The 244,050-nt window shown below is 32.2% G+C and overlaps 1 protein-coding gene across 2 annotated transcripts; it reads left to right on the top strand.

Annotated features, from left to right (window-relative positions):
- Positions 1 to 2,069: 2,069 nt before the first annotated feature.
- SEMA3D (semaphorin 3D) lies at positions 2,070 to 229,180 on the top strand. Of its 2 annotated transcripts, XM_052000438.1 has the most exons (20): positions 2,071 to 2,547; positions 5,783 to 5,816; positions 85,043 to 85,150; positions 87,673 to 87,863; positions 107,851 to 108,011; positions 127,541 to 127,603; positions 133,252 to 133,371; positions 141,642 to 141,735; positions 145,107 to 145,235; positions 154,519 to 154,661; positions 174,215 to 174,329; positions 175,842 to 175,911; positions 182,805 to 182,949; positions 200,471 to 200,693; positions 202,543 to 202,631; positions 204,325 to 204,366; positions 205,765 to 205,922; positions 208,668 to 208,732; positions 212,415 to 212,554; positions 227,285 to 229,180. In XM_052000438.1, the coding sequence occupies exons 4-20, from the start codon at positions 87,713 to 87,715 to the stop codon at positions 227,708 to 227,710; spliced, it is 2,334 nt and encodes a 777-aa protein (XP_051856398.1). In that variant the 5' UTR covers positions 2,071 to 2,547; positions 5,783 to 5,816; positions 85,043 to 85,150; positions 87,673 to 87,712; the 3' UTR covers positions 227,711 to 229,180. The 2 variants fall into 2 exon arrangements, with proteins under 2 accessions (XP_051856399.1, XP_051856398.1); XM_052000439.1 differs by lacking the exon at positions 5,783 to 5,816 and having other exon boundaries at positions 2,070 to 2,547.
- Positions 229,181 to 244,050: the final 14,870 nt, after the last annotated feature.

Below are 244,050 nucleotides of genomic sequence, written 5' to 3'. Positions count from 1 at the left end.
CTCATTTTCATTCATCTAATCTATAAAATAAGGAGTGTACTACAAATGATCTCCATGGTCTTTTTTGGGTCTAAAAATGTAGGATGGTTTTAAGAATTTGAAAGTTCAAAGAAAGCAAAGATAGATCTGTGATCCATTCTTGTTTACTAGCCACAAACCATTTTCTGTCTGATGATGAGAAACAGAGATGCTTCTTTCTTTTATAAGATCTATGCATGAAAAATCTCTTAAGGGAAGAAAAAGAATAATGCTTAGGCTGTAGTTTATTTTATTTTATTTTATTTTTGCTTTTTAATTTTAAATTGTTGTAGCAATATGCTAAACAAAATTCTGCCAAAGGAAAGAAAAAACTGAAGTCTGTCAAGGCAAATACATAAAAGATTAAGAGGGAGGTTTTAAGTCTTGCCATTACTTAGTGTCAATTTAAGCAATGTTTTAACAGCCACATGCAACAGTTTTGCCTTCTGGGATTATTATTTATGTTCTATTTTGTAGCTATTTAATTGTACAAAACTGTTAAAAAGTATGTGAGAATAAGTGAAACTTTAGTCACTTCAAGACAGAAAAGTACCAGGTAAGTCTAGGTATAGCTTTTATATGAGCAAAGAGTAAAAGTTTGTATCTTCCTGCTTCATTGGTCTCATTTTGTGAATCACAATTATTTAAACTTCCCAAACTCTTCTTCCATTTTCCCTTCTTATTCTCTTAAAAACATTTTTTTTTTGCTTTCCCCATTTCTTTTGGGGGGAGGAAGGGGGAACAGAGCATTAGAAATATCCAATCAGACCTTCTGTGTTTGTTTTAAAAGTACTCTCTTTTACTCCCCTCTAAGAAATGACATTCAATAGTATGTGAAATTGAGAAATTTAAATTCATCTTTTTCTTAAGGTTTTCTAGATAAATCGTGGTATAGGTAAGATATGTAGTGGTGCAATTTGAAGGGTGCTGTTTTTCTTAGGACTCTTGACTCTCTAAACTTTTATCTTTCTAGTTTCTACAGTGAATGGGGGGGGAGCGGTATTGATTGGTGTCATTTGTAGATTTTTGAGGTAGAAGAGAGAAGAATGGTGGAGATATCCCTGGATTCCACATTCTGTATAAGATTTTTACCCTAATTTGTGGTCTGCGTGTGGAGAAAATTCTGAACATCACCTTATGTGTGGGGTGATAATTAGGGAGCAGAAAATCCCACCTGTTATCTCTGTAACCCTTTCAGTCTCTTCCCATGACACAGGATTCTTTATTCACATGCTGGCAGATTGTTCCATCTATTTTTTTTTTCCTACCACCCCAATCCTAATATCTCCAGCTAAGTAGAGGAGCCAGTTACACCTGTCCCCAGGTCAGGTTCTATTTTTGAAAAGATAAGGCTAAAGTTTACAGGAACAGAAGTTTTGTCCCCATTTATTTGCCTGTTGCTATTGTGTACCCAGGGTGTGTACGATTCTTCAATAGAAACCTGTTAATTTGCTCATTTGAGGGTACAGGTAAAAGCCAGACTAATGGGGAGGGGAGTGGGTAGGTGTAATCTTTCCTCAAACGCTTTACCAACTTCCTCTTTCCATCTTTCACCCTTTAGCGTTTATTCCTAAATCTGATTGTTTCCTATTACTCCATCTAGTCTTTTCCAGTCTTTTAAAAGTCTAGAAGGAAGCAGAGCTCATCTTGGTGCTTTCAACACGGAACGTGGGTTTGGCTCGTCCAAGAAGAGCAGGTTTGGGTTGCAAGCTTGAAATTTGAGATAGTATAGATTATTAACCACTCTCCTCCCGGCTCACCGCCCTTCCCCTCCCCCCACATATAAACATTGCAGTCTTAATGCTAATGTTCAAAAGAGAATTAACATATGCTCCCTAAATCCCTAAAGGTTAGAGGGGTTCTTGCGGTCCCAGAGCAGGTTTGGGAGCTAGTGTGCATGGAACAAATGCCCCAATCCTTGATACTGACAGTTTACGCAAAGGCAGGTCTTGACCTCTGGGAGAGAACTAGTGCATGAGTGTTCAAATATGTGTGTGTAGGATTTGGGGGAGGAGATAAGGAGGAGAGAAAGGTAATCCCCAGCGGTTTAATTCCACCCCCCACACCCCCTCTCCACTCCCCGCCTTCATCTAAAAGAATGAATCTCTCCCGGGGCAGCTGCTGCGGCCACACCACAAACTTAAAAGCTTCCCTCTAGTACAGAGCGTGCCTCTCTTCACCACCAGCCCCTAGCAAAATCTCCAGCTGTAGCTACGCTCGGGGCTAGTCCCCGTACCGCGTTAGAGGGAGCATCAGCGCCCTCTGCTTTCCGATTCCGCCTTTGCAGCAGCTGCCACAGCCGCCTTCCGCAGCAGCCAGGGCCGCTGCTTTAGCAGCCGCGGCTCAGCCCGAGCTTCTCACTCCGAGGTGGATCGAGGCCATCCCACGGGTTTGCAACTTCAGCCTCATAGCTGAAGACGCAAGTTTATTCTCCCTCGCTCTTGGAAAATACAGCAAGAAAAGAAATTTAAAAAATAATAATAATAACTTAAAAAGAAGAAGAAGAAGAGAGAGGAAGATCTAAGCCAGGTAAAGAAAGCGCATCTCGGGTCACCTGCAGGTGGGCTGGCGCACTCTTCTTAGTAACTTAAGACTTGTTAAGCCGGAGGGCAGGGCAAGGCCAAGAGATTCAGCGAGGTGCCAAACTGGGGCGCGGAGCCGGAACCCGCACAGCCTTGAGCGTGGCGGAGATAAGGGTGCGGATTGCAATAGGAATTGGCAAAAGCGCCCGAGATCTTTGGGTGAGGGACTTTTGTCCGGAGGGAGCAAGCGGGTGTCCGAGGGTGGGGAGTAGAGGGACTGGGGAAGTCTTCTGTGTTGGAGCTCATCTATCATTCAAAGTGCTCGTTAAGAAAAGTTAACAGTCACGGAGAATGCTATACATAGTTTTCGTCTGGAAAAAAAAAAAAAAAAAAAGAGTACACTTAACTGCTCTCAATGCCAAGTCACCGTAAACCTGTTCTCTGATTAATATAAACGCTGTAGATTTCAAGACCAATAATGCATGAAGTAGATGAAGGACAGGGAAAAGAGTAGATTTCGTACCCTTCTTTTACACTCTGCTAGCCCAGAGGTTGTGTATGTTTGTTAAGGTGATTGGTCATTGTGTGTTTGTGGGGAGAGTAGGGTGAAAGAGTATTCGTAAAGTCTATATCTTTAAGGTTAATTGTGACAGTCATATTGTTGGATGTCTCCTAGTCTTAGACTGACAGTAGAAATGGAGTTAAACATCTGCCACATGCCTGCTGCCAGAGAAATGGAAATAATGGCGAAACTCCCTGGAGATAGGGAGAATCTTTATGTGTGTGTGTGTGTGTGTGTGTGTGTGTGTATCTCTGTCTGGCTCTGTCTCTGTCTTCTGTGTATATGTGTCTCTCTGTCTCTATCTTATATCTGTGTGTCTTTCTGTCTCAGTCACTCTGGCTCTGCCTTCTCTCTATGTCTCTTTGTATCTTTCTCTCTCTCTCTCTCTCAGCACTCTCTAGGATGAGTTGTTTGTGGCAGGAACACAGATGAGTTTCATGCTGGGCTGAACCATAAATTTAGTCCCCCGGCAGTCAGTGAGCCGCTTCCTCCCTGTACTCCACAAGTTGACACATAAATTCACTCATTTGGTCTGGGCTCATGCAGTTCATCTGCCCTGGATGACTTTTTCTTTCCTAATGAGTTGGATTGTCCTGTGTTTTTTTTTTTTTTCCCGAAGTTATTTTTTCCCTGTCACTAGCCAACGTGTTTCCCCAGAAATGGACTTGGAGAAAAAAGGAGAAGAGAAGGTGTCTGAAGCCAGAGACCTTTTCTCCTCTATTGCCAGCTAAGTTGGAGTTTTCGCCAATGGGGTAGGTGTTAGACATTCCAGGACTGTGACCCAACGCGAGGATGTTTCTTGGAGCTCCCCAGCTTTAGTAGATCATTAAGCCCGACTGGAAAGAAATTTTAAAATTGATATTTGTCTACTAAGTCATTTCTCAGCCCCCCCCCCAAAAAAAAAAAAAAAAGAAAAGAAAAGAAAAGAAAAGAAAAAAAGAAAGAAAGAAGCAAGCAGGCTTCTTTTAAAGTTTCCAACCAAGAAAGCAATGAATTTCCAAATTCCAAAGCTAGGACTCCTGAATCCTCTCTCCCCTTTCCCATTTCCACAAGTTTGAAAAAGTTGTCTGTGTCGGAGCGTGTGTGTGTGTGTGTGTGTGTGTGTGTGTGTGTGTGTGTGTGCGTGCGTGCTTGAGCGCCTACTTGCGCGCGCGCACTGCGTTCTTTGCTTGGTGGGGGGAAAAACTTTCGTATTCCTAGAAAATATCCTTACCCATTGGGAAGAATTAAGGAGTCATTTCTTCTTTGGACAGAGTCCTGCTTGTTGATATGTACCCATAGCAACTGAAAAGGTTATGACTGCAAAGCTCCATTCCCTCCAAAACAAGTACAAGGCTTCATTCAAAGTATAGGAATCTACCTTTTTCCCATTTCGTAGGAGTTCACTTCAAGGAACTAGATCTGTTGGAGGGATCAGAGTTGGAAATGAATGAAGAGAATCAGAGAAAGCCTAATGTAGATTTGTGGAGCCTGGAGTCAAGAAACTCTGAATTAGAATTCTGAAGATCTATAATCTTTCTCAAGTTTCTTACACTGGCTCAATTAGAGGCAGCCAGGTGATGCAGAGGATAAAACACTGGCCTTGGAGTTAGGAGGACCTAAGTTCAAATTTAGCCTCAAACACTAGTAGCTGTTTGACCTGGGTAAATCACTTAAGCCTGATTGCCTCCTCCCAAAGAAACATCTCTCTGAAACTTTGTTTCATCAGTCTATAAAATAGGAATAATAATAGCTAGCATGTGACTAGCATTTATATAGCTCTTTTGGTACCTTGGGGCAGAGGATTATTATTATCCTCATTTTATAGTTGAGAAAACTGAGCCTAAGAGATATTAATTTAATTCCTTACTAAGAGAACTAATAAGTTTCTGAAGCAGATCTTGCACTCGGGTCTTATTGATTCCAAGAAAATATTAACCAGGACACCAGCTAGCTGCAGCTATTAATTGTCTCTGAGAGTTATGATTCTCAAATGAAATGATGTGTGTAATGCATTTGCAAATCTTAAAGTACTATTTGTCAGTTTTTAGTATTTACCTCTTCTATTTTGGAACTGAACCACAGCTAACTGATATTAGAACAAATGCATTTAATAATAGGCTTTATAAATATCTACTAGGGTAAAAATGATGGGAAGATGGAGCAAAAATAACATTTCCACAGTTAAAATTTCAATAGGAATTTATTGATGTATGAATTGGAAATTTGGTAATCAGTCCTACTGTAGTCTTACTAGATAATCTGCAACCCAAGACAATTACTAAAATTCACCTTTTGCTTTTGGGGATTGTGACTTCATTTATACTTAGTAGGTATATTTCAGTTGGGCACTTTGGGAGGATTCAGTTTATGACCTGTGTTCTATATGCTAGAGCCCAAAGAATACTCCTTTGGGAAGATAATTTGAGACTGTAACTCTTGAAACCCTCTTGTTCTATCCATTTGGGGAATTGATCATTCTTTGGGAGTCAGGGAGAAATATAGTCAGATGAAGATCATAAACACATTTGGGTAAGGTAGATGATCCTATTAATGCCTTGTACTCATAATCTACACATTTATTGGATTTTAAATAACTAATATTTACTGAAAGAGAATAAGAATAAAATTGGAGGTCAGCAGATGTGTATTCTCTACAATCTACTATATTATCAAATCACTTCATATCTCTTGTTTTCAGTATTTCCATCTGTCCCAGGAAGTGGTGGAATTAGGTAAGTATTATGGCTTTTTCCAAGGTCTTAGTAAATTTGGAAGAAGGTAATGAAAAACATATATATTTAACTGGTAATATAACAAGTCAATAGCTACAATTATTTTGAAGGGGGAAAAAAAAAAACAATGGAATTAATAGAGCTCTTATCCAATTAATGCCTTTTTGACCTCAATACCCACAGTATTGACACTTTGAATCAACTGTATTAATGCTCTGTAGTAAATAACCACTTGTCCCAAGAATAATGTGATTTATGATTACAGAAAAAAAAGAAAAAAAAAGGATGTGATCCTCTTTGTTTTCCTGTCTGTGACTGTCTAGAAGAAAGGCTTGTTTTTAAAAAATGCCTTAAAGCATCTTTATTTTTATTATGAACAATCTACATTGATACCTAAGAAAATCTACATGAATAGTATGCTCAGATTATTTTTCTATATTTAACCAACTTGTTTTTAATGTAAATCAATTGACATCTTAATTCGTTTCCCTATGAATTCTAGTCTATTAGGTTTCTCTCATAACTGCTGCAACTAGGGTATTTACTTTTATGGTCATTATGTTTTGTATGATGATTACTAATTTTATCTTTGTTCAAAGGGATATGTGGTTTGATTTGCTGCTAAGCTAAGGGGTGAACAAATCAGCTCTTTATTTAACACAGTCACCAAAGCTGTGAGTTTGACCTTATAATACCTCATATAGATGATTTAATATTACAGAATTAGTTTGTTTGTTTTTTTGTTTGTTTGTTTTTTAATGAGGAGAAATGTTGTCTGAGGCTGGAGCTAAATGAGGAACAATGAAGTACCATAGTGTTTGGTTATATATGCTAAATGTGTATACACTAATTAAACAGGAATAGAAACTTTTAAAAGTTGTATCTTATTTAGTAGAAGATTATAAATACCTTTTTTTTAATGGTCATTAATGAGTTGTGTACTGCTTGATTACTTTTAATATTGTCACTAAATAGTTAGACATTTTTCTTATAGATTTTGAATATAAACTAAAGAGTTTCAAGGTGAGAGAAAGTTCTTCATTCTCCAGAGGGGTGACAGTTCCCTAGCACAAAATTTGATTTAATGTTTTGTCAGTATATCCAATTTTTTTATAATAGCTTTGTTAGCTAAAGGGGTAAAACAGTGAGAAAATATCAGTGTGTTGTCTTTGTGTTATCTAGTTTGCATAATATATTGCTTAATAAGCATTTAAATATATATGTTCATTTGTGATTTATGTATAGAACAACAGCAGCAATAACTGTCATTCTTCCCCTAAATATTCTACCTAGAGTCAGGAAAACTCATCTTTTTGAGTTCAAATCTGGCCTCAGTAACTAGCTATGTGATCTTAGGCAAGTCATTTAACCCTGTTTGCCTCAAATTCCTTGTCTGTTCTTATGAGCTGGAGAAAGAAATGGCAAACTACTCCACTATCTTTGCCAAGAAAACCTAAATGGAGTCACAAAGAGTTGGACATGACTAAAAAAGAATTTAGATCATTCTTTTTTATGGAGTTTTTTGGGGTACAGATTCTTGACTTTTCTGTATCCTTTGGACCCATTCTGTGTAAGGAATTTTATTTTGTAGCCCCACAAATATTGTTTATGATTCCCTACAATTACAAAATATAAAAGTCAGCTTTGCTGATAGGATTTTCCTGACAATCATCTTTTCATGGGTAAAATTCAAATTACAATAATACATTTTACCAAAAAAAAAAAAAGAATAGAAAGTAAAAAAAAAGCTGAATTTAATTGTCTCTTGATCTACAAGCTACAATGATGTCAGAAAGAGTATTTTTTTTCCCTTAGTGTAATATCTAAGGCAAGCGACCAAGAGATCTTTGATTTTGAGACTTAGTTTTAATAGGCAACACAACAGAGGCAGTCAACAATTTTAAAAGCAATAAACATTCAGCTCTGACTAGGCAAAACATATATGGTATTACAATATATTGAGATCTTGAGGGAGGAAAGGGGAATGCGATGTGAAAAAATAACTGTTATTAATTAATTAATAGTCTCTTCAATTAAGAAATGAAAGGGTCAGAGCTTTTCTAAAGTCCTTCAAGCTTTGAATCTATGATTTTATAATCCTATGACTACACACACCCAAATTAAAACACACTGTTTGAACTTGAAGAGTGGAATTCTAATTCTGAAGGGTCTTGTGAGGATTCCATTTAACATACATTCAGACATTAAAGACCTACTATGTGCAATGAAAATCACTACACTTGTGTCAGATTTTTGTATCAAGATTCTGAATCCAGAAAAGGATAGATTTGCAGGCATTTCCATCATGCCTTTTTTTTTTTACATCAAGGCAGAGCAAAATCTCGTAATATTTACTGATTTTCTCCTTTTTGTTCAGGAAAATAGTATCTGAACATTTTATTTTTCTAGCTTCTACTAATGTTTACTATTTCTCATTATGATGTTGCAGCTAGTCAGATATGTACTAAGTCTAAGAAATAGTGCTTTTCTTCTCTTAGCAGGAGACTTGGCCTCTTTGATAGTTTTTTGTTTTATTTTATTTTGTTTTGCTTTGCTTTTAATTCTTACCAACTTGTGAGTACAAATCTTTAAAGCTAGAAAATTAAATCACCTATATAAAATTACCTATTTCACTAGTATGTCTTAATTATTCCTTTTTAAAGTTTTATTGATGTTTTATTTTTATATCACAAATATTTACACATTACTCCCACTTCATGAGAAGTTTCCTGTAATAAGGTAAAATAATTCATAAAACTAATAATAGTGATCTCATCTGAAAGTGCCTGCAACATTTCACATCAGTAGTAAACCTCCCAACTACCAAATTCTGTATTTGTTTTAAATTAACAGAAAAATACTTTCTCTTCCTCCCACTCCAACTCACACTTCATTGAGAAGAAAAGAAAGAAAAACAAGTTTCATTTAACAAATATCTGTAGTTAAGGAAAACACTTTACTTCAGTATCCTTATACAAATACACACACACATACACACATACATATATGTTTGTATCTCATTACTTAATTATTACAGAACTGTTGCAGAGGTGATGAACCTGCTCTTTCCTTTTCTAATTCCTTTGTTTTTATTTTTCCGCCTTGTAAGGATTTTAAATATTTTATTGATTTAGTCATTGATCATGTTGTAATCCTTAATGGATTTTATTTGGATGATCTGTCTAGCTTCCAGTGTTTTGATGTTGTTCATACATTTCAGTTCTATCTCTTTCTTTGTGACCCTGTTTGATGTTTTCCTGGCAAGCTATAGGAGTAGTTTGCCATTTCCTTTTCTAACTCATTTTACAGATGAGGAAACTGAGTCAAACAGGGTTAAATGATTTGTCCAAGGTCACCCAGTTATAAAATATCTGACACTAGATTTGAAATCAAGATATCTTCCTGACTCCAATCCTAGTACTTCATCCATTGCTCCCAAAATAATGATCATTGGTTTCTAAATACAGTACCTTTGGATCTATACTAGTGTGATGATAATAACATGCTATTTGATTGCCTTTAGCATTAAGTAAATATAGATAAAAAATATGTTTTACAACCTTTAGAAATTTATAATTTAAAAAATCTTTTTATTTTAACAAAATGCTAAATATTTTCCAATTACTTGTAAAAAAAAACTTTTTTTTAATTTTTAAGTTTTAAATTTCTCCCTTACTCCTGTTCCTACCCCCATCTTTGAGAAAGCAAGAAATTTGATAGCTATTAATTATTTTGGGGAATATTTTAAGATTGGTATGGGATCATAGAATTTTAAATGGGAAGAGAATATAAAAATGATTGCATGAAATCTTATTATTTTTCTTAAGAGGAAACTAAGGCTTCCAAAGGTTAAATGATGAATGACTTGCAGCTAGTAAGTGAAATAATTGGGATTTGAACCAAGATCTGCAGCTTTCAAATACATTGCTTTTTTTTCTCCTATCTTATATAATTAAATTACATATTTAGCTATTTTGTCTCCATGTTAATAAAATCCAACACTTGTAGAGCAGCAGTCTAGTTTTTAACCACTAATCTTTCTCTAAAAAACCTTAGATTGAGCAATTAATCCTTAGCAATCCTTGGTGAGCTAGCTGACATGTAACATCATCCATGTGTATAAACCCGTAAAGTGGGGAACAGAGAATTAAGTGAACTAAGGTCAGTAGACTTTAGTGTGAAAGTGGGCTCAAGGGAAGGTAGTGAAAATTACATTGGGAAATATGGTCTGGTAATAAGAAATGAAATGAAAGAGGCCAATTGATAGCTTTTAGGCTGCTCAGAAGTGTGAAGATTATGCCCCATGAATGTTTTGGTCAAGAAAGTCTAAACAAATTGAATTGTTGAATAACAAGCAACATTTAAAAGTGTAAGGAAAAGACTGACTATAGACATTTTTTTTTTAGAATTAGCTCCCTATGTACAGTCAGCTTATCCTTTACTTAGAGAAGTTAGAAGAAAGACTAAAGATGAAAAGATACTACATAGAATCACAGTAGCTTTCACTGGAACCAATTAAACTAAGAAAAATTGAAAATGTACAGACTATTTCTTTGTGAACTTTACAATTACTGTTGTAGGAGTGATATCCTGTCCCTTGCTTCCATGCAACTTTGGCTAGTTTTTCCTTAAAACATATGGCGATCACCTTCAAGATTTGATTTATTCAAGACACTAAATGCTCAGGCTGTTGACATCAACTTCCTTGAGTATAAAAGTGACAAAGAATATCTGAAACTCTCTGCTACAATAATGGGCAAAATGATGGACACCTTAGGCAAGGAAATTTTACTTAGTTTTCAGATATCTTCCATGTTGGTCCCTGATGACTATCTTCTTGCCTATAGATAACTTGTTGTTGTTGTTGTTAACTGGTGAATTATTTAAAGTTGCCTATTTTTTTTCTCCTAATAACACATCTAATCTAGGAAGGGATTGGCCTCAGTTAGGCCTACCAAGTCCAAATGCAAAGTCGTTAACAGAAAAAGGAGACCAAGAAAATAAATATCTTTCACTGGGAAAATTGACTTAACATTCTGATCAAGAATAATGATATGGAATCTTAAAACAAATTAATTTACAAATTATTGGAGGGAAGATGACAGAAGACTGGTATAGGTACTATTTTATAAAAAAAAACAGTTGAGGAAGAAATGAAATTGCAGAAAATTTATGCATGAAATCAGAAAACAGACAACAAAGAAAGACTCTAAATGGAATCATTGTACTGCTCTTTGTATATGTGTCTTAGTTTTCTCATCTGCAAAATTTAGAGGGTAGGCTATATGATTCCTGAAATCCTTTCTATATCCAACTCTGTGATTCTATCAGCTTCTGATCTAATTTTAAAGTCAACAGTAGTGAAGCCTTCATGTTTGAATTCAACTACTTTAGCACAAAGCTAGTATGTGAAAAATTGATTCTTAGGAAAATGAAATAGGTAGGGGTGACTAGATACATATTAGAAATAATAGAATATTGATAGTATAAATAGGGAAAATTTTCCCCAAATTAATATGATCATAATTGAAATACTTTGGGAGGTTGGGGAAATGACGATTGAGAAGACATCAGTTATCAAGCTATAAGGCCTCATTTCTAATGTCTCTCTATTTTTGTGAGAATTGCCTATTTATTCATTGAGAACATTTTTGATTTAAAAGAAAACAGCAATAATAACACATTTCTTTTCAGACACTCTTTTCCATCAGAATACAGTATCAGTATGATCATGCAGCAGATTGATAGGTAAAGAGAATACACTTCACTGTATTAATTTATTGATTTTTCAGAAGCATGATACTTATTAGAACAAGATATAGTCTTGAAGATTCTGCTTACATGAGATGCCTGTCATGCTTCAATTAAAATTACATGGAAATCTGTGACATGTCATTTAGTCAATCAATGAGAAGGTACCAAGCACATACTTTATATCACACAATGTAGTAAATGCTAAGGATATAAAGAAAGGGAAAAGGCAGATATGACTACAGAAGTAACTTTTTAAAAGATGTGCATACCAATATCTTCAGATATACAATTTGAATTGTTTTGAATTTTTCTTATACATCCTTGATTATAACCTCATTATTCCAGAATTCAGTAAAATTTATTAGAAAAAAGAAAAAGAAGTGCTTACATTATCCTTCTTCATATTCCTTTACTCAAGAAATGAGATCTGATTTTTTAAAATCTCTTGGGGTCTTCTGGACATATTAAAGTCTGTAGTATTGCTAAGTCTATGTTACATATTAATCACTTCTCGAGTTATAAAACTGGTGCCAGTCTTCATTGATGTACAAAATTGTTCAGTGGGAGTTCCCTATCTTTACTAATGAAATCATATATTCAGGTTAGTATGGAAACATAATTAAGCAGTTTTGAATAATCAAGTTGTTTCTTAAATAGTCCAACATTGATTTACATTTGCCATTTTCAATATTTTCTTAGTGTTCTTTATAAGATCGTAGGATTATAAACAACTTGAGCCCAATCTTCCATTTCTTCAAATGAGAAAATTGAGGCCTGATGTAGTTGTTTCATAATATGCCTATGGTCATGCAAGTAGTAAATAGTTGAGTGGGGATTTGAAATTATTGAAAAAAGTTGAGTATTTAAGGTCATATTCATCTGCTTCTTTTTTTTTAATTGTCAGTAACTTAAAATTTCTATTAAATTGCTCTTAGGAAGACAAAAGCAAAAGAAATGACTATTTATGGAAAGCACTTATGGATCAGTTTTGTCTAGCATTTTGATTTGCTAATCTGTCAAACTTCATTTTAAACATAGAGAACTCCCATTTGTTATTTTATATAAGAAATCAGTACAACATAGCATATAGGTTTCCTAGGATTGAAGATTTATTTTTAACTAAATCATTTAATTGCTGAGTTCTTTAAATGAATAATATCAAATTCAAATAGAAACAGTCATTAAACCATATGTAAAGATTTTTGCAGGCTTCATGTTAACTTAGAAAACCACATGATAACATTATATTTTACTGTATTTTTATTTGTTAAATATTTCCCAATTACATTATCATCTGGTTTAGCCTTCACTTGGGAGTTGTGGGGTGTGTATATATCACCTCTGCTTTCATAAACCACATATGGTTGGAATAGCTGCTTTGGGAGATAATGTAAGTATAGGTTAGTTTTGGCACTAAAATACCTTTTCAAAGTGAAAATCACATCAGGAAATTGAATATAACAAACAAGGAAAAAAATGTAAAAAGTGAAACCTAGCTCATCTGATCTCAAAGCACTTTGTATCCTTTCATGGATTTGTATTTTAATTTGTAAAATCTTTGTCTCTAAACATATGCCAATATCCCTAATATAGTCAGAGTTCCATAAGAGGCCCTATTATTTATCTTTATGCCTCTCTTAGCAAGGCATTTAAGCCTAGTGCAGATAGTAAGCACTTAGCTTAAGTGTGATAAATGAATCATCTGGGATAATGCTTTCCAAATAAAAGCATTTTTCATTCATCTTTGTTCCTATTTCTCTTGAAGCTTAATATAATATATACAATTATAATCAATATTTCACTAAATCTATGACAGCAACTTCCAATGGTAAATATGCCAGTCCATCTATGTTTACTTGGCCTGTACAATTTTTGTCCATATATTAAGAGAAAATTTCTCTGCAGAGTACTGAATTAATAGAAATCGTCCTCAGGGATCTTTTAATTAATGCTTATCATTGAATCTTTTACCCATGCTAAATGACTGTCCATCTTCTTTGGTAATCATTCATATCTTTGACGATATTTTTATATTGCTTATTTTATGTGTCATTAGTGGTTATATATTTTGGCTTTCTTATATTATCCATGCTTCTGTCCTTTTTTGGGAGGTGTAGGAGCAGCACTGCAGATCATCTGCAGTTCAGATTCTTCAGATATGGTGATGTGGAATTGAAATTATCTGCTAATTTGTAAACTATGTTTCTTATATAAAATATAGTCAGTAAAAGCATCCTATAATATTTTACTTACAGTGAATTTAGCATCTCTTTGCCCAAATTACAATATTCTTTAAAATATTATATGCATGATAAAGAGAAGCAAATTTATATAGGAGATAGAAAGATGAACCTCAGAGTATTGAAGACCTGGTTTAATATGAACTTCCTCTGTCACGTATTATCTGTTTAGTTCAGGCTAAATCATTTAATTTCTCGGTAATCCAGGCAAATCTATATTACTATGTATTGCAGAGTATGTTGCAATCTACACAGGTAGAGATATCTTCCTTACTAGGAATTCTCAATAGCAATTAAATCTGATGTTCTGTCTCTAAAATCCAAATCACCAAATGTATGTTTATATCCTTTACTGTTCACTTGTAGTAGATCCATAGAATGAAAATGCAATTCAAAAAACCAGTCTTGTCCTTTACAACATCTCTTACTTTTTGGTAGAAAAATTCAGCCTTTTTTCCCCAGGATTCTCTTTTATGTTATCAATTACTGGAAAATGGCAAAAGCTATGATGCCAGATGCTGTCAATCTTAAATAGTGATTCTGCTTCCTGTAATCTTGCCAAAATATCAAAATGACAGTTGGTTTGTGTGTGTGTGTGTGTTTGTTTGTTTTTTGTTTATTTGTTTGTTTGTTTTTCCCACTACAAAGTTAATGATCCTATCTCTGATTTTTCTATTAGAAAAAGAGATGTTTTCTCTTTCCTTTTCACATGCATAATATCCAACTATTTGAAAAAAAAATCTAATTCTCTGTGTGTGTTTAGAAGATGTGGAGCTTAAACTAGCTATAATTTTAAGCTAACAGTAATTTGAGGAGGCAGTGAGATGTAGTGGAAAAAGCCCTGGCTCTTTCAGAATAAAAAGAATTAGGTTTGATTCCCAGCTCTGCTACTTGGGAAAGTGACTTCACCTTTTGAATCCCTCTTTTCTTTATCCATAAAACAAGAATGCTGGACTAAACGGGTTCTGAGGCCCATATATATAGCTATACAAGGCCCATAAACCGCTATTTTGCTACACATAACAATATAAACTTAGTATGTATAAAATTAGTCAAATAGTATAGCATCTGATATAAAGGCTAGTTATACATTATTTCCCTTTTTTTCTTCTTCTAAGAGTGTATTTCATAAAAACAAAATATATTTCAAGGACTTATTTGGGAAGAGCTATGCAATCCAATTCCAGAATATAAGATGAAAGGCCTTTTGTGGGGAAAGAATGGGATCCCATTAAATCTCTTGAAATATTTTTTAATTATGAAAAATGCTAATCATTATTAGGATGACTAATGTGTTCTGTGTAGTGTTTTAGATGTAGGTTTTCTTTTAGATTCTAAGAAAAAAATGGAATCTTAGAAAAATAAAATTGAAAGTTATCTGTCTTTGGTAATTTAGGTCAGCCACAAAAAGATATAGAACATATAGGGATTTGAGATATCGCTGTTAATCTTGGCTATGTTCCTTGATCAACTCAAGAGATATATTGTGGCCCTCTCTCCTCATCACCCATGTAAAGACCAGTTCAAGAATAAAGGAAACAACCGTTATTAAGTGCCTATTTGGTCGTAGGCACTGGTTTACAAATATCATCACATTTGATCCTCATAACAATCCTGGGAGGTAGGTGCTGTTGTAATCTTCATTTTACAGTTGAGGAAATTGAAGCAGACATTTATTGAGTAACTTGACCAAGGTTAGACAGCAAGTACAATGTGTTTTGTCATATTGAAATTCAGATCTTCCTGACTATCGGCACAGCTCTCTATTGATTCCAATTCTAATTTTGCCTCTTCCATGAAGATTTCTCTAATTTCATCAATTAAGAAAGACATTGAGGGCAAGTACTGTTCCATTTTTATCTTGGCATCCTCACTTTAGTGTCTAGCACATAGTATGCAATTAGGTAATGCCTATTGCTTGCTTGAAAGCCATTTCCTCTTAGACTTCACAGAGTATTTTGCTTATCTTTCTCTTTTTGTACTTTTAGTATGGGTTTGTACTACATTGTTCCTATGCATTAGATTGATTTTTTTTTTAGATAATTATTTAAACTTTCAATCCCCTTGAGTCTTAGCACATTAGTTAAGTGCTTAAGAAATTTTTATTGAATTAAGCTCCTGTAAAGTGCAAATAGGAATTTTGTGTAACATTTACACTGTTAAAATACATTATATTCATTTATGATAGATCTTGGAAGGTAACTTAACATTGGAATTTTTAGTTTACATTTTCACTTCCTCTACCCTTGTCAATTAGTAGATATGCTATGATATCTTATTTACATGTACTTTGATAACTGTTTAATAAGAATAATAATTCCTAATTTTAATCACTCCTGAAAAATGTATTTTCATATGTAAAATTAAGACAAAGCAATATAGTGATATTTATTCCCTTGACATCCCTTATAAACATATAATTCTACTATGTTAACACATTGGACTTCAAGGCTTAAATCTACAGAATAGTGAAACTATTGTAGTTAGGTTTCTTTGCTTACCATTTTTAGTTTTTGCTCCTCCCTGATCCATCACTAGAAGCTCTAATCTTATTGCCTGCCATAACATAATCAGCTTCTTTTAAAATTATCATTCAGTCTGTTTCCTTAAGGACATTTTCTTGGTTTGGATAAGAGTAGTTTGATCATATTACATGAATTATCAATTAAGTGAAGTTCCTATCACAGTTCTTAGCATGGTGTTTGGCACACAGTAAGCAACAGTATTGGGAATTAGTTGGCACTTTAATGTTTGTAAAGCACTTTACCAATATTATCTCATTTGATCTTCATAACAACTCTGGAAGGTAGATATGGTTATATCCCCATTTTACAGATGAATAAACTGGGGCAGACAAAGTAACTTGACTGTGATCACACAGCTAGTAATTTTCTAAGGCTGCATTTGAGCCAACCTTTCTAGCTTCAAGTCCAGTATTCTATCCACTCCACTTCCTTAAGCTGCTTATTTATTGACTAATTAGTTATGATCTCATGAAAAGAGATAATTTTTTCTCTATATATCAGAATGTTTGTGTGCGTGTGTGCGCGCGCGCCTTTATATTTAAACATATATTGCCTAATGTGTGTATCTAATGGTAGCCATCTCTAGGATGGGGAGGAAGAGGGAAGGAAAAAAGAGGAAAAAAGAAAGTTATAAGATAATTTTGTTATATATTTAAAAGGAACAATAGGCTTTCTAGCTATGTGACCCTGAGCAAGTCACTTAACCCCAATTACATCAGGGGAAAAAATAAACAATAAATTTTATATAATAGAACTTGAGTTTCCTGTACAATCATCTACCCCTATCTTCCTGCCCCCCCCATTTTACTATGTAATAGAAATGCTTGTTTTATTTCTTAAGTTCAGAATAAAATAAAAATTTTAAAATAAATGCATAAAATAAAATACTTAAGATTAAAAAGGAAACTAATTAGATTGAAATTTTAAAAAGATTGAAATGGGGTTAAGAAGGCTTCACAGTACCAGGATTACATCTAAAAGAATGATATGCTCCCATTAAATGAACCCAAGGCTTCTTGGAGTGCTGGTAGAAGCCTTAAGCATAGCTTCCCCACAGAGAGACAAGTTCACCTCATTTTCTCCCTCTCCTACTATCAAAGTGAGAGTTGTCAGGAATGCTCAAGTTCACAGAGGTAATTTCCCACTGAACTGCAAGAGAACTAATGCATTACTGCCAGAGCTTTTGTTCTTTGCACCAGATTCTACTTGCAGATTTTTGGCATGTGAGTTTGCATAGAAACAATCAGAGCATTGGCTTATTTTTTTTTTTCCCAGAAACTGCACTTTAAAGGTCAACTTAGCTTCTGAGTAAGTAGAAGGGGGAAAATGAATCTTTTTTTTTTTCTTATGGGAAGATTCTTTTATTGTGGTTTTGAATTTTTCTTCAGATAATCTAACATTGTATTTGTATATTTAATCATCATATTCTATATTAATCACAAATTAGTAAAATTACTTCTGTGGACCATTTAGCATGCTAAGAAAAATCCAATTTATTTTGAATGGTTCCTGAGTAAGTTATTTAAACTCTCAGTGTTCTAGGCAACTCTCCAAGACTCTTATGTTTCAGAGAAACTAGTGGTCTACATTAGTAAAGTGAGTTCTTTATCTAGGAATTCCTTATACAATTAAAATTGAATGTAGAATTCTATCTCTATCTATTAAAATGTCTATTAGTTATTGATAACTTTTTTGTGAAAAGAATATCAACTCTTTATATAATTGGAAATTGAAAATAGAGTAAGATATATTCTATTCAGAGTCTATTCTGAATTCTATTCAGGGAAAAGAGATTCTTCTCCCCCCTTTTTCCCCTCCCCCCACCATTCCCCTCCAACTCCCCCCCCCTTAAATTATGTACTCAGTGTCTGGTATTTTGACTTTCTTACCACATATTGATAATTTTGTGTCTAACAAATCATGAAAACAAAAACATTTTAAACACTAAGTCTGAAAGACCTTCTTGAGTTAAGCATCTTATAAATTGATTCCCCTGACTTTTAGTATGTGCATTAGCATTTCTTTAAGGATTAATTATTTATAAGGTAAGTTGGCTTTCCTGTTAATGAAACTGTAAGAGGATTGAACAATGTTGCTGGATGCAAGAAAATGTCATTTCTGTCGATGAATGTGTGTCAGTCTGTTTTGTGATTCTTATTTCTGTTTTTGCTTTTGGTTCTATTATTCCTAAGACTGGAATGATACTGCATTCCAAGTAGAGTCCACAATCACCTAAGGGTTGTTAGATTAGATTGGAATGTGTCTTTCTGCTCTGACACATTGATTTAATGTAAGGGAGTAGGAGGTGTATGGCTGAGGTTAGAAAAATCCTGTCTTCTACTTGTAGGTTCTTTGAGAATATGTTAGGGAAGATTTGTTGATATATTAGTTATCTAGTATCTATTATGATAGTATCACAATTGTTCTCCCTGCCTCCAAACTCTTTTCACTGCTATGAGATGGACATCATGCACAACTGTGCTAGATTAATCCTTCTTAATGTTTTGATTATATCTGTCTTCCATTTGTAAACCTTTACTAATCCCTCACTTTCTATCAAGAAACATACAAATACTTTATTGTGACATCTCATAGATAATAATTGTATCTTATCTCACCAAATACATAGCTAGCTCCTAAAGAGTAAGAATCATGGCTTATATATCTGCATAACTTTCCTTGACACATTTTGGGATATCTTGAATTTCAAGCAAAGGAAAAAGTTTGTACACACAAATTTGAATTATGACATAATGAACACAGGGAGTGTGTCACTAGGGCACAATGTTGTATGCAAGAAGTGACATATTTAGGAAATGTATAATGGGAAAAGGAAGTGAACCAATAATGTAGCAAGTGTGAAGGATAAGAGATGGATAGATTACAGACTACATTGGCACCAAAGAACTATTCAAAGAACTAAAGGAAGGCTTCAAATATACCATATAGACATTCTTTGGAATATTCCGCGGGAAATGTAGTCAACAATCATACAAGTTTAAGAAGATGTGGACATAGTTTGGAGAATATAAATTGGACAGCAATAAAAATGCTTAACTGGAAGTGGGGAGATACTGGAAAATAGGGACTAATTAAATAGTAGACTGTTAGAATAGGCATGAAATGACAAAGGCATGAGTTAGGGGAATTATAGTGCGAATATAAGGAGGGGAGAGGTGTAAGAAATATGATATACCATGGCATGATGTGATTGTTATTTTTGGTAAGTATACCCTACTATATTACATTTACAATGATATGCTATTATGGAGCCTTTTATCTATCATGATAGAATAGACTAACATCCTTTTCAGAAATGAGAGGTCTTGACCTTTATACTTCCTTTTGGATGTTATGCATAAGATAAATGCATAGTCAGGATCTTTGAAATGAGGGCATACCATATCCAAATTTCACCACAGAGTAAATTACATCTTCTGGTGTATTCTGAGGTCAGATTTGGTTTCCCCCGGATATATAATACCTCATGAAATTTCTTCCCCTAAAGGAAATTGAGTTCAAAGGAATACTAAAACATATCTACACACAAAAGATAGTGAAATTCACACAGACAATACCTTGTAAGCAAACTTTTTGATATCATCTAAAAGAAATGAGGCTCATAACTTGAAGATAATATATTAAGTACTCAGTGAAAGTCTTCTATCATTGCAAATATTTTTTTTTTATTTTTATTGTTCGTAAGGTTCCACCTGAATGGAATTTCCTCTCCTAGGCTCTCTGCCCTTTTGTATCCTGTGTATTCTTCAAAGCTCAGTTTGTAAATGACTTTATCCACAAAGTATTTCCTGAGAATTCTAGATTTCAAATCTCTCTAAATTTTGACTGAACTTATTATCTATTACTTTTTAACTTCTATAACTAATTCATAGAACCATAGATTTAAATTTGGAAGGAGCCTGAGATCATTTGCTCCACTCATTTTACTGATGAAGCAACTCAGGTATAGTGATGTGCTCAGGGTCACATGGGTTAGATCAAGTCAACCATTGTTTCTTAAATATTTAATTAAATTTTATTTAAAATTTAATTAAATAAAATGTTTCTTAAATTGTTTCTGTGTGCTAGACATTGTGCTAAATTCTGCAGGTAGAAATAAAGGTAGAAAGAACCCCTGCATATAAGGAGGTTTTATTATTCCAAATTTTATGTTTTTCTTAATATACTACAGCTGTCTCCCATTTGCATCTTATTTCTATGATTGTATTTTTCTTTATCTCTCCTGGCCTGTAATAGATTAGGTAAGTAATTAATGAAATACTTTTTGATCTATTACTAATAAAAAGATATAGGTTCTAGTAAAGTAGAATATTAGATAGTATGCTAACCTAATAAAAATATTAACAAAATACATTGCATATATGATCAAGAATAAAATTAAACCGACCTACTTTGTGTGTATCTGTATGTGCATGTGTATTCAGAAAGATCTAAGAAGTTTTAGACTGAATGTCATTGTCTTATATCTCAGCTTCTGTTTCTATCATTTAGTTTTCATTGGTCATCAAAGAAGAGCTTTTTCTTTAATCCTTTAGTGAATCTGTGATATTGTCATAGCTGGTTATTCCTACATCCATATTCCCATATCCACATATTCTCATTACAACCATATCCTATCCATGCCTTCTTATACTGTATGATTTTTGACTATGTTCTTCTATGAATACTCCATAGAATCTCTGCCTGATATATTTGAGGCCTTCCTCAAATTGTTTTAATATTTCTTTGTTGGCAGTATAATTTGTGGACTGTCTATCTGTTATTCTTTCCTTCTACATTACTGGTTCAATTCCTTTTCCCCTTATTTATTTCCTAAATAAGTTACTTCTTGATTACAACACTAACTCATAATTATATGCTCCATGAGCATCTTCATTCTATTTAGAGTCAACTTCAATTCTCATTCTTCAGATATTCTGGTGTTCTTAGATTTAGAGTCTTAGATCATTCCTGTGAGAATATCCTGTGAGAAAAAAGTGTTTGTTTCCCTTTAGAATATCTTATTTAAAATCTAACATGGAATGTACATACAAACTTGCTTAAGTATTTACATTTAAATTAATCACACCACAAATGGCATAACAGAATCAATTCCATAAACCCCCCTTTAGGAATGTTTTGGTCCCATTCTTTACTCTTTATTTTTAATAATTTTGTTGATGTATCCTATCTTTATGCCACCTAAATTTCATAATCTTTCCCTCTACTATAGCCCCTCCACCAAAGAATTATCCTATATGTTTTAAATGAACTAAAATGAAAGAAAATAGTATAGCCAAAGTAACAAACACATCAAAAAACAAACAACAACAACAACAACAAAAAAAAAAAAAACCCAGACAAACAAATCCTGACATTTGTAGTTTTCTATATTCATAATTCTCACTTTTCCAAAGACAGGTAAGAAGTGCTTTTTTGTATCTCTTTGGGCTAAGGTTGGCATTATTACTATGCAGCATTCCGTTTCAACGTTTTGTTTTATTTTTTTCCATTTATTTTGGTATAGTGACTGTACTCATTGTTTTATTTTTTTTTTGTCCTGCTTACTTCATTTTTCATGCTTTAATGTCTTATATTATCTCTATATTAATATATTTAATGTTTTCTATATTGAAGTAATGTTCTATTCCATTATTATTATTCCAGTTCTCTGCTTCTACAAAAATTGCTGCTATAAATGTTGTTGTATAAATGGCAATTTCCTTCCTATCACTGATCAGCTTGGGATGTGTATCTAGTAGAAGGATTTCTAGATCAAAGGATATGGGCTTTTAGAAACTTTTTCAACATAATTCCAAGAGTTTTCCAAAATGGACAGCTCTTCACAGCAATCATAAACCTATATTTCCGTGATAGCTCCAAAATCTAAGCTCTTATTGTTCATTTTCTTTTCCATTGTGCCAAGTTAAATATTAGTATTTAAAAGATAATTTTTTTATGACCAAAAACAATTTATTTGTTTGTTTGTTTGTTTTTGAGAACACTCCACAATTCCTAAGGAGCATTTTATCCTGATTATTACCCTATTCATAGTGCCAAATAACATATTTATTCAATTCAATGCAAGGAGCAGTAGATAGAGCCCTGGACCTGAAGACAGGAAGACCTGAGTTCAAATCCAACCTCAGACATTTACTAACTGTGATCCTGGGCAAGTCAGATAATCCTGTTTGCCTCAATTCTTCATCTGTAAAATGAGCTGAGAAAGGAATGGCAAACCACCTCAGAACCTTTGTCAAGGAAAGCACGGATTGTATCACAAAGAATTGAACATGACTGAAATAACTGAACAACTCCAACAATTAAATATACTGATCTTCCAACTATATCTCTTAATCTGGCCAGCTTGTGTTCTCCATTTTCAAAATTTTTCTTTGTGAATTCTTAGATTGAGATCTTTTGAGTTGCTTTGTATTGCAAAGAATTCTATAGTATGCTGGGGTTTATTGCAGTCCTACATACCCCCCCCACATATATACATACATACATGTGTGCATGTATCTATGTGTATTTTTTTCTTTTTTCTTTGTATTTGTAGAAGACATTTAAGAAGATAGTAATTATTATTGGAAGATATACAGCTTTATTTTAAGCCTTATTTATTGTTGATTACCAAAGGATAATTGAAACAAGGTTTCTCTGGTTGCATCTATCAAGAAATTTTATATAATCTTAATATTTACAGGAAACAATTTTACTCTAGCTAGTTCACAGTGTAACTATCCAAAGACAACTTTTTTGGAAATAGCCTCCATACTGGTAACTAGCTGTTTCTTGTCTATTAAGATAGTGAGATTATTTTTTAACACCATTCTTCTGTGTTTGACATTTCTAATTCCTTCTGAGTTACTTCTAGAAGAAAGGTATAAAAACTCCAAATCATCTTTGCAAAACTTTTGCTATTTTTTTGTTGGTTTTGAACAATATTTCCCACTGTATGTGTCACTGTTGCTGTGGTTTGAAGGAACTTATTAGTTTTTCATCTCACTATTTCTTCATAACTTGTGTGAAATTGGAATACAAGTGTCATTCATATTAGTTGTATTCTTTTTACCTACAGTCATTATACATACACACACACACACACACACACACATATACATATACATATACATATATATAAAGTGAAATGACCATATGTGCTATGGATTATGAGACTTTTTGTTGTTGTTGATAGTGTTGAGGGTACACAATGTAGCCAACTCTAATAATTCCTTCATTCACCTCTTTAACCTATAGTAGATCTTTCATTTTGTTCTGGCTTATTTATCTTTTCTTCTTTGACTTATAATAAGTATATTGTTGTTTCTGTGATTTAATTCTTCCAGTAGCACATTACTATAGTCATCAGACAAGGATCTCCCTTTTAGAGTACCTATAGATAAATTACTTTTTTATTGACAATCAAAAAAAAATTCTTATTCTTAACTCTGCCTTGCTTTTCTTTCTTTCTGCTATCTCTATGGAAAATATATTCAAGATAAATGGGGCTGAGAATAATTTAAAAATTTTATTTGTTTCATGAGTTAATATAGTCAATCTAATAGTTTTTTTTTTCATTCTTAGTCTAGCTACATATCAGTACACACATTGTCACTATGGATGAGCATGAATATTTCTTAACTTAGTAGAATCTGGCAGAGTTCATGTTCTGTTGGCATAACTTTTAAAAACTTGGGCTTGGATTCCTACCATGATGAAACATTGGTGTAAATCGTTGCTGGAGGCTTAGATCTTATGAAAATGTCAATTTGTTCACCATCTTAAGCCCTCATTTTTACTCAGCTCATGTCAGCATGCTTATGACTGTTCAGAAGAAAATTCCTACTGTGCCCAAGTAGCAAATAACCTATTAATCTTCAAAAAAAAAATGCTTTCTTCAGAGTAAATTTTAGAGCACATGATAGAGACAATTTGGTATGCATCCAGTAGTGTTTTGGAGTGTTTCCAACCAGGTGTCTCATTTTAATACTTGGTATTCAGAACTAATATCTAGGTATTTGTGCTAAATTCCTGTCTTGCATTTAAATGAGAGCCAGTCTAATAAGCCACTTGTTTCACAGGGTAGATTAGAACACTCACTTAATGAAGAACCATACTGTTTTCTTTTAAGGTTGTTTTAGAGATTCATAGAACTTTATAACTGGAAAATTCTGAGAGGGATTAAGTTATATGTTGATAGAGGCAGGAATAGAGACCGGACCTGAGATTGATTGGTATAGAGAGATGACTCTGAGTTTTTGAGAGCTATGATAGGAAAGAAAAAAGTCCTCAGAAGCTGGAAGGGCTTTGAGAATGGGCCTGATAATAAATGGGATGGCTATTGTCCAAACTAAGTAGAAGCTCATCACTAGGTTTCCCACAAGATACTGTTTGGGGCATAGACATTATAAGATACCACCTACTAAGTCACTGAAGAGTTCTGATCAGAATCAGTAGAGGACTTTTCAGATAAGACAAAATCACAGATCCTCAAATATTGATGTAAGGGATTTAGGATTATATATTCAAGTTACTTGGCAACACACTTATCAGTCTTAGCTGGATGGATAGGGAGGAGAATCTATAGCTTTTCCTACATCTTGCCACAACAATTTCTGCTATTTATTGGTTTTATACAGCCTTCCAAATTAAAAGCATTCTTATACAACCCTTTGTCTTTTTATTTTTGTCAGGTTTTTTGTGTATAGTTGGTAATGATTTTCAAGATCAAAACTAAAAAAAAAAATGGAATATGTTTACATAGATGTAGATATTTACATAACTTTTGTGAAATTAGAGCATAAAAGTGTCATCCATATTTGTTATATTCTTTTTACCTACAGTCATTATGTATATTACAAGGTGAAATGACCATATGTGCTTTAGATTATGGGGCTTGTTGTTGTTTTTAGTTTTGAGTACACAGTGAAGCCAACTCCAATAATTCCTTTACTCTTCTCTTTAACCTGTAATATATTCTTTCATTTTGTGGTGACTTATTGATATTTTGTTTACATTTATATCATATTCACATATTTACTGGAATGATTATAGTCACTTTTATTATATTTAGGCTATATTTAGATGATCATAGTTCTTAGGTAATAAGTAACTTCTATGTAAGTGTTCCCTAGACTTTTTTAAAAGAGGACAGTTATAGAGCCTACATATCATTCCTGTGACTAAGATATCAATGAAGACTAAGATTTTTAAAAGGAATTCTTTTATTGTTGTTGAATGTAAATAATGAAGAAATAGAGGAAATTATCAAATTATTGTAGAAAAATTAAGATATTATCTTATGAAAATCAGTTATACATATGATATAAGCTGAAATGATTATAAGCAGAGAGGAAGAATGGGGTTTAAGTCAACATCATGTAATAGAAGGAATGTTACTTTTATGTTTAGGAAACCTCACTTTACTTCTTGATGTTGAGATTTGTTACCTATGTTGTCACTGACAAATCTTTTTAACCTCGTTGATCCTCAGTTTAAATTCATCTATAAACTGTGAGCAATTTTTGTATCACCTATATCATGGATTTTCTGTAAGAAAAATGTCTGTTCTTAAAATGTCCTTAAATTTTTACTTAAGAGTTGCATTTACTAAATAGTTACATTCTATTTTTTTCTTTCTTCTTAGCCTAGGTTGGAAAAGCTGTTTTTTTTCTAATATATTTTGATTACTATATTTCAAAATAAACAGCTTCCTTTATAATCCTGTGTGTTTTATTTGATGGATTTAAAATACTTTTCTGAGAAAGGTTCTGTAGTCTTTTATCAGTCTGCCAAAAGGGTCTATGACTCAGAAAAGATTAAGAAACCCTGGTTGGGTAGTCTTTCTGGAAGATAAAAGGAAATATTTTTGTATTCATTGGGGAGACATTCTTGTATAAAGAAAGAATCCCTTAACTACCTGTGTCATCCTTAGTTATTTAATCTCTAAGGTCTCAATTTCTTCAATTATAAAATAAAGGGATTGGATTAGATACCTGTAAACATTTCTTGCAGTTCTAAATCTGTGATTTGATTACTTCATCTAAGAATTTCCTGAGAACTAATTGTTTATTAACCATCAATTTCATCATTATTAAGAAACCTAACAAAGTTAACATAATATATACATGTATATTATATACATTTGGCACAAGATAAGTTATGAGTAGGAATTCTTAGATTAATTATATTTCTATCTCCAGTACCTCACATATAATAAACCCTTAATAAACATTTGATGTGTATATATGCGTGTGTGTGTTTGTGCATATACATGCATACATGTGGATATGCATGGGATATTTATATATGAACACATTACTAAAATGTTCCCATGTCCACTGTTTTTCCTCTCACTTTCTGCTTCTAAAAGAATAATTTTTATTTATTTATTTATTTTAGAGTATTATATCATTGTTAAGGGTCAATTATTAGTAGTATTTGAGCTAAATTAACCATTGGAAAACTTGTTCTAAACAAGATGTGTGAATTATAGAACTCTTTAGAGTGTTGTTTATGATTAATATTTAGTTCTGATATTGTCCTAGGAAACAAAACTCAGGGATTCCCATAAAAAATGCTCTAGAGTTTTAAGAGAGGCCAACTGATAAAATTTGGACTTTTTCCCCTCCTCCAACAGAGCTGTCTTCAATAAAAATGTTCACTCTGATATGATGTATGTACTGCCATTGGTGTTATATTTGTTACTGAGCATGTAAATAAGATCTCAAAAAAAGGGAAAAGGAAATTATATGTTGCATAACATTTTCTGTCACTGTGGTAACTTTTCTAAGAGTTGAAACTAAAAGAAACTTCCCCCACATCTTATTTGTCAGCAAATAAGTATTAGGAAACAGATGTGTAGCTTTTCAATTTAAAAAAAAGAAACACAACTCACATATTTGTTTATTACATCACATCTCTTGACTCTGTGTGTGTGTGTGTGTGTGTGTGTGTGTGTGTGTGTGTGTGTGTTTGCTTTCCTATTCGAGGGAAATTCCATCCTTCCTGGAATAATAAATTCCCCAAACAATGTGAATTAGTGATGAATTGATAATGACAATACACCCACATTTTGAATTGGAAATTTGTTTTGAAATCATGATTAAAATCTTGTGTTATTCACTATGTATGCTTGTGATCAGACATCCAAGGTATGTTTTTTCCAATATTCTGAAAATAAGTCCAAGGAATTTTAAGAAATATGATATATTTCTCCAAAAATGGTTTTCCATTGATTAGACCAGTCAAAAATATAGAATTGTAATATTCCCAATGTAGTCTTTTTGTTTTGAGTCATTTGATTTTTTCAGTCATTATTTTATGATTGATATGTTATCTCTGTTTTGTGTTTTGTTCTTTAATGATCAAAGTAGTCACAAATAAACATTAAAAGTAATAAAACACAACAACTTATCAGAAAATAGTGTTGTTCTGTTCTAGTTGTGCCATTATCTTTATTCTGATCCTTACAGAATCTATGTAACTGGAAGTAGCCGCCCAGTAACCCAATGTAGATGCTTTATCTACTGACTATAGTTTTTTTTTTTTCCCTAATATGGTTACATGAAATAAATAATTTGCTTCCATTGAGATGGGAAACAATCGCCATATAAATATTTTTCAATGACCACAAAGCATTCAGTTGCTGTTTGTAAAGATATATAAAAAATACTCAACTGATCCAAAATTTTGTTCAATTCAATAACTACTTATTGACCACCTCTTAGTATGAAAAATTTTGCTAGGTTCTGAGGGGAATTAAAAAATTAATGACCTGATTACTCCTCTCAAGAAGTTTATTCTATAGTGGGGTAAATGAAGGGAAAAGGGGGAGAACACCTCTATCTTTTTTGCTGGCCATGACTATTAGTTGCCCTGAGGACACAAGAGTACAAGTAAATGGAGTCAGTCCTAGGCAATGTGGCACAGTAGAGAGATCAGTGTCTGTAGCTTAAACAAACAAACAAATGAAAGGATGGATGGATGGATGGATGGATGGATGGATGAATATCTTGGCTCCATTTTGTCTCTGACACAACTTTGGTGATGTACAAAACATCTTTCATTAAACTCAGTTTTCTAATTTGCAAAATGAGAGACTAAATCTGAAGTTCCTTCTACCTCCTAAATTTCCATAAATAGCCCTAGGTATATTACTCTTTATAGTCCATGTATCTGCCTTTGTTAACTCATAAAGACTTCACTGCAAAGCAATGGTTGTCTTTGCAAAAAAAAAAAAAAAAAATACCAGAAACTTGTAAAGTAAACATATGCGTGGGACCCTAGGTCGAGGGTCTGTGACTTTTCCATGAATGAAATGGACTTTTCCTTTAATTTCCCCCCCCCTTTTAAACAAATTTTAAAAGCCCCTTCAAATGGGCATTTAGATATTATATGCTTTGGCTTTTTATTTTAATTAGGATTAAAACATCTGGTTCCTCAGCAGGAAATTCTGGGAATGAGAGGAAGGCATCAATCTCTGAATGACTGAATAAATTAGTCTTTATTCATTTTTTTATAATAAAGAACTGCTTTGCCTAATTTAAATAACTTTGCTTTTGTACTTAAACAATGTTTCAGGAATAAATAAGAAATAAAGTTCACAATCTCCTCTTCATTAAAACTGTTTTAACCTATCTTTCTTAAGTCTCCAATATTAAATATCTCAGCATTTGATATGCTTTTTTGTTGTTGTTGAATTTCAACTTTACTTAGCCTTTCTCTCAGTGTTTCTTTGGGCTTTTGTACTTCTTCACCTTTTCCTTTTGAATATATATATGTATGTATGTATCTTGTTCCTCAGACCTATGTTTCACAATACATGCCTTCATATTCTCCTCTCTTATAATTGAAGCCAAGTTAATCCTACCCTTCTTCTGTGAATATTTGTTTCTGACTGAGCCTCCTACTATTCTTGCCTTTTATGGAAGAAGTTGTATTTTGAATAAGCTAGGTGGCTTAGTAGATACAATACTGGCAATGGAGTCAGAAGGATCTGAGTTTAAATCCTGATACAGTTAAAAGCACAGACAATTACTAGTTGTATGACCCTGAGGAAGTCACTAAATCCTGTTTACCTCTGTGCCTCATCTATAAAGAGAGCTGGAAAATGGAATGAGACATCACTCTAGTATCTTTGCCAAGAAAATACCAGATGGGTTTGTGAGGAGTTAGATACAACTAATCAACTAAATAACAGCACCTATTTCATATCATTAAAAAAAAAATCACCTGATATTTATATATGTTAGAGTAGATCTATGTTCAAATTGTTCTTCTGATTCCTTTATGTCTATGTTACTATGCATCAGTCATTTAATCCCTATCAGTCTGAGTATCTTAATCTGTAAGAGAAAATAATACTTATATGGTTGTTGTGGAGGCAAAATAAAATAATTTAAGTAAAATATTTTATAAGCTTTAAAACTTGTATAAATTCTAGCTATTATTATTATGCTTGTGAAATATATATATATATATATATATATATATATATATATATATATATATATCTTTAGGTATCTTGATATCAGGATCAAAGCTTGAGTGTTCCATGAGTCGTGTAGTATCATGAATAATAATATTCAACAATAGGATCATAGAATTTCAGAACTGGAAGAAACTCAGAGATCATCCATTCTGACATGTATTCAAAAATAAATCCTAACATCACATGAAAAATTCTCATTCAGGACTGTTTAATATATTCTAATGATGAATAGGGACAGTGAGGTGGCACAGTAGATAGAGTGCTGAACCTGAAGTCAGAAAGACCCATTTTCTTGAGCTCAAATCTGACTTCAAGTATTAATTAGTTGTGTGATCCTGGGCAAATCATTTAATCTTACTCTTTGCCTCATTTATAAAATGAGCTGGAGAAGGAAAAAATAAAGCACTCCATTATCTTTGCCCAGAATATCTTAAACGGGGTCACAAAGAGTTGGAAACAACTAAAAGATGACTAAACAACAATAAACAGCAATATCTCTAATCAACCATTTCACTTTTTAATACTACTAATCACTTGGAAGTTTTTGTCTGTGTGTGAAATAAAAGTCAAATTTGCCTCTTCACAGCTTCCATCCATTGCTTGTAATTCTGCCTTCTGGGGCTAAACAAAACAAATTTATTCTCTTTCAGATGACAGCCTTCAGAAAATACCTACAATGTTCTTTTCCATACCTTGCCTCTCTCCACCCACCCCCCATTACTTTCTTCTACAATTTAACTATCTGGAATTCATTAAGCTGATCTTCATGTGCCATAGTCTCTATACTGGGTATTCTCTTCTATTATGTTCTCTAAGTTCACCAATATCTTTAATAAATCATGACACCTAAGATTGTTATGTGATCTGACTAGGATCAGTCATGTGACTGCTACCATGACCTCCTTATTGTTAAAAACTATAACTGTCTAAATGTACCTCAGGTTTATGTAATCATTTTTTGGTTGTTACACTGTTATATCACATTGTTGATTGATCTTAAGCATGTTTCACATGCTTATCTAACCATTTCTTCTCATTTTTTTAAAGTAAATATCATCTTAGATTCAGTCCAGTGTACTAAGTTGTCACAATCTTTTTGAATTTTACTTTGTTATCTAGCACATTAATGATCCCCTCCCAACTCTGGGCTATGTTTAAATTTAATAAGCATACTATCTATATCTTTATCCCATTCATTGATAAAAATATTAAATAGAGCAATACTATTGATATTAAAAGGGTGGGATTTTTTTTAATGCAGTAATGTTGGAAAAACATATTGATGAGGTAAGATTTATGTCACAAAAGAAGAGAAATTCAGAGTTTTCCTTTCTCTAGAAACATCAGAAATCTATGCCACAGTACCATCCAAATGAAAGACATGTTTTATGTAACCCTGTTAATTGAGGAGTTCCTACATTGGTTTTACGCACCTAAGACATTTCCTAATCCCCAAATAACACATAAATAGGTGGTTGCCTCCTATGATGATATAGGTACTAGGGGTGTGATTCATAGAGAATATACAAGACATTTAACATGGGCATGCCCTAGCATGTGGCCAGAAATAAGCAAGATTGTTATTAAGAATGGGGATATAGTAGGGGAATCATTTTGTTTCTTTTTCCATAGAATCACTATATACCCACAATTCTTGGAAATCCAAGGATTCTTACAGATCGTTGTCTAATCTATTTGTTATTTAGTCATTTCAGTCATATCTGACTCTTAGTAACTCCATTTGAAGTTTTCTTGGCAAAGATACTGGAGTGGTTTGTCATTTCCTTCTCTAGCTCATTTTATAAATGAGGAAACTGATGCAAACAGGATTAAGTGACTTGCCCAGGTCTATAAACTAATAAAATCTGAGATTGGATTTTGGCATTCTATTCATTGCACCACCTATAGAAATATAGTTTTGTGAACTATAGAAATAGTTTTATGAATTTCAATGATTTTATAATTGACATTCATTTCAGGCTAATTCACATATCACTAAAGAATTTGATTCACTTCTGAAGTACTCTTTAGCAATCATTCGCTTTTTAAATTTAGTCCATTTCTGTCTAAATGAATTAAATAGACCTCAAAAAAAAGTATTTTATTTCAGTCATAAAACCGATGTAAATTGTAACATGGTTGAGTCATTGTTCATCTGTTTGGGTAGGTTTTGGAGACTTCTGACTCATCTGCTGTAATTAGCTCAGTTTTATCATATGGTTACATATAGACAAAGCAGATTGCCCTCATTTTTAATGTATTCCTTACTTCTCTTTGGAATCTGGACTAAAAGAAAATCTAGTTCATCTGTCTTTTCTCCTCTCTCTTTTTTAATCTTAAGATGGTTTTCCCTTCCCTTTCATTATAATTGTTTCTCTTAAGTCACCTTTCCTTGATAGCAGGCCAAATATGTTATCCTAAAGTGTTTATGCCTTTTTACATATGTGGGGATTGATATGCTACCTACCAACTTGTTCCCTCCCCAAACTATTCTTATTTAGCTCTTTCATCTTTCATAATAAATCATTCTCCCCAGAATCTTAATCATTTTCCTTCCATTTCTCTGAACTCCCTCCAGTTTGTCTACACCTTGTGGATAATGAGGTGCCCAGATCTGAACACCAGGTGCAGTCTCCCCATTACTGTTCTAAGAGGGTGCTATTACCACTCTTCTCTCTCTTTTACTATGATGCCTTTGCATTCCCTAAGGTGTTCATTACAGTGATACTTCTTGTCTTCACATGCACAAAATAAAGCTTGAGCAAATCAACCCCATCCTCTGTCAACTCTCCTGGCTCATCCTTCATATCCATGGGAGGAGTTGTTTTAGATTCATTCTCTCTCTCTTTGTCTTTCTCTCTCTCTCTCTCTCTCTCTCTCTCTCTCTCTCTCTCTCTCTCTCTCTCTCTCTCTCTCTCTCTCTCTCTCTTTGTCTTTCTGTCTCTTTCTCTCTCTCTCTCTCTCTCACACACACACACACACACACACACACACACACACACACACATTTTGATTTACTCATCTTAACTCATGGACTTATTATTCTATTTATTTCCTACTACTCTCTCACTTTATCTTGATTTGAACCAATATTTAGCCCTTCCCACAAATTTGCTCCTGGTGCCAGCAGCTACCTCTGCAATCCTCCCTGTGAATTCTGGCATCTCTCAAATTTATCAGCTGCATATTTCGAATCAACATGAAAAAAGTACTTTTACTTATGTTTCTCTTTGGTATGTTTTAAAAGTTATGTTAAAGTTAACTGTTTGGCCTCATGTTTAAGTTTGGAACTCAAGTTGTATTGAAATTGCTTAAGGAGAGAAACTATAATTGAAGTACAATAAATATTTAATATTTTTTATATACATACCATGAGTGAAATTAAGATTAGGACAGTTTTAAAGTCCAGATGAGGAAAAGTATTGCTCCAAGTTAGTCATGAATACAATCATGGAGATATGGCATGATAGAAAGTATGTATTGCAGTAGTTTCCTTTCTCAGGGGCATGAGTGAATATAAAGAAGGAATGGAATCTAAGACCATAACATTCTAATAGAACAAGTTTAAAGAGGGCCTTAAATATCTACCAAAGGGAAACCATTGTAGATTTTTAAGTTGGTAGTTAGGGGGGACATAAAGCAGACATTTAGAATGAATTCCATGCCAATTTACAAAGTTGAATAAAGTAATGGAATAATACAGTATAAAATATACTGAGTAAAATAAAATCATAAGACCTGACTGGTACAAGTTACCTAAAAAAGACTGAACTAGAGGGGCAGTGATGGGAATGGAAAGGAAGGCTGTATTATAAAGATATTGTGAAAGAAAAATCAAAATGCTTTGGGGACCACATGAGGAGGGGATTAGAGATTGCCAAATTTTCCATCCTTTTTGAATGGAATAATAATGGAAACTAAATTTTAGTCTGTAAACAGAATTGAAATGTTATTTATTTCACAAAACATGACAATTTTGTGCACAGAGACTTACTGTATTTCTGTAAATGAAAACATAAAATGCAGTACTGTGTAAATTAGTTTCTATTCTAATATTACTAACCACCACCAATTATTCTGAAATAAATATGTTTCAGACTGTGACTCTGTTACATCTGTTCTGTGGGCATTTCCACAAAATCTGTATGTATTATCACTCTTGTTATCTATTATATTAATTATTTTCTTGATAGGCCAGTCTTGTATGGAAAAGATGAATCTCTTTTAGGCTCATAATATCATTCTTTGTGGGTATATCCTACATGTTTCTAGAGATATTTGTGATTCTCAGGGAGATGGCTACTTGTAGAACAAGTAATAGTGTATGGACAAAATGAACTTAGAGCACATTCTTGTATATGAAGAAGATATTTATCATTATTTGAGGTAGATATTTATATGGCTTATATAAAGAATATTTACAATTATACCTAAATCTTAATATATTGGGTTTGAATCATTCATATATTTGCTTAAAAAATACGAACATTTCAGAATTAAATCCTGCTTTTAAAAGTCTAATATAAAATACACATAATTCATCTTATCAAACTTATCACCTATTTTATTTATGGCATTGCTAGCATAGTTTTTCTTTGAAAATGCATTTTTGGCAAACATTACTAGATTTTATTTTTTAGATTTATTTTAAAAAATCATTATTTAAGAAAAAATTGAAAATGTGAAGTTTTCCTAAGAAAAATCAGAAGAATATTTTTAGAGATTTGAGCAGAAATTATAAGTTAAGAAAGGATGAGCTATTTACATGTAATACAGGATTTATATTTATTCATATTCCAAAAAAGGAGAGAATTTGATAGAATAGCCTTTTCTGATTAAATCATTTTTAGTAGATAAATCACTCATATTTTTGTTGTTATAAAATCTGTCACTATTATGCCAAATTGGTTTGAAGAGTTTTTATGACTTGTGTCCTCCTCACAAAAGCCTGTTTTTGCATTCATCTTACACAGCTGTGAAGTGAATAGGCTGGAAAAGGGTTTTGAAAGAGAAAAAAATATTTAAAGTCTTAAATTTATAGGTGAACCAGTATGTTGTACTATATTCAAGAAGGTTCTACTACTAATGCTATTTATAATGCTTGTTACTTTCCAGTATCTATCATGACTTTGTATTTTCTAGTTAGGACCTCCTTTGAGAAATAGTATTGATTTTCATTCAAGATGTTCAGTTGAGGATAAATAATTGCAGCCTACATGATTTATTTAATTCATGTAGGTAACTGGTTAATAATATGTTGGAACTTTGTATGTTAATTGGCTATAGAGAGTAAATTCATAACCAAAATGAAAAAAGTAATAATTTTTTAAATCATAAAACATTGAAAGAGAAATAGGATGTACCACAGGTCATTTTTAAAGTATGTTGACATTCTAGATAAGCTATACTTAATCTGAATTAGAACATTTTTGGAAGATTAAGAAATCTAAACAATCTAATAGCAGCATGACAAAAGATTTCATCAATCATCTTATAATAACAGAATCTCAGTATTGGAAAGGACTTCAACCTATTCCATTGGCTATGATAGCTCTAGTTTTAGAGGGAAAGGTTGTTTTTGTTATGTTTATTGTTGTATTTGGCAGACATTTCACACTATTGATTAATAGTGAACCTTTAATTACATAAACTCTCAGATCTGTTTCATGTGAATTGTCTTGCCATTCTTCTTTTGTGAAAAAAAGATTTTTGGAACCTACATGTAGGTTTTTAAATTTTATATTTCCCTGTACTTTCCCTAGTGGTTAGACTTTGTGCATATGTGTCTCTCCTCTCCCACCCACTGACACCCACTCTTCACCCCCAAAGCCCTGGGTACTAGGGTTTAATTAATTTAGCACACAAACATAAATAAAATCCTAAATGAAAGAAAATTACTTGATATGGTTTCTCCATATCAGTGTAATTTTTTTTTTTATCTACAAGTATCTCAGGAAGTTTTCCAGATGACTAACCTATCTGAAATACAGGGACATTTAACATATGCTAATATGTTATATATTTATGGTATGACATATTATACATTAATTTTAATTTCATGAGGGGTATTTTTTATGTTGCCACATAGTGTTTTGTTATATATTATACATGATTTCTATGCAATATATATTTTAGTTCAAAAATCATAAGGCACTAAAAACTTAATTACCTTACTTGGGCTTTCAGTATTTATGAACACCCTCAAGTCATCATTTTATCAAACAAGCTTAACCAGTTGTGGATATATTTATTAAGTACAGTAAATATTTACTTAACTACATATTCTAACTACATAACTACACATTCACTATAAAGTATAAATTTACTTTATATAATACTTTGTCTCTCAAAAATGGATACATTTTAATTAATATAATCAAAATTGTAACTGTCCTCAAAGCACTATCATACCTGAAAGATTTCCCCTCATTTCTAGCTGCTGCTGCCTTTCCTGACTTCCTCTAAGTTCCAATCCAAATCAGCATATTCTACATCAACCCCTTTTTCAACTCCTCTTAATTCTAGTGCTTTCTCTCTGTTTTCTATTTCTTTTTTGTCCATTTATCTTCCCCAATTTTAAATTCTTTATTGACAATGACTTGCTTCTTACTTTTTTTTGGGGGGGGGGGGTATCTTAGCCCTTAGCACAGACTTGGTATTTCGTAGATACTTAATAAATGTTTACTGCCTGCCTGCCTGATTACTTTTGGAGTGAAAATTATAAATCATATTTAATTTAGCAAGATTATTAATATTTTGTACATTTTAAAGTGAGGACTCATCCTATATAGGACTTTAACTGGAGGAGCAGGCTAAAATTGTTATCTGAGTATAGGGTATAGGGACACTAAACAGCTCAACTACTTAGTTCAATCATTTTGCCTAAAATTTACACTTTCCTCCTGCCTTTGGTAATAGCATACTTTATCTTGTAGAATTATAAAGTTTACTGAAAGCTTTATTCACAGGATTTTTTTAAAGAAAGGTAATAGAAGAATTACTGTCCTTTTTTACAAATAGTTTAAATTACACAGTTGAGATCAGCCCAAGACCTCGAATCTAGGATGGGGATTCGAAGGCCTTTCTCTCTTTTGTATGTATGGCAACTTGCAACTTTGGGCTGGTATTAAAATGTAAATGTTAATACATTTTCATTTGTTAATACTATGGCTCTATTCAGCAGTTGAGTGATGGTCAAAACAAATTATGGCTTATTAATATAATGGAATTTAATTGTACCATAAGCAATAAGGAAAGGGAATGTTTCAGAAAAATCTGGGAAAACTTGTATAAAGATATGGAAGGGTAAAAACCATTTATACAGTAAAACTTGTAAATAAAAACTGTGAAAGATCTAAAACAAAATAAAACAAACAAACAAAAAAAAACCTCTTATCTTTGTAATAACTGCCTATAACTTCTGGCCAATGATAAATTATTCCATGTGTCTTTTGAAAGCAGGAATTGCATCAAGGTACCAAAAATGATATTTATTTTGGAAAATAAATACATTTATTTAGCTTGACTAACTCATTGATGTTAAATAAAAACTGGGCCATTTATACATAAATCTATACATAATCCATTTTGGCTGTACTTTAATTTAGTGTAAAATGCATTGTTATCCATGTTTTACTTTATTTTTATTTATTTAGTAAATATTTCCTAATTATATTTTAATCTTATTGGCTGCTCTACTGCATACATTTTTGTGTTTGATAACTCTGGTGGAAGCTTTTATATTGACTTTTTTTTAAGATGGGCAAAACAAGTACTTATGTAGAATGAAAAAGTAATTAAAATAAGTGATATAGAGTATAAGGTATTGCTTCTTTCACAAGTGAACAGTTTGATTTCTGGAAAGAGTAGGAAGGTAATTTTGGCAGAATAAAAATTGATAAGATATGTGTTTAAAGAAACAAAGTTTTTAGATAGGCTATAAACAGTTTGAATGCAGAAGTGACAGATAATGAACTGAGACATAAATATAAAGCTTCTAAACATTTTATGAAGAGTAGTATTTCTTTTGTACATGATGATTTAATGGGAGCAGAAAAAGAACCTTTCTTTTAAAAAAAATGATAAACTTCCAGTATAAAAATTGTCAGACCAACAGATTTTTAGAATTAGACTGTTTGAAGAACGTGGAAGGATGGATTATAGGGAATACAAGACATTTGTGTTTCTTTACCTCATTTGCATGTAACTGTTTTAAGGCTTAAAATAAGGATAACAATTTTAAAAATAGAGAAAAAAAACTAGAAACTATGGAATGAATAAGTAGAGATTTTTTTGATTTTTAAGACATAATTTGGTGAGTTTTGACCTCATAAATGAAAGATGAATCCCTGAGTCCAGAAGGCTTTTATTTAAGCTATTGAAAGCAATAGTTCAAGAATCTGCAGAGTGATGTTTGAAGTTTGAAAAGCAAGGATAACTGTTAGATCTGCATGAAGGGTTGACAGTTAAAATAATTTACTGAGAGATGGCTTCAGCTAAGAGATTCTTGATTGATGAAATAAAGGTTGGAGCTCAATTAATGAGAATTTCAATAACTGTTTATTATGTGTTATTAACTTTAGCACAACCTAGAGTATGAGAGAGGAACAGCCTTTCAGAAGCCCATTGTTGTTCTCCCCTGCCACCTCCGGTTTTAAAGATTTTTTTTTTTCTTTCTTCTTGAAGAGAACCATGATATTGGGAGGGTAATTTCATAACTTGCAAATGAATTTGATTTAATTGAAGGTAAGCTTTGCAGGTTATTAGCCTCACTCTCCCAAATGGCAAGATATAGATCAGTATGACTAGAGATGGTCTCAGAAGTGGGAGACCTTGAGCATTTTCTGTTTGGAAAGTAAACTCAGAGGGAACAGATAAGCTTTGCAGTTGCTTTACTGAAAGTTCAGTTTACTATAAGATGATTGGTCAATTCTGCAATCTGATCATTAAAGATCTGGCTGAGCTAGATCTTAGCCCAGAGAAGCCTGGCTAATGAGCTTAATAGTTCTCTGACTTAAAGGGAATTACTAACCAATTCATCTTTTTAAAATCTGATAGAAATTTGAGCTTGTTATTGTTTTGTCACTTTCAGACTAGAAGAGAAGAAGGCTTGCCAGCTAAAGGGTAGTGAGGATTAAAGGGGAAATTGCTAGCCCAGAAACTGCTTATTGTGTGGCAATTTTTTTTTAATGGACCATGACATCAAAACTTCTAGTGGAGAATTGTGAGTTACTCCTAACACACCAGTTTCCCTAATAACACTTAATTTCCCTGGTACATTTCTGTGAGTGGATGCACATACTCACTCTTATTCCCTGATATTCTCATTTTTGAAAGAGTATTACTTAGATTTATGTAAACATTGTGATATATTTCATCTTTTTGTATTTGCTTTAATTTATGACTTTAGAAGTGCAGAAAGGAAAAGAAGAAAGTTTGAGAGGAAAAATAACATATAGAAATAATTTATTATCCATTTGTAAATTTAAAGCAGGACAGCTAGGTAGTACAGTGGATAGAGCACCGGGCTTAGAACCAGGAAGACTCATTTTTTGTCAGTTCAAATCTGGCCTTAGATTCTTATTAACTATATGACTCTGTGCAAATTATAATAGCAATTCATAGTTTCATAAAATCTCTTTCTGTTCCACTTTGTATATGGATTTGTGTGTGTATGCATGTGTTTATGTCTGTGTATATTTGCGAAGTTCAGAATGAAAAATAGATTATTTTAAAGTATCTAAATTTTAATGAATTTAACAGATTAATTCTTGAGAATTGGGACTAGTAAATTTTGATTAGGGTTTTGGAAAGGTTAGTTAGTTCTAATATACGGTCTTTGGGGCTGAGAGTAGGTTCTGGTAGGATGATAGAAAGAATCTGAAAACAGCATAGAAACTTTAAATGCCTGGATGGAAGGGAGCACACTGAAAAGGAAGAGGAGTTGGTGAATGCTTTTCCTCTTTAGTAGTCTTGCCTCTCTGTGGAGATGTTTTCTTTTTTTTTTTTTTTAATAATTTTTTATTGATAGAACACATGCCAGGGTAATTTTTTACAGCATTATCCCTTGCATTCATTTCTGTTCCGATTTTTCCCCTCCCTCCCTCCACCTCTTTCCCCAGATGGCAAGAGTCCTTTACATGTTGAATGGGTTGCAGTATATCCTAGATACAATATATGTGTGCAGAACTGAACAGTTTTCTTGTTGCACAGAGAGAATTGAATTCAGAAGGTATAAATAACCCGGGAGGAAAAACATAAATGCAAGCAGTTTATATTCATTTCCAGTGTTCTTTCTCTGGGTGTAGCTGCTTCTGTCCATCTTTGATCAATTAAGGCTCTCTTTATCAAAGAGGTCCACTTCCATCAGAATACATCCTCAAACAGTATCATTGTTGAGGTATATAATGATCTCCTGGTTCTGCTCATTTCACTCAGCATCAGTTCATGTAAGTCTCACCAGTCCTCTCTGTATTCATCCTGCTGGTCGTTCCTTACAGAACAATAATATTCCATAACGTTCATATACCACAATTTACTCAACCATTCTCCAATTGATGGACATCCTTTCATTTTCCAGCTTCTAGCCACTACAAACAGGGCTGCCACAAACATTTTGCCACATACAGGTCCCTTTCCTTTCTTTAGTATCTCTTTGGGGTATAAGCCCAGTAGAAACACTGCTGGATCAAAGGGTATGCACAGCTTGATAACTTTTTGAGCATAGTTCCAAATTGCTCTCCAGAATGGCTGGATGTGTTCACAGTTCCACCAACAATGTATCAGTGTCCCTGTTTTCCCACATCCCCTCCAACATTCCACATTATCTTTCCCTGTCATTCTAGCCAATCTGACAGGTGTGTAGTGGTAGCTCAGAGTTGTCTTAATTTGCATTTCTCTGATTAATAATGATTTGGAGCATATTTTCATATGTCTATAAATAGTTTCAATTTCTTCGTCTGAGAATTGTCTGTTCATATCCTTTGACCATTTATCAATTGGAGAATGGTTTTATTTCTTATAGATTAGGGTCAGTTCTCTATATATTTTGGAAATGAGGCCTTTATCAGAACCTTTGATTGTAAAAATGTTTTCCCAGTTTATTGTTTCCCTTCTAATTTTGTTTGCATTTGTTTTGTTTGTACAAAAACTTTTCAGTTTGATATAATCAAAATTTTCTATGTTGTGGTCAATAGTGATCTCTAGTTCTTCTTTGGTCATAAATTCCTCCCTCTTCCACAGGTCTGACAGGTAAACTATCCTATGCTCTTCTAATTTATTTATCATCTCATTCTTTATGCCTAGATCATGAACCCATTTTCACCTTATCTTGGTGTACGGTGTTAAGTGTGGGTCAATGCCTAGTTTCTGCCATACTGATTTCCAATTTTCCCAGCAATTTTTGTCAAATAATGCATTCTTATCCCAGAAACTGGTGTCTTTGGGTTTGTCAAACACTATATTATTAAAGTTATTGGCTGTTTTGTCCTTTGAACCTAACTTATTCCATTGATCAACTAGTCTATTTCTTAGCCAATACCAGATGGTTTTAAGTAGGAGATGTTTTCTTAAATGTCACACAAACATTTTGGCCCTTCTTTTCTTCAACTGCAAAATGAGATGGTTGGAAAAGATGGTCTCTTTGGTCCCTCAAAGATCTCAATTGAAGGTCTTGGTATTTTTGTGCCATTTAAAACTTCTAATGATTTCAAGAAAGACTTGGCACTAAAAAGGATATTTGGCTCTAGCATATGCTGTCAACAAATTCAACTATGCTATTTAGGAGATGACAAATGAACACTATTTTTACTTAGTGAAAAGAATAAATACTATATACCCCTAAGCATTGCACAGAATCAGAGAAACCAAAGCAGAAGACACTAATGAAAATACTTTAATGTGCTTTGAGATTAATTTAGTAGGTGATTCTTTAAATCATAATCTGAGAAAAACATTTGATAAAGCATAATCCATTGAGAGATATTTTTATTATTCTATATTTTTGTAATTTAGATGATGTCATATGTTTGTTAGTTGTCTGACACAAAATATACTTCAGTCACATATCATCTATTGTGTGTGTGTGTGTGTATATATGTGTATATATGTATATATATATATATATACTTTACATATACATGTATACTCAAATGAGACAGATCAATCAAACATTCATTAAATGCTTGGTATGTGCTAAGAACTGTGTGCTAAGCATTGAGGATAGAACTGTACTAAGTACTTAGCATTGATGAAGCAAGAAACCTGTTCTCCAGGAGCTTACAGTTTTGCAGGAGAGAAAACATGCAAAAAAAATACAGTTTATCTTCAACATTTGCAAATTTAAGTTTCACAAAATTTTATTAGCATGATTTTCCCTCTCACTTTGGTAACAACATACATTCATGGCTACATTCAATAGAGAGGGGGAAAAGAGAGAAACAATGCATACAGGTTTGTGGAGTTGTGAAGTTCTGACACCCTTAAGGATCTCAAATGGAGCATAGAACAGACTCATTGATAAATTATTTCAAAGCTGGTTCATCCTTTATGATTTTCACCATTACATAGAGAGAGTGAAATGTATTTCATGCATATATGTATACACAGACATGCCAGATTTTTAATGGAAATGAAAGCATCCTGAAACACTTAAGCAATTCTTACCTCTTTGGAGAGTTTCCAGATATTCTTTTTCCTCTTCAATCTGAATGGCTTCTTTTTACTGTATCAATAGATTTCATTTTTAAAGCACCATTAATTATTGTTCATTACCATCCAATATGATAGATTGAGCCTTTTGGTTACCTCTCTAGTAACTGTTCCAGATTAATTGCTAGCCAATTCTTTCCATTTTGAGTCAATGCATCCTATGATGGATCTCACATTACTCTGGAGAAGCACAATAGGTATCTACAAATTTGTTTAAGCTTATAATAAAGAAAAAAAATTGATATGAAAGAAGTAATTGAAGAGGAATGAGTTCACTGCAATCTAAAAGGTACTGGTCCTAGAAGACATGAGTTTAATCCAGGATTATATGTTTACTCTGTATGATCATGGGCTTAATATCACTGAGTCTTGAGTTATTTTCTGAAAAATGAAAAGAATAATATTTGTATTACTTAGGTCACACAGCTGTTATGGGCAACTCTAAAGACAGAGATATATATTCCCTACTAGACTAGTTCTGTGAGGAGAGGGATACTTACCTTTTCTAAAATTTATCTCCCCTTTACATTGTCCTGCCTAGAATAGTGGCTTACTAAATTATTATTGAATTATTAAAGCAGTAAAAAAGATGAAAAGGAAAATTCCTCCAAGATAGTGTTTGTTTTCTTTAGTGTCTGAGTCTGAGTATTAAGAAAACTGCACAAAATTGATATATTCTTGTAATGGTCTGGTTAGCTTTCTGAAGCTCTTAGGACCAGCTTTTGTTTCATCAGAGTAATCACTACAACAATAGTCAGAAATAAAGTCCAAAATCTTTATTACCTCCTTTACAATCTGTCTCCTTTGCCTACGGGCTGGCTGGCTTTCTGGAGGCCTTCAGATGGGCCTTGGTCTCAGTGGAGAAATGGAGGACAGGCCAGCCAAGAAGGTGGTGGGGGATGAAATGTCTCTCCCAGACCTTGTTGGCTGTTATATCCTCTATTATAAGTACATCATCAAAGATGTCAGTATTGTAGAACTATATTAAGAACTAAGTAATGTAAACTAAAGAATCATTATCTTAATTCCATGAGTTAACACCTTGTTGTAAGATTAAATCAATCATACTGAATTAGAGAACTTAATCACCATGCTAAACTAGATAACTATTGTTTTATCAATTCCATTGAGTTAACACCTTCTTTCAAGTATACTTCTCCAGAGTTCTGCCCTTTACATATTCTTATATTTGTAAAGCAATGAAAATATTTTAGATAAAATGAAGTGAAAAGATAAAATAAAATAAAATAGAGTATTTTGGGAGGAACATTTTATACTTCATACTATTTTAAAATGAAGCCATTTAAAATGGTTAGAATTATTTTTCTCAGATAATGTAATTGTCTTCTCACCCCTAGAATGATGTAACTTTGCTGCTTCCTCCATGGGCATAAAGTTCCTTATTATGTTATTGATTCAGAACACTGCAATAAATGGTGATACAGATAAGATATTTTTAGCTTTGACTGTTCAGGAAGACTTCATCAAATAAATTATTTTATTCAAATAAATGACCAAGGTTAAAATAGCACTATGGCAAGATAGAGACTGAGCTTGGAGTGAAGGAGAACTAGGTTTAAATCCCGTCCCTCTCCTTTCATCCTGAGGAAGCCATTTAACAACTCCTTAGGACACAAGTGGCATAGTGAATAGTGTCAGGTGTAGAATCAAGAAGACTCATCTTGTGAGTACAAATATGACTTCAGATACTACTAGTTAGGTGACCCCGGGCAAGTCATTTAACCCTATTTGTCTCAGTCCTTTATCTGTAAAAAATAAACTGCAGAAGGAAATGGGAAACTATTTTAGTATTTTTACCAAGAAAACACCAAATGGAATCATAAAAAGTAGGACACAGCTAGAAATTATTAAACTGAAGGATATATCTAAATTTCATTTGATGGAGATAGCTTACCACAGTTTGAGTTCCCTATGCAGAACTATAGCTCTTTTCAGTATTGGCGGTTTAGATAATAACAGTAAACTAATCATATGACATCCCAAGAAACAATAGCAATTTAGGTAAAGCTGGATTTCCTTGTTGTTCTTCCATTCTAGAAGAAGACCAAGGACTTGGGAGGTGGAAGCTTAACTCACAAATAAGGTGGATTTAAGTGAGGCAGAGCAGTTTAGAGCTGTCATTAATAGGCAATTGGCAATATGATTATATTACTTTTTTGAAGATAGAATATGAGACCCAGTGGTCAGTTGTGCTTGGGATATGCATGGCAAACTTTTTTTTTAAAACTAAATTTGGAAAGGATTGCAGAATTGATTTACGCATATTTAAACAATATACCTTTGTGATTGTGGAGACCTTTATCAAGTTTACTTTGGAAGTTTTCCAATTTTTTTCTTCTATTAAGGAAGAAAGACAACTTCCTGAACAGCAAAGTGTTTTTCATGTCATACAATTATTACAGGGGTTCCTGGTGCAATTTCCTTTCCTTTTTTTTTTTTTTTTTTTTTTAACACAACAGTAATTGTCCTTGAAATTTCAGCAATATCAGATAACTATAACTATTTCTTACATAGAACTTTATAATGAACTGCATAAAACCAATATTTTCCTAAAAAATACATTCCTTTAAGAGAAAAAAGTTCAAGGTCAAATTAACCTTTTAATACATTTTAAGTTACAATTCTGCATTTCATTATTTTGGAAACAATGTTTTCAAATTGCCTCTACTTTTATCATTGTTGCCCTGCATTAGCATGATTCCCCACAGGGAAAATTCATGTAAGTAGGGTCTGTTTTAGGCTCTCTTTAAGAAGTATTAATTACCCAAGTATAACAAAATTCTTTGCTGTATATTGTAGGGGCTTTTTACCAGCTAGATGATTTCTTAGCATGTATCCCAGAAATAGCATGAAGGAAAAGCTTCATGCTAAGTAAACTTATGTCTGTGAATGTGGTAAAAGAAAGTTAAAATAGCAACATTATTGAATAGTAATGAGGAAATGGAAAGGAATGTCTGAATTCAAATTTTACCTTTATATTTAGATATAAAGCTACATAAATGATCAGAATTGTTCATTCTTCTTTCATCCTTTATGCCTTTGCCAATATTAAATTGTGTTGACCATTCATTCATGTTAAAATAATGATCTTTTTTTTCAAAAAAAGGTAACAAAATCTTTAAATATTAAATGTGAATTAGAAGCAAAATTTGTTTCATTTGAAAGCACTAAAGGACTGTGCCAATAACAATAATAATAATAATAATAATAATAATAACAATGATATAAAAAACACCTGGACTCTAAAAGATGCAAATTCAAATTTTGAAACAATGTTTTCAATTTTGTTACCTATAGTTAGATGAAGGATTTCCATTCTCATTAAGGTCAACTTTTTTTTTTAATAACTTTTTATTGACAGAACCCATGCCACGGTAATTTTTTACAACATTATCCCTTGAACTCATTTCTGTTCCGATTTTTCCCCTCCCTCCCTCTACCCTCTCTCCCAGATGGCAAACAGTCCTATATATGTTAAATATGTCGCAGTATATCCTAGATACAATATATGTGTGCAGATCCAAACAGTTCTTGTGTTGCACAAGGAGAAGTGGATTCGGAAGGTATAAATAACCTGGGAAAAAGAACAAAAATGCAAACAGTTTACATCCATTTCCCAGTGTTCTTTCTTTGAGTGTAGCTGCTTCTGTCCATCATTGATCAGTTGGAACTGAGTTAGATCTCTTTGTCAAAGAAATCCTCATACAGAATACATCCTCATGCAGTATCGTTGTTGAAGTATAGAATGATCTCCTGTTTCTGCTCATTTCACTTAGCATCAGTTCATGTAAGTCTATCCAAGCCTCTCTGTATTCATCCTACTGGTCATTTCTTACAGAACAATAATATTCCATAACATTCATATACCACAGTTTACCCAGCCATTCTCCAATTGATGGGCATCCATTGATTTTCCAGTTTCTAGCTACTACAAAGGGGACTGCCACAAACATTTTGGCACATACAGGTCCCTTTCCCTTCTTTAGTGTCTCTTTGGGGTATAAGCCCATCGTAGCACTGCAGGATCAAAGGATATGCACAGTTTGATAACTTTTTGGCATAATTCCAGATCGCTCTCCGGAATGGTTGGATTCGTTCATAGCTCCACCAACAATGCATCAGTGTCCCAGTTTTCCTGCATCCCCTCCAACATTCATCATTATTTGTTCCTATCATCTTAGCCAATCTGACAGGTGTGTAGGGGTATCTCAGAGTTGTCTTAATTTGCATTTCTCTGATCAATAGTGATTTGGAACACTCTTTCATATGAGTGAAAATAGTTTCAATTTCATCATCTGAAAATTGTCTATTCATATCCTTTGAGTATCAATTGGAGAATGGTTTGATTTTTTATAAATTAGAGTCAGTTCTCTATATTTTGGAAATGAGGCCTTTATCAGAACCTTTAACTGTGAAGATATTTTCCCAGTTTGTTGCTTCCCGTCTAATCTTGTTTGCATTAGTTTTGTTTGTACAAAGGCTTTTTAATTTGATGTAATCAAAATTTTCTATTTTGTGATCAGTAATGGTCTCTAGTTCATCTTTGGTCACAAATTTCTTTCTCCTCCACAAGTCTGAGAGATAAAATCTCCTATGTTCCTCTAATTTATTTATAATCTCATTCTTTATGCCTAAATCATGGACCCATTTTGATCTTATCTTGGTATATGGTGTTAAGTGTGGGTCCATGCCTAATTTCTGCCATCAAGGTCAACTTTTTAAATAGTTTTGAATGAGTTTGGTACCACAATTAATATTTGGTGTCAATGTTAGTTTATTATTTTAGCTGTCTAGCTAAATAAAGCATTTAAATGCTTACTATAAGCCAAGCACTGTACAAAAGACTAGGTTTATACAAGCAAGTAAAATAGTCTCTACTTGTAAGTGATGTGAGTGATGCAGACACCAGATGAGAATAGGTATTGAAAGTTTTGGTACAGTCATGAAGAATTCACAAGGTGCATTCTCTTTGGCAAAAAGTATATTTATTTAGAGGAAAAGGTTACAGACAAAATGAAGGGATATAATAGATACCAAGAGTGATAAATATGAAATAGAATGAGAGAACATGTAAAAGACAAGTTCCTAGGTGGAACTCAACAATTACCCAGGAAAAAGGGAGCATTCCATGAAAGCATGCCTTAGCTGCCAGGCTAAATCCTTAAAGGGACTTAGTACCTTAAAATTGTTAGTTATTTAAAAAGAAGAAGTAGGGTTGGGAAGCATAGTAGAGTTAGGAGATATACCCAGATGGTATGGGGGAAAGAGAAGGGAAAAGATACCTCGAGGCAGAGTGCCCTGGGGGAAGATCCAAAGAATGGCAGCTATTATGGGATGACTCATAAGTAGATTTTAAAGGGCATATTTAACCTCAGGAACATGACTGGGATTTCTGACACAGTATGGCAAAGTGAAATTGCTCTAGACTTCTACAGAGGGTGAGATTCAGGGGTTTGACATAACTTGGATATCAGACTGATTGACCTCTCTAGAGAGTGGGATCCTGGAGTTAAATTGATTTCACCAGGGATTAATTTTTATCAGTTCCTCAGCTAACTATATCTAATATTGAAAACCTCATCATAAGGAGGTTCATTTTAATAGGGAAAAGTCATACATAAAAGGGAAAGGGCTTTAAGTTTGGAGAAGTATAGGACAATGGTGTGGGCAAGAAGTGATCTGAGGCTATTGTGTATTGAAGCATGGTTGGTATAGTCACCAATGAGGAGAGATGGAATGTGGAAAAGGGAAAAAACAAAGTTTCTCAGAATGATAGTGCATTTTACTGTATGGGGAAAAAAAGCATTTACTCTTACCATTCTCTTCTTCAGTATTTCATTTGGTCATCTTTCACCAAAAATAAATGTCAATTTTAAGACAATTATTTTAAGAGTTTTTGGTTGTAGAGCCTACAAAATTCAGGAATTTTAAATAATATAATATAAATATTTATAATATTTTTATTTATAATTTTTATATTTTATATGTTTGTATACATAAATATGTTATATATTATAATAATATAACAATAAAGTATATAATATATATATTTATAATATAATATAAAATATTTTTTCTTTAATTTGTTAAAATCTCACTTAGTCTTTTTTTTTCTTATTCCAGAAGAATATTAGAATCCACTCTAGGAGTTAGAAACATGGATTGTAGTCCCAGCTTTCCTTTTATAGAGCTCTGTGACTTTGTACAAGTATTTAGGCCTTAGTTATCTAATCTGTAAAATTAAAAAGGTGGCCAAGATCCTTTTTTTCCTCCTGACCTTTTGAAGCATTTTTTTTCTAATTTAAAAGTTAGTATTTTTAATAAACATTTATTTTCATTCCCTTTCACTACCCCTAACTCAACAAAAAAAGAAAGGGGGGGGGAGAGAAAACTCATAATAGATATGCATAGATTAAAACAAATAGCCACATTGCCTATTTAAATTCATCACTTCTCTAGTGGCAGATGGACAGATTTAATCTCTTGTCCTCAGAAATCATTGTTTATCATTACATTGGTCAGAGTTCTAAGCTGAAAGTGATTTTCTTTATAATATTATCATAGTATATATTGTTCTCATAGTTATGATCACTCCACTCTGAATAGCAGTCCTCTAAATGTCCTTTCAAACTGTCTATTCTACTACACTCATGTGCTGAATTTTTAAAATGCTTTCCCAAATGGTGGGCACCCCCTTAGTTACTATGTTGGGTTTTTTGGGGGGGTTGGCAGCTATGAAAAGAACTTTACAAATATTATTTTTTTATATTTATAAGTTCTCTTCCTCTTTGATCTCTTTAGACTATATGATTATTCATGGTATTTATGGATCAAAGATTATACACAGTTTAGTGACATTTTGTGCATAATTCCAAATTGCTTTCAAGAATTTCAGCCTAGGCAAAGACTCTTTAATGCCTTCTTCATCTCTGACATTCGAATATTTTATATATAAAAAGAAAATTTAAAAAAATACTAGTTTAGCTAATGAAACTTCCTCTACCAGTCATAGTTGGCAGGCACTTTCACTACATTCTACTGTCTTAAACAAATAATAAATATAATATTGTCCTAAATTTACATCCTGCCTCAAATTTATTATCTGGACAAATCATTTAAACTCGTAGGAGCCTTAGTCTTCTCATCTGGAAAATGAGGTCATTGAACTTGAAGACTTCTTTGATCCTTTTCAGTACTAAATCTAGGGTGCATGCTCCTATCTTTTGTGAGATGCCTGAAGCATTGAAAGATTAAATAACCTGCCGGGTATCTTCTTGGCTCTGAGACCAGCTTTCTATTCACCATACCAGGCTTCTTCTCTATTGTTCTGAGAGGAGGAATTTAATATCTTTCCATAGTTAGATCTTAATTATATGCACCTGGGATGCTTCAGGACAGGGGATTTGACTTTATTTTCCATTCAACTTCATTTTTCATTTCAGCACACCACCAAACTCATTCATCCAATATGTCTCTGCATATTTCTCCTTTTGATTCTTCTGACAGTGAAGTTCTTAGAGAAATGTGTGAGTACCGCCAATAAAGGACCTTGTTCCTGTACTGTGTCTGGCTTAAAATAAGAAAGCTCCATGAGGGAATGATCTAAGAATTTTCTTTTGTATTTGCAGGATCTTTAAACACTTTTCAGAGAATGTTCTTTGATTCATATGCAATAAATGTCAAACTGTCAGGGCCTGGTTTAAGATTCTGAGCAGATCATTCCAACAAGGTGCATTAAGATTAATAAAATGGACAACAAATTATTTATAAAAATTAAAAAAAAACTTACAATAACTGCTCCCACATGTTTTTGTCAGCATGAGAAACACATGCCTTAATTTAATTAAACAACTAATATTTATGTGTCACTTTAAAATGTTCAGGTGATTTTACTTATTTTATTTAATTTGATTACTAAAGCTAATAATTATTTCTGTATCTGTGATAATTATTAATTAGATTTTTTTTGCTTGTTACTTTTTAGCCCTCCCCTCTTTCTTCGAATTCCTTGTCTTACCCAGTTTCATGGGTAAAGAAAAGGTACTATTTTAAGAATGGTTTTATTCATAGCATTTGTGTCAAGGCTTTTCCTTGACAAGAATTTGTTTTATTTGTCTGATTGGATCACTCTACCCCGGTAGAGAAAAACTGAGAACAGTGACATATGACTCTCCCACTACAATAGCACTGGCTTACCTTACTTGACTAATAAGCTGTAAAATATAGAATGAATATTTTTATATGTGATGTAGGAACGCTTATAAAGCAATGTTTATTCAAAAGATCAAATTTGTCACCAATATCTGAGCTTGAACTCCTAATGTATAAGCTATATAATCATAATTTCCCTCCCATCATGGACCATTTCAGGATTAGGTTCATAGTTAAACTTGGTTCCCACAGAGCATAGTCCTACTCCCAAATCCAAAATACAACCCTAGTGGCCAATCCCGAGCACTTTGGCTTCTTCATGCTGGTCTGACTTGATACATGACTTTGCCTAAAGTCCTTACTCTGAGGTCATTTTGGTTCAAACTCCTGGGTCTGTGAGGATCACCTTTAGAACCTGAAAGTGAGGACAAAGAGCACAAAAAAAAAAAAAAAAAAAAAAAAAAAAGAACATCTCCAACCCCATTTTGCAGAGTCTGAGTGACAGTTGAAACAGATTATATTCATCACCTGTTTCATTTCTCTATCCATATATAGATTACTTCAATAAATTGGTTATTTTTCTCCTCTAGAAAAAATATAGTAAAGCTTCTGGATGTAAAAATGTAATTCAGTGGTCCTATTTATTATCAAAGACTATATATGCCAGTTGTAACCTTGCTTGATATAAAAGTGAAAGTCAATTAATTTCACATTCCTGAATAGTTTATCTTTCATATAGGAGTTACATTTTATCTCTATTCTACCAGTATAGTGTCTATTTGTAATGATAGGTTATATATTGATCAGAAGATCTGTTTCTATCAGTTCCTTCAAAATAGGTGTACATTTATATTTTTATTTTAACTTTAGAAATCAGAATTTAGATTCTAGAAACATAGAAGTATAGACATTTAGTTAACACAGAAATGCACTTATATGTTCTGTATAATGGCTTTTTGGAATAGCCAGAATTTGACCGAACAAATCCCAAATGAATAACTACAATATTTGAAAGTAGTTTAGTGTTATAGACAAGTCAGTCAGTTTTCTAATTCTAATTTAATGGATTGGGAAGTAACTACATGATAGACTTGATTATAGCATGAAGTGAGGTTTATTGCAGTAATACAAAGGAACAGTTTCTGCAGCCTGTCTCTAAAAATTGCAATTTCCCATATACAAGTCATATGTTGCTCTGTGCCTCAAATTCCTTCTGTGAGTAACTTAAATGTCCCTCCTTAGGAGAAAGATTTTCATGTCTTTAGAAACTATTTGGTAAAATATTGACATAGGTAGTTGTTCCTCCCTCAAAGAAAGCTCGGTTCCCATGAGTTGGAGGAGTACAGTCAAGTATTAGTACTGACTGTGGCTTTCCCCACTACCTCAAAGTAACAAACCCTGGTTATCCTTGCATACAAATTCAATTAAGAAGAAGCTAGGAAACAAACAATGCATGATCCTTTCCTTATCTCTGGTATGAAGGCTAGGAACTGAGAAGAACTAACTTTTGGGAAATAGAAACATTAATAGAAAAGTAAAAATCAGATATGAATCCATGATTATCATACAGACATTGAATAGGATTTGGGCCTTTGAAACTAATTTTTTAGGTCACTAATACAATAACTATCCATCTCCATAGAAAAAATTTTATGATTTAATACTATTAGCCATATTTAACTGGTGTTCTGAGTCCTCAAATTTGTCCCAATCTTTTTACATTCTTTTTGCCTCAAAATAGTAACCTCCTTCTTGGCCACAATACATAACTTCATTTCCCTGATAAATGTAACTAGGCTTTCAAATATTACAGATAATTTCTTTCCCTACCTTTTTTGTTCTTAATTTAGTAGATTGTGTGTTTCAGCTTGTTTGTGTCCTTATATCATTTTCTCACACACACATGCTCATACACACACACACATACACACTCACACTTCTTAAAAATCATGCATTGATTTGTTTTAAAGCAATGCAAATACAAATCATTGTCTTTAAAAGGTTAATTTCCCCTCATACCCTGCCCCCTTTCCTGGATGTTTCTTTAAAAAGGAAATTAAGTCTATATGGGAAATTTTGTATTGCATAATCCAATGAGCATTTTTTGGGCATCTGAAGATATAGAGTAAAATTATGGCTCTGATGCTTATTTAGCTTATGTGACTTTGAGCAAATTATATATATTATCTGAGCCATAGTTTCTTCAGCTGCAAAAGAGAAATAATAAAGACTATGAGGAAAGTTGGTGACTTTGCCCAGCCCTTCCTCCCTTAAATACAGTACACATGCAAGTCATGGAATCACTTTCCTAATGTCATGATCCTCTTCAAGAAGGAAGGACAAAACAAAACAAACAAACAAGCTTTTGCAAAAGGCCTTGATAAATGTAATGACAATCCTGATTTTGCCCAGAAACTTTCTAATTGACCTTATGAGGTAAGAAATAACTCTGTCTGAATTTTTGACTAGAGCTTTTGCAAGAGAATCTCTATTGCTTCTCATTTATTTTGTTGTTAACTGTATTTCTGTTACTTCCTGTCTCCCTCTCATACTATGTAAGCTCTATGGGGGCAGAGTTATGTCCTTGTTCTCTTCCTTTTCCTCCTCCTCTTCTTCTTGTAAAATTGGATAATAGATATTTAAAAGGAATAACTTTGCAGATCAAGGTTTTAGGGACGGTGGGTACAAAAGAACAGGATCCATGTTATAGGTAGAGGGAGTGAATTTTATTGAGAAGAAAGAGTTTTGAATGACTGCAAGAGAAAGATAAGGATTTCAAATTATAGTTAGATTGTAATTTTAGATTTGGGATTCCTATATCAATAGCCCATTCTGGGCTGGAGAATGGGCATTCTCTCCCATAAGAGAGAAACTTTCCATTTCTCAAGGGGAAAATGTAAAATATCAAGTATTTATATTTTCTGTAAATTTGTTAAAATAAAAATCTTGCAGACCAGAAGCAAAAGTGATATAACCCTCAAGGTCTTTGTCCTTATTTGGAAAATTCCTTGTCTGGGAACTGTTTTGAGTGAGAGAAAAAGAAGAAACATAAAATTATAAAGTTAGAGGAAACATCTGAAGGGTTTGTCAAAAGTGGGAGAAAAATAGAGTTCCCATCTCTTTCTATTATGGATCTCCTTTCACAAGGTTCTTTGAAAACAAAAATTAAAAGGCCAAAAATACCAATTATTTTTCTATGTACTCCCTTCTCTTTTGCTTTGAAGCCCAGGACCAATGAGTAGAGAGGGGTAAATACAGAATTCCTTAGACTAGGAAATTATAACTGTCTTTTTTTAAATAGGGTCACTAGATATATTTGGTACATTTATATCCCATCTGTACATTTGTAAGTTTCAGAGTAGAGTAAATATTGCTTTTTAGAAAATTATTTATCAGACATCCATAAATGCAAATTATAATAATGTCATATTTTAGAAAATAACCTTCATCTCAAAATTTAGTAAAAATAATTCTGTAATCTATTTAAGAAGAGACTAAAATTTAGAGAGAAATTAAGTACCTCATATATTGAGTTCACTCGATTATATTTGCCATGACTTTCCCACAGTAAAACCGATCATATTTTCTGTGTAGTACATCTCTCCATATATAAGACAATTTTATCATTTAACATTTTATTAGAAATACTTAGGAAAAAAAACAAAAAAAAATGACTTTTAACATTCCAGAGCAAATTATGTCAGTTTCTTTTTTTCTCTCATTCCTTATCATTTCCCTCTCCCTCCCTCTCTCTCTTACCTCCTCTCCTCATTCTTTTTCTGTCTCTCCTACCTCTTTCTCCCCACCTTTCTTCTCATATTTATCAATTACATGTATGTATGTGTGGTTATATAATCATAAAAATTGTGTGGTTACATATGGCTAAATATTATATTAGTATATTAATTAGCATCAGAACACTTTTTTTTCTCTTCTATTTTCTTTCCTTTAAGTGCAAAACATACTACATATATCACAAATTATCACTGAAAGAAGTCCAAGTTTTCCCCATTAGGATCTCCCATCGATGCCTTTATAAACTAGGTCCTTGTTCATTCTGTGGGTGGCCACTTTTGATATTAGTGAGGGTAACTCTGACTGCCTTCTTTCAGATTTATGAGACTTGGCAGAAACCTTGAGAAAACAGATCCCTGCGCCCTCTCAATAGGAAACATTATAAGATGTTAAGTAAACATTACATTTGAGTAAACGGGCACTAACTTTCTAATAGGAATATACACTCTTGCTTAAGTTATACTTTGAGATGGAGAAAACACAAAATAGTTTTACAAAGACTCCAAAGAAGTTAAGTGGTAAGTGTTAGCAATAACTACAATTTTGCCCTTACAAACACACCCTTGTTTTTACATACTGGATTATAGTCTTCTACTTGTGGGGATTTGCAGCACCCAGGCACAGTCCCATTAACTGAGGACCATATGTGATTTTTTTTTTAACAGAACAACACTATAAGCCACTCATTAGTTTTAAGTGAATTTTCCTTCTAGGATCTTTCAGTTATTTCAGGAAATACTTATATCATTCAATGTAAAAGAATATGGTTTCCAAAGTATTTACTTCCTAATTCCTTTTAAAAAACAGGGAGCACTTTACCATGAAAGTTATATTTGGGGATTTCATAAAAAGAATTAACAATAATTCTATTCTTTTAATTAATGCAGTTGTTAAGACTTTATTTTGTGAATTCAATAAACAATATCATTCATTGGAAATGTGTTTAATACTTAAATGAGTTGATTAGTTTAAAAATTCCTCCAAATATGCTAATATAATATAATAGTCAATGGGCAGGGCTTTCCTTTCATTAGGAATAACTGTGCATGCTAAGTCAAACTCCATTTTCATAGTTATAGTAGCTTTTAAAAAATGATATCTTTTGGGAACCTACACTACTTTTAACTCATAAGCCAGGGAAACAAATATTTATGAAGTGCTTACTATTTGCTGGATATAGTGTTAAACACTCAGTATACAAAGGAGGGAAAGGGTCCCTGATCTTAATGGACTGTCTGTTGAAAAAAAATTTCATTCATTTTCATTGTACCAAATTCCTTATGACTACATTTGGACTTTTTTTTTTTTGGCAACAATAGTGGAATGGTTGAACATTTCTTTCTCCAGCTAATTTTACAGATGAGAAAACCAAACCAAACAGGGTTAAGTGACTTGTCCAGGGTGACACAGATGAGAAGTGTTTGAGGCCAGATTTGAACCCATGAAGATGTTTTCATGACTCTGATCTAGGACTTTATCCATTTTGATAATTAACTGTCCCTAATGAAAGAGAAAACATGCATACAAGATATATGGAAACAAGGATGAACTGGAGGTAATCTCAGAGAGGAGGTACTAGCATTAAAGGGAATCTGAAAAGACTTCTTTAGAAAGGTGAGATTTTAGCTGGGACTGGAAAGAAGCCAAGAGGTGGAAGTGAGTAGGAAGAGAGTGACAGGCATATGGGGTACAGCCAATGAAAATACATGATATTGGGAGATGGAGTGTCTTTTATAAGAAACAGCAAGAGGGCCAGAATCATTGTATAGCAGATGCTATAATTTAGAGCGGGGCTTCTTAAACTTTTTCCATTCACAACCCCTTTTTGCCTGAGAAATTTTTACAATATATGTTAGTTATACAAATCAGACATTACTGATAATTAATCATAATTTCACAATCCTCACATTCAGTTAGGAGACCCTATATAGGGTCATGGATCTCAGGTTAAGAAGCTGGGCTTTAGAGCATGGTGTAATATTATTGGAAAGATAGGAATTGCCCAGGTAAAGAAAGGCTTTAAAAGCTAGGCAGGGGGTACAACAACAGCAACTTTCTCAAAAAACAAGGATTTTAGGCTATGTACTTTTACTCACCTGCACATGCATGTCACCTTTCAGGAGAGCTTGAACAAATTAGAAGCAATCTATTTTGGTTGTTAGAAGAATAGGTAAAGAAAAGCAGTGAATAACTTCTCAGTATCTTATAGGTTATAGACTTAACTTTGTAGAAGAGAAATGACTTAACAGGGTTAGGATTAGACAGAGTGTATATTAGAAATGGGAACTCTGTCTTGGAAGAATGTTGCTGACACATGCTGTTGACAGACGTGTGCTGATGTTTGAAGGGCTCATGGCAGAGGTATGCCTCCATTCTTTTGCCTCCTGCAAGCCATCAAGTGATTCTGCCTATTCGAAGACAAGGCTCAACTTCAGGGAAGTTTTTCTGAATAATTGCACCAGCCGGTTTTTATGCAATGGCAATTTTGAGTCTGGAGACAAAAGCTAAGAGTTAAAAGGGTTTCTATTAAGTGATCAAATGTTTTTCTTTCCTTCCAAATTCATATAGCATTTTTTAAAAGTTAGGATTATAGGTTTACTTTAACAGTTTTTATAATGTCTTTCAGTTCAGATCAAGTATATTTATCTCATGTTTAAAGAATTCTTTGTGGATCATTGCAGCATGACACTCTGACATGTTAGCAATAAACAACCCTGACTGAGGGAAAAGTTTACTTCCCTTATTCATTAACATGTCAGAATCTGTAGTAAAAATAACTTACATTTAAATAGGTAGCATTGGTGTAATGGATAGAGACTTGGGCAGCCTCAGAAGCAGGATTTCAAAATCTACCTCTGACTCATTCATAGGTTATGAGACTGGACCAGTCTTGTAATCTCTCAGTGCTCTAGGGCAATTCTCTGAGACTACAAATGGAGAGAAGGTGCTTTCCTGGTACCCTAGTGGAGAGATTTTCCCTATCTGGGAATTCCCTGTTGTAATGAAGAAAATGATCAACTCATTATCTCCTTTCTCTATTTAAATTTCACTTTGCAAGTTATAGGGCACTTTATCTCACAAAGATTCTGGTATTTGTTAAATCTTAAATATGATCCAGGAACTGTGTTGAATTCTGAGAGGTAGGTGGTATCAGATATTCTTATCCCAGTGCTAAACATGAAGAAGTTGGTTCTCAGGGATGAGAGGTGATATTACCAAGATCATATAATCAGTTATATTCTGAGTAGGCTTTACACTAACAATATCTGTTTCTCTTGATATCTGATTTCAGTATTATTCCAATTGTCTTTTTACATAATTATAACTTTAGATTGTACCAATAATTTCCCTATTTTGAAGATTCTCTTTACTCATGAAGCTGGGTATTTACTCTGCAATTTAAAGACCTAGAAAATTGCCTGATCAAAAACCCATATATTTGATATAGAACTTGGAGTCATGTTTTCCTCTCTTAGAGACTAGGATCTTTGGTAACAAAAGGCTATTTTTTACTCGTTTTATGGATCAACTTTCTAATTTACCTTTTATTTACTGGAACTTGTTTTTAAACAGTTTAAAACTGTTTTTAGTTTTAAAAATTCCATCTATGAATTCATATCCATGCCATGTTCCCCCTCCTCCACCATACTCACCTTAAGGCAAATAACATTTTTATTGGCAACTGAATTTTTAAGTGGCTCTTTCTACATTAAAGGCTTTAACCACAGAGATCCATGTCTTCACTTTAATTTGATGTCTCACAATAGTCTCTATGTAAGTAGGATAAGGTTATGCTTTACTACAAGTTGCTCTTTGGAACATTTTTTCCACTCACTGAAAATAACTTTTTTCGTGGCATTTTTCATATTTTAACCAGGTGCAGATGCCATGGTTTGGGGATATTTCACTGAAATATATTTGGTCACTTTTAAGTTCCAACTGAGTATATCTAGAAAGGGGTTATATTGTGTAGAGAGTAATATAGAGAATCTCTATGCAAGTGTATACACGAGTATGTGTGTACATATATATAAACATACATGCATGTATGTATGAAAAGTTCATGATATCAAAGACTTCACAATGACAGCAGATTTTGTCAGAGTTAAGATGAGCCTGGAACTTCAGGACACAAAGGCTGGCATTTTATCCATGACCTGTTCTGCCTAATAACTTTCTGTGGATTGCCTCCTGGAATGTATATAACATAATAATATTTAATTTGCTCTTTTTGATAGGATTTCTATTGGTCCCATTAATGAGTATAACGTACTCATTAATAGAATGAACAGTGAGGACATAGTCTTCTAATTTAATTTTTACTCTCCCAATATTTACTCACAGAATGAGAGAATATTTTCTACTTAAAATGTATTTAGCTATCAGCTATATTAATCTCTATTTCTAACATCTGTCAAATGATTTGCAAAAATTTTCTTGTTCGGTACAAAGTTCATATTAGTAATTAAATGATTTCACAGAGCCTTTTAAATGGTTATGTTTATGAACATAATATCCATACATATTGTACACGTACATATACAAATTCATGTATTTATAGTCTAGAGAATCCTCATAGTTTGAATCATTTGACAATATTCCAATTAAATATTTTTTGCTATTTCTCTATAGGCTGGGAAATTGGAAAAGGGATAAGAATGTCTCTCTCTCTCCTTATCTCTCTCTATATATATCTTTCTGGGTGTGTTTGTCTTTTTGTCTCTATCTCTCTTATGAAGACCCATACATGAATGATGTATTGTATGCAAATTTTTCTTGCTTTATGTTGGAAAATAACTCCTAAGATACTCCTTCCCTCCCTATTTTATGATTTTTTTCTTACAATATATAATTTCTGGAACATAACTCATTAACTTATTCTTATTTTAGATTTTTTTGTTTATCCTATTGTATTTTTTTTTTTTTGCTATTTCTTCAAATCCATAAATTATATCTTAACACCTCTAATTAGTTTCTTCATTTTTACTGAAAACCTACTTGGGATAAACTCTTTTCATTTGCACCTCTCAAGTATTTTAAGCTTTATAAATTAGTATAACAAACTAAGGAGGCTTATATTTATAAGGATTATTATAGAGTTCTAGTTGTAGAATCACATAATTGAGCATTTTTCTATCTAAAAAAGTCTTTTATTCCTAAAACTTCAAACCTTTTTGGATATTTTCTTAAAAGAAATTGAAAAAAAGTTATTTCTAGGGCCTATTTTGGTCTAATGTCTAATAAATGATTATTCACCACAGGAAATCTACCAGTTAATTCATTAATAACCACCTTTTTACACATGAAGAAATCAAAGCACAGATGACTTACTTGATATGCTTGGATTGACTTGAGAAACTGAAGGCAGCACTCAGACTCAAATTGAAGTCCTATGATCCCTTTCTTTTATTAACCTATTTGATCTTGATAAATCTTGACACAACTATACAGTTTGTAGCCTTCTAGTTACATGTACATAAAGTTTCTGAAACCTTCTTCTCATGGTATGAATGTTAAAATTAAACTGGGCAGTGATTAACTTTAGTGCAACCTGATGCTAGTGAATTAACATGAGCTCAAACTCTCTGTTAGTAGAATGCATTTACAGACAGTTACATATTAAGTCTTACATCACTGAATTAAAACAAAATTTTGAATTAATATGGAAAATTTATCATGAGATTAGTCAAATAAGTAAAGGTTTCTCCTAAATGAAGACTACTAGAATTCTGTTTACTGAACAGAACCTGATTCATTCTAACTCCTGAGCGTTTGAATCTTCCTGTCTCTATAGTGCTATATTGATGCCTTCCTCCCACCTCCCTTAGCTCAGGAAAAAAAAAATTCCTCCTATTAGAAAAAAATAATTAATATTTGTTATAGCATGTTCAGTACTGATATTATAAGGGTGAGGAGTTTATTCTCCTACTGCATGTTTGTCTATCTTGGGCATAAAAATGGGATTCAAAATTTGTTCCAACTACCCAAAGGAGGACAAAAAGCTTTTATTAGTGTGCATTGTCTTTATCCATCATTAAATTACATTTGAAATATTTTGAGCCACAAAAATTTTATTACCTTTACATTTATCAATAATACTGTAAGTCAAGTTCCAGTTTAGTAGAGTAGTCATTGATGAGTTATAGTTTAGTATGGTTTTGAAGGTATCCTGAAGTGGAATGTGGGGAAATTAAATATTTCTCTAATGTGCAAACATATTGAATCGTTTTTAATAAATATTTGAGGAAAATTGTACCTACAAATAAATAGGAGCCTGTGTCCATACCTATAACATTATTTTTATTCCCATAAGAAATATTTGCAGTATATTTTGTAGTAAAAGATGTTTACACGATGCCATTTTATTTCTGAGTAGCAGTAACGATGTGAGTTTTAACCCAGCAAATAACATTTGATTTGGGATGCAATTACTTTGGAGAGCTCATTGCTCTATTGTATTTAACATGTTTAAGATTATGGTCCATGAACTTGAAACCTGAATAGAGTATTTTTTTTCCTACATTATAGTCATCACTTCTTCCTCCACCCTGATAAAAAGCATAGTTTGTTAACCTTCATCATCTTGCAAAAACAGATTTGAATTAATAATATAGTTTAAGAGTGTTCTTTGGTTTCTTTCATTAATTTTTGTGAGCTGGGCAAATGTACTTGTTTTTTAATTGTTTTAAATGTACCTAGATTTAATAATAGTTTACTGATCAAATAATGACATAACATTTTTCATACAGTTCTTTTTATATTCCTTATTGTATTCTTATCATTAACATCCATTTCCCTTCCATTTTATTCTTTCTTTTGTCAATTAAATTGCTTCTTACTTTTTTCTCCCTAAGTCCCTCAGTTTTCTCTCTTTACCAATCACCAGCTAACTTTGATGATCTAGGGTCTTACTGTGTTTTCCCCCCAAAAAATCCTTGTCCTCTTCTAATTTTTATCCAAGAAACATAAAAATTATTTAATTTTCTATGAAATATATTGTATAAATTGTGAATTGATATTTCAAATATACTGTTTAAGAAATGACAATCTCTCTGACTTTTTATCCTTTATTTTTAAAAAAATTCCTCAATTTACCCTTTTTTAAAACATGACATTATTTCTGTTCATATTCTGCAGTTCAAAATATAACTTGGGATTGATGAAACAGAGGCAGTAATTGATGTTACGCTTATAGGAAAAATAACTTTAGAACTTTGTGATACTGACCATCAAATATTTCCATTTCCACAGTTGACCTTACAGGATATTTTAATTTGAATTCCAGAAGTTCCCTTTAATTTGTTGAAAGAACAAGCAGTAAATGAGGATGCCAGCCTAATTATACAAGGCTAATAAAATCATCTGACTTGTATTTCTGGTTGAGAATGAGCAGATAATTATTACCAGACCAGAAGCTGCATCTGCTTTCTGATCCTATTCACATGGTTTATGTCAGATGCTTAAACTTGAACTTTTTTTTTGCACCTGTGAAATCTTCAGTAAAATGAGCCAAGGTCTATAAAATTGAGGTAAGAATAACTTTGAAGACAGGAGTTTTTAATAGGCAAGTCACCAACACCAGATACTTCAACAAAGAAAGCCAATGACCAGACCTCTGACCTTCAATGCAAGAAACTTGGGATGGTTTCCTCCCTAAGCTCCAGGAGAAGAGATAAACATTTTTAAAATTGAGCAAATTTTTAAAATGAGCAAAAAAAAGAGCCTTAGGCATAGAAAACTATTATGGTCATTTCCAAACACAAATTCAAAACAGGACTCAGAGGAATATATACATTTATAATTTGCTTTTTAATTTACAAAATAATTCTTTTGCAATTATCCTATAAAGCAAGTAATAAGTATATTTTCATCAAAAGTGAGTCTCAAAAAGATTAGGGTCACCTAGCTGGTAAAATGGTAGAATTGGAGCTTGTACCATGTCTTTTGACTTTCAAATTCATAGCTGTTTACCACACATTTTGCTACCTCCCCTGCTACAATAGAAGCAGGAATTGAATTTTTAAAAATATCAAGATTAATTAAACCAGAAAGTTGATATAGTTTCTATGGCTGGTTTATAGTTTTTGGTTTTTATTTTTGAAGCAGGGCTTTCTGTAAGTATTAATACATTATTCATTTTAAAAGTATTAAAATTTTAGCTCATTCTTTTAAGGATCTAAATATCATAAATTATAAAACTAAGAAAAAAGATGAGAATTTTATGCTTTAGAACTCTAAATAAAAATGTATTTCCTTAAAACTGGAATTATTTCTCTAATATTTAAAATCCTAAAGAAACTCACTTATTTGCAAAATATTGACATTTAATGAATGATGGGCAATAAAGTACTACGAAAATCTACTTTAATCATTAGTTAATGTTGATCAATTTTCAATCATTTTTCAAGTCAGAGTTTAATTTAATCTTTTGAATTTTATATATACTTCAACATTAGATTGGTCACTTTATTTAATCAATCATCAGTACTGGGCATTTAATTGTAAATAAAATTTAGCTGGAAAAGTATGCTGACAGGACTATAGTATTAGTTCCAAATATTAAAATGAAACTACTTAATCTAATTTATGGATTATTATATTTTCAATAAATATGATATAAGGTAATGAGTTCCTTCAAAAGATTTGAAGCCTACCATATGGGAATAGACTAGATCTAGACCTCAAATTGGCAAGTGCTAAATGCTTTGGAAGATAACGTACAATTGTTAAATACTCAACATTAGATGCTATAATTTAAAGTGATATTTTAAATTAATGTCATTCATGCATAATAACTATGTGAAAGAAAATGGAGATTGTTGTAAAAATTAGGGTTCAGCAGGTGCTTGGCTGGAGACAAATCATATATTTTGTGAGGACAGATATGCTTGGAACAAGCCAACATACAGAATAGCTCTAGTCCTGTTCCTCTTTCATTTTAACTGAGTTATCATGCCTCAATTAGCATCCTTGGCTCCAACAGATGCTTCTTATATAAGATTTAAGTCCATATTATGTCTCATCTACCCTTCTTGCTTCTTTTCATTACCCTTCTATTATTATCTGATCCAAGTTGACAGCTGCCATCAGTGCTTGGATCTTTCTCCATTGACAGCTCATTAACCAATACATCAGCACTATGGTTTCTTTGCAGTTTTCTGGCAAAGCAGAAGTCCAGTAAGGGATCTTTTGGCAAAAAGTTGCCCTAGAAAGGTGTCTCCTGCCAGAAGGAAGCCTATTACAATGCTTACTATTAATATGGTTGGCCAAAAGATCTGAAATTTTAGATGGCTTAAAGGACTTTAATCCATGGAATCAATTTATGATCATTTCAAATAAAGGGGGAGGGAGCCTTGCATTTTTCCACTCCCAAACTTGTTTTTTTTTTTTTAATGCCTAGTTTATTTACAAAGAGATGTGTTTTTGTCAGACTATTGAATTTTATAAGTTCTTTCCCTTATGAAAACAACAGACAGCCATCATTTTCAACTTGAACTTTAAGTGAAATAGTTCAAAACATTAATTTAAAAATAAATACTATGATTTTTATATAGTTTTTTTTTCTTTTCTGAATCACTGTAGTTCTGGAAAATCATGTCTAATAATGGGAACTTGAAGTTAGTCCAGAAAAATCTTTAAGTCCTATCTATGGAGGGTATCAATTTTGCAATTTCATCTTTTACAATTTTAGGAAAGATTCTGAAGTAATCTTGATAAATATTTAAGTTGCATTACAGTGGAGCTGGCACAGACATAGCTAATGTCCACAAATGTTTTCATAGATAAAATAAGTATACTTTAGGGAAAAGAAGAATATTACTTTGAAAAGAAAATGAAATTATTTCCTCCCCATAAATCTTCTGTTTCCTCTAACTTGTACTGAAAAGATTTCTGGGTTGTACTGATTTGAACTTAAAGTTCATGGTTTATGGTAAAACACACATACCTTTTCCATGCCCTTTTAGGGAAGCTTTAAATAAAAACAACTTTGGACCAAACTATTTAATTTTTATCCTGGGGACAAAGAAAATGCTGTGGTATATAGCCACATTGTAGATTTTGCTTGAAGTGGTATTATGTGGTCTGTATAGTGGTTAAATATATACTTTATTATTTCCTTTGAAATACCATTTTCTCTTTTCCCCTTCTTTCCTCTATTTTGGTTCTAACTATTTTTGCTCATTTTTTAAAACACTGGTTGTATGTTCAAGTAGATAAAATGTAAGCAAATGTAATTGAATTTAGGAAACTAAATTAGTTAATGCTTGGTTATCTCTTGAATAAAGCTAGGAACAAAGAATACAGAAATTTTAAACTGTTGTGTACTCTACTTAAAGTAGATAGCAATAATTCAATTCATACTGTCTATACATAATATGTTCTATTTCAATTTTACATAGTATTTTTCTAAAAGTGATAAAAATGAATGAGATTGCTTTGTACATTTGTTTGCAAATTCTGACTATGACTTTTATTTAACATTTTATAGATCCATTTTAAATTACAGTATTTGTATTGATAGAATTCCTAAGTGAATATATTACTATGTTGATAATTCCCCAAAAAAGAGCCCTATTTTGTTTGTAGACTATGTTGCTGGCCATGAAAGTATATGACAAATTTAGAAGGAGAAAGAATTGGGCCAGTGGCATAGTGAGGTCATTTTAAAAATGACTTTCAACTTACTAATGGATGTGGTAACAAATTTAGTTGGGTTTCATTTATTTCTAAATCCCAGACCAGAATATCTTTTTTCTCTTTATTTAGCATTTCAGATTTGAAAAGCCACACTGAACCCATGCAGAACATAATCCTCCAGAGCCTCTGTCATTATTGAAATAAGAGAAGGGACTGGTAACATAGACCATGTGTAAAAAATTTTTGGATCTCAAATTATCCATTGCCAATTACTCAGTACAGCATAGGGTTATGGCATGTCACTGATATCAATATATATCACAAAGAAAAACCAATGTACCACTTTCTTGTGGTTGTAAGCAATGAGGACTTGAATATTATTTTAATGCATCTATTTAATGCAACATAGAAGCAAAGTCAAAACTGCATATCATATAATCACCAGGCAAAAATATAAAAGATATTGAAATCCTTGGGAAAAATGAAAATGCAGAAACAGATCAAGTATTTCATCTCTGACATTCTGGATCTATTATAAAGTTGGTGATTACTTTAAACAAGTGGAAATATCTAGAACACTATTGATCTTGAAATCTAATCAGATACTGTATCAGCTCCAGAGGACATGGACTCTCTTTCACAAGGAGGACTCTAAATATGTACACACACACAAACACACACATATATACACACGTGTGTATATATGTGTATTCATGTATATATGTATGTGTGTGTTTGTGTGTATATGTGCAGAGAGAGATAGAAAGAAAAAGTATATATTGACTATATATGTATGTGTGTATATATATATATATGTGTGTGTGTGTGTGTGTGTGTGTGTAATACACACACACACACACACACACACACATACACACATGTATATGTTCAAATGAAAAGAGCAATTTTTAAGCATCAAGGGTTCCCAAAGCATAGAGAAGCCAATAAACTTGCAAGGATTGATATTTTAGAAATAGTAAATCATGTTTTTTGACACAACACTTTCTAGAAACGGATGGCTAATACATTCTGAGTAGTATAATGTTTAACTATATCCATCATTTGAAAGATAGTGCCTCTTTTATTCATGACCATCTGAAAATGTAATTTATTTGTAAAATGTAACCTTTAAAAGAATTCCATAATATTTGTTGCTTAAAGAATTCTAAATTCTAGTATTTTTTTTTGAAAATTGAGATTTATAGACAAGTGTTAAAGAATATGTTTAATCTTGCAAGAAAGTTATAGAATCTCAAATCTCTAAACTTTTAGTGACATCTACATGAGAAAGTCATAAAAAAAATTAACACACACTCTTCTTTTATATTTTTATAGACCACTTAAAAGAATCCTATCAGTTACCACACTGTACCTGTGAAAGATAGTTTTCCTTCCTTCTTCCTTCCCTCCTTTTCTTCCTCCTTCCCTCCCTTCCTTCCTCTTTCTTTTTCTCCTTTACTTCCTCTTATCTCCTTCCCTCCCTCCCTCCCTTCCTTCCTTCCTTCCTTCCTTCCTTCCTTCCTTCCTTCCTTCCTTCCTTCCTTCCTTCCTTCCTTCCTTCCTTCCTTCCTTCCTTCCCTTTCTTCCTTTTTTTTGTTTGTCTTTCTCTTCCTTCTTTACCCAAAGCTATAATATCTCTCTCGGTCTGTGTACTCAAATATTTGAAATACAGTTGGTGTCACATTTGCAGATCGATTTAACTGAATTCATTAAACATCACGTTCCTATTTTAGTTAGAGCTCTGTGCTAGTTTCTAGGAAAAATATAGTTTCAGTAAGATGTAATAGCTGTTGCCATTTGTCTAATAATATAGGCAACAGTTTTTCTTGATATATATATAGTAGGTGGGTGAAAAATCAAGCAATCTCAAGGATCCCTTGTGAGAGGTGACATTAATGATCAAATGGTTAGGGAAGATTTTTCATGTACCTGAAATTTGATTGAATTCAAAATGCATTCAAAATTCTAAATGCATTCAAAGAGAAAGGGCACTTCAGACTTAAGATAAGCCACCTTAACAGCCACAAAAGTTTGAACATAGAGAGTACATATAGAGTGCAGGTAGTTAGCCATTTTAGCTGGAAAGTTAGAATGTGCATGATTGTCAATTATATTCTGCAATATAATTATAACTGTGTCTAGTTAGGATTAATATAGAGGGTAGATTAAGAGAAAGAGCAAATGGAAACAAGAAAAGTCCATTGTATCATGGTAATACTGAAAAGTAATGCTGAGAACTTCTACTAAAGAGATGTTCATGAAAGTAGAGAAGAGAGAACAAAAAGGGAACATGATAGGAAAATAGGTAGCACCAATTGACTAATTTTTTAGCTACCATTCAACTTGTGAAATGATTAAATACAGAAGCAAACACTATAGTGTGCTTCCCTTTAAAGTGGAAGTTCTAATTTTATTGTAATCATGCAAATAGGGGGAAATATTTTTCATAACCAAGGACTAACCATTCAGCTTTTATGGCCTATAGAACTTAATTATGAAGATTAGTGACTGTTTTGATGAAAGAGATGTTTAAAATGTGGATTTTTAAAACTTCTCTATTCTTGTTTATCAGGACAAAGGCTACGTCTTGATCCATTTTTCTCCTGATTTATTTAATACGTAGAATACTCTGTGCTAACCCTTGGATATAGAATATACTTTTTTCTGTCAGAATTGTACTAGACATTCCTTCTTGCCCAAGACAGCAATAATCTTTATATTTTATTTTTCTCCCAAAGCAGCATGCATATTTGACCACTTAGACACTGAATTACGTTCTCTCTTTTATTTTTTTTAATATGACAGTATATTTATTTAGAGTAAGGTCTGTAATGTGAACTCACTTGGAATGTGGGAAGTGCAAAGACAGGATGAATGCTTAATGGATTGATTCTTTGCCATATGGTTAAATTCAGCTGCTAATGCTCACCATTATTTCTAGCATTCTGATTTAAACAGTATAGTGAGAGAAGGAAGGAAAAAGTATGATATGAGAAAAAAGTCAAGTAAATTTGTTGACAAAGTTTCATTAAAATGATACAAGAAAGTGAAAAGTTTAAAAATCAAATGAAAAAAAATGCTCAGGCATTTAATCAGCTTTGATTCACGTTAATATTTTATGATGAGTACAAAGCTATTATAATATAAGTAATGTCTGGGCTTTTTTTACTCAAATTCTTCTTTAGAGAAGTTTAAGTTAGGTATAAAAAGTAAGTTCCTGATTATAGAAGTTATTTTCACTGCAGTAGATTGTTAACTTCCTGTAGAAAGTTTTTTTTTTTCTTTTTGTATTCTTAGTGTCCAGCATAGAACTTTACCTGTAGAGCATCTTTGATAAATGTTGATTAATTTGAAATAAAATAAAGGCATTTAATTTTCTGAAAGCCTTTTCTAAGAATACTTTCTTTCCACAAAGTCAGGAATTTTATGAATCCAGAAGAATAGTGACTTATGGTATAGTAGAACAAAAATTTAATGAATTCAATGCTAGAAGAGATTCAACACCATCACAGGGGAGTAGATCAGATGATTCCCTTGGTTATCCTTAAACCTTGAAAAAATTAAAGTTAGGCCATTTCTTCCATCTGCATCCTTTGACCTTCTTATTAAGAAGAAAAGGGAGGAGAGAAGAATCAATCAACTAACATTTGTTAGAGCTGAGATAGACCTTAGATTTTATCAAGTTCAGCCCTCTCATTTTCCAGATGTGGAAATTGTGACACAGAGAGATTAAGTGATTTGGCTAAGATCACACAATTAGGAAGTTTCTGAGTAGAATTTGAATTGACTCTTAGTTCACTCTGCTTTTAAGTATATAATATTTGTCAAGCATTGTGTTAGGTCCTGGGGATTTAAAGACTGCTTCCTTAAAAGAGTTTCTGTTCAATCAAAAAATCCTGGCATATTTTATTGGAACTATCCCTCCCAGAGTGAGCCAGTACTGATCAGGGCAGAATAGTGAGAAGAATTCTAAATGAGTCTTTTGTAAGCTTTTAAAGCATCATATACATGTTAGTAATTATTATTACCTTCCCCTTCTGTTTCTTTGGTCAGGGGGTACTAAATAAAAGGTCATATAAAATACTTTGACTCCTAAAACAAATCATGATCCTTATGTCTGATCATTATTTGGTAACTTCCTAGACCCATCTTTATTTGGGGTTCTAAGTTCGGCAATTATAATAGCAGCATACCAAGACATGACTTATCTTTTTGATGTTGCTACTCTGTCCTACCATAGTTTTTGGGGAGATGTTATATGACCAGTTGTCTTCTTATTTATTTATTTGTTTGTTTAAAATACACACTGCTTTATGAATCATGTTGAGAGAAAAAAATTAGAACAAAAGGGAAAAACAATAGGAGAGAAAAAAAAGAAAAAAGAAACGAACATATCATGTCTTGATTTATATTCAATCTCCATAATTCTTTTTCTGAATACAGATGGCATTTTCTTTCCACAGTCTATTGAGATTGCTTTAGATTACTGAACCACTGAGAAAAAACAAGTCTTTCATAGTTGATCATTGCACATTCTCGCTATTAACATGTACAATATATTCCTGATTCTGCTTGTTTGGTTCAACATCAGTTCATGTAAATCTTTCCAGGACTTTCTAAAATCAACTTGTTCATTATTTTTTATAGAAGAATAATATTATATTACCTTCATATACCACAACTTGTTCAGCCATTCCCTAATTGCCCTTCTTTATGATTTCCTTTGGCCTAGTATGTGGCCCAGTAGTGGTGCTGCTATGTCAAAGGGCATGCATAGTTTTATAGCCCTTTGGGCATAGTTCCAGAGTGTTCTCCAGAATGGTTGAGTCATTTCACAGTTCCATTTATAATGCATGAATATCCTAGTCTTCCCACGTCCCTTCCAACAGTTATCTTTTCCTATCATTTTAGCCAATCAGAGTTGTAAGGTAATACCTCAGAGTTGCTTTAATTTGCATTTCTCTAATCAATAGTAATTTAGAGCAGTTTTTTTCACAGGATTATAAATGGCTTCAATTTTGTTGTCTGAAATTGGGGAATGATTCATATTTTTATAAATTTGACACAGTTCTTTATATATTTTAGAAATGAAACCCTTATCAGAAACACTGACTGTATAATTTTTATCCTAGCTTTGTACTTCCCATTTAATGTTATTTATGTCCGTTTTGTTTGTGCAAAACCTTTTTAATTTAATGTTGTCAAGGTTGTCCATTATGCTTTCATAGTTTCCTCTAGTTCTTCTTTGGTCATAAATTCCTCCCTTTTCCAAAGATCTGATAGGTAAATTATCCCTTGCTTTCCTAATTTGTGTATGGTATTACCCTCTATACCTAAATCATGTACTCATTTTGATCTTATTTTGTTATGGGGTGTGAGATGTATATCTATGTCGAGTTTCTAACATTATTTTCCAGTTTTCCCAACAATTTTTGTCAAATAGGGATAGTTGTCTCCTTGACAACTTCATGATTGTCTTCATGATTGGAAAACTAAAGATAATTTCTATCAAATATAAATGAAATTCTTTGCAGAGTCAGAGGTGATAGGCTTTGAAAATTTATAAGTCTCAAGGATTATACTGACTCAAACTTCCATAGGTGAGAATAACAGACGTCCTTGTAAGTGTTGGAAACTGATGAAACCAAAGTTAAGACAGTATGAGACATGTTGAGGCAATTTTGTGAGAATTTTCACCCACATGGAAGGGGACATATGAAGTAAATCTGAAATGATGATTGATGCCAGATTGTGCAAAGCCTTGAATGAAATGCTAAGGAGTTTATACTTAATTTTAAATATTGTTAGAATATTTTGCAGCAAAATGACATGTTCAGATCTGTGTATAATATGGCACTTTATTGGAGGGCAAAAAGTAGAAGCATGAAGACTATTGTAATAATTCAAGTGAATGTTCCTGAAGGTTCAAACTAAAGAATAAAAGTGGTGTCAAAGAAATATTTTTTGTAGAACACCTGATTGAATCTGGTAGCAAAGTCAAAAATCAAAGAGGAAATTTAGCTCAAAAGGTCTATTACAGAATAAATGGTGGTAGCAAGAAAAGAAATTAAACAAATATATGAGCTAATATCAATATGTGACCATGGGGAAGATGTGAATCCATATATTCCTGTATCCAATATCTGTAGTCTCTAACCCCCAGTAATATTAGAGGTAATAAAATCAGATATTTTGCTCTAAAAGTCCATAGCTTTATGCTAAAATAACTTTTGTCCAGTTATTAAATGAAGAAGAAATATGTGGCATAGTAATTATATTGGGGGCTCTAATGCTATACGTATAAACAACATTGCATACCAGGCTGTGTAAGCTTCCATTGTTTCCTTTTAGCTTATCTAATTCCTTTAATTTCTACAGAAATTAAATTAGGGAATATTAAATTTAGGGAATGTTATTAGCACAGACTGAGCCAAAATTAAAAAAATAAAAACAACAATAACAACTTTCCTACTAAAAGCATGTTAGTATGTATTGTTTTTCCTGTTATTTGAAGATGCTAAAGGAGTTTTCAATGTTTTTTTAATTTAATTCTGAATATTCTATCTTTAATATTCTATCAGGAGATTAGCAGTTCTGTTTGTGTGATAATGTTTGATAATTAGCTTTTGGCAAGGAAGGTGTGGACAGATTTGTCATTCCACTATTTGAGATGAAATCCACTTCTTTACTGTATGATTTTAAAAGTACTTGATAAGTCATCTGTCATATTGGCTAGAATGACAGGGAAAGATAATGCAGAATGCTGGAGGGGATGTGGGAAAACTGGGACACTGATACATTGTTGGTGGAATTGTGAATATATCCAGCCATTCTGGAGAGCAATTTGGAACTATGCTCAAAAAGCTATCAAACTGTGCATACCCTTTGACCCAGCAGTGTTACTAATGGGCTTATATCCCAAAGAGATTTTAAAGAAGGGAAAGGGACCCACATATACAAGAATGTTTGTGGCAGCCCTCTTTGTAGTGACCAGAAGCTGGAAACTGAGTGGATACCCATCAATTGGAGAATGGCTGAAGAAATTGTGGTATATGAATATTATGGAATATTATTGCTCGGTAAGAAATGACCAACAGGATGATTTCAGAAAGGACTGGAGAGACTTACATGAACTGATGCTGAGTGAAATGAGCAGGACCAGGAGATCATTATATATTTCAACAACAATACTATATGATGATTAATTCTGATGGACGTGGCCATCTCCAGCAATGAGATGAACCAAATCAGTTACAATAGAGCAGTAATGAATTGAATGAGCTACACCCAGGGAAAGAACTCTGGGAGATGACTATGAACCATTACATAGAATTCCCAATCCCTCTATTTTTGTCCGCCTGCATTTTTGATTTCCTTTACAGGCTAATTGTACACTATTTCAAAGTCCGACTCTTTTTATACAGCAAAATAACTGTTTGCACATGTATACATGTATTGTATTTAACTTACAATATATGTATACATGTCCAAACAGTGTTTTATCTTTACTTTAACATATTTAACATGTATTGATCAACCTGCCATCGGGGGGAAGGGGTGAGGGGGAAGAAGGGGGAAAGTTGGAACAAAAAGTTTTGCAATTGTCAATGCTGAAAAATTACCTATGCCTATATCTTGTAAATAAAAAGCTATAATAATAAAAAAATAAAAGTACTTGATAATTTCATAATGACTCATAATGATGGAAAATATAGCATGTAACAGGAAAACAAAAATATCTTATTGAAGAAATAGATTGCATATTCTATACTAGAAAATTAGACTCCTTTTTGAATCAGTTTCATATGAATCAGCCTTATGGTAGAGATGGTTCCTGTATAATAGTTTTTATAATTGGGCAGGAGACATAAATTGAGATAGGGCAAGGGAGGAAAGTAAAGAAACTATCCAGCTGTTAATGTTAACACCAAACACAAATCCATCCCATATTTTACAGTCTGTTGACTTTATGACTCTTCTGACCATCTTTAGGTCTTCATATTTCTTGAGTAACTATAAAATCAACTTAGATAAATTCTCTGGGTTTATGACTTTTTTCTTCATTAAGAAAGTTAAGAATCAAATGCATTGGCAAGAGTTGTTCAAGATATAGTTGAGGTTATTAGTCTAAAAACTAAGAGAAAAAATTACTAGAGTGCTGAACTTGAAGTCAGGATTTGAATTCAAATGTGTCTTCAGGTACTAGCCATGTGATTAAGCAAGTCATTTAACCCCTATTTCCTGTAATCTACTAGAAAAGGAAATCCCATGTACAATACATGATCCATAAGGTCATAAAAAGTCAGATGTGACTAAAAAGCAGCAATAAGAACAGCACTAGCAAATATTTCAAAAAAGAAATCAGATAAGCCAAATAAGGGCATTATTTGAAAAGATGCAATCATATAAGTAATAGGTAAAATATATTGTAGTGAAGGAGATGGGAAGGCTTTTTAAGAAATATGGAATTGTTTGATAGAATATTGTCCCTTTAACTGTCCAATTATCATTAATCAGCACACCACTTCATCTGTATAAACTTATAGTCCTCAAATATTAATTAGATCTAAGGCCTTATTGAAAAACTTAAAATGTGTTACATAATTCTGGGAATTTATTCAACTGTTAAAAGGATCAAATTCTTTTTAGTCTGTAAAGTCTTATATTTACTTATAGCACCTTTATAGTGTTGCACATTGAGATTTAGCATTGTTATGTATTCATATATTACTCTGCTGTTCACTGCCTATATAATATTGGGAAAGTCACTTAACCATGTTGGACCTCAGTTTCCTCATCTATAAAATGAGGAATCTGGAGTAGACTACCTCTAGTTGGGGTATCTTCCAGCTAAATCTTAAGATCCTGGAGTTTTTGGTTAATAAGAAAGGATATTTGGAAATATGGTTTCATACTTCATGCTACTTAATACACAAGTGCTTCACAAATACCTCTGCAGACATTCTTACAGTTTCTAAGGATATTAAGATTTATTTTAAATATGCCTGACAATTTCTTAAATAAAAATAGATCTAATAAATTATGTGTAGTTCCTGAATTCTTTTCACATTAATATATTTTAAAGTTGCATTTTAAGAATAAATGAAATGTCCATTATAATATTTTACTAATAGATATTTATGTAAAATATTCACATGCATTTCAGTGTGCATATATATATATGTATATGAATACATATAATGAAGGTAGTAGATTTTTGAGGAAATGCAATATCTGTGAATTTGTGGGAGCAGCAACCTAAAACCTTTGGTATGCCATAAATAAAACCAATTTTGAAAACTATTATAAATAATACTTGGCATGTTTACAGGTTCTGGAATAGTTGAAAGTGTGATTTAAAGTAGAGAAAAAATGCACTTCTTTTTCCCTCCATAAACTAAATTACATCTCTATCTAATCTCACTGGACTGTTTATTTAGTAGGTGTATAGATATTGCTTCACTTTTCAAATCCACATATTACATCAGTTGTCAAATATCTAATGAGCTCATACAATATATACATCACATTGAGTAATTGGTTTGCTTTGTTATTCAAGAATTGGGTGTTAATACAGTTATGTCTTATGTATGTTACTTGATGACAATCCAATTCTCAAATTGATTTGCAGCTTCTTCATTAATGAAAGATGATTCTCTGAAGTGTGCAGAAATCACTTTTCAAAAGTTTTGCTAGTATAAAATATCTATTCATGAAAACATTATTTTTCTTTTTCATCTTAAAGCATATTCATTAATTGGGTGTGTGAACAGCATGTAGTAAATATGTCAAAGTAGGAATAAGTACTTAGAAATATAGAAGGCTTTTAGTTCATAATTAGGGCTTGAGAGATCTCATTTTTTTCTAAATCCTGAAAACAAAGTACATGTTGTATATGAGAGACTGCGCCCCAAGTGTTGTGAAAAAAGGGGAAAACCAGCTTAAAATGAAAGAGGCAACCAAGAGTAATGTGAATTATTTAAAGCTTCTGAAGGAAAAAATGAGACCATATACAATAACAACAATATTATTCTACTGAAACACTGGAAAGTTTCAATATGTTTTTAACCCAAAATAAATTATTATAAGTATATAAATTTAAAGTACACTAATTCTGTTCGTACACATAAAGATACATAGACAATAATACAGACTCAAATTTGAACATAACCACATATTCATATTGTAATATGGTTCTTTGTTTTAAAATCACCAGTCTGTAGACTTTCCATAAAATTTTTATTATAAATATGTTAACTAATCTTAATCCAGAAATTATATAGGAGTTCAAGTAATCAGAATGTATTGTATTCCTTATTTTGTATTGTATGTATTTTAAATACCAATAAAATCTTATCTGTCTTTTTAAAATGACAATTTTGTCATAATACCAGTCAGTGGTGAAGATCCAATATTTGAGACATCTGTTTCCAAACCTTTCTTTACTCATTACGTGTCCTAATTTTGTTAGATTTATAGTTGTTCATTCCCAAATGTGTTAATATGGTGTGATATAATTTCAGAGTTTTTGTTTTTGTTTTCTTTTTCACCAAACCTGTGGTTTAATTTATATAAGGAGTTCTCCATGACAAACTTCCTCTACCAAAACAGATGTGCACCTTCACTGCAATTAGGAGTTGACTGAGACATTAAGTGTGACTAGCCTAGAGTCTGTAGTGTATCTTGTCATCCTAATGCTGGGACTGACTCTGTATAATATGTCATACTTCCTCTTTCTTAATTTTAGTTTTTAGAAATATTTTGGTTGTCTTTCTTTATATTGCTCCTAAAAACTATATGTCTTTATTTTGGTCATTTTCTTCTAGTCTGTACAATTCATTTTGGAGAGAATTTTCAGTCATTTTCCCCCCTTAAGATGTTTTCACATTCTTAAATATTTTATAGTTCTGCCAACCCTTCCTCAGGACTTTTTTATTTAAAGGATAATCATTTCACCATATGGATTTATACTTGGGAATTATACATATATGTGTATAATATGTGTATAATAATGCATCTCATTTAAGACTCTCTAGTCGCAGATAAAGTATCTTGTTCAAGGTCAAATGGTATCAATAGCAGCATCAGGATCAGAACCCAGAACTACTGACTCCCTAATAAATGCTTTTGCAAATTCATCATGCTAATTTCCACTGATGCTTTAAACAAAGCCTAAATTTAATGATGGTAATAAGCCACCTAAGACATTCCTGTGAAGAAGGAAAGGTGAAAATTTAAGACAAATATAACTACATACATTTAATAATATTATTTATTAATTTTTCATGCCAGGTTTGATACCAGTGAGTTTTGAGCCAAGGCCAAGGGCACATGTCAGAGACAAGGCTTAATGTCTTTATTGGATAGTAACACACAGGAGGTGCAGTGTACAAATGTGTGATTTTCAAACTTGCCAAATGACCTAACTGTTTTATTGAAGCTACTTTTGGGGGGTAGTAGGAGAAGAATCCAATAATGTTACATTTGCCTTTTATATGGAGGAAAAGACACCATTGTTGATCTTCTTTTTTTTTTTTTTTTTTTTTTTCTAATAGTGGATTTCACCACAGAGAACTTTATTTAGAGAAAACTTTTTTTCTTTTAGTACAGATATCTCTAATGTGCTTTTCCCCCCTGAGGCAAAGTTAGGTGACTTGCCCAGAAGTGTTAAGTGTCTGAGATAAGATTTGAACTCAGGTCCTTCTGACTTCAGGACTGGTGTCTACCCACTGCACCACCTAGCTACTCCTCTAATGAACTTTTGAAAAGTATACTTGAGATATGATTAATTGTGCAGGTTTCGTCTGCCATGACCTTTTAATGAGTAAGATTTTTTTTTTTTTTTACTGTACCTGAAATTTAATGAGTTGAGAATATCTTGTGATGAAACTTCCTTGAACAAAAACATGGGTTTTTCTGCATTTGATTTAGTTTTAGAAAATTACCTGAGGCACTGAAAAATTAAAACACTTGTCCAAAGTCACAAAGATTCAGAGAAAAGTCTTGGATCCAGATCTTTCTGATTCCTTCAGCTCTCTACTTTGTCTTTAAAGTGGTCTTAATGGTCTAAAATGGTCTAAAAATAATATAGTTCACACTTTAAGGAGTGATCCCAGATGAAGTTTTGTTCAAAAATAATTGTTTTTTTTTAATAAGCTTTTTTACATTGTATAAATATTGGACCAAAAGGTGGATTGTCCATGTTGTAGAATATTTAGCAAAATACCAGTACTCAGATAAGTTTCTTCTGCTTACCCTACTAATAGATATGTGCTTAATGAGGAGATAACTTTTAAAAATGTTAGCCCACACAAATCCTACAAAGCTCAGTGGAATTCTATCAACCTAGAGAATAGTTGCTGGATTGACAAAAAAATGCATAGCAGCCTCTCTGACATTTGGAAAGAGTAATCACTATTTGAGTTCATGGACTTGTTTATTTTTAGGTACTTATTGCAAATAAATAATCCTGCAGGTTGGGTATTTGTCTACTGTATGGGTATTGGTTGCCAAGTTCAACCAAATATGATAAAGAAGGAATTCATATAATAATTAGGTTTCTATAGAATTTCAAACTTTATTATTTTCATGTTTTGATTAATTTGTTCCCAATTAACTCTTTGAGGTGAAAGCAGAGATTTTTAAAACTATAACCACACATACTTTTACTTAAGTTTCTCTGAAATAAAGCAAATTTAGAATCCCTTTAGGTGTTTCATAAGATATTTTAAAAAGGAGCCCAATAACATTAAATTATTTAACATCTTTTCTATTTTTCAAAGAATTTCAAGGTCACATTGGGGTTCGTTCAACATTATATATTTTGTCATTTGAAAATTATCTGCAACCCTGGAAAATTTAATTGACTATAAAGTTGAAGGCCATATGCTTTTCTACTTCATGTTTTGTCTCGGATTAAGAAGTTCATTGGGAAATACAGGTGAAAGTAAATTTGCTGAGATTTTATTATTATTGTTTATTTACAATTGTGTGGATATAGCTTTGCATGTGGTGACTTTATAGCATATGCCAGTAAAACTAGCATTTTAGCTAGTTTTTGTATGTACTATAATATAATCATTTAAAGCTTTAGTTTACCTGTTAAATCCAAACATGCAGATGATTTTGTTGGTGTCATTTGTATTCAGTGAATAAATTCATTTAACTGTGAGTTTCCTGAGATAAGAAAAATGTCCCTATCATTTTATTCTAAGTCAAGCCATATTGACTGTGTCTTTCTTTCATGAATATTTCTTGTTAATTATTTCATTCTTGCAATTTTTTAAACTTTATATTATAAATAAAATATATTTTTTAAATTTCTAAAAACATGGGCATCATTTTAGGACTGCTAATAGATACTGATTTTCAAATTATGTCTGAGCATATTAATATGAGAACCAATGACTCCACTGCACAAATATTCGATTAACAACTTTAAGTAAGAATGTAATATCCAAAAATGCCTATTTGGCCAAATATAAATTAATTTCCTGTCCTTATGACTTTTTTTTAAAGTTACAGAGGCTTAACTGATGTGTGCATCGTTACTCTTATTAATTTCTTTAATGCTATCCATGAAAAAAATAAAATATATATATATTCAAATACTTATTTTAGATATTTGACAAGGTTAATTTTGCTAAAGCATAATTTAAAAATGAAAACGTGTAGCCAAAATTTGTACTTTAAATGATCTTGTTAGAAATAGACAAAGACATTATTTTATTAATCACTTCTCTTTTATCCAAAGATAACTTATCTATCTGCAAATCCTGCCTTCTCAATGTCTTTATTACCTCTTAAACTAATTACCAAATATTTATTATTTATTAACTATAAAGCATGATTCCAGGCACTGGAAATCAAATCCTTTTCAATTCTAAATTTTTGATCCTAAAATGGTAGGATATATAAAGCATTTTGCAGATTTTGAAGTGCTATATAACTAGCAGCTATTATTATTATTACAAAATAAACAGACCTTACTCTGAAGAAGCTAACATTCTAACATAACCAAATGTTGGTTTATTCTAAGTGGTTATTAACCATCAACTGGGACCTAAAAGAAAATGATTTTTAAAGGAAAACTCTTACCTTCCTAAAAATGCTTTAAGTGGTACATTCCATATTTCTGAAAATTCTGGTCCTTTTAGTTTTGTTTATTTTAATTCTTGTATGGTGTGGGAAATAAAGGAGCAGTAATCAGAAGATCATCTATTGATGATTTATGGAAGGGCATGGATGGGATAGATATAAAATGAATGAATTACCAGACAAAACAGTGGAGGGCTTGCCACATTCATGAGGGAAAAATTATCAAAGTAATTATCGCCAAAGGATTTGGTTCTATTCCCTTGATCAACATAGTGGAAATTATTTCCTCTTTTTCATAATAGCCTTTTATATGTTCCAAGACCTCTATCATGTCTATTTTTAGATTACTATTTTCTTATGTGGACCTATATATTCATAGTATCTCTGACAATTTTTTTTTTGTATAAGATGGTTTTCAGACCACTCAAAATATATACATATTTTTTGTTGCCAACCTCTGGATTTTAGTTGTGCAGCACCAAAAACTGATAGCCATAACGTTCCAGATTTGTCCTGACCAAAACAAAGTGCAGTGAAATGACTACTTTCCAGATTTGAATGGCTAAAACTAAGCCTGTTACTAGATAGAAATGATTAATATCATAATGCTCATTTTATCTTAGGGCACCTAAGTGAAATAGTGGATAGAGGACTAGTCTGGAGTCAAACCAGAATTGAAATTTGGTTTCAGACATTTAATAGTTGGGCAAGTCACTTAATCCTATTTGTTTCACTTTCCTCATCTGTAAAATGAGCTGGAGAAGAAAATGGCAAACCTCTCCAGTATCTTTGTCAAAGTGGGTCATAAAGAGTTAGATGTGACTAAGTGACTGAATGACAAAAAATTGTATCTTCACGAGGAAATATAACAATGATAATAATGACTGGTTATAAATATCTTTTCAAAAATTTCCTTTATCCACAAAATACAAAAATGTTTGTAGTAGATCTTTCTGTGATTGCAAGGGATTGAAAATTGAGTGGATTCCTAGCAATTGGAGAAGGGCTGAATAAGTTGTGATATATAAATGTAATGACATACTATTGTTCTATAAGAATATAATGAGCAGATTGATTTTAGAAAAGCCTGGAAATATATAAATATGAATTGGTGCTGAGTGAAATGAGCAGAACCAGAAGAACATTATATATAGTAACAGTAAGATTGTGTGATGATCAACTATGATAGACTTAGCTCTTCTTAGCAATACAGTGATCCAAAGCAGTTCCAATAGACTTGAGATGGAAAATGCCATCCAAATCCAGACAAAGAACTATGGAGATTGAAAACATATTCACTTTTTGGATTATTTTTAGTTATTTTTGTTCTCATAGTTTCCCCCTTCTGTTCTGATTTTTCTTTCACAACATAATATGGAAATATATTTAAAATAATCATACATGTATAATCTATATCAGTTTGCTTCCTCTCTTGGGGGGGAAGTTAAAAGAGGGAGGAAAATTAGAACTCAAAAATCTTACAAAATGAATATTGAAAATTATCTTTACATGTAACGGAAAAATTAAATACTGTTAAGGGAAAAAAATAAAAGTTTTCCCCTACATGCATTATGTCAGTTTGAAAGGCTTAGGTACTTGTTCGCTACATTCATCCTTACTTTAGAAAATTTGGATTTGGAAAAATCTAGTGTCCCACATCATGCAAGTGTCTGAGATGCTATTCTAGTTTACACTTTCCAGGTGATAGTTTTGGGATTATGTCAACACATAACCTCTTGATTCAGGTAGCATTAGTGATCATTTAATCCCCAAGATCCCTCACTGATCTGAATTTGAATGAATGAGTGAAAAAAAGCATTTCCTTATAATATGTTAGTAATTGCTTAAATTCTGGGGCTACAATTATAGAAATGAAACAACCCTGCCTTCAAGTTGTTTGCATTCCAATAAGGAAAGCAATGCCCATTGAGAAAAGATAACCACAAAAAATGAGTTTTGTTCTATGGTGAATAGATCTCTTTTCAGAAACATTGTTAGAGTTGATTTGATGACTATTCTAGGATCTTTGGAGGAGGCCTCATGGCTGGTGGTTTTGACAGGACAGATGACAAGACACTTGGAATAGATGTCTGGCTAGTTGGGATGAGAAGCATAGGGTGGAGTGAACTAAATAAAGTGGGTCAGGTTAATTTACATTCACTTGTTCTTTATTCAGGACCATTTAGCCTATGGGCAGGAGTCCCAAAATTGATTGGATCAATTCCCCAGGGAGGGAAGGAGAGGCTTGGTATCCAGAGGTCCTTTCTAGTATATTTTATTCTGGAGTGGGAGGGATGGGATGCTTGTGAGGCTAGATGATCTATGCGAATCAGTGATACAGAGAAAATAATTTTCAAAGGGGGCAAGTCGGCAAACTAGGGAGAAATAATATCATGGTGGAGTTCTGGGAATTGGGTAACCTTGCTTTCTAGAACTGTCTCTGCCACTAATTTTTGAGAGTGCATGTTCTTCCTCAAAAGGAGGCTAGATTTTCTATAGCTGCTTCCAGCTCTATAAAATTCTAAGATAGGTCTATAACAGGACAAAAAGATCTAGTTTTTTTGTTTGCCTGACTCACTATATTTGTAACTCTTACTATGGACTGTTAAATTCTTATTTTTTAAATCATATGAAATATATACTACAATCTCAAATGTCAAGTGTTCTGTTTTTGTCTTTGCCTTGCCCTATGTCAGCTGAATGACGATATTTGATGGTGATATGTGTTGTTCTCCAATTTTCTGAAAAGATGAAACCACTTTATTTTTCTTTTCTTTTTCCATTTGTTTGCCAATCATTATTTTTATGGCCTTTTTGGCATTAGTGTTTCTCATATTACTGCTGCATGATCATTACTTGGCTGTAGTTCTATTACTTGTGTACTTACAGTACAAAGTAATACAGGTTTATTTAAAATAGATGCTTAATCACCCCATCCTCTAGACCAGAATTTTTCTTTTCTTGTTTGGCCTTCCAGAGAGGTTGGAAAGTCTCAATCCGCCTTGATTAGAATGAAGAAATTCATTAACCATAGATATATTTTTTCACAAATAAGGTTTTTCAACCTAATTAAACATATCAATGCAGCTTATTAATAGTATTTTGTACCCCTTATAGCTGAAAATATAATATTAGCAAATAAATTACCATTTATTCCATATTTTCTGAATTTATTTTCCATGGGGAAAAGACACATGGTCTCTTTGAGTGTTAGATTATGCATTTAGATCTCTGATTTAGTGGAACAGTGTGTAAAAGCCTCTCATAATCAGAAAATTCCCCATTGGCTCTACATCTGAAGATCCCCTAGAGTGCTGTTTGTTCCAGTGAGCATCTGGAATGGATTACATTTAGTTAATTGGCTCCAGGTCTTACTTGTTACAGACAGTAGCATGCAGTATAACCTATGCAATTCACTAAATCCACCCACTTTTAGTTAAATCACACCTACTTTCCTGTATAATTCCTCCCAGATGCCAGAGGCACACACCCAAATACTGTAAGATGGCAACATAGCAATAGATTAATGGAGAAGTTCCTGGCTAGCCATCTCATACATAAATTATCTCAAATTAAAAGATCCACAACTGGACTTCAAGGATTGAATTAATCCCTTGGAGGGAGAATGGGGGAAGGGAAGGATTCTGAGCAAAAGTGTCAAACGAATGTTTTATGAAACAACATAGATTTAAGGAAAAAAAAAAAAAAAAGTTTCCAGCTAGTTTTGAGCATGTTTCGGCACGTGTGGGCACTTATCAGACTTGTCATCCTGGTAAAGTAAGCAATTCTTTCATTTTAACATATTTAACACTATTAATGATCTGGGTTACACTAAACAGTATGACTACTGTTCATTGAGTACTAAGACATCAATCTCCCTAACTTACGATGATGGAGGCACAGGGCATGTCTTAGGAATTAATGACCAGCTAGGAGGAGTAGATAGCCCAATGCACAGCCAAGGGCCATTAACCTCAGTTGGCTATTAATTACCAGGAAATGTCCAGCACTAGTGTCTTTTTGCTAATAAAATGAACACACGGAGTTCTTTTCTTTTTCTTTTGTGTGTGTGAGCACACATGAATGCTGTATACCACGAAATGAACAGCATGAGAATTATAACCTGTTACCACCATTTTTTAGAAATTTTAGGGATATAGAAAACAGTGGAAGGAAATGAGATGGATTTCCATGCAGTAATGAATATGGGCAGGACCAATTGAAAAAGAATTTTTTTTTTTGGATGACAGCATAAACTTAATAAAATTATTTTGTATTGACGGTTACAGACAACCCTAGGCAAAATTGTGAGACAGGCTCCCGTGTGCTCATATTGCCTCTCTCCTACCACATATAGTCAAGGTCATGACCTTTTATGTCCCTCTATGGAGGCTAATTCCTGTGTTCTGGATTTCTTTCTCTTTTCTCTTATCATCCTTACCATGCTCCCTATCTAAACCTTTATCTTGCTTCTGATTAACTATCACTTGGAAATGGTCTTGTAAAGCTAATTTTTTACCAAGGTGTTGATAGTAGACAATAACTTAATGTTAACTTTCCCAAGCTTGTTTACATTTTTGCCAGAACTTTCTAGAAACAGAAAACCCAAATGATTGGATTTCTTATGACAGAAATTTTAGATTCTGTAGGAGAGTGATGAGGAAGGATTTGGGGGCATGGGAAGACAGTAAATTTTTACAAACTTTCAAATCATACCACTTAAGCAGTTGTTTATTCTGATGAGGGAGACAAGTCCTGATTATCATAACTAGCTGAGTGAATGTCAAATATATATTATGGTGCTTGAATTTATGTTGTATGATAGCTATTATAAGTAAACTGACACTGTTCTATCAGATAAATATCTATTAGAATATCTTATCATTTAATAACTAGGATTAATTAATTGATCAGTCAATAATTGCTACTTGTCCATTTGTCCTTGAAGAAGCATTAACACTTTATTAAGTGAAAATAAGATAAGTTGATCTGATATGGGCTCCTTGGGCTCTGGAGTTCTACACAGGCTTCAAAGAATTGACAAAAGAAGCCTACTGGAATTTCCATTAAAATGACTTTGAAGCAAATTAGATGTAAGTTTCTTGGTTTTTTTTCCTATGCCTTTTAAATTTAATTCTCAAAGCCTAACACTTAAAATTTTTGCTGGATCGAGTTGAAGTGAATTGGATTTTTTTTGTTTGTCTGTTTGTTTTTTGCATTAGCATATAGATTTAGGTCAACTGAATCACCATTTGATTAAGTTTCCAGCAGGATAATGGCTGAGAACTAAACAGACACAGACTACTATAGTAAAGTCATGAATCTTATTTGAAGGAAATACTGAATTTCTTAAGTGTGAGATTTTAAAAATAGTACTAGTGTTCCCAATTTTTTTTACCTGTGAAAAAAATCAAGTCTTTGACATTAAAAAAATGGTCATAGGAAAATGATTGTGTGTATAGATGTATGCATATGTGTGTGTGTGTATATATAGACATAGATACATATATATAGATATGAAACTATATAATTTGCACATTGATCAAATATCCATTACATTGATGTAAGCTCTCTATTACAATATGAGTCCCTTGAGGACAGGAACTATTTTGCTTTTCTCTTTGTATCCCTAGATAACTAATAAATATTAATTAATTGATTAAGTAAATTTGACCTAATAATTGAAATAGACAACAAAGATTGAAAGGATTATAAATGTAATATTATCCTGACTTTCTTTAAATTGATCTCTAAGTAAAGAAATATAATACAAGTAAGATGTTTTATGTGTTTAATTGACAGATACATTCCCTTTAAGAACTTATTCAGCACCACCTCTGAAGTCAGGAGGACCTGAGTTCAAATCTGGCCTCAGACACTTATTTAAAAGTCCTACCTGTGTAACCCTGGGTAAGTCACTTAACCCCAATTGTCTCAGCAAAAAGAAAAAAAAAAAAAAAGAACTTATTCAAGCTTGCTTGATTTATATTTGCATGTTTATATTCATTCACACATACTATAAGGCTCAGTTATTGTTATTGTTTTGGGGTGGAGGGACTTTGTTCTTCAAAAGGCTCAATTATAAATATAATAATAAAGAGCTGGGAAAATCTGGGTTCAAGTCCTAAGTCTGATATATATTATATGGTTGAGATCCTAGGCAAAACACTTAACCTCTTACTGTTCTGGAAGACCTGAATTAATGGTAACAAATGGGCATATAGCCATGGTCAAATCACATAATTTCTCTAAGACTGTAAATTTCAGAACAAGTGCTGATCTGCCTTAGTACAGAGTTTTCTCATTGCTATGCGGTGCACTGGATAGAGTGCCCAGCCTGGAGTCAAAAAGAGCTGAATTCAAGGGTTCTCTGTACTAGCTGTGAGACATTAGGTAAATTACTTAATCTCTTTTTATCTCAGTTTCCTTATATAAAGAGGATATAATAATACCTACTTCCCAAGACCATAATGATCAAATGAGATAATAATTGTAAAGTACTTAATACTGTACTTTTCATACAGTAAATATATAAATGTTAGCAGTTATTATTGGTAGCTCCTTAAACTAGTGAAATCATGGGTCTAGTCCTCATTATTCTTTCCTTAGAAATAAGATAGAATAGAGAGATCATTCTATGTAGGATCCTCTCAACTCAATGCTGTGCATAACTTTTTTTATTTGTTTCTTAAATATCATATGTTGGTTCATGAACAGACTTACTGTTTTTTAATGCAGTTCTACTGCTACCAGTCTTGTCTGCTAACAACATCTGTGTGTACACCAATAATCTCTTGGCTGTGTTATAATTTGCCACACTCTGAGACAACATCAGGGATTTAGAATACTTCACTGTATTTGAGATTGAGTTTTGCACAAGGCTTCCTTTCTTCTGTGAGGCCACATATTGGTAAATCTTGGCCTTCTAAGGTCTGCTTAGTTCTGCTTCACCTCCTCAACACTTCCTCACCCTACCCTATGGAGATTTTGAGAGGAGGGTTATAAGAAAGGGAGAGAATTGAACAAACTTGGACATTCAGAGGGAATATTAGGACCAACTTACCTTCTGATAAATTTTCTGGCCTGGGATCTAAGACTAAGAAAATACTCCAGAAAAATTTTACCTTTCTCAAGAGTATTAAATTCTCAGAGTATTAAATTCAGGGTCTTTATGGCCATTATCCCTGAAACATTTTGTCAACCCATGTATTTACTTCCCTTGAGCATTCATTCTTGCTGGACCTTTAAACATTAATCCAGATGCTACACATTTTCATTTTTGTTTCATAAGTCATCTAAGAATTATTGTTAGAATATATTTCTGATTAATGTTGAACAAAAGTGCTCAAAGTAGGTGCTAAATGTATTTGTACAAGATTTACAGATAAGTACTAGAATCATTTTCAGACTATACTAAGCTGTAACTATTACTCTCTTCCCAGAATTTTATTGGATACTTTAAGTACCAAGTGGCTGCAGCTTTTAAAAATGTGCTACTTGGAACTGAAAAGATGATTGTTGTTTAAAAAAACAAAATAAAACAAAGCAAATAAGCTGTGACATAATTAGTATGTGAAGCTATTTCCCCTCTCTTACCACCATGTCCACAAGTTCAAGTGGACCTTTCAGTAGTATCCTTTTCCTTCCATTCCCATCCTCACCTATCCCTTAAGCTTTTACTTTTCCCATTCAAATCTTTCCATTATATTCATTTAAAATTAATATTACCTGTATAAAAATTAACTACGCTGTGTGATTTACCTAGTCCTTCCCTCTTGTACCTCTCCCATCCAGGAGTCTCATAGCCAATAAATGTCTGAAACTGGATTTGAGTCAGGGCTGACTTCCTGACTCCAGACCCAGTTCTTGCCCCTTGTGCCAACTAACTATGTCTTGTATTTATTTTATTTTATTAAAAAAAAATTGCAAGGCATTGAGGTTAAATGACTTACCCAGGGTCACACAGCTAGTAAGTGTTAAGTGTCTGAAAGAGAACTTGAACTCAAATCCTCCTGACTCCAGGGTCCAGTGCTCTCTCTATTGTGCCATCTAGCTGCTCCATATGCATTTTAGAAAAGTACAAATCGAGCACAAATCAACCCAAAGAAATCAATCTCAAATGCAGTCACCTATTTTATCCATGTGTAAAGTCAACTCTTAGTGTCATAATGAGTGCTTTGCTTTATTTTGTCTTTCAAAGATCTTATACAGATGAAATAAAGCAATATATAAGCAAACAACTTGAAGTAAAATACTGATATAAATAAGGTATTTTAATTACTTATTTATATCTGGAAAAAAATCATATAATTTTATCTTGGTACCAAGTATAATAGCTTTATCTTATTTTCTTTGAAAATAATTACATTAGATTATTGTTGTGCTTAGATCAAATAGAAAAAAAAAAACATTCTATTTTTTTTTCTTTTCAGATTAAATTAGCATTGTCCAAAAGGAGGGCCTTTTTTAGCCATGAATGCCAAAAAGGATCAAAGAGAAAAGTGTAGAAGCCAAGATTTACACCCCCTGCATTCCTTTGTCATACTAAGTGTGATTGTGGTGTTGCTTCCAGTCATTGGAACATCTAAACAAAATATTCCAAGACTCAAACTCTCATACAAAGGTAAATTTCTAAATGTGTTTTCCCAGTATGTTTTTGTATTATGATTTCAGAAGTGAATTTTTTGATACTGCTGAATGTTTCCTTATAGTTTTAAAACTATATGGAAGAGATATACAGATATTGTTGTGTTTTTAATTGGGAGAAGGAAATAATGTTTTGTATGTGATTTATGGTCCTTTATATGTACTGAACATACAGATTAACTTAAGAAGTTTCATATTCGAAAGAGTTATATATACTTTTAAAATTCTAGAAATTAGAGGATTATAGGTTCAGACCTGGAAGATTCTTAATAAGTCATTTAGTAAAATCCCTTCATTTTAAAGATGAGGAATTTGGGCCTAAAAGGCTAAGTAAAAATTTCACTTAGTAAAAAATATAGCAAGTCTCAGAGTTAGGATTTGAAATCAAGACCTTTGACACCTCTGATTGCAAAATCAGCATTCATTTCACTCTAGCTTATGGCTACTTAAGTACTAACAATTAACTTATACCTAGTCATAAATATTAAATTATTTTCCATCTTAAAAGAATAGCAAACATAAAAGTATCACTTTTTAAAACTAAGCTGGAAACTCTGAAAAATAAACAAATTTATTTATTTTTAATATTTGAGCAATACAATTGGTTAAATATATTTAGATATTTCAAATACAAGTCAGTAGTTGGAATTAATTTGCTAATAGTACTTTACCTCTCTACAATTAGCAGCTTTGTACTCTCCTGCCCCTAGATTACCAATTACCATTATATATATATATATATGTTATATATATTTTGAGAATGCATACACACAGACACACACACTTATTATAATCCAGAAATACACACAAATGTGAATCCAAGAACTATAGTTCTGAGTATGAGTTTGTCAGGTAATATGTGTACTGATAATTTTCATATACTCAGGTACTTTCAAAAACATTTTGTTTCCAACTATACCAATCTACAATCATTCCATAGTCATTAAGTATCTTTGATGTCCCAGGTACTGTCCTGAATGCTAAAAATGCAAGGAAAAAAAGGAAATAATAGTGCCTGACCTCAAGTAGCTTGATATTTAGCAGGAAGATGACACATGCATATATAATTATATACAAATTGAATAGAAGTAATTTTTGGAGAAAGAGTAGTAGTAACTTGAGGCTGGGAGTATCAAGAAAAACTTCATATAGACTAAAGCATTAAAGCTGAGTTTTGGAGGAAAACAGGGATTCTAAGAGGCAGAGGATGAGGAGAGAGCATTCCAGGCATGAGATGCAACTATTTCAAAGACCAGGAGACAGGAGATGGAATGTGTTTGTGTCAGGAACAACAAGCAAGCTAATATGGTTGGGCTTTGAAGTTTGGGGAGAAAAGTAGTGTGGAAGAAAGGTAAAAGAGACAAGATTGGAGAGTGCCAAATGCTAGATAGAGAAATTTGAATGTTATTTCACATAAAGAGGAACTGAATTAAGGGACAAAGTAAATTTAGTTGTCAGTGAACTACCAGAAATTCATTTATTTTTTAATTTCAATTACTACCAGAAATTTACAATTATTTAGGGAGATATTTAGGTATCTGCATGGGATGTGGAGATGTTTCCATGTCAATGAATTATAAGAATATAAATTGAAAATGGGATGGAACTTTTGAGATCTTCTAGTCCAACTCTAGTCCTTTTATAAATGAGGGGACTGAGTCCTACAGAGATTAAGTGGCTTGCCTCAAAATCAGACAAGTAATAAACTAGAAGTCTAGAATTTGCACCCAGGTCTCCTACTGCAGCAATCTTTCCCCTGTGTTGTAATGCCGTCTAGTGGGGGCCCCTAATTTAGGTAACATATTTGAGATCTATTTTAGGTACAAAAAAGACCTTTTGATTGTAAAAGTTAGTGATGTTAGTGGATTACTGATGAATTGCAAAACTGCTAAAAGGTGCTTAAATCTCTGGCAATTTACCTGCTTGATGGTTAAGTAATTCAGGGTAAATGTTATGGAATATTAAAATGATGTAAAGAGTAAAAAAAAAAAATGATGTAAAGAAACAGTGAAAATGATGAAGACCAGAAAGCATAGAAGGATTTATATTAACTACTCTAAAGTAAACAGTGCTAGGAAAACTGATTAGCTATTAATAATATACACAATAACTGTAGTAAGGATAATGAGAAGAGCAACAACAATAAACAATGGGATTTTAATGTTGCAAAAAGTATATAGAGTAAACTTGGTCTTAAAGAAGAGATGTAAGAAGACATCTACTCCCATTCTTTTACAGAAATGAGGGATTTTAGACATGGAACATTTCATATAATAGGTTTTTTCAATATATTGGTTGTTTTTGCTGATATTTTTTCTCTTCCTCTTAAAAATGATTCTTTGTTATAATGGATGCCTCTGGCAGAGAAGAGGGGCATAGATATTATAGGGGAGATAATTGATGATTTTAAAAACAAAATAGATCAATATATTATTAAAATATACATTGGGCTAAAGGTAGTGAGGAGTAGAGGCTCTGAGATACTCCCTAGCCTTTATTTGTAACAATGATAGCCCAATACAAGGCCATTAGAGGGGAGGGGCTGTTAATGCTCAAATGAGATACAGGGAAAAGAAAAAAACAGTGAAGTATCATGATGGTTCCAATTTGGAAGAGGGAATTGGTTCAAGGTGGTTGTATCATTGAATGCCAGGTGACTCTTAAAAACCTGGGCAGAGAAAATAGGTGAAGTTTCCTTCTTTAAAAAAAAAAAAAAAACCTTAAAAAGATTTTCTGGCAATTACATAGCAACATTTTATGTAAACAATTTTCAAAATATAAACAATAAGATGACATATTATGACGGTAAATGTCAGATAACATATTAGGGAATATCTATTGAGAAGCAAGATTTTGATCTGGAAAAGAAGAGTAGGAACTAATTCAGACTAAAAAAAAAAAACTAGATACAGAAAATATTTGATTCTGAAGAAAGACATAGTTTCTGATTGAACAGGAGGTGAACAGCAGGGAAGAGAGAGAAAAAAGAGATAGCTTAGAACTTGCAAGATGTGAGGTTCAGATGAGAAAAAAAATGAGATTTGAGAAAATAAGTTTATAGGACCATATTATTGCTTATGAAAGTAATGGGAATTTAATTCCCCAAAAGTCACAAGATGCTATGATAATCCAGAAAGAATACTAAGATTTTTCCTGAAGCTTGTGATTTTTTGTGGGGGGAGGAGGAGTCATGATATTATAATATCTTATTCATGAATGTTTGTTGCAAAAGGCAAAAAATATACAGTGAGATGATCATGGCAATGGACCCAGATTCAGGAATAGTTGGGATCACATCTTTTCCTTAGATACTTATGAGTTGAGTGACCCTGGCAACTCTCTTAATTTTTTTTTCTGTTTCCTCATCTGTAAAATGAGGTGGCATAAGACTTAATAAAAACTAAGGTTCTTTTTTGCTCTAAATCTATGACTCAAAGATCTTGACAGAAAATGGATTATTAATAGGGAATAAAAATTGTGGTCACATGGGACTGAGTTGATGGATAGTGTTGATGTTATCCAGAGAGCCAGAGTAAAGATAGCAAAATTGAGTCCCTATGAGAATTTGTGGCTGTTTCTGCATGTGTCCTGGAGAGTTGGGTTTGTCTCTAGAGTGAAGTGTGTGACGTGTGAGATCAGAGAGAGAATGAAGACTGGAGGAAAGATGAGAATAGCAAACTCTGCTGATACTTTAAGTCTCTGGCTTTTGGTATGCTCCGAAGACTCAGTGTTCTCTCATCATAAAGACTTAGGAAAGCATGCATTGAGAGTGCCAAAAAGATACAAGTGAGGGGACAAGCAGACCCAGAGTTTGAAATGGCTGAGAGTAGTGAGCGTGTGTGAACAGGTCTCTAATGGGGTAAAGGAGGAGAAAAGATTGGATTGCAAATCAGGTTAGTTGAGTTCTAATTCCAGCTCTCTCTTTGTAGTAATATGATGGTATGATGGAGGGTGAGTCACTTAAGTCACTTAGTCCTTCCAACCATCAAATCAAGAGGCAATATGGAATGGTAGATTGAGCACTGGTTAAGTTTGGAATCATCTTGTCATCTGGCATATGAGAAATAAAGGCATCAGAATCCTGGCACAAAACATTTTCGAGGCTCTTTATTTCTTAATTAGATTATTTTGATAAATCAATCCCCTAGCTGATATTAGGCACCTAAAATATGCCAACTGCTATGCTAAGCATTAAAGGAGGAATTAACCTAAAGGTGGGGTGGTAAAATGGTAGATGGTTACATGTGCCACTTGTATAGGTAAGCAAAGAACTGTCATAATTCTGACCTAGATTTTCTTCTTTTTCACGTGATGGTTCTGACTAATGAGTTATAATCATTTGATTTATGTTTAGATACAAACCTAATATTTGGAAGGGTAAGATATTATTTTGACAGCATCTTAATTTTGGTAGAAAGCCAATGAGCATTTTCTACCCAAAAGAAGAATTAATATTGTTTTGTTTTCTTCAGCATTTAGTGTTGTATGGGCATAAGCTCAATTTCCTTTTCCTAAATCCTATGTATGATTCATTCATTCTTTGGCACTGATGAAACTTAGCAATATGCAGAGGCAATAGCTGCCTTGATATGGAAAGTGTCAGTAGAGAGAACAACATCCAACAGCTGCAAGAACATTTTGAGGTGTTTTCTTAGACACTCAGCAAAAGTTCAATAGTTGTTATAGCTTAAGAATGCTCTCTGAGAATAACAGCTTTGAAGCTCAGAGTACACATGAATTTAGTTAGTGACATTGTCATATGAAGAGATTTCCTTTCTGTTGCCTGGTTGGGGCTCTCATACTTATGTATGTTAAATCTGTTACTTATTAGAAAAAAATTAGACATGTACAAGGTCAAATCTTACTATGTGCTGTATTTTGTATAATATATTTATCAAATAGATTGTATCCTAGAGGGTAGGCTTCCCGTAATGACATCAATGGTTTATACAGAAGTTGAACTAAGAATAACCTTAGACAGTTGACCTCCATCTACTTCTAACTGCATAAACATCTTATATCTCACAATAGCTTTCCTTTAAAAAAAAAGTCACAAAAGGGCCTTATTTGGTTGAGGGAATTTTGGACATAGGGCATGTTGATGCCTAGAATGTTATTTGAGTAAATCCCTGAAGACAAGAAGAAACAGAAAAGGAAAATTTGGGGACAAATTTGATATAAGAAAGGAAAGTGATGTGTAGGGGATCTTCTCTCCTGATTTTCTTCCTCTTCCCTTCCTAACTATCTCTCCTTAATTATTTCCCTTTTTTGCATTTAAAAAATTCTTTTCTTTTTTAAATCAACTTAATATATAGTTGGGAAGGCAGATGGCACATTGGATAGGAAATTAGGAAGCTTTCTTTTTTGATTTATATCTAGCACTAGATACCTGTTCACTCTGTAATCCTCTGTAAGTTGCTTAATGCTATTTGCCTTAGTTTCCTCATCTGTAAAAATGACCTGGAGAAGTACATGTTAAACCTCCCCAATAACTTTGTCAAGAAAATCCCAAATGGAGTCACAAAGAGTAGGACATAACTGAAAAACAACTGAATAACAAGGATACCTACTTAGGAAAAACTTTATTTAAATCTGAAATGTAGTACCTTTCAGAATGAAAATTAATCAGTACAAGTTGGGGCATGAAATAAAAATCTCAGATTATCTGATAATAGTCTTGAGAAATAATGTGCTGCTGAATAATTATGCCAAGATAATGTGAATAAATTTCATGCTTTTGCTTTTATATTCAATTGAAAACTGTAACTTCCTCTGAAGAACTCAAGATGAATTTTACCCAGAAGGCAATGGTGAGATGTATAATGGGTGTGAGTAAGCTGAAATATATACATTTGAAGAATAGTACAAAAAGACATGGTCAAGAAATTGTATGATAGGAAAAGAAAATGGTCTGGTCATATGGTAAGAATGAGATGAAAAGTAGAAGGCCAGTATGTCCATTAGTATTGTTGCAATGCCAGGATAAAGTAAAAAAGGCCCCTAGTGTATTGGATGGATTTCTTATGGCCAACTTTTGGGAATAATAGTTATATAGGAGAGGCAGACATGGATGGTTTACAGTCTTCATTATTGGAGAGAACTTCCAAATCAGTGAGATCACAGCTTTGTTTAAGGATAACCTTGCAATTTGGCAAGATGGTTATATGTGCCATTATGCTCATGAATCATCAGATCACATATGAATGTTAAAACCCAATTGTTCCAAGTAGTCCATGGAATGATTTAAGTAGACATGAGTGCTGTATGATTCCAAGAGAGAAGTAATAGTCAGGCTATTGGGAAAGAAAAGGTCCTAAAACTCCCAGTGTATTGTAGGTCCTGTAACAAGATTGCAAATTAAATGAATAAATGAACGAACAAATAAATATGTCATTATGGTATGTGGGTCACATACTTTTAAAAGACAAAAAGCTATTTGTCTTTTGTTTAAATTAAGCAATTTCAAATTGGTGTAAAGAAGTTTTAGATTAGAGAATAGCAAGTGTAAACAAGTTAGAAGTTTGGGTTTTTATTGTGTAACATTTTTATAGAAATATTTTTCTTCATTCTTCTTATTGAAAAATACAGTAAAATTATAACTCTGCATTCTTCTTCTTCTCCTTCCTCCTTCTCATTCTTTCTTTTTTTCCTCTTTTCTTTCTTCTTTCTTTATCTTTTTTCTTTCTCCTTTCTTTTTCTTCTCAGTAAGATGATGATGATGATGAACTTCCATAAAACTGGATAAGAACCATGCTCATTATTTTGTTGTTTTAGGGAACATATTGGTGAAGAAACTCTGGTAAATATTTTCTTTGGTACTTATGAAACTATATTTCATTGCCACAGTTGACTGTTGCACTAAGTGGTTAAGTGACTTGTCCAAGATCACATAGCTAGTATATGTTAGAAAAAGAATTCGAATACAGGTCTTCCTAACTCTAAGGCTCCCTCTTTATAAATACTATATCCACCAAATTGACTCCTCTAATACTTATAATAAAGTATTGTGATCATTGATAACAGTAGCCCTTTGTGCTCTGATAAGGCTGATAGGTAATATTCAAAGAAATGTAACTCTGTCAAAAGGATTGTATAAAAAGGGACTTGCACAGATTGCTCATACATTAAATGTATTCAATCAAACATTAAATAGCACAAGGAAACCTATGGAACAGTAAATTGCAGGTGGGTGATAATTGTCTCTCCCATTAAATTCTAAGTTCATTGAGGGAAGGGAATACATGTGTATGTGTGTGTGTGTATTTGTGTACTCCTAGGGCTTAGCAATGTGCTTGGCACTTTGTATTCATTTAATAAATGTTTAATGATTGGTTGATTAAATATAGGAATTCAAGAGAAGGATAACCACTGAGTCTTCTTTGCTGAATCTACATCGGTGTCACTCCTGCTAATGGGGATAGAAGAGGTTCCCCAGAGCTTGATCTGGGGCCCTTTTTTCTTCTGCTTTAATTTTATTTTTCATTTGGTAATTTCATCAGCTACCATAGTTTCATTTATCATCACTATGATCTGTTTCTCAAATCTATCTGTTGAACTCTACCCTCTTTGCATCTAAAGCTTTCTTTTTAGACATCTAAAACTGGAAGTCCCATAGATATTATTAAGTTTAGCATTTTTAAAACTATGATAGTTGAGCACAGAATTGTTAAGCAGAATGGAACTATTAGCCACAAATACACAGATTCATAAACAAAAGAAATGTGTAGAAAGAACACTAAGAAGCCAGTGAGGAGGCTGTGTGAATCAAGATCAGCTATATATCTCTTTTTTTATATCTTTAATAGGTCAATGAGCTGGATGCAGAAATGAACAGGAGAATGGAATCACATAGAAATCTGGGAAATATTAAAGTGTCATCTATAATACTAAGTCATTCTTTGACTTTATAAATTTCATTTAAAAACAAAAGAAAATACCAATGTACTGGCGAATATAACTAAGAACACCAAATCATGGGTCACAATTGGAAATGGTCTAAAGAACAATGGAAAGATGTAAATAGAGTCTAATGTAATACCAACTGTAAATTGTTCACAAGAGCAAATAATAACCCAAGAGTAATATGGTTCAATAGCTAATAGAGAGTTGGGCCTAGAGTCAAGAAAACTCCTCTCTCTGAATTCAAATGTGTCCTCTGACATTTACTAGCTTTATCATCCATGGCAAGTTACTTAACCCTGTCTGCCTCAGTTTCCTCATTTGTAAAACAAACTAGAGAAAGAAATATCAAACTCCTCTAGGATCTTTGCCAAGCAAACAGCAAATGGGGTCATGAAGAGTCAGAGATGACTTAAAGAGAAAACAGCAACAAATACATATTTGAAAAAGGAAGTGGACCTTTTACATATTCAGAATAAGGAGCAATGGATTTGATCTTTTGCACTGGTCTCCATAAAGTGTTAAAACATGTAAAGGAAAATACCCCCAAAATAGATAGTTTCTCTTTGGAGGATATATTTTAGTATATTAACAACAGAACAAGAAAATGTGGATGAGTTAGGAATCTGATCCCAGAGAAAGAGCACTCAAATGATGGACTTCATCCAAATATCCACTATTATTATGATTTATTTCTAAATAACCCACATTTAGAAATAGTAATGGATTATCTCCTTTTGCTGCAAACATATTCCTTAAATCTATTAATTTTAAAGAATGTATGAATGGAGACAAAAATATTTTTATTAAAAAAACTAGATTCAAAAATTTTATTTGACTATACTTTGTAAGGTATATATAATCTGAACAAATGAGCTAAAAGTTTCAATAATACTAATAGAAAATGTGAGAGAGAAAACAGAGATGTAATTGCTGAAGTGTATTTCTACCTTTAAGATAACATTGATTCTTAATAATAATCTAAAAATATAGTTTAAAAATTAATTATCTAGACAGCTAAGAGGTATAATGGGTAGAGCACTGGACCTATAGTCATGAAGTCACAAGTTCAAATATGACCTCAGGCACTTACTATCTGTGCAGTCCTGGCTGAATCACTTAATATCTCGATCTTAATTTCTTCATCTGAAAAATGGGAATAACAATTGTATCTACCTCCTAGAGTTTTTAAGGATTAAATGATATCATTGTAAAGCACCTAGTCTAGTGCTTTGGAACATATTATCTACTGTGATGGTTCTCAAACTTTTGTTTTCAGTAGTTTTATCCTATTAAAAATTATTGAGGATCTCTCCAAAGCATTTTGTTTATCTGGGTTATATTTATAGACATTTACCATATTGGAAATAAAAACTATTTTTGAATTTGTAGACCCTCTAAAAGGGTTTCAGAGATCTCCAGGATTCTCTAGACCATACTTTGAGAACCACTGATCTACGGCATTGTGATTATCAATTAGCTAGTCCAATTTTGAATGAGAAAGTGCAAAAGGAGTTTATAAACAATTTACTTATTTGACTTAATGTTATACATGCTGATTCTGAGACCCATAAGGCTGAAATAACTTTCCTAAGGTCATCAATCAAATTAATGAAAGAGCTGGAATTAGAGTTCAGGTCTATACTCATAAGGAGCTAATAGGGAAGAAAAACCCAATTTTAAAAATTAATTTCAACAATAATATTTAGTGAAACTATACATACACATCTGTTGAATGTATATTGACTTAGCTTTACAAAATATTATCCTATGGGAGAAAGGAAGAAAGGAGTCAGGATACCTGAGGATCTTTCTTGGTTCCCCCCACTTTTGCTCTTGAGCAAATATAGGTTTCTTCATCTTTGAGATTAGAGTATATATGGAGATGATTTCTATGTGATGCCAATTTTTATTTGTTTTATTTTGTCTGATAGTTTGTTTTCATAATCAATTAAAACTCATTTCTAGACTTCTTGGTAGATATTGTTGTGTTCAGACATAATAAATGATTGAATTAATTTAATTAAAGGCTGATATAAAATGTAAGCCACCATGATAGTTGCACCACAGTGTTTTGGAAACTTAATTCAGAATTCCTCTGCCATAAATGACAGAGCATACATTTGGAATGCAAGATTGAAACAAAGCTTCTCTTTGTGAACTTGTTCATTATTGACTTAGTTAATGAATTTTTGAATCCATGAACCTTCAGTTCTAGGTGTGGGAAAGCTTAGAGATCAGGAATCATTAAATTGGACTAACTAGATAGATCATTCCCCTCAATGGTTCAGGAATAAGCTGAGAAAAATGGCAATTTTTCAATTAATTCTGGGCATACAAATGATTATCTTAAGGGAAGATAATAAAACTATTCCCTTGCAAGAGAAATTCCTATAATATTGGTAAGAGGTTGGGATTGTAGCCAGAACATGAAATTCATGCTAGGCATTTTTCACTCATAATTTTAACTTATTCTAATGTAAATAACTGAAAACAATAGGCATACTGAGGTATTTTAAACATATTTCTTTACCAAAATATTAGTTTCAATGTCAAAGTACAGGGAACTTTGCCCATCTTGGAAAATAAATTATACTTCTTAAATTGCTGATTTCAATGTCATTCACTGACCATGTCACCATAATATAATAGTATTAAATATATTAAAACTAGATCTGGGTCCTAGGTCTGGCATAGTCACAAACTGGAATCATGACAAGTTTTTTTTTTTTTTTTTCCCCCCCTCTATTCTGAGTCTTTGTTTCCTCACATATATAATTATAAGGTTGTGCTGGGTGATTTTAAGATCTCTTCCAACTCTAAGAATCTAAAGTACCTCTGGATAAATGATATTTCTTTCAGCTTTAATATTCAGTTATCCTTTTACTTTAATGTTTAAAACAAGAATGATTTACTTGATAACTCATTAATACTTATATGCCTAGACACAATTACTATAGCATACCTTCTCATCTATCAACCCATCCATTATTCCAGTCATTATTCTAAGCCCTGTGGATACAAAGACCAAAAAAAGAAACACTCCTTGCTCTCCCCAAAACGTATTGTTCCATATATGTGTGTGTGTGTATGTATATATATATGTGTGTGTGTGTGTATATATGTGTGTGTGTATGTGTGTATATATGTGTGTGTGTATGTAGTATATATGTATATATATTACATATATATGTAAAATGTATGTGTGTATTGCATGAGTCTATATATATCCACATATATATGGAATAATATCTATATAAAAATACATATGAAACATAAAGTAGATAAAAAGTATCAGATTGGCTACTATGACAAAAAAGAAAAATGACAAATATTGGAAACAATGTGTGAAAATTGGAACACTGATGAATTGCTGGAGTTGTAAACATGTGAAAATTGTCTCAACATGGAATTGGGAAAAAATAAAATATTATTATTTTTAAAAGTGACTCTGAAAAAAAAAATAAAAAATAAAAGTGACTCTGAAGTTGGAAACTTGGATGACTAGAAGATTAGTACTACTTCCTACAGAAACAAAAACTTTAGGGAAAATGTTTAAGAGGAAAAATAATGAATTTTTGTTTTTAGACATATTGAGTTTCAGATACTTTTGGATATACTTTGGAAATGTCCATTAGACAATCTGGGATGCAGTAATAGAATTCAGGTGAAAGATTAGGGTTAGATAATTAGATTTTGAATTTCTGTATAGATATGACAACTAAACAGATGGATACTAATGATATTAAAAAGAACACACAGAAAGAAGAGAGGACCCAAAATAGAAGACTACAGTAAATGCACACAGAAAATTTGGAATATAGGTGATATTCCCATAAAGAAGACTAAAGAGGACCAGGAAAGATAGCAAGAGAGCCAGAAGCAGTGCTTTTCATAAATGAATAAAAAAGCCTTTTAAATCATTTATTTTATGGTGAGCACAGGGGTATACAAACTGAAGAAGCAAAATAGTCCTTGCTTTTAAGTTCACATTCTAATTGGAGAAGAAAGTATAAAAATAAACTTTGAAAAGAGTTAATAAAACACTTGTCAAATCAGTATTAACATTCTTTTGCTTTATTAACACATATGCTTTATAGAAACTTTATTCCACCATGATATTATTATGGTCTTACTCTGGCCTTTATTAAAGCCTTTGAGACTATAACAATGGAAGAAGTCTTGTAACATTTAATCATGAGTGTTACTTATTCTTTGTTATATAAAATTTCTCCCATTGAAACTTTGCCAGTAGAAACATCTATCATTTAAAATCATGGGTGTGGACTGGAATGTCAGCTGTGAATGTCAAAATGTGAAACTGCTATGATCCCATTTAGCATTTTGCACTGGCAAGAGGGCAAATTTTATAATACAGCTTCTTAAAATATATTCCTATGTCATATCTAGTGCTTTATTATTGTTATGGATAATATTCTGTCTTGTATCTAATTAACCAAACGATCAGCAAGCAAACTACAGAAAACTGAAAAAGAGAAGCAAGAGAAAATATAATTTTTCTGATCTGGAAATATAGCTATAAGAATATTGAGCAAAAAAAAAAATCTACTTTTAGCCCTGAAAAATGACTTTGGTTGTTTAAATTTTACATTATTATGAGATGAAAAATGATTAATTATAAAATTGTTCATACATAAAACAGGATTTAGCTGGGGGCTTAGGAAAAGATTAGGATAACTCTGCAGAATCAAATCTCCAGTCAGATAGGCTGTGCTCAGGTGAGGGTAAAACAAAAGATAGCTTTCTCAGTGTGAGAACCTATTACTCATAAACATGTCCAAATATTCCCTGAGCATATCTTCTGGAAGGTTTGGATTTGGGGCCAGGCCCATTCAGTGATCTCATTATAATTTAAACAATAGGAAAACAAAGGGAGTGAAAGGGAGAAAAGGAAAGGAAAGAGCACCTAAGCCTGGGAAGGGTTGTTAGTTATTCATATGCCAGTACTTAGCATAGTCCCTTGCATATAGATAATCTTAACCTGCACTAGTCTAATAATGTAGCTTTTTCTCTGAACTCCTACCCAAGATTAGATATTTTTGACAGGAGAGTTTCAGATGGTGAAGTTGCGAAATGCACTATAGTAGGGGTTTCTCAGGAATTATTAGTCATGTGGAACAAGGAAGAAGATGTTCTTAGAGATGAAAGGTGGACATAGAGAAGGATGTAGGCTTCAAAAACACAGTTGATTTACTTTTTAATTTTAACGAGGATCATTCATGCTACTGTTTCACCTGAGAGATTAGATAGTAGAACAGATCATCTAGACAATCTCATGAGGAGAGAGATGGAGAGACAGTGAAAAAAAGAATGAGGGAGAGACAGATAGACAGATGGATAGGTGGAGACACAGACAGAGAATAGGGAGAGAGAAAAGACAAACAGTGGAGAGACAGACAGAAAGAGACAGAGAAAAAATAAAGAGGGAGGGGGGAAGACAGATGGATAGACAGCCAGAGACACAGAGAAAGGAAGGAGGGAGAGAGAAAGACAGGCAGACAGACAGACAGACAGATGACTAGACAGAAACACACAGAGAGAGGCAAAGAGAGAAGAACTATAAAGAACAGGAGGAGAATTTTGTTGGTGGTGATAGTTGTGACAATGATGATGATGTCTCTTCTGTGAGTTTTTGAACTTAACATTAAGGGTCTTGCAATACTGGGCCAGGATTCTGAGTTTCACATTGAACCTTCTAAACTTAGGTAGAACATAACTTATTGGTGGATCAAAGAATTTAGCTTCCTAGGATCAGGTTCCAGATCTTCTTTCCGAGTCCATTTGAGAAGTTCTCCCTTCCATGATACAGTGAACTGAAGTCATAGTGAAGGGGTTGGGAATCTGAGAAAAGTTTTGAAAGGATGAACCCTGAAGGCTATGCATGGCAAAGTAAGGCTTTTCATGGAGGCATTCAAATAGATTTTTTAAATCATTTCTCTGAGTTTTAAGTCTATTTGAGTTGCTATTTGAGATTGCTTTTCTCAATTGGACATAGAATTAGAAGACAGAGTTAAATCTCAATTCTGCTAGTTGAGCATATAAATTGTTATAAATCTAAGTTCTGCCAGTTACTAGATATATGAATTGGGCATCCCACCATGCAGAAACTCTAAAACTCCTTGAAGGAGAAAATCTTCAACTCTGTCTCAGTGAGGGACCCTAAACAGTTTCATTCTGTTATCTAGCAAAAGAATTCCAACTCTATTCAAGAAACTCATTCTATTCAAATTCCAGCTCAAGCTAAAACCCAGCTAGTAGATGAGCCAATTTGGGACTCCACCCACTAACCCCCTTCAGTTTGTACCCAAACTCCTATTATAAAAGAGCCAATCTAAAATGCTCCCTTTGCAGAGATTCTAAACATGCCATGCTATGCCATGCCAGGCTATGCTATGCTATGCCAAAGAAACCTCTGTCTGCTGGAATAATATTCTCTTCCAGTGTTACCCTCTCTTTACCCTCACCTATTTCTCTAATGAGACCTTCTGCCTCTCTGTCAAGATTTCTAACCTTACTTCCCAATCCCTATAACAAACCTTTTATCAATCTAGGTTTTTGGGTTTGTAAATTCCTTTACAGAGAATCTCTGTGCCACTAGAAGTGAGTTCCCCAAAATTCCCTATCCTTGCGCTGAATCCCAAGAGGGTGTAGGGGAGCCAAACCTCTCCATTTGGTTTCCTGAACCCAAACCTGCCACTAGACCTTATCATTTAACTCCTTGATCACCAGAAACCCTAATCTCATTTTGGTTTCCTAAATCTAGACCTCATCATTTGGTTCCCTACTAAAGGGAACCCCAAACATCTCAACCTCATTAATGGGAAGGACTTTATTCATCAAAGACATTGAGAAATTTCTCTTGAAGGAATATATATGGCTGGTGTCTCCATTTTCTGGGTTTTCTGTTACTATTCACTCCTTTCCTGTGAGAAAGGAAGTGACTAGATCATCAGCGAGAATTGTTCTCTAAAAAAAATTGCCATTAGGTGATAGTTCACTAGGCAGTAAATGGGATTTGGTCCAGAGAACATTTTTTTAAATGGAAATCAAAATAAAAAGTGATAATAAAATATAGGAAACTTATATCTATGGAAATTTTTTAATAGCTTTTGTTTTGATTTTGTCTTAGCCCCTTTTAGTATGCTGAAATGCAAAAAGCATCTAAATATTAGAGAAGTAGATTTTTTTAAGGTGGTTCAACTTTTTTTTTTTTTTTTGACAAAATTAACTCCCATTCTACAACATACAAAGTTTTTCCTCATAATAATCTTTATGGAGTTAAATCATATTAGTATTACTATCCCCATTTACCAGATTGAGAAAATTGAGACTCAAAGAAGTCACATGACCTCCATATTGGTCACACAGATGCATTTAAACCTTAGTCTCAACTCCAAATCCATTGTATTCTCAGCTGCAACATGCTATCTCTTCATCTGAAATCTATATGTAAAAGATATGAGGAAAGTCCAAATGTGTATAGGTCATATGGACATTTTGCAATTATGTAAATGAGCTAAGCATGTTAATATAATAATTAGGGCCAGCCATTTATATAATAGTAGTGGTGGCTAGGTAGTTACACCTAAAAGTTTTTGCTAAATATCTCTGATAAATTATATATGGTCATTGTGATATATTTTGGATATTTAGAATTCCAATTAGATGCTCATGGGAAAGTCATTTCACTTAATTAAGCCTTGGTTTCCTTCTCTGTAAAATGAGACATTAGATAAGGTGTCCTGCTTTTTTGTGTTTTAAAATTTGCATTTAGATGTAAAAGGGAGTATGTTGTAGAAAAAAGAATCTTGGACTTGAGAGTCAGATCTAGGTTAATATCTTAGTTTTATCCATGTGACTTTGGGCAAATCACTTAAATTCTCTCAATTTGACTAGATGAGGTGAAAGGGCTTTGCTAGTTCTAAATTTATTATCTTTTTTCCCCCTTTTTATATTTTTATACATTTATCACATATACCTTTATATATTGATGCTATTTTTTAAAAGAAGGGGTTATTTGCCTTTATAAATACACTGAATATTGTGATTAAGAGTGGTGATTCCATTGACATTCTAGTTGGAAAAAATCATTCTGAATTCTTGATTTTAGGCCAGATCTCCAAAGTCTATTAAAAAAATAAAGAAGTAACTGATTGTGTGACTTGGGGAAAATCTCCTCATTTCTGGGTACCTTAGTTTTCTCATTTATAACATTATAGGCTTGGATTAAATGATCTCTTCTACAGAAAAAAATTATTTGGCCTAGAGATTTTCAGTACTATTTGGGTTCATCCTTGAGTATCATTTCTTCCGCCCTTCAACTCCTCACATAATGCTTGGCTTTACAACAAAATCTTTCTTTCTAAAATTTCTATTTATTAAATTAGGAGTTCTATGTTATTATCCACTTCAGATATACTCAAGTTTTGACCTCAATTATAGTCTAATTCTAGAAATATTCTGTTCAGATTTCAATTTGACATAATAGAGAGAGTGTTAGAGTTAGAGTCAAGAAGATTTAGGATTAAATTTTCCCTCTAACACTTGCTGTGTCACTCTGGACAAACCACTTAACTACTCTTAAATTGTTTCTTCAAAATGAAGAGATTAGATTAAATATATTGAGGTGTCTTCCATCTCTAAATCTTTAAATATATATTGAGATTTGTTGTTTTTGTTAAGTTGTTTTCAATTATGTCCAATTCTTTGTGATCCCATTCGGGATTTTCTCTGCAAAGGTACCGAATTGGTTTTCCACTTCCTTTTCCAAGGGAATTTTTTTTTTTTTTTTTTTTTTTACCTTCATTATAGAGGCAATAGAAGGACACCTGGCCTAGGAACCAGGGAAACTAAAATTAAAAGTCCCACCTCAGACACAGTTATTTAGTCATTTCAGACATGTCTGACACTTTATGACCTCATTTCAGGTTTTCTTGGCAAAGATACTGGAATAATTTGCCATTTCCTTGAGGTAAACAGGGTTAAATAATTTGCCTAGGGTGACCCAGCTAGTCAGTGTGTGAAGCCAGATTAGAACTCAGGAAGATTATTCTTCCAGACTCCAGGCCTGGGGTTCCATCCGCTATTCCCTCTAGCTATTCATCTTAGACATATTGGTTCTGTGATCCAAACTATCTGTGATCTTGAAAATATATAAATTCTGAAATAGGTAGTGATCTAGTAGGGACTTTCCCATACAAGTGGAATCACTAGTCTGGTCTAAACAGTTCATCTAAGAAAAATGGCAGAACTGATAAAAAATGAGACAGGTGTTGAGGTCATAACAGATTTTCCAGGCAAAAAAAAATAATTGGCAGAGAATAGGTTGTTAAAGAAAAGAGCAAGTACTAGGTGATGATGGGGAATGAGGTCAAAGCAATAGACTGTACTTAAGATAAAGAGGGAATGTTTAAAGTATCTTGGGAAGGACCTTGTACTATTGAACTTCAGCCCTCTCTTGAGTTCATTTCTCCCAGTGAACTACTCTCATGGGAAGCTCTTTTGTCTTCCACCTAAATCACACATCCTTTTCCCCCTTGTGAAAACACACTTTTTGCCCAAAAGGTTGACAAGGTATGGCTCAGTGCCAGAGTAGATCTGGGAGGAGAAACTACTCTTTAAGGAGCTTGCTAGTTAAGTTGGCAGTTGTTAACTTTTCATTTGTATGGGTTACCCAGTTTTATTTGTGGCTCTAGTTTACTTTGGTAGAGTAATCTTTGGTGCTAAAATGTTTCTTTAATAACAACAAATTTCTATTGCCCTTTAATAGAAGATATGCTGGTAAAAAGAGATTACTTTGCTTTGCTTGGCAAAATTTCAAGAAAGATAACCTATTTAGGAATGAGGGAACCTGTTCAAATCTCTCCCAAAGCTGTCTTCAAAATATCCATACTTCAGACTAAGAAATTTCCATATGTACTATCCAAGACTCATTATTTAGCTTGGCTAATGACTTGATGAAGCATACCTTTTTATTTTTTTAAACTAGTGACATTAAGTTACAAGGCATCATTTAATCATTCTTGAATAACAGTACATCAGGTTAGCTGTCAGTTTTGTAATTGATTTTCCCTAGCCCAAATTTGTTTGGAAACTAAGAACAACAATGCAGCGTGAGCAAATATTAAAGCAGGTGTTAAAGTCCCCTTTTTTGGCAAATATTATATTTTTCTCCTTTCCTGGTCCTTCCTACCATTTTAGTAAAGAGAAAAAAAATGAATTATTGTATTAGGAAATACAGAGGTGAAAATAAATCTCCACATTTATGGTATAACATCAAAAATTGTTATTTCCTTTACACAGTTTTTCTTTACCTCTAATTTAGTATGTATTTTTTTTTTAATTCACATTTCATTTTAAAGGCCATGCATTGACATTTGAAACAAAACTTGGCTCATAGCATAGTCTTCTCTAGTTAGATTGCAAGACCCTCTATGGAATTATTTCATATACTTCCAGTTTTCCTGTTTCTTACTTATTGGTTGGATAATTATCAAGAAATCCCAGGCTGCAAGATTGCCTGGCTGAAGAAGGCGCAATGTGAAAAGAACATTCTTTGATTACTGATCCAGATTTTGTTCTTCTCATCCATCCTCTTTCTTCCATTCTTCTCTATTTGCCTCCACGTTTGGGCCATTATGGGAAATTAGTTGGATGTTTGCCCATGTAAAGACAAGTTCTCAACTTTTGTAACTTCTGGGAAATATAACACCAGTAGTGCTATGGGCTGACAAGCTATTACAACGTTGTATTTAGTTTCATAGAAAAATAATTAGCGCAGAGCATATATTATGCAAACTTCTATCCAATGCACATAAAATGTGTTCCATAAATCTCAGTCAGGCCTCTGAGGTTTGTGACATCACAACCACTAGAGGCTTCAGATAGTATCATATCTTCATCAAGATATGTGCTCTCATAGTTTGTCCAAACTATGAACTAATCCTTTTCATTCCATAAAAGCCAGACATTCCAGTATAAATACAGATCCTTCCACACACATTTAGAAATCTATTTCAATTACTAAACTTGATATTTAAAGAAAATAACATTTTAATCTTTATAAAATAATGAAAATGAAAATGAGTACTCAGAAATGTTAACAATAATCCACATTGATATAGATTTTAAGTTTAGCAGAGTACTTCTTCTTTAGCTTATGAATAGTCTAGTAAAATATGTTACAGGTGTTACAGATTAGGAAACTGAGAATCAAAGAGGTAATGACTTGTCCACAGCTAGAAGAGTACTAAAGACCAGAGCGTGGGTTGGAATCTTGGCCCTAAATGCAATGTTGTGATCAATAACTATATATGCATGTGTATATTGCATTGAATTAAGCTACAAAAATATGGTTGACAATCATAATTTTTTCTTGAAAATAGATATTGCAGATAATGCAAAGTTTGGGGAAAGCAATTTGGGGCCGATGTTTTTAAACACTTTCTTTTTCTTGAACTGGCCCTAAAATTAGGAGTGATGTCTGTTTCACAGAGGAAATCAATAGAAGACTAGTATGGACATCAGAGCAGTGATGTCATCAGGACACCTAAGTTTTCATCTAAGCTTTGTCAATAATTATTTAGGTCTAGGACTTTATGGAGTTGTCCATATCTTGGACTTCTGCTTCATATATCCAATATTTGTTCCATTATACAATGTTTTCTCCTTTACCAATGCTTTCTTTTAATATACTGAAGACTTTGCTCATAGTCAAATGTTTTATAAGGGATTTAAAAAAAAATATTCAGGGTAGTTCATAATAGGCAATTATTTAGGGCTTATTATAATCTTCTTTCCCCTACTTAATCAATAGGATTCCTCTATTTTTTTATGAAATGCAGACATGGAAATGCTATTAATCTAAGTTTGGTTCAGATTAATTGCACTAATAATATACATAAACAAAAAACAACAAATTGTAAATTGCAGCTATCTAAGCTGAAACTTTCCTGCTGTGTGCATATATTTACAAAGTATATAGTGAGTCTTAAATCAACATTTTGACTTGAAAATAATTTTTCTGGTCTTTCATTTTCCTACAGACTTGCTGCTTTCAAACAGCTGCATTCCCTTCTTGGGTTCATCAGAAGGACTGGATTTCCAAACCCTGCTGTTAGATGAGGAGAGGGGCAGGCTGCTGCTTGGAGCAAAGGATCACATCTTCTTACTCAACTTGGTTGACTTAAACAAAAATTTTAAGAAGGTCAGTTTATTTAAATATAGTTCACTGGGGAAAAAAAAAAAAAAGGTTTATTTTCAACTACTTTCTTCCTCCAGTTTCTCAGTAACTAAGTGTGCTCAATGTCAAATGCAATAGATCCTTTGTTTTAAAGGGACTTAATAATATTACCTCTCACTGTTATAGTGTTTAGATTTTATAAGTTGAAGCCTACATGTTTGACCTTCTATTAGCATGGAAGAAACCTAAGTCAAATTATTTTTCTGGATGTATTTATGCTTTAAACAATTTGTGCAATATATTAAAGGCTATATAATAGAATCCCAGTTTTTGGTTTTAATGAATGATAGAATTTGCATGATTACATTGAAATTATCTTTCCTCTTTAGAATTGATTTTCATTATAATTTCAATTCTCAATTCAGCTATATGAACTTTAGTCTTTTGGATCTTCAGTATTAAAACTTTGATATGAGGATAACTTTTTGGTTAATTTTATCCAGGTTACTTAGCAATCATTTTTCTCACTATTATCATCTGATGTATGCTTAGGCATAAAAATAAATTTCAATGGAAACTTAGAAAAAAAGATAATTGATAAGTAGTTCTTCTGGTGAAAACAAATCTAAAATTCATTTTAAATCCTTCTGTTTAATACAATAAGATGCCTGCCAAATATTGTTAGTGCAGTTAATTGGGTTAGCAAGCGTTTGTTAAGCATAATACACTTTTCCAAAAAGTTTTAGTATATTTATTTATCAAAAAGCATTTAAATACTATTATGTAGTAAGCCCTACAAATACAAAAAAAAAGTAAAAACACCATTACTTTCCTCAAAGAATTCACATTTTAACAAACAACCATTTATAACCACATTTCACCTATGAATTAGTTAATATTTAAAATTAAAGATGCTTCAATGTTATTATTTGACAAAAATTTCTGTTAAATCAATAGTTTATTTGCAGTTGATTTTTATAAAAATTCATCCAAACCATGGGCTCTTAACAAATCTCTTTGGCATTCTGATGAAGCTCTACTCAGAATAATGGTTTTAGGTGCATAAAACAAAATACATAGGATTACAACTGAAACTAATTAAATGGAAAAAGCATTTTTCAAAATATTTCAAAATATTCAAAATATTGCCAAAATGCATTCAAAATATGATTTTCGAAATTAGATATCAAAAAATCAAAATATGCCAAGGGATCTGTGGACGAAGATTAAAAACTGCTCTTCTAAATGGAGGTTGTGGATAGGGTAGCCATAAAATTGAACATTTATTAAATAGTAAAATTCACTCTATCCATGGCAAGTTCCATTGTATTGAATTGTCTTGATTTGTTTGTCTCTACTAAGATATAATCTAATGTCTCACCTTGGAGTAAAGCTTTTTTGAAATGTCACGGTAGTTCTTATCAGTCTGAAGAAGCTTCAAGTTTATTGATGGGTTGACCGTGATCTAAAGATTTTTTTCCAGATAAATTAATTTTATGGAAATTCACCTAAATTTTAGGTAATCTTGGAGAAGAAAAATAAGAGTCTGCTTTTTTGAAAATGCTTTGGCTAATTCACTACAAAACAGATATAAGCCACTTCTCCCTATCTGCTCAATTTTGAAGTACCATTATTGTCATAAAACCATGGATAGTGGACCTAGATTAAAGGTTATATAGTTATGTTACAACACATTTATTCTTCCTAGTCTGAGAGATTTGCTGGAACACTGTGTGGATAAGTGATTTGTCCAGTTACTGATCAGTCAGTATCTGTCAGAAGATGGATTTGAATCGAGTCTTTAAATCCCAAGACTGGTTCTCTGTTCACTCTGCTATACCACCTTCTGTGCATCTCTCTCTGGGTTTAAATTTAGAGTTTTCATGGAAATTAGTTTTCTTTCTTTTATGTTTCCTATGTTTGGAACTCTTTCTCCCCTCAAAAAAAATCCTAGAATTGGAGATGAGTAAAGACAATCCAAAGAAAATTTGATGATTATTATTCATTCCACAGTAATTGTTAATATGGGAATCTCTAAAGTTCCTATCTGATCAGTCCCTATTCTATATGAATTTGTTTTGGGGATATTGAAAAAAAAAATAAAAGATCTGATGAGTCCATAAATGTGGACCAAAATATTGTCAATAATTGCTTTAGAAATTCCCTTGGAGACAATATAGGGCTATTTCAATAGCCAAAATAAGATGTGATAACGCTTGAGCTAGGCTGAATGAATAGAGAGAAACATATGAGAGATGTTTTGAATATAAAAGTGACAAAATTTTGTGATTATATGAGAAATTGAAGAGACAAAATAACAATGAGGTTGTGAACCTAGGAGACTAGAAAAATGTTAGAACCCTCGAGATTAGTAGGAAGTTTGGAAAAGGGTGAGTTTGTAGAGTAAGATAATATGAGGGGATTAGCTGTGCATGTCAGAACCCAACTAGCAATTGCCTTACTCTATCAAAATGAGTATAAAAGTGTGGGGGCAAGGCTTAGTAACTGGTCATTGAATTAGATTATCAAACATACCTTTTAAGAGATCCCTACCTTAGCCGTTAAAGGGCATGTGGCAGATTAGGAAGTGGCTATGTTAAGGGCATGGAGGAGGATTTCCCCAATCAACTGTTTTTGTATGAGAGGTATTGCTTAGATTTTAGTTTTCCTAAGTACCTGTGCCTAGATTAGACAGAAAGCTATTGGAAGTTTACCATAAGAGTACTTCCTAGCAGTACTTGTGAGAGTGGGATTTGATCCATCTTCCCAAATTCAGTTTCTTGATCAAACAGATCTTAGGAGTCACAGCTCACCTTACTCCAGAGGACATTATTTCTATTTTGAGAGCATCTGAACATGAAATGTCTTTAATAGTGGTTTTTTTTTTTAATTCCCAATTAACATGATTTTTTTTTTCTTACCCATAACTACTTCTATTCCTCAATTTGAGAAGACAAAAAGTCTTCTAAAAGCATTTGTGAAGCGAAATAAGTTCCTGGTTTAGCTGTGTCTAAAAATATGTCTTTATCTCTCCTTTGAATCTGTTATCTCTTTCTGAGATGAGAGGTGTATGTTTTATCTTGAGTCCTCTGAAATCAAAGATAGTCATTGCATTGATCTGAGTTCTTAAATCTCTTAAAGTTGTTTGCCTAACAATGTTATTCTATGTTTTGTTTGTTTTTTTGGTTCCATTCACTTTACTCAGTTCATCTAAATCTTTCCAGGTTTCTCTGAAATATTTTTTCCATCATTTCTTATGGCAAAGTAATATTCTATTACATTAACCTAGCATTGAGTTGTTGATTTCTCAAATATTGAATACTCCTTAGTTTTGAATTCTTTGCTCTTGCTCCCCCAAACAACAACAACAACAACAACAACAACAACAATAAAACCAACAGAAAAACTTGCCATAAATATTTTTGTAAATATTGATTTTTTTTTAACTTTCTTTGAGCTCTTTTTTAAGCTTTAGCCTTCACAGTGTTACTATGTGATCAAAAGAAATACAGTTCACTAATTTGGGGGATAGAGCTGATTTCTAAAAATGAGTATAACCAATTTGCAGCATAGTAAAGATAGTTACTATCCCTGTTTTCTAAAAGTCTTTCCAATATTTATTATTTTTCTTCTTGTCCGATTTACCCATCTGATGGATGTGAGGTAGAACCACGGAGTTCTTTCTAATTTACATTTTTCTAATTATTTTTGATTTGGAGAATTTTTTTTCATATAACAATTGATAGCTTACATTTATTTGCTAATTTCTTTCTCCATTTATCAATTGAGTAATATATCCTGAGTGTTGAAAAATCAAGTGATACTCAGATAACACCTTAATTTGCCATTAATACAACAGCAGGCATGAGCTGAAAATCAAAAATAGATGATAGCACAGTAGTCAAATAGCAGAAAATAGAGACAATTGAAAAAGTGGAGTCCCCAAAGGGATAAAGAGCAACAGCTAATAGTTTTCCTTAGGTTAGTATTACTTTCAGAGTTTTTATTTTATTCAAATAAGCAAAGTTCTATTTAGCACATACTATATATACTGAATACAAAAATAAAAAGTATTGCTGTCCCTATTTTGAAGGACCTTATAATTGTTTTAGGGTATACACATAGACATGGTGTATATACATATATTTACATATGTGTATATGTATATATGCAAAAATATACATACACAGAGAAATGACTATTATACAAATTTTACTATGATAATTGTATGGAACATTTCAAGCAGTGATAATGAATTCAAGGCAAGAGGATATGAGGGAAGTATTATTTCTAGAAAACAGGATCATGGAAGGTTCTTATTGTATCTAAACTGGAACTTGAAGGAAAAATTCAAAAATCATAATCAACATTTATTAGGTAAAATACTTTATGTGTTAAAAGCTACTTTTCTAATATTATTCTGTGAGGTTCTATAGATAGTATATATCGGGGCTTCTTAAATTTTTCCCACTCAAAACACCTTTTCACTTGAGAAATGTTTACATGACTTCCATCTCAAATCTTAGTTGAGAGGTTTTTTTGTGAAAGTTCATGCATGCAATAGTGGAAAGCATGTATGTTGTGTGTTCAGAATCAAGGCTTCAGTGAAATCACACTATATAACATGGGCAATCACTGCCAGAAACTTCTCAGATTCATTATGCATTTGTTTTTAAATTAATTTTTGGTAATTGAGTTCAGAAATATTTTACTATTGTGAATTTTTTTGTGACACCCACATTCACTGGTTGCAACCCACAATTTAAGAAGCTTTGTATATATAATCTTATCTCTGTCTAACAAATGAGGAAATTGAAGCACAGCATTGTTAAGTGATTTGTAAGATGTGTTAGACAGGGAGAGAAGAGCCCCAGATAAGACTGTGGAGTGATTAGCAGTGTAGTACATGATGAAAAATAATGTGGAAAAATTGGAAAAGTAAATTGGGACCAAAATATAGGACTTTGAATATTAAGCTGAGGACTTCATATTTTGCTCTATGGGCAATGAGAAAATACCAAAAGGTTTTTGAGTGGGAAAGTGATGCGATCACTTAAACAATTATTGATTAACTAAAGGATTCTTGGTGTAAAGGATAAATTGGCAAAAGTTCGATTAGACAGTGTCAGTATTATAACAGTCCTTATATCCCTAGTGTTGAGAATCAAGTCATCTATAATCAGTCAGCACATCATTAAGTGCCTCCTATGTGCCAGGTACCATGCTTTGTACCAGAGAGACAACAATTAAAAATGATACAGTCCCTGTTTTAGAACCCAGCAGGCAGCTGATTTTAATTGAGCTGAACTGGAAAGTGAAAGACTGTTTAAAAGACTGAACACTACAGATGGCAGATGAAAGCTTCAAATAAATTGGTGACAGTGAGAGTGGAAAAGAGAGGAGATGGTATTTATCAGTGTCAATGAATTGACAGGAACTGGCAACTGTTTAGAGGTAGAATGTCAGAAAAAATAAAGGGTCAAAGTTGATAGGTCTTGACTTGGAAATACTGGGAGAATGGTGTTGGCATTAAATGGAAATTAGGAGGAAGGATAGTTGTATCGGAAACATAAAAAGTTTAGTTTAGACCATTCTGAGTTTTAGATGCTAATGATGTTTTATTTGGGTAATTGTATAATTGTTTTCTAGAGTATATCTTAACCTGAATATAATTATATTTCTCTGTACTATTTCAGGCCTTAAAAAACATTATTTTTGATTTGTGCTATGCTTTCAAGAAATGTAAGAGAAAGTTCATTTTGTCTGTGTTTATGATGAGATCATTGTTTAAAATAAATTCCAATCCAATAGCTTCATAGTTTGAATACTTTAGAAATATCTCATACTCTTCTGTGAGTCTTCCAGTGCTAATATTGGATTCTACAGATGTTAGAAATTATGTATCTGTATATGTGTGTATACACAGTAGAATAATCTAATAGACCAAATCTATTATATCTAGAATAAAAATCATTATTGAAGATTTCTGAAATATTTCAATATGTAATTCAGGATTCATAGAAAGTCTATGTATACAAATTAGATAACTTAATGATTTCTTTCTAAATCAGAGAAAGTGTGACTTCATGTATTGATGTAGATATATGTCTTTTGGAATTATGCAACTAATCTAGTGCTAAAAGTATTCTTCAGTAGAAAGTGCCAAGATATAGTGTTTGTACACTGTTTGGACCCAGAGTGGTTTGCTTTGGCTCAGTACTTTTCCAGTAGAGTTCCAGACTTTCTCTGTGTGAGGAAACCACATGTTAAAAGTACTCGCATCTGAAGTGTGACCTTTATTCTCTTTGGACTGAAGTGTCATTAAAATAATCTGATTCTGGCTAATTCTTATTACCTTTCCCACCTTCCACTTCTCACTCCCAGAAATTCTGTTTTTTTTGTTATTGTTGTTGAGGTTTTTTATTTGTTTGCTTGTTTTCTTTTGTTTTTTTTTTTTTTGCTAATGATTTGCTTTTTGACTAATCAATCTAGGAAAAGGTCAATAATCAAAATGAAGATCAATGTCTCATATTTGTTGAATCAGTATATATTTGTCAGGATGGCATCAATTATTCTGATCATCATCAAAGTCATTAGTCTTTGAAGAACAAAGATTGAAAGAAGATGGTAAATGGTTTAGTCCCCTCAGATTGAGGATTTTTTGTTGACCAGAGACATTCAGTGGTCAAAGTCACATGAGTATTAAAAGTAGTGCTAGAATATGATCTCCAACAGTTGCGATCAAATCCATTGCTTCAATAAATAATAACAAAAATTAAAAAAAGAACTAAAATATTTTAAAATGTACTTTACTAAGCATTTCTTTATATTTATATGGAAGTTAAAAATTCTAAATAACAATTATCCTACGGTATTTTTGTTATCTTTTTGTATTAAAGTTAAAATAAATAAAAAATTATTTACATTTTGAGGAATAAATACAGAATTCTGATTAAATTAGTCAGATTTACAATCAACAATAATTTATTAAGCACCTATTATACACTAAATTTTAGGGATAAAAATACCTGCCCTTAAAAAGCTTCCATTCTACAAAAGGAAGAGATCTCTTTATCAAAGAACAAAAGTGATTTTCAGTTAGTTTTAAAGTATATTTTACTTGATTTATGTAATTAGCATTTTCTATATAATGTATATATCAATCTACATTTCTGTAAAATGAATTATACTTTGAACTTATTCACAGTGCTAAATATTACAAAACTCTTATATGGTATATTCTTCTGTTAAATAAACATTTACTGCACAATTAATTTTATATTGAAATATGAATTTTAAATTTGTCCAAAGTCAGGCATACTGGTAGCAGGTATGGCCATCCATGTATTTATTTTCATCTACATATCCACTAACTTATTTTACTTTATGTTACCTGTGTTGGTATTTTAACTCCTTGTCTAGTTGTGAATTATAAATGTTCTAGTGCCGCCTACTGGGTGAGAGAAATATCAGAGGAAGTATAAATTGCCTTCATAAGGGCTTCAAATTCCTTATTCTGCCATTTCTTAGATGTGTGTTCTAAATCACTTAATCACTTAAATTTTTCTGGACTTCAGTTTTCTCACTAGTAAAATAAATGAGTTAGGCCAGGCAATATCTGAAAGCACTATTGATTGCAATAGTAAAACAACAAAGTTGTAAAAAACAAAACAAAAACAAAAGAAAACAAAAGAAAAGAAAACAAAAAACCTGATACAGCCAACTTTCTCTGTTGGAGATCAAATTCTGATACTGTTTTTAATACTCATGGAGACTAGGCCATTTGCCATCCTCCTGATGTTTGCTCCTCAAAAATTAATGACTTTTCTTTTTCTTAATGAAATGATGATTAAAATGGTCATGTAAATTGATTTCAAGATAAGAATCACAAACTAACAGAAAGTCAAAGTTCAAAGGAAACTTAACATTTACATAATTAAATTCTTAAAAATTAAAAAAAATCTTATATGTTAAAAGTTTTGGTTATGCACAAAAATAAAAATGACACAAAATCAAGGAACTTAATAATTCATTTGTTTAAGAAGTTTTGTTTTTCCTCATTCTTTGATTTCTTTTTCTTGTCTGAATTCTCTGGTAGATATAATCATGAATTCCTGTTTCATGCTGAACTACATATTTCAACAAGGTTTTCTAAAACTTAGAAAACTTTAAAAAATTATCAAATATGCTAGAAAGTTATTTCAGTTTTGAAATGACTCAGTAGATTAAATCAGTACATTAAAGTATTTATTTCTGATTAGTTTTTATCCATCATTAAAAAAATAACAAATGGTAAAAGCAGATTGTCAGATTGAGGGGATGTAGTTTATTTTTTCATTTTGTTTTTTTCTTTTTAGGGAAGAGTTATCCTTTTATTATCCTGGAAAAAAAGTCAATTCAAGTAGTTGACTTAACCATTTAAATGATAGTATTTTCTTGTTCTTTACAGAGTACACTTGAAAATACAGCCATTTTTAATAGTTTTGTCATTTTAAACAAGTCACTTGATCCTTTTCCCAAATGCTTGAATATTTTAATAACAAAACAGTTTCAGTTTGTTCTGGAATATATGGGATTTTCTTAACCCTTACTCTATTATTTTAATGTCTCAGTTCTGATTGATAAACATACCTGAAAAGAACATTTGATGAGTCAAAGCAATTCTTGATGAGTACTTTGCTGTACTCAAAGTTTACTAAGCCCATCATTAAAATATCAAAAGAAATCTCTTCTAAATTTATTCTTTCTGAAATATTTGTGTTTTAAAGGATATTTTTAAAGCCTTAGCCTTTTAAAAGCCATTTTATTAATTATTAAGAATTTACATTTGTTATGAAAATATTTTGTTTTAGTGTATCACAGATTTGGCTTGGGATATGCTCAGGTAAGGCCTTTAAATTGCCTTGGACTTATGTTTTTTATATTTTTTCAAAATCTTATAAAATAATCTTTTTAAGACAGATAAATAAAATGTGCTGAACTATGAAAATAAAGTTAATTTGCCATTTTTTCTCACATATTATCTTAACTTTTTTTTTCAAGAGGTGGGGAACATGGGAAAAAAAAGATTTATAATTTCACTTGAATGAGAAATTCTCTGTAAGAGAAACTCACTCTAACCAGGCAGATTGATACCTAGTCTATATAGAGTCTTAGATAAGTTGGTGGGGGGTTACTTGTTATGTGACTTATCTAGAATTATATAAAATCAAAAGTTCTAATCTTGGAATCAATAATACCTGGATTCAAATCCTGGGTCTGACACTTCACCTTCCTCTTAAGTGCTCCAATTAACTCTCTAAAACCAGATTATAGAGCAGTCTTTCACTGGAAATTCTCACACTGCAAGTTCATACCATTAAAGCTTTAAGAATGAAACAGAGTACAGAATGGGAGTGATGTAAACTCAAAAAATCACATATTCAGTTCCCTTTTCAGGAAATGCTAAAAGGAGCCCACCCTGCTTTTATCAGCCATCATTAGTACACAAAAAATTCAGCTTTCCTAGACTGTCTTATTACTGTAGTAAAGATAGTCATTGTGCAAACTATCAACCATAATTGCAATCAAAAAGGAGGTTTCTAGATTCTCTAGCATATTTAGGATGATCTTGATGAGAACTCAGACTGTATCCTTAGTTTAAAGATACTAGCATCTCACAATCCATATAATCATTGAATAGATGCTGCCCTTTTTCCCCCTCCTCCCTCTGACTTTCTATTAAAGATCCATCCCCTCCAAAACATGTCACAAAATCAATCAGAACTTTTCTTGTGATAAAAGTCCCTTTTAGCAAAGAGAATGCTATTGTGATTTCCTCATATGTGCCTTGAACTTTATGAACCAGGAATTGCTCTTTCAATCCATATCAACTGCTGCTCCTCATCAAGAAAAGGAAGTTTTCCATTGTCTGATAGGATATTGTTGTTTGTTCTTCTTGAAGAGGGCCATGACATCAGTGATATATTGCTCATGACATGCAAGTGAATTGGATTTAAGTGAGGAAAGTCTGTACAAAGTCACCTGCCTCACTTTCCTCTCCAGAGCCATCTGGATCCAGTGGCCACATACAGATCAAGACAACTGAAGATGGGCCTGAATGAAATGGAAAACATTGGCTTTTTTAAGCTAAGGTCTTCAACAGGTCTCTGACTGAGGCTGCATCCATTCAAAGATTAAGGATAGGTAACAACTGAAGCAAGGAATCTCCTCTTTCACTTGGTTCAAAAATAAACAAACAAATAAATATATAATTTTGGGAGGAAAAGACCCTCTCCGGTCAAGTGAGAAATAAAGAAATGATTGCTATGTACAGTTAATCAGGACCCAAATGATATCCAAATGGAACTTGTCCTGGGACCCATAGATGCCCAATCAATGAGAATCAGAGTTATTTTGGTTTAAGACATCGTGCTTAAGAAATAAATCTATCCACTGAATCCCAAGATATCTTATGAGGATTCAGAGATCCAAAAGGAAAAAAAAAAAAAAAAAAAGAAGAAGAAGCTTTTAAGAATGTCTAGCTAAGAGTACAATATGCTATGTGGGCAGAGGGAAGGGAGGGAAGGAAAGAGGGAAGGTAGAAAAGGAAAAAAGAAAGGAAGTAAAGGAAGGGGAGAAAAAAGGAGAGAGGTGGGAAAAAGGGAGAGAAAGAGAAAGGGAAAGAAGATAGGGAGGAGGGAGGAAGCTTGTTTTCCAACTGACCAGTTCCAATTTGTAGGCCAGCTCTATTCAATTTGTGATACCATGACATGCGATATGATATTTCACCAAGAGAACTATGTTGTCCATTAAAATATAGATATATCATGATACAGGAGAAAGAGGGCTGATTTTGTTCCTAGAATATTTGGATTTAATTCCCAGATCTGTGACTGGTTATCTATTAGTAGTGGCAAAGTAGTAAAGTCTCCTAGTCTCTTTGGGGTCTCAGTTTCCTCATTTGTAAAGTGAAAGAGAAGAATAAAAAATTCTAAGGTCCTTTCTCATTCCATGATCTATGATAAATACTGTGGTTCATTAGTTATTTAAAAAGGCGTCTAGATTGCTTAGTTGGAAAAATAATTAAGCAATGATATTTTGTTTCAACCTGGCTATTTTTTTGGATGCAGTACTCTTTTACAGAATGATCCGGTGAAAAAAATTATTTTATTGAAAGTCTTTGAAAGAATGCATTTTTTTCCTAAACCAACTGCTAAAAATGATCGGTCTTCTATTATCCCTAAACACTTCTTCAATTTAATCAAACAGAGGCTCCAATTTAGAAAAAATGATTTGAAAATAACTTTACATTATTTTATTAACCACTTTTCCTATGATGCAATTCAGTATTGACAAATGATTCAGATCTGTGGTGCTGAAGATATGAGATAAATTTTTAATGACACAGTATGGATTAATGTAGCAAGATAGATGTTAAAGGTCATAGTACAGCCAGAGCTGTAACTACAGAGTAATGGAATCAAAATTTAACAGGCATAATAATTTAAATTAATTCTTTTAAAGATCATCAGTTTTCTTTTTTTTATGCTTATATTTTGAAAGCTCTTGTACTACTTGAGTAATGTAAAGTGATTTTTGATGAAATCAAATAAAAAAAATATAACTTCCCACATTCACACTAGCTAGTAGTGTCAAATAGTAGATTAAGCATGCAATAATTTCAAGACTAGAATTCTCCCTATATCTGAAACCTATTATGTATCTCTAAACATAACATTAATTTCAACCAAGATATTTTTTATTACATATGCTACTTTATGGTATTTTTTTAGCTTCTTAAAAATGTCCTTTTATGTAGAAAATGTATCATATTCCATTGTAGAAATGTAATTTCCTTTCAGAGAAGTGACAAATTAAATTTGCTGTAGGAGAGAACCCTTTTGTGAGCAATATCCATAGTATTTTGTCTTAATGTGAAATCAAATACTTCAAATTTATATTCTAAGATAAGTTCTTTATTTTTATGAATTACCCTCAAATCAACGTACATATCACCTTACTAAAACAAAATATTTGGTTTCTCATTTATTAAAGAAATACTTTTTAAATTCTATTTAGCTAAAAACAGTTCAAAATCATTTTAAAATTTTATATTAATCCTTATAGATATAATGTAAAAATAAGATCCTTGAAACCATAAAGATAATGTATTTGAATTTTGCCAAAGGTAATTGGTATTCAGATAAATAAATAGATATATGCAGATGAGTAATTACTAAGGTCCCAAATCATTTACTATGCAGTCCAAAATATTGGCAGAATTTTCTGATAGTCTTCAATTTATGAAAGTACTTATTATTTAAATAATCAACCTAAAATCAAGATACTTATTGATAGAAAAAAAGAACGATGTTAAAAGTCTCTTCAAGTCCCTGAGATAATTTTTAAGAGAACTTTTTGTTGTTATTATTGCTGTTTTTCTTTGACTCCCAGCTCATTATAAAAAGGTCTTTTTATTTTTCCTATCCAAAAAACATTCTGAAACATAAGATGGCCTTTGATTTTGTTGTTTAGCTCCATGGATACTCTGTAATTGAACTTTGCATGTGGATTATAAGCAAAAATTCATTTATAATTAGTGACTTTCTGACTTCCTTTGCTTGCAATATGAAGCACAGATTTATTTCTAATTATTTAACCTTTCAATTTCTCCTTTTCTGGGAATACAACATGAGAAATGACTAAATTCTGCACAGTATGTATAAAGCCATTATGAAATGATAATAGCCATTCTTTTAATTCCCAGTTGCTTGAAATTAAGAAAACTGAAACCATTTGGACATCATTATAAATTAACTTTCAAGCTGCAGCTTACTGCTTTGTTTCAGAGTGATTAATTTGTTCACATAAATGCCAAACACATGCTTTCCAATAGTCACAGAGGTAAAGCAATGGGATCCTTAAATGTGACTGATTCACAGTTAAAGTGGTGATGTGAGTCCCATCTGCTCATTGTAATTAAAATACTTCTTAGAACCCTGACATTACTTATAGCTATCTATTCTTTTTCTTATTTTAAGATGAAAAAGAATTTCCATTAGTACCTTCCAATTACTATTTATTTGAGCGCTTCCATGTAATGGATTACAAGAATTATATATTATTATTATTATTATTACCAATGTTATATTATATCAAATGGAGACATAGTCTTTTCCTTCAAAGATCTTATAGTTTGAGATTATGGCACATCATTAAAAGATAATTAACAAAACAAGAATCAAAAAATAATGCAGAGCTCAGAAGAGGCTAACTAGGTGGCAAAATGAATGGAGAATCAGCCTTAGAGTGAGGAAGACCTGAGTTCAGATTTGATGGCAGACACTGTGTGACCCTGGGCAAGTCACTTAACACTTTTTGCCTCAGCTTCTTCGTCTGTAAAATGAGCTAGCGAAGAGAATTGCAAATCACTTTAGTCTCTTTGCCAAGAAAACTCCAAATGGGGTAATAGAGAGTCAGTCATAACTAAAATAACTGAACAATATTTTTCCAGGAAATTGAAAGAAGTGAGAATTGTGTTAGTTTTTCTAGAATGGGTAAAAATTATGTAGATTGGAAGAAAATGGGAAAATAATAACTTGAGGTTTGAAAGTGGACATTCCTCTAGTAGGTTCAATATTCAGTAAATAGACCAATTTGTCTAGAGTAAGAGTTCCTTTCAATTCATCATGTTTCTAAAAAGCCTGTTATTTGCAAAGCATTGTGCTAGGCACTGGGGAAGAGTAAAATAAAACTTGCAGCCTGCTCTTGTGAATTGTACAGTTTATTAAGGAAAAATTCACAAGCCCCTGAGGGCTTCCTTTAATATTCTAAAATCCTTAAAGGTCTTTCTGATATTCTTATCCTGTCAGTTGGAGCAGTTTCTGTTTATTGCTCTATGGGTTCTACTTAAATTGAAATTAAAGAATATTCCATCAAGGCTAACTGTAAGAAAAATTATGTATTGTGTCTGTTTTATCCTTTAGTGAATTTCATGCATTTCCATGTTGCTTTCTTGCCACATTCAGGTCTCCTTCTTTTCCCTCTTCTAAAATCTGGGATAATTCTCTGCTCAGAGAACTTCTAATTTGCTCATTTCCAGATCCTTAACTAAGCTTAGCCATAACCTCAACTTTTTTCATTTTCCTTGAACCTTCAAAATACTGAACTCCAAGGGATTTTTTTTTTTAATAATCATGCCATTTCCAGTCATCCTGATCTGTATCTGGTTATTCATTGCACCAGATGGTTCTGAAAGGGAAAGGGAGGCAGATGACCTTGCACAGCACTCCCTCATTTAAATCCAGTTCACGAGTTTGTAATGGCATCAGCTCCCTGATGTTATGGTTTATTCAAGAATGAAGAACAAACAACAATAAAAAAAAAATCAAACCCAGCAATAATTGTGTGTATAATTCAAGATGAATTTCTTTCGTTTTCCTGAATAGTTTGTAATTCTTTACATTATTTAAAAACAAAAACAACAATCACATAACACAACACAAAAATCAAGAGTTGGTATCTCCAAATTCCAGAGGAAATTCTATTGACCTCACACTTGTTAAGTGGGTTCGATTAGATTACTTTTTCAGGAATGAAACAAATTGTACATATAATTAGAGTTTCTTTGGCTTGATTTTTATGGTCTTATCTTTATTTGAAAGTTTCCCTAAATAGAATAACTTTAAATAATTAAATTTGGGAAAATTGTTTTCTTTACTAAATGATAACTACTATAGAAGTTATGTGGTATTATAAATTAAACTAATAACTTCTTGAAAAATCATTAATATTTTTCCTTTGATATCTGCTTTCTTCATTTAAAATGCAATGGGACAGTCAAATTAACATGGAGCATAGACATGGAAATACAAAATAAACATAACTATCACAACATAAGCTTACTTATGAAGTTACAGTTTCTAAGAAATTGATATGGAATATTTGGATGAAAGTAATTATTTTTATTTTGCTATTTTGTATAAGAAGTCATGATATATACTCAAAAGAAAAAAAATACTATTTTATGTTTTATTATTTTTAAAAAATGGGATTGACTTCTTTAAACAGATAGCTTTTACAGTTTTCTAATTTTTTTAAAGTCAACATTTTTCAATGTAAAACTGATCATCAGAACATTAAGTAATTTTTAAAAATGATAATGTCAACATACTATTCATAGTGTCATAAAGGAAGATCTAGAAGTGTCCTCAGTATTCACTTAATCTGACTCTTATTTTGAAGATGAGGCAATTGTGATTTAGATTAAATAATTTGTCCATGTTTATATAGATAATAAACTTCAGAGGTAGAATTGAACTAAAGTCCTCTGACTGAAGAATCAGAGCTCTTTCTCCTTATGTCATGCAACTATGATGTCATGACCACTAAATACATAGGATAAGGCAATTTGTCCTTTTCCAATTGGTGAAGTTTTAGATTCATGTTCTTTCTTTCTCTGTCTCTGTTCTCTCTCTTCTCTCTCTCTCTCTCTCTCTCTCTCTCTCTCTCTCTCTCTCTCTCTCTCTCTCTCTCTCTCACACACACACACACACACACACACACACACACACACACAAATACACACAGTGCATTTCTTATGGAAAAGGAAAATCATTATGAAAGTGTAGACATAGTTTGTTTTCTTCTCTAAGCTGACCTAGGTGGATTCTATTTCCTTCACTGCTTTGCTTATCACAGAGGGATAGAAAAAAAACAGGAATCACATGCTAACAATTGAGTGACAGATAGCCACATATCATTGTATCAATAATGTCTTTCTTTTCATTTTTGGCCCTACTACAATTATTTTCCCCCCTTCCTCCACAAAATCCTACCCTGATGTTCCATTATGGTGTGGAAATCATTCTAGGGTGTTAGAGGCAGTGCCAACAGAACAAAAGCCTACAGGATTCCATTAAGCTAGCCAGAAAAGAACCTAAGCCAGCTCTGAGGACTAGCCTGGCTTATTACTGAAAGGACTGAGGGTCAATATATGCTAGTCACTTGGTAATAAATACCTTACCCATGACAACTCATAAAACAAAGTAAATATTTTCAGCCTAAAAAGATAATTATCTTCTACGATGTGAGTTTTAAGTCAGTTTTTATATTAAAATACTTGTTAATATTGTCAAGGAAAGTCACTTATGTAAGGTTAGCGAATCCTTATCTTAAATGTCCAAGTCATTTTTGCTTCATTTAAAATAAACAAACAGAAATAGTGATGATTTATATAAGTAATATTGGTTCCCAGAATGAAAAGTTAGGAAAACTTTTCTGACAAAATATTTAATTTTTATTGATAACTTAGGTTTCCATAAGTATTTGCTATGTGTCTATATAAAGAAAACTATGCTAGGCATTTGAGGGGATACAAGGATTAAATAAAACACACCCCTAATTCCATGAAATTTAGAGGAAAGGGGGAAAAAGGTCTTTCATTCCAAGCATGTAGTTTCCTAAGTCTTGACAATATGGAACCTAAAATTAAATTGACTGAATCTGGCCAAAGATGGAACATTCTGAAAAATAGGGTAAATGGTATGTAGTAAGAGGAGAAAAGGTGTTTAATGGTTCTGCAATTAGCTGTTTGGTTATTTTAAGCATTCAATCTCTTAATTTATTGCATTAATCCCTTCATCACTATTTTATTTTGACCACCTGATAGTTTCTTTTTAAAAAAGTTTTGGAATTTCATAAGTGTTTTGTTTGTTTGCTTATTTATTTAGTGAGGCTATTTATTTATTTTAACACACATTGCTTTATGAATCAGAGCAAAAGGGAAAAATAATGGGAGAGATAAAAAAAAAAAAAAGAAGTGAACAAAGCATGTGTTGGTTTACATTCAGTCTCTTTAGTTCTTTTTTTCTGAATGCAGATGGCATTTTCTGTCCAAAGTCTATTAGATTGCTTTGGATCACTGAACCACACATTCTTTCTGTTGCTATATACGATATATTCCTGATTCTGCTTGTTTCTCTGAGCATATCAGTTTGGACAAATCTTTTCATTCTAAAATTAGCTTGTTCATCATTTTTATAGGCCAATAATATTCCATTAATTTCATATACCACAACTTCTCCAGCCATTCCCCAATTAATGAGCATCTACTTTATGAATATTTTTAAATGGTTAGGAATAGGGGAAGCTTCTGCCACCACTACAAGTCAGTGATTTGTCACAGGACTTTAAAACAAAAATTCACAAAACTCACTTTTAAACCAATTATTAAATATTTGTATATTTTTGTGTGAATCCTCATTTTTTTTTTGTTTTTGGGAAATTCCCCAGCAGGGAAAAATTAGAGGTAAGTTGTAGACTACATTAATTACTAATGTGATGACTAATGAGGGAAGAAACTAATGTAGGCCCTGATTTTGTTATTACACAACTTCCTGGGGAATTCTTTGTATAAATTTAGGATCATGGGATTATAGATTTAAAACTAAAAGGGACCTAAGATTATCTAGCCACTTTTGTGCTAGACTTGAAATTTTGATATTAGACTTAGAAACTATTTTAAGAAGCTTATTTTTGTGGGTGTTTTAGCTTTTTCTTAATTAAAAAAAATTGTTCCTCATAGAAAGATTACTTTTACTATCATTGTTGTCTCCTCTGGGGAGACATTTTCTAGAGTACTGTTATACCTAACACTTGCCAGTTATCCAAGACATTAAGATCAGTTTTCATTTAATCTTTAACTTTAACTGCTGGTGTAAGCTATCTTCATTTTAGATATTGCCTATTCCCACCCCATCCTTAACATGGACATTTCTTGTACTATTAATAGAAACAAGAAATTCATCACAGAAAATCAAAATAAAGATTCCTTTAGCAAACTGACCCTGTTTCTGAAATGTGATTGCTTTCTCTGTTTTAGATTAGGACTAAACCCAGAACCTAAAATGTTGAACATAGTCAAATTAATTGGATAGTCTTATAAGTAAAATCAGTGAAAAGTTTATGTATTTAGTTTCAATTATTTTTCAGTCTATCTAGTGGAATTAATACTTGCCTTTAGTAAATAGATTGGAATGAAAAAGATATATGAAATGATTTTATTTCCTGGGTGAAAGATAGATAATATTAAAAGGGATTAAAAAAAAAAAAAAACCTGTCCAGTGAATATACCAACCAAAAACAGCAAGAAAAACTGGGGAAAGTGTGTAGAGATAAAGTGGAAGGAGGTCATTTTTCTGGAATATTGTCATCTTAATACTGCCAAATGCAATGATTAGGCAAGATCTGGATTAACATGATAATTTTTGAGTATTTATACATACTCTTTTCGAGATTAGCTCATCTCTTGAGCTTGTTGCTGATTCAACCACAATGACTATGATTGTAACCTAGTGGGTTGCAAAAATGTGGTATAAATTAGTGCCTTAAATTCAACTAATATTTTCTCTGGAAAATGATTCCATACCATTTATTTGATATAGGGAATAACCTTGAATCCTATAGAACTATTCTTAATTGTTTTTGATTGTGAAACTTTAAAAAGCTAAAATCCCACTACAGGGATAATGACATAAACTAAGAAGAGGCTTAAATCATTTTTAGCTTCAGGCTTTTGAATTTTCCTTTAGGATATTTCCTCTGGACATTATTTCTTTTTTCTCATAGAATTATTTGCTGTAAACCCTACTGAGAGATATAAATCAAAAATAAGTTGGAAACTAAGATAAAAGACAGACATATAACCTAAAGTTTTCTTTTTCTGGTTTCTTCTTGCTTATATGCCAATGATGATTATTCATTTGAAAACTAATGAAGTAATTTGATTGTCTGAGATATATTTGTTGCTAATCCTGCAGGTAGATTTAAATAAAAACTAAATCCAAAATTCACATATAATGTATAAACATATAACTATACCCCAAATTTTCTTTTTCTAGTTTCTTTTTGCTTATATCCCAACAGTGATCACTGTTTTAAACCTAATGAAGTATTTTGATTGAGAAAATCTCATTTTTTTAAAGCTGCTGAACACTAACAAAATGAAAAACTTTTGGATAACTCAAGACTTTGAAACCTAAGTAAAAACAGGCTATGAACTCATTAAAAACTTAGAATCTTTGCTTGTAATATTTTCTAAATATCTGTGTACTAGTTTATTGACTTAAGCAATTGTTTTCCTTTGCATGTGAACTTTTTTTCCCTTTTTAGTATTCTTTTTGCATTTGTTTATATATCTGTGAGAGTTGTGATTGTGTATATTGCTAACTCATATGTTCTCCTTCTGTGTAAACTTTGAAAAAAAAACTGATGAAGGATTCTCTTTCCCCTTCTGCACCAGTTATATACCAAACTATAAGACATTCTTCTTATCCTAATGTAATATACAACATTCTAAATATTTGCTAATCATTAAATATTATTAGAGGAATTTAAAGAGTGAATAAATAGACAAGGCAGAACTAGGTTGCTTCTAGAAACAATACTAAGTATGATGGTAAAATTAAAACCCAGTTCAATATAATGTTAGCATTCAGTTGTATAGTCACACAAAGCAAATTGATTAGTATTTCAGAATTTCTGCTTTTAACATATCTTTAAATATTTTACAGATTTACTGGCCTGCAGCAAAGGAAAGGGTGGAATTATGTAAATTAGCTGGAAAAGATCCTTATGTGAGTATGATTTCTTTTTTCTTTATCAAGTGGGCATTGATGAGAAATTAGTCAGCCTCTAAAAAGTTGTTTATAAGTTACTTCTACCTTGTCAAAAAATCTAAATAAAATATTATTCTAAAATAATTCCTGGAAATTATAACAATAGTATTTATAAATAACACAAAAGAGGTTCCCTGAAATTGTTTGTTGTTCTTATTGTAGGATCATAACTCATAGGATCTTAGATTTAAATTTGAAGGAACTGAAAGGTCATTAATCCAACTTTCTTATTTTATAGAGAATGGAACTGAGATGAAATGATTTGCCCTTGATTACATAGATAGGAGATGTCTGATGCAAGATTAACTCCATATCCATGTACTAGCCACCTTGATCTAAATTAGTTAATTTTATCACTAAAAATTAGTATTTTATGAATGTCTGTCCTAGGTTGAAATTTAATGAAATAATAAATAACAACATGATATGTAGCAAATTCCTAAGTATTAAAATAAGAAAATTATGGTTCTTCCATTTAGAAGACCTTAACCTAAAGGAGATTATCTGGTCCAATGGCCAGTTGGCCTTTAAATAGATAAAGTATTATTATTGTCATTTTCTAGATAATAATAACAGCCAACATTTATGTATCTCTGGAAGATTTACAAAGTGCTTTACATTTATTATATCATTTGATCTTCACAGCAATGCTCTGAAGTTGTATCTATTATTATCTTAATGATTATGAGTCTTCTTGGAGAAGATACTGAGATGATTTGCTATTTCCTTCTTTAGCTTATTTTTACAAATGAGAAACTAAGACCAAATGGGATTTGAAGCCAGTTAATGAAATATAATGTCCTTCTGTTCATATGAGGCTAGCAAAATTTGGAAAAGCTTTTTATCAGAAGACTATGCAAAAAGTGATGAATTGTTTTCATCAAAGCAATTTGTGAAACTTTAGATACTAAGCTATGGAAAGATAGCAAAAACCTGTATTAATAAAATAATGGATCTTTTGAATTTGTAAATTTGGAAGGACCTCCAACTGAAACATTTTGTTTGGGCCATTCATTCATACAATTATAGAACTACAATCTCAATCTTATCTTTGACTAACTCACATTCATTAACATGTCTGATCTATTACCACTGAGTCTTATCTTTTCTACTTTTACAACATCTTATACATGGTCCTTTTCTACTGCCATCACTTTGGTGTTGGCCCTAATCACCTCACAGATCTGAATTATTGCCAGAGCCTGTTAGTTGGTCTTCCTTCCTCAAGTTTTTCCCTACAACAATCTGTTTTCACTCAGTTGTCAGTGATTTTCCTACAGCACAGTTCTAAACATGCCATCTCCTCTCTTCATCATTCCTCATCCCCACATAGTCATTAAAATGTAGTGGCTCCCTTTTATTGTCAAACCTGTGTTTAATCAAAAAGGAAATCTATTTTGGTTTAAAAGTTCTTCACAATCTCGAATTTTCCCATTTTTCCACATTCCTTATACTTTGTTTTCTTTTACGTACATTTTGAACCAAAGATTTTAGTCTTCTTGCATCAAATAGAACATTTCATCTCTCAAATTTATGTCTTTTTTTCTGGCTTACCCTAATTTCTAGAACCCTTTCCCTCATCATCTTCATCTTTTGGCTTCCCTGGCTTCTATAAAGACTAAACCTCAAATTCCATTTTCTTTAGGGAGTCTTTCTCATCCTCACCCCTAGTGTAGCCCCACTGAAATTAACTTCCATTTACACTGTATGTATATATCTTTTATGTGCAAACTTTTGTGTGTTTTCTCAGTCTTTAGAAAATAAGCACCTTGAGGGCAAGGGCCATGTTTTGTCTTTCTGTGACTAATTGATAGCATCTCTTTGTCAGGTCATGAGTGCTCATCTGTATTCACATTCAGAAATTTAGGTGCTAATCTGCATTTACAATGAGAAATTTCCTTTGTTGTTCAGTCATTTCCAACTCTATATGACCCTCTCTATCTTTTTCTTTTCATTGTTAAAACTTTCCTGTCTCCCAGTCTTCTGAACTCTAAGTATGCTAGTCACATCTCCTGTGTGGACTCCATATCTTCATTTTAAAAATGAAATTTTTTGACTACATGATCTCTAAAGTCTCAGTCCTAAATTTAGGATCCAATAAAAATATCACTATCAATTTCTTGATCAATACAACTTATTTCTCCCCAAATTGCATTTCTCTCTCTTATTTTAGCTATAATTATTCCCTAATTATTGAATCCATTTGATAAAATTCAGACTCAAAAAACATTGAAATCAGCTGCCATTGATTAATTTATATCTAAGTGATTGAATAATGTTATATTCATACAGAAGCAAGTGTTTGAATATTAGTGGATTTTTTAATCAATATTTTATCTTTACTCTTGTCTATAAATCTCATTGTTTAGCATCTTCAAAACCTTCATGATAGTTAGTAAGGGAAAATAGTGAAAGATAAAAATCAAGGACTAAACCAGAGAAGGAGTTAAATAAGTTAAAACATAAAGCCTAGAAGTTGCAAATGGGTCACAAACAAGGTTAGGATCAAGATGGACTTCAAAAGAGTTATTCATTTAGAGGCAATAGTGTCTTTAAGAAATTACAGACAGAAAGGGCACTGAGAAACTTTGTACTTTATACAAGGGACCAGTCACTTGTGGTCATTCTTTTTGGAAAGCAAGAGACCCAGCAGACCCCAAAGTCCTGGAGGGCAAGCTATTGCTTTTAACAAATAAACAGAAAGGAATATGATTCACAAAAGGATATTCTGAAGGGCAAAGATGTATCAATTCTTAGGAATAGGAAAATTAGAAAAGGATGAATTGTTAAGATAATGACTATGTAAAGAAGCATATATGGATATAATAGGATAGAAACAATACAGACTAAACAACAACCTTCAACAATTTAATTAGATTTTCCAGATGTCTAAGAAATTTGGAAACTTGGTTTAAGACAAGAAATTGTCAAATCTTATAATTAATTCCTTCGTTCAGCCAACAAATATCTATTACCAATGATAATATGATGTAAAGCACTATTGGGAATACAAAGAAGGGTAAACTGTAAAAAATTTTATGGTCTAGTTTGGGAAAAAATACACATGAAAAAGATTAAATGATAAATTTCTAAAGGTTGTGATCTAGCCTAAATCCTTAGGGTCAAACTTTCTAACTGGATGTTAGAGACCATCTAATCCAATTAGCTCTTTTTAGAGATGAGGAAACTGAGATCTAGGGAGGCTAACTTGTACAAAGTCACACAGGTAGTAAACAGCAAGCTTTTCCCACTGATCAATGCTGTCTCTCCCAATAGTTGTTGTGAAGTTGTTTTCCAGTCACGCCTGACTCTCCTGTAACCCCTTATGGGGTTTTCTTGGCAGAGATACTGGGGTAGTTGCCATTTCCTTCTCCATCTCATTTTACAAATGAGGAAACTGAGGCATATGGTATTAAATGATATGCCTAGGCACACACAGCTAGTAAGCATCTGAGGTCATAGATGAACTCAGATTTTCCTGACTCCAACTAACCCTTTCACTTTATGCACCTAGCTGTCCTCTTTCTATATGTCTCTTTCTAAAACCATAGGCTAATGTGGAGAAAATACTCTGTGGAGAAACAAAGACTACACTGAGAGATAAGCAACTTGGTTCTAATCTCAGTTTGGGCAGAAATTAACATACATTTTAAAAACTTTTACAAATACTTTCTTCATAACATCCTCATATTATTTCTGTGGCCATTTAACAGATGAGAAAATTGAAACAAACAAAAAACAAAGACTTAACACACAACTAATTAATAGTCTATAATAGTAGATGATATTTATATAGGTTATCCCAAAGAATTAAGGCTAAGGGATTTAGGATTATAAATATTATCTCACTTTGTTCTTACAACAATCTTCTGAAGTAGGTTCTCAATTAACCCAGTTTTACATATGAGGAAACCGTCTGAGAGAAGATAAATAACTTACACAGTACCACAAAGCTGCTAAGAATCTGAAATGAGATTTAACAAGGAATATTCTCCAATATGGGAATCAAACTTAAGTCTTTTGATTTTAAGATCAAGTTTCCCCCCCCCCACAATGTTGTTTTCATTGCCTTCTATATGTGTGACTTGCCTAAAATCTCCGTAAGTAAAATATGGAAGTTAATTTCAATAAACTTGGAGTCTCTTCTGCCTTTCAAGAGCCTCTGTAATATTTAAATACATGAATAACAGAGTCAGTAAATCTTATAAAAGGGAGAAAGTGAAGCCAGTTAGTGGTCAGGAAGGATTTCAGAAGAGTTGGGATTCAAAGTGGGGGTCTCAGGAGACAAGTAATGTGTTAAAGAGAAGGGAAGAGCAAGATATTTTTCAAAGTACAGCAACATGAGCAAAGGGGCAAAGGCAAGAGGTACTGATTTTTTTTTTTTTTTTAGCACAACAGTTCTCAAACTTTTTGGTCTCAGGACCCCTTTTATATACTTAAAAATTAATGAGGAGCCCTATCTTTCACCAAGATTTTGTTTTTTGGGGTTAATGCAGTACCAGTATGTACTATATTAGAAATGAAAATGCCACAGTGTTATTATGAAAATAGTTTTGACCTTGCAAAGTTGTATTGTAAGAGTGCCAAGGATTTCTGGACCACCCAAAGGACCACTAGACAGTCAGTTTTCTAGACTGGATGAAGAGGACGTTTTATGTTATGAAATGGTGGGAGAAAATGTTGGAAGCAAAGGCTGAATCCAGCTCTGGGTTGTCTTCCTCTTCACGGATTTCTTAAATCAATCAACAACATTTATTAAGACAGGTATTGTGAAAGGTAGAACTAAACCTACTTTCTTGAAAGCAAATATAGGTAACTGTACTTAACTAAACATTAGAATTCTATGATATAAAATTCAAACATTTGCATAAAATCAGAAAGTTCTGAAGTCAGAACCCCACTGTATAATTTCCTTAAAGTTCAAAATTAATTTTGTTTCATCTTTGGCCTGGATTATAAAATTAAAAATATGTCGCCATGGGAGGAAAAACTTCACTAAGATAATTAACAAAAGCAGCATTGTATGTTGCTTAGAAGCATAGCTTTAAAGGTAGGAAGTCTTGGGTTTTAGTTGCATCTCTGACCCAGACCTGCCTTCTCATTCTGAACTCTGATGCTTTCTACCTCCCAAAGACTGTCTGTTCACTTAGCTGTTCAAAATTACCTATTTTTTTCTTTGTTTTACTTTTGGCCATTTATACTGGCAATGTATCTTCATGTTATTTGAAAAAAGCTATTTTGTTATCATGGTAGGATTCTAAAGGCCTCACTTAAGTGGGATTTTATAGTGAACAGTTTTTTTTTTTTTTTTTTGTTAATCTATCAATTTCTTTTTTTTTTTTAATCTATTACATGCCTTCAATTACATAAACAATTGTTTACATACTTGTTTCCTATGTTAACACTCAATAGTTTATGTCTTTTGTGAATTTTGATATAATATAATGATTGCAAATACTGGAAACATAGATATTTCTTATTGTTTCACAGCATTTATTAGATTACAAATACATTTATTTTTAGAAGTATCTTCGGAACAGTTGATGAGAAGGACATTTCTCATTATATGTTTTTGTGTTAATTCTTTTCTTTTTTATGCCCAATAGACAGAATGTGCAAATTTCATCCGAGTGCTTCAATCTTACAACCGAACTCATGTTTATGTATGTGGGACTGGAGCCTTTCACCCAATATGTGGATACATTGATCTTGGAACTCACAAAGAGGTATGTGATTGAACTCAATAAAGTACGTAATTTTGTTATTTAAAAAAATCCCTAAGCTTTTCTGGGTGGAATAAGCAGAACTCTATATCAAGGAATAGCTATATACTGTATAAAATATATAATAATATGTATTCTCTTCTTTTATATGTGCTTGTAACTTGATGAGAGTTTCTATTTTTGAATTTTTGCTATATTCTATTTTTCTATATTCTATATTATATTTTATGAGACTCACAAAATTAATAATACATGGTTTTCTGTCATCTATCTTTTCTTTCTGCCCCCTTCATGACTCTAACATCATCTTTTAAATAGATCTTATAATGAATTACTTCTGTTTTGGCCTTTGATTAACATCTCATACCATATGAAATGCAATGTTCTTAGATATTCTTTTTTTGTTATTGTTGATTCATATCTGATTCTCACTTTATTTGGGGATTTTTAAAGAAGAGATTCTAAAATGGTTTGCTATTTCCTTCTTCATCTCATTTTACAGCTGTGGAAACTGAGGAAAACAGGTTTAAATGATTTGTACAGGGTCACATAGTCAATAAATATGGAAAGCCAGATTTGAAGTCAGAAAGATGAGTCTTTTTGATTCCAGTTCCAATTCTATCTAGCAGCACACTTAGTTATTAAACATCTATATTTATGAAGACATATGTGCATATAGCAAAGAGTAATGTAGTATTGATTCAGTACTTAACAACGTGGTGCTTCCATTAACTTGCTCTTGCCATCTTGGTCATGTGACACAACCTTCTCTGGACTTCAATTTAAATAATAATTCAAATTAAATAAATGGACAAAATTATCTCAAAGTTCTCTCTCATTTTGGAAGTTATATGATTCTGGTACCTTGAGTTGTTTTTTAGTAATGATGATGATAATCCTTTACAATTGATCCATTATTTTTTTCACCTGGCTCTTATGAACTAGAGTGATATTAGTAAGAACACAGAATCATGAAATATGATTTATTTCATCAATGATTTATAAATAATACCATTTTAGAATTTTAGACTTAGGAATCATCCACCTTAGAAGTTATCAAGTTCAGCCCCTTCATATTATAGAGAAGACAAAGGGACACAGTTTTTTTGTTTTTTGTTTTTTAGTGGTGTAAAGTTACTAGAACCCACATAATCACTTAGTCCAATATGTTTTATAATTATTAGTGGAGGTGTTTTTTGCACGTGAAAAAGTAACTGACTCATAAAGAGACTCAATCTATTGTCTTTATTCCCATAATACCATGCCCAAATCAATAGACGTAAGTAGCCCAAACTCAAGTGTCTGAAGAAAACCAACATGGATAATTGACTCCATTAAACCCTAAAAGAAAACTGGTGGGAAAAGGAGCCATTGAATCCATCTTTCTGTGCTGCTGGCATTAAGTTCTCTTGGCTCTCTTTGATGAAGTGTAATACCTAAGCAGTAATTCATAGCAGAATGTGTAATTATATTGCATAGCTCCACAGGTTAGGTGTGTTTTGAGGCTGGAGGCCAAAGGCCAAATGCTAACAATCTGCTGAGAAAGGCAAATATTCTTCTGCAGCTCCTAAAATCAGAGCTGCTGAAAGGAAATTTAGGTGGAGCTAATTACTTAAGTTTAGGACTGTCAAAAAACCCTAAGGCAGTCAAAACTACAAGTTTTCTGAATAAGAGAATTATGAGTGAACAAGTAATAATGAGTCCTTGGAGTATTGAGCTGCTCAGAGGACTTTGGTACTCTTTTGACAGTTTTGGTAGAAGACTCAAACACTTTTATGAGAAATTATCCCTAGAACTTTGGATAAGATACATATATTGTATCTGATCAATATTCATGAATTCCTAAAATAAAGTATTAAATTATACTAATGTAACTTTTTTTTTTAACTTTTAGCTAAATATTTTAAACACAGGTATGAGAATAATCTTCCTCAAAGGGAATATAAGTACAACTAAAATTTTAGTATAACAAAGTTATACTAAATCATCTTAATAATAATAATAATATCTAGCAGTTACATAAATCTTTAAGTTTTTCAAAGTGCTTTACATGTATCTCTTTTGATCCCCACAACTCTATAAGATAGGAGTTGTTATTATTCCCATTTGCTAAGTGTCTTGCCCAGTGTTGCGCAACTAAATGTCTGAAACAGTATTTGAACTCAGGTATTCCTGATTTCAAGTCCATAATTATACCTATTATGCTACCTAGATGACTTTTTAAAATTAAAAATGTTTTTTCTTTTTATCCAAAATTAGAAACATTTTCCTATGGAAGGGGAAAAGAATGCCTCATAATTAACCAATTGGCTACTGTTGTTAGTGTATTAGAAATACCATCTCTACATGTTCCTCAGGGCTGCAGGAAAGTAGCACTTCTGTTGGAATATTAGGTAATACAGTCTTAGCTCTGGTACTTCTCCTTTCTCCAGGTATTTTATACCTGGCTGTTCTCCAGAATGCAGGAGTTTCTCCCATTTTCTCCTTTGCTACCAATATGAAAAGGGCTCTCTTATAAAATGTTGTGCTCCCAGCCTGTGTCCTAACCTTTCCCCTAATTTTCTTTTGCTAGTCTTGCTGCTTCTATCTACCTTTTTTTTTTAAATTTAAATTCATCAATAGATCTGTGATATTCTTGATATGGGAATACTTTTTATTTCTATAAATAACAACTCATCTCCAGATCCTCCCATTTCTTGTTCAGTTATTCAGTTGTGTCCAGATCTCTATAAGTTTCCTTTATTGGTAAAGATACTAAAGCAGTTTGTCATTTCCTTCTCCAACGTGTCCCCATTTTACAGATAAGGAACTGAGGAAGATCACGATTAAGTGACTTGCCTAGGATCATACAGCTAGGGAGGTAAAATTTAGCTCAGATCTTTCTTCTTCCAGTCCCAATGCTCTATCCATTGTATCACCTCATTTCTCCTCATCCTCCCAAAGAATATTTCATTATGTTTGCTAGGTGAAATAAAGATATTGAGTTTGTAGTAGGTTCAGTGACTTGTCCAAATTGACATTGATAATCATTATCAGAGGAAATGTAATACAGATTTTAGGCCTAAAGCACTGATGCTGGCATGTAGAAGCCTTTAAGATATGGGTTGACAAAAAATGGAAGTACAAATCTGGGGAAAAAAAATTTACAACCAGTTTTTCTGAAAAAGGTCTCATTTCTAAAATCTATAAAGAACTGTATCTAATTTATAAGAATACAAATCATGCCCTAATTGATAAATGATCAAAGGATATGAACAATTTTAGATGATGAAATTAAAGCCATCTATAGTCATATAAAAAATGCTCTAAATTACTATTGATTAGATAAATGCAAATTAAAACAATTTGAGGTACCACATCACATCTCTTAGATTGGCTAAGATCACAGGAAAAGATAATGATAAACATTTGAGGGAATCTGGGAAAACTGGGACACTAATGCATTGTTGGTGGAGTTGTGAAATGATCCAACCATTGTGGAGAGCATTTTGGAACTATGCCCAAAGTGCTATAAAATTGTGCATACCTTTTGAGCCCACAGTGCCACTACTTAGTTTATATCCCAAGGAAATCATAGAGGAGGGGAAAAAATCCACATGTGCAAAGATGTTTGTAGCAACTCTTTGAGTGGTAGCAAAGAATTGGAAAATGAGGAGGTGCCCATAAATTGGGGAATGGCTAAATAAGTTGTGGTATATGAAGATAATGCAATGTTATTGTTATATTAAAAATGAGGAACAATCTGGTTTTAGAAAGTCCTGGAAAGATTTACATGAACTGATACTGAGTGAAACAAGCAGAACCAGGAATATGTTGTACACAATAACAAGAAGATTGTGCAATGATCAACTATAAAAGACTTAGTTCTTCTCAGTGGTTTAGTGATCCAAAGCAATCTTTGCTTTGGATAGAGTTTGGATAGAAAATATCATCTGTATCCAGAAAAAGAACTATGGAGATTGAATGTAAATCAATACATGCTGTGTTCACTTCTTTTTTCTGTTTTTTTTCCTCTCCCATGATTTTTCCCTTTTGTTCTGATTTTTCTCACCCAACATGATTCATAAAGCAATGTAGGTTAAAATAAATAAACTTTAATAAGGAAAAAAAGATTTGGGTTTTATTTGGTAGAGAGATAGATTGGGGCAACTGAAAAAGGCCTAGCTTTCAGATCAGAAATTTCTAATCAGACCTAATTTTTAAACCTGGTTCTGTGTTTTCTTACACATATAATTTTGGAAGCATCACTTTACTTCTCTGGGGATCAATTCCTTTAACCATGACATGGAAGGACATTTGTTGGAATGTATAAAATATTGGACTTGGAATCAGCAAAACCTAAGTTCAAATCTCACTTTAGACCCTTTATGACCATGGAATTTCACTAAACCTATCTCTACCACAGTTAAATCATCTGTTAAATTAAGGGGTTTAATCTAATAGTCCCTAGGGCCTATTTAAGATCCAGATCTATGATTCCTGTGATTCCAAGGCCTATATTTTTTTGTAAATCCTACCATCCACCCAGCATACCAAAGGCTTCAGTCATTTTGTTTCGTGTGTGTAATAATTTTCATTCTGTTTATAGTTTTAAATTGCCTTTTGAAAGATAAGCCATTTTTCTCTTTATGTAGGTTTCATAATCATATCTTTTTCACTATTGTCCTTTTGTAATACCTAATAATATATGTGAAACTGACATTTCTACATTTTAACATTTCTAAAAAAATTAATTCTCTCAATTCTGTAAATATAAAATTATTTTTCTTAAAAGAGGAATAACTATATCAAGATAGTAATCTTTGCAAAGTCATGTTAATGAACATCAATGAAATGAAAGTGTTAATTAATAATAACCCATCAAAAAGAATTTTTAAATTCCTTTTTAGGGATTATTTATCCTGACTCATGCAAGTTTTTCACATCATTCCCTGCCTTGCTAAAGTATAGACACTAAATGCAGTTATTTTCCATTATTTCCTAATCCAGGACCAATCTAGTACCCTACATATAGTTGGTACCTAATAAATGTATTACTAAGTTATCAAACTTATTCATAGATCTTATGACATGTTTGTAGATGTTCCATGAAGAACATCTGTCTGGACAGATAGTATTTATTCCTTTCCACATATTGTGTGTCCCACTTCTTTCTGGTTAGCTCATGCTGTCTTTGTTATGAAACTGCTTCAAGATCATGGGGCTGTGCTGATTTTGCTTTCTTATTTTTCTTGGAAAGTGGAATTTAAGACGATGCTTCTTCCCAAGCATTCAAAAGCTGCCAATGTTGTGTTATCTGAGGCCACTGTTGTAAAAATAGACGTTTGAGCCAAAACAACTGACTTTAAAGCGCATACTGTTTTTATAATAGTGAAAATACTCCAACAGGACATTTTTGCCTCATGCATCTCCAACACCATGAAGAAGCTGCTTGCCTTGGATTTGTTCACTACAGTGTCAGGGATGACATGAAACTTTCAAAAAGGATTGTTTACACAACTTGGATGGATTAGATACCTAGAAGAAAATAACATCACAACCAAGAATGCTTGTAATAATTGCGAAAAACATTTTCTTTATGAAAACAAAGAAGTACTCTGTGTGATAGACACTTACTAAATGTTGGATGATATTCCCACTATTATATTCCCTACTTTTTGGGGAACATTGTAGCTCTGAAAAGAAGCATGATCTAAAGAGCTTTCTTTCCCAGTCCTCCTAGCTCCTAGTACCACTCATTTTCAGACTATTTTCCATCTACTTTGTGTATATATGTGTGTGTGTGTGTGTGTGTGTGTATCTATATATGTATTCACACACACACACACACACACACACACACACACACACACACACACACATATATATATATATATGTCATATTCCTAGTTATTAGTTTGGAATCTCTTCCATTGAATGTTATCTTCCTTAAGGGCAGATACTATTTTTGCCTTTCCTCCCATTCTCATTTTTAAGCATAGAGTCTGACATATTGCATGCTGACTAATCACTGCCTGACTGATTGAATTCGGAGTATCCTTAGACAACTCTCCAAGATTAAACATTACAGAAGAGTTGCTGATCTCTATCCAAGAAGGATATTTCCACATTGGAAATTTCTTATATCAATGAATTCAGGAATTGGATCTTTTTTCAAAATTACTAATGATCTTTTAATTGCCAAATAATTTAATGTCCTTTTCTCAATATTCACTTTTACTGACTTTTCTGCAACCTTTGACACTGCCAGTTATTCTCTTCTTGAAGAAATTCTTCCCCAAATTCTTGTGATAGTGTTCTCTTCTCCTTCTCTTTCTATCCTTCTAAATCTCTTTTACTGGCTCTTCATCTGGGTATTTTATGCTAATTATGGTTATCCCCCAAGGTTCTATTTTGGACTTTTTTCTACTTTTTAAAGTTCTTTTACTGGGTGATTTCATCAGCTCCCAGAGATTCACTTATCATCTTTATGCAGATGATTCTCATTTCTATTTATCAAGTCCTGACCTCTCTACACACATCTATTCTTCCATCAACAAGTGCCTATTGAATGTCTTAATAGTTTCTCCAGAAACATCTTAAATTCAACAAGTCCAAAGCTGAACTCATTATCTATTTTCCAAAACCCATCACTTTTCTTGACTTTCTTACTATCATTGAAAACCTATCATCTTCCTAGTCATGTATGTTTTCAGCCTAGGTATTATCCCCAATTTCTCATTCTGTTGCCCACCATTCATCCTCATCCAATCAGTTGTCAAGTCATGTTGCTTCAATTCTACCTTTCAAACATCTCTAGCACATGATCCTTTTTCTCCTCTGACACTGCTTTCACTCTTATACCAGCTTTTATCACCTGATGCCTAGATTATTGCAATAGTCTGCTGGTTGTTCTCCCTGACTCCAGTCTCTCCTCACTCCAGACTATCCTTCACTTAGCTATGAAATATGTTTTATTTTTCCTCGCCTCCTATTTAATAAACTCCAGCTGCTCCTTATTGCTTTCTAGATCAAATATAAAATCTTCCATTTCCTATCCTCCTTCAATTCTTATTTAAAGTCCTATCTTCTAAAAGATCCTTATCTTAAGTCCTTTAATACTAGATAGCATTTCTGTGAAATCACCTCCAATTTATTCTGTAATATCTTGCTTGTACAAATTGTTTGCACGTTAGTTCCTTGAGGGCAGGGAATATTTTTGCTTTGTCTTCCTAGCATTTAGCACAAAATTTGGCACATAGAAATGACTTAATTAATGCTTGCTGACTGACTGACTTATCCTTTGCCCTTACAAAACGATAATATTTCTACTTATAATTAGAAAATACATTTGCTATCCTTTTGACATTTCAAATGCAGGTGAACCATGGTACTTACAATCAGTAAACCTTCTAGCAGCTAAGTTTTGAAGGAACATAGAGATTCAGAAATGAGAAAAGAGTATGTCCTGGACACAGAAGACAGGCCATATAAAGTGGAGTACAGGGAACTCCAAATAGACTAATTGGGTTGGAATATAGCTATATGGAGATTAATGTGAAATAAATCTGCTAAAAAAAAATCTAGATTCAGAGGTTTTAAAAGCTAAGGCAAGATATCTGTTTATCACATAATAGGAATTTAAATCATTTTTTGAGTGAATGGGTCCAGAAGATCTCCAAGCTTGCTGTTGATTCTGGCATTCCATACGGCACATAGATTTAAAGATAAATTCAGTGTGGAATGAAGTGGAACTTACTTTATTTTAATCTTACTGACCTAGTTGGTGGGAAAATCCAGTGGCAAGAAAACTTCTCATAACTTAGAATACCTCCCCCTTAGATGTAATGGACTTAACAACTCTTGTTCCTTCTGGTGAGATGGAGAACCACCAGGCCTTTTCACTTTCTCTGACCCAATGCCCTGCACATCTTAGTCAATATCATTTGATCATTTTAGAATACCTGAGGACCTCTGAGTCTTAACTTTTAGCATGTAGCTATACCCATAGTACTTTTGAGCCTTTCTATTTGCCTTATCCCTGGCTAAACTGTTTAAAAAAATATATTATTTCCCCTAAAATGTGAACTCCTTGTTTATATTTTTATCTGTTTTCTTGCTTTTTCAGTTTGTATACCTAGAATTTAGTACAGACTTGGTAAACAATAGACACTTAATAAATGCTTTTTTCATTCATTTATTCAGTCTTGAGCCAGAGTTAGAATGTCGTTCTTATTTCCTAGAATCTTGTTTAGTTTTGACATCATCTTTATATTAACATGTCTTATATACAGGAAATCATGTTTAAACTGGATACACATAATTTGGAATCTGGCCGACTGAAATGTCCTTTTGATCCTCAGCAGCCTTTTGCTTCAGTAATGACAGGTAAGGTCAAGTATAGGTCTATCTCCTTGTGGACCATTTATGATTCCTGAAGATAAATAAATATATATGTAGACACATACATATATATTTACAAGAGAAATCATATTCTACTATTGATTTACATGTATATATCTCAGAAGTACTTTATATTAATTTTCATTAGAATTTCTAGTACTACTCTTAAAATCTCTAGTTGTAACTTTTGTGTAATAGAAAATCATTTAGAGAAGATTTTTTTTAGCGTTTTTAATTGAAATGTGCTTCATTAGCATAAGAAGGTCTTTGTAAAGAATTTGATCTACCAAGGAAGATCACCATCCTACTTTTAATTTGTCATCTTTAGAGAGTTTCTAGGGGGTGCTGAGAGATTAATCAACTTATCCAGGCTTTCAAAGCTGACATTTAGTCAGAGTTATAACCTAGGTCTTCCTAACTTCCAGTCCAGCTCTCTATCTACTCTGCCATACACTTTTATTTAGAGAAATTTTTAAAAAGACTAAAAATATTGACTTGCTTCAGTGAGGATCAAGTTGAGATTAGACAACACAAAAATTGGTAGTAGGTCTAGTCAAAATAGGTGCTTAGCTTCTAGCTAAACTAACCTGAACATAGTTCAGCTTCTAGCATCCTTCAATAGGAAGCATGGAGAGAATAGGTAGTGGAAAGTAGTATGAGATTTGCATTCAACAAGACATGATTCTTGGTTTAGAGGACAATGTACACTTGGACTGTTGTCTATACCTTCAACAAAGGTAATAAAAAGTTGGAATGATTTTTTTGGGAGAACAGTAAAGGTTGGTAGGCCTGGATATTATAGTCAAAATGAGGAATAGGAAGAGATCAATAGAAAGGTAGGAAGTTCTGGTGAGATAGAAGAATTTCAGAGATCTTTATCATTGAGTGATACTTATAAATGATAGAAAAAAATATATATATAAACATTTCTTTTCTTTTAATCAAAGGGTTACACATTTAATCATGAAATATAAAAGCTGCATACATTTCTTACATTTTCATAACATTGTGGAGCTAAAGGAAAATTTAATGGCCATCCCATCCAAGAAATGAGAAAACTGAGGCTTTGAAATGTTAAATTGACTAGCCAATAAGCAACAAGCATCAGAATCAGAATTTAAATCCTGGTTTTTCTTGACCCTAAGTCTAGATCTTTAGCTTCCATGTTAAAACATTCATGACTTTCTCTCTCTCTCTCTCTCTCTCTCTTTCTTCCCTTTTCTTCCCTCCCCTCTCTTTTCTTTCTGTCTCTCTCCTTTTCCTTCTCCATCTCCTTCCCTCTGTCCCTGTTCCTCTTTCCCTCCTTCTTTCCCTTCCTCTACCCCTCTCTCATATACAATCACACATATTATGTAATATTTGAAACCATAAATAATTAAAGCCAAATAAGTAAATTTTAAAACACAGTAAGATTAGTATTTAGATTTCTATTTGAAATTCTATTTGAAATACCATAAAGATTTTCATCTTTAATATCTAAGACATCTACTCTAATCTAGTTTCTTAATATTTTGTCATACCCTTCTATGAAACTAATAATTTCTGGTGTTTTAGATAGTCCATCCTTCAAAATGTAATAATAGCAAGAGCTATATGTGGTCTAATACCTGGAGCTAAAAAATGCTAATGTCATTCCTGGATTTTAGAAGCTATAAGAGTCTCCTTGCAATATTTTAATTTTTAACTTTAGGTACTGTTCATTTAACTTGTTGATCATGTGTATACATGAACATAAGATAATAGTGAAACAATCTGGCATTTTCATATTCAGTAAAGCGGCAGGAAAGTGAAACTTTGAAATGTTAGTGCATATGTATGTGTGTGTGAGTTATAAAAAATATGACTCATATTTACTCATTCTATTAAAAAAATAAATGATAAAATACATAAGATTAATCATTTATGATTCTCAGACAGATGGGCTAGTAAAACATTATATTAAGGGTTGTGGTGATTTTCTCTCCTCTGGTTAGTTATTATAAGCCATTTTAATGAATAGAAAGATTATTTTTAAGAGAGGTTTGATTGGGATTTTATCTCTTCCTAATTATAACTTCCTTTTATTGTAAAGAATATAACACTTTACAATTTACAAAGTATTTTCACACAGGATTTCTTTGGGAGGATTTAAGTTGCATTAACCATGTTATTTAGTTTGATTCTTTTCAACAAATATTTATTAAAAGTCTAGTATGTGAAAGGATCCCTGTAAAATTATTTCATTTAATTTAGTACATTCCTAACAAAAATATATAGTTGTATGTTTGCACTGAAATATACCTAAATTGGCTTCACTTATAAAATGTTTCTGTAGTTGTTTAGAACCTAATTCATGTTCTTCTAGATATATTTAGCAACAATATTTAGGCCATTGCCCTGTAGGTCATATGATTTTAAAGTTTATTTTGATGAGGATTAATTGAATGAAAGCTAAGAATGTCTGCTGCATTTTTTGTGCAGTGATAAAGCCAGTGCTGTTGTTTTAATCTGAAGGATTAAGGATTATAGTTTAGTAATAATACGAAACTTTTTAAGGCTGCTGTCAAATATAAGTCCATATATTTTATGTTATTTGTTCTTCATTCTTTCCCATTCAACAGTGAACATTCTGGGCTTACTGAATTCAACATCAAGAATGAATTTTCTCTTTACAAATTTATTCTTAAAATTAAGAGAGAGATGTGTATATTTTTGAGTCTTGGTTTGTTGATGCCTTTGGAAACTTTATCATCTTGTAAAAGAAATTTCCTCAAAGCAGTATTTCTGTGTAACAATACCCATGGAAAATCTTTGCATTGTTCTGTCAGTTTTCTACTTTACAAGATGAAGTTTGGAATGTAGTAATGGCACCATCCTTGTCCTTTTTCAAAATTCTTGTACATCAAAGCTGTTAGAGAAATAATTGAGCGCAAGGAATGTGGCATGTTTATAATTATGAAAGAATGACGATAGTGCTGAAAGATTCCTTTCAACAGAGGTTAGGTAAAGATGGGCTGTGGTCATTGATATTCTATCAGTTAAAAAATTGTTAATTATACAATCCATTTCTCCTTAAGGCATAACTTTTCAAAATGTTCCATTGTTGCCATGGAGAGGAGACATAATGTCTGAGACATAAATTTTGGCAATTAAGAATTTAGAGTTATTAATTCAGAAGCACTTGGATTTTTTCTTTCATATTAGATAGCCTACAGAATTTGTTACTTTTTCTGAATTATTCAGCATTAGAACCTAAGATTTATTAAGGTTCATATTATAATATTATATAACCTAAATCTTTGAAACTATGAAACTGATTTAATTTAAAATCTTTGACATTTTTTCTAATGATCTCACTAATTTTTTCTCCCTCCTAGATGAATACTTATATGCTGGAACAGCTTCAGACTTCCTTGGCAAAGACACAGCATTTACACGTTCACTTGGCCCTACTCATGATCATCATTACATCAGAACTGACATTTCAGAGCACTACTGGCTCCATGGTTAGTACTTTCCTTAAATGTGAATATTTTGCCTTTGTTTTTAAAAACATAAGAAACTTGACTCATGTGTGTTGAGAAAATCCATTTGGAGAGGAAATAATAAATATTAGGTGATTCAAAACTGAACTTGATGAAATATTAGACATTTTTCTGTTGTGAATAATATGGTTTTGACATAGACAAAAATAGATATCAGAAATACTATACTTAGCTTATGATGACCTACCATACTATTTAAGATTTTCTGGATTCCGGTCTTGTTTATATGTAATACTTTTCCTATCATTTGTGTCTCTGTGTGATAATAAGAACCTCCATTTTAAGTCTATATTTATTTTATTATCAATTTGTTATATTACTTATTTGTTTAGACTTAGCCATACTACTTAGACATTTCAATGTGAGAAACCATCTTTAGCCAGTACAAGAAATGTTTAAAGATGAGGAAATTGTTTTAACATAACCCCAAATAAACTGAATCTTATAATAGTTTTCCAAATATCTGTTGAAGTAATTAAAAGACAGATTTATTTCCCTGTATAACAAGCTACATTGCTGGGCAAAAATCATTGAAGTATTTGAAAAATATATCTGGTGCATATGTATAGGAACTCTCAGATAGTTAAGTTTTGTCCACTTGCAGAAAAGAAAAAAAAAAGGTTCCAAAGAAAGCTAATTTTCATAAAATTGATCAATTCTGTGGGTCTTCTTAAGAGGATAAAAGGAGGGGACTTAAATCTATCTTTTTTTTTTCATTAAACTGTCTCAAAATTTGAATCTATTTTCTTGTAGCTTTTCAATTAAAGCCACCTCTTAAAAATCAGTCTCAGACTCTAAAACTTAGTTGTTTATCTAAAACTAGAACTACTATTTGAATTGAGGGTAGTCCATATCTACAAGTTAAATTTTGTGTACCACACATTAAAAGGAATATTTTTAATTGAGTGGCAAGGTTGGTAGTGGATTTATAAATCATTTCATGTGAGGAATGGCTGAATTTGTATTTATATAGCATTTTATAGCTTATCAAAAAGTTTACTTACAATAATCCATTGATTTATTTTGCATGTATGAATATTTGACACATAAGGAAAAATATAAATAAAGTAACTTTCACAGGTTTCCACAAATAATAGTATCCACTATTATCAGAAAACAGTCATCTTTAAGTTTTCCAATTTATCACCAAGTTTTGCCAGTACTTACTTCAAAATATCCCTTAAATTCTTTCTTTTCTCTTACTGATGCTTTTATCACTAAGTTCTCATCATCTCATTCTGTACTCCTGTTTTATTCTTCTAACTGCTAGTCCTTTCTCTCTTCAATTTACAATATATCCATTCACTAGATTCATCTTCCTAAAACATTATTTCCATCATGTCATTCCATTGCTCAGTAACCATAATAAAATATTAATAAATTATCTTACATTTCTGTAAAATTTTACAATACTTTATATTTCCTATAAGATCTTAGGTATACTGTTAAAAACCAATAAAGATCATAGAAAAGATGAGGAAAGGAATCTTGGATGATGGGAAAAACTGTTCAACTCTTTGTTTCCAATTTTTCTTTGAATGGGAAAATTTCTGAACAATAAGCTTTATAGAGAATTCAAAGCCTATTAAATAGGGAGACAGTTGGAGAGAATCTAGAAACTTTAGGTTACCAAAGCCAGATATGTCACATGCCATACTCCTGAAAAATTTGGCTAAAACAACAATGGTATGTGATTGTACCATTACTCTGCATTGATATTTTGAAACTCATGGAAGTGTTAAAGAACTAGTGAAAGTCAAACATTCTCTCCACCCATCTAAGAAATGAAAAGAACAGAGTCTGAAAAATAGAGACCAGGTAGATTTCAATCGTGTTAAAACTTCACATCTAGATAAGGAAGAATCAGTATGACTGCAAGGTTTAGGTTATATGAAATTAACTTCATTTATTTATTATTATTTATTTTTATTTAGTGTTATTGGAGTGGTAAATTGGAGGTTATTTAAAATATAGTTTACCTAGATGTTAACAGAGTATTTTTTGTGATCATACAGTAGAGATATGGCTATGTAATGATTCAGTTATATAACTTTGTAAGTGGTTGAAACATTGGGCCCCAAGAAGAAAGATGTTAGCTCTCATTCTGAGAAGAGGTTATCAGTGGAATATGTCATAGGATTTTGGTTGGATCTGTGCTATTTTTTCAGTGATTTGCATAAAATTGCATAAAGTAGTATGAATAATGTACTTGCATAATTTGTAGATGACAAAAAGCTAGAGGCTAGAAATTTTGACTGAATCTAATAAGCTAAATTTTAATAAGGATAATGTCTTACAGGAGGGTTCAGAAATGAAAGACATAGATATAGGGTTGAGGGACCATAGCTAGATAAGTTTATATGGCAAAAAATTTAGATATTTTGATTGATAAGTTTAATATTATTAAATTTGGCACCAAAAAAACTAATCTGATCTCATTATGCCCCTTTTTTTGAAGCATACTATATGGAACCAAAAAAGTATTAGTCATTCTATACGATGCCTTGGTCTGACTACATGTAGAATATGTATATTTGGAGTGCTAGATTTTAGGAAATATATTAATAAAACTTGCTGCTCATGCCAGATGAAGAATGGCTAAAAAAAATAGAAATGTTTAGCGTAAATGAAAAAAGATTTATATGGGAGACATAATTTCCTTCAAGTATTAGAAAAACCATTTTATTGAAAAAAGATTTTACATCCCATTTGACCTTAGAGGGTAAAATAGAAGCAATGTGTATAAAATGTAGTGAATCCTATTTGGACTTGATAAAAAGGGGGAGAGGGATTCCTAATAATTACAGATACAATTATGTAATATATTGTAAAGGAAACTGGAAGTCATCAAGCAAAGTTTGATTTGATCACATGTTGGGTATACTTTTATGGGAATTCAAACGAGCATTAATTTTAAGTTGGAAAATATCTTATAGCTCATCTAGACCAACATTCTTCACTTTACAGATGAAAAAACTGAGGCTTAGAGAAATGTCTCCCCTTGTGGAGACTGTATGGTCACACAGGTAGTAACTAGTGTAGCTGGAATTAGAACTTTTGATTCTTTATCCAATATATGATACTATAATGTATTGTCTTTTTAAAATATCTTTGATATTATGATTTGATATTATGATATTATGATCTCTTGGAGGAGATTACTTTTACTTTATAAATAGTCCTTGAATATTTTTATAAAAGTACTTTTGTGACAAGAACTTTCTTTTCTGAGTCTTTAGTATCTATGGGTATAGTACCTATGAGAAAAGATGCCAGGTTACCTATTTACATCTGGTGCTTACATAATTATTGGAAACATTGTTATTCCCATGGCTCTCGGACTTTGAGGAGAGATGATGGTCCAATTGGTTGTGGTGGTGGATTGGCCTGCCTGGCATATGCTGTCTCCTGTCCCTTGTTCAGGGTGCTTTGCTTCAATTATGTTGGCATATTTGCCCTGTATGTGGCACTTAGTAGTTGGTGGGAATGGCTGATTCCTTCTAGATAGGAAATCCTTCCCAAGATGACTGTTAAGAGGACTATGCTGGAATCAAGAATGTGTGGTCTAGCCTGGTGGGTTTCCATGCCTTCTATACTTATATGTATGTTGGAGACATTTAATCAGCACTTGATGGTACTGATGAGAAATTTGGGTCTTCTCTGCACAACGATTCTCCTCTGAATAGTGGCACTAGGAGCTTGTCTGAAGGCAGGTTTGTTGGTTTCTGCTTAACTCAGAATTATTTTCTTGATTTGCATAATGAACTTTCTAGCAAATTAGAGTTTAAATAAACATTTACTTGATTTTTCTGTAAAGAAAACCATTAGTCACAAAGAATTTTGAGATCTTTATATTTTTCTGGTGTCACATAATAAAATAACTATTTGATTAGTTATGAATATTATGAGAATTACCAAAATTCATATTTGTGGATTGAGTAGTTATATTTTCTCATAATTTAACAATAAACATATGAGCAATTTTCCAACTTTTTATCCATATGGTAAGATATTCCTCTAAGAACTCATATTTTTTTATTTATCTGAAGAGTATCTTTATTGACTCTTTTGACAAGTTTAATTATAATCCATAGTGTATAGTTGACAATATAATATTACAATTATACACAATTTAATTATATATGATTTTATAATTAGAAATTAAACTTTGACTTGATCATATTAATAAATTGCTAAGAGAAATTTTAAATTTAGAAAAGTTTTTAATATTCTTTGCAAAATGAGGGAGGAACGATAACTTGGAAATTTCACAATTTGTTATTTCAATTATTCATTATTGCAATGGTTCACATCTTTTATTAGAATATCACTACTATTAAATTCTTTAGACCCAAGCATTATGAGCTGAACAAATGCATATAAAGAAGAATCGAAAATGAACACTGTGATGATGAGTTATCCAACTGAACAAGTTGTTTATCAGTATATAATGATGATTTTTTTTCCCACAAATAAAACACTATCAATAGCATAAATAAGAAAAAAAATTGTTTGCTGTTGGGAATATATTTTACAGCAGCTATATTTTTCAACATCTTCATGTAAAAACGCACTCTGATTAAGACTTTTAATTTTTAATTTTGCTTTCTATGCCAATGTTTAAAAATATTTGTACATTTTTAAAAAATTTGCAGCTGACACTTCTAATGAATTTTTATTTATATGGATGGTATTTGAAGAGTTATTTTGTGTACTGACAATAAAATATGCAATGTAATTAAAATTATAAATGAACTTGTAAATTCCTAAATGCAGATTTCAAAATATCAGTATATTTTAAAATTGATTTTTGAATAATATTAATAACTTTCTTTACTCTTAAGGTTACACATGTCTTAACTATTTTGTCTTTTGGGATTTATAAATGTAATATGTTGTGAATAAGAAATGCCTTTTCTATTAACATCTACATATAGCAAGTTGCAGAAGCTAAAGTTTCAATCAATAAATTCACAGTTGCAATTAGAATAATTACTTAAAAGAAATCCTTTAAAACTATTGCTAATCCATTTTCAAGAAATGTGAATTCTATTATCTTTGGTGAAACTAATCTACCCTTTTAAATATCTCACCAGGAGATATTTTCCTTTTAGATGGTCTAAATTTAATATGTTCTGTTTAATACTATTTATCATGGTCATGACCTCAGTGTCCATGGTAATCTTAAATAGCTTTTATTCTTTTCATGATTAGAATAGGAGGAGGGGATAACTAATCAACAGTCAGTTCAAATACTCTCTTAATCAATGCTTGTTCAATTGAATTCACCCACTTGTTTTCTAATTCTTTTTTTCTTAATTTCTATGACTTTATTAAGAGATCTTTCATGTCATAGGGGAAAATGGTGGACAATGAAATTTTCCATTCAAAAAAGTGAAAAGAATTTAGAAATATACTGTCCATTTGACTATTATAATAATTACTATTATATATTGGAAGGAGTCATTGTTTATCTTTATGAAAGAATGACAAAATTAACTAAGATGACAAAAGTTTCCAAAGACATCAACAGACCAAGACTCAAAAATATACATATTTCTCTCAATGTTAAGAGTGAACCTCTAAAGAAAAAAATATCATTCATTCAGCAATTTGTTATGCTTCAACTATATGAAAAGACCAGTTGGCAGGTATTGTGAGGTTACAAAGATATTTAGTATCCATTTGGCTTTTCTAGTAATGGCAGGCACATTTCTATAAAAGGTAGTGTTACTGGTTTTTAGGTCTTTTTCTAAACTTAAATCATGGTAAACTCTCCAAGAATATTGTTTCATCCTTGTCATCATAGAAATTGTAAAATATTTTAAATACGGTGTCATAAATTACAAAATAAGCTAAAAATTTGATGTGATAGGTTTTTACCTAACAAGAACATTTGGGGAAAAAATGAAGCCTATAAATGTATAAAGATTTCTCACTGAGTTTTGAACATAAGGAGATATCTATTTTTCTTTCTTTCTGGTGATAACTTTTAACTCTTCATTTTCAGCATTTGGAAATAGTTTTATTTTGGGTTTTTCTACAGAGGGCTGGATGTGATTTTTTTGTTGTTGTTATTTACAAATTTCTTCTCCAGTAGAAAGAATACAATAGAATATCTGATGAAATTCTCACTGGAGGAACCTAAAAGTAGTCATTTGCCTGACAATTGCATGTAAAAGCATTCATTAAAAATGATTAGATGATAAAAGATTCCATTATTTTTTAAATTCAAAGTAAATTCTAGATTTAGGGGGTATTAAAAAAAAGTAAACAGTTTTAATTCCTATCCCTGAGAATCAAATCAAAAAAATTGAGGGCAGGAATGGATAAGTTCTGATGTAAGGGAGTTTGTTTTACATAGGTACAAATGAAAAATTTAAAATACTTGATATATCAGTGGCTGTGTAATATATGTGATATTCATGATGTGCTATTTGACTTTTTGATTATTTAGATAAAAGCATAGATGACAAGTTTATATATAAAGATGACACAAATCTGAAAGGGATATCTAACACACTGAATAATGACATGTGGACAAATCTTGATGTGTTAGAACACTGAACTGAATCACCTGAGATCAAATTTAATAGAAGAAGAGAAGGGAATAAATATTTAGCACTTAGCATATGCCTTGCAGTATAGTAACTACTTTTTACAAATATTATCTCAATTTCTTCTTATATTAAGCTGGGACCTATCTATTATTTTCATTCACATTTCATGATTGAGGAAACCATGGGAAACATAAGTTAAATATTTTGTCCAAGTTTACATTTGAACTCAGGTCTTCCTGATGCCAGGCTTAGCGTCTATTCATTGCATGAATAGCTTGGTGCTTGGAAGCCAAATGGAAAAGTCTTATAATTTTTATCAGATTATAAAGCCTTTTCTTTAATCTCTTTCCATTGGTAAAATCTTATTAGCTTCTGATGTTGAACCATTATCAGTATCAAGGATTTTTGTGGCATGGACTTTTTTTTTCCTAGTTCATCAGCAGCTATGGTTACAAGCAAAATCTACACATGGTGGTCTGACTTGTGTAGCAAATACTGCCTTTTATCTCTTACTCATAGTGTCTTGTAAATTTAGCTAAACTATCTTGCCTGTCCGATGGGTGACACTTAGTTGGCAATTGTTAGAGATAGCTGGCTCCTTCTCAGAAAGAGTTTCTTATCAGATGATGATCATGAGTGCTAAGCTGGAATCAGAAATGGTTGTCAGTAGTGGAGGGATGCTGCCATGCATCTCCCATACCTATCTTTGTTGGAGACAACTGGTCAGCAGTTTTTGCTAGTGGTGATAAAGAAGCTGGACTTCCATTTGGATTTTGGATTTCTCCTCCAAATGATAGTAATGGGACCTGTTTTTGAAACAGTCCTGAGGAGATAGGGGACACTGCTATTCCCAAGACTTTGGGTTCAAGGTTCTGGACTACTCCCATCATGAGCTGAGAGGAGATGGTGGCTAAGATAGTAGTGGTGATTCACTTACTGGCCTTATGCTTCCTTCTGTCTCTCCAGAGTACCTTGTCTAGGAAGATGAAAACTAAGAAAAGACTCTTGTATCTGACAATCAAGAAATTTTTGCTGATCTTTGAAAAATCAGTTTAAGTCGAGTATTATAAAACTTAAATTGCACAGGAACAAATAGAGGCAGCTAAATGGCATAGTAGATAAAGTACCAGCCCTGAAGTCAGGAGGACCTGGATTCAAACCCAGCATCAAACACTTAACATTTACTAGTTGTATGATCATGGGCAAGTAACAACTCTAGGAGCCTCATTAAAAAAAAAAAAAAAGGAATAGGTAGCAAAGAAATGGAACCTCCTCCTACCACTTCTAGCAATGTTTCATTTCTTGAACTGATTTGCTTTGCTATTTACTATCAGTAATACCTTATTTATGGAAATATATCATACCAACATTAAATGACTTTTAAAATAATAATTTAATATTAATAGAATATTTTAATAATTTTAACATTATTAGAATAAAATTATAATTTTTAATTCCAAAGAGGACAACTTGAGTCAAGACTAAAATTCATGGAATTGAAAATGCCTCAATTTTATAATATGTATTTTTTCAGGAGGCAGAATGCAGTAAATCATTAAGGATACTTAGCTCAAATGTTGTAGAAAGCCCACAGCTAATATGATATCCAGTGATGCTAGGAAAATCATTTCCTGATAATACTACTGTAAATTCTACAGTGAGGATATTTTTGTAATATGATGAAATGATGTAGTAACCTATGTGTGTTAGGATATTATTTCTATCATCACCATGGTAATGTTTTATAACTACCTTGAAAGTTAACTTTTGCATATAGCAAGATATGCTTAACAAGAAGAGCAAATACTTATTTTATAGTTTAGAAAACCTTCCCAGTTCTCCTACAGAAGAATCTTGTTCACAGAGTTCATGGATAAAAACAATAAAGGAGTCAACATAAGAAAGGTAATAAATTAAAAATCATTTTTAATAAGCACAAGAAAGGCTATGTAAGTAATCTAATCATAAAAGAAGTAGATGATATCATGTAGAGAGAAATTTAATAGACCTTGAAGTAACTGTGTCACTCCTGGAATTTATCCCAATGTTTTATTATTCCTTAAGACCTTTGCACATTTCAACATCTGGCTGCATTACTCACTATATGTGATCTCATAATGTTTTGTGATTTGTATAGTACTATAAGTAACCTTGTATACTACCTCCAGTAGAGAGTGTATAGGACGTTCAGGAGTACTAACACTTCTGGTGAGAGGGCTTGCTGAGCCTTGTTCTGAGATGCTTATCTATCTTCTGGTGTTCACCTGGTACTGAACTCTCTACCTGTGGTTTTAAGAAGCAATATAATTCACAGCAGCCTCACTTCTTTTTGATGTTTTTCTTATAAACTTCCTCCTTGAAGACTCAAGGAACTTATACTTATCTGCCCATGATCCTTTGGTTGGCAATATTTTGAATTCTGAGGAATCTATTTTTGTCATGGACCCTTTTGTCATTCTGGTGGAATGTTTTTAAGATCATGATCAGGTCATGCAAACCTCCAATAATACGTTGATTAGAATTTTTTTCAAAAGATATTTTCCATGTTGAAATATTTCCATATTTAAATATGTTATAGTGTGTTATTCTCAAATGAGGTATTTATAATGCATTTAATAATGTACTTGACACATAATAGGTATTTAGCAAATGCTTGTTCTAGTCCCTTTTCATTCTCTTTACAGGGGCAAAATTTATTGGAACTTTTCCCATACCCGACACATACAATCAAGATGATGATAAAATATATTTCTTCTTTCGTGAATCATCACAAGAAGGCAGTACCTCTGATAAGACTATATTATCTCGAGTTGGAAGAGTTTGTAAGGTAAGATATAATAAATTTGTTTACTTGGAACAATTTATAAGTAACATTTCATTTTCTTCATGCATTGAAAGAAAAAAAGGGCTTTGATTTTTGAGCTTTCTAAGGCTAGTATTCTACACAAATCTCACAAGCAGAAATTATTAACCCAACAGAAAAAAAAAACTTAAATTTTGGAATTCATTCACTGAATTCTAGAAGTCGTCACTTTATCAATTAATCTTTGTTGTATCAGCCTAATACACTTATTAGTCCTCTAGATGTCTATAAGAATCAATGTCATTTCTAAAGAGTACCTAACAGTTGAGTCTGAGGCATATCAATTTTAGATTTGATCAAAATCTTGCCTATAAACATGTATCTTTTCTTTAGAATGCAAGCTTTTGAGGAAAGGGATCATTTTTTACTTTTTCTTTGTTTCCCCTCTATTTTTTTTAACTTGGTACCTGGCTCATAGTAAAGGTTTAAGGAATGTTTGTTGATTGATTGACTAATTAATACAGTGAAAAAGAAAAAAATAGATAGATAGATAGATAGATAGATAGATATATGTATCAAATTAAAATGTCAAAATAAGGTTTTCTGGGTTTTTTATGTAAAACCAAATTTTGAGAATAATGTGACAGAAGAAAGAATTTCTTTTAATCTCTGGTAAAATTAATTATTTTTAAGTTTATGAATTAGATGAATGTCATAAGAAATTTAGAACACTGTAAAATGCCTCCGCCTCCTTTTAAATAACTTTATGGAAAGAATAAATCTTCCATGGACATATATTTGTCTTCAGCAGTTCAAACTTTTTTTAAAGCATATCTTACTGTCATTATCTTGGGTAAAACACAGATCCCTAGCATAAACTAAGTTGTTAATAAGTGATGCTTTCAAGTTAATAAACCCTGTAGAGGAGAGCTTACTTTCGTCTTATACAAACTTCGTTTTCTTTTCCTAGAGCCTATGTGTTCTTTGTCTCAAATCTGTGCCCTGAGGCTTCTGGACATTTAAGAATAGGAATATTTAGCAGCATTGAACTGAAAGCTCTAATGAAAACTGTCTTTGGTTGAAGTCAACTAGTCAGCACAGCTCATTCTTTACCTAGTACACATTGGCCACTGTTGCTCCTATCTCCCTTAGGGGACAGAATCTCATCAAAGAATCCTGACTCAGAACCTAGGAAATCATGGTTTACTTAATTGAAGCTGATTTCCCAGAGACAAGCAGCAGTTGGCTTAGAGATATTAGAAGGCTGATTCTTTACTAAAGTATGCTTAAATATCTCTTAAATTAGTACTTTAGGTTGACATTTATTTACATAGATCAGGAGGCAGCTTTATGTAGTGGAGAGGGCACTGGATTTAGATCCTAAATACCTGAATTCTATTGTTGGCTCTGTAATTAACTAGGTGGCTATGTAACTAGTGACCTTAGGATAGATTCTTTAATCATTTCCTCATCTGTCAAATAAGGAAGAGGGGGTGTTTAAGTAGATAATCTCTATTAAATCTTTCAATGTTAAAATATACATCTTGTCTTAAAAGTTTGTATGTATGCATAATTTGCAACCATTAGGAAGAACTTTGAATAGTCTAGTAACTTTCAGCTACTAAATTCAAGATTTACCAGACAACCAGACAACAATTTATAGAAATTCAGGTTTTCAATTCTTAGCTCTTGATTTGATAAATAAATTTTTAAAAAAGGAAGAAGTCATTTTAAATTAATAAGAATTATTTATGGAATAACACAAAGACTGGTATCCCCCAAAGTCAGGAGCACCAGAGTTTAAATCTTGCTTTTGATATATATGAATTTTGATACATAGTGACTTGGGATAAATCATTTAAGCTCCCTTTACTTTAGATAACTTTCTAAGATCATTGGAAGTGCCAATCTGCATTGGTAGTTGGAGCTTTTTCATTAGAGAATTATTTATGCTAATAAAATTACAGGTCCAGGATCTCAAAAAACTTAGCACAGTTCCTGGCACATAGTAGGCATTTAAAATGTTTATTGATTAATTGATTATTTTTATTTTAATAAATAACATTTTCTTCACTGGCTCAGATGCTATAAATTAAATTCAGGGGTAGAATCTTTTCAAAATGTTGATTTTTTTTTAAAAAAACTTTTACATAAGAGAAACTATCAGATGTTAATTTCATTCTTATATGGAACTTTCAGATGAAGTTACTCCCACCAATGCAAAAGAGCCACATTTTCTACAATTTACTTAGAGTGTTACCTTGCCACAGTGGTGTTAAACTAAAATAGAGATGGGAATCCTGCATCTGTGCATAAAGATCTCTCTGTCTTGCTTTTGGGGTTAGTTTTAAAATGCAATTAAAATTTGTTATATTTTTATTTATGCTGCTAAATATTTTCAAATTGTATTTTAATCTGGAAGAGGCTGTACTCATGTGTGTTGTGAGCTGCAAAAATTGTGGCCTGTGAGTTTTATAGGGCTGGCCTAAAGAACTGAGATATTAATCTTTTTTTTTTATATTGTTGCCTAATCAGATAACAGAAAGAGAACTTGAATGCAAGTCTTATCTTAGAGACCTTGCAGAATCATATGAAACTATCTTATCACATTTTTTTTAATTTTTGGATTAAAAATGCAATTGGTTTGTTAAAATATGAATTAATAAATATAGAAATATTTTAGAAGAATTGCATATTTTTAACCTTTATTGGATTGCTTATCTTCTTGGGGAGGGGAAGACAGAGAAAGAAGGGAGAAAAATTTGGAACACAAGGTTTTGCAAAGGAGAAAGATGAAAACTATCTTTGCATGTATTTGAAAAAATAAAATACTATAGACCTTGGAGAAAAAAAGTATATCCTAAATCTTTCATGTCTCCAATGTCAGTTTATTCAAAGTAAAATAAAAAAAGTAATGTGTGTCTCAATGAACAACAACTTTTCTTTGTTACTAAGAAAAGAGACCACACAGTTAGATTTTGACTTGCACTTGTCTGAGCAACAAAAGCTACTGAATAGCAAGATCAAATAAGATTTGATGGGTGAATTTACTTTTCTTAAAATAACATACAGACCCACACACAGCACACCTAATTGGAATTGTTTATACTGCTTTGTTTTGGAGACACTAAGTATATATATCTCTTCTCAACTCACTTCAAGAAACTCCTCTGAAGAATACAGGAATTTCTCATAAATTACATTCATAGTTCAACTGAATACTAAATGTAGGTTATATGTGTTGTCTTTACATTCCTTTAATTTCAATGCACTTTAGCTGTCTTTTAAACTTTAATGATTTAGTGATAAATTGTGGCAGGTGTGAGCTATGTTTGCTTAGAACTGGAGGTTTTTTTTTGTTCAAACAGAAAACTTTTAAAGCTATTTGAGTTTGTCTACAAAGTTCTCTTGTCTCAATTGATGGAGACACTGAAGATACCACATGCTTTATTCAGTTACTAATGAAACTATTCTCAGTTCAAAAAAAGTAGCATTACTATATGTAACTATGTTTAGTGCAAATTTAGTTACCCTAACAATTTTTAAAAATCTAATTAAATGAAAAATTATAATTATAATACATAAGCTGAATCACAGAATATCAGTGGCAGAAAAGATATCATTAAGTATCTAGTCCAATCTCATTTTTTTTGTTTTGTTTTGTTTTATATATTACTTGTGATATTCTTGGAGTAAGTAAGGAGCTCCCAGAAAGGAAAACTCTTCCACTAACTCTTTATACCAATGCAGTTATAAACTATTTTGCAATCTAGGATCTTAGAGAGTTATCTGGGTCTCTAAGATATTGACTTGGTCCAATTGACAGCCTTGTTGATTGTCACAAAAGCAGTATATGTTAGTGTTTAGACTTCAAGTCTTTCTGACTTCAAGTAGTGTATTTCTTGCCTAATGCTGCCTCTATAGACTACAGTATACTGAAAAAAGAATCTGTTATATTAGTCTAAAAATAGACCATTCAGCCAATTGATTATAACAATTATATAAATTTGAAAAGTAATTGTCTCATTGTCAGAATAAAAAATATATTTATTGACTCGTAAATAGAATTAATATATTAATTATAGGTAGACACTTAAAAGTTTTGATAGTGTACAATTTAGAATCACAAAATACTATTGATATTTTTCATTTTTAGTATATTTGAATAATCAAAAATATTACACTATTTCATATATAATTTTATTTAATGTATGGCCCCTCAATTTCATAATTAATTAGTATTATGCTTTCCACTGCCCATTAGTAAAGCAATATACTCAAGTTAATTTTGTCCAATATTATATGGTATCCTTACTCAGGTTTTCTTATTCTTTCATATTGTTGTATTTTTATGTCACTAAAAGAGATAAATATTTTTATTACTACTCAAAAAGATGCTTGTCAATATTAAAAATGTAAAAATGTTGTCTATTTTTTTTCCTTATTGTTTTCTCTAGAATAAATTTAAAATTCAAAAAACTCTGGATAAATATTTTTAAATGTTTTAAAAGGCTTTCTTTTTTTTTAATTAAAGCTTTTTATTTTCAAAATATATGCATGGACAATTTTTCAACATTAACCCTTGCAAAACCTTGTGGTCCAATTTCCTCCCTTTTCTCTATTCCATCCTCTAGATGACAAGTAATCCAAAAATGTTAAACATAATAGAAATATATGTTAAATTCAATATATGCATACTTATTTATAGTTATCTTGCTGCACAAGAAAAATCAAATCAAACAGAAAAAATGAGAAAAAAAATGCAAATGAACAACAACATAAAGAGTGAAAATGCTATGTTATGAACCACACTCAGTTCCCCCAGTCCTCTCTTTGGGTATAGATGGCTTTCTTCAGCATAAAATCAATGGAACTGGTCTGAATCCTCTCACTGTTGAAAAGAGCCACATCTATCAGAATTAATCATTGTATAATCTTGTTGCCATATATAATGATCTCCTGGTTCTGCTCATTTCACTCAGCATCAGTTCATGCAAGTCTCTCCAGACCTCTCTGAAATCATCCTGCTGATCATCTCTTAAAAAACAATAATATTCCATAACATTAATATACCATAATTTATTCAGCTTTTCTCCAACTGGTGGGCATTCACTTAGTTTGCAGTTTCTTACCACTACAAAAAGGGCTGCCATAAACATTTTTGTACATGTGGGTCCCTTTCTTTTCTTTAGTATCTCTTTGGAATATAAGCCCAATAGAAACAGTGCTGGCTCAAAGGGTATGCACAGTTTGATAACTCTGGGAGTAATTACAAATTGCTCTCCAGAATGGTTGGATCTGTTCACAACTCACCCACAATGTATCAGTGTCCCTTTTTTCCCACATCCTCTCCAATGTTAATCATTATCTTTTCCTGCCATTTTACCAATCTAAGAGGTGTATAGTGGTATCTCAAGAGTTGTCTTAATTTGCATTTCTCTGATTAATAGTGATTTGGAGCACCTTTCCAAATGACTAGAAATAGTTTCAATTTCTTCATCTGAAAATTGTAAGCTCATATCCCTTGACCATTTATCAATTGGAAAATGGCTTGAATTTTTATAAATTTGAGTCAGTTCTCTATATATTTTCAAAATGAGGCCTTTATCAGAATCCTTGAATGTAAAAATGTTTTTCCAGTTTATTGCTTCTCCTCTAATCTTGTCTATATTGATTTTGTTTATATAAAACCTTTTTGACTTAATGTAATCAAAATTATCTATTTTGTGATCCATAACGATCTCCAGTTCTTCTTTGGTCACAAATTCCTTTCTACTCCACAGATCTGAGAGGTAAACTATTCTGTGTTCTTCTAATTTGTTTATAATATCACTCTTTATGTCTAGATCATGAACCCATTTTGATCTTATATCGGTATGCATTGTTAGGTGTCAGTCAATGCCTAGTTTCTGCCATATTGGTTTCCAATTTTTTCCAGCAGTTTTTGTTAAATAGCAAGTTCTTATTCCCAAAACTGGGGTCTAAAAGACTTATTTTAACTTTTAAATCTATGTGTTTTGAATTAAAGTGTGATGTAAATACACTTCTATTAATAAATACTAACATACTTTAATGCACGTGTGAGTATTTCCTCTTGAAGTTTAATTGCAATCCATCCATCCTTTCTCATCTGGTGCAATCTAGTCTATTTCCACCTATTTATCCTTTACATATTATGTACTCTTACTTTAGGGGAGGCATTTCTTTCAAAATTACCTGAGCACTACAAGAATTTATGAGCTGTGGATCTTTGCTTTTGCCACATAACAGGTCCAATTTATATTTCTGCTATGCTTCTCTTTAGATGATACTTTTGGTATTACTGTTATTCCATGCTACTTTGGTAATAATGGGGAAATAGTTTTATGCCACTATGCATTTTCCATTGCCTTTTGGCAGTGGAAATTCTATAACAACTGTATTGTTTTATATTCTTTATGTATTAAACATTAGAAGAATATTTGTACTGAAACAATCAGACTTTTTATGGAGAAATTTAGGTTTATTAGAAGTATTACTCAGTTTCCCAAATGCAGTCTAGCTTCACTTTCTCCTACTCAGTTTTGGGTCCAGCTTACTGGACATCAGCAGTTACTATCCAGAATGTTTCTACTGAGAAATCACTTCTGTGGATTGTCAAACTAATTGAATATTGCAGCCTGGACAATAGTTTTTTGTTTTGTTTGTTTGTTTGTTTGTTTGTTTTTTTAATTCACTTAGGTTTTTAGGTTCTTGTTTTGTTTTGTTTTGTTTTCTGATAGGACAAACTCTTTGGACTAACTACAGATTAAATTTAGAAATTCTGGAAGTGTACAACAGTTTAATACTATCAATACAATGTTACCTGCAAAGATGAGTATCTTTAAATAGCTCAGAATCTAAAAAAAAAAAAATTGACTATAAACTATTTTAAGATAACTGTCTTTAAATTATGTCAAACATCTTCCATGACAGTGGGAAACACAAGAAGTATATTTTACCACTTTATGCTTTACTTGATAAACATATTCAGAGAAATGACAAATACAATTAATTTTGTGGTTGTGTTTTCTTTTTCTTTTTTTTTTTAATTTTTTAAAATTTATTTTTTAATGACTTTTTATTGACTGAACCCATGTCAGGGTAATTTTTTACAACATAATCCCTTGCACTCACTTCCGTTCCAATTTTTTCCCCTTCCTCCCTCCACCCCCTCGCCCCGATGGCAAGCAGTCCTATACATGTTAAATAGGTTACAGTATATCCTAGATACAATATATGCGTGCAGAACCAAACAGTTCTCTTGTTGCACAGGGAGAATTGGATTCAGAAGGTATAAATAACCTAGGAAGAAAAACAAAAATGCAAGCAGTTTATATTCATTTCCCAGTGTTCTTTCTTTGGGTGTAACTGCTTCTGTCCATCCTTGATCAATTGAACCTGAATTAGCTCTCTTTTTTGAAGAGATCCACTTCCATCAGAATATATCCTCAAACAGTATTGTTGTTGAGGTATATAACAATCTCCTGGTTCTGCTCATTTCACTTAGCATCAGTTCATGTAAGTCTCGCAAGTCCTCTCTGTATTTATCCTGCTAGTTATTTCTTACAGAATAATAATATTCCATAACATTCATATACCACAATTTATTCAACCATTCTCCAATTGATGGGCATCCATTCACTTTCCAGCTTCTAGCCACTACAAACAGGGCTGCCACAAACGTTTTGGCACATACAGGTCCCTTTCCCTTCTTTAGTATCTCTTTGGGGTATAAGCCCAGTAGAAACACTGCTGGATCAAAGGGTATGCACAGTTTGATAACTTTTTGAGCATAGTTCCAAATTGCTCTCCAGAATGGCTGGATGTTGTGGTTGTGTTTTCAAAGACTCTTCTCTGGTTTTGATATATGAATAAAACCAAATTATCAGACGGGAGACTTTAAGGTATCATTTTGTATTAATGGATTTTTTAAATAATCAACAAACAATAAAAATTGTGAAAATGTATATAAATGTGATAAAGACCTCACTTCCAAAATATATAGAGAATTAACTCAAATTTATAAGAAACCAGGCCATTCTCTAATTGATAAGTAATCAAAGGATATGAATAGACAATTTTCAGAAGAAGAAATTGAAACACTTTGTAGTCATATGAAAGGGTGTTCCAAATCACTATTGATCAGAAAAAGGCAAATTAAGACAACTCTGAGATACTACTACACACCTCTCAGATTGGCTAAGATGACAGGAAAAGATAATGATGAATGTTGGAGGGGATGTGGGAAAACTGGGACATTGATACATTGTTGGTGGAATTGTGAACAAATCCAATCATTCTGGAGAGCAATTTGGAACTATGCTCAAAAAGTTATCAAACTGTGCATGCCCTTTGATCCAGCAGTTTTATTACTGGGCTCACATCCTAAAGAGATCTTAAAGAAGGGAAAGGGACTCACATGTTCAAAAATGTTGCTCTTTTTGTAGTGGCTAGAAACTGGAAACTGAATGGATGCCCATCAATTGAAGAATAGCTGAATAAATTGCGGTATATGAATGTTATGGAATATTATTATTCAGTAAGAAATGACCAACAGGATGATTTCAAAGATTCCTGGAGAGACATATGTGAATTGATGATACATGAAATAAGCAGAACCAGGAGATCACTAAACACGACAACAACAAGGCTATATGAAGATCAATTCTAATAGATGGGGCTCTTTTCAACAATGAGATGATTTAGATAGTTCCAATTGTTCAGTAATGAAGAGAATCAGCTACATCCAGAGAGAGAACTATGGGAAATGAGTGTGGACCACAACAGAGAATTTTCATTCTTTCTGTTATTGTTTGCTTGCATTTTTGTTTTCCTTCTCAGGTTTTTTTTTCTTTCTTTCTAGATTCAATTTTTCTTGTGCAGCAAGGTAATTATATAAATATGTATATATATATATATATATATATATATTGGATTTAATATATACTTTAACCTATTTAACATGTATTGGACTACCTGCCATCTAGGGGAGAGGATGGGGAAAAGGAGAGGAAAATTTGGAACAGAAGATTTTGTAAGGGTCAATATTGAAAAATTACCCATGCATATGTTTTGTAAATAAAAAGCTATAATCATCATAATAAAAAAATTAAAAAAGAAAATGTGTATTCTCTGTATCATTCAGTAATTATACTTCTATTCAGGAACTGGATTGCTTTGGAACATCATTTTTAAAAACATATTCCTTACTTATACTTTCAACAAGGTTGTCTCCAATACAAATTTAGATAATTTCCATACATACTTGTAGATATGAAAAAAAATGATATAAAGGTTATAAGCTAGTGATATTTTCTCCATTTTTCTCCTGCAGGTATAGCACATGGATTTTTTCTTCCTCAAATATTTATTTCAGTTGTCTTCAGAATTAATCTCTCAAGAATTTCAAATCTGTCACTTCTAGTTCCAAAAGATCTCCTTTTGTGTATTCAGCTTAGGCCACCTGTTTTTCCCCTTTGTCTTCTTAAGTGACATTTCTTTTTTTTTCCCTCTCACTAGTCTTTTATTTGTCCAATTATGTGTAAACTGCTATTCAACATTCATTTTTATAAGATTTTGAATTTCAAATTTTCCATTTCCCTTTTACTTTTTCCTTCCTCAAGACAAATAGAAAACTCATATATATATATATATATATATATATATATATATATATATATATATATATATATATATATATATATGTATATATATATAATACATGTATAATCATGTATTGTACTAATATTTCCATATTTGTCATGGTGGTTAAGAAAAATTGGAACAAAAGGGGGAAACCATGAGAAAGAAAAATCAGACAATCAAAAAAGCTGAAAATAATATGGTTTGATCCACATTCAGTTTCCAAAGATCTCTTTCTGGATGTGGATGGCATTTTCCATCCCAAGCCTGTTGGAATTGTGTTAGATTACTGTGTTGTTGAGAAGAGCTAACTCTATCATAGTTGATCATCACAGAGACTCTGCTCACTTCATTCAGCATCAGTTCATTCATGTAAGTCTTAGGTAGCATGTCTACATTTGATTTATTTAAAAGTTTGATATTAGTGTCCAAACAGGTTGATTCCAATATTACTGATGTTGAAAATAGTTTTGTAATAGAAATTCTGAAACATTTTTTTCCTCTTCTTTTACTTTTTCCATAGTGATTTTTACATGATTTTGGGGCAATGTGCTTTAATAGGTTCTGCCAGCTAACTTTCTATCCATATGTTTTTCCCCTGCCACTGCTTTATAAGACTTTTTGTTAGTTTAGTATACTTGGTAATACTGCTTGCAATCTATATTCTTCTATTGTAAGATTAAAAAAAATTATATTTTCAACTGATCTTACCTTTACTTGCTGTATGTTCAATTAGCAAATATATATATATATATATGTGTGTGTGTGTGTGTGTGTGTGTGTGTGTGTGTGTGTATTTAATATTTCAGGATTTTTTTTCATCTCCTTAACTGTAATGATATTTATATTAATTAGATTCCCCTTAGAAATAATAATTATAGCAATGCTTTTTGTCATTTTTATTATTAACAGATTCAGATAAAGTTGAGACTCCTTTAATTGTATTTCCTATCTTCTCATTTTTAATTTTTGTTGTCAGTTATTTTCAGTATTCTCTCTCTCTCTCTCTCTCTCTCTCTCTCTCTCTCTCTCTCTCTCTCTTCTCTCTCTCTCTCTCTCTCTCTCTCTCCCCCACCCCTCCCTCTCCCCATAACCTCATTCGGTGTTTTCTTGACATATATTAGGGCCATTTCCTTCTCTAACTCATTTTATAGATAAGGAAGCTGATAGAAATAAAGTGACCTACCCAGAGTCATATAGATAATAAGTGTCTCAAATTAGATCTGAATTCAGGAAGATAAGTCTTCCTGACTCTTGGCACTCTTTCCATTGTGACTAAAGTGACTCAGTATTTTAAATCTAGCTTGGTATTAATTTTGAGCTTTGTTCTAAGATGTTGGTGATTTGATTATATGCAGAAAGCATATCTAGAAATTGAGGCCCTCAATCAGTAAGCATTTATTAAATAGTAAATGCCAAGCATTTAGTGAGATACTAGGAATTAAAAACAAAACCAGGATAGTTCTTCTCCTGAAGAAGCTATTCTGATGGGGAAAACAACATGCACACACATAAGCACATACAAAAGAAATGCAAAAGAAATCAGCAGGGATGTGAGGTTTTACTACAACATGGGGGAGGGGATAAGTAAAGGCCTTGTGTAGGATATAACCTTGAATGATCTGAGTTTTAAAAGGAGCAGAAGAATCTAAGTGGAAGGCAGGAGGAAGGATATACAAGGCACAGAAGATAGCTTGTTAAAAGACAGAAAGAATAGGAGAAAAGGCAAAGTAGCTGAGTCTTCCTGGAACACAAAGTGCATAAAGATAAGGAATGTTATTCAGGATTACATGTAGCTCAAGCCTATGTGCAATTCAGGTTTGGAATCTGAATTTAATGAGACATTCATGAACCATAAAATCTAATAAAAAACAATTTTACTTAAGATAATAGTTTAAAAAGATTCAATTCAAATAAAACATCATTCCCTGTGACTTCTGCATTCTCCATAGCAATAGCCATCCTTGGTGAGAAATACAGCTTCACAGTGCAGGAGGAATAACCCTAAACTTCTGACACCAACTCCCCTTAAACTAAATCTTTTGTGTTCCAAGCAACAAACATGCCAAATCAATGATAAGTTAAAGAATGAATTCCCTATGCCCTTAAAGAGAAATCAGTCTAGTCTAAATAAAACAGGCACCATTCCTACCACAAATATGTAATATGCTAGAAAAGTAAGGAGTAGCCAGTTTATGAAAAAATGAAATTCCATACTTAGGATTTGTACTTTCACTAGAATTATCATAAAGATGCTAGCGTTTTTTTGAAAAGTGAGGTGATTTGGTCAGACCTATGCTTGAAGGCTATCCAGTTGACAGCTTTGTTGACAAGAGAGTCTTTTAAGTCGGAGAAACCAAGGAACAGGATCTTTCAGTAATAATACAGATGAGATTTAATGAGGGCCTAAATTGGGGAGTTAAATATAAGGAGAGAAAAGGGATGGGCATGAGATAAAGTACAGAAGTACTATGAACAAGTTGCTAGCTATTTAAATTTGAGGGTAAAGAAGAATTAGGGCTGACTGATATTGTGAATCAAGATTATTAAAAAGTGTTCCTAAAAGAAAAAGAGAGGTTAGAAAAAGGAATGAATTTGGGGGGAAGTATGAGTTTTATTTGGGAAATATTGAGTTTGAGATACATAAGTGATTCATTTGGAAATGTTCATTTAGCTAGATGGTGATGCTCATGAGAGAGACCAGGGCTTGATACATAGATCTGGGAGTCATTTCCAAACAGAAAATAATGAAATCCATGGGAGCTTATGAGATCAGTAAAAAAATCACTCCCACATTGGTTACCAATTATTTCCCACCCCTTAGATATAGTCATTTCATTTTAAACTATGTACGTGGTATTTGCCACTCCTCACCTACTGAGAACACATTCATGATATATAAACTTGAGACTTCCTTGTAGTCTATAAATGCCTTTAATTCTTTCATTTTGGAATCTTAAGCCATTTTTTTTCCATCTTTTTTTCACTGTTCTTCCTTATGCCTCCTTTCACAATGAAGTTACTAAGAATCAAAGCATGTGCTTATGCAATTTAGAGAATTATATTGTGTCCTTTGTGTTATTTCTCTCCTTCCTTATCTTAATGCAACCGATTTAGGAGTATGTACTGCTGTAATCTTCTTGGTGGAAAATTCTTATGAGAACTGAAAGACAAGTTTATATAGAGTCCCATGAAATTATCTTTCTTGTCTCTGAATACATGATAAAACCAATGTCAACAACATTTTTTGTTTTCTTCTCCAAGGAGAAGATTAGTTGCAACTTCCTTTTATCTTTTAGTTTCATTTATAAGAAGAATATTATTATTGATATTTAATTCCTCCCTTTGTATATCAACTCATTGGTCATTTGACAAGGATTTTTAATTGAGTATTCCAAAAGTTAAGTCACTCAACCTTAAATACCTCTGGCTTTTCACTGACTCCTTTTCCTAAACCCTCTTTATTCCCCTTTTCCACATAACAATTGCCAAATCTTTTTGGATGATCTCATCTATATTCACCTGGAAAACATATGCAGAACTTTATAACAGTATACTAAAAGCTAAATAAATAAAGAGGTAAAGACATAAAATTATTTTTAAAATGTGTTTATCATTTTAAAAGTGCTTTTAGATACCATTACTGTTATCTTTACAAAGGTTGTTTTTTTTTTTTTAATTCTTTTTCACTTGTGCTTCCTATTAGTGAGATGGAAATACAAGCCACTTGAAAAGTTTTTGCTCTTAACTTTCCACATCTTAGTTGTTTTTAATTAATTGAGATTCTATTTGTTTTGGGAGAATTCATCCATTAGGTTACATTTCTACAGAGATTCCAGAGTCCAAAAGGTTATGCCAATTTTCTTTGTTTTTCAGTATTTCCTTGTGTTCATACCAGAAATTCAATTTGGATGGTCCTTTCACATAACTTGCCTGGGGGTCTAATTAATGGCTCTGAGCTTCAATTACACTCAAATGGCCGGATTTGAAATACTGTCCTTATATGACAATTACTACATTTCAGAATTGCTGTTTGTTAGTCCTGTGACACTTTACATATTGATTGATTTTTCACAAAGTTGCAGTATTTGTGCTTACTTTCAATATATCACTTAGATACGAATGAGAGATTTAGAGCCCTCAAAGTTACAGATGTGTGTTTGCTTTGCTGCCATCTGTTTTCCTGTCCAGGGAATTCCTAAGCTTAGAGTTTTATGTTTGTTTGGGTTTGTGTGTGTGTGTGTGTGTGGGGGGGTGTCTTAAGTTTTTACCTGAAAGTGTTTTTTTTTTAACATGCTGAATTTTTAACTTTATTTTAATCTGCCAGATTTGGAATTCTGGAGTATACTGTGTTACCCAAATCCTGGTTATGCTAACCATCTGCAGATTTTTTAAGTTGCTAGAAAAACATGGTCTACATTTCTGCTGTTTGCTTTATAATTTGCCAACTGCAAATCCCAAACATTCATCTCTGAATACTTACCAGGTTTGGGAAGAAAAAGACAAAAATGTTCATTTTTATATTTTTGAAGATCTGTCATGACTATATGTTTGCAATTCCTTCAAAAAAGGAGAGGAAAAAAAGAATGACACAGACACACACAGACACACAAACACACAGATATCCTTTAAAAAAGTCACAGAAAATTATTGTCAAGTATTTTAATCTCTGCTGTTTTCTCTAATGAGTGCTCTCTGTTGTCTTTATCCAGCTGATTGAAACTGAATGTTGGAAAAATATCAGGGCCAGACTTGATCTTCAGTAACAGATATGAGACTATCTTTACTTTTCTTCCTTCTTTGAAGAAGCAGTGGATAATACATATTATCCACTGCTTCTTCAAAGAAGGAAGAAAAGTGGCAACTTTTGTGATATATTGGTTGTTTTTAGTAAAGTTTTTATTTTCTTCTTGTTTTATTTATGTTTAAATCATAATTGGATATATAAAATAAAAAGCTACTTTTAAAAAATTTTATATTGAATTCAGAGTAGTTTGAGACCTTTATGCTAGCATTTCCGAAGAAGCACCTAGTTTTCCTGGAGTTAATGAATCAAAAGATTTTCTCAAAAATTTAGATTATCATTGCTACTTGAAATACATTTTAAACTCCTTGGTTTTAGGGGAGTTAGATATAAGTAGAGAAAAGGGATGAATGAACAATATATATCAAATTACCCACTTATGAATTTTGACTTTTTTTTTCAAAGCAGCACAATAAAGTATTTGTAGCAGTTCAGAAAAGACAAATTCCTACACTGCTTGTTAACTGTCTAACAATGACATTCACTAAATTAGTCAATAAATATATATGGTCTTAATCAGGAGAGAAAGCTCTTACCTTCGGGACCAGACAAATGGGGCGTTTCAGGAGAAGCTGTGTTTAGGCCTTAGGGGGTCCCTCATGAGATGACTAATTAAACTCTTGTTCACTATTAAAAAATAAATTCTGGACACAAATGCTAGAAATAAAAAAAAGGGAGGGGGAGAAGGTGGCAAAACATATCTGCCTTCAAGAAACTATTTTAACATGTGAATAACTAGATAAATTAAAATTGAAAAGTTGGAAAGCACTTCAAAAGGAGAAGGCATTAGTAGCAGTGGGGATTAGTAGCAGAGCACCATCTATAGAAGGTGGAAATTGATCTGAGTCTTGAAAGAAGTCAAGAAAACTAAGAAGGAGAGGTCAGGAGTCAGAGCGTTCCAGGTGTCTGGTATAGCTAGTACAAAGGTATCAATATAAGAGATTAAATGTCACTTTTAAGGTTCTACAAGTAGACAGTGGTTGCTGGGTCATAAAAGATGTAAAGGGAATTAACATGTACAAATTAACATGTAAGATAAATGCAAAGATAAGAAGAGGCCAGGTTATGAACAGCTTTAAACTCCAAACAAATACCAAGACAAAAGTTAATTGTAGTCATCATGGAGCTATTAGAGCTCATTGAGTAGAAACTATGATTTGAAGTATGGGGGTGGATCACCTTGGCAGTTGAATGGAGTATGGAATGCATATTGGAGAAATAAGGCTATTACAGTTACCAGTTATCCAGGGGAGAAATGATAAGAGCCAGAATCTAAATTGTGACTAAATGAGTGGTGAGATTAGTGATATGGGTATAAAAATGACAAAATTTGGCAATAGATTGTATATGTGGGGTAAATGCAAGTGAGGAATTAAGCATGATAATTGAGTTTTCAGACCTTGATGATAGAGAACTTGTTAGGTCCACAATAGTAATAAGCATTTATGTTTGTTTGGGTTTGAAAAGGAGAAGGCTTATGGAGAATGGTTTTAGTGAGATTAAAATACCTACTAGTTTTCTTACAATAATTATAGCTGCCTAGAAGTTTTAAGTATGTTCTTAGGAACATTAGAATATTATTAGGAATATTAGAATGCCATTTTAAATCACAATTCCTACTGAATGCACCAAAAATATTATGAGCTAACCGAGCCATAGTACTCCATAGTTGAAGGTAGATGGGAGGAAAGTAAGTTATTATTATGTGTTCAAAGTCACTACTTAATGTTTCTCAGTCTTCTAGGTGCAGATAAGAATATTTATAAAGTGTTGAGAGGTCCTTGAAAATGATGGTATACAGCCTAACCCAGTGCAAGAGATGAACCTTGCACTGTGACCCAAAGGTCAAAAGACATAACATAAAAGATCATTGTATGACAGTACTTGAGCTTCTCTGTATGGCTAGGACAGATTTATGTAGGTATGCATTTGCTGAAAGAGAAGGAACTTTTTAAGCTTAAATGATATATTACTACCTTTAGCCTATGTAAATCAGAAGGTGAGTCAGTGATTGATTAAAAGATGCTGTGATCCTAAATCAAAGGAATGAATGAAACTTCTTAATATGTAATATGAGCCAAATCAGAGAACTTGCAGGCATTAAAAAGATTCTGCATGAATACCAAAGGTCAGACTTGTTTACCTTGCAGTTCTTTTGTTTACTGGTATTATTATCTTTCTGCCCTCAGAAAGTCAAATCTTCTGGCATCCTGTCAACAAAAAAGGCAGTGATAAATAGAGTGGAGACATACAGAAGTGGCCAGTGACTAAATGGCTGTTAATTTTGACATCTCCATAATCAATTCATTATGTTAGTGTGAACTAGTGTGCTGTTAAAACTTTACAGAAATAGGCAGGGAAGTGACGCTTCAGCATAGAACTGGTTGACTCTCACTCCTCTGGGCTCAAAGTTCTCTAAGGAAGTCATGAGGAAGGGCAAACAGAAGTAGAGGGGGCCTAACTTATGGTCAACACAGTTGGTCAACTGACACTACTTTACAAGAGAAATATAACTCCCTGTGAATTGAACTTTGGCTTTAAAGGTCAGGCTTCTGGATATGTCTACGAGTTACATCCAGTCATTAAACACCTATAATCCATTCCTAAGAATCGTTACACCAGAAACTACACTTGTTTTCTGTCTGACAGCTGGCTACTTTCATCTGTGTCCTGCAATTTTAGTTGATTTTTCCTCTTTTTCTTTTCTCAAGAGTGAAGGAAGATAAAAGAGCTAGAGTGGTAGATGGTTGTGCAAAAAAGAATATTTTAAGGGCTCTTTTGTGTAATGAAGCATATTAACATTTGTAAGACTTTCAAAGCTAAAGATATTAAAATTAGAACATTCATTAAAAAATCAGTAGAATATTTACTGCTATTTTGGGTGCTAAACAAATACTGATTTATGGTCATAGGGTCATTTACTTAAAGATATAATATAAGGAACTTTCAAAGCTATCAAGTTTAGTTCTCTTATTTGACAGATGAGAAAAATGAAGACAAAGAGGCTAAATTACTTTTTCCAGAATCATACAACTTCTTGTTGTCTAAGATAGGAATTGAATTCATCTTGGCTTCACTATAAGTCCAAAGCCCTTTTTACAAATAGGAAAAAAAAAAAGGCAGCATGAGAAAGAAAAACCTTTTTATTATAAATATTATTTAATGATTTTTTAAAGTGATTGTTTTTATGCTTAAAATGTCATTTGTAAACTTAAACAAGGGATATAAATGAAATGAACTGTGTTTTACATAGATAATGATTTCCTTGCACTCTGAATCTTTTTGCCCCCAATCATTCATATATATTTTCTAGAAACGAATTCTTGCAGTGCACACACACACACACACACACACACACACACACACATTCAGATACACATGGCACTTGTGGTGTCCCAAAATTCGGTGCTTTTTAAAGCTTGTCTATATATTAAGCTATTAAAGCTTATTAAAGTAAAGATTTTAGGGAACAAATGCATGTATATATGTATTCATGTTTGCATGGATATATAAGTATGTGTATATTTATATACATATGTATATAGACACATATATACACTATTCCACTTTTATACTGTTCTACTGTTTAGAGCCTTTTCTTTAATTTGAATTTAATTATCTTTTGGTAACCTCCATCCACTATTCTAAGACAAAACATCCATCCCCAAATAACATTCTTCCAAATAATTATACTATAAATTTATGTATTTTTCTTTTTTTCTTTTTGAATATAGGCACATTCATATATTTGACATAATATATATAAGAATATATATAGTTATATTGCATATATTTACACATATAATTATATATGTGAATTATATAACCATATTCATATATAATTATATATTTGTATATATACATATATGAATGTCCACATATATGTGTAAATATATGTGTGTATCTATACTTGAAGCACAGTATATAGTTACTTTTATGACTATTTGGAAAGACTTAAAGGTTGCAGAGACATATTTAAACTCCATATTGAGAATGAAACAGCTCACTTTATAGTGCTCCAAAAACAAGGAGATAAATTCTCAATTTCTACATAATTTTGAAAAGATATTTCTTTCTATGATATCATACATATGTATATGTATACGTGTGTATCAATTTTTAAACAATAGAAAATTTTTAGATTTCTGCTATTTTTTAACTTTTGAAAGTTTTTTTAACCTCAAATTGAGTAAATTTGCTTGTAAATTATATAAGGAGAATGGAAAGAGTCTTTCTTGTTACACCCACTTGAGATCTGACAAAAAGGTTTCTGTCTGAAGCAGAATCCATTAGGGATAAAAGAAGTTGTACAGGATTCATCCTATGAAGATATTCATGACTTCATTAATGTGCAAGTTATCTGGATAAAAACTGGAGTTTAAGTAGTCTTCTCATTCTAGTAAATAACAGCATATTATTTCCCCAAAGCAAATTACGTTCAACATTTTTTCCATATTAGACCAAGAAATGGAGAAATAATTTCAATTATATAGTTATATAAACTTTAAAGTAACAAAGAAATGTTTTAGGCCAGATTGTTGTTATGGTGTAACTACAAAATTAATATATTTGATAGATTTTTAAAAATTGCTATTTGCATAAAAGATTTGTTTCATTTATATATAATAAAGAATCATAATAAAACAATAAGCACATATCTAGTAGAAGGATTTGTTGTTTTGTAAACGGGCTTTTAAAATTCCTAAAATGCCCATTAAGTTAAAATAAGATAGCAAATTTAAAAGACTGTCTTTTCAAGTGTATAAGGAAACATCATTCTAAATAATATTTAGACTCACACACAACCAAAATGATTGAAGAATAATAGTAACATAGATTTCTCCTGAGACATTATATTTTATCAATTTTGGTGTCTTTCCTTTCATCACGAGGAAATACTTTTATTGTTGAGGAAGTGAGCTGGTGTTTTAGCACTTTTCCTATATTTCAAGTTTTCATAGTCTAAGAAGCAAATGTATAGATTGAACACTTATAGATAATCTATAGCACATATAAATAAGACCACAGAAAGATATCTAATTTCAATTAATAATAACCATATTTTGTATATCTTTTAGCCATTTCTTTTTTTTTTCTTTTTTTCCCCCAGAATGATGTAGGAGGACAACGTAGTTTGATAAACAAATGGACAACTTTTCTGAAGGCCAGATTGATTTGTTCAATTCCTGGAAATGATGGAGCAGACACTCATTTTGATGAGCTTCGTAAGTCATGTGGATTTGTTTTCTCACTGTCTTAATAATTTTTACCCTTCCAAAAGAATATGCCTAGAGGAGCAAGTTCCATATTTTCTTTCCAGACGACTCATTCTCTATTCTACAAGTAATTGAAATTTCCTACTCAGCAATACTCACATATGCAACATGTAATGCCACCAAGGAATGCCTTTTATTTGTTGTATGCAGTAAATAATCACTCTGTCTCTGAAAAGCATGTTCTTTGGTTTCTATATGAGATATTACAGATTTAGAGAAGAGAAAGAGTGATTACTTAGTAAAGGTTTCAAAATGACTTTAAACTAACTTTAAGCTAAGTTGACCATCTATGGGTTCTTAAGTGAACTGAGCATTTACTCACTTACCTGAGTAGCAGGTAAGTCCAGATATTTGTGCTCCCTCAATTCAATAGTCTTCAGTTTAAGATTCAAAGAATGTTCACCAACCATTTTTGATTTCTCTCCTTCCCCACATTGATATAAAAATACTTGGATCAACTGTAGATTTTATCCAGTAGCAAGTTCTCAACTCCCCAACTCGGTACAATTATAAGTTGGGAATAGCAATAAAATACCACTTTCTAATGACTGCATTTCTGACATTAGAAAAATGTCAGAAAAGTGATGAAACCTCTTGACCTTTGCTCATGTGGTCCTTTCACAGGAGTCATAAAACCTGTTCAGTACTTAAAGCATTTCTAGCCTAATAGAATTTGCCTGAGTTTGGATTCCATTGGCATAGTTTTTAGGAAGCCAGACTCACATTCTGTGGCATAATGAAGCAATGGAAGTTTGTATAAAAGTAATATAATAGTAATGTCACAGCCAGTTTGGGGAACATTTTGCAATTTATGAAAAAATTCATGCAAGATAATAATTATGCATATATCAGAATGGGCTGTTGATGTACGTTTAGAGGACTTAGTTTCAAATCTTGCCCTTTTCATTAATTGAATGAATTTGGGTAATTTTTTTCTTCTTTCTGAGCCTTAGTTTCCTTATATTTAAAATGGAGATGATAGTTTAATACTGTGAACTTTGTCTTATTTGATTACAATATTGACTAAGGACATTTAGTTTTTGTCATGTACATAACAAATTGTAGTGTACCCCCAATTTTAAGGTTTAGAAGTTTCTAAGCAGGGGACTGTGATATATTCACCCATTCCCAGTTTTTAGGAACTTGGAAGGCATATTGTTTACATAGTTTTATATACTGACAATTAAATTATTGTCAAAATGATGTTCACACCACGCTGTTATATAAACTATTTTCAGGATGATAATAGACTGCAATATTGGGTCACTCGGTAGTACATATATTGTCAAGATGATCATTACTTAGCACTTGATTATAATGATAATAAAAATATATCTACCAATTTTAACCTTTTTGCATTCGTAATTTTAACTTTAAAAAATCTCTGAATTTTAGATATTTTTAATAACTTTTAAAGTAAGACTATTAAACCTTGGAAATACTTTTTTTTTTCATTTATAGAGGATATCTTCTTACTTCCCACAAAAGATGAAAGAAACCCTGTGGTATACGGTGTTTTTACTACAACCAGGTATGTTCTGAGTAGTTTTCCCTTCTTATTTATATTTTATAAATTGCATTAGTAACTTTTCCTTTTTTCCCTTTTCTGATCCCATTAATACTTCAGACTTGTCGAGTGAGGCAGGTTGGGTACTTATTTCTATATTCACTTCATAATAGCATAAAATGATGCACGATGCACATATAAGTTGAACGCTGAACAGCTAGGGAGGTTATTAGTGGCAAAAATAAAATTAGAACTATGGTCTTCTAAGTACAGGACTTGTAAATTTTCTAGTTAGATGATGTTGGACCTGGAATCAAGAAGACCTGATTTTGATTCTCATCTCAGAAATTTTGTAGCTTTGTGATCCTGAGCAAGTCATATAACTTCTCTTTGCCATTGTTTCCTCAACTGTAAATTGGTATAACAGAGTTATTGTGGGGATCAAATGAGATAATATCTGTAAAATGCACAGCACAGTGCCCAGGACACAGAAGGTGTTGTATAAATGCTTATTTGTTTTACTTCTTCAGTTCCATGCTTCCCTCTGCCTCTGAAATTCAGTGTGATATGTATTTACCTTAATCCTGATGTTTGTGACCTTCTCAAAGATTGTTTTTCCTGTGTGTTTTATGTTTTTTTTTTTTTTTTGGTTATCACTTAGCTTTCTCTTTTTGAAATACTCTATTTTGTATGTATTAATCACTTCCTGACAATCTTTAATAATTTTTTTAGGAAAATATTTGATCTTTCTGACATATTACTTGACATATTTTGTTTGTTTTTATATGAATAAAAATATTTTTCAATAAGGTTTTTTATTTTCTGAATACATGAATAGATAGTTTTCAACATTCATCCTTGCAAAACCTTGTGTTCCATTTTTTTTCCTGCTCTTCCTCCCACACTCTTCCCAAATGGTAAGCTATCTAATATATGTTAAACATATGCAATTCTTCTATACATATTTCCACAATTATCATGCTGCACAAGAAAAATCAGATCAAAAAGGGAAAAAATGCAAGCAAACAACAACAAAAAAGTGAAAATACTATGTTATGATCCTTTCACTGAGTCCTTTCACTGGGTGCAGATGGTTCTCCCAAGACCATTGGAACTGGCCTGAATCACTTTGCTGTTGAAAAGAGCCACATCCATAAGATATTTTTTGTTTGTTTGTTTTATTTTGTTTTGTTTTTTACAATATCCCTTCTCAACATATTGTCACATACTGCACTTTCATCTGGTGTAACATTGCAAATTTTGTTAATTACATTAACAAAGGAAAATATATGTGGCAGATTAACATTGGAAACATGGTCAACATGCAATTATTTGCAGATGGAATGATAGTGTATCCAAAAAATCAAAATGTTTCAACTAAAAATTAATGGAGACAATAAATTAGTTCAAGATCAAACAACAGAAATTAACTCAAAGAATGTTCACATTCCTATTATTAATAATAAAAATTATTTTAATCATAAAAAAGAAACCCCATTTGTAATGGAAAAAAAGTCATAAAATATTTGTCTATAGTAACTAAAACAAAAGAAGATCTAGATAATTGGTGAGATATTAAATATTTATAAATATAATATGATAATTCTCACCAAAATAATCTCTATATTCAATGCAATACCACAGAAAATACCAAGTCATTTCTTCATAAAACTATATAAATAATAATGTAATATATATGGAAGACATATAATAAGACAATAAATAGTGAACACTTTGGCATTTTGTATTCACTTTAAGTAAATTTGTAATTGTAAAAATATATTCCCCTGTAAAATATTAATTTAGGAAGTCTTTTTCATTCTATACATTTATCAAGATGCACTTCATGAATGCACTGATCATGTTCATAAAATTATCGTAGAGGTTGGAAGAAGGTATATAAATTAGTAGATGTTAATATCCCCTTAATCATCTATTTTAGTAACAATAAAGCACAAGATTTTAAAAGCTTTTGAATCTGTTCCTTAATGGTCTTTTTTTTGGGGGGGGTAATTTAATTTTCAAGTATTTTGTTTTTTGCCAATTACAAGTAACATTTTTAACATTTTAAAAACTATTGAGTTCCAAATTTAATCTTTCCTGAACTCCCCTCTCATTGAGAAGACAGTTTGATATACTTATACATGTGTAGTCATGCAAAACATCTTTCCAAATTAGTCATGTTGTACATGAAAATTAAACCATCCCCCCTACAAAATAAATAAAATATAATAAATGTTTTTTTTAAAGTATGCTTCAATCTGCATTCAGATTCCACTTATTCTTTCTTTGGAGGTTAGTAGGATATTTCATCATGAGTCTTTTAGAATTGTTTTTGTTCAGTGTATTGCTGAGAATAGCTATGTCATTTAGAGCTGATCATTGGACAGTATATCTGTTACTATGTACAATGTTTTTCTGGTTCTGCTTATTTTATTTTGTATCAGTTTAAGTCCAGGCTTTACTGAAAGCATTCTGCTTATCATTTCTTATAGGAAAATTGCATTCTATCACAATCATGTACCAAAACTTGTTCAATTTCCTCAATTAATGAGCATTGCCTCAATTTCCATTTCTTTGCCATTGCAAAACAAAGCTGCTATAAATGTGTGTGTGTGTGTGTGTCTGTGTGTGTGTGTGTGTGTGTGTGTGCGCACACGCGCGAGCGTGCACTTGCCTGTGGTCTTTTCCTGTTTATCTCTGGAATGCAGACTTAGTAATGCTACTGCTGAGTCAGAGTATGCAAAGTTTTAGAGTCTCACTTATGTTCTTAAAATTATGTGATTTTTAAGAGTTTCTCTATTTTACTAGTCCAGGTGTTCTTCCTGCTCCCCTCTCTTCTTTTTCCCTCCCTTCCTCTCTTTCTCCTATCCTCTCTTCCTTTCTTCTCTTCCTTTTCTCCTCTCACTTCTCTTCCTTCTTCCCGCCCACCTTCCCTTCTTTCCCTCCCTTCCTCCTCTCCCTTCTTCCACTCCCTTTCTCCCCTCCCTTCTTCCATTCCCTTTCTCACCTCCCTTCCTCTGCTCTTTTCTTCCTCTTCCTTCTTTTCTCCTTTCCTTCCCTTTTTCCCCTCCCTCCCTTCCTCCTTTCTTCACCTCCCCCCTTCCGCGTTTCTTCCCCTCCCTCCCTTCCACATTTTTTTCCTTCCTTCCTTCCTTCCTTCCTTCCTTCCCTCCCTCCCTCCCTCCCTTTCTTCTTTCCCTTCCTCTTTTCCTCATTCCATCCCAGCCTCCCTTGGCCAGACTTGCCCAAAAAGAAAAAAAGCTACTAACTATGTGAATCTGGAATTAGAAAAACTCAAATCTTCCTGACTCCAGTCTAGCATTTCTTATACTCTGCTACATAGTTTCCTATATTTCTAATTACATGTATATGTCAAAATCATACAAAATATTTGGGAAAATATAATTTATATAACTTCATTTAACCCTCTTATTACCAATTTTGATTGAGCAATAAAACAAGGAAATATGTTAATATATAAAGGTGTTTGCTAGTGGCATGGTGTCCATATCAATATAGACGGTATGAAGCTAATGATATTTTTTATGATAGTTTTTTATGAATGATATTTTGCTGATCACATCCATTTCTAGAATGTTCAAGAACTTTCTAAATTCAATTTGTCATCACTCAAAAGAGTTTGATATAATAATTCACACAGGAAGAATTTGATTTATAAGAAATACCTACTGTTGGAATCTTTACAAACTGCTAACTCATTAGAGTTGATAGATTATTGATCTGATCTTACAAGGATATGTTTTGCTCCAGAACCTGAAACAAGGTACTAAGTAGAACTAATTGATACAATTCTTGTGTTCACACCTTTTCTCATTGGAGTTCACACATTTGGGAGATTTCAGGGTTTAGTATGAGATATCCAAATTCACACCTCCCTTGAAGCTCTTAGGGCCAGAGAGCACTATGGGAGAAAACCCATAATCCCACTCTCTGATATATAAGAAGAAAGCAGTGGCCCAGTTAGGGGAGTTCAGCTGAATTACATTGGAGAGGAACATGCTAGGACAGACACAGAGCACTCTGGGAAATTGAGAGCCAGAAGCCCTCTCTCTGAGCAAGACAGATTCATTCCATTTTCCACTTGGCTGGCTGGAGGCTGAAGAAAGCAGAGGCAGAAGCAAAGGACAATCTGCAAAGAGCTCTTAGAATCAAGCAGAGAGATAGGCCTCTAAGCTAACCGGGCTATTTTGGAGGAAGCAACAAAAGATCAGAACTTTTATCAGCTGGCTGTACTGGGGTGATTATTACTTTTAACTGAAACTAAGGTTGCCTCCAGAAAACCTCCCTAAGAAACCTGCTCCCAGAGAGAACCATTATATTATTTTAAAGAAGAAAAACAACACAACCTACTATCCAATAATGTCATTTTGTTGGATAGATTGGAAAGCAAAAGAATAAAAAAGTTAAAACCAAAAATCTAGTCAAAAATATACAGCATATTAATGTTTGATGAATACACAGATTTTTTGATGCAGAAAAGTATCATTATTTTACAAATATACTTAAGAAATATTTTTGGGCAAATATTTTAGCAAACTAATATAGAACCATATTTCAATGAAATTCAGTCATGAGCTTAAATAAAACATAAAAGCTTTTTTTTTTCAAATGAAAGAAAATAGAATAATACCATTTTGATCTTATATACATAGAGAAGAAGAATCCCCAATCTTTTTAAAATCAAACATCCAGGAATTATTAGGACAAGATGAATGTACTGCTTATTAAAATGAAAAAAATTATGTAAAATGCATACACATGTAATTAAGTTAACTAATAGGTTTGGTGAATATGGTTAATTTGACTGATAAAACTTGATTTCTAGACTAAATTTAAAAAAATTTAGTATCCAAAAAGGTAAATTCCTTTAATTAATGGACAAATGGTCAAATAATATAAATAATTTTCAAAAGAAGAAATACAAAATGTAAATAGTCTAAAATTCGTTACCTTATAAGTAATCAAATATGAAAATTAAAGCAATTTTGAGTTATCACATTATTAAAAATAATTAGAACATCAAAACTTTTAGTGATGTGGAGAAAAATAGTTTTTATTTAATGCTTATGAATTTGAAAAATTACATAGTCTTTCTAGTTAGTAATTGGGATGTAAATTATAAAATAAGGTTATTCACTTAATGGGATTATTTTTGAGATTGTTACAAAAATGACAGCAAAAGGGGTTATTTATTCTAAAGTTTTTGTAGCACCACTATTATTCAAAAAAAAAAAAACTGGAAGAAATCTGAATGTGTGATAGCAAAAGAAAAAAATCAGATTAAATGCATATTGGTGGCAATTATGTCAATGTGTTAGATTAATCAATCAATCAGCATTTATTAAGGAGCATCTACTATGTGCCAAGTATATATTGTGCTAAGTGCTGGTGATACAAACAACAACAACAACAAACAGCAAAAGTCTTCCCTGACCTTATAATTTAAGGTTTTGTTGTATAATTAATAAATAAATATATACAAAGCAAGCTAGCTATGTACAATACAAGTAAAAATAAATAAAAGAGAGAAGGTATTAGAGTTGAGAAAACAATATAAATAAAGATGCAAACACATTTAAGTAATAAACCAAGTAAGCCAAGACACACACAAACATACACACACACACACACACACACAGAGGCAGAGACAGAGAGACAAAGACAGACAGAAAACGAGAGAGACATAGAGAGACCAGGAGGATGAGGGAAGTACCAGAAGTGAGTACACACCAAGTATAAACAAAAAAATGAAAGAATAAGTGAGATGGAAACTCAAAGGAAGTAACTAACAAATGTTCTTTTTTCTTTGATTGAAATTTTCTTATTAGGATGCATAAGTTGCAAATTGAATCTAATTGGCAAATACTGATATTTAAGATTCCATTTACATTAAATCACCAAAAATATTTCACTACATGGATTGATGATAAACGAAACCATCACTTTGAACACTAGTTTCCTGTTAATGTCTATAATGATAACTAAGAAATATGAGACCAAAGATCAAATGCCTGCTCTGATGAACTATCTTAGCCACTGTTATTTTCCCCTTCCACCTCACTATTCACAGAATATCCTTTGAAGCCATTGTGAGATCTACACATAAAGTAGAATATTTGTGCCAAGAAAAATTAGCCCCAAGACATTTTTTTCCTAAGAAATTTCTATCAGCTCAGGGTCTGGAGTTACAAAACAATTTCTTTTTGGCAAGCTTAATTTTATTTTTAAAAAATGTACTTCTGAAGGTCTAGATAATATTGAATTGCATAGTTCTTGCATCCACTCAGAAGAATTTTTAATATGTACTAATAACAAAAGATGACATTGTCAATTTATGAGTATGTACCTTTATTCCTTCAGTGTAATTTTTTTTTTCCTGCTCTCTGGTTAGCGTCATTTTGCCTTGTTACCCATTAATGTCATCTCATGGATATTAACAGTGGAACTATTAGTGTTATAGTCTAATTAACTCATTTGTGTCATGGCAAAATTATATTTCCCTCAACTCATAAAGAATGATAATTCCCTTTTAGTTACAGGAGCTACCAGAAGTTTCCAATTAAAAGACAATATGGTAAAAACAAAGGAAAAAATGACCTATTATGAAGACTTGTTGCAAATTAATTGAGTGAGAAAAGTATTATATCTTTATTATATTTGTAATATATTGCAGATTATAGTATGAGAGATGTTACATTATCCCTTGTGTAATATGAATATTTTACCTTTGTAATTGATATAAACTTTAGTTTGATATATGCATTATATTTATATATATGTATATATATATGCTTAAAAGCATGATGTTAGAAAATAGTAATTCACTTTAATTATCTTTTTGCATTTTAAAGATTAAAACATACATTTATAAAGGAAATTTCTCTTTATTTCAGCTCCATTTTCAAGGGTTCAGCTATTTGTGTTTATAGCATGGCTGACATTAGAGCAGTTTTCAATGGCCCATATGCTCATAAAGAAAGTGCAGATCATCGATGGGTCCAATATGATGGAAGAATTCCTTACCCAAGACCTGGAACAGTATGTATACAATTTTATACAACCTATTACTTTTTTCCCTCTTTCATTTTTTCTCTTTTCCTAGGGTTTTTAATTTATTCTTTAATCATGGTAAAATAAGTATCTAGCACAGCAGCATGGTTTCAAAATAAATAATGTTTGATGAGTTTGATTATCTTTTCAATCCTTTGTTTTAGCTCAAGATTCTCCCTGTATATTATCTGTTCTACAAAACAATAAATTACCATTGCAAGGAATAAACTTCTCTTTAATTCCAGGAGCTTTAGTGTTCTACAAGCTCAATATGGGTTAGCACTGTGGTATAAGCAGCACTGAACAAAAATGTTAGTATGATTTTAAGCTATTAATAGAAATATTTTGTTCAGTAAAGTGATGGCAGTCTCTGCATTCTTTCTCAAAGAGGCATTTTTTGGAAGGTCATCGATAATCTAGAATTCATCCAAAAAGCTTACTATGCCTAAAAAAATGAGACTATTATTGCTATTCAGTTGTTTAGTTTTGGGGTTTTCTTGGCAAAAATATTAACGTGGTTTGCCATTTCCTTCTCCAGCTCATTTTATAGTTGAAGAATCTGAGGCAAACAAGGTTAAGTGATTTGCTCAAGGTCACACAGATGATGTGTCAGACGCCAGATTTGAACTCAGGAATATGAGTCTTTCCTGACTTCAGGCCCTGCACTCTATCCACTGTGCCACTAACCTACTAGCTGGGGCAATGAAGTTACTCAAATTCATTCCATTCATATAAGGCTCATTTGAAGGAACTAGGATTATTTAAAAGATATAAGAGAAGACTAGGAGAGGGAGAGACATAATGTCTATCTAAAAATATTTGAAGATTTGTTAACTGAAAAAAGGATAAGACATTTGTGTACTCCTTGGTCCATGAAAAAACAGAACTTGAAATTATGGCTAAAGGAAGATTTTATTCTCATTATAATAAAAGTGTAACAAATATCCAAAAGTGGAATGAGGCATTTTATATATATATTTATTTATTTTTCAAAACTCAATGTTCAGAATCCTACAGTAGAGACTGGATCATTACTCTTTAAGTGAGTTTTCAAGAAGATTCACACTTCACATAGAGAGCTTGACCAATGATATCTAAGACCTTATATAATTTTTAAAAAATATGTCATTCTGTAAAAATAAAATGCTTATTTATAAATTTGCTAATAAATTTTTTAATGTCTCTTTTTTTTTTTTGTAAATTTTCTCTACCATTTGCTGTTTTCCTTTTCTGTCATGTTAGTCAATCTGATAGGTGTCTCAGAGTTGTTTTATTTTGCATTTTTCTTTTTTGTGTGACTATCGATAGCTTTGATTTCTTCTTAAAATTTCTTGTTCATATCCTTTGACCATTTATTAATTGGGGAATGACTTATTTTTATACACTTAGTTCAATTCCTATATATTTGAGAAATGAGGGTTTTAGCAAAGAAACTTGTTGCAAAAAATTCTTTCCAGTTTCAGTTTTTTCATTTTAAACAAATATTATGAATCTGTTAATAAAATTTGGCCAACATGTATATACATATATACATATATATAATATGCATTATAATATACATATAATATATAACCTATACATATACATATAATTATATATATATAAAATGAACCTACTATGTGAGAAAAGTTAAATATTCCCTCTTCTCAAAGGAGTTTGCATTATGTCAGGGGTCTTTATATATAAGATATGACTATATGCATATAAATATATTTATATAGGTATATATAAAGCATATGCAAAATAGATACAAGGTGATTTGAGAAAGGTATTACTTCCAAATGGAGAACCAGGAAAGTTTTACTAAAGAATGCTTGAGATGAATCTTGGCTGAGAAGAAAGACTCTAAATGTGTTTCACAAATGGTGGAAAAAGCAAATAGATGGAAATTAAGTGCCATGTATGAGGAAGAGTAACAAGCCATATTGACTAAATCATACAGTCTATGAAAAGAAATAATATATAAAAAGTTAGAAAATATAGATGGTTACCCGGTTATAAAGAGATTTAAATGACAAAAAGGGAGTTATTTGCTATGAGAGGTAATGGATAATCATTAGAATTTATTGAGCAGGGGAATGACCAAACTCTCTGGCCCATAGTAAGCTCTTAATAAATCCTATATTGATTAACTTGTGAACTGATATAAGGAATATAATTTTAAGAGCTATTGGGAAGATAGAATAGGGCCATATTTGAGAAATGGAAAATAATTAAAGAATTGTTGAAATAAGAAATGATGGCATGAATTAGGGCCAATGATTGTGAGATTGAAAAGAAAGTAGTTAGAAAAAAATTTGTGGAGATAATAATAATAATATTGGACAACTAACTAGATTCTTGGTTTTAGGAAGAATGCAGTAAAAGACGGCACCATAACTGGAAATATGGGTGATGGAAAGAATGGTGTTATCTTTTAAAATAATAGAAAAATGCACAATGCATCTTCACCTTTGGCATCTTGTTAACCAGACTTCATTTCCATTCTGTTTTTGAACAGATCAGTTATTTAAGGAACTTCTATTAAGATCTGTTTCCATTTTGTCCTTTATAAATTCACAATGTAAAATCTTAGTCTAGTTTATTACTACACAGTAGGTAAAAACTTTACATTATACTCTTAAAGAATATTTTATAATTTAAGAATTTTTTCAATAATGATGATGCTCAGATTTTCCTTTTGTAGATAAAATTTTAAAACATTGGTACCCTGAATATTGAAATGATCCTTTTTTTTAATGTTCTCTTTTTAAAAAATCATAAATAAGGTTTTGTTCGTTAAAAACGAAAGGCAAAATTTATCTTAGAATCATGAATTGCGGGAAGAGAGAAAAGCAACCCACTTGTGCTAACAAGGTAAAAACTTAATTCATACTTCTAGTTTTTTTAGATTTAGCACAGATAACTTCAATATCAATACTGTATGTGGAAAAAAAAATGTATCCTAGAAGGACATTCCTCTCAAATATCTAGATATTTTGGGAGAGATTGTTTGAGGTTTGGATTTTCTGGTTAATTACCTCAAAAGCAGTTTAAATACAGTAGCTCCATCCTATAAGTTGCCCTGAAAATGAAATTAATGATGAAAACGACTAGGTCCTGATGGAGAGATCACATTACATTCCAATTACAACTACCATGTGTGTTGGGAGAAACTGTATGCTAGAGATCCTGTCAACGCTGATCGTTATCACCTCTTTTCCTGCCTATGACTTAAAGTTGTGAATGGTTTGTAAGGCTCAAAGACAAACTAATGCTTTCCATAATTCTCCTTGTTAGTCTGTAGTCACTTCTTTGAAACTTATACAAGTGATCTTGAAAAATGACTTTATTAAATGTAAAAAAAAAAGTTCTTCCTCCCCCCCAAAAAAAACCCATTATTTGTATTCAACATATAACACCTAATTCTGACTATTGAGTGGCCCAAACATTATAAAAATACCAAACCAGTAAAGGCAATTGTCCCTATGATTTGATGCAAGAAAAAGAAAAAAGAAATCAGGTTTGAGCAGTAAATCCCTTAGAAAGTTTTGAAGACAGTAAGAATGAGTCTGGGTAACAACAGGAACATTCACATGCCCATTGTCCTTAGCATAGATCATTTTAGAAAGTTCTGTTACTTTCCTTATAGTCTGACATCTGAAAAACTGTAGATATCAATTTCCTTTGGGGGGAACAAATCCTTTAGAGATCATTTGTAATGAAAATGTCAACATGAGGGGAGATTTCACAGAATTAGGATTTATCTTTTTTTCTTGATAGTTAAGAAGACAAACTATCTTTTCCTTCTAGGATTTTATACTACCAAGTAGTCTTTGTATTAAAGGTTTGCTTTATTTTTATTCGTTTGTTTTTTACTTCGTCTCTTTGGTCAGTTCTCTGGGAATGGATACATGAATAAAAAACAATCTCAATAATATACCCCCTACTTACAAGGAGTTTAAATTATAAAATGGCTGTGTGCAATATATGTAGGTCCTGAAAAGAGATTTTTGATCTATTAAATCACAAAGATCATTCACGTATCATGCATTTTAGTATTGATTTGCTTCCTTTTGGAAAATAGCAACAGCAAACAAGAAAGTAATATTTCCAAGGTTCTATATATGGTAAACAGCTTGTTATGTATGATCAAAGACAGTGATTTCAAATAGAAACTGGGATCTCTAATTCATATATAAGGATTAATAACCTAACCTAGCTTTTTAAAATATCATATTATTTATGTTTTATTGTATTTTCCTAAGTTTTTTTTCAATTGCCCTTCAATCTGCTATGGGCTATGCTTGAATACGATGAAGGTATGTATCTGACACCTCTGATATAAGGTATTGGAATATATTGACATTGAATGTGAAATCAATCATTATTCATTTTCTAAGTGCATAGTGTATACCAGGCATTGTCCAAAAGTCAGAGAATAGAAAGTGAATAAGAGAAGAAAGTGTTCAAGGTCAATTGTAAGGATAAGGAAAGACTTGAGATTTATCAATTAAGAGATCATTGGTACTATTGGAAAAAGCAGAATGAGATTAAAAGTCTAATTGCATGAAAACAGAAGTGGAGAAAAAATAAACAGCTTTCCCAAGGAGCTTTCCTGAGAAAAGGAGAGATATAGAATGATAACTGGAGGCATGGTATTTTCTGATGAAGAGTTTTATTTATTTGTTTATATATTTGTGTGTTTATTTTAGGATAGATTAGACACATGTATTTTTGAAAACAGTATGGGAGAAATTAAATAGAGAAAAAGGCTGAAAATTTGAGATGGATGATTAAGAAATCAATTTGTTGGAGAAAGATTATAATAAGGGATCAAGTATAAATGTACAAGGGTTTGTCTTGGCCCAGAGAATATCACTTCTTTGTCAGAGAATATGAGAAATAACAATAAAGTGGGAAAGAATGGATGGAATTCTGAAGGGAAATAAACAGACAACTGAAAGAGAAGAGGAATTGTGAGGTACATGAAGTTGAGGAAAGGACAGAAAGTTTAGAATATGTTCTACAGAGAATGAGAAAAGTGTATTTGAATAATTGCAATTATAATATGTTTTCTAAAATTCTAACTTGGAAATGATCCCCTGCCACACAGAAGTGTATTTTTATGGAGGAACAGAGGGATATATGATAGATATAAAGAAATGTGTGTATGAAAAAAAAGTCAACAATTCCACTTGATATGTGGGTATGCAGTAGATAAGTTTTTATATACAAGCATTTCTGGAACTATTAAAACAAAAAACAGGCAATGAGATCCTTTCAAAACATTCCGAGATCATTGATGGGAACTCTGCCATTCTCTCTATTAGTGATAACATTTATGTTATGTCATAAAAGATCAGAAATGGAAAGGATATTCATCAAGAAAATGAAAGAAGTTTGTAGAACAAACTCTCTAAAAGAGTCTGATATGCAAAGTCACACAACTAGTTAGAGGCAGAACTAGAACAAAAGATGAATTGTTTTTTATCTTTAATTCAGTTTTTACTACATAGTTCCTAACAGTATGGTAATAGTCATATTTAATTGGTTTAAGTTTTTGTTCTTGCTCTGTATTGTTAAGTATTTATTTGGCAGGTAGGTGGTATAGAAGACAGAACTAAATTCAGATTCACAAAGGCAGTTTCAAATCTTGCCTCAGCCACTTATTAGTTACCTCTTTTACTATGGGGAAAATAGCAGCAGCAGCAGCAACAACAACAAATAAGAATTTAGAAGACAAGTACTCAAGGATGAATCTCTCCCATCTTAATTGGGCTGCTGATTGGATATTAAACTTACAGTCCATTCCAGAGCCCATTTTCTAACTCCATCATAACTATCAAAACTAATATATATTGATATCTTTGGAATTTAACATATTTAACTACTAGTTCCCAAGTTCAATAAACAGTTTATATTAGCAGTGACTCCCAAAGGGTGTTCCCAAGCTTCTTTATACTCTAATAACCATTTGCTAAAATTCCTCGATTAGAAAAATAAATAGCTATTTTATTGTCACCTTCCTTTTTCTTTTTGTTTGAAATCATTTTCCAGCTACATTTTCTCACATTCCTGTATTTTGAATTGCTGTATTAATGGATTTTAGTTCTGCCTATGCTATGAGTCTCCTCCTCCTCCCCCTTGTCTGAACTTTTACGTTCGGTTATGATTTATAATCAATATTCCTCTTGTTTAAAGTGCTATAATGCCTACCAGTGGCAAATATTCTAGAGATCAGATTGGGCAAGTAAGCACAGAACTAGACATCTCATTATTTACTGATTGTTATTCAAACTTCACTTCAGGAAATGAATTTTGACTGAGAAAATTCACCAGAGTAATACATTAATATGCAAATGATCAATTACTGCAATTTAAGAAATTTATTAGTAAATTAATTTGAATAACCTCTTGGAACCATCTTTCCCTAGAAGTATAATTACTATTTATCTGTGCTTCCTTGTTAAACTTAGTGCTGAATTCACAGCTGTTCCTATTATCACTGCAGTTAAATAAATACTGCATTGTTGAGGATGCGCCGACCACTTTGGTTTTCAACTTATGATAAAAGGCTGTACTTCCTATGACACACTGTGTCAGACCTAAACTCTTAGTATTACCATGACATCATTCCATTACAATGTTATCTGTCTTCCAGAAAGCATTTCTGAGGATGCGTTTGCTTGCCATTTTGAAAATGATCACTCTGCCATCTAGTGTTCAAATTCCTACTTTTCTCCTTGAATGTCTGAATGTTCAGAGTTACTTTTTTCAACCTCATAGAGACTTCTTTCGCTATTTCCTGCCCCAGTGGGTGTTCCATGGAGTTCATTAGTGCTAATAGGAACCCTAAGAAAAAAAGAAATAAGGAAAAAGCAAATAGACAGTTGTGTATTTCAAGCGTAAACAAAGCCCAGGTAAAAAATAACAGCTACCGGAAAACTCAGAAGCCAAGTCATGTTTGCAAAGGAGAAAAGACTTATGCTGAGGTTTCATTTATTTTTTAAAGTTTCTTTGAAGCTTCTCCCCTATCCCTTTGTTGACAGAAATTTAGCCAAGACCCATATTTACTCAATATTTTGAACTCTGTCAACTTTAGGGATTTCAGTTTTATGTTTGGAGAACTGTGTAAGTATCTTGTAGAGCTGGTAGTCCCCTAGAGGAAAGGATTGACTCTGTTTCTCCTATTTTTTGGATGGTTGGGGTTTCAACTCCAAGATTGTAAGATGAATCTGAAAAAACGTTTTATTGGCCTCTAGGGACTCTGGAGGCCCACCAAGAAAGGAAAAAAAATCTTATTTTGACCATGATTAGATTTGAATACTTTCAGTTTTACAAGCTTTAGCAAATGGAATAAAGCCTCTCCAGGATCCTGTGCTTGGCTGAGTACTTATAAGAGAACTAAAGACCCTTTTTCACTTTTCTGCAGAGATCTAAACATGAGGTACAATCTGATGTTCCCAGGGATAATCCTGGGAAGGGACATGAGTCAAAGAATATCCTAAGATTAAGCTCAGTCTATTTAAAAACAAAACACTGGGTTAGAGCAATAGGTCAAACCTTATTTCAATTTATTTCTCTTCCCAAGTTCTGTATTTCTCCCCAACTGAACTACTTCTTATTTCCAAACTTGACATTCTTTCCCTTAGCTCCTGTTTATGTGCTGGCTATTCCCCATGACTTAATGCATTACATCCTTACTTCCACTTCTTGGAATACTTAGCTAATCATAATCATAATAAAAGTTTTGCCATTTGTTGTTATAATAGTGACCCTTATTATTATTATCATTATTATAGCAACAAGAAAGGCATGTATTCATGGCTTTAAGTTTTGTAATGTGCTTTTCATGTTATCTTATTTGATTTTCTTCAAGGTTACACTTTAGATCCATCTTCTACCTGAAGATATCCCATCTATATGAAACATTTCCTGATGCCCCTAGTTATTAGTCCTATTGCTTCCTCAGATGATCAGATCTGTTTTCTGTCTATTCTACAGTGGGTTTTTTGGGGAAAACAATTGTTGTTCACTTTTGGTCTTTTATTCTTAAACAACTAGACAAGTTAACCCTGTAAAAAAGCATACACAGTACAGGGATAAGTATAGGGAATAGATCTCTGATTTTCCTTAGTATAAGAAACTTTCTGGTGAGGAAATTCATTCTCCCAAAGCAGATCAGCAATGTCTCTGTGATTTAGAATCTTAAAAAGCTGCCTAGAGCATGAGGAATTTAAGTAATTTGCCCACCATCACATAACCTCTGTGTGTTAGAGGAGGATTGTGAACCTAGTGCTATTGATTTTGATGCTAACACTAATCATTATGCTTTTCCTAGACACATAACATATCTGTTGACTATAAAAAAAGGTAAGATTTGAAAGGCATTATGGCAGTTGGAAGCAGCTAGATATTTCAGTGGACAGAGTACTGGGCTTAGAGTCAGAAGTTCAGATCTGGCCTTATACACTTACTGGTTGTATGATCCAGTTCCTATTTGCCTCAGTTCCTCATCCATAAAATGGAACAGGAAATTGGAGAAGAAAATGGTAAATTCTCTGCCAAGAAAACCCTATGGACAAAAGTCCAAGGGGACCCTCAGAGTGAAACAGAAGAAAATAATTGAACAATAACAATGGGATAGTTGACTGGTATAGTGAACTATTCAGGTCTCCTACTAACTAGATATGGTAATGTAAATCCTGTCAACTTTCCTGTGTCTCCGTTTCCTTATATATAAAGAGAGAGAGAACAAACTAAATGATTTCCAAGGTCTCTTGCAGCTCTAACTTTTTGTGACTTTAGAATACAGTTATTATGAATAGATGAGAAAAACATTTATTTTATTTTTTAATTAAGATTTATTTTCTCTTCTTTCCATCTTCCATCATTTGAGAAAAAAAAGAAAGAAAAAGACATGCATAGTTAAGCAAAATAAATTCATTTTGTGGGTTTTCTTTGAAAGGAAATATTAGTCTTCTTGGGGTGAAGTGTCTACAATCTCTGCTTCTATGGAGGCTAAGTCTTCTGAGTAACAGTATAGATAAAACATATTATGTGTCAGCTCTGTTTGGTACCAATATAAGCAGCCCTCAGGAATAAGGACAAAGTGGTGAAGAACAGAATAAATATAGCCTGTGAAGATCTGTAATGGTATCAGAGAGAAGGGCTGCTATATTTCCAGCATGGTTGGGAAAGAGAAATAGGGATATCTCCCTATAAAATTATTCATCTTCCAAATTCTTTTTTAAAAAGCCTATCCTCAGCATTTCAAAACTATATCACAAATGGCCCTATATCTTCTCCTCTTCAGAACTAAACATCTCAAAAATGTTTACTACATTTCATGTCTTAACTTCCTCATCACACATTGTCATTTCAACCTTACAAGATGAAATAATGAAAGGAGAAAATCCCCTGGAGTCAGAGAACCCGTGTTTAAATCACATCTCTTATGTTTCTTATTGTTTGATATTAAGCTTAACCTCCCTAGACGTGTCCTTCCTCATCTATAAAATAAGACTTGAAATATGTGGCCAATGAGATTTCTTTTATTTACATTTCTGCAAATGGTCTCCCAAACATCTTAATTGCCCAATTGATAAAGCTTTTTCTCAGTTCCCATCTTTCTAGATTATTTGAGCATTACCATATTCCAATTGATGTTTGGTGATACCACATTTTTTTTAGTCATCCCTATAAACTTTTTAGTGGAGTTTTCTCCAGGAATATTCTGGAGCCATCTCAAAATGATTTTATGAGAGAAGCTAATTATTGAGCTTTCAGTGTGAATATTTATACCTAGGTAATAGGCTCCAAATTAGATCTTATTTTTTTGTTGTTGATTTCTATGCTTAAGAAAGTGATGGAGAAAATATTGGTAATACAAATTAGACATAAAAGTGTGTTCTGTGAATATTCTTTGAGTTAACTGTTAAACATTTACCAGAATGCCTCTGTTTTCTCTAAGATGAATTGGTAGAAACCACAAGTTGTTAGAAAGCTAAAGGCCGAAAGGTACTGTGTGATATATTTTAGGTAAGCAATGAAAGCCAAAGAGAAAAATGCATACAAAGGGAAGTTTACTATGACTTTAATACCAGGAACAGGTTGTTTTAATAGGCTTTTTTTCTTGCGCATGTCATCTTCAACATTTCTATTCAATCCTACCATTTCATTAATTACTTCTATATAGATAATCCACCACTACCTTTAGTCTTGCCTCACACTCTAACCCAGAATTTCCATTTGAGATAGAATATCTATATCAGGTTGCCCAAACAGTACCTTAGACTTAGATTGTCACAAACTAATTTCATAATAGCTTTTCTCTTCTTCCTTCCAAATTTGCTTATTAACTAGTGGGACCACCATTCATCCGTGTTTGAAGATTTTGCGTTACTTTTCTCTGTCTCCTTTTCCTTTCTATTCGTTTTCCTAGTTCTATGACTGCTAGATCTGAAGTCTCTCACATGTGATCCCATCTACGCCATTCCCTCACACACACCATTCTAGTATAAACCCCAATTTTCATCTCTTTGGATGTATTATATGCGATGAACATAGGTCTTCCTGCTATTGCTTTCTTCTTCCTGCCCAACCTTGACACTAAAGAATAAACTTGTTAATGTATAGATCCAGTCTTGCCATTCCTCTATGCAAAACAGATAAAAGACTTATCAATTACACAATAGTAAAATTTAAACTCATTAGCTTAGTATCTGATATTATTTTGCTGATTTATTGCTACAGTGCTAAATTTGTAATAAAATGGTCTGCATTTGAATCATGGATCAACTACATATAGCTGGGGCTTAAGACCCACCTCTGACATCTAATGACTATGGGACTTTGTACAAGGGCCATTACCTTTCACTGGCCCACTCAAACAGTCTCAAATTGCAGACCAAACTAGTCAAGAAAGACTCTTCACTATGAATTTCCTACACCAATAAAATGGGTGTGCCTCAAGGAAAAAAATAATTTTGCTTAATCATTGCTATCAGAAATCATTGTTCTTTATTGATAATACACACACACACACACACACACACACACACACACACACACACACATATATATATATATTCTATTCCTCCCTTTACTGTTATGTTTTTTTTTTTCCTCATCTGCATCCTTCTGTAATGAATATCTTTTTTACTGAGGCAACTGGAATTATGTGACTTGCCCAGAGTCACACAACTAGAAACTATTAAGTGTCTGAGGCCAGATTTGAACATAGATCCTCCTGATTCCAGGGCTAAGTGTACAATCCACTACACCAACTAACTGCCCCAGTGTCATTCTTTTCTTTTGTTATAACTCCAAATTCATGAGGTGATCTTAGTCTTAAATGTAACAAAGTATTAACCATGCCCATCTCTAATCTTGATGTTTTGTTACCATCTTTCCAGTTTCCATGTTTCTGTATGGAGAAAGATGTCAATTTTACAAACTTGTTTATCATACTTTTTTTAGAGCCTTCATTCATGGATTTCATAGATTTGGTATTTTCTTATATTTCTTAGAATGTTGGAGCTAGAAGGAATCTCAGGAGATCAAGTCCAACCCTTTTATTTAAAAATCGAGGCCCAAGAGCCAAGTTACTGGGCCATATTTTTCACTTCCATAGATAATGAAAATACCTTAAGCATATTGCACTTTAAGGGTTGAGAAAATATATAACAATGCCAGGAGGAATGAAATATAAACATTATTATCTGTTTCCAGATGAGGAAGCAGAGGTTGAGATAAGTTCAATGAATTACTCAGAATTATATAGCTTGTAATTGTCACAGCTGGGGCTCTAACCCAGGCATCCCGATTTTTTTATTGGGTGCTCTTTCCCCTAGTCCACACTTTCCCTTCCTCCCTATCCCTGCCTTAATGTCTCTCAGACCTTATTTCAGGCTGACTCACTCATTTCAGTTCTTATCACTTGGAGAGACTAAGATGATACTATCATGTTTGCATTCACTCCCATGTCAGATTCTATCAAATTTATTTTGTTGTTTCTACTTTCATTCCAGGTTGCCAGGGTGAAAAGTGAGTTTTAGCCACTAATTGTGTCATTCCTCCCTTAACATAAGTCATTCCTCTGATTAGTCTAAAAGGAAACTCTAACCTGCAAAGTAACCTGAAAAAAGTGGGTGGAGGAAAATTTAAACAGCTGTCTGCTACAATGTCTAGGGGAAAAGTTCTTTTACTGGATAAAATCCATTTTTTTCTTCTCTTATCTAATGCTTTCCAAAGTCACTGTTAAATGTGCTTATACAAACATTTACGTCTGCCAAATAAAATAGCATCACACCTAGCTAGCTGTGGCTGCCAGCCCTGTTAGATAGAAGATAGATATTTGTTTCTTTGGGGTTTGTCCATTTATTCACAAAGTTTATCTGGACAGGTGGTGTTTCTTTTTATCCTCCTCTGTCTGTCTTTAATATTTCCAAGAAGATAGTTATATTTGTGGATTTTTTTTCATATCCCAGTTCTATCTTCAGGGACCCAAATCTTACTACAGTTTTCAACAAAAAATTCAGAGAAATAAATAACTTCTATCATTTATTGGTTAAATACATGGGGTTGAAGTGGGGAAAATCACAACATGTTGGTTGACAAGGCAGAAATGTAGAGTGTGATATGTCTACGCAGGTGAGAGCCAAAGAAAAGGCATGGCTCTATTCAAAAAGATAAATATAACATTTTTTAAGTACCAGAGAGAGTTTCAAAAAGAGAATATTTAAGTACATCTCAATATTAAGTAAAAATACTGGATTCTTTAATTTGGGGCCACTTATTTGTTTTATTAAAAGTTTTTCATCATATTTGTCACAGCTCCTTCATAGAGAATCTAAAGGAATCTCAAGTCAAAAAAAGGATCTTTGCTATATGATACCAAGCAAAATTACCATTGGCTTCAGTGAACTAAAATAACATTATTTAGTTAAAGATATACACAAGGGAAAAATTTTATGAAATCACTTTCATTTGTGAAAGTGCAAGCAAAGAATAGAACAAAAGAATTGGTGCAGATATCCAAAGTTTTACACAGAGAATAAAGAATTTGTCCATATTTTGGTAAAATGACTCAAAGTAAAATTCACATTTGAAGAAAGTATTTTTTAAAAGCAGAATCTTTTCTAATAATGAGTTAGATTCTAACAAATCTCTTCCTCATCTTTGTTTTATGTTTCTTTTGCAGTAAATTATTGTTGTTGTTGGACATGAACAACAGAAGCAATCGTTTTATCCAGAACTTTACTTAGAGTGTTTTGTGTTCATTGAGGTAGACTTTTTGATAACGTAAAATTTTTCAAACACTTAATAAGTTTACATGAAAGTCTGTGACTTTGAGATCAGGATATTGTAAATGTATCTGCTTTTTGTCTGTATGTGAAAAATGTCATCTTAGATATTTGGTGGGGGCCAAGAAATTTGTATGTTTGTTTTGTTTTGTTTTTATATATTATACAAAAGGCTTTCTGCCTTTCCTTTGATAGTAATCAAAGTAACCAGGTTACCTCTAACACACTCTGAAGTGTAAGCCATCGTGAATTGTCTTTTGACTGAGCTGGAATGTGTAACCTGTAATTGGGCATTAAACTCTGTATTCAGAGTTCAGTACTCATTTTGAGCTTCAATCTAATCCATTAAATATAGGATACTTGTCAACATTGATTTGCTAGACTCAGCTGTATGCTAACATCTAGAAACAGTTCAAGAGAGGGAGGAATTTCAAACTTTGATAAGTCTAATAAAGTGCTTTGAAAAACAAGATCCTAGTAAATTATGATAGAGGAAATGTAACTTTGCGCCCTGGAAACAGACATCAAAAGCAAAAAAAAAAAAAAAAAAGTATCAAGGAGGACAGCATTTCTAGTGCTTCTTATACCATGAATATTGATTTTGATCTAGCTGATGTCCTCATGTATGTGTTTATGTGTGTATAAGAGATAGAAATTTGCTGAATTGCCTAAGCATACCTAAGTAGTTCAGAGTTGGGCAGAATAGCTGCTAATGAATTCAAGATATTATACATTTAGATTTGGTTTATTTTAGAACCACTAACTCTGATTAAACATAATACATATGTGTATACATATGTGTATACATGCATGCATTTATAGCCATATATCAATATGTATATGTATATACACCTGCACATACATATATGTGTGTATGTGTGTGTGTGTGTGTATGTAATGGGTTTTTGAGCTAGGATTTAAGGGAAGCCAGGAGGCATAGATGAAAATGGTGAGGATTATTTCCTCATCATTATATAAAAAAGACATATACTGATATCTATTATTTATTTGTTTATTATTTAGACAAGGTCACAATATCTCTTGGATTCAGCTTTTCTCCTATTTTTAAATGAGATTAGAACATACAGCTTCTGCAGTCTATCCCAGCTCTCAATCTATAATAGATAGTCCCAAATCTAAAAGCCCATACTCTCTTTGTACCTCTTCTGTTTGCCTAACAGAATCCTTCATATTATTTATATATATAAACATAAATATATGTAATAGATTTCATCTATTCAATGTCATTTGTGGCTTATAGTGCTTCTCCCCCTTTAACTGGATTCTTCCCCAAGTTGCAACTTCCCTTCCGGAAGAAAATAGAATTTAATTGTGCCTCTATCTATCCTTTTTTAATGGGAATGTATTAGACTTCAGAGTCAGATAATAGATTATTAACTTTCTCCATGCAATGGCAGAATTTTTAGCATTTAGCAATTTGCAGATTAGTAGTCACCATATTTCGACCAGCCCTCCTCACTTCTTCAAGCAAGAATATCATGGTATGAAGTTTGATGTTTTAACTTTGATGTGAACTAGGGTTCTCAATTTACCCAATGCCTAAAATAACTGAAGGAACAGAAAATTGAAATGTTCTATCTAAGTTTCCCAAGTTCTTTCTTATCTTTATTTCTTTGTAAAATGATACTTATAAAAATGTATTTCTTTTAATATCCATCTGTCCATCGTTTATTCCATCCAGTGAAAATCTTTTCAAGTGTTTGGGGCTATACATATTATGGGACATAAAATTATCTGCGAACTAGAATTCAGTAATGAACTTGAAAGACATATATTGGTGGGACATGTGAAAAAAGAATAATAATAACATTGACATTTATATCACACTTTAAAAGTTTACAAAAGACTTAACAGATTTCATTTTAACTGTACAATGAGCCTTTATAGAGGTAGAACAAGTTAAATTATTCTGATGCCCAATACACACATATTTAAGTCCTTATTCCCTTCAGATACACTATATTAATTTTAATAAATTAAATGTTGAAAGAATAGTGTTTTCTGACAAAATGTGGCTAGAATAAACTAGAAAAGAGCCATTTACTAAATTGTTACTTGCCTAGTAAAAGACTCTCCAAAGTAATACCATTTAGTTTAGCTGTCTTAATTATTATCTGCAGAGGGCAGTGTAGACTTACTTTTGAAAGGAAATTTTTACAGACTCAGAAGAAAGTAATTCCTTAGATACAGAAATGTGAATTGGAAATTTTTCGGATTAGTTTTTTGGTCCTCTTGGGGGCAGCATAAGGTTTCTTCTTTAGTTCGTAATGTAATAATCCAGAGCACTTCAAAAATGACTTCATAAATATAGTTCCACAGATTAAAACAAAAGTTATTTTCTTCTAATCAACTGAAAAAATTTAATTCATATTAATAGGAAGACTTTTATTTCAAATATATATGAATTTATTTAAAATAAATGAAAATTAAAAAATTTAGCCAAGTTTTCCTATTATATTTTTCATTTTAGATTAGTTTCTAATTGATATCCTTCAATTTAAGTTGCTTTTTTTGATTTAAAAAAAGGTAAATCATATCCCAAAGTAATTTTTAACTTCAAGGTTTTTATTATTTAATAGTTAATTTGGTTTTAAGTGTAACTTTTTAATTTTTATTTTTCTTTGCCTTTCCTACACTGGCCCAGAATGCATTCTACCAATGTCAATAGGTCACTTGTCTTGAACTGAGAGTTCAAATCCTTACCTAGGACACTGAGAAGTTGTTTACTTGTCCATGATCCTGCAGGTTAATATGTGTCAGGGGTAAGAATGAATCCAACTAGGTTTGTCTTACTACAAGTTATCTGGTCTTCTGTGACATATTCTATTTTTTTAACCTGGAAATAAAGTACAAAACATTGAAATGCTGCATTAAATCCCTTTTCATTACATACATGAGGTTGCTTTTTGATAAAAAAATTTCGCATCTCTATATATCTGTATTCATATTTTCATGCATATATTTATGTGTGTGTACAGATATGTATGGATGTATATGGAAATTCAAGTACAGAAGCATGTCAATAAAAAAATGATAAACAAATAAATAACTTGGGTATCTAGATCTTTATTTCATTTCATATATGCTCACCAAGCAGTTTTACAAACAAGTAGAAATTGCCCACATGATAGAATTTCTAGGATTCTAGGAAAATCTTTTCTAACATTGTTCCTACATTATTTTGCCTAAAATTCTATCAAACCAAAACTGAAACCACTTTTTGGTCTTCCAGAATTCATATCAAAGTAAAAGTGTCTCATAGGAAAGATAATATTCTAAGCTAATACACTTTCGTAAAACTTGGTATTGTAGTGTAGATAGAGCACCATGATTGGGGACAGAAAAATATGAATTCAGTATTGAATTCTGACAATTGTGTGATTAGCTATGTGACCTTGGACAAATCACTTAACCCCTATTTGTCTTATTTCCTTATTTATTAAAAATTAGAGAAAAATGGAGAAGAAAATGATAGGCCACTTTGCTATCTTTGTGAAGAAAATTCTATGAACAAAGTCTATGAGGTTATATCAAGTTGGATACAACTAAACGACAGTAACATCTTTATGAGTGATTAATTTATAGTTTCTATCAACCTTACAGTATCTAGCCAGAATAAAAACTCTATGGAATTGAGGCAAAAAATAGTGTCCTGGATGAGTGGTAGTAATAAAACAATGACAGATAAAGAAATCATCAAGGTGACCATTTTCAGATTTTGCTGAAAAGTTACCCTGTGATTAGATGTTTCATTAAACATCTTAGTTTATTTTTTAGGTAATAATGAAAGCATGATATTTGAACATTGGATAAACCAATTAACCTTGTTAAGCCTCAGTTTCTCATCTATAAAATGAAGTATTAGGTCTTTCCTGAAATTAGAACTATCCAACTACTTGACAGTAGAATTATAGAGCAGATAGGTTGGATGGTACAGATTGAATTAGATAGACACCCAAGTTTCCAATCCTGAGATTCCATTATTCCTATGAGTGATCCATAAGGTCCTTTGAAGGGTGAAAATTAAATTTAATAAATTTTCCCTATGAACACATTTAGGCATTCCTAATGAATTTTGTCAAATTTCTCAATTGCCTCAATGTTGATAATTTTAAGCTTTTACTAATCTTATTGCCTGGAACCATGTAAAATATCTTGTTGAGGGAAGTTAATACCTTTTTTCCTCTCTTTCTTTTCAGTGTCCAAGCAAAACATATGATCCAATGATTAAGTCAACCAGAGATTTTCCAGATGATGTTATTAGCTTTATAAAGAGGCATCCTGTGATGTATAAATCAGTATACCCTGTGGCTGGAGGGCCTACTTTTACTAGAATTAATGTGGATTACAGATTGACACAGATTGTGGTGGATCATGTTATTGCAGAAGATGGTCAATATGATGTAATGTTTCTAGGAACAGGTAAGTTGGAAGTTTCATTTTATTGTATTCAAAAGATAATAAATCATTTTTTAAAAGTTAAGAAAGATTTACCTTGATCAGAAATACTTTTGATGAGCATTGTCTTGTTTCTCATTTGACCTAAAAGAAGTGTAAAAAAATTCAGTGTGACTTGGTGGTAATATCATAATAATTGTTAAAAGCATCTTTAACTTCAAAACTTCAATGTGTATGTTCTGATAATTAGTAATTAGAAAGAGATATGGAAAATATGATGTATATACTAGAAATGTTGCCTATTTAATGAATGTTTATGAGCTTATGAGAGTTCAAATATTGGTCCATAAAAGTGTGAATTATAAGGTTGAATCTGACAACAAAATAGAGGTGAAACACTACTTCTAACACATCAGTAAATGCCAAGTAAATAGATTTTGCTTCAGAAAAAAACAAAAAAAGAAAAATATAGAAATAAAATTAGAGAAGTTATAGATTAGAATGTTTTCTAAAAATGACATTTCAGGATAGCTATATCAAAAAGTACAATAAAATTTTATGTTTGAATTTAAATGAACGAAAGGTATCAAATTATGTTGCATAAAAACATTTTGACTTTTTAAACCTTACTGCCAAGTGTTTAATGTCCAAAATGTTCTGGAACCACCAGGTGGAGCTATATAGTTTTAACAGACATTTATAGTAATAGGAAAGTCACTGTGTTAAATACATATCCTGTATTTATGTTTACGAAAGAGGATATAAAATGATATTTCAAAAATCCCTTGGCCAACTTCATTAAAATATCAATAAAAGTAAAAAAAAAAGTTTGCCCAGGTCAAGTCATTATAGTATAACGGTAGTATATGTATTAGCACAGTTTATTTACCAAGATACCCTTTTGTTGTCTTCGTTAAAGAGAGAACATATGGAATTGTTAAGAAGTTATATGTACATTATAGTTCAAATGGTTTCAAAGATAAAACATTCATTTTATTTTCTATCCTCATTTTTTTTTTTTTTAGCAGAGTAAATTTAATAGATTCAGGTGAGAGGAGATGCATTTCTTTTCCTAGCAGCAGAAAATGCACATAGCTTAAGTGAATTGTACTTGTGCTTTCTCCTACCTCCCCAAAAAATTTCTAATTTAATGAGAAGACATAATGATACAGTAGATTGAGTGTTGGATTTGGCCCTAAATGACCTAGGTTCAAAATCCAACTTTGATGTTTCTTATCTATGTGAGCTTGGACAAATCATTTAAGCTCTCTATGAATCAATTTCCTCATCTGAAAATGAAGAGTCTGAAACAGATGGGCTCTTTGCAACCTTCTGGCTCCAAACCTATGTATGATCTGTTTTCCTCTTTGTTAGCATAATTGTCATTTCATTTATGTGCAAAGATAATGGTTTACATTATAAAAGAAAGAATCCTGAATTTTGCCTTTAAAAAGAATGAATAATAAATATTTCATTTTAAAGGCTTTTATCAATTACTATATGGTTGTCCCATTAATGAATATATCCTGAAAGGCATTGTCCTGTGTTCTATCTTTTAGGGTGTATATGTGAAAAGTTCAAGTTTCTCAAGTATAGTATATACGATCATATTGTCGAGAACACTAAAAAATACCAGGTCTTTCAACATTCCCTACATGTGTGTATTATTTCTGTGAACAACAGAAAACTTACAATACCTTGGCAGGAAAAGTTTTATATACATCATTTTTCATATATTCTATTTATTTTTTGTCTGAATTCTTTCAAGATATTTAAAGAAAAGTTATATAAGCAGTAGAAAGTCTTAGAAGTATGTTAATAATTAAGTAGAAGATAAAAAATGAAAGTTCCTAATTGATACATTTTGTTTTAGATATTGGAACGGTACTAAAAGTTGTCAGCATTGCAAAGGAAAAGTGGGATATGGAAGAGGTAGTTCTAGAGGAGTTGCAAGTATTCAAGGTAAGATCCAAATTCATAATACCTATAGATAATGTCATCCATTCTCTATTCTCTTTACTCTCCCAACTAGAGGGTGACTCTGAAACCTCCCCCTGAAACCTCCAAAGAAAATCCATGGAAGCCAATTACAATTAATACTTAGAAAAGTACTGTTCTTCCTCTGTGACATACCATTGAATCAGGAGCTTTAGGAATGCTTCTCCTTATTGCATTCTTTGAGAAGATAGTCAAGGACAAAAGGGTCACGTCAAATTAAAACCTATAATCTCTGTAGCTTTCCAGATTAAAATAGAGTATCCTATAAAATAGTTTGTAAATTATTCACCCCCTATTCCCAGAAAAATATTTACATATACATGGAATTTCTAATAATAAATAACATATGTGTGTTTATTCACACACATATATACACACATGTTGTTCAGTGATTAAATCATGTCAGACTCTTTGTTACCCTCTGGACCACAGCACACAAGGCCCTTCTAAGGCTTTACTCTCTCCCAAAGTCTGTCTGTCTCACACACACATATGGATGGATGAATATGTGTGTACATATATTGTATGTCATGTGAAAACTAAGTTATAACAGCTTAATGTATACTTCACTTACTTTTCAAAATACAACAGGCTGCCCTATATCTTTAGGAATTTCATAATTTCAGTATTGTTGACCCTTACTCCTTTAATGAAATTGAATCTTAAAAACCAGTTTTAAATTGTGTCTGTGTTATTGTTAGTGCCACCTAAATTTTAATTTATTTTTTCTTGTAAGAAAAGATTAAAAGGAGATTTATCTACTTTTCTTATACTGAGGGACTACATAAGAGCAAATTTTTAGAAATATATGTTCTTTTAAGATCTAAATTTGCTTGTTATTCTTCTTTGAACTTATATAGTACTTTTGGAGAATGATTTTTTTTTTTTTTTTAAAGTGGCTGTTTCCACATAAGCCTATATTAAAAGAAAAGGCCAAACCCTCTTGTATGAAGGGCATGAATTAATTAACATGAGTTCTAAAGGATTGGTTTCATGTTTTGATAATACAAGTGGTGAAAAAGCTAAAGTCTTAGACTTGATATCTTGCCTCAATCAAAACAAAACAAAATAAAAGTTTTTAAGTAGTTCCTAAGAGGTCATAAATGTCAGTTACCACCATTTGCTAAATTTGCTAAAGGAGACCTATAGGAAATGAAATATAATAAAGTGGCCAAACTTGAAAATCTTGATAGATAATAATAAGTAATTATGAGGCTATTTCTTTATACAGTTTTAAGATATGTGGAGAACAGTTAAGAAAAGTAGATTTAGAGAAGAAAAGTATTTTTCAAGAAAGCGAACTTTAAAAATTTTTTTCAAGCTAGATTTTTTCTTATGTGATCATAGTAAAATAATTTTACTTACAGGATTTTTAAAAAATCATGCTAATAGAATATGTAGATATGTATTTGTTTATATATGTGCACATATACATATATACACATACATACATACATACACATGCATGCATCCATACATATGAAGGGCTGAAAAATCCCTGAAACATTTAACCAATCAATACTTTTCCATGTTAATGGATTAACTGGACTTTGAAGTTTAATCTATTAATTAATAGATATTTGCTATATTGATTAGCTATAAATGGATAGAAAAATAAATGTAAAAATCTTCATCCATCCCTACCTTCTTTTTTCAGAATCCATCATTGATATTGAATATGGAGATATCTTTGAAACAAGTAAGTTCCATTTTTATTTTGTTGAGAGTGAGAAGGTGTTTTCTAAGCAAAGACGGATTCTTTGACTTATTGATGCCTTTGCACATTGTAGGCAATAAATATTAGTTGAATTAAATGAATGTAAAAATCAGTACAATTAAAAGTGATGAATAAGGTTCTCTTTTATCTAATTATGAACCATTGTTTACCCCAAAGTTAGTAAAAGTTCCACATTTTACAAATATGAAAAAAGAAAAGTTCCTTTCTTAGTTGCCCTTGAAATGGAGGCCTTGAAAAGTCTTCATGGTCCCACTGGCCTTTGTAGGGGTCAGTGACAATGACTTGACTCCACAGAGATTATCTTATGATCTTTGAAACCTAGTATTTACGGCTTACTTCTCTACAGTGTTACTCTAGATCTTAGTTGATGCAAATGAGGCAAAATATTTTTAAGTATTCTTATTCCAATCTTTTAAATTATTATAACTCTATGGCCAGAGTTAGGATGATGCTGATATGTATTAGCTGGTTGAAAATAAATGAATCTAGTAATAAGTCACACATTGATTATTTCTCCACTTTCTTACTTTGAGAACGTCTCAGAAGGGGGAGATTGTTCCCTCTCACTCAAGAAGATCATTACTCCTATTTGCCTATAGACTGCTAATTACGTAGGCAATTAAATACCATCCTCCTATGGTAGTTTATAATGCAACTGTGATGAATGTGCCATTACTTAAGATAATTGATCTAAATTAAATCATTTTATATTTATAAAGAATAAATTTTTTAACTTTCACAATTCACAGAAGCCAAAGCAGGATTTTTTTTTTGCTCAGATTCCTTTACTTCCTTGGAGTTTTCCATTTTTATCTGATATTCTTCAGCCTTAGTCAAGAACTCTTGAAATCCTCTTACCACACAATACCTAAGAAATATCAATAGCTAATGAAGTGATTTGTTAATTCCATGAGCAAAGTTTATAAAGCTCTTTGTGATACTTTTACATGGAAGCAACCATGTAAGATCCTTCTCATCATCAGATTTGCTGCACTTGATATAAACTACCAATGTACATTTTCAACTATCAAGGAAGAATTTGACATCTTAATTCCTCTATCTAGCAGCTGGTTTTTGACCTTCTTAAATTTCTGCCAATGTTACATTAGCTCTACAGAATGCTGTCCCTGTACTGCCATAGACATCTTGCCAACCATCGGGTCTGCCAGAGTTGAAAGTGATTGACTGTTTTTTTCACTCTTCCTTGTGTTTCTTCACAAGTGTTTTATAATGGGCAGGAAGCCCTATGAACCAGAGCAATGTTTAGGCCAATGAGTGTGGTATTTGAAGGGGAAAAGGAAAATTCTTAAGAATGGCCTGAAAGATGCTTTTAATTCATTTGCTTTGCCTGATTTGCAGCAACAATTGTACATTGGTTCCCGAGATGGATTGGTTCAGCTCTCTCTGCACAGATGTGATACGTATGGGAAGGCCTGTGCAGACTGTTGCCTTGCCAGAGATCCCTACTGTGCTTGGGATGGAAATGCATGTTCTCGATATGCACCAACTTCCAAAAGGTAAGAGATTTAAGAGGTTCATTTAAACTCCCTGTTCATGAGGAGCACCTTCCAAAAGTCCAGACTTAATTTCTTAGAAAGCAAATATAGGTAAAGTATAGCATATACTAGTAATGCATTTAAAATATAAATCTATATCTATATACACAGTTATATTTTCATATTGTATATAAATATATACAATATATTCACATATACAGTCTTTTAGGTTTTTGCTTTAAATGGAGTAACAATTTTTATGTAGGGTACTTTAATGTAGTGAGATGTAAATTTACCCTTCAATAAAATAGTTGATAATTCTACTTTTTGTTTACCTTTTTTTCATTATATAGCTAACAATGGAAATATTGTTTCTTTTGGCATATTTGTGAATACATATACTATGTGTATTCATAAGAATGTTATAAATATTGGCATTTTAACAGATATTATGTATGCCAGTGTAGGTACATGTATATATACATATGATATACATATACATGAGATAACATGAAATAATAGTCATTTGCATTCCAAGACTAAATATTTAAAACTCCTTTTTGAACCTATAGAGAATGTTATCAAATAACTTTTGATTTGTATTGAGTTTGTCTTTGGAAATTAATTAATTTGTTTGCCTGCGTATTGAGTATTATCCACTATTTTGGAAACCCTCAATCTATTTAGAAAATCTATTTCTCTCTCTCCTTTTCTTCTTTTTTTCCTCTTTTCATGGTTCTTTCTATTTTGACCAAGCTATAAAAGCAAGTTCTACTCATAGATCCAATCCTTCCACTAATTAATTTGGAAAGTGTGAGCGCTACCCTTTCCTACTTGGGGAAGTCTGCCCTTCTCTAAGCAACATGGAAGCACCCTTCCACATTCTTTGGTATTCATCATATTGATGCTCAAGTCAGTGCAAATATCCTATACCTTCTTGAGCTCAAGAGACTGGCCAGAATCAGCCTCCTTAGTATCTCAGATAATAAGTGTATTGCCAGCACAACTAGGGAAAAAAGTTAATTTTTTTGCTTAAGGAAAAGGCGAAGTCCAATTTAAAAGAAATCAGTTAATCTGTATAAATTTTTAAATGCAGAAGCTATTTTGTGGGTATGTTTTGTAGGAATTGTTTATGATATTCAATCATTTATTGATTTATTTTTGCAGTACTTTGAAGATTGGGATTATCATCATTTGCCCCTGTTTTCCTGGGTAGTAACAAATCAATAGTAACAGAGGACAAAAGCAAAGTCCTTAAGGGATGATTAATAAATTCCATTTAATCTTTGGTCTTAAATGTGCAAATATAATGAGTCTGGGTAGTGATTTTCAGTTAAGAGATGAAGATAGATATGTAAATAAAATTTGTTATGATTAATAGGGAGAATATATGCTCCTTTTAATACTCTAGAAGTGAAAAGAACAAGAATGTTTTTTAACCAGTAATGAATGAGGAATTGATCTTACCTTACAAAAGACAAGGTTCAGAACCATTCTTGACTTTATGCACTTTGACAAGTCCATGATGTTTTTCCCTCCCTAAAACTGTATTAGTCCATTATGATTTTTTGATCTTCCCAACATCGTGTTTACAATAAGCAAATGATGAAATGTTTGAATCTTACCCAAGAATTATAATCCAATCAATGCCATTCTTTTGAAGGATACAGGATTTTGCAGAAATCATGGCAATTGAGAGAAATGATCTCAGGGCAGAGTTCTGAGCTTGGAATCAGGTAGACCTGGGTTTAAAATCTTGCCTCTGACACTGATATTTGGGTGACCATGTAAATAATTTAACATTTTAAAGCCTTAGTTTCCTCATCTTTCTATCTTACAGAACAGTTGTAAAGTTCATTAAAAAAAAGTAATCCATTTTGCTCTGAAGCACTACATAACTATTATTACTAATACTATTACTGGAGAAGGGGGGAATAGTAAGTAAATGTTTATGTAAAATTAATCATGTGCTAAATACCATGCTTAGCATAACAAAAGTTGTTTCATTTTGATTCTACAACAATCTTCAGAGATAGTTCTGACTATTATCCCCATTTTACAGTAAAGGAAACTGAGGCAAATACAGGTTATATGGCTTGTCATTACTACAATCTTCCTTTCTTTCCTTCTGCCTGCTTTTCTTCCTCCTCCTCCTCTTCCTTCTACTATTACTACTTCTACTACTGTTGTTGCTGCCGCTACTATGGTCTAAGAAAATTAAATAGCCAAAAGAATTGAAAAGATCTGCTTCCATTTGATTAAAATATATATAGATAGGTACTTATCACCTCCATTTATTATCATATTAATATTATCAAAATATTAATTATCAAATCTAATTCAGAAGAAGAAATGAGGAGATTATTGGGTATATCAATATAATATTAAGTCAAAACTAATGCTCTCAAAGAATCCCTTTTCTTCTGTGCTTATATCAAACACACAGTTCCATGAGAATTCAGGGAGACAGATTTGTTTTCTTGCAACTGTTTTATAATGCAGTTACCTTTATATTCAAAATATCTACATAGTCAAAGAAAAAGGCAAGGGAGCATGTAAAAATTATATGGAACACTATTTTGTATTTGTTAGTATTTAAAAATGAAAATACTTTTTCTGAGATGAATGTCTATTTCTGTTCAAGTTTTAACAGGTGGCAGCAGCCCTGCATTACATTTCTATCTCTTCCACATTAGACATGGTTGTGTTCTAAGTCCAATTAGCTATTGCTGACTTGTAAAAAATATTTTAATTCACTTTCCATAGGCGAGCTAGGCGACAAGATGTAAAATATGGAGACCCCATCACTCAGTGCTGGGACGTAGAAGACAGTAAGTTTCTTATATTTGTTCATTTTGTTCATTTATTCAGTCAGGTTTATTGTAGTTGTCTCTCTTTAAAAAGTAGACATGTTTTTTTCTATTCATTTTTATTCTGAAGCATAGAATAATACTGTGAAATAATCTCTTTTACAGAAAGTAAGTTCTTTTTTTTTTTTAATAACTTTTTATTGACAGAACCCATGCCAGGGTAATTTTTTACAACATTATCCCTTGCACTCACTTTTATTCTGATTTTTTCCCTCCCTTCCTCCACCCCCTCCCCGCCGATGGCAAGCAGTCCTTAACATGTTAAATACGTTACAGTATATCCTAGATACAATATATGTGTGCAGAACCAAACAGTTCTCTTGTTGCATAGAGAGAATTGGATTCAGAAGGTATAAATAACCCGAGAAGAAAAACAAAAATGCAAGCAGTTTATATTCATTTCCCAGTGTTCTTTCTTTGGGTGTAGCTGCTTCTGTTCATCCTTGATCAATTGAAACTGAATTAGCTCTCTTTATCGAAGAGATCCACTTCCATCAGAATACATCCTCAAACAGTATTGTTGTTGAGGTATATAATGATCTCCTGGTTCTGCTCATTTCACTTAGCATCAGTTCATGTAAGTCTCGCCAGTCCTCTCTGTATTCATCCTGCTGGTCATTTCTTACAGAACAATAATATTCCATAACGTTCATATACCACAATTTATTCAACCATTCTCCAATTGATGGGCATCCATTCATTTTCCAGCTTCTAGCCACTACAAACAGGGCTGCCACAATCATTTTGACACATACAGGTCCCTTTCCCTTCTTTAATGTCTCTTTGGGATATAAGTCCAGTAGAAACACTTCTAGATCAAAGGGTATGAACAGTTTGATAACTTTTTGAGCATAGTTCCAAATTGCTCTCCAGAATGGCTGGATGTGTTCACAATTCCACCAACAATGTATCAGTGTCCCTGTTTTCCCACATCCCCTCCAACATTCGACATTATCTTTCCCTGTCATTCTAGCCAATCTGACAGATAAGAGACCTCAAGAAGAATGAGGTCTGAGGAGAGATGATTGAATGAAACAATTCAAATATCATTAATAAACTTGGAAAGAGCAATTATTGTAAAATGGTAGGGAGGGAAGCAGGACTGCAGTAGAATGAAATATGATTTCTTGGTAAAGAAATAGAAACAGAATGAAGACAACACTTTTCTAGAAGGTAGGAAATGTATAGGAGATGGGACAGAACAATAACTTGAGGGAGAAATGCCATTCATAATTCATAATTGCAACTTAGGTTATCTTAAGTTCCCAAGAAAGATTTTTAAATAAAATGTAGTGATTATATATTTTCTTTAAAGGGAAATAATTTAAGCATTTTGCACAGCAAAATGTTTTTTTTTCATATATTAAAAACAAAAAGTTTACTCGAAATTACTTTTAAATTAAATTAAGTATATTAATATATAATTTATCCTAGTTTAATATTAAATGTAATTTTATGACATCATAAGATAGGAAGAAATCAGATATTCCATCTCTATGTGTAAGATACAGACATGGTATGGAAAATGTAATTAAGAACAGAATTAAATTCTGGATTATCCTTAAATCAAAATGAGGGTATAAACTACAATACCTATTACATTAATTGAATTAACAAGGGGAGTTCAGTCAAGCAATTGATCATTTCAGGCAAACAATTGGTCATACAGAATTTTTCTCTAATTTGAATGAGTTTATGAAATAAATTTGATTTAATCTTTCCTTTGCATCTTTGAGTCTGTTATATGACAACCAAAGCAGATTATTAGAATATTTATTTGCTTTATCATAATTAGTATAATCCTTTTGGTTATATAACACCCCATTTCCAGAAGGTATCAATGATTACTGTATTTAAGTGTTCTCATGTTTTTGATGATCTTTCTCTTTTTCATCATAAATTGCATTATGAGACTAAAGAAACAATTTTTAACTATAGAAAATGATATTTTGTTGACTGCCACACACTGTAGCTTTCAAGTTGAAGTCATACATTGGTTGCTTGAAAAGGAGTAATTTATTATTACATATCATAGGCTTGAAAATTCTCCTTGAAAACAACAATCAATTGATGAAAAAAGAAACCCAATGAAAGAAATAACCCAATGGATATTTATATATGCATGAAGATTTCTTAATAATTCTGTTTGCTAAATGTTCTTGTCCATTCTTATTCCTTAGTCTTCTGCCTACCATTCCAACTAGGCTACTTTGCTGAATAAGCATCTGAAAATTTTATTCAAAAAAGTGTATGTACATATTCAGGTCCATCTGGCCTAGCAGCAGTCATTTTCTATTTGATCAGATGTGAGCTCTGGTTTTGAGATCACACATGGGACCCAAGCTTTGGTTAGTTGAGAAGGAATATATTACAGATGGTACAATTGATTTAAGAGAATAAGGTGTCTCATACACCTCTCAGAAAGTTTGCTATAAACTACTTCACACACACATGCACTTAGGACATATAGTCTTGAAGAATACTTCCATCACATTTTTCTTACTAAAATTAAAATAAAATGATGTAGAACAAAGTAAAATCCATTTTCTAAGTATTGGAACACATAGGTGATTCTACATATTTCTATCTAATAATACAATTTCTGCTATGAAAGCACTATATTAATTATTATATACCTTTAACTTTTGATAGCTTTTATCATTAAATCACACTAACAAAACATTTAGCATATTTTCAGCTAGGTGTTAGAGTATGGGACCTGGAGTCAGAAAGACTTGGATTCAAATATGGGTTTGAACACTTATTATTTGGTTAATATAGGGCAAATCACTTAACATTTGTCTCTCTCATTTCCTCACCTTTAAAAAAAAAAAAAAGATGATAATAGTGTCTATGTCTTCAAGTTGTTATGCATATAAAAGGTTTGTATAAATATTAGGTGTTGATATTATTCTCACAGGCCTGACTAGAGAGCTAAAAAGCTAATGAGCTATTTTTCTTTTTGTTCATTTTGGCTGAAAATAATAAAGATTTTTTCTTTAAAGTTTTACCTAATTAAGGGAAGATTTTTTTTTGGTTTAAGTTTTCCTTTACTCAGAGCACAAAATTTATTTTTAAGTTTTCTGTTTTGATAATTTTTTGAAAAAATAATACTTGTTAAATTTTCAAATAACAAGAATTGCTTTTTATTGACTTTCCCCTCCCCACTAGTATCCTGTACCCTTGAGTCAATTTAAAAAATTCTTGAATAAATGTCTACATAATTCAGCAAACCCCCCCCCCAAAAAAAAAAAAAACTTTAACCATGTCTGAAAATGTGTGTATTGCATTTTAAATTCATCATTAGGAATGTTTCATCTTCATTTATTTTTTGCACGTGGCTTATCATTGCATCAGTAAGAATTCTAAAGTCTTTCACCATAGTTTTTTTCTATAATATTATTGACAGTATTTTATTTTACATATCTTAAGAACTTCATAAAAATAAATTGTGTGGAAACATTGACCTAGAATTTTAAAAAAAGTTATTTGAGAGTTGATATTAAACAAAATTTGAGGTTCTTTTTCTTCAATAATATATTATGATTCTTTCCCTTACAGCATCTGTTCTAAATCAGTCCATTTTCCTATTGCTTTAAAAATCAGGTCGAGGTTAATCTCTTATACCATGTTTGCTTTCCAGGCATTAGTCATGAAACTGCTGATGAAAAGGTGATTTTTGGCATTGAATTTAATTCAACCTTTCTGGAATGCATTCCTAAATCCCAGCAAGCCTCTATTAAGTGGTATATCCAGAGATCTGGAGAAGAGCATCGAGAGGAGGTAAGTTTTAGTCACCAAGGAAAGGAATATTCATCCTGAGCAAAATATTATCAGAATACTTTTTTAAAAATTAACTTCAAGACACTTGTTATTGCTATATAGGAAATGTTGCTTTTAGCATCACAAGGTATTCTAATTTCATTCAATGTAAAGCAAAACTCATTTTATGACTAACAATGAAAATTTTATATTGCTTTCAAAATTAAAATGGGTTTATTTCATTATTTTGATTGAATACTTTCGAGAACAGATAAATTTTGAATGGAAAAAAATTCATAGAAAATCTTTTATCCTTTTTCATTGTCATAAATTCTTCAGGGCAGTCTCTTTGTTTTGGAAATTAAAAATTAAAAAAAAAGAAATGTTTTGTATATTTTTTTTGATTGTTAGTTTTTTAAATGCTAATGGACCACCAAAATAGTTTGTCTTTGACTTAGTTTTTAGATTGTAGGAAAAAAGCACAAAGTATAAAATGACTAGAAACATTCACTCGTGATAAAATAGCAATCCTTAAAACCCATCCTATTTCACTTTCATCCTCCTCTCCCCTCCTAAATCAAAACAATAAAATTAGTCTACATGTGATATATATACACTCTGACATTTGTGTTGTTAGAAGAAACTAACATAAGTGCAAGCAAAATGAAGATGATTTTTATTTCCTTTATCTCATTGTTTTTGAACTTACCTGTCACTGAAGTATAGCATAGAATTTTGTGAGGCTTCCTTAACAAAGAGCTGTTAAGTACTTTGAGATCTTTGGAATGTTCACTTTGAAGAAGGCCTAAATAGCAAGACACACATCTTCAATTCAATATATTTAAAACCAAACTATTTATCTTTTTCCCCTAATCCTCACCTCCAGCATCTCAGGGTCATTAGCTCAGCATTATTATAGGCTTCTCCCCATTCTCCCTTACTCTACATAATCCATCTCTAATCGAATCTTGCCATTTCTACTTTCACAAAATCTTTTACATCTGACACCCTCCCTTTATTCATATATCTAGTATCTTAGTTCAAGCCTTCATCACTTCTTGACTAATTTATTGCATCAACTTCAAAATTAGCCTCCCCACCTTAAGTATCCCATGATTTTAGTCCATCCTACATACTTTTGCCAAATTAATTTTCAATCAAAGTAGATTGGACAATATGACTTTCTTACTAAGCCAAATACTAAGGAAATAAAAACTCTTCTAATTAGAATTTTAAGGGTCTACAAAAGCTGGTCCAATCGTACTTTTCAACTATGCAGTTATTCTTCCACCAAACTTGGCAGAAAACTGATCTCATTTCTCATATATGGCACCTTATCTTCTCCTCTGAATTTTCCAACTAGTCATTCCCTATTCTTAGAATGTACTCCTGTCTCACTCTTGACTTACAGAGTTATTCTCTCTTTTTTTAAAATAGAGCTAAAACTCCATCTTTTACATGAACCTTTCCCAATTCAGCAATTCATCAGGGCTGTTCCAAGTGTCCTTGTATTTAATTACTTTGCATGGATACATATTTTTATATGTATATTGCATGTGTATGTGTATGTCTCTCTATATATAATTTCTTATATATGTATATGTATATATGCGTACACATATATGTATATACATATTTCTCTTTACTTTATATTTATGTTAAAATATAAACACATTATTAATAAGGGTCACTTCATTCTTTGTACTTGTATCCCCAGTATCTAGCATAGTAACCAGGCAGGTCACTTGCCATTTGCCTTTTGTCAAAAAAATTGTTGTTTGATTAATTTGGCTAAATAGGTCACAGCATATTGCCAATGATAACTTATTTGAAAGGATTTGTATAAAAGATAACATAAATGGAATATATGATTAGAAAATGTAGCATACTAATGACTAGGAATAACAGATAGATATACTAATTTGCTATATTTGCATATTTAAAATGAAAAATACTCAGAGAAAGGACTCTATCACTTTGAGTATATAAAAATAATTAAACAAAAATGGCTCATCAGAAAAGGCATATCTAAGAGCTACACTGTTGAAAGGCATACTTACGTGAGAGCATCCCTATATATATATTCTGTTACTGGCCATGCTTATGTTTCATACAACAGAATCTGAAATGCTAAAGTTTAGATTGGTCAGTTAGTAATAAAATATACCTAAGATATTGAAAGAATCAAATTTTCATTGACTATCCCTCTTCTCTAATTTAAAGTAATTATTTTTGTTTTACAAGAGCACTTTTTAATCCATGGATTAAATTTAATCCATCAATAAAAACTAGATGTGAAAAATACCTAAGCTGACCCTAAAATCAATTACACATTGTTTACTTAGACACAACAATAATCATGTTCCAATTGGAGAAGGACTTAGTCAAGCTTTGAGAAGCTCATATAGAAAAATAGGATCTAGTTCAGAGCCAGGGAGAAATTATGAGAGGGTAGCAGTGGAGAGGAACTAGTGGGATATCAAGAATTGTACCATACAAGGAAGTGGAAACTTAATGGATGCCCATAAATTGGTGAATGGCTGAATAAGTTATAGCATATGAATATAAGGGAATATTATTGTTCTCTAAGAAATGATGAACAGACAGATTTCAGAAAAGCCTCAGAAGATTTACATGAATGATGCTAAGTGAAGTGAACAGAACCAAGACAACATTGTACATGTAATAGCAAGATTATATGATGATAAGCTATAATATTCTTAGTTCTTCTCAGCAATGTGATAATCCAAGACAATTCCAATAGACTTGAGATAGAAAATGTCATCGTATCTAGAGGTAAAATTATGGAAACCTAACGTAAATAAAAACATACTATTTCCCCTCTTTTGGCTTGCTTTTTCTTTCTTGTGCTTTTCCCCCCTTTTTGTTCTGATTTTTCTTTCATGACAAATATAGAAACATGTTTAAAACAATTGTACATGTATAACCTATATCAGTTGTTTTACTGTTTCAAGGATGGGGGGGGGGATAAAAGAGGGAAGATGAAAAAAATTAGACATCAAAATCTTACAAAACGACCGTAGAAAACTCTCTTCACATATGATTTGAAACATAAAAAAAATCAAATTAAGGAAAAAAAGAATTGTGCCATAAAGAATAGGAAACCTACAGACAACAGGACAAAGAAAAAGTAGAACTGAGCTGTGACAGAAAAGGGAGACATTGAGGAAGGCCATTGACCCTGTCAGTATCTACATCATGCACCAGTTATCCTTACTTTCTCAAAGATTGATGGAAGTTCCAAATAAAGACTTGCTACTCTCAAACTTCTCCAGGAATTTGTCAAAAAACAATATAATATTTAGTGGAATCTAAATGATTCTAGTAAGATGAATTTTGTTTCAACCTCAAAGGAGGCTAGGGTTTACTATAGATAAATATAGATGAAGGCAGAGTATGAAACAAGGAGTGTCAGAGAGAGTTTTTAATCATGAATACTTGAAAATCTTCTGTTTTATTGAATGACAATCTTTTCTTTTGAAGGGTTATACTCAGTTTTGCTGGATAGGCATTCTTGGTTGGAATTTTAGCTCCACTGCTCTCCAGAATATATTTCGAGCACTCCAGTCTTTAAAGTAGAAACTGCTAAGTCTTATGTTATCCTGTCTGACCATTATACTTGAATTGTTTCTTTCTGGATGCTTCCAATATTTTCTAGTTCACCTGGAAGTTCTGGAATTTGGCTATAATATTCCTGGGAGTTTCATTTTGGGATCACTTTCACGATGTGATTGGTGGATACTTTCGATTTCTATTTTACACTTTGGATCTAGAATATTGGGGCAGTTTTCCTTGATAATTTCTTGAAAATTATGTTCAGGCTATTTTTTGATCATGATTTTCAGATAGACCAATATTTTTTAAAATTATCTCTCCACTATCTCTTTTCCAGGTTAGTTGTTTTTCCAATGAGATATTTCACTTTCTTTTTCTTTTCTTTTCTTTTCTTTTTTTTTTTTTTTTTTGATTTGTTTTATTCTATCTTGATTTCTTATGAAGTCATTAGCTTCCATTTCCTCAATTCTATTTTTTCAGGCATTATTTTCCTCAGTAAGCTTTTGTACCTCCTTTTCCATTTGGCCAATCTTACTTTTTTAAGACATTCTTCTGCTTATTAGCTTTTTGTATTTCCTTTTGCACCTCTCTCAATTCTTTCCTTGTCTTTTCCTCTATTTCTCATATTTGATTTTCACAGTCCCATTTGAACTCTTCCATGACCTGAGTCCAATTCTTATTTTTCTTGGAGGCTTTTAATATAGAATATTTGACCTTGTTATCATCTTCGTATGTTTTGATGTTTCTTATTACCATAATAACTTTCAATGGTCAGAAACTGATTTTGTTGTCTGCTCATTTCTCTAACCTATTGTTCTGTTTTTAACTCTTTATTCAAGTAGGGCTCTGTTTCTGGAGTGGAGGGGGCACTGTCCCAAGTTTCAGGGATTTTATGCAGCTGTTTTTAGAGATCTTTCTAGGGACCTGAACAGAAGCACTCTTTCCTTCCCTGGAGCTGTTAGGTGTATCCCTGTCTTCTGTAACTGTAAGATCTAATGTGATGACCTTGACTGGGACTCTGCTGACCAGGGTTGCACTGGGACTCCCACCCCATCTGCACAGAACCTCTCCACTGGTCTTCAGAGATCTCCCTGGTGTTTCCAGGATGACAGATTCAGAAGCCCCTAGCACTGTTGTTGATTCAGAGATCCTGTTTCCCTGATGCTGGAGTCAGGGCCAGCAGTGGGACTAAGGCCAGGCCTGTGCTGGGATTGCACACTAGATTCCCACCCTGGTTCCACAGACTTTTTTTTTTTTTTTTTTTTTTTGTTAATCTTCCAAATACTTTTTGGTGTCTCTGGGCTTAGAGGTCTGGAATTTGCCAGTACTGCCACTGATTCAGAGGTTGGGCACAGGCTGAGGCTAGGGCTGGTTCTGGCGATGTACAGATCTGAATCTGTGTGTATATATATGTGTGTGTGTGTGTGTGTGTGTGTGTGTGTGTGTGTTCATTCTAATGCTTTAAAATTTGTTTAATGTCATTATTTAAAGGAATTTGAAGCAGCTTGGGGGAGAGATTGAGCAAGTTCCTGCCTTTACTCCACCATTTTGGCTCCATCCTTCAGAGAGATTTTTGAATGCACTTCTTTCCATTTATTACAAATTTCCTGTAACAGATGATCAAGGAATTACTTGAATTCTTAGATCCCTAGGCTTAAAATGAGCTGATTAGGTTTTTTTTTTGTTTGTTTATACATTTTTATTTTGTGTGACTTTGTTGTTGTTTTCTTTTTTTATTAAAGCTTTTCATTTACAAAACATATTCATGGGTAATTTATCAATATTGACCCTTGCAAAACTTTGTGTTCCAATTTTTCCCCTTCTTCCCCTCAGCTCTTACCTCTAGATGGCAGGTAGTCCAATATATATTAAATATGTTAAAATATGTATTGAATCCAATATATATATACACATGTTTATACGGTTATCTTGCTGGAAAAGAAAAATCAGATCCAGAAGGGAAAAAAATAATCTGAGAAAGAAAAGAAAATGCAAGAACTGATTGTTGTAACAGTGTTAAAATATTACAGATCATTTCTATTAGTTCATTAGGATTGATTATCAGATTTATTGAGAAATTAGTATCAAAACTGTCCTATATGTTAATAATATATGTGTGAGTTTTGTTCTGCTGATGTACATAAAGATTTTCCTTCCTATAATATTAGTCCCTCATAATTTTTTTTTAAATGGGATAAATTCTGTAACAAATATCCTTATCTATTGGCTGAATTTTCCCTCTGTATACTACTTTTCTAAATTTACTGGAATTAATCTAAAATTCCTCTTAAATTTGTCATAGGACCATACCAAAACCAGATACAGATTATACAAAGGACAATGATTTTAATCAATAGAAAACTAAAATTTGTCTGAATATACTAATATGAATGCATAGTGAACTTATTTTTAATGAATCCCTTATAATTAATGGATGCACTGCTTCTCAAATAGAGCATTGCCAATTGTAGAGTGTTTGCTTCATCTCTAATTAGAACTAAATTTAATATAGCAGCTATTTAATAATTGATTACTGTATGAAAAGCAGTGCAGGAGTATAGAGATAATCTTTAAGGTGCATACAAGGTAGTTAGAAGAAAAGAGTATTTCTCAAAGAGTAATATTTTTAAATAGGCAATATAAGGCAGATTATGGTTTGTCAGAAGCATAATCACAGATTAATTGTGTTTGAGAAAAAGATCATATCATCCAGGAAGAGGAGGAAAGCTTAACTAAATAAAAATTAAGTTTGAATAGGGATTTGAAAAATAAGTAAGATTGCAGCAAATAGAGATAGAATTCCTGAAAGAAAAGATAGGGCAAGTAAAGGCATGGATTTGTAAAACCATGAGGCATATACAAAGAGACACAGGGATGTAGAGTCAAGATGGTAGAGAACACATAGGGCTTTATCTGACCTCTTCCTGGCATCCCCCAGATAAACAACAAATCAAGTTTTTGAATTGGTTTTGGAGTGACAGAACCCACAAATATTTGGAATGTAACAAATTTCCAGCAGAAGATATTTTGGAAGAACTTCAGAAAAGGTCTGTTTCAATCAGGCATGGGGATGGAGGCAGGCAGCCAAGCTCAGGCCCAGTACAGAAAGCCAGAGTGGTGTAGCGCCTGCCTGCTGAGGAATCTACCAGGAGGCTCGTAGTCAAAATATAGTAGTGTTGGCTACTCTACCTTGGTTATAAGCCAGTGGATCAGCAGATGAGCTGTGAGATATCCAATGCAAATACAAAAGAAAAATAGTGAGCCTCTGAACCCCAAAATAATGGAAGACTTGGCTGCAACCACCCAACGCTGGAAATCAGTCAGCACCAGCCCAGAGCAGCCTAAAACGACTGTCACCTATAGAGAAAGTTTGTGATAATCTCATCTTTGCAGATCTTAACCTTTAAAAAATTAGCAAAAAAAACAAACAAACAAAAAAAAAACAAAAAGAACTCTTACCATTGATAACTTTTATGGAGAAAGAGAACAGACCTCAAATACTGAGGTTTTCAAGGGCAAATTATCTCCAGATAAAGTCCAAAAGAGTGATATAAATTGATCTCCATGTCGCAAGGGTCTCTTTGAAGAATTCCAAAAGAATCTTAAAAGAGAGTTAGAAGAAAAATGGGGAAAGGAAATGATAGCTTTGCAAGAGAGTTTGGAAAAGGAAAAATAGAAATTATCTGAAGAAAACTCCTTAAAATATATTTAGTGAAATGGGAAATTTTTATAATTCCTCACAAAATAGATTTGAAGAAAATGAAAAAGCATATAACTCATTACAAAATATATTTGACAAAATGGAAAAAGAAAACAACTCCTTAGAAAGACATGGAAATAGGAAATCTTTGGAACTCTAATAGTTAGATACCATAAAAGAAACACAAGTTCTACAGATAGAGATTAACCATTTTCTGTTTCTGCAATATTTGGATATTTCTTGTTCCACAACTCTTCTATTAAATGATATATATGGAAATGTTGCTTTTTAATTTTCTATTTGAATTCAGAAGAAAAAAAATTAAAAGTTAAAAACAAACCAAAAAGTAAATCTAGGAAAATGTTCAGAAATACCAAAAGCATTCTATTTGTTCAGGAGACATAGATCTAAAAGAGGAAACAGAAGTTGGAAATTATGTATGGAGGATTCATTGAAAGGTTAAAGAATTAGAATTAATTTGGTAAGCGTTTAGAAGGAATTGATGTTTTTACATATGTTTCTTAATAAAGAAGATAAATCAATCTTCCTTGGGTAGATTGACAAAGAACCTAGTTGAGATTCTATTACCATTCTTTAGAGGGTATATAATAAAAATTAAAACTAGAATAGTGATTATGGGCATGAGAGGAAAATGAGACCAATATGAAAGATAAGAAAAAGAATTATGCAGATTCAATGAAGGATGAATATCAGGGATGAGAAAGAAAGCATCAGCATTCCAACTCTATAAAAATAGGAGTGCCATTAATAAAAATAAGAAAGTCAAGAAAAGAAGCTAATTTGGAAGATGAGGAGTTTGACTTTGAATATGTTCAGTTTGAGGATTCTGCAAGGCATCAATCAAGTTAGAGATTCTCAACAGGAAATCAGGATAAAAAATTGGATTTGGAGATGGCTCTTTCAGTTATTTCAATAGAGTTAAAGTTCTTAAGTCTATAAGATCATCAAAAGAGAAAATGTTAAGAGAGAAGAGAAGAGGGGCTAAGGACAGAACTTCTGAGAATACCTCTATTTAGGTAGTAGATAGCACTCTAGTCATGACAAAGAGAAACTGGTTTCAAGAATTAAAGAGTTAGTCAGGATCTTAACATTCACTTAATCCAAACTCCTACTAAATATTTCAGTTCCCTCTCCAATATTCTGAACAAGTAGCCATCAATACTGACAAATGGGGAAGAGAATTCTAGATTGATAAGAACTGAGAAGTATTTATATGTATATATGTGCATGAGTGTATATAGATGCTTCTATCTGTCTTTCAATTTATCTATTGGTGTGTCTATCTAATTTTCCAAAAATATATATATTAGATCAAAGTTGATTGAACTTAAAACATTTTAGATTTTATTTCAGTTATGTTATTTTATAGTTATCTTACATTTGTAGTTGAGGAATACCAGTTGGTTTCAAGTTTATTGTTAATATGGATAAAAATTTCAGTTTAGGTAAAATATTTCAATGACATTTATCATTATTTTTAAAAAATCTGGCATTTAAAAAAAGTATTCCTTGTTACTTTGTCTCCTTAATATTTTTAAAATTACAAATGTACATTTTTCTTTTCCTTTTCTTATTTACCTGAATTTTTTTTTATTTACCCGATTATCTTACATCTTTTTGGGTGAGGAATTTTTTACTACAAAAATTTTATTTAAAAATCCTGTTATTTTAAAAAAAAATGTTTGTAGTGTAATTTTTAAAAACACTTTGCACAGTGATGACAGTAAAATCTTACATGAACTTAAATGCAGCTTCAACTGTCTTTCTATGGCATTGCATTTTAAAATACCAGAACTGTAATGTTTCAGCAGATTATTTATATAAATGATGCTTTGTCCAGAACCTGCAAAACTGTTTCCTGAGGGTAGGAAAAGGGCAAAATCCAGACTAGATTGGAAGCATTTGACCCAGCAGGATGTATTCTCCTTCATGCTCAGCAGATCAGAGTTCAGAATCTTACTTCCACTCAGAATGGTTTCTGGGAAGGGACAGGATCTCTTATAGCACAGAAGCTGTCACCAACCCGTCTTGCTGCCAGTGGGAGGATGCTTTTTTACAGAATTATTTCATAGTCTGGTGTGATTCAGTTCATGAGTTAATTATCTAGTGACTTGTTCTTGATGTTACTTTTGTAATTGATGATGTTTATGCCTCTAACTGGTAGGTTAGTCATCAGGTCCCAAGTGTCCCTTTAACTCCCCCATCATCATCACCATAGACTTTTGTGAACTGGGAGTAAAAACTATTCCCATTACATCATTTGTCCTTCAAGTATAATGTGGGCAAGTTTCCTGTAGTCAGTCATAAATTCTTATGTTTTATATTATCATCAACATTATCATAATGATTTCTTATAAAAGGTACAAAGCATATGCTTCTGAGGATTTAAAACATCTTTAAATATTTCCTTTCTTTATTAATTATCCACTGTCATGAAAAAAGTCTTTATCTGTTTCCAACATTCACCTATATATAATTCCATGTTTTCTTCATTGGTTACTAGATAGTTTTTAAAATACTATATATACTTAATAGAAATAAGTAGGAATACAGTACTTCTGTGTATCTGTCTTCATTTTGCTTTCATTCTCCAGCTATCTAGTTCTCTCTATTTTTTCATTTGGTAGTTAATGAAAGGAGATGTCCTTTCAAGGTACAATCTCTTTTAAGACAGTGGCAGTATTTTATCTGTGAGAGAACTAATGAATGAATTATCTATAAAGGAATTACCATTAGTCAGCCATTAACATGAACAGAAGTCACTGACCTTTACCTGATGTCCTGGCACTTACATATCCTCTATATTCCCATTTAAAAATGCTTTTTTGCTGAAGATCTACATTTAATAATTTGAAATATATCCTATTCTTTTTACTCACATTAGGTAAATGGATATCCCATGCCTTTTTCAAGCATGATTTTGATAAATGGATATCCCATGCCTTTTTCAAGCATGATTTTGATTTGTAGGTCTCAGCAATTTTTACGTATCACTTCTAAAGTGGAGAAAATTCCATGAGTTTAAATCATTGACTAAAGATTGCATTATCTATTTGCAGAGGAGTTGCATTTTCTAAATTGACTGTGCTGACATTTCACTGGAGAAATACAGTGTTCATAATGCATCCTATTTCAATGCAGAATAAAAGCAGCAAATGACACAAGAATGTAGACTAGGCAAATGTTAATCAACAACCTAATTTCTGGACTCACAAATTGCCTGCCTCTAAATTGCTAAAATCCTTTGATAATCTAATTTATCAATTTTGAATGTATCCTGTTGGAGCTGCTATTCCATTATAATACATAGTTTTGAAATTTATGGAAAGAATAAAACCACATCTAATATCAATGAAATGATCTGTACTATCTAAACGACAAATCCAGAAATTTTGAAATTTAATAAAATGTGTTTTACATCTGCAGGTCAGAAATTAAAAGAAAAATTAAGCATACAAGAGCAAAAATTTAAAGATCTAGTACAAAGTAATGAATTGCTAGGTGTTTATGAAACTTTCTGTCCTGTGGGGACAAAAATATAGAGGAAAAGGAGGAAAATGACTAAACCCGTGAGTAAAACAACATAAACAGGATGCAAAAAGAGAATGGGGAAAATAATAATGAAGTGTCATACAATATGTGTGGAATATGTCACAATTCCCTGCTGTCAAGATTTAAGAAGAAGAAAAAAGATCAGTGGAACCATAACTGTAATGGATTCTATATATTAGGACATGTGACTTAAGAAAACCCTTATTAAGAATTGTTTTTGTTAAAAGAAAACTAGATATGAATTAAAATAAAAAATTTTGGAATATCACTCACTTTTTACCCTCCAGGAATATGTCAGTAGCCTCCAAGACTGTTAATATTTCATTCACTTTTTCCCCAAAATGTTTACTCATCTAATACCTCAAATATGTGTTAGGCAAAAAGGGAGACAGTCATGTAATGAAATTAATTCTAGATGAGGGACTTTTTAATGACCTTTAGGTCATATAAAACTTCATGTTTATAGGACAGCTAGGTGGTGCAGTAGATAGAGCACCAGCTCTAAAGTCAGGAGTACCAGAGTTCAAATCTGGCTTCACACACTTAACACTTCCTTGCTGTATGACACTGGGCAAGTCACGTCACCCCAATTGCCACAGGAAAAACAAAACAAAACCAAAAACAAACAAACAAAAACTTCATGTGTAGAGTGGGATTCACAGTATAAGCCCTACCTATATCACAAGTTTTTTAGAGACATTCAATGATATAATGTGTATAAAAACCATTGTAAGCTACAAAATACCACCAAATAATAGAGGGATGATGATGGTGGTGATGATGGTTGGGAAATTATTCCCCTTATGATAAAGAGCAAGATAAGTGGATCATCCAAGGTCAAAAAGAGGATTAAGCATAGACTCTTCACTGGGAAATTGCTGTGATTTAATCTTACTCAAAAGGAGGAAAACATTATAGTCTGTGAGTTGTCTAATGGGAAAGCCTTTCTTAATTGTTTTATATGTGGCATCAGTTTTACTTTAGGTTTAGCTAGCATGACATATTGGACCAGGAGTCAGAAAGAACTGGGTTTTATTTCTCATGTGATTGACTATGACTTACAACTCCTTCTGTCTCTCATTGCTTAAGCTAAATGTAGAAAAGTTGATAATCTGCAGTAGTTCTCTGGAGCCCATGATAAGGATAAAATCATAGGTTTTGTTTAAAAATATTATTTTGGGGGTAGCTAGTGAATAGAACACCCACCCAGAAATCAAGAGAACCTGAGTTCAAATCTGGCCTCAGACACTTAACTCTACCTAGCTCGGTGAACCTGAGCAAGACACTTTAATCCTGAATGTATCGCAAACAAACAATAAATAAATATAAATACTATTTTGACCTTAAAGAAATGTAGTTAATTTAAAATAAGCTTCTAGAAAGAAGAGCTGCCTCTCGTGTATTTATAGACTTATTATTGCTTTTGTCAAAACTTGGAAAACTATATAAAGATATTTTCATCAGTGCTATTTGATTGATTAATTGGTAGATTGTAATATATCAAATTCATATACTTTTATTCATGAGAGAAGCCTCCAAGGTTAAGTTAAATAATGAGTTTAAGGTGACCATTTTAGTAAACATTCCTTTAAAAAAAAGCAAAACAAAGATTGTAATGTTTATTTCAAACAATAAAAATGTTTCCTTTCCCTATTGCTTCTCTTTCATTTTCTTTAGAAACAAACATGCAAATGATCAAACAAACAAAACTTTACAACAAATATGCATAGCCAGTCAAAACAAAGTCCCACATTGATCATGTTCAAAAATATGTTTTTTATGCTCATCTGTATTCCCATCATATTTCTCTATCAGGAGAAAGTTGATAATATGCTTTTTCATTTGGTGCTATGAAATCATGATTGATCATTACATTAATCAGAATTCTTAAGTCTTTCAAAAATTTTTGTCTTTACCATGTTGTTGTAATTGTATTGATTGTTTTCCTGGTCAGACTCAATTTCTGATCCTGTGCAAGTCCTGCTCTTGAGTCAGTTCATTTACACTTTTCCAGATTTCATCATTTCTTACAGAACAATGTATTCCATTATATTCATGTATTATAATTTTTCAACATTACCTATCTATAGAGAATTCCTTTAGTATCTAGTTCTTAACTATTACAAAAAGAGTTGCTATAAATATTTATATATATACAGACATTTATCCACTTTTTTAAAAAAATTATTTGGAGAACAGGCCTAATAGAAATATTATTGGACCAAAGAATGTGTACCATTTAGTGAATTGCGGAAGCATAGTTACACATTTAAGTAGTTTCATTTTAGACATTCTTCATTTTGATATTAATCATGTAGTGATAAAATTAATAGTAATATATATTTAACATCACAACTTCCCATATGAAGTTGGTAGAAAAAGTATTATTCTATCCACTATACTTTTTGAGGAAATTACTCAATAATCATAAATAAATAACTTATCAGGTACCATAGTTAGTGTCAAATCCTGGGCTGGTACCATTTTCATTCATTGTAGATGAGTCCTTCATATAATGCTCCAGAGGACAAGATAAGGCAACTTGTATGAACATGGTTTTGTTCATACCATGAGAAACAAAGCCAAAAATGGAGGGTTTTTTCCTACTTTGCTTATTTGTGGGAAAGCAGAACATATAATGCTTACTTAACTGTCAGTTTCTTTTTTCCTTTATATTTCAGAGGAAATATTCTACATAGTTTTTCACATGAAGACAAAGCATAGTCCAATCACTGAGAGTAAATTTAATTTAGTTATCTTGCTCCCTCTTTGACTTACATCTCCTAGGTATGTTAGAAGGGGATGTATAAAATGGGAAAGCTTCCAGTTTTTTGGTGGAGATAGTTGTTTTCTTTTAAAATGAGACCCTTGACACTGCATGGAATTAAACAGTATTGAAACAGAAGCTATAAACCACTTTACCCGTTTTACTAAAGATAGATTCACTAATCATTGGCCCACATTGTGAGCCAGTCAAGTTTGAATGTTTTAAATGCCTTTCAATATTATTTCTTCAAAGGGGATTGTAACAACGGAGGTACTTGTCTATTGTGCTTTTCACTTGTGAATTCTGATTACCATGTCATATTATACAAAGGTATGGCAAATATTTCCACAGACTGCTTATTTTAAAGTATCACATATTCTACCACAGTATCAAAGTACATTCCAAAATAAAGAAAGAAATTCAACTTAAAATGTAAAATGTAACTACCCTTCCAGTCATGGTTCATCTCAGTTATAAACCTCTACTTTCAAAGAGCTCTATCAACCTTTGTTCTTGCCATTCCACTTGACGATTAACAACTCATCCTATTACTGCTTCCATATACTCACATACTGTTTGGATCATTTATTTGATTGTCTTTTATCTAGAAAGAAGTATTGGTTCCTTTCGGGGGGGGGGGGGGAAACCTTTGTCATCAGACTGCCCATATGGGTACTTTCCTGAGAGCTTATTCTTACTTAATCAATGGTTATTGATTTCACAATACTGTTATGGAATTCAAATACCAGCTTGTGCAACAGGAATTGTTTATTGAATCAATTAATCTACAAGGCAGGTCAATGGAAAAGTTTTGTGTTTTTCCTATATTTTTCCCCACTGTGTTCTGTAAGTCTGAAAGATATTTCAATTGTGCATTTCAATTGTGTGGTTAGACTTAATAGGATGCAAATGTGAATGATTCTGCATAAAGTTCAAGCAGACTCTGGCTTTTTTTTTTTTCTTTCTTTCTTTCTTTTTTTTTTTTTTTTGATAGGACACAAAGTAGCCTGTGTGATGACAGACATAAAGGAAAGAGATCTTGCAGGTTCACTGAAGTATAAATATGTAACATGTTTTCATTTGCCTGTAGCCCTCTCTGTTTTTAATTTATTGCCTCCATTTTCCAATTCTGCAGCTGAAACCTGATGAAAGGGTCATCAAAACTGAATATGGACTGCTGATTCGCACTCTGCAGAAGAAGGATTCTGGGATGTACTACTGCAGAGCACAGGATCACACATTCATCCATACCATTGTGAAGTTGACTTTGAATGTTATAGAGAATGAGCAAATGGAAAATACTCAGAAAGCAGAACATGATGAGGGAAGGGGCAAAGATCTACTTGCTGAGTCCCGGCTGAGATATAAAGACTACATGCAAATCCTCAGCAGCCCCAATTTCAGCTTGGACCAGTACTGCGAACAGATGTGGCACCGGGAGAAACGAAGGCAGAGAAATAAAGGGGGTGCTAAATGGAAGCACGTGCAAGAGATGAAAAAAAAGAGAAATCGTAGACATCACAAGGACCCTGAGCATCTTTCTAGAGCCATGGCCACGTAGTCCTTCCTCTTTATCTTCAGGCAATGAAACTCTTACCTGCAAAAGAAAAATGCTATGTTCTATCTTTCATACTTGTGCATAGCCTCTCTTCAAGGAGATTTGCTCATGTACAATAACAGTAATCTGGATGAGGCTGTAATGGGAAATACAGGTGCCTAAGGGGAATTTAATAATTTAAAACCATTTTGTTCTGAACTGATATGATGAATCCAAGAGTCCAGAATCCCTGATGAAATTGGAAATTTCTTTTGAGTTTTTTCCCCTAGTTTGTTGTTTTATTTAGTTAGGTCATAAAGATAAGTGAACTTAGTCCAGTTGAATAATTTTCATTCATAGTGATTCATTTTGCTCTTATATACTTTAAAATGTCAGTTTACTATGCATCAGTGCTATGTTGTTGTGAACAATTCATTTTACTCTTGAGCTAGCAATATCATGGTGGTGAGTAGAATGATTGTACAGCATAGAACAGTTCACATTATCAGTGAAATTTTCCCAGTGAGTCAGGCACTACTGGAGCATATGTTAGGCATTTAAGAAGGTACATTAATTCTTCCAGGCCATGGTGGTTCCATTTAGTACAGTAGAGCTATGATTTACTCAAGACATAAATATATCTCCCAGAATTCACAGCTCCTAACAGGGAAGAGCCAGGAAGATATGTGATTTTTTTTTTTAGAACATATGCTCATGTATATAGGATCAAAATAGTTGAGGAACTGTCAGAACACAAGGTGCTAGCTATTTAGTAAAATAAGATAATAAATGTGAAATATCAGATAAAAGAAAAATAATAAATTATCTACAATGCTCGAATGTATAGGCATACAAATGGGATTTGCAAGCCGACAGAGAAAAAATACAAATCATAAATTTTTGGCTTCAGGGAATATCTATTTTCTCATTAAAAAAAGAAAAAAGAAAAATCACAAATTAAATGGGAGAAATGTAATGGAGCTTTATTCACTAGGGTATAAGTAGTTGCCAATTTGCAATCCATCTGCTAAAATGAAATCTGAAGTAAAACAAACTGCCAGCATGATACTGAAGAGTACATTTTCTAGGTGATTATGGGAAGGGTGAACTCAAATTTTATTAACAATGGGATTCTGGTATATACTTTCTTCTGTTTTTCTAAAAATTTACCATACTCTGTCATTATTTCTACTTGTTGCAACAGTTCTTCCTTCTTTCCCTTCTTTAGGTTAGGTTATATTTAAGAGAAGAATAATAGAAAGAAATCAAAAGATGATAATGGAGGATGAGCTAAATATTTGGTGGTTGGCAGAACCAGTGCACAAAGTAATAATGAACGGAAAGGGTTAAAATAACTCTTTGACTTTTTGTTCTTTTACAATGGCCTTTGGATTTAGAATTATGTATTACAATTCAAGCAGAATTGTCTTAATTCTTTTTTAATATAAATAAAATGTCCAAATATAGATAAGTAAAATTATAAGTTTAAGATGAGCAGGTTTTCATGTTTTCATTCTTTTAAATTCTCCTTTTAGCTTTTCTTTTTGAATATGCACATATGCACATGTCTCTTTTGTGCAGGACATACCTTCTCTTCTCCCACTTCACAACCACGCTTAGCCAGCCTTTCTCTGTTTTGCTTTTTCACGCTTTTTTGAGTGTGAAATGGAAAATTAGCCACTTCCTTCCATGGAAGAAGGCTTTGAATGAATATATAAATGACAGACTTTGCTTTTTTCTCATGCATTTGACACATCCTGAGAGGAAGCCTGTGGGAAAACTATATGATTGGAGGGCATCTCACGAGGACTTGAACTTAGAGTCTATCATTTTGGCTCTATGCTTTGTAAATTTCCTCTCTCCCATTCTCATTTTAATTCTTGTTGGCCTATATCATATTTACCATGCCTTTGTATGAGAGCTCACCTTATATTTTCATGTATATCTTCACATATTTGTGGATGTGTTCAATGCAGCCAATTTTTTAAAAAGCAAAACAACTGAAGAAAACCAAAATTGAATAATTACAAAAAATGAAAGAATCACTTAAATAATTGATATTAATTAATTTAATTAATGAATTTCTGAGTTGAAATTTTCATGAGTTACTTCTAGATCAAGAGAAAACATGATGAGAGATTTATTTTTTTTCAGATGTATCTACATTGTTTATTGATATCAACTAAAATTGTAGATTAATATGAGAAATATATTCTTAAATATCAACATTAAATAAATCCAATTAGCAATATAAAAATAATTTGAAAATTCAAAAAGAAAAATTACCTTAATCCTTAAAATTGTTGAATATTTAGTTATGATGAAGTGCTCATGGGGGCATTTTTCCAAAATGTCCAGAGAGAGAAATAGTACATTAGGATGTAAGGAATAGAAGGGCTCTAAATGTGTTCATTTCTGGTGGCTAGTCAAAAAAAGACTGGAAATGTGATTAGTAAAATATAAATCTCACATGAGGTATAATCATTAACCCATTGTAAAAATGTTAAGGCTAATAAGATGATCTAGCAAAGAATACTGAATGGATTCAACCATTATAACATGTATATATGTAATATACTTATGTATGCATATAGACAGTTATGATTAAATATATTCAATCTTTGATTACCTAAAGAAAACATTATAAATTATTCCTTTTAATACATAGAACTCATGGCAACCAACATCTTTTGCTAACAAATTCCCTAGAGCTACTATTAAACAACTTAACTGACCAATTTACAATTTTGCTTCTTTTGCCTTCTTTTGAAATTTTAGTATATGTTAAGCACTGAAATAGACAATATGAACAGGGAAAGGAACAGGAAGCAATTTCGTAAAACTTCACAATTAATTTTGAAAATAAAGTGGTTTTGGTATGCTTGTAAAGTTCTCCTATGATGCTCTGCAGGGACTATGGATTTTCAAAGAGGGTATCTAAAATCATGCATTCTTAGAGGTTGGACCAAATTGGAAAAAATTTTGTACAATACTGGTTAGTGATGAGTTGTATATCTATTGTCTAGCTAAGGTTGGGGATAATTATCATCAGCTATTTAAGTACAAGATATGAGGGGAGGGGACCAAGTAAACTAAGAGGAGTCACTGTATTCTTCATGGTGCAAGAACCATTCCCACTGATGAAATTATGGAAACTTAAAATTAATATAGACATAATTTAAAATTATAAGTAATAGTGTTACTCTAGACTACAAAGTACTTTTTTTAATGTGTGTGAGCACCATAACATTTATCTTCTATTCTCCACAAGTAAAGATACATTTCTAATTGCATATCAATAGGTAATCAATAAATACTTATTGATTGGAAAGTAATTGCAGAAGAATGTACATTTCTTTAGTATTTTCATAACACTCTCATTGGAAAAGTTTGGGGTTTTGTTGTTATTTGTTTTGATTTATTTTTGTTTTGTTTTGTTTTTTATCTTCTGGTTTATAGGCATTAAAAAAAAAAAAGCTATTTTGACTTTGTTACTTCCTACCTAATACTATGAACAACATCCTTGAGCCTTGATAGCTTCATTTGGAAAGTGGACTAGCTTAGAAATTCCTATCAACTCTTTATTTGTTATCCCATTGTCCCAGTTCAACTGAATCTGTTAACCCAATTTACTGTAGTAAAAATGTCTACTTGCACACAGACTTAAAGTATATAATTCTAAAACTCTATTTTCTTTGTAATACTTCATATTCAAATCTTCCTAAACATTCAAAGGAAAAAAAATCATAGTTGTATATCTGGTTGTTTTATAATAGCAATATGCATTAGTGATTTCAAATTTAGAACTTGTTTCACATGAAGTTCTTAAGAGAAGATGAATCATTATTCCCATTTTTACAGATGATAACATGGAGATTTAGAAAGGTCTAAGAAGAATTTCAGACGTGATTTCAAGGCCAATGTTCTCTCTGCCTTACTATTCCAAATTTATCTTTCTGGTAAGCATTCATTATTCCAGGATAGCATCTAACTTTGGCAGACATAATCTCCATTCCATAAGTTCTCAAATATTTTGATCTCAAAACTCCTTTCCACTCTTAAAATTATTAAGGACCCCTCCCCAAAGAATTTTAGTTCATGCCATTTTGTACATATTGATATTTACCATTTTTAAAATGAAATATTATTATAAATAATTTTGACTTCCTAGGCCTTGCTGAAATGGTAGGGCCCTAGGTCATACTCTTAGAACTTCCATTTCGTACCTTTTTTTTTTTTCCAATGCATTCTCCTAGACCTTAGGAGGACATTCAATCAAATTTAAATAAAGAAAATCAATGATAATAAGCTAAATTACAAAGAAAACTTATTGGATGCCAATGACAGTGAACTGGGTCCTGAGAATCATTTAGTCCCAGTTCTAATACGTGTGATCATTTCACTATTTTAAGTTAATAAACTAAGGACCCAATTGTATTGTGAACATTCATTATTTTGTTAACAGTTAGGAATATATAATTACATAAGAATCTTGATCCCATGTGGTGCTAAACTGGCAATCAAACAAGCCTAGGCTTCCTCACAGCATCTTTCCAATGTGTTGTATTTATGTCCATATTAGACCTCACAGCACCATCATCAATATACTCTATTTTAAATATTAAGTATGTACCCTCATATGAACCTTGAATATAGTTTTTATATCTCAGAAGTGGGAATTAGTGTTTTTCTATGAAGATTACACATATATTTAGCATTGGGAACATTATAGACTTCAGTAGAGGCTGATGAAGATAAATATTTAAGATGCAAATGATTATTTAGTAAAATAATGTGAAGCATAATTGATATTAGGTTATAAAATAAAACTGATGTTTCTTGTGAATTAGGAAGTCTGTAAAAGCCTTAACTCATATGACATTTTAAATAAGCACTCATAAAGATACTGTTAGTTATCTTCAGTGAATATGTAATATTCACAAAATGTAACATAAAATCTAATTTATAAATTGTTTTAGGTAATACTGTATTGGAAAAAGAAAATAAATTATTGAAGCAAAATGCATTATCAGTGATGAGATTTAAAAATTGCAATGTTTGCTCTTATTTTTGTATTAGTACAATGCATTTAGTTCAATTTTAAATAAGAACCCTTAGATTTTTGTTTTGTTTTGTGAATTTTACAATGTTCAGTTAACTTTTATAATATTTAGGGGTCTAATATTAGTTAATGATTTCAAAAACTTCATGTCAGCAAAATAATTTCTTTTTTTTTTTCTAGAAGGGCCAAGCAAACATATCTAGATTCATTGCTGGAGTTTCACATTCTTCTTTATATTTTATTGCTTTTGCATTTTTTTCTGCTTTAATTTATATATATATATGTATATATACATATATATACATATACATATACATATGTATGCATATGTATATGTATATATATGTATATATACATATATATATATATATATATATGAAACTTATTCTGCTAAATGGCATCCTGTCTGAGATTTTATTGGATCAGTATGTATTCAATTTAGGGAATTTTATAAAGATAGTTTGCTCAGAAAAGACACTTTGTCATGGTTTGAATTTATGTGGTACCTTTGTTCTTAGAAACCCAAAGCACAATGCTTAACACAATTTTAAAAAATTCCTGATAATAACCAGAGTTTTACTTAATATGAGTTAACTGTGGCACAAAGATTGAGATATCTACCAAGGTTACATCATCTGTGCCAGAGCTCTGACTATTTGCTAAATAATACAGACTTTAAAGACCTACCACATAAATTTCTTCTGAGTCCTTAAAAATACATCTCATAAGGCATTATGGGCTTCACATTGAGTAAGTTACTAAGAACATAATTTTAAAGGTAATTTAACATTTTGAAATATATCCTTTTATCCATCATCAAAAATAAACTATTCAAAATATATTAATGTCATTTGGTTCATCAAAAATAACACATTAATAAAGCATTTTGATATTTGCAATGTATTAACAAAATTGTAGTATAATTGTTAGACTCCACATTTCTAGTATTTAAATATTTGAATTATCACTAGTAAGTTACATTTATGATTTAATGACACTCTATAATTCAACTGTTTAATTTTCAGAGGGAAAAATGTTTTTCCCCCTTTCAGTAAATTACTAAAGCACATGTATGCTGTGTATGTTTTGGTATCACACACGTCTGTCTTTATTCTCTTTGGGGTATATACCTAGTAATGGGTCCTCCGGTCAAAAGTCATTTAGATACTTTTTCAAGCATGGTCCCAAAATATATTTTGGTGGAGAGAAAGAAAATGTTTTAAAAGATTCTTTGATTCTACTTGCTAATAAGTCCCAAACAAAAGGGAAAGTCAGAAAATAAAAAGAATACCTCATGTGTGATGTCTTTTTTAGGAATAAGCATTTATAGAAAAATTTGAGATAAATGTTTCTTGGGGGAGGGTCTAAGATTTGTAAGTTATAACTAATCACATTAAGTAATTCTTGAGTTTTAAATGATTTACAATCTGTTTTGTACTTACTTTTGCTATCTTAACAAAATGCAAATCTTGTAGTTTTAAAAAAGAATCAAAACTGTTAGATGTGAATTTGGGCTGTATTATAATAAAAGGCAAAAAATGAAATAGAGTTCTAAGATTACAAAAATAGTTTGTTTACATTTTTATATGTTTCCTTTTCCAAATTGCATGGGTGAGTTTAGAATCAAGTGCCTAGGAAAAATATTTTAGTTTTCCGTATTAAGGTCCAACTATTAATGGACATATATTTGGAAAAAGATATGGTATATAATGGAGAGTACATAGTGCATAGTTAACAAGAAATAAATTCTCATCTCATGAACACATCTACAGATGAATTTTCCTAATATAATTAATGGAATGGAATTTTTTGAAGAAAAAACACTTCTATTAACTATATAATTCTCATGCAATTTAAACCATAGCAAATTATTAAGAAAATATTAACTTTACCCAACAACAATGTTATTTGAATATTATTACATAATGTGTTAGTATTGAGGGATTTAAGAACTTGATTAAGATCAAGTTAAGAAACTTGATTTGACTGGCAGAAAAATAGCAAATATTTATATGAATTATCTCCTTCCATTGAGTAACCTGTTAGTGTAATAGTCATACAATTGAGAGCTAGCCTTGAAATTTAAATGCATTCCAATCAAGTCTGAATCTGATGCACAGTGGCTGAACTATCTTAAGCAAATCAGTTAATTTGTCATAGGAACTTCCTAACTTCCTAAATTTTTTCACTATTCAGTAATTAGATAATATCTTTCACATACTATGTTCCCTTCATTGGATGAAATCACCAGTCTGGACAAAAACTCTACTTCCCATACAAAAAAAAGGATGGTTACAAAACAGTTCATTATAAAATTCCACATGTAAAATATAGAATACAATTTAATTTGAAGTGTAGCCTTTTATTTGGGAGGATTGTGGTGATTGTGCTTTAGAGATGGTCAAGTAATCATAGGGTTACAGATTTTTAACTCAAAGGGACCTTAGAGACCCTAATGTAACTTCATTTCTCAGATGTGGAAACTGAGGTCCCAGGAAAAGAACTAACTCAAAGTCATAAACACAAATGATAGCTGAATCCCACCCTCCTGTCTTTGTGTACCTCCAGGTTCAATATCAGTAGTTTATGGTAAGCAGCATGTCTTGGGTGAACATTTTCTCCCTCCTGCTTCTCTTCTACTCTTCTATTACCTGGATTCTGGCTCCCAGACTCTAGAATTCAGGCTAGTCTCAACTATATTATGATTTATTTACATAAACTAAGTTAAAAATTTAAATTCTTTGCTTTGAGAAAATGTCTGAATTTCAAAATTCTAAACATCTAACCAACTTTTCAAACACAATCAGTCTGCAACTTTCCTATATAAAATGAACTTTTGTCCTTGTATTATCATGGAGTTTAATGGGAGCTTATACAGATTTTCTTTAGTAAGTCCTTCTAAAGTAAAGCAATATAATAGGCAGTAAGCTATTTAAGCTGTTTTGAGTTTTGTAGTATTTAGTTTAGTTTTATTTATGCATTTTTCCCTCATCACATTCATTTTTTTAACATAGCCCTCCCTAAGTATCAATTACAACTGAAAAAAAATTCAACAGTACATATCCATAATTCCTCCTTCTTCAATTAAAGGATAAAGCTGAAACTTCTCATATTAATTAAATAATACTGTTTCCTTTTATTATTTTCATATTGCTATAGCTGTTGTACATGGTTTCCCTCCCTTCCCGATTCTGCTTAGTATACTTCATATCATTACATAATCTTCCCATATTTCTCTAAGTTCTTTATATTCATTATTTTGCAGTGGTCAGAAATATTTCATAACATTCATACCCTGCAATGTATTTAACTCTTCCTCACTAAGTAGGAAGATTTTTCCCCATTTCCCCCCCAAAAGTACTGCCATATATATTTTGATGTTATACATTTCTTTCTGTCTTTGACCTCCTTGAGATCTCTGCCTGCCAATGGCTCCTCTAGGTCAAAAGTCACCCAAATATATTTTTAGCATGATTCCAAATAGTTTGGGTTGACTTATGACTCTGTTTCTGAAGTGCCTAAAACATTGCCTGTTTTTCTATTGCCTTTATAGCCACAACTATATTCATCTTTAAATCTACCAGACTGGGGCATAATTTTTCTCTCTTTTCCAAGAAGTATCTGGGCTTGAACATCTGGTTCTTCAATAGTAGAAACCATGCACAAAGCTCAAGAAAGTTATCTTTCTTCTTCTTTAGGCCTTATGACCTTGTAAAATGGATTTAGAGTCCTGTTTCATTTGTCTTTTTTAGATGTAGGTACAAGGAGTTGAGTCCTGTCCTAGGAGTTCAATCCAGAGGGAATTTCAAAGCATAACAATTTATGTACTAAAACCAGACCACCAGTGAAATACTGAGAAGTCAGGGTGTCTGAACTGAAGAGACAGAATGGAACAGTACTTCAAATTGGAACTTGGTGGAATTAATATTTTGTAGGAACAATTTTGAGGAATAAATTGTAACACTAATCTCTTTCCTCTCCCTAATGTCTAAAATGATATGGCTTTGAAGTGTTGGAGGGAAATATTTATACGTTGTGACTTCCTTTGAATACCATTGTTAAATGATTGGAGGAAATTGGAGTGCTTAAATTTCTAAGATTAGGGGCTTGCACCCCTAAATTGGTGAAGGCTAGAGATATTTTCAGAGATGAGAAATCCAAACCCAACTCCTTAAGGATATCTCCGAAAAAGGGGTTAAAATTGAGTACAATTAGTGTTAAAGCAGTAGGAGGCAGACTAGTCACTTACACATGTAAAATTATTTCTTAGTCCAGAAATTTTCTTCTTGTCTTTTAACTTCATTAATTGTGTTTGTAAAAGTAGATCAATTTTGTGTAATCAAAGTTCTCTATTTTTTGTGATTTTTTAAAATATATTTTTAGTTAAGAATTTTTCTCTGAGACACAGTCATTAAAGAAATCTCCATTTGTATTCTTCATTATTTGATCATGGGACATTTTAGATATAAGCTGAGAATCCATTAGAAATATATTGTAGTTTGTAGCATAAGATAGTAATCTAACTTTTTTTAATTCTAAGTTGTTTTCCCAGCTTCTCAAACAATTCTTATCAAATAGTTTTCCTTATAAAATAAATAAGAATTTATATTCTTATCTATAACTGTTCTGCAGCTTATTGCCCAGAGTCTGGGATTTTGTTTCTGAGTTTGAATTTGAGTCAGAACTTCATGACATGAAGAGGCATGCTCTTCATGACTCTGAAGACATAATTTTATCTGTTTCTAAACTTCAGTGATTATTTTTCAGTATCATAATCAAGAATCTTGAAGTCTTACCCTCCATTTATCCTTCTTTCTCCTTACTATTTTCCTTGAGATTCTAGATATTGTATACTTCAAATGAACTTTGTTTTGCTCTTTGTTTCAACAGTTAATGAAATCTCAAAGATTTGCAGATGATTCCCATATATACAAATATATAAGCATACACACATACATATGTATGCATACATGTACATCTATATACCTGTATCTATTTATGTGTGTATATTTCATTTTACTAAGCACTAGTACTAATTTATAAATTGTCTATTGGACATTTCCAGTTGAATGTACCATTGGCATCTCAATTACATTCAACATGTTCAAAAAATAATTCATTATCTTCTCTACTCCTATCCAATCTCACTTATCAAAATGTTCTTAGTTTTGTAGAAAACATCATTTTTGGAACAACTAGATATTACAGTGGATAGAGCACTTGTCCTAGAGAGGAGAGGATCTGATCAATAGTGATCCTTGGCAAGTCACTTAACCCCATTTGCTCTCTCCCTCCTTCCCCCACAAAAAGAGAAAAATAGAAAGGAAAGGAAAAGAAAAAAAAATCATTATTCTCCTCAACATCCATATTCACAACCTTGGTGTAATTCTTGTGTCTTCCCTTTCATACCATATTTCCAGTCTTCCATTTTACCTCTGCTATATCTTCTTTTTATTCTCACAATCAGTCCAGACTCTCTTCATTTTTTTTTTTTTGTTTATACTTTTACAGTATCCTTCCAATTGGTCTCTTTTGCCTCATGTCTTTGTTCCAATCCATTCTTGACAAAGGTGGCAAAGTGATATTTCTAAAATAATGTCTAATCATGTTCTATTTATTCCTCACACTCCTATTGAGTGCCTTTCTATTTGAGACCCTTGCAGTCAAATATAAAGTTCCATTTGGGGCATTTAACTTTTATTAGAACATGGCCCTTGCATTCTTTGTTTAGTATTTTCTACTATACCCCATTCTGTGCAGAATGAGAAAAAGCCATTCAACTTCAACCACATTATATTATATTATATTAGTTTGGCTCTAGCACAGTATATGCTGTGCCACCTAACTGTATCTAGTGATTTTGTGAGATACTTTGAGACAGTCCTTTGGCATAAGGGGAGTTCTTTTGGAAAACCATAGTATTCCTACATTGGCCCTGTGTTTCTACATTTGAATTCATAATATCGTGCATCCCCAGTGTAGGTGTAGCTTTGTTGTCCTTGTACAGGTATCCAGTTTATGTCTAAGGGAAGGCCATCGGCCCATCCAGAGACATCAGGAAAACAACTCTGAATGAATTTGAATGCTAAGAATAACATATAAAATAATGACAGTCAGTTCAATGCAAAACGTTATGGAAAGCAATGAGGAAAAGAGAAAAAGACAAAGAGTAAAAGGAAATCCAGCATACAACTCAGTCACATTACACATTACATAAGGTTACACATTAACATAAAGCATATCTCATATAATGGTGTCATTGGGGAGCACAGAAACATATGTCCATTCAACAAAAAAGAGAATATTTTAATAGGGAAGTATGCTCCTACTGGAGAAAAGGTATTATATCCAATGGGAAAAGTAGAAAGGAAGGTAAAATGATGTTTTAGGAAAGGAAGGGGAGCTCCAGCAGAAAGCTTTGATCCTACTGAAGGAGAGAGCTTTCTCCAAAACATCCCTTTGAAAGTGAGATGTTTATATTATGATTTTAAATGGCTTCTCTGGAGTTGACCAGATTGTATACCAGGGGTCAGAGGGAGGCATTAATTTGTAGAGTTGTTATCAGGGATAAAAAAAAAAAAAACATACTGGTAATAACAAAATATTATTTGGAGGACACAACTGCAGCAACCTTCAAAAAATTGCTATTGTTAGTATTTTTCCATTAATGAGGTTTATAAATTTATAGCCTCCATTTAAGGGAAACTGTTATGGTGGCTTCAAGATCCAATCTTATAACAAATGCCATTATTCTAATATTCATTAATCATCACATTTTCCCTATTGATTCAAATATAGACTGCTTCCAAAAAGACATCATATCCATAAAAGAAACTCCTTTTGAAGTAAACATAGGCAGAAAAAAATACAAAAAATACTGAAGTTAATAGATTTTTTACAATTTTAAAAATTTCAAATAAATATATTTTGCTTCCTATTCTTTGAGTATTTGCATTTCTACTTGTTCTTTTAGTAAGATCTAAACAATAGATTACTCTGAGGTTTTAGACAAAAGTCAAATTTCAGGAAAAAACAAAAACCTTGAAGCATATTCAAACCAATAAGACAATGTGAACACATTTTAGTTGTTGTTTAGTCATTTTCAATTATATCAAGTCTTCATGACCCTATTTAGTTTTTTTTTGTTTTTTGTTTTTTGGGGTTTTTTTTGCAAAGATGTTAGAATATTTTGCTATTTCTGAGTAAATATCTGAGGCCGGATTTGAACTCAGAAAGATGAATCTTTCTGAGTTTGGGTCTAGCACAGTATATGCTGTGCCACCTAGCTGTATCTAGTGATTTTGTGAGATACTTGATAGTGTTTTATACATTTTTAAAAATGTTTTCCCATATAAAGCATGGCGCTAAGGTAAAAAGTAAAATTAGGACTTGCTGCTTAAGGTCTTCAGTTTGACAGCTTCTGAGATGTTAAAATAGGTAAATGTTTTCAATCTTTATGGAAGACATAAATGAAAAATGATGTGTAGATATGAAAGTATCATCTCTCATAATATCACAATTCCTCTATTCCTCATGTTTGCCAAGAAAACCATATATAGAAATGCCATGTCTCTGAAGAGTTGTAAACTATGGAAGGATTTCTGTTTTTTCTACTGCTTGGCAGAGCTAAGACCTTTCCTTTTCAGTCCAGTTAAACACAGGCTGAATGCTGAGCAGTTATTGGAAATCAAATAAATTATTAATAATTGACAAGAATTCAGTTCTAGAACACTATGTACAGGAAGGCAAATTAATGATTTTTCAAGAGAGAGAATTAAGCCTCGTAGTCCCAAACCAAGAAATGTTTAGGAATGTTTGTATTTTGACTGGTTTACATTATGCTGGATGAGATACATCTGTAACTGTATTAGGCATCTATTAGGAGAATGAAATAAGCCAGGCATGCATTGAGTGTTTGCCCTCCAGCATACTCTGGTGTGTACATACACACACACACACACACACACACACACACACACACACACACAAACACTATATATTTAAATTATTTATAAAGAGCCCCAGCAATTGCTACAAAGATTAATCTTTAAAAGAAACAAGTTGTTTTACCAACTTTTTTCCTTTCAAAATTGTTTTCAAAATATTATTACAATTCATGCATATTAAAATAAATAGGAAACCTATTTATTTATTGAAACAGCAAAACTTAGAAGCCAGTTAGCCATAATGCATTAAGCACATTTAACTTTTTCATGATTTATTATTATTCTTATTGCCATTATTTGCTGTACATTCAATGAACTTCATTCCATTTTCCAAGTCTTTCCTCACAAATTTCATGCCCCTTGATACATTAGAATTATTGTCCTTTTCAAAAAAATAAAAATAAAAGGAGGAGGAGTTCAATTTATAAATTTATTAAGAGAATTGTGGACCTTGTTTATTAACTTACTTTTCTACTTCTACAAAATTACTATAATAAAACCACCTCAAAGGACTGGCTTTCTTTTGGGTGGCTTTACAGATATAAAAATCATCCTAAACATCATTTTCAATTATACCAGCAATTATCATCTGTGAAATAAGGTGAACCAAAAAAACCCCAGGATAATTCATTAATTCATGCCTTTATTCATTCAATACATAGGCCCCTTTCATATGTCAAACACTATGTGAACTACACACTATAAAGAAACAATTAAAATAGCCTTTGTCCTCAAGGATCTTATATTCTTCTAAGACAGGACACAATATGAACACAATAAATATAAATACTATAACAAATTAAATAGAAAATCCCAATCAGACAATCATGTTGGACCTAACTGGCTTAATTTCATTTAGGCAAGTACTTACTAAGAATTTGCATATAGGAAAGGGTATTGGACTTAAATTCAGTAAGACCTGAGTTAAAATTCAGCTTTTGCCATTTACTAGCTTTGTTATGCTGGAAAGGTCTTAGTTATGTTATCTAGTTAATTGTGTGTTGTCTCCATTTTTAAAATGTGAGCATTTTGAAAACAGAACTTACGTTTTGCCTTTTTTTTCTGATATTCCCAATATTTAGCATAGTTATTAGGATTTAATAAATATTTGACTATTTGACTGATGAAGTGAAATAATTTGAGAGTCTGAGAAATTAATAGGTGAAACTACTGCTGACTGAAGGCCAGTCAGAAATAAAGAAAAAGGAGCTCTGAAATTATGTTAATTTATTTTCAAATTTTCAAAATGTAATTTACACACAACTGTTCTGAAACATATCTATTTGTCTTAGTGAGAAAAAAATCTATGTATTAGAGCCTTAGTGATTTATACTTAGTTTTAGGGGAAACCAATACAGATTAAAGTAACTTTTTTATAGTAAAAAGAAAATTACCAAATGAAGTCCTATTAGCCCTACTTTGAAAATTAAATATATATATATATTTCTAATTTCAATATAAATTATTTGTGACTAAAGTTACTTCAAAAATACTTGAAGTGATTTTCTTAAATAGTTTAATGAACCATCAGAAATCTTGTTTATATTATCAATGTTCAATGGAAACCTATGAACATAGTTACTGTCAGGGGAAACTTCAGACCAAGCTATTTGAATTGTACTTCAATGCTTGTTAGAAGTCAAAGGTAATCTATTTAACAAATGGCCATTCAAACCACATAAATACACAGAAAGGAAATTCCAGTTCCCTGGATTTGAAGTTATTAAGCATTTAGAACCAGGAAAGAGATTGTTTAGAGGGATTTCCTTCTTCCTCCATATCTCTAATAGATGCAAACAAATTGTTGTACAGTTACCATGGGGACAATCAATTTCAGGTTATTCATAGTTCAATCTTCCAATGTGTCACATACATCAGTTTTGCTCATTAATAAGAATAGAATAATTATCTTATATCATATAAGGGTTCTGGTGCATGCCCAGAGTATATCTGTGCCAGGCCCCAGTATAATAATAAATTACATGACTAAGTTAGATCTATGAGACAAATGCATTTAGAAATTATTTTCTGGTTTGGAGGAATAGGTGCTATTAAAAATGAGCAATGTCTCATTCTAAAGACTCTTGTTTTCAGTATTATAATGGCTGCCTCATTGCTACAATATGCTTTATTTCCTCTTTTTATTTTTCCTGATCCAATTCAAATCCCACCTTCTGCAGAAGGTCCTTCCTGTGCATGTTCTCTCTCTTTCTTTCTCTCTCTCTCTCTTTGTCTCTCTCTATTTCTCTTTCTGTCTGTCTTTCTCTGTTCCTTCTCTCTCTTTGTCTCTGTATGTCTTTCTCTCTATTTCTCTGTTTCTGTCTCTTTGTCCATCCTCTCTTTCTTTTTGTTCTCTTTCTGTATGTCTTTCTGTCTCTCTCTGTTTCTGTCTCTATCCCTCTGTCTTTATTTTTTTGTCTCTGTGTCTTTCTTTCTGTCTGTCTCTTTCTCTCTGTTTCTCTCTGTCTCTTTCTGTCTCTAGCTATGTCTCTGTCGGTCTCTATCTCTGTCTCTTTCTCTGTTCCCTCTGTCTCTGTCTCTCTTTGTATGTCTTTCTGTTTGTCTGTCTGTCTCAGTCTGTATCTCTCTGTTTTTGTCTCTGTCTCTGTCTTTCTGTCTGTCTTTCTTTCTGTCTGTCTCTATCTCTCCATCTTTAACTTTCTGTCTCTGGATCTTTCTGCCTATCTCTTTGTCTTTCTCTGTCTCTTTCTCTCTGTTTCCCTGTCTGTGTCTCTCTCTGCTATTCCATCAGAAGATAGAAAAAAATGAATTTTGCTATTTAGTCATTTTCAATCATGTCCAAGTCTTTATGAGCCCATTCAGCATTTTCTTTACAGAGTAGTTTGCCATTTCTTTTTCCAGCTCATTTTACAGATGAGGAACTGAGGCAGAACAAGGTTAAGTGATTTGGCCAGCTAGTAAGTGTCCAAGGCCAGATTTCAATTCAGGAAGATGCATGTTTTTCACTCTAGGTAAGGCACTCTTTCCATTGTACCACCTACGTGTGATAAATGAGAGAAAAGGGGGAGGGAGAGAAGGAGAAAAGATGGGAAGGAGATGAGAGAAAGGAGAAGGGAAGGGAAGGAGACAGAGACAGAACGATATGCTTCTTTGTCTCTATTTACATGTTTGTGTTATAAGTTGGACTATGACCCCCTTAAGAACAGAGATAGTGATTTTTGCTTTTCTTTGTATTCCCAGTATTAAACACAATCACTGGCATATACTAAGCACTTAGTGTGCACAGCACAGAATTTTTTGTCTACTTTCAATATTGTGATTTAATATCAGAATTCTGCAGCCAAATCAAAGTCAACACAGATAGGGCTGGATTTCCATTGACTGAGAAACAGAAG

This window comes from Antechinus flavipes, chromosome 5 (assembly GCF_016432865.1).
Source record: "Antechinus flavipes isolate AdamAnt ecotype Samford, QLD, Australia chromosome 5, AdamAnt_v2, whole genome shotgun sequence".
Classification (NCBI taxonomy): domain Eukaryota; kingdom Metazoa; phylum Chordata; class Mammalia; order Dasyuromorphia; family Dasyuridae; genus Antechinus; species Antechinus flavipes.
The sequence above is the reverse complement of the archived record's forward strand: the minus strand, read 5'-3'. Positions and strand labels throughout refer to the sequence as shown.

Coding starts and splice junctions, on each gene's coding strand:
- SEMA3D (XM_052000439.1), top strand. CDS start 87,713: ATGAATGCCAAAAAGGATCAAAGAGAAAAGTGTAGAAGCCAAGATTTA. Junction 87,864..107,850: donor ACTCAAACTCTCATACAAAG/GTAAATTTCTAA, acceptor ATTTTCCTACAG/ACTTGCTGCTTTCAAACAGC. Junction 174,330..175,841: donor CACTCATTTTGATGAGCTTC/GTAAGTCATGTG, acceptor TTTCATTTATAG/AGGATATCTTCTTACTTCCC.